The sequence below is a fragment of the Vulpes lagopus genome, chromosome 3 (genome assembly GCF_018345385.1).
Source record: "Vulpes lagopus strain Blue_001 chromosome 3, ASM1834538v1, whole genome shotgun sequence".
In the NCBI taxonomy this organism is placed as follows: domain Eukaryota; kingdom Metazoa; phylum Chordata; class Mammalia; order Carnivora; family Canidae; genus Vulpes; species Vulpes lagopus.
In genome coordinates, this window is record NC_054826.1 from 20,744,983 (window position 1) to 20,988,775 (window position 243,793).

At 36.1% G+C, this 243,793-nt stretch overlaps 3 long non-coding RNA genes and 1 pseudogene across 7 annotated transcripts; 1 reads left to right on the top strand and 3 right to left on the bottom strand.

The window, feature by feature from the left end:
* Positions 1 to 4,346: 4,346 nt before the first annotated feature.
* LOC121488268 lies at positions 4,347 to 4,481 on the bottom strand (annotated as a pseudogene).
* A 94,556-nt stretch (positions 4,482 to 99,037) lies between these two features.
* LOC121486743 lies at positions 99,038 to 129,197 on the bottom strand. Its single transcript, XR_005986730.1, has 3 exons — positions 127,368 to 129,197; positions 118,476 to 118,548; positions 99,038 to 99,609 (listed from the first exon to the last, which is right to left on the bottom strand). It is a non-coding gene; the product is annotated as an uncharacterized LOC121486743 (long non-coding RNA).
* On the top strand, positions 126,040 to 237,507 carry LOC121486744. The gene is made up of 3 exons (XR_005986731.1): positions 126,040 to 126,246; positions 232,336 to 232,532; positions 232,625 to 237,507. It is a non-coding gene; the product is annotated as an uncharacterized LOC121486744 (long non-coding RNA).
* LOC121486741 lies at positions 131,321 to 179,380 on the bottom strand. 5 transcript variants are annotated; one of them, XR_005986726.1, is made up of 5 exons: positions 179,266 to 179,380; positions 158,739 to 158,820; positions 148,832 to 148,980; positions 135,233 to 135,917; positions 131,321 to 133,419 (listed from the first exon to the last, which is right to left on the bottom strand). It is a non-coding gene; the product is annotated as an uncharacterized LOC121486741 (long non-coding RNA). The 5 variants fall into 5 exon arrangements; XR_005986728.1 differs by lacking the exon at positions 131,321 to 133,419 and having other exon boundaries at positions 134,632 to 135,373; positions 135,741 to 135,917; positions 179,266 to 179,378; XR_005986725.1 differs by lacking the exon at positions 131,321 to 133,419 and having other exon boundaries at positions 134,632 to 135,917; positions 179,266 to 179,375.
* Positions 237,508 to 243,793: the final 6,286 nt, after the last annotated feature.

The window sequence follows — 243,793 nt, forward strand, 5'->3', positions numbered from 1 at the left end:
GCTCTCCAGCCCCGGCGTCAGCTCCCGCAGTAACTACCGCAGCTCCCAGTCTGCACTGCCTGGATGCTCTGGGGGTGGAAAGCGCTGATCTGCACAGCTCGGGGGCACCCGGTGGCAGGACCGTCCTCGCTGTCCTGGGCCCTCCCCGTCTCCGCCTGTCCGGGGGGAGCACAGGATCCTGGGCTGTGTCCCCCGGCACCCTAGTCTCCGGGACCTGCGCTGCTGGAATCGGGCTCCCGGGGCGCGCAGGCCGCCTGAGCTGCTCCGGAGGCCCCGCCAGGCACTGTGCCCCTGGGGTGTGTGGCGCTCTCCCCGGGGTGCACTTCCTTTGTTAGGATCCCGGGAACCTGGGGGCCCCACTGCCTCTCCTGGGATCCTGCCCGAGTTCCCTGCGAGTGCCTTTCTGTCCGGAAAGAATCCATTGCGGATTTTTTAAATTTCCTGCTTCCAGGACAGGGTCCTGGAAGCTCTCGCAACCCCCCTTAGCCTGGCTCCTCGTGGGGGTCTCTCCCCTACTTGATTCTTATTTATTTATTTATTTATTTATTTATTTATTTATTTATTTATTTATGTATTTAGTTAGTTAGTTAGTTAGTTATTTTCCGCTTTCCCACCTCGTGAGAAGCACAAACTCTTCTCTCTGCAGCATTCCAGGTGTTCTCTCTTTAAATCTCAGGTTGAATTTGTAGGTTTTCAGGATGATTTGAAAGTTACCTAGGTAAGTTGGTGGGGACAGGTGACCTGGGAAACCCACTCCTCTGCCAGCTCCCCCCTCCCCCCCCATCAGGTTTTACTTTTTTTTTTTTTTAAAGATTTTATTTATTTATTTATTCTTGAGAGATAGAAGGAGAGACAGAGCCAAAGACACAGGCAGAGACAGAGCCAGAGACACAGGCAGAGGGAGAAGCAGGCTCCATGCACCGGGAGCCCGACGTGGGATTCGATCCCGGGTCTCCAGGATTGTGCCCTGGGCCAAAGGCAGGCGCCAAACCCCTGCGCCACCCAGGGATCCCCCGTCAGGTTTTAATTGACTCTTGCCTCTTTTGAGAACAAGTCACTTTTTTTTTTCTGTGATCGATGGTTTGATATTGATAATAGTGCAATAGAAGCCGAGGCAAATAATATTTACACCCAGAAAAGGGCACATTCCTTTGATCAGGCCCCTAAAAAGAGATAAAATGTAAGAAGATGAGTCAATCTTATCTATATTTGAGTTGGATTTAGGCTTGGCTGTTTCTTTAGTTGTGTTTATTTTGCCATAGGCTTCAAATAATTCGTGCAAGGGGTCAGAATTTTCTTTTAACCAGACTTGAGTCCTGAGTACCTGGAGGATTTGTTTCCATTTTTCTGCTCTGCCTTCAGCCTTCCATAGATCCTGGTTATCTGCATCTCAGAGGGATGTCTCTCAGCATTCTTGCCTCTACCATAGCCCAAATCAGTCATTGCTTAGTACTCACTGAAGACCTCAAGTCCCTAAGGAGGTCACTTCGTTTCTCTTCTGCTGCCTCCACATTGCAGTAAACCCCCTATGCTTATACCTCAGAGGAGAGTCTCTTTCAGCTTTCCTGCCCTTCTCCCACTTGGAGATTATCACTGCCTCTTACTCAGTATTGGGCCCCAAGATCTTATAGAACTTGCCTCAGTTCTCCTTTCCTGCCCTCAGAGTTCACGAGGTCTTGTACACCTACCTTGGAGGAGCAGATGTCTCTCAGCATTCCCGTTCCTCTTCCACTGAAGTTAGGTGCCTGCTGCATCATTGTAAAACCCTAGTGTGTGAAAGTTTCTCTTAGCATTCTTACCCTAGTCCCAGTATTTCTCATAACCCCCTATGAAGGCCCATGAGAAAATGTTGGTAGGTGGGCATACTCTATGTCCTAAGGATTCTCAACCTTCATGACAGCCTACACTTGGTCTACAAATTTTTTTAAAGAAGTTCAGCTGTTTTCTTCTTACCTATTTCTCTTGACAGCTTTCTCTTCCACTGCTTCACCAAGGATGAAAGAAACTGTTGGATCTCTTCACTCTAGAGAGAGGTTTATAACTTTCTGGATTTTAATTCATTAGATATTTTCCTCTATTTTTGACTCTCTGATGAATTTTTAATAAACTGTGATTTTATTGGTTATCTGGCTTGTTATTGTTAGGTAGGAATGGCATTGTCTTGTAACTTTCTACATTCTAAGCAGAAGCTGACACCTGGCATTTATATATACATGATTATTTTCTTTAGTTCTAAAAATCATATCTGCTCTAAAATGAAAATGGCATTCATAATTAAGTTTGCAAATAATGCTAACAATGAAATTTAGTAATGTTTTTAGTAAAAACATTGTAATTATAAAATAATTAGACTGATTTTCTTATGTCTTTTAAACAACTTTGAAGGCAATGTTATGCAAGCAGTTCAAAACTGGTTTGGAGTGATAACATTAAGAAGACTGTTTCTAGTGATGGCCGCTTAATTATAGAATAGTAATTTAAACTAAGTACTGAGGAACATGTAATTTTAAAATTAATTTTTATTTCTCATGTATCTAGCCCTGAACTTGTTTTTAAAATTACTTTAAAATAATTCAAACTTTAGTACCTGTACTTTGAATAATGCAATCCAATTGATAATATATAGCTTACCATTTTATGGTTTCTTTCTAAATACGAAAGTTGGTTAATGTATTTTTAGTTTACTTGAAAACACATCATAACACATCTTTAGTTTGTTTACAATTAATTTTAAATGAAGTGTTTTAACGAGAAGATAGATGCATTTCATTCTGAAGACAAAAGTGGAAATTTTTGCAAAAATGTAAGTACCATCGGGAAGAACTCATTTATGGGATCAGATGTGGCTACAGCTTCCTGCAGAGGGCAGCACTCTATGGGAAATCAGAAATCGCTAGGGAAATGCTTCTGAACTTTTGCCTCAAGTGCCAGAGCTTGGTCAAAGTGTTGAAAAATATTTATTGAATTTTATTTATTGAAATTTAAAGTTATGGAATTATGGAACAGTTTTTTTTTTGAGGCTGAATATTCTGACTCAGTGTTTATTTATTTGGAATTTTTTCCCCTGTCACATACCAAAATTTAAGGACATGTAATAACAGTGACTTACTGCAAATTTACTGCTGTCTGTGTAAGATACAAGTTCTCCTAACTGCTGAAAATGACTTCTTTTGAAGTTCATTGGCATCCTCATGTTGTGAAAATTGCAGGATTTATTGCATAAAACCATGTTCACAGCATTTTTACATTTTAAAATTTTATGAATGCTTATTATTAAATATTATATATTATAATTATATACATTAAGGCATTCAGTTTTTATCTTCTTCTAAATTGTTTTTTTAAGCTTTTAATTCATATGGAAGATTTTTCATCTATGAATTTCTAGTCCAGCAAATGTATTATTTTTGAGCATTTTGTAAGTATAAGCTCCTTTGCAAATGCTTTTTCTCCTGACTTATTTTAGTTGTCCTTCTTTTTCTTTCCTGTAATTCAATTATATATGTGTTTACAGATGCTCGGATACAGCAAGAAGAGGTTGGTACCCTTCACCAACATCCTGTAATCATATCTTCTACATTAATGCCTAATCTAACTTTTCCACTTATTTCTTTTCCTTTTTTATTATAGAAGAGTTTATAAGAATATATTTTTTCTGTTTAATTTACAGTAACAAAATGAAACAAACACTAGTGTAACCCAAGTCAAAAAATAGAACTTTGGCAGCTTCTAAACATACTCAGCTTTTGGTCTCCTCCCTAATTATAATCTTAGCCTTTCACCCTGAAGATATTCACTATTCTGGCTTTGTGATAATCATACCTTTCTCTTTATGCTTTTACAACCTATATATATACATCCTTAAACAATGGTCTGGTTTCACCTTTTTTGAACTTAATATGAATGGAATGATACTGTTGGATTTTTTTTTCATATTTTAAACTTTTAGTTTGCTTATTAAAAATTATGCATTCCCATAATTAAAATCATTTGAACAAAAAAAATGGCACTCTGATTAAACTGCATTTTATAGTCTGCAGGATACCTTGGACCAACTTGGTTTTTATTCTAGATTTCTCACTGTCCTCCACTCCCCCATCCCCTGGCTTTATTCACCAACATGCAAGTTCTTTTCCTTCCCTGCCAGCCGGACAAGCAATTGGGGGAGGCAGGCTCAGCATTCATTGTCAGTAGTTCTGATTCTTTGATGAGGAAAAAGGGCGGCAGTCATTTAAACTTGATCCAATTTGTTTGCATCTTACAAAGTTAAACAGCTAATAGAAGTAAAATAAATAAGAAGGCAGTGCTTGTAGAATGTATAGTACATATTGGTGGCCCACACTTTGTTACGATTTGCCTGCTTGCTTCTCCTGTTCAGTCGTTTCTTTTAAAGACAGTGGATTTTTCTCTTACTTTTCTGCCTTCTTTAATTTAAACTTATCAAATTTCTCAATCTCAGTCATATGGGGTTTGTCAGACATGGTTGCAGAGGAAGCAGAATGAGGCACTCCAGAAAGCAGAGTCTGATCTACACCATGGCCACTTCCAAGTGTCCTGTTGGAATGGTTTTTATCCTTCTTTCTTTTGTTCAATATTGTATTTGTGATGTCACCCATACTACAGCATTTGGCTATATCATTTTCTTAGTTGTGTGAATACTTCACAACTCATTTATGCAACCGTAAGTGGACATTCAGGTTGTTTGTAGTTTTTGGTTACTGTAAAGCTGCTGCAAATATTCTTACACACCTATCTGGTGCGTATGTTTACATATTTTTAGAGTAGCTACTGGTATACTTTAATATTTCCCTGGTGAAACACATCTTGGATTTTGATATTTAAACTTTAGAATATAGGTATCTTTGTAATACACTTGTCAGCTAATGTTTTATATGAAAAATTTGTATTAATATCCAAATGCAGTACTATATGTTCAAAAAAACTCTGTGTGTATTGAGGATGAGTGTTGTAGAGGAAGTCTTGAATCGTATTCTAAGTAGAATTGTTAAGTGTTAAAGTTTTGAAGGATGCAGTCAGAATCCACAAAGGGCATGTATGATGGTTAATTTTATGTGTCAACTTGACTAGAGGTAAGTACCCAGGTTTTGGTGAAATATTACTCTCTATGTATCTGTGATGAGATTAACATTTGATCATGGTGAATTAAACAGATTGCCCTCTACAATATGGGTCAGCCTCATCTGATTAACTGCTGGTCTCAATAGGGCAAAGGCCAAGTAAAGGAGCATTTGCTTTCTCTGCCTGTCTTCTAGCTGGAACATTGGTATTTGCCTGCCTGCAGACTTGGACTTGGACTAGAACTATACCATTGGCTTTCCTGGGTCTTCAGCAGATTCCTGGTTCTTGGTGGCAGATTTAGTCTCCATAACCATGTGAGCCAATTCCTAATTAAGGTAATTAGTAGTGGTGGTCTCTGGTGGTGAAAGATTGATTTAATTATGTTTTTCTATTTTCTACAATGTACATATGCTGCTTTTATAATAATAATTTTTAAAAGATACAAAGTAGATAATAAAAAGTTATTCAATCTAATGATTAGTTTTTTAACTGATGGATTTTTTTTATTTTATTTTATTTTTTATTTATTTATGATATCACAGAGAGAGAGAGAGAGAGAGAGAGAGAGAGAGAGGCAGAGACACAGGCAGAGGGAGAAGCAGGCTCCATGCACCGGGAGCCCAATGTGGGATTCGATCCCGGGTCTCCAGGATCGCGCCCTGGGCCAAAGGCAGGCGCCAAACCGCTGCGCCACCCAGGGATCCCTAACTGATGGATTTTAAATGAAATGTATTTCCTGGTAAAAATTAAGATATAAAAGACAAATTTCTGCCTAATAATAATTATATACATGACTAGCATCTTATATGCTAGATAATCTTCTTGAAAGTAGTGATTGCCTTGATTATTATTAAAAAGACCACTCCATAAGGACATAAATCTAGTGTCCTCTTCTTCCTCCTTGATTATGTGCATTTTAATATGGAACTTAAAATAGGTAAAACATGTCTTACTCTGTTCTTCGAACATTTATAGTTTTGGTTCCATCATTTCATTCCTGTTTATTTATTTATTTATTTAGTTTATTAAAGCAGAAATAAATTGATTAAAATAAATTATGAAGAGTTTATGCAGATGATTATCTATAATAATCAGTAGTCTTTTATGGTCCCATTTACTTCATTATATATATATTATAATCATTATATATATATATGTATATATTTTTAAACATGAATCCCTTCTACTATCTCTTGAAAGTCTGAGTTATAATCTGTCAGTTCTTTACATATTTATTTACATGAGAAATTCTTTTGTTGAATGATTTAATAATAAATACAAGAATCAAAAAATAAATAAATAAATAAATAAATAAATAAATAAATAAATAAATACAAGGATCAGACTATTTTGATGCATGAATCAGGGAATATAAAAGTGACTGAATAAGGCTCTTTGTCCTCAAGGATGTTCTAATCCCAGAAGGAAAAGGAAGAAGAAAGGTGGTAAAGATCAAACCAATATAATTTCATTCATTTTCTTCAGCAAATATTTATAAGCATTTACTTAGTCTCTGTGTTAGCTACTGGGCTTCGGAAAGAAAACACACTTTTTTCTGTGAGTTATCAATGGTCCAAAATAGGTTAATAAACAGAAAAACACACTGTTTCGACTGAGGTGTGTGTGCCACTAGTATTTACCAGATAGAGGTCAAGGATATTGCTAAACATCCTACAATGCACAGGACAGCCCTTCACAATAAAGAGGTATTAGGTCAGAAATTTCAATAGTTCTACTATTGAGAAACCTTACACTAATCATTGTGTTGGGGCTAATATAAGAGGGGTGTCCAAATCAGTAAAGGTAAGTAGGGGAGATGAGTCATGGAATACCAGCATTGAACCTGGACAGAAGTGTGAAGGACAACTGAAGTTAATCAGACAGAGAACACCACATGTGTTACAAGAGGTATGTGCAGAGTGCTATGGGAACATGAAAGAAGGAAAGTCTAATTTCTGGGGATGAGGAGGAGTGGGCATGACAATTATCAAGGAAGGCTTCTCAGGGATGTTTGAATTTGTCCAAAAGGATTACTAGGAGGTCGTCATATGAACATAGGTATGTGGAGATGGTGTTAGACTAGTTCTTGAATGTCAGTTTCAAATTGAAGTCACTCTGCCAGGCATCATTTTGAGAAGTGATGTATTTAGTCCTATAAGACACAAGACTGCATATACCAACAGTAATTCATTGTTCTATGGGGGGGGTCATCATATTTTTAAATCACATACTTAAAAAACTAATCAAACTCAGTTGAAATGATGATATGTGATATATTCACTGCTGCTTTAATGTCCAAATATCAGAGATTTTCAGATATACCTCTTATTTCTACTTTAATTCTGTTATGGTCAAAAAACATATTTTGTATGATTTCTATTCTTTTAAATTTGGTAAAATTTGTTTTAAGGCCCCCAGTGTGGTCTATCTTGTTGAATATTCCACATGCACTTGAAAGAAATGCTTACTCAGCTGTTGGATGGAGTGTCCTATAAATGCCAATAATATGACATTATATTGACAAATTGGTTGATAGCGTTGCTCATGTCTCCTATATCTTAACTGATTTCCTGTCTGTTTTAGCAATTCCTGCAGAGAGAAGTATTGAAGTGTAGAACTATAGTTGTGGATTTATCTATTTTTCCTTTCAGCACTATCAGTTTTTGATTTATGTATTTTGAGGTGTGTTGGTAGGAGTGTATACATTTAGAACTGTTAGATCTTCTTGGAGAATTGACCCATTTATCTAATTATCTAATTTATCTAATTTAAACATTGGTAATATTCCTTGTTCTGAAGTAACTTTGTATGACCGAAAAGCCACTCTAGCTTTCTTTTGTTGGTTTTAGCATGGTATAACTTTTGTCATCATTTTACTTTTATTTTTTTTAATTTTTTTTTATTTATTATAGTCACAGAGAGAGAGAGAGAGAGAGATGCAGAGACATAGGCAGAGGGAGAAGCGGGCTCCGTGGGATTCGATCCTGGGTCTCCAGGGTCGCGCCCTGGGCCAAAGGCAGGCGCCAAACCGCTGCGCCACCCAGGGATCCCATCATTTTACTTTTAATCTATCTATGCTTTTATATTAACAGGGCTTCTTATAAATAGTGTATACTTTTAAAAATCCAGTTTGACAATCTCTGTTTTTAATTAGTATGGTTAGGTCATTCACAAGTTGTTATTTTTAATCTGGTTAGATTAAAATCTACAATCTTACTATTTGTTTTATCTGTTCTTTATTTCTTTTATCTTCTTTCTCTTCTGTATCTTTGGTTAATTGAGCATTTTTCTTATTATTTCATTTATCTTCACTATTGCCTTATTATTTATATCAAAAGAATTTATTTAGTAGTTGCCCTAGAGTTTACAATGTATATCTTCAATTAATCAGAGACTGACTTCAAATAATACCCTGCTTCATGTGTAGAGTTTGTTTTTCATCATATGGCACTGAATTTTTTTTAAAAAGACTTTATTTATTTATTCATGAGAGACAGAGAGAGAGGCAGAGACACAGTCAGAGGGAGAAGAAGGCTCCCTGCAGGAACCCAATGTGGACTCGATCCCCAGATCCAGGATCACGCTCTGAGCCAAAGGCAGAGGCTCAACCGCGGAGCCACCTAGGTGTCCTGCACCGACTTTGAAGGAATATACAATCACACCTACCACTAGCTACATTATTAAAAATTCTGAAAACTATATACCTTAGTCTATGTCTAGCAAATGCTTAACAGCTTGCCTGAAGGACAAAAGAGAAAGAGAGAGAGTTCTGATTTGTAGTGTTTGATGATTTCTGTGGTTAGCCACTCCACCCATCGCCAATTTCAAGCTAAAACTGTGACATCACTAGAATGTGGAGATAAAAAAAAAAAAAAGAGAACAATCATTGCGTTGATCCAGTACAAGCCTCCTCCAGTATATACTACTTATCCAGTTAGTTCCTCTGCTGTTGTTAAGACACATCCTTGGTTCTTGGTGGCTATTTCTTTTTCTAGGACCTGCAACTTTAATTCTCAAGCTTTCTAATATCCAAGGAGTCTGGAACTACAATGTTTCACTCTTTTGCAAATTTATATTCGCTTATTGCTAAAAACTTCAGTTCATTAAAAATTATGTATTATAAAAGTATACACTATTTATAAGAGGCCCTGTTAATATAAAAGCATAGATAGATTAAAAGTAAAATGATGGGATCCCTGGGTGGCGCAGCGGTTTAGCGCCTGCCTTTGGCCCAGGGCGTGATCCTGGAGACCCGGGATCGAGTCCCACGTCGGGCTCCCGGTGCATGAAGCCTGCTTCTCCCTCTGCCTGTGTCTCTGCCTCTCTCTCTCTGTGTGACTATCATAAATAAATAAAAAAATTTTAAAAAAATTATCATATCCCCTTCATAGGATTTCTTTTTACTTTCAAAAATACAACTAGAGGCCCTGTGTACCAATTTGTATTAACTATATACCAGAATCAACCTAAATACAAAACAAAACAAGGAGATGCATCAAGCCATTATGCAACTAAAAGTTGTTTGTGACAACTAGCCAGGAGTCAGCTGCCCTAACTCTGGGGGTTAGAACAGACTTAATAGGAGTGAAAGGTACTGGGAGGGTTAAAGACAAGCTTTTGCATCTTTTCTTACCAAAAGAATATGATTCATTCATTAGATTGATATAGGTTAGCCAGAAGGTCTGTGTTTTAAAGATCTAAAAATAGATGCCTTGATGCTCACTCATAATCAGCTACTAACTCCCTGTGTGAGTCAAGTGATGACTATGACCTAACGAGATGAGATCCTAAGTTGTTATTTACAACAGGATTGGGGAAATGGAACAAATACTGAACATTTGGAACCTTCTGGGAGAGTCTGTTGTGAAACAGTCTTAAGAGTTTTTCAATTCTGGGGCGCATGCCTGGCTCAGTCCCAGGGGCATGTGATTGTTGATTTTGGGGTCATGAGTTTGAGCTGTATGTTGGGTATAGAGATTAGTTAAAATAAACTTTAAAAAAGTATTTCAATTCCAATGTCTCTTTATAGAACAGAGAGCCTGAGCCACTCAAGGAAATGTAAGTTAAAGATTTGGGTGGTATATGGGGTATGTGTTGACTAGAAAAATTATGTTTGACTGAGAACTCAAATGCTAAGAGACCAGGAAGCTCTAAAGAGACTATGGTATATATTCAAGATAATATTTTGGTAAGTGTGAACTTTACTGAGCAAACACATAGGTTAATACTTTCTTACATTATCATTTCTGCATATTCCAGGATGAAAGCAGTAAAAAGGGTATTGAACAAATCTTGAAGCTAATTTATTTTTCTTTACTCCCTTTCTTTTAATTTCTCCGTGGCAAACAACTGTTTTATCAACATTCTACAGGAAAAATTGGGGGGTGCCTGGCTAGTTCAGTAAGAAGAGCATGTGACTCTTGATCTTTTGGTTGTGAGTTTGAGTCCCACACTGGGTGTAGAGATTACTAAAAATAAATAGCTTTTTTTTTTTAAATGAGAAATTGGAACATAAAACACATCTTTAGAATAAAAAGAATATAGGCAGGAGTTGTAAATCATTTAGATTTCCTTAGGGATAGTGTTTCCAAAGCCTTAGTGAACTACTATTGCTGTTAATCACCTTTAGAGTCAAGAATTTCAGATTTTGTTACTAAATATATGCTTTTATCTTTCTGTGAGTTAAAGAATACTTGCTTAGATTTATCCTAATAATAACACCGTAAACCCTCAAAACCCTGTATTTTTTTCTGCGATAAAAGGAATACATACTCATTATTTTAAAAGTTGGAAAATATAGATAAGACTTATAAATAAAGCAAAAAAATCAGCCATTACCCCAACACTGAGAAAGAACTACTATTAACATTCATAATATTTTGTCTACATTCTATGCACATATTTTTAAACTTGGAAATATATGTATATATATATAATTTCAAATACTAATATTTCCACCAGGTATTATAAAAAAGACTTTCCTTGTACTGTAGACTATACCATTTTGACTCTAATTTTATTTGCTAAGTCATATTTTATCATATGGATGCTTCATAATTTAATAGTGCTTCAAATATTCCATCAGTATTGTCCCCTTTTCTATAATTTCAAAATTTTGTATCTTTATTTCTAATTTCAAAATCCAAACAGCTGTGAAAAGAAGAGTTTTTGTAACTCATCTGAGGACACCTGGGCTGGCCTGAGCCAATTTAGTGACAAGACTTACCTAAACTGATGTGAGGCTATTGACTATATCTATGTTCATCCCATTTAAAGGTATTACCCAGCAGAATTATTAATAGATTATGAGCTGTTGCCCTAAATATGCAAGGGCTTAGTCTATGCATTGTGGAGACCAAAAAAATGATGAATTGCAAAAAAAAAATTCCTAATGCTTTCAATTAAGGGATTATGGATTTATTTTAGATATTGTTTGTTTTCATATATAATATTGCAAAGAGGATTTCTGTACTTACATTTTTTTTGTGCTTACATTTTTTTGTGTGTACTTCGTATAATTTCCACAAGGGTACCCTTTACTGAATAAAAAAGATATGTTGAACATTATTAAGTCTCAAGTTTTTCACTTATTTCCCAGAAAGCTTTATCATTAGCAATATATGAGACTGCTCAGCCTATGACATTCTCACTTGGCTTAGTAATTAAAAATTGGATTTATTCAGTAAGCATCCTCCAGTTTCACTGCTGATTTAATTTATATGTTTTTGATAAATAACAAACTTAAAATTTCTTTATATTTAATAAAATTATACTACTTATGTGAGTAATCAGTGTTTTACTCATTTATCTGTTAGATTGCTAGTGTTTTTTCATAATAATTTATATTTTTGACAAAAATTAATCCTTTTCCATATTATTCATGCTAAACATTCTAATTTTCCTATTAACTTTGTTTTTCATGTAGTCAGATTTATTGATTTTACAATTATGCATTTTATTTAAAAAGCATAATCCTTACAATATAAAACATACTCTTGTGTTGTCTATATAACATGAAATAACTTAACATATGATTAATATTCTCAGTAGCTTGATTTTTGCCTACTAAATTTGCTGAAATTCAAAGGGGTACATAGAGACTTCTAATACTACCACCTGTGTCAATTTTTAAAATCTATTCTAGTTTACATATTTGTTATTACAAGAAAACATTACCCATTACAGAGACATTCTTAATTATACACATCATTTTATTATGAATTGAAATATTTATCAATATAAAATGATCCTTATATAATTTTTACCTGATTTTTCCTTTATCTAATTTTATTGTTACCACCTTTCTTTCTCTGTATTGCCTTTTTCTATATATCTTCACCCATCATTTTTCTTTTTAGCTTACTTGTGTCATTTTGTCTAATTTTCTTTAGCTAAACTAATTTTATGGTGCTGAATTTAAGCTATTTAGATATACTGTTGCAATAGATATGTCTGTCTATTGTATTTTCTGATTCTTTTTTTAATTCTTTGACATTTCTCTTTTTTATGCCTTTTTAAGTATGCCATATGTTTTTCCAGTATTTGTGATGGCATCAGGTCCCCCCATCACGCTCCCTGTTGAGAGCCTGCTTCCCTCTCTGCCTATGCCTTTGCCTCTTTCTCTATGTCTCTCATGAATAAATAAATAAAATCTTAAAAAAATAGTTTGTCTAAATCAATAATTAAATATCATTATTTGAGTCCCCATGACTTAAATCCCAATGTAACTGTCTTTCCCTTCTCTCTATCATTGTTAATATAATTTAATATATTATTTTCATAATATAGCCTGCCAGGGAAGACAATAAACAACAAACAATTAGAAAATATGGAGATTGCCATCCGTTGTGATTCTCAGTTTTGTCTATGGGGTTTGTAATAGATTCTAACAATGAGTTGTCCCATCAATTTTATCTTCAGTGTCGTCATGATATTATATCTTTGTGTTTTTATAAGTATTTTACTTGGTAAATGGAAGGAACAATTTGAAAATATAAAATCTGATAATGTTATCCAGACACAAAGAAGAACCTTTTGAATTAACTTTTTGCAGGCTAAATAAATCATCTTCACTTTAAATTATCTTTCTATAGGTCAAAGAGGAATATTAAATGTGGCAAGACTTTGGGGAGTAGCTCTCAGGTAAGGTTGTGGTCATTTGTGGTGGCTGGACAGGTGTTTGATCTTGCATTACAAGGACATTAGTACTCACTCTCCTAAGGCTCACTTACTCTTGGCCTTTGGATCATATTTTCTAAGAGAGATTTCATGGAAGCTCCCTTCATGGGAGAAAAAAAATAGCCCCATGTTTTCTTCCTCTGTTTTTGCTCTGCTATAAGAGCAGAGGTTTCCACCTCTTTTGACCAGAGGAGTATGAAGATAAGTGAAAAACCCATATTGCTCTACTGACGTGCAGGTAGGAGGATGACAAGTGGCACTTACTCATTTTTATCTTCTGATCTGTTAAATCTTTATTCATGGTAGGTAAAATTAGCTCTAGGTGATTACACTCATTTTCTTTTTATTATCCAGCTTTCTTCCCAGGCATGAAAACCCTGAGTGGTGATGTGTTCCTGCCTGTGTTGTGATACTGGATTGTATAGAAGGACTTCTGTTCCTTAGATGTACTTTGCGTCTTTCCTCTTTACTATTAGAATGTGGCTTCAGTCTGATTATCTCTTTAAAAGATTTTCTATCTACCCTAACTTTCAATTCCTGTTAACATAATTTTTTGCCTAAATTAAATGGCAAAATCTCCTTAACTGATTTCCCTGCATCTAATTTCACTCTTTTTCAAACTTCCACCCTTGTGATTTTTTTAATCAGCAAATCACCGAATATGACACTACTGTACTGCATAATCTAAATGTCTCCCATTGCCTTCAAGGAGACAATTTAGCAAGATATGTAATTCCCTTCAAAATCTAGTACTAATCTATCTATCTATCTATCTATCTATCTATCTATCTATCTATTTAATAACTTATTCAGTAGGGCCTAAGATATTATATTTGCTAAATGTTTTCAGACAGTATAAGTAAATCTTTATGGATGTTGCTAATGACGATGATTAGTGTAACATTGAAAGAAATAGTATACGGAGGGAAATGTAAGCAAAACTAGTAATAGAAAAGCAACAACATCAGAAACCATTCTTAAATTTATTTACCAGAATTTTTACAATTACTAAGGGATGAAACATATTTAAAATAAAATTTAGGGTCACCTGGGTGGCTCACTTGGTTGGGTTTTTGCCTTCGGCTTGATTCATGATCTTCTGATCCTGAGATTAAGCCCCATATTGGGGTCCCTTCTTGGAGGGGAGTCTGCTTCTCCCTCTCTCTCTGCCCCTTCCCTAATGGTGCCCTTTCTATCATTCTCTCTCTCTCAAATAAATGGGTAAAACCTTTTTAAAAAATAAAATAAAATTTAAAGAGTCACAAGAGAAAAATTCCAGGTTTGATGAGTAGTGCAAAGGAAAAACATAGACTTAATGTTATGGGCTATGCAAGTGAGAGGTTAAGAGTGTTCATGAGGAAGTCAGCCTGGATTATAATTCTTTTCTGCTTACTAATTTACTCCTTTGAGACTTGGCTTTTTTTGGTTAAATGGATAATACTAGTGTATTCTTCATAAGCTCACTGAGGGAACTTAATTGATTCAAGTAAGAGTTCAAATAGTAAGCTTTTAATAAAACTTAGTTATTATTGTTTTTTTAAAAACTATTATTAACCTTATCTGTCTGAAAGAGAAAGCAGAGCCTTTTGCTAACATGGTGTAAAAGAGTTAGATGACATAACCCATCAGCTGCTCCCTAGTTTATAGGAAAAATCCAACTGTTAAACTATAAATAAGAAAAGTAGGGCGCCTGGGTGGCTCAGTTGGTTAAGCGTCTGATTCTTGATTTTAGCTCAGGTCATGATCTCGCTCTGTGAAATTGAGCCCCACATCAGCTCCAAGCTCAGCGGAGAGTCTGCTTGAGATTCTCTCCCTCTCCTTCGGCCACTCCTCTCTCCCCTCTCTCTCTAAAAATCAATAAATGAGTGGGAAGAATTAGAGAGGGAGACAAACCATGAGAGACTCCCAACTCTGGAAAATGAACAAAAGGTTTCAGAAGGGGAGGTGGGCAGGGGGATGGGGTAACTGGGTGATGGGCACTGAGGAGGGCACTTGGATGGGATGAGCACTTGTACTATATGTTGGCAAATCGAACTTCAATAAAAACAAAAACAAAACAAAACAAACAAAAAATATTTTTAAAAGATTTTATTTATTTATTCATGATAGACATAGAGAGAGAGAGGTAGAGACACAGGCAGAGGGAGAAGCTGGCTCCATGCTGGGAGCCAGACAAGGGACTTGATCCCAGGACTCCAGGATCATGCCCTGGGCCAAAGGCAGGCGCTAAACCACAGAGCCATCCAGGGATCCCCACAAAAAATATTTTTAAAAGAAAAATAAATATATTTCTACCTGATTCTTAGTTCAAAAAGTGGAACTGTTTTGTGCCCTATATCTCACACTTATTATTTCAAACATTCTATTTAAAATTTCTGACTCTGTGTTTTTTTCTTTAACAGTAAATGCTGCACATTTGATTCACAACATACACTTCCAACTCAGCAATCAGTTATGGTAGTTATAATTTTTGAAACTGAACTGAACTCTTTTTTTGTAAATTCAGAAAATATTGTATAAGGTGGGATGAGAGCAGTCCCTAATCCTTAATACAGTTTTGAGGATTTTAGAGCTTATTAAGGTTTTTGAAAAGCCCTCATTTAATTTGAGATTATTTTCTTGTCCTATGTCTTGTCCTATGTTTATTTCTCTTACCTCTTGGCTCCACTGTTTGGCATAACCACCCAAAGCAAAATTTACTACACTTTTGACTCAGAGGAAAAAAAAAGTTATCGACTATAAGATTGCTTTCATTTGGGGGGATGTGTGTGGGATGGGAGAGGGAGAAGGAAGATACAAAAACAAGAAAAGACTGAATCATTTTCAGAGAATTTACTTGAGTTATTTAAAGACAGATGTAGCCTCCTATTAACTTTCTTCCCTGCTGAAACAAAATTGAACTTTGATGAGCTTAGGTCCAGGGAACAAAATGTGATATTACTATTTGTATTCATGTATTAAATTCATGAGATGCTGCAATGGAATGATCCCTTTTTCAGAATTGTGTTTGCGATATTTCTATGAATCTTTTGAACTTTAGTCATTTACTCAAGTGTTAACTCTAGGCAAGATAGTCCACAGACCCGAAATTATGTTATTATTAGCTCTCAGAAGGCATAACACTACAAAAATGCAAACATGTTCTAAGTACAAAGTGAAGGTTTGTGAGTTCTTAAATACTTCTGTTGTTGATTTTCTCATACAAGAAAATAATATAGCTTTGAGTAGAAAAAATAATAAAATTCTAATATTTATGTAAATTTTGATTTATTTCCTATTTTCATTGCTTTTTGACTTAGTATGAATGCTACTATCTTCCTGCTTTTCGTGGAGAACATAATGTTCTCCAGTTTAAATCCATTTTGGTTTAATCCCTGAGTTCAATTTCATGCAACTAAATGCTACATTCTCTCTACCTCAAAAAAAAAAAAAAAAAAAACAACACATAGGGGTTTGTTTATGAATACACTGTAATCTAAGAATGAGCAGTGTTTTTATAAAAAAAAAAACAAAACTAGACCTTTATGATTGCAGTCTAAATGGTGGGGCAATTAGGCTGTTTTTATTAGAGATTAGAACATCATGTTAGTTCAGAAAGCCTTTAAAAAAATAAAATGGAAATCATAAATATCAGCTCCATCACTGCTTAAACAAAGCAGCCATCACTGCTTTCAACCTTATTTCTCTCTTCATAACACATCACAAATTCCTTGAATTACCAATTTGTCCTGACCTGGCCTGATCTGGAGAGTTGAATAATTATTCCAAAGGATTTTATCAAATACCTGTCTATGCATGCTCACATATATTGTTTTTGTTGAAGGGTCCTCAAATTTCTGAGTTCAGTTAGGCATTGAAATCCTATAGAAATAAAAAACTATACAGGGATAAGAATGAGCTTGTGAGGGATGATACTGTAGAAAAATGACCTTAAACCTTTCTGACCTCTGGATAAGCTTGAGTATCATTTCATTATGTTTTTGCAGCATCTATAGATTCAAAGCTATGGTATATGGTAAGGATATGCAACGTTCTAATAAATTAATGAAATATTTGCTTATGTGCAATTTTACCGTCTCCATATAATAAAATGAATCACATTCCTCTCAGAGGGTTTTTCATGAAACCCTGTGTAGCTCCCTTTCACTTCTCTTGGGCCTAATAGAAGACCAGCTTCTTTCATAGGCCATGTCATGAGAAAATACTGTGAGAAGGGGAGAAGGGAAATTAGAGAACTTCTTTTGTGTTAGCTAACCCTGTAGTAGAGCTCTAGAGTACTATCTCTGCATGTTCATTTGCATCAAGTCTTTCAGGGCATAGGGAGCGGGTGGGGGAGGTTGGAGGAAGAGACAAGACAGCAGATGTGTAGGAGGATGTAGGTCATGTGAAGTAACACTTTCTCCTTTCTTCTCCATCTCATGTAATTACCACTAATCTTTCTCATTGCTCAGATCAAAAATCTTGGAGAAAACCTTGAATACTCTCTTTATCTCACCCCTACTACTGATTTCTTAGAAATCACTTGGCTCTGGTTTTAAAATTTATTTATCCAACAAACGAAAAACAAAACAGAAAACCTGAACAACAAAATTAATGACTTAACTGAGCATGTAGGACACTGAACCAACAATGACAGACTATAACTTCCTTTTAATGCACACAGATGTTTAGCAAACTTGACCATATGATGAATCATAAAGCAAACTGAACAAATTTCAAAGGATTAAAATCTTTTCAGTGTGTTCTCTATTAACTAACCATGGAATTAAGTTAAATGATTTAAGAAAAAAATTGAAGCTATCATGATGCTAACATTAAGCATCATGCCAGTGAACATAACGAACCTCTTTCATGCTAAAGAATTTTCAGTTTGCATTATAAGGGCTCCTTCTAACTTAATTAGTTATTATCATTGGCTATCATTAATAAGAAATGCTGATGAAAAAGTAGATTCAGATGTCAGCAGTCAAGAAATAGCTCAAGAGGCTGATTGATTTATGTATAAATAAACACACTAGATATGATTAATGTAATTAAATTTGGAGTGGTATTTTAAAGTCAAAATACCTATTAATTCAGAACTTAGTCATCTAAATTCCCTCAAGACCTTAGCAAGTTGCTGTAGACACAAATGGAAAGATATTGGGTTGCTAAGTGATCACTGTAATTTTGATAATCTTCTTTAAAGCTCTCTTTGCATGTATTAAAATATATTTACCTTGGGGTCTTATTGCTACCTGATCCAATTAAACCATTTAAAGATCAGAGTGCACGCCCAATTAAAACAACAGCAGAGGTCACATACTCTATGTGCATTGTGTTATTTCTTTATTGTATTTGTCAAATTGCTCTAGTTAGAGATGCCAGCATCTCTCCAAAATATCTCCCCACTGCTTCCTGTGTCAGCACTTGCTTTTCATTCATTTTAGGTTAAACATTCCACCTTTGATTCAGACCAAAGAGTACTATTAAAATGTTCATACCCAGGAACTATGTGTATTAGCTATGTGACTCCTTCCTTGGTCTTACCAATCTAGGCTTTAGCATCAATTTCTCCAAAAGGAAAAAGGGAACATGGCAGATACAAAATGTGTCTGCCTGCCATGTGCATACTGGCTCCAGAAGGACCTAGTAGGTTATAGTAGTTTTGTCTAAAGTGGGAAATATCAGTGAGGGTGACAGAACATGAGAGACACCTAACTCTGGAAAACGAACAAGGGGTAGTGGAAGGGGAGGTGGATGGGAGGATGGGGTGACTGGGTGATGGGCACTGAGGGGGGCACTTGACGGGATTTGCGCTGGATGTTATGCTATATGTTGGCAAATCAAACTCCAATAAAAAATATACAAAAAAAAAAAGAAATACAAGGAGCTAAACAAATACAGAATAACATGTCAAACTTTACTAGTAATCAAGGAAGTGCAAATAAAAAGTGGTTAATGTTTATTAAAAAAATAAAGTGGGATTTAAATGTGAGTCAGCATCTTGATTCTTTACTTAGTGCAAAAATACTATTATCATAAAATGCACTGATAATTTTAAGATATTACTAAGTAGTTTTAAATATTACACAGTTAAGTGGCTGATTTCAATGAACCTCCCTTGATCTTACCACTTTTTCTATAATTGCATTTTTTTAGATTCTGTATGTCCTATATACCAAATCTGATTGCTTAAACCTTGGAATAAAACCTAAACTGCCTAAACCTAAACCTAAACTGCCTAGTTTAAGGTTGTAAGGGAATTTAGACAGATATCACTCATTAAATCACTCAAAAAATATTTCAGTGTGGTGGGCAATCGGACAGATGGTGGGTATATATAGAATAAAGAATTTAAAATTACTCATTGCTTTATGAAACTTACAATGTAGTTCAGGGGATGGTATTTATCAAAGTCAGACAAATGTGAAAGAGTAACAATGATGACTACAATGAAGAAGTATTGGTGGTGGAGTTTCTCTGAGAAAATAATGTTTGAGCTGAGAGCTGAAAAGTAGGAGCTAATCAGGGAACCTCTCCAATATCTGACTAATTCTCCAGTAATAGTACCAGTTTCTTAAAACTATTATGATTACAGTTTTAGTTATCATTATTTTGAAAAGGTACTGTAGATAGTTTTTTTAATGATTATTCTGAGTTGAGAGGTAACATCATTTTAATAGTATTTTCGTTGGACCATGGAAAGAGCCGCACAGGGAAAAATAAAGAAAATGAGTAAATGGTTATTCTTCATTTTCTTGGCTTTTGGACTTATTGATTTTAATATTACACCAGGCAACTTCTTTAACCTTTTATGAAAGTAGTAGGGATCAGCATGTCTCTGCTCCTCACTACTAAGGAACATATTTTCTATCCCCAATGAATATCCTTCCTTTTTGAAGTCTACATTCGTATTGCCTTTTCTCATCTTCTTCAGCATGAACTCTATCCCACTACATCTCCAGCACAAAATCTAAATTCTAGATTAAACAGTTTGCTTAGAATGTAGCTCTCTGTTTCATCACCATCCTGGTTGAGTCAATATTCATGTTATTGTCCCTTCTGATATCTGACCCTTACAGTTCTTCGGCCTCTACTAAACCACTGACTCTTAGTTCTACATAAGCCTCTCTTAGCCTTATTATAACTCTTCTCCAGTATTGTCAACTATAGACTTAGTAACTCTGACCACAATCTACTTTACTGTCCACCAACTCCCTTACTTCTACAGAAGTGGCTAAGTTTGGTTACTATCCCTTTATGTTTTCCTAATGACCTGATTATCTTCTGTTAAAGCTTGAGTCTACTGTTAGCCTAGGATTAAGTTGATGATATCCCTGCAGACTTTCAGTCTTTTCCCTACTTGACAGTCTTCCGGGCTCTCCTTGCAAAAGTTTAGGTCTGATTAACTTACTCCAAATACATTTTTACTTGCCCTTCTGGGCTCCTCAACACTGGTTGAGAAATCATTAAACCATGCTGACTGGTCTTCTCCTGATTTCTGCTTTTCAAACTCAAATGGATTTTCCTTGCTACTTGACAATTCCTGTATTCATCCCCTTTCATTCTGGTATATTTATAGCTATTTTAAATCTTTTTGCTCGTTCCTGAATTCCTTAATTTCAACACTACCTTCACATTCTTAGCAGGTGACTGTATCTCCTAGTTTATAGTTTGAAAGAATATGCATTGTTTGATCTTCCTCAATTAAAAAAAAGTGTACTACCTTTATTTTCCATTTTCTCATAGGAAGAAATATCCCTCCTCTCACATAATAAATAAAAACAGTTTTATTTAGATTTTTCTCTAGTTCTTTATGTACTGTTGCAACATAGTACACAGTTTATTTAAACTAATACTAGGTTTAGCAATCAATCCTATCCTTGTCTGTGAAACGAAAGTATAAATAGTCTTTGTTTATGTGGGGTTCATGAGAAATGATGGTTTATAAACTCTTAGTGGATCTGAGAACTTAGGGGCTGAAGTCAAGGTTCTGCTTTCTCTATTAGGACTTTTGTTGAACCCAGTCTTTTGCTTTTCATTGTTAAAAGGAAACTTGAAGAGAATGTAAGAGGCAGAGGAATGTCTCCTATTCAATCCTGTGATCCTGAAGCAAACATTTCTCAATCCTATTACTATGAAAGGGAAGCATTATTAGGTCTATTTGGAGCCAGGCTTGGTCTCTGGAAAAACTCTTTTATGGGTAAGATAGCCAATCAAAAAGCTTACATGAAGAAATTCATTACAGTGCCAGGTTGATTTATTGGAGATATATTTTCAGATTTGAACTGAAAATGTTTTGGGATTGTTTTTACTTTATTTTTAATTGACTGGGACTCTTGAAGAGGCTTTATCAAATAAGTGGTTTCTAGAATGAAAAATTGCTTAAGGTGAGATCTTTTCAGCAAGTAGGGTTTCCTATTCTTTCTACTGCCAGATTTGAAGACTTCCAGGTATATCATTCTACCAGCTACTAAATTTTTAGTATGTTGATTTTCAAAAAGCAAATGCAGTCTTCAACTCTGAATTATATCTTAAGAAAACACAATAAAATTGAGAGAAGAAAATCATAATCACACTATAAATACTATTTTATAATCTGTTTTTAATGTAAAAACACATTATGAAAAATTTTAATGGATTTAAGTATTATTTTATTTTATTTATTGATTTTAGAGAGGAGAAAATTAGGAAGAGAGAGAGCACAAGCAGGGGGAGGGGCAGAGGGAGAGAGAATCTCAAGCAAACTCCCTCCTGAGCACAGAGCCCAACTCAGGGCTCTATCCTGGGACTCTGGGATCATGACCTGAGCCAAAAGCAGATGATTAACTGACTGAGCCACCCAGATCCCCCTTTTAAGTATTTTTAATAGCATTATTTTTTTTTAAGTTTTTATTTATTCACGAGAGACACACAGAGAGAGATTGGCAGAGATGCAGGCAGAAGGAGAAGCAGACTCTGCCAGGGAGCCCGTCATGGGACTCACAGTCCAGGGTCTCTAGGATCATGCCCTGGGCTGAAGGTGGTTCTAAACCACTGAGCCACCCAGGCTGCCCTAATAGCATTATTTTTAAGGATGAATGGTTGTATCCTATATTTTTAGTTTATTAGCTTACACATCAAAACAAAATAGTGGCAAACCCAACCATAGCCTTAGTTGAAAGAGCAAACTGCAGAAAAAGTGATCTGTGCCAATGGCTCTAAACTGATGTAATTTCTTTCTTTATTGCCAAAAACTGGTACAAAACCTGGTTTATAGTGGTCATGCAGTAAATGTTGAATTTAATTTTTGTACACATTTTTATTATCATTAAATGTGGGTTCTGTTTTAAGTAAATGAAACTCTCAGTGTTTATCTGGTCTAATTTTTTTGTTTGCTTTACTTATATAGGATGATTTATGAATAGAGTTTGATGTTGCTGTTCATTACTATGATAACAAACATAATCTCACAAACTCCAGACTTTTTAAATGACAATAAGTGGCAAAAGGGATGAATAACTTCCTCATTTGCAGAGTGACATTTTGATGGCTAGCACTGATAGAAAAAGAAATACTGTAATGATAGAAAAAGAAATAACATATGTATTCAGATAAAAAAACTGTAATTTTGAATACTTTTTGATCCATGGGAGAGTTTTCGAAGTTACTGGATTTCAGAGATGGATATGTTTAGCTTATCTACAATTCATAAAACATTGTACAATAAAAAAGGAACAGGATTTATATAATTTAGAATCAAGACACTTGTATTTAGGTTTCCCTCTGCAAGGAGCTAATGACAGCACATAATATTTCTGAGTTTTAGTTTTCTCATTGATAAAGAATTGACAGTATTCCACTGATGACAACATAGGGTTACATCAGGAGTACCAAATGAAGTTATACATATAGACACATATTTTAAGGTATGATGAAAATTATGGGTATAAGATGTTACTGTTCTTCATATGGAGGCTGATTTACTGTGACTTTCTATGACCTATGCATGATGGAGAGGGGATTCTTGGTTTGTAGTGTATGTCACTCCATCTCAGAATGAAGTTTCTTTTTAGGGTATGAAAATGTTCCAAAATTGATTGTGGTGATCGTTATGCAGCCTTGTGAATGTAAGAAAAACCACTAAATCTTACACTTTATTTTGTTTTTTAAATTTGAGTATATGGCAGCCCTGGTGGCTCAGCAGTTTAGCAACCCCCTTAGCCCAGGGCGTGATCCTGGGGACCCAGGATTGAGTCCCGCGTCGGGCTCCCTGCATGGAGCCTGCTTCTCCCTCTGCCTGTGCATATCTCTCTCTCTCTCTCTCTCTCTCTCTCCCTCTGTCTCTCGTGGTTAAATAAATAAAATCTTTAAAAATAATAATAAATTTGAGTATTGTTGACACACAATGTTATACTAGTTTTAGGAGTACAGCATAGTGATTTGACAAGTTCATACATTATGCCATGTTCACAAGCATAGCTACCATCTGTCACCATACATCACTATTATAGTATCATTGACCATATCATTTATGCTGCGCCTTTTATTCCCATGACTTACTCATTTCATGACTGGAAGCTTATATTTCCCACTACCCTTTACGCATTTTGCCCATTCTCCACCCTCCCTCCCATCTAGCAACCATCAGTTTGTTCTCTATATTTAGAGGTCTGATTCTGCTTTTTATTTTTTTATTCATTTGGGGATTTTTCTTTTTCTTTTTTTTTTTTAGATTTCACATATGATTGGAATCACATAGCATTTGCCATTCTCAGTCTTTTATTTCATTTAGCATAATATCCTCTAGATCCATCCATGTTGTCTCAAATGACATGATCTCATCCTTTTTTATGTCTGCATATATTCCATTGTATGTATGTGTGTGTGTGTGTGTGTGTGTGTGTGTGTGTACATGCACACATATCACATCTTCCTTATCCATTCATCTATTAATGGACACTTAGGTTGCTTCTATATCTTGGCTATTGTGAATAATACTGCAATAAATATAGAGGTGCATATATCTTTTCAAATTAGTGTTTTTGTTTTCCTTGCTTAAGTACCCAATAGAATTATTGGATTATATGGTATTTCTATTTTTAAATTTTTGAGGACCCTCCATACTTTCAGTGGCTGTTATCAGTTTACATATCCAATGCCAGGGTTCCTTTTTCTTTATATCCTTGCCAATACTTGTTATTTCTTGTCTTTTTGTAAATAGCACACTTTAAATGGATGAACTGACTGGTAGATTCATTAAATTTCAATAAAAGTCTTTTATAAAGCTCATCAGTCATATCTGCTGCTAAAGAATTTTAGCTGGATATCTTTTCACATGGATCTCAATAGTCTGGCCATATTAGTGGGTTTCTATTTTTATACTTTCTCTCTAATGTCTCTCATAATATTACCCTCTGACTTGATAAAGCACCTAAGGAGGCAATCCCATGTACTATTTAAGGGCAAAGGTTTGAGAGCTCAGGTTCAAATCCCAGCTTTGTCACTTTCAAGCTGTATAATGATGATATTATGGTTACTCTGGTTACTCTCTAGTGAGGATGATAGGAGTAACTCTTCCATTGTGCTGCGATGTACATTCACTGAGTTATTGTAGTACATGACTTGGGCATTGTCTGCCACATATAAGTGTGGCTTTTACTATAATGATCCAAATCTAAACTGTGGCCCTACTTGTCATATCTCCAAACTCATTAAAGTTTCTGATAAGCAAAGGGCTCTCCCTTGAGAACTCTATCATTTAACAGTAGAAAACATATGGAAACTTCAAATGAAGACATTTTCCTTAATGATTGCCAAACTCAGATATTTATTCAAGGACTCCCCCCCCCCCCCATATGGTTAATTCCTTTAGAAGGCAAAGACACAGGGATCCCTGGGTGGGTCAGCAGTTTAGTGCCTTCCTTCCGCCCAGGGCATGATCCTGGAGTCCTGGGATCGAGTCCCACGTCAGGCTCCCTACATGGAGCCTGCTTCTCCCTCTGCCTGTGTCTCTGCCTCTCTCTCTCTCTCTCTCTCATGAATAAATAAATAAATAAAATATTTGAAAAAAAGTAGAAGGCAGAAACAGCTATAGTTCTTTATATATTACTTACTTTTGTGTATGTGTCATGGGAGAATGTATGTTAAATAACATTTTTTCTTGATACATATGTGTGTATATATGTGTAATATATATGTATATATACATATATATGTTAAATGAACATTTTCTTGATACATATGTGTATATATGTATAATACAATATGCATATCCAGTATAGCCTTTGTGTGACCCCAGTGAATGTACCTGGCACATAGTGTGTTTAATAAATCCTTGAAAAATAAATGAATTAATGGGCTCAGATAATATGAATTTATCCCCAATTTCAGTAAACCCATGCCCTGGTTCTTAATAGCAAACCTGCTATGATGCTATTATAGCATCATATCAACCATGACCTTGTGTTTATATTTTGCATTTTGCTTTTTAAAGCACACTTACATATTATTTTTAATATAATAGCGTTATATATGTAAGGTATGTATTTTTTATTTCAACTATGCCATGTCATAATTTCTTTTTTTTTTTAATTTTTTTAATTTATTTATTATAGTCACAGAGAGAGAGAGAGAGAGGCAGAGACACAGGCAGAGGGAGAAGCAGGCTCCATGCACCGGGAGCCTGACGTGGGATTCGATCCCGGGTCTCCAGGATCGCGCCCTGGGCCAAAGGCAGGCGCCAAACCGCTGCGCCACCCAGGGATCCCGCCATGTCATAATTTCATATGCTTTTATTATACATCGTGCTTAGAAACACTTTCATAAGTTGTATATTAACTCATTTCCTCCTTAGAAGAATTTTATGAGATAAGTTGATAGGTAATATAGTTGTTCTTTCAAAGAAGAAAAAAAATAACCACAACTTCAAGGAACTTAAATAACAGTAGAGTTAGACAAATTTTGGACTTGAGACAAGAACACAGATTAACATTTCATTTTGTCTTGGGTTACTTGCCCATCCTGGTACCAACCTCTGTGGCCTGAAGGAGGCGGTGCTGTAATTGTCCAGATTTGGTACACAGGCTCTCCCTAGAGCCCTTGAACTACATAGGCTGAGAGTGAAGGAGGGAGGATTCTTCAAGTGAAAACGTGGTAGTTTTCAAAAGAGGAATTAGATGCTGAGTTGGCAAAAACAATAGATGAGCATTTTGCCATCTATGTAGCCTTTACTACAATTGCTTATGATTTGACTTTTTATATTTCTATATTTCCATAAATACCTGCTTATGAAATGGTCAGTTCCAGGTTGTCTTATCACCTATTCCTTTCCTTTAATGCCCCTATGAGACTATAACCAGACCATACAAAACATTCTTAAAGATTTGGAGCAGTCACGCTTGCTGAAGCCCCCTTTTTTAAATTAAAGGGTTTTAGTATTAAATTTGGCAAATTTAAATTTCACAATCAGTAAACTTACTGCTTTTATGTAAGAGACAAAAGAAAACAAAAATGTCTGAGAACAAATGGATAATACTTTTAGAAGTGAATAGAGTAGAAATACAAAGACAGGGATCTTTGAGAAATAAAGAGAATTCCAAATCTTTTTAAGAGAGATAAAAATTTTTTTAAAGCTGAAAATTTGAAAATAATATGTGTAATATTGAATCAAATAGCAACAATTCTTGAATATATAGGGCCATAAAAGTCACACATTCATGTTTAAATATTATTAGGACCAAAAAAAAATTACTTTATTTTGTAAAATTGTCACTTGTGTAAATTTAAAGCTCCAGGGCAGCCCCGGTGGCTCAGTGGTTTGGTGCCACTCTCGGCCCTGGGGCGTGATCCTGGAGACCCCGGATCAAGTCCCACATCGGGCTCCCTGCATGGAGCCTGCTTCTCCCTCTGCCTGTGTCTTTGCCTCTCTCTCTCTGTCTCTCTGTTTCTCATGAATAAATAATAATAATAAAAATATTTTTAAAAATTTAAAGCTCCATGTATCTCTGAAATGTAGCCTGGTTTTTTTTCAGACTTCAAATAAGGAGAAATTAAAATGGAAGAGAAATAATTATAAGCCGTCAAAAGTCGATTCCAGTTCAATTTTTTTCTCTTGAAGAAAAACAGAATATTTTTAGGAGTTGGCTCTTCTTGAGTTCTACAATTCTAAGTAGTGTTTTTTTTTTAAAAAGATTTTATTTATTTATTCATGAGAGACACACACACCAGAGGCAGAGACATAAGCAGAGAGAGAAGCAGGCTCCCTGCGGGGAGCTCGATGCTGAACTTGATCCCAGGATCACAACTGGAGTCAAAGGCAGATGTTCAACCACTGAGCCACCCAGATACCCCTAAGTAGTACTTTTGAATTTACAGTTGGAAAGGATGTTAAAGACCATATTCCATCCTCTTCATTTTATACATAAGGAAAGTAAGGCACAGAGGCATTAATTTATCTAAGTGAGCATACAGCTGGTTATTTTCAAAACTGGCTACCAAAATGCCAAAAGTAATTGATGAGAACTTGGTGCAATGGGGAGAAGGAAATACTTTCTCACTTCTTCTGCCCCAAATATTGAACCATTTATGTCCCTTATCACTTCTAGAGGAAAGGGATCAAACATAAAGGAAGAGGAAGGAATTGTAAGGAGAAAAGACACAGCAGGAGAACATGAAGCGTGCTATAGAGGGCTCATTTTCTGATGTGGTATAATAATAATGCTCTTGGGATCCCTGGGTGGCGCAGTGGTTTGGCGCCTGCCTTTGGCCCAGGGCGCGATCCTGGAGACCCGGGATCGAATCCCACATCAGGCTCCCGGCGCATGGAGCCTGCTTCTCCCTCTGCCTGTGTCTCTGCCTCTCTCTCTTTCTCTCTGTATGACTATCATAAATAAATTAAATTAAAAAAAATAAAAATAAAAATAAAATAAAATAAAATAAAATAAAATAAAATAAAAAAAATAAAAAAAAAATAATAATGCTCTTTTCCAAAGAATGAGAACAGAGTCTTGCCTTGTTTCCCCTGTTTAAGATTTAAATTATATGCTTTATTTGCCTCATAAGTATACTTTATGATGGTACTAGACAGCACCTAGGAGATATTTTGAGCTGCAGTCATATGAGACTGGAATGCTTCCAACTTGGCTTTCTTAAAAGTTATAAATACTTTTCCAAACTATTTTCAGATTTTTAAAGGTGTTTAAAATAAAGATTTATACTTTTACTTTCTCCACAAGTCTCTGAATCACTGAACTGATGTTCTCTAACAATTAGAGAAGAAATCTCTCCTCTTGGTCTCAGCCCTCCATCTGAACTTTTATTGAATATCGGCTGTTTTTCAGAGAATAATGTTCTCAGGTATTGGAGAACTTTGAGGATTTTTTTTATTATTTCATTCTGAGGAAAATTATTTCATCCATGGTTATTCCAGCTCTAGATGAATTGATCATATAGTTCCTCTGTGCTGTCATCTTTTCCTCATCAGTAGGGGGCACCTGTGGGTTTAAACCAAGACTAAACCATTTTGTTCCAAAAAAGCTCTATTGACTAGATTGTTTCTAGTGTTAACCCTCCTCTTCTCTCACCCAAGGTAATTTTTGGATTCCTCATAAAAATAATCAATATATAAACAATATACAAATGAGACTCTCTGTTACCTATTATATTCTCAACACCTTAACCTGGAATCCAAAACACTTTGTGATCTAAAATTTCCTGATGAAGCCCTGCTTCTCTACTTCTCTATGCATATCAAGTCCTATCATATAACTATGTTCCAGATGTTTTGCACTTTTGTATTTATTCACTTCAATGTCTTTTACTTTAGCCTGAAGCACTACTATGAGTTTTCATGAAATCAAGTTTATGAGATTACAGTTCAATCACTACTTTTCTGTCATTTTTCCATTGAGAAATACTGGCATCTGTACTTAATGTCTGGAAAAAATCTCTAAAACTCAGAAGCTCCAAATGAAAATGCTAATCAGAAAATATATTTCCCATTATATTAAAGAAGAACAATTGTTATGTGTTTTATATCATGCCAAAACCCCCAAGCAATTTTCTAAAATGTCGCTATCATATAAATGCCTATATATAAGGAAGAAACTATATTAGAGTGTAAACACTTAAACCAAATAGCGGTTACTTTATATGAAATAACATATGTAACATACTACAACCTAAACAACTTTTGCATGTTTGCTCTTTATTATATTTCATATTAAAATGTACATTACATATTTAAAATACTATGTTATACTGGGTAAATATTGTACCTTATGGATAATTTAAGAGATTTTCAAGGTATATTTTGGCTACATTTTTTTGCTACCTAGAAATTGACTTTAGATTCTAACATCTTGTGACCTATAAACAGCTGCAACTGATTTGTATTAAAATTACTTAAAAGTATTATCTACCCTCTAAGATTATAAATTTGCAAACTCCCTAGGGTAAAAACCTGTATTATTTTTTCTATTCCTTAGATGTAGTATTCAATCACTATTTACTAACTGAATATAATTCATGGATAAGTGTTACACCCAAGATACAATTTTTGTATTGCAAACACTCATAGATTAAGTATGTCCCTAGTCACTTGTTTTATCTATCAAGGTTTCATAGGTGGGCAGTGCAAATAGTTTTAATGCAACATTCACCTGAGGCTAATGAACATGATTCTTAGGTGATCTAACTCATTAAACATTAATACTTAAACTTTATTTCAAATAAATAAAATACTATAAACTATATAGTATTTTATAAATAAAATACTATAAACTAAATAGTATTTTATCTTTTTACACTTAAATAGCAAGTCCACTGGTTCAATGGAATCAACACACAATATACTAATTCAAATGTTTCTAAAATTGGGCTGCTAAAGGAGTCTACTCTCTGGTGAGTATTTACACAGGAAACAAGATCCACACAAGACAGTTTCCCATTTCTAGCCATTTGCTTGTATTTGGTACCATGAGAAACTTAATAATTTGGAGTTGCCATGGGGAAGAGAAAGAACAGCCAGAAGGAAAGGAAAAGAATGAATAATGGACTTGTGAAGAATCACATGGAGATGATTCTCACTAGAGAACAATGAGACATTGTGGTATTACTGTTAAATTATTGCTAAGAGATTTAGAATTCCAGGAAGCTGGAGTCTACTGAGTACTGTGTGAATAATAAGAAAGAAATTGGTCACATTTGGCTTAGGGATAATTTCAGTTAATGGTGAAACAAAGTCAATAGGTCATGGGAGTTCCATTATCTTGCATTCAGCTGACCTCTTTTAATGAAGAGCAAAGTATTGATATAGGCCTATCAAAGATGCACGACTGACCCTTGTTCGGAGATTTTAGGGACTAGACATACCAGCTTGATTTCTTTCTGTTTTCCCCCTTGGTCTCAGAGGAGTCAAGTCTGTAACTAGAGCTGCAAGAGTAAATTTGGGCAGATGGTTTGAAAGTCTTTTCAGGGGATTTGTTTTGATAATGCAGTGTGGTCAGTGCTGGATCCCTTTCCAAACCTCTGGACCCCAATAATTTGTCCTGATTTCTTCCAACCCCCTTAATGCTCCTGACTGTGACTCCCTACAATGTTATGCCCCGTGACTTTGTAATTTGTATCTATAAATGTATCTTAACCAACTAAGAGTTTTCTAGGAATCAAGAGCATGGTTCTGGTGACATTGCTTTGTTGTAGAGGGGTCTCTTTTAGTTCTCCCATCCAAAAGAGCCCTAGCATGGATTTCATTATTTAAACATTAGTATTGTTATATTTTTTCTAAAGAGTTCTCCACAGAATATCTCCTTAAATTTCTAATATGTGGTACTCAGACTTTTTGCTTTTAGCACTTTAAGCTTTCTAATTATGTTATAACCATTACAGAACTAAGCTGATCTCTGTTCCAACACTGATACAGATGAATAGGAGATCTTGAGCTTATTCCACCCATCATGTCCTAGGTCGAATTTTCTTTCTTTCCCCTTCCCTTATCACTGTCAGTTACTCAGAGCTCTACCCTTTCTTTCAGGGAGATACAAGAGTCCTAAGCTGTTGAAAGGGAGATTAATCTAAATAGGGTAGATAAGATGGGGATTGAGCAAGTTTTGAATGCACATAGGCATCATTCCTGCTGGACTACCCTGCTGTCTATCATCAGTGAGAAGGGCAACTAAGGTAGCTCTTCAGAGCAGGTGTTGTGCATTTAATTCTCAGTAGATGTAGACTAAAATGTGTCTGAGCACTGAAAACATGAGACAGCCACTGGCTCTCCTCCCAGATGCTGTTTCTCACTAGTCCCTGTGATACTCTATGCCACAAACAATTGTCCAGGCAAATTGTTCAGTATCTAAACTCCAATTCCCTGTATTCTGATCATTTCTCTCCCCTCTATCCTCCACCCTGTGGAATATTTACCTAGTTTGGGAATCTGTGTGTGGTGTGTGTGTGTGTGTGTGTGTGTGTGTGTGTGTGTGTGTGTTGAGGAGGGGACTTGAATCTTCTAAATATTTTCTGCCCCTCTTTTGGCTTTGGAACTTGAGAGCCAAGAATTTGTTACCTTTGTTATCTGATTTTGAACTGCCAGGTCTAGGAGTCCTGAATCATAGTGGACTGAATGGAGCTCAATAGTTAACACTTCAAAATGGTAACACCTTGGTCCTTACTTTTGACTTTAAATAAAAGGGCTACTTGTGGAAAGTGTTTAGCATGCAGACTCTGAATTTAGGATGCAGCATGGATGCCGCATATCACTGCCTTACTAATCACTGACTACTATGCAATTGCTTATTTGTCAATCTTTCTCCCACACCAGACTAAATGTGGTGTTTTTATTAAATTTTGAAACTTAAAAATTGTGGTAGAATATACATAATATTCACATTATAGTACAACCACCCTCCACAGAACTCTTCATCTTCCCAAAATGAAGCCCCAGATCCATTAAACAATAACCCCCCACTCTCGACTCCTCCTCTTCCCATCCCCTGGCAACCACCAATCTTTCTATGTCTATGAATTTGACTACTCTTAGGTACTTTATGTAAGTGGGGTCATGCAATAGTTGTCCTTTTGTGTGTGGTTTGTTTCATTTAGCATAGTCTTTTAAGATTCATCCATTTTGTTGTATGTCAACTTTTCTTCCTTTTTAAGACTGATTATTATTCCATTGTATGTGTATACCACATTTTGTTTATCCTTTCATCTGTTGATGGACATCTGGGTTGCTTCTACCTTTGGCTATTGTGAATAATACTGATATGAACATAAGTGTGTAAATATCTGTTCAAGTCCCTGTTTCAATTCACTTGGGTATATATCCAGAAGTGGAGTGGCTGCACTATATGGTAAGTCATTTTTCAAAATTTGAGGAACTGGCCACTATTTTCCACAGTGGTTGTACCATTATATATCTCTTCAGCAATACAGAAGGGTTCCAGTTTGTTTTTTAGGTTTTTTTTTTTTTTGTATATATATGTTTTTGGAGTTCAATTTGCCAACATATAGTGCTTGTCCCGTCAGGTGCCCCCCTCAGTGCCCGTCACCCAGTCACCCCATCCTCCTTCCCACTTCCCCTTCCACTACCCCTTGCTCGTTTCCCAGAGATAGTTGTCTCTCATGGTCTGTCACCCTCACTGATATTTCCCACTCATTTTCTCTCCTTTCCCCTTTATTCCCTTTCACGATTTTTTTAAATAATAAATTTATTTTTTTATTGGTGTTCAATTTGCCAACATACAGAATAACACCCAGTGCTCATCCCGTCAAGTGCCCCCCTCAGTGCCCGTCACCCACTCACCCCCACCTCCCGCCCTCCTCCCCTTCTACCACCCCTAGTTCGTTTCCCAGAGTTAGGAATTTTTATGTTCTGTCTCCCTCTCTGATATTTACCACCCATTTCTTCTCCCTTCCCTTCTATTCCCTTTCACTATTATTTATATTCCCCAAATGAATGAGAACATATAATGTTTGTCCTTCTCCGATTGACTTACTTCACTCAGCATAATACCCTCCAGTTCCATCCACGTTGAAGCAAATGGTGGGTATTTGTCATTTCTAATGGCTGAGTAATATTCCATTGTATACATAAACCACATCTTCTTTATCCATTCATCTTTCGATGGACACCGAGGCTCCTTCCACAGTTTGGCTATTGTGGACATTGTTGCTATAAACATTGGGGTGCAGGTGTCCTGCCGTTTCACTGCATCTGTATCTTTGGGGTAAATCCCCAGCACTGCAAATGCTGGGTCATAGGGTAGTTCTATTTTTAACTCTTTGAGGAACCTCCACACAGTTTTCCAGAGTGGCTGCACCAGTTCACATTCCCACCAACAGTGCAAGAGGGTTCCCCTTTCTCCACATCCTCTCCAACATTTGTTGTTTCCTGTCTTGTTAATTTTCCCTATTCTCACTGGTGTGAGGTGGTATCTCATTGTGGTTTTGATTTGTATTTCCCTGATGGCCAGTGATGTGGAGCATTTTCTCATGTGCTTGTTGGCCATGTCTATGTCTTCCTCTGTGATATTTATGTTCATGCTTTTGCCCATTTCATGGTTGGATTGTTTGTTTCTTTGCTGTTGAGTTTAATAAGTTCTTTATACATCTTGGATACTAGCCCTTTATCTGATATGTCATTTGCAAATATCTTCTCCCATTCTGTAGGTTGTCTTTTAGTTTTGTTGACTGTTTCTTTTACTGTGCAGAAGCTTTTTATCTTGATGAAGTCCCAATAGTTCATTTTTGCTTTTGTTTCCCTTGCCTTCATGGATGTATCTTGCAAGAAGTTGCTGTGGCCAAGTTCAAAAGGGTGTTGCCTGTGGAAAAATCCTCTAGGATTTTGATGAATTCCTGTCTCACGTTTAGATCTTTCATCCATTTTGAGTTTATCTTTGTGTATGGTGTAAGAGAATGGTCTAATTTGATTCTTCTGCATGTGGCTGTCCAATTTTCCCAGCACCATTTATTGAAGAGACTGTCCTTTTTCCAGTGGATAGTCTTCCCTGCTTTGTCGAATATTAGTTGACCATAGAGTTGAGGGCCCATTTCTGGTCCTCTGTTCTGTTCCATTGATCTATGTGTCTGTTTTTGTGCCAGTACCACACTGTCTTGATGATCACAGCGTTGTAGTACAACCTGAAATCTGGCATTGTGATGCCCCTGGCTCTGGTTTTCTTTGTCAATATTCTCCTGGCTAGTCGGGGTCTTTTCTGATTCCACACAAATCTTAAAATGATTTGTTCCAAGTCTCTGAAGAAAGTCCATGGTATTTCGATAGGGATTGCATTGAATGTGTAAATTGCCCTGGGTAGCATTGCCATTTTCACAATATTCATTCTTCTAGTCCATGAGCATGGAATATTTTTCCATCTTCCTCCATTTCTTTCAGAAGTGTTCTGTAGTTTTCAGGGTATAGGTCCTTTACCTCTTCAGTTAGGTTTATTCCTAGGTATCTTATGCTTTTGGAGCAATTATAAATGGGATTGACTCCTTAATTTCTCTTTCTTCAGTTTCATTGTTAGTGTATAGAAATGCCACTGATTTTGGGCATTGATTTTGTATCCTGCCACACTGCCGAGTTGCTGTATGAGTTCTAGCAATCTTGGGGTGGAGTCTTTTGGATTTCTATGTATAGTATCATGTCATCTGCAAAGAGGGAGAGTTTGACTTCTTTGCCAATTTGAATGCCTTTTATTTCTTTTTGTTGCCTGATTGCTGAGGCTGGGACTTCTAGTACTACGTTGAATAGCGGTGGTGAGAGTGGACATCCCTGTCGTGTTCCTGATCTTAGGGGAAAGGCTGCCTGTGTTTACCCATTGAGAATGATATTTGTTGTGGGCTTTTTGTAGATGGCTTTTAAGATGCTGAGGAATGTTCCCTCTATCCCTACATTCTGAAGAGTTTTGTTCAGGAATGGATGCTGTATTTTGTCAAAAGCTTTCTCTGCATCTATTGAGAGGATCATATAGTTCTTTTTTTTTTGTCTTTTGTTGGTATGACCTATCACGTTGTTTGCTTTATGAGTTTTGAACCAACCTTGCATACCAGGGATAAATCCCACTTGGTCATGTTGAATAATCTTTTTAATGTACTGTTGGATCCTATTGGCTAGCATCTTGTTGAGAATTTTTGTGTCTGTGTTCATCAGGGATATTGGTCTATAATTCTCCTTTTTGGTGGGGTCTTTGTCTGGTTTTGGAATTAAGGTGATGCTGGCTTCATAAAATGAGTTTGGAAATATTCTATCTCTTTCTATCTTTTGGAACAGCTTTAGTAGAATAGGTATGTTTCCTCTTTAAACGTTTGATAGAATTCCCCTGGGAAGCCATCTGGCCCTGGACTTTTGTGTCTTGGGAGGTTTTTGATGACTGCTTCAATTTCCTCCCAGGTTATTGGCCTGTTCAGGTTTTCTATTTCTTCCTATTGCAGTTTTGGTAGTTTGAGGTTTTCCAGAAATGTGTCCATTTCTTCTAGATTGCCTAATTTATTGGCATATAGCTGCTCATAATATGTTTTTAAAATCATTTGAATTTCCTTGGTATTGGTTGTGATCTCTCCTTTTTAATTCATGATCTTATTTTTTTAAATTTTATTTTATTTTTTCAAAGATTTTATTTATTTATTCATGAGACACACACATACACACACACACACACACACACACAGAGAGAGAGAGAGAGAGAGAGAGAGAGAGAGAGGCAGAGACACAGGCAGAGGGAGAAGCAGGCTCCAAGCAGGGGGCCCGACATGGGACTTGATCCCGGGTCTCCAGGATCAGGCCCTGGGCTGAAGGTGGCAGTAAACCGCTGAGCCACCGGGCTGTCCTCATTCGTGATTTTATTAATTTGAGTCTTTTCTCTTTTGTTTTTAAGAAGGCTGGCTAATGGCTTCTCTATGTTACTAATTCTTTATCAGAACCAACTCCTGGTTTTGTTGATCTGTTCTACAGTTCTTCTGGTCTCTATTTCATTGAGTTCTGCTTGAATCTTTATTAACTTTCTTCTTCTGCTTGGTATAGGTTTTATTTGCTGTTCTTTCTCTAATTCCTTCAGGTGCAAGGTTAGCTTGTGTATTTGAGGTTTTTTTTCCAATTTTTTGAAGGATGCTTGTATTGTGATATATTTCCCTCTTAGGGCTGCTCTTGCTGTATCCCAAAGATTTTGAACAGATGTATCTTCATTCTCATTAGTTTCCATGAATATTTTAATTCTTCTCTAATTTCCTGGTTGACTCTTTCATCTTTTAGCAGGATGCTCTTTAACCTTCACGTGTTTGAGTTTCTTCCAAATTTCTTCTTGTGATTGAGTTCAAGTTTCAAAGCATTATGGTCTGAAGTTATGTAGAGGACAGTCCCAATCTTTTGGTATCAGTTGAGACCTGATTTGTGACCCAGTATGTGGTGTATTCCAGAGAAAGTTCCATGTGCACTTGAGAAGAATGTGTATTCAGTTGTGTTTGGATATAAAGTTCTGTAAATATCTATGAAATCCATTTGGTCCAGTGTATCATTTAAAGCTCTTGTTTCTTTGGAGGTGTTGTGCTTAGAAGATCTGTCATTTACAGAAAGCGCTGTGTTGAAGTCTCCTAGTATTAGTATATTAGATAGACATATCTAAGTATGTCTTTATTTTGGTTATTGATTGATATACTTAGCAGCTCCCACATTAGGGGCATAAATATTCATGATTTTTAGGTACTCTTGTTGGATAGATCCTTTAAGTATAATATAGTGTCCCTCTTCATCTCCTACTACAGTCTTTGGGATAACTTTAATTTATCTGTTTTGAGGATTGCTACCCCTGCTTTCTTTTGAGGACCATTTGAATGGTAAATGGTTCTCCAACCTTTCATTTTTGGGCTGTAAGTGTCCTTAGGTCCTAAATGAGTCTCTTGTAGACAGCAAGTAGATGGGTATTGCTTTTTTATCCAGTCTGAAACCCTGTGTCTTTTGATGGGATCATTAAGGCCATTCACATTCAGAGTTACTATTGAAAGATATGAATTTACAGTCATCATAATACCTATTCAGTACCTGTTTTTGTGGATTATTTATTTGGGCATCCTCTTTCTTTTACAGAGTCCCCCTTAATATTTCTTGTAGAGCTTTTTTGGGTGGTCACATATTCTTTCAGTTTCTGTCTATCTTGGAAGATCTTTATCTCTCCTTGTATTCTGAATGAGAGCCTTGCTGGATAAAGTATTCTTGGCTGCATGTTCTTCTCATTCAGAACCCTGAATATATCCTGCCAGCCCTTTCTGGCCTGCCAGGTCTCTGTAGAGAGGTCTGCTGTTAATCTAATATTTCTCTCCATATAAGTTAGGGATCTCTTGTCTCTTGCTGCTTTAAGGATTATCTCTTTATCTTTGGAATTAGAAGTTTCACTATAAAATGTCAAGGTGTTGAACAGTTTTTACTGATTTTGGAGGGGGGGACCTCTTTATCTCCTGGATCTGAATGCCTGTTTCCCTCCTCAAATTAGGGAAGTTCTCAGCTATGATTTGTTCAAATATGCTCTCTGGCCCTCTGGCCATCTCGGTGCCCTCTGGAACCCCAATTAAACGTAGATTTTTCCTTCTGAGGCTGTCATTTATTTCCCTTAACCTTTCCTCATGGTCTTTTAATTGTTTTTCTCTTTTTTCCTCGGCTTTCTTCCTTGCCATCAACTTGTCTTCTATGTCATTCACTCTTTGTTCTACCTCATTAACCCTCATCATTAGGACCTCCAGTTTGGATTGCATCTCATTTAATTGATTTTTAATTTCAGCCTGATTAGACCAAAATTCTGCAGTCATGAAGTCTCTTAATTCCTTTATGCTTTTTTCCAGAGCCACCAGTTGCTTTATAATTGTGCTTCTATATTGGCTTTCTGACATAGACTTGTAATCCAAATTCTGTAACTCTGTAAGAGAGAATACTGTTTCTGATGCTTTCTTCTGTGGTGAGTTCTTCTTTCTAGTCATTTTGTTCAGTGCAGAGTGGCTGTATGAGTGCACTGTGTCAAGAATATCAACCACAACCTAAGTAAATCTCACCCTAGATAATTCTTGTTGGAAGTGAAAACCCTTCTCTCTTTAGTGTTCCAGGTGTCTCTTTTAAATCTCAGGTCGAACTCATAGATTTTCAGGATGACTTGAAAGTTATCTAAGTTGTAACTTAGATAAGTTGGTGGGGCCAGGTAAATTGAAGACCCTACTCTTCCACCATCTTGCCCCGTCCCCTCCAGAAGTGTTCCAGTTTTATCATATCCTTGCCAGCACCTATTGCTTTCTTCTAAGTTTTTGTATTAATAGCCATTCTAATGGCTGTGACAAAATGATTCTTAATGACTGGAATGATATCTGCATCTTCATACTACCATCATCTGGCACATGTGCTTGATTTGTAGATATCTAACCAATATTTATTGAACTATTCTAGATGATTCTAGTTATATTCATTTTAATAAACTATATTATTTGTGGATTTCAGTTAATTCTGAGAAAGAATTTCCTGATAAGATGTGCTGGCACACTCTCACCTCTTAATTAAGTTCCATTCCTAAGTAGGATGTATATGCAACAAGGGAAGGTTTTAAGAATTATTTGTTAATTGAAGAAATGATCATATCAAACATGCCAATGGTTTCTTTTACTTGTGGGTGGACCTTTGTTTTGGAATGATAACTTGATTGTTTTATATATGTGAATGTGAAACAATTAGCTACTTTTTTGTTCTTGGAACAAATATCATCCTTTCTGAAATTACTTAATATGCTTAAAATAAGATGAAAGAAATCAGGAAGGTGAATAAATTTACATAGGAGTAAAGAGGACCCTGGGAGCAAAGATATGGAGATATTAGATTGCTTTTTCCTTGAAGTTCAACCTTATTAGAACCCATGGTTTTAAGGACCATAAATAAGAGCAAATGCCAAGAATTAGACACCAAGTTTCCCCAGATGTCTGGGACACAACTCCAGGGCCTCCGTTTTCCTGGGAGACGGCTGGAAACCCTGGATCTATTCTATATATACTTCTTGAGAGTAGGCGTGTGTGTGTGTGTGTGTGTGTGTGTGTGTGCACATACCAAAAATAATCTGTTTCTGAAAAACTGTTACATTGGATACCCAGCTGGATGCAGGACATATTCTGAGAAATGTGTTTTTCCAGTAAGAGCAGAGAAGAGAATCTTTTATCTTCATTGCATTGGGACTCACATAGACTCTGGGATCTTAGATTTTGGTAGTAATAAATGCCCTAGTCATTACAAATTTGGGCAGCAAACCAGGACTGTATTGGGTTTCTACTATGCTGTACTAGGGATAAGGCAGGCCTTAGATCACCAGTGAACTCTCAGCAGGGAAAAAGCATTGTGACAAGTTGTTCTACTGCTTGTTCCCAGCAGCATCACCAGGTGCCAGAGCTGTCCATGAGGATAGAGGCAGCAGAGTACAAGAGATAAGGAAAGACAGATCTCTAAATCTAAATATGTTGCGCATAACTCCCGGTTTTGCATTTCAGTGTCTTTGTAAGCAATATGGGTGTGATGATAGCTCCTTCTTATTGGTTTGTTGTGAAAACTAAAGAAACAAATACATGTGAAAGACTCATAATGGTGCCTTTATATAACAGTTCTCAGTAATGTTAGAAAGGAGATACAAAAAACAGAAACCCTATAAGGAGTTGACTAAATTTTCTACTTTTTCTCTATTAGAATCTAGAATCACATATGAGACTGAGTGCTTTATTATGGGATTCAAGATTGTGTGGGAGAGAGGACTATGTATACTTTTATTCAAATATTACAAGGAGCATGAATGTCATTTTTTACCCTAATTTGGTGATATTGAACATGTTTCTTTCCATGTTTCCTTGTAGGTGTCCTTATCAGTTTATCTAAAGCATGTCCCAGATTGTCTTGTTAGCTGATATTTCTATCAGATGATAACTATTCTCAAACCACCCAGGCTAAAAGTGGATCATCTTGTGTCAAATCTTTTCTTTTTCCCTTGGTGTCCACATCCAGTCATTTACCAAACACTCTCAATTTTTTCTTCATAATGATCCTTGAATCTATCCTTTGCTCTCTGTTCTCACCTTTATTTGTCCAACTAGTCCAGACAAATTCCCAATGAGCTGCATATGCTCAAGTGCCACAGGACAGGAATAGATTTTATGAGCTTGTGTTGAGCTGGGAGCAAACAGGGCTGTTCCCTGGCAAAACTTGAAGTAGGTAAAGTTTAGCTTTGGCACCTTGCATTTGCCAGCCTATGCCCAGAGATGAAAAAAGCTGACTTGGCTTCTGGCCAGGACTGCACATCAGTAAGGAAATTCTCTATTAATTCAGTACTTGCTAATGACATCCCATTCAGCTATAGAAAGAAGGTAAGAATCTAAGTTTAGTCTATAACCTTCTCTACATGTAAGATCATTTGCTCCATGAAGATAGAATATGTAACTATCTTTTTACTGCTGTAGTCTAACCATATTATAGGATAACAAGATGGAAGTACAAGCAAGACAGAAATATCAAGACTGTCAATGTCTTTGGAAGGATAAAAATTTGACTTGGCTCACACAAGTGTGGTTTCAGTCCTTCAACATGTTATTTAACCTCTCTGCATTTCAATTTCTTCCCCTACTTGACTAATTTTTTTAGCTTTTGTTTTTAAATAAATAACATATGTAACATGCTTACCTCCATGACTGACCCACAGGGAGCACCCAAAAAAGAACGTTCAATTTTTTTTAGCTAAAAGAGATCATAGGAATCAGTTCACCCATGCCTGCTCTTTTTCAGATCAGGAATAGGAGGCTTTGTATGAGACTCCAAGTCCCATGACTCCTTTTAAGCTAGTTGGTATTCATCAGGGAGCATGGGCTTTGGAACCTGATGGATCTGTCTTATTCTGGATTTTTCCAATTATTTCACAAACTTTATTTAACTTTACTTGGTTTTAGTTTTTTTTTCATCCGTAATCAGAATATCTACCTCTGATATATTTTATGTAAAACACTGAGACAATTCTTGGCACAATGTGAACATACAAAATGTCTTCATTTCCCCTAGTAGCATACCAAGGATGGGGTAGAAGTCATGATCAGCTCCAAGTACAGACAATGGAAGGGAGAATTATCTGTAGAGAATTTAGAAATAGAAATGACTAACTAAAAGTTGCTTATTTTTATTGTCACCATGCTCAGCAACACTAAACAACGTCATAAAGTCAGTAAGAAATATTCCTTTCTGAAAAACTATTTAAAAAATTTTTTTAAAGATGTTATTTATTCATTCAAAAGATACACAGAGAAAGGCAGAGACACAGGCAGAGGGAGAAGCAGGCTCCCTGCGGGGAGCCTGATGCAGAGCTCCATCCCAGGACCCTGGGATCATGACCTGAGCCAAAGGCAGACTCCCAACCACTGAGCCACCCAGGTGTCCCTCTGAAAAAGTCTTTTGTTGGCCTAAATTCTAAGTAATTGTTGAAAATACCTTTTGAGATTAATGGGCGGGGGCGGGGGGGGGGAGTTCAAATTGGCATATTTTTTTTTTTTATCACTTTTCCTTTAAAAAATTGTATTCTACACAGAAGTTAATCCTGAGAACAGTTGGCTCTTGACACATACAGGTGATGTTACAGTTGTTCATTCTGAGTGATTTTATAATGGAGTAGCCTTTGCCTTTTTCTCTGTACTTTCTCTGTACCCATGCTTTGAGAGTGGTGATACAATTTAAAGATACACCCATATTTATCTATATCCAAACTTAGGTTCCATATGAATCTCTCTCATCTAAGCATGAATTGTGCTAAAATGGTAGTCTCCTAATGTCAATTCTACTACAGTCAGAGGCTGAAAAGAATATTCAGACCTGGAACCTTTCTACTCTGGCAGGGTAATGGTTAGAGGGAATTTGATTAATCTGATATTGCCAGGGGAAGTAGTATGCCATGGAAACATGAGTAATAAAGTGTGTCTTTGGAAATAACAGGGGGAATGGAGAGTCTGATCTCATGAGATTGTGTTTTGAAGCAAGTGACTGAAAACATCTCAAGTGTGATAAACTATTTGGAATGTGGTGACCACCTGGTGTTTATATTAGAAATAGAGGCTAATAAATAAAGATTAAAAAAGAAAGAAAGAAAGAAAGAAAGAAAGAAAGAAAGAAAGAAAGAAAGGCTGAGACTTGCCCTCAAAGTGATGGCACAAAAGAAAGCCAAGCAAGTTAAAAGGGACCGGCAGGGATACACTCAGTAAATCAGGAAAAACATTAAAAGTGTGTTTGGATGGATATACTAAGTCCTGTGAATGAGAATTGATATAAAATTGGATAAGCACAAAGGAAAAACAGAAAAAAAAACCCATAAGCATATTAATTAATTAAAAGAAAAATGGAGCATTGAGCAAGGCATAGTGTTTATTAGCCATTCCCAATTGATTTCTTGCCCCTACACCCCTTTTTTATGCCAACTTCCAGTTAGAGCCTGAAAAAGAGGTAATCATTTTCTTAAAGTCTCTTGCCACCAGAGGTAGCATATAATGCCATTCTGAGCAATGAAATACAAAGAGAAATCTATTGGGAATTTTGCAGAACATAATCCCTTCTGATAAAAGAGAGAGAGAGATCTAGGAAGAAAGCTTTATCTCCTTTCATCTTTATCTTTTCTTCCAAGGATGCTGTTACAAAATGGCATGATGCTTGGAACTTTAACAGCCATGCTGAACAGTGAGAAGAACCAGAGCTGCAGCACAAGGGCAACAGAGTAGAACACTAAAAAAGCCTGGATCCTTTTTGGCATAATCAAACCATAAACCAGCCTTGCCATCACCTGTATAGGGACTTCTTTTTTTATAATCTTAGCTAAATAATATTTTTATTTTCTTTTATTAGTGATACAGAAACATTGTTAGGATGTTATTAGTGCATCATATTTTAAGAAATAACACTTGAACATGCAACTTCTAAAAAAGTTCTTTTTAAAACATTTTATGATACAAAATATTAATGGTATGATTGTCAAGTCAGATTATTTTAATATTTTTGTTGTAATGGCTGTTTGAAAAAAGCCATTTGAAAAAAGATAATGGGAAGAAATGTATGCTTCGCTCTGGTTACTAAATCATGACACTCATTTTTCAATTCTATCTGCCAATAGTGCAAGCTTTTTCTTTTTTTTACTTAATCCTCTTTATTGAAATAAAGTTCTTTACATTTTTTTAGTGGTAGCCTGGAAATCTGTTATTTATAGCCAAAAACATGAAGCTGTTAAAAAGAGTGATATAAAATTAAAGCAGAAAATTGATTAATCAACATTATTTAGACAGTATTTCAAATGATACTACTCATTTTCTCTACACTTTAGGCAATAGAAAGAACAAAAGAAAATGTGCCCTTTTTTTCTAGTTCACACTGGGAGAAAGGAAGAAAGTGATTTAGGATCTTCCCATTCACCAAATAAAGAACCAGTTTAGGGGCACCTGGGTGACTCAGTGGTTGAGGGTCTGCCTTTGGCTCAGGTCTTGATCTTGGGTCCTGGGATGGAGTCCCGCATCAGGCTCCCTGCAGGGAGCCTACTTGTCCCTCTGCCTGATTCTCTGCCTCTCTTTGTGTGTCTCTCATGAATGAATTAAATAATATATATATATATATATATATATATATATTTATATATATATATATATATTTTTTTTTTTTTACAAAAGAACCAGTTTATTCTGATTTATTTATGTCCACTAGAGACTAAGAATAGCTATGCCATATATGTCTGAGGGAAATCGAAACAATTGCCTGAGAAGAACACAGTTTGTCATCATATCTTCTATCTGACATGGAGCCTCCCATTATGTAATTCTTAGAACTATGCAAATGGCATCACACGGCATGCATTGGATACTAGAAATCAGGCATAGAAAAATAAAAATAAGTACAAAAGTAATGATAAAATATTAACAAGTTAAATTCAGTGTATTACGAGAATAACATGAAACCATAAAAATAAAATATTAGTAAAGCTCTAGATGCAATTACTTACTTAAACACTTTAAAAGGAGGAAAATTCTGTGATTATTTCAATGGATAGCTTCCAAATTGTCTGTTATTTCCAGTTTTTGTCCTAAACAAATTTACCAGGCAAAAGGAGTACAGAATTCTTCTATATTTGTACAGTGTTTTCCCAACATTTACAGCCATCTTTCCAATTTCTAAATCAATAGGTTTTTTTTATTAAGTGAATGTTCCTTTATTAAGTTTTTTCAAAGCAACGAATTTATTTTTCATTAATGTTTTATAATGTTGACCAAATTGCACAATTATAATAATGAAAACAAAGAAATCAACCATATTTCATAACAATGCAACTTCAGTTTTGTAAATATAAATCTTAGCTGGTAGGAAAAAATGCTGTTGTTAGTGCTATTAAAGGGTAGCTTCTTAGCTACAAGTATTCAGCTTTTTGTTAGTCATATCAAAGAGAATAGAAAACTTTGGTTAATCTGGTTAATTTCTCTCTGTGCTATCTAATACTATAGCCATTAGCTAACTTGGCTATTAAATGCTCAAAATGAGATGAGTTTAACAGAACTTAATTTCTTACTTAATTTAATATAATTTAAAGTTAAATTTAAAAACTAATAATTCAATCATTGAAAAACTTTTAAGTATATTTAGAACAATTTGGATATGTAAATCTACCTTTATAACTATATATTTGTGAAATTTAAATATAAATCGAATATTTCTAACAAAAATTTAGCATCTAACTGAGATGTACTGCAAGAGTAAAATATATATTAGATTTTGAAGACTTAGTATGGTAAAAAGAATATAAAATATCTCATTAATAATTTTTTATCTTGGTTACATGCTGAAATTATATTTTTGGCATAATGGATTAAATAAACTATATGCTGAAAATTAATTTTATCTTTCTTTTTGTGGCTACTAGAAAATTTAAAGTTCTATATTTGTATTGCATTATATTTTATTGGATAGCACTGATTCAAAAGTTTCTCTGGGAAGGTTTCTACTATATTTTTAAAAATGTATAATGCACTTATCTTTTGACTAAATAAATGTATCCTACAGAAACTTACTCATATGCCTTTACAAATATAACATAAAGGGTGTTCATTTTACTAGTATGCCAGTAAATGATAGGACACAATTTCAATAGTTTTCCAATACGGGTAAAAAACTTGTTTCAAACATACATATGGAATGCTAATCATCGATTAAAGAAAATACAACACATAGACACCCAGAGAGATGAAAAGATGGCCATAATACTGCAAAAAAAAAAAAGATAATGGAACAATATATATATAATGAAATCTCACTTCTAATAAATAATTAAAACCCTATAAAAAGAGTATGTACATTTTCACTATTTTCTACAGTCTTCTATATTCTTTGCATTTTTCAAAAAGGCATGTATTCCAATTTAAAAATAGTGACAAAGGACAGTATTTCTACATGTCGATCCATGTAATTCTGTTCTAGAATAAAATTAGCTATAAAAATAACTTTCAAAACTGCTGATTTGTAGAACCAACCCATAGGCAAAGTACAGATGACTTAATTTTAGGTATAGAAAAGATTATAATATGTTAAGTCCTGCCAATGTAAATAAAGGTCATGGAATTTGGAGATAATGGGAGAATGCAGCATTGCTGATTTCTTCATGTCAGATATTGGAAAGTCAATAGATAGTACCTAAAAAGTTGTGACTTAAAAACTGTTTAAGTCCAAAAGTTTACCTCAAGGAACTAACTGTAATAACACAATAAAATTATTTGAGGATTGGTAAGATAAATTTTCACTCTTCATAGCAAGGATATTATTATGTCAATAAAGTAACAATTACTGAGATTTATTTAACATTCACTCAGCATTTATTTTTTTGGCTGGGATAAGTACATAATAAACTAATAAAATTAGTAAACAAAGTAATTCTGATCCAGATGAGTGTTATAAAGTATAAGATAAGTGTTAGAAAGTAAATAAAGAGGGTGACATGTTAGAAATCAACCAGTGTGGCTGTTGTATCATTAAGGATTATGTTTATCTGTGATGACCAGAAAACTTAATTAACAGTGGCTTAAACAATAAAGAAGCTATTTTTCTCATGGAATATGAAGTGTGGGCTTTCAGTTCATGACTGATATGGTGCCAGGATCTGATGCCATTAAGGAAAAGTTTCTTTCTTTCTCCCTGTTCTACCATTCTTAGCAGGAATTTGCTGCACAGCTAGCTTTTTGTCTGCATTTCAGAGAAGGAGGATGAAATAGAAGAGACCACAGTCTGGTTTAAGCTTATGTCTCAGCCAAAACTGTGTGGTATGGCCTTCCCTAGCTACAAGGCAGCTGAGAAATGAAGTCTTTATCTTTCTAACACCTATAAGAGAAAGCAAGAGGAAAGGCAGTCCGATGGATTAAGCAAGGATTGCTTCTTTATTTTTTAATTTTTGGTTTTTTTTTAAGATTTTGTTTATTTATTCATGAGACACACACGCACACACAGAGACAGAGAGAGAGAGAGAGGCAGAGACTCAGGCAGAGGGAGAAGGGTGCCTGATTCAGGACTTGATCCCAGGACCGTAAGATCACTACCTGAGCCAAAGGCAGACACTCAACCACTGAGCCACCCAGGTGCCCTTAGGATTGCTAACTAAGAACTCAAGGATGAGAAGGAAGTCACACAAAAACCAGGAGGATAGCATTCCAGTAAAGTCCCTCTTGGTGCCTGAAAGACAGAACAGAGACCAGTGCAGATGAAGCATGGGATGCAAATAGGAATGGTAAGATATGAAGTTAGCAATAATCAGATCATGCAGGGACCTGTAGATCACAATTAGGCAATTTTTAAAATTCTAAGTATAGTAGAAGGGTTTTAAAAGGAAGAGTAATAGGATCTGACTTCACAATTTAATTAAAGACTTATTTTGCTGCTATACAATTTATCCTTGAATAACATGGGTTTGAACTGTGAGTCCATTTACATGTAGATTTTTTTAATAGATAAAGTATGGTAAATGAATTTTCTCTTCCTTGTGATTTTTCTTAACATTTTCTTTTCTCTAGATTACTTCATTTTAAGAATATAGTATATAAAAATATATAACATACAAAATATGTGTTATTATTATTATTTGTTATTGGTAAGGCTTCCAGTCAACAGTGGTCTATTGGTAAGTTTTGGGGGAGTCCAAAGCTATATGCAGAAAAAAAAGTTACATGTGGATTTTGGACCGGGGAGATGGGGGGTGGCACCTCTAATGCCTGCATTGTTCAAGGGTGAACTGTTTAGGAATTGGATTGAAGTGGGGCAAGTGTTGAAACAAGGAAACTAGTTAACTAGTTAACTGGTTCAGTTAGGAAGCAATGGTGGCTTGGAGTAAGAGGAGCAGAAATGTGGTATACAAGTGGAAATATTCTAGATGTATTTTAATCAGCATTTTATGACTTGCTGATTAATTAAATAGAGAGGAAGGAAGAAAAAGAAAAATCAGGGCTAACTCCTAGGTTTTTAATATGAGCACTCAAGTTGATCATGGTGCCATTTACAGAAAGGGGAAAGACTATGATGTGACTTAGTTTGGGGCAGGAAATAGAGTGGAATCTAGAATTCTGTTTTAGAAGGGTAAAGAGTTGGTAGGGCTTACTATGCATGCAAGGGGGCAGCTGGTTCTGTGAGACCAGAGCTCAGTCAAGAAGTCATGATTAGAGTTAAAAATTTTGGATTCATCCACATAAAGACAGTTTTCCAAACCATGAATTAAGCATATCATTTAGAATTGTGGTGATAGCCACCAGAAAATTAAAAGCAGAATTAGTTAAAAGTTATTTTTCTTCAGAGAGTGTGTATTTTAATATCATGTGATCATGTGATATATAACAAAAGAAACAATGTAAGTAAGTAGTAAAAGAATAAAACAGGAGACAAGAGATTAAAATGTAACTTTGGTATATCCATTTTACACTTTTAAAATATTGATCTAATTATTCATGATGATGATGAGAGTTATTTCATAAGGACAGACTAGAATATTTGATTTAACAAAAGCCAAAAAAAACACATGGGTATTTTAGCGTTTCAGTACTCTACAATTAACAATTTGGTTTCTTTTGGGGTCTGGATTAATTTTGGAAACACTTTGGCTGCATCTTTTTGAGCAAAGAATTTTGGTTTCGTTTTTAGATTATCTCAGACACAAAGTGATTAATGATTTCCTTGGGGCTCAGAGTCTACTCAGTTCTTCAGACTATCTCAACTCACTGTTCTGACATGCCCTTCCTTTACTTTCTTAAAGTGACTCCTGAACCCACTGAAACTTCTAAGTAAGTAGATGCAGGCTTTGGGTGGGGGTCAGTGGGAAAGAAAATGGAGATCTGAGAGAACATGGCAATTCATAAATATGGAATTAGCTGATTTTATTATTGAACAAAGCAAATACCCTGAATGCATGCAGGTAGCAAGCACGTGATTACAAAACTGGAGAGTATTTTCAGCTCTATTATATGGAAGTAAAGCTGTCATTGTTCTATATCATCCTACTTTCAGTAATAATAAATATTCAATTTCCATCAATAGCTATATTGAACTTACTTTAATATCCTATATTTCATAACTCTTAATCAAGTTTACTCTGACATTGTTTTTACCATAATGCTTTATCGGACTTATTCTTACATCCTGTTGTCCCTGACAGTGTGTCTTACATATGTGATTAGTCACATGCTTCAGCATTTCTCAGCTGTTTACCTACACAAGAGAAGAACATGGGGGATTTTGGGGAATAAAACCACACAGTCTTCTGACACTCTCCAGAATGTTTTGGGTCATAGATACAGGATAGCTAAAATGTGAGAGGTATGGGAATGTGTGGATGAGGGAGGCGAGAGAAGCTCAGATTAATTGGATATTCTAATTTTAGGTTTCTCCATGAGATGACCATAAGCAAGAGAGAAAGACTCATAATTTTGCAAGTAGTAATTAACAAATACTGGATTTTTAAAAAGGGAGTATAAACATTAATTTCTAGGATGATATCCAAGTAGCTGCCAGTATTAAGTACAAATACAATAAAATTCAGTCTTCTTATCTGTACATTTAATGTACTCCATTGTCTGGATTTGAATCATCTCCCCAGCTTTATCCTCCTATAATAGTGATTATGGTAAGAGGAGGGAGTGTACCTACCTTCTAGGACCATGGAGGGGGAATCACTAAAGGAATTTTTCAGACTTCATGTATCACCCTAGAAATTGTTCATAGGTACTGTTTGTAGTGTATTGCTATAGTATACCCCTCAAATGTTTTGAACTAAAAAACCGAGGAAAAGGTTGATATCAATTATTATAGGGTAATCTGTTGGGTTTTTTTTTTTGCCTGATTAGGATCTCTGTTACCTTTGGGGAATACCTTCTTTCATTTTCAGTGCACCTCTTCCCTACAATGATCAACAGGGTGATAGACACATGACGAAGGCTGAAGAAATTATAATACCTTCCTGTTTTCTCTGGTTCCTGCAGTTAGCCCATTTGATACATGATCTCTACCAAGCCAATCATTCTTCTTCCCTGAATTGACATACAGGTGCTGTGAAAAAGTTCTTTTTTCCCCAAAAAACTTTCTAAGGGAAATCTGTACGGATATGATAATATGTGGCCATTTTTCCCACCCTACACAGACAGCCAATTTACAGATTGAAATCAGACCACAAAGAGGAACAAAGAGAGAGATGGAGAACGATAGACAGCCCTAAAATAATAATGATTAAAATAAGAATAGTCCTAAACCTGTATGAAGCAAGTTCCACCACTGAGTAAGTTAAAAGAATTCCTCAGTCCCCCATTGTAGTTAGGTATGTGTCCCTTGCAATAAAAGGAATTATTTTTTAAAAATGCTGCTGTGCTACACCTAAAACTTCTGCTTTCAACTGGATTTTCTGAACATGTACATGCATTTTTTTCTCTGAGTTTTGGCTTAGGTTGTGACCTTACAGATTCCTCAAATTTATTGGAAAACTGCATAATCTATTTATCAAATTGTATTAATTGTTTGTGTCCCAGGTAAAGTCCTTTTTCCCTCAGTCTTCCCTGACAATGTAAATAGTCTTCCTCTAAACTCTGCATTTGTTTTTCGTGCCACTAAGTGGACATCTAATCCAATATTGTTTTATCATACTTTTTAAATTACAGTTTTGTATTGTAATTTAATTTATGAGTGTGTGTGTCCCAATTCATTTACTAACTGACTGAGGAAAGAAGATATATACTATACTTCTCTATCTCTTTCTCAAAGGTCACTATAATGATAGTCACATCATAAAAACTTGATAAATATTTGTTGTCTATGTGGCAGAATGAACTGGAAACAATACCACAAAACACTATAAATGGAGGCTTTGGGATGAGAGGCAGATCTCTGAAATAATCAAGTCCTTTTTGATATAATGATAGTGCTTAATTTTTTAGAGGAATTTGTAAAAATTTTCATTCCAGCAGAGTTGACAGGTATGCAATATAGTGATTCAACAATTCTATATATAGCTCAGTGCTCATCTTGATAAGTGTGCTCTTAAATCCCTTTCCTATTTCACTCATCCCCCACCACCTCCCCTCTTTACCTTTGGTAACCATCAGTTTGTTTTCTATAGTTAAGAGTCTATCTATCCTTTAATTTTCTCTTTTTCCTTTGTTCATTTGTTTTGTTTCTCAAGTTCTACGTATGAGTGAAATCATATTGTATTTGTCTTTCTCTAAATTATTTTTTCTTAGCATTTTACCCTCTAGATCCATCCATGTTGTTGCAAATGGCAAGACTTCATTCTTATGGCTGAATAATATTCCATTCTCTTACACTTCTGTCCATTCATCTTTTGGTGGACATTTGGGTTGCTTCTATAATTTAGCTATTGTAAAAATGCTGTAATAAACATAGGGGTGCATATATCTTTTTGAATTAGTGTTTTCATATTCTTTGGTTAAATATCTAGTAGTGGAATTGCTAGATAATATGGTAATTCTACTTTTAAGTTTTTGGGGAACTTTCCATACTGTTTTCCACAGTGGCTGCACCAGTTGGCAGTTCCACCAACAATGAACCAGGGTCCCTTTTTCTCCACAGCCTCACCAACACATGCTGTTCCTTGTGTTTTTGTTTTAGCCATCTGACAGCTGTGATATCTCATTGTGGTTTTGTTTTGCATTTCCCTGATTAATGATGTTGAGCATCTTTCATGTGTCTTTTGGTCCTCTGGATGTCGTCTTTGGAGAAATATCTATTCCTGTCTTCTGCCCATTTTAATTGGATTAGTGTGTGTGTGTGTGTGTGTGTGTGTGTGTGTGTGTGTGTGTTGAGTTGTATAGGTTCTTATATATTTTGGATACTAACCCTTTATCAGATAAGTCATTTGCAAATATTTTCTCCCATTCAGTAGGTTGTCTTTTAGTTTTGTTGATGGTTTCTTGTGCTGTGCAGAAACTTTTAATTTTGATTGAGGGGATCCCTGGGTGGCGCAGCGGTTTGGCGCCTGCCTTTGGCCCAGGGCGCGATCCTGGAGACCCGGGATCGAATCCCACATCGGGCTCCCGGTGCATGGAGCCTGCTTCTCCCTCTGCCTGTGTCTCTGCCTCTCTCTCTCTCTCTCTCTGTGACTATCATAAATAAATAAAAATTTTAAAAAAAGTTTATTTTTGCTTTTGTTTTCCTTGTCTTAGGAGACATATCTAGAAAAATGTTGCTAGGGCCAAACCCTCTCTTCTAGAATTTTTATGGCTATAGGTCTCATATTTAGGTCTCATATTTAGGTCTTTAATCCATTTTGAGTTTTTTGTTGTATATGGTGTAAGGAAGTGGTCTAGTTTCATTCTTTTCATGTGGCTGTCCAGTTCACAAGATGATTTGTTGAAGAGACTGTCTTTCCCCTTGCACATTATTGCCTCCTTCATCAAAGATTAATTGACCATACAATTGTGTGCTTATTTCTGGACTCTCTATTGTAGTCCATTGATCAATGTGTCTATTTTTGTGCCAGTACCATACTGTTTTGATTACTACAGCTTTGAAATCTGGAATTGTGAGGCCTCCAGCTTTGTTCTTTCTCAAGATTGCTTTAGCTATTCAGGGTATTTTGTGGTTCCTTACAAATTTTAGGATTGTTTATTCTAGGTCTATGAAAAATGCTATTGGAATTTTGATAGGGATTACAGTGAGTTTGTGGATTGATTTGGGTAGTATAGACATTTTCATGATATTTTTTTCTCCCAATCCTTGAGCATAGAATATCTTTCCATTTATTTGCATTATCTTCATTTCCTTTCATCAGTGTTTGTAGTTTTCAGAGTACAGACCTTTCACCTTTTTGGTTAAGTTTATTCCTAGATATTTTATTATTTTTGGTGTATTTGTAAATGGGACTGTTTTCTTCATTTTTCTTTCTGCTACTTCATTAGTGTATACAAATACAATAGATTTCTGTATATTGATTTTGTATCCTGCAACCTCACTGAATTAACTTAACAGTTCTAGTAGTTTTTTGGTCGAGTCTATAGGGTTTTCTATATATAATATCATGTTATCTGCAAATAGTGAGTTTTACTTCCTTTCCATTCTACTTCCTTTCCAATTTGGGTGGCTTTTATTTTTTTTCCTTTACTGACTTCCAATACTATGCTGAATAAAAGTGATGAGAGTGGACATCCTTGTCTTGTTCCTGATCTTGAGCAATAAGCTCTGTTCTTCTCCATTGAATATGATGTTAGCTATGGGTTTATTACATTATGTATTAATAAAGCATTAATAACATAATGCTTTATTTTGTTAATGTATGTTTTCTCTAAACCTAATTTGTTGATAGTTTTTATCATGAATGGATGTTATATTTTGTTAAATACATTTTCTTCATCTATTGAAATGATCATATTTTGATGTGATATATCACACTGATTGATTTGCAAATATTGAATCACTCTTACATCCAAAGAATAAATCCCACTTGATCATAGTGAATGATTTTTTAGTGTACTGTTGGATATGATTTGCTCATATTTTGTTGAGGATTTTTGCATCTGTGTTCATCAGGCATTTTGGCCTGTGGTTCTCTTTTTTTGGTGGTGTCTTTATCTGGTTTTAGTATCGGGGTAATGCTAGCCTCATAGAATGAATTTCTTTCATTTTCTTTCTTTCCCTTTCTATTTTTTTGAAATAGTTTGAGAAGAATAGGTTTTAACTCTAAATGCTTGGTAGGATTCACCTGTGAAGGCATTAGGTCCCAGACTTCTGTTTGTTGGCATTTTTTTGATCATTGATTTCATTTCATTGCAGGTAATCAGTGTGTTCACATTGTATATTTCTTCCTGCTTCAGTTTTGGGAGGTTATATGTTTCTAGGAATTTGTCTGCTTTTCCCCTTTTCCCAATTTATTGGCATATGTTTTTTCCTAATAGTCTCTTAAAATCCTTTGTATTTCTGTTGTGTTGGTTGTTATTTGTCCTCTTTCATTTGTGATTTTGTTTGACTTCCCTCTCTCTTTCGATGAGTCTGGCTACAATTTATAAATTCTGTTGAAATTTTTAAAGAACAATCTCCTGGTTTTGTTGATTTGTTCTGTAACTATTATTATTGGTATTATTATTATTATTAGTTTTTACTTCATTTATTTCTGTGCTTATCTTCATTATTTCCTTCTACTTGCATTATGTTTTGTTTGTTCTTCTTTTTCTACTCTTTTAAGTGTAGGACTAGGTTGTTTGAGATTTTCTTGCTTCTTGAGGTAGGCCTGTATTGCTATAAACTTCCCTCTTAGAACAACTTTTGCTGCATCCCAAAGATTTTGGACCATTGTGTTTTCATTTTCATTCATCTCCATATATTTTTTGATTTCCTCTTTGGTTTCTTGGCTGACTCGTTCATTATTTAGTAGCATGGTATTTATCCTCCATGTATTCGTGTTCTTTCCAGATTTTTACTTGTGGTTGATTTCTGTTTTCATAGTGTTATGGGCAAAGAATATGCAAGATATTACTTTAATCTCTTTGAATGTGTTGAGACTTGTTTTGTGGCCTAATATGGTGATCTATTCTGGAGGATGTTCCATGTGCACTTGAAAAGAATTTGTATTATGCTCTTTTGGGATGGAATGTTCTGAATATATCCAGATCCATCTGGTCCAATGTGTCATTCAAAGCCTCTGTTTCCTCATTGATTTTGTTTGGGTGACCTAATTGTATGTGGGGTGTTAAAGTCCTCTACTATTATTGTATTACTACTGATTACTTCCTTTATATTTGTTATTAGATGCTTTATGAATTTGGGTGCTCCCATGTTGGATGCATAAGTATTTACAATTGTTGTATCTTGTTGAATTGTTCCCTTTATGATTATGTTGTGTTCTTTCTTTATCTCTTATTACAGTCTTTGTATTAAAGTTTATTTTGTCTGATATCAGTATTGCTACCCCGACTTTCTTTTCACTTCTTTTGCATGAGAAATGCTTTTCCATTCTTCACTTTCAATCTACAGTGTTCTTAGGTCTGAAATGAGTCTTTTGCTGGTAGCATATCGATAGATCTTGTTTTTTTTTTTTTTTAATCTATTGCATCACACTGTGTCATTTGATTAGCATAATTAGTCCATTTAAATTCAAAGTGACTACTTTTCTAATATTCCAAGTAATTATTGATAGGTATATACTTATTACCATTTTGTTACTTGTTTTGTGGTCCTTTTCTGTTTTCTTCTCTTACTCTCTTCTCTCATGGTTTGCTGGCATTTGTTAGTAATTCCTTTCTTTTTATATTTTGCATATCTATTACTAATTTTTGATTTGTGGTTACCATTAGATTTATACATAACATCTTATGCACAGTCTATATTAAGTTGATGGCCACTTAAGTTCGAACCTATTCTAAAAAGAACTAAATTTTTGCTCCTTTTCTGCCCACATTTTAGGTGTATGGTATCATACTTGACATAATTTTATTTTGTGAATCTCTTGACTAGTTTTTATAGATTTACTTCACTTTATTGCTTTTGTGCTTCCTACCTTTTTGCACATTTTTTTTAATGGTCTTTCCTTTCAACTCAAAGAATCCTCCTTAACATTTCTTGTAAGGCTGGTTTGGCAGTGATGAAATCCTTTAACTTTTGTTTGTCTGGGGAACTCTTTAGCTCTTTTTCCATTCTGAATGATAGCCTTGCTGGAGAGAGTATTCTTGGCCACTTTAAATATATCATGCCATTCTTCTGGCCTGCAAAGTTTCTGCTGAGAAATCAGTTTTGAGCCATATGGGGTTTCCTTTGTATATAACACTTTTTTTTTCTCTTGCTGCTTTTAAAATCCTTTCTTTATCACTCTTTTTGCCATTTTAATTACTGTATCTCTTGGTGTAGACCGCTTTGGGTTGATTTTGTTGGGAGCTGTCTGTGTCTCTGGATCTGGATTTGTTTCCTTCCCCAGATTTGGAAAGTTTTCAGATACTTTTTTTCCAATAAATTTTCTGCTCCTTCTTCTCTCTCTTCTCCTTCTGGGATCTTTATAATGCAAATGTTATTATGCTTGATGGTACTATTCCTGAGTTCTCTTAATCTATTTTCATTTTTTTCTTTTTTCTTTCTCCTGTTCAGCTTTCCATTACTCTATCCTGTAGGTTGACCATTTATTCTTGTTCTTCTAGTCTACAATTTATTCCCTCTAGTGTATTTTTTATTTCATGTGTTGTTTTCTTCATTTCTAATTGGTTCTTTTTAATGTTTTTATCTCTTTGTTGAGGATCTCCTGAGGTCCTTCAATATTTTCTTAAGTTCAACAAGCATCTTTATGACCATTGCTTTAAATTCTCTATCAGACTTATTACTTACTTCCATTTCATTTAGCTTTCTTGCTGTGATTTTGCCCCATTCTTTCATTTGTGACATATTTCTCTGCCTTTTCATTTTGTCTCTCTTGGTCTATCTCTCTGTGTTAGGAGAGTCAGCTACATCTCCTGCTCTTGAAGGTAGTAGTTATGTGAAGAAGAGGTTCTGTAGTGGCCTGCAGTACACTGTCCCCTTCACCAGAACTTGGTGCTACAGGGATGTCTCCTATGTGTGTTGTGTATACTTTATTGTTGTGGCTGAGCAGCATTTGCCTTCAGTACAATATCTGCAGTATTTCTTTTTGCCTGTTGTGGGTGCAGTTTGGTCCTTGTGTTGTTACTGGGCTAGTTAGAGGATGCCTTGAGTTGAGTCAGACCAGGTGTTTGCCAGTGTTGCAGTAGCACTGAACTGCAGGGTGCTCTCCCTGTGTTGTTTACCTGAGAAGCTTTCATTGGTGTGCAATGCATATGGTCAGATCAGATGGCTGCCCACAATCTACTGCTGGGGTCAGTCAAATTGGATTGTGTGGTTTCTTCCTGTTTCCCTAAGGCAGGAGTCACTTTGAGGTGGTGCTGCCCCCCTGTTAAAGCTGTTTGCATCCTCTGATGCTACTTTTGTGATGCCCCTTTGGGTGGACTTCTGTTATAAGTGTGTTGGATGGAACAGGTCCACAAGAGAATGTGGGGGTAAGTCACACAATGCTATGGTCTGAACCAGTCTACAAGTGATAATACATCATCATACCCTCTCAAAATATAAGCAAAATTAAAGTGATGTACTATCAGCAGTAGACTCGTTCAGACCTTGTTAGCATTGTGTGCCTTACCCCCACATTCTCTTATGGACCTGTTCCATCCAACACAAAAGATAAGAGCAAAGTTATGTCTACAGGAGAGATTGCATATTAGAATATGAGATTAGTCGATGTTACTAAAAAAAGTAATGGTTTGATGAAGGGTCAGTAAACTATGCTTGCCTGTCACCTGTTCTAATAGATACAATTTTTATTAGAACACAGTACAAAGACAACATAGCCTGCAAAGACAAAATGTTTACTATGTAAACCTTTAAAGAAAAGTGATTTGCTGCCTCATGTTTTAGATAAACGTGCTTACTTCATAACTAAAATATGGAGAAAACCTGGGAATCCCTGGATGGCTTAGCGGTTTAGCACCTGCCTTCAGCCCAGGGTGTGATCCTGGAGACCCGGGATCGGGTCCCACGTCGGGGGAAGCATGGAGCCTGCTTCTCTCACTGCCTGTGTCTCTGCCTCTCTCTCTCTCTCTCTCTCTCTCTCTCATGAATAAATAAAGAATCTTTAAAAATAAATAAATAAAATAAAATATGGAGAAAACCAGCCACAACTAATTGTGGGGAAATGAATTAAAATTTAAATATTCACCAACAGCTTTTGAGGAGCCTCTGTTTGCATGTAGCCCTGACATAAGGCACTCAAGTTATCATACAGCAAAAGGAATGTGGGAGTGGGAATCAAAAGACCTTTTCTGGTAGGGAAAGTTGGAGTGTCTATAGGACACAAGTGAGATACTAGACAAGAGAACACAAAAAAGGGATTAGAAGGCTTAATGAGAGGATAGGTGTGAGCAAGAAAGCATAAGATACAGGCTGGTCAGCTACTTCTCTTCTATTGTAAGTAAAGTTGCATTTTTTCTTTCCATAATTCTTTTTGAGAACTTTTATCTCTTCAATATCTATTTTAAAGGGGAACATATCTCTCATCACAGGAGAAAAATATGGCAGCTTCACAAAGAAGAAAAAAGGTTCATAAACAAACTTGCCTCCCAAAAGACAGGGAATAAGAATGAGATTGTCATATTATTACCATCTATGGCATAGAATAATTATTATATAATAATAATTAAGAAGAAAAAGAACCAGAGTGAATAAACTCTAAAGTTTCAATTTTTATGCTTTTCCCAGAATGAACAAAACATATCTTTACTATACACTCCTACACATCCACACACAATACATACACACACAAATGATCATTGACCTAGAAATATCTAGAGTTAATAGATTGAGATATGACTTCTGAGGCCTGCAGAATGAATCTAAACCCTCTTACCTGGAGCTTTGTTTGCTCCTAATCATGAGTGAACGCTGTAGTTGCCAATCTGACTAAGGCTACTTCAGTAAAGAGAATTCTCATTTGGTTCCTCAACCTAGAACAAGGCTTGTACTGAGACACAAGGCTATGAACACAAACTGTTAGGTTGAACCACTAGATCTAACTGGACCTGCCTTTGAATTTGAGGAAGGCAAAGAAGCAAACTGGTAAGCAGTCCTCTCCTTCCCTTCTCAGAGTGGGGTCGGAGAGACTTGCTAAATCTCTGTGGTATTTTACATTTTTTGTGATCTGCAATATTGAAAAAATTGCAAACAAGTTGGAGATGTCAGGCAGTTTTTTTAGGAATCAAGTTGCCAGGAACAAGAGGATTTTGTTTCTATGTGAAAGCATAAGTTTGAAAAATAATATTGTAACATTTCATCATGCTATTTCCTTATGTTCTCAAGTCCTTCCAGTGGAGGAACCAGATGGGAGGGTTAGGGACCTGAGCATCTTGTGGGCAGTGTCTAAATTGGACAAGTTTAAGTTTTTTTAAACTAACCAGTCAAGTCCAGTGACAAAAAAAAAAATGCAGTTAGGCTAGCACTTGAATAAAATAGCATTTGAGTGAAGTATGTTTTCTCAGTTTTGAGAAAGTTCAAAATTGAAAGAAGCCATTAATGGAAGTGAACTATGACATTTATAGATAACATAAGTGTCATTACATGGTGAAGTCTACTTCTCTTTATTTCTCCTTTAGGCTACTATTGCACTTCTGATATCTGTTAGTTCACACAAAATATACCTTAGAAATGGGCTATGTGTAATTCATGATAGCTACACAAAAGCATTTCACAAATATGAAACTCCACCTCTAACTTTCCTGGAAATAAATGGATTACTTGTAAGCCTTCCATCCACCCTTTCCTTTCTTTTTATGCATTTACTGTCAACTTGCACCAAAGGTGGACCAGCTATTTATTTCTGGACATGGACTCATGGCTTGGAATTTTACATGACTAGCTTTTGACACAGTCTCTGAATATGAGCCTAACCCTTGTTCTTCCCAAATAAACAAAGACCGGCTGACTACAAGTTGGAGTGAGAATTGGCCTGACTTATCTTCAAAAGTTTACATTTCATCTTATGTCCAATGCTAAACTTAGTTTGGAAAAATGTAGTTTCTCCAATTAGTATTTATTTTTTCCTTATTCTTTTATATAAAGACAAATGACATCCTTTCAAGTCATTCCAAATATGAAAATGGTGACATACTCACTTGTGAGAAGAATAACTCCACTGTACATTGTAAATAGATAAGTTATGCTTAAGGGATTTAATTACCAAGATAATATCATTTAAAAAATTATAATTAAAAACTTTTGTGTATAGAGGGCAGTCTTAGATTTCCTAAGAAAAAATGTAAAAGAAACTAATTACTTCTTTCAAGTAACTATAAAAATACATTTGTTGATAAACACATATACCGATAAACACATTTTAAAAGGTTTACTTCCATTTTATTACTTATTACTACATAATTATTTTTATTTTAATGTGTATGGAGAGACTACTGTGTGCTTGGTTTTATCATAATCACAAATATAGTTTTCTTTTATTTTAAAGATTTTATTTATTTATTCATGAGAGACACAGAGAGAGAGAGGCAGAGACATAGGCAGAGGCAGAAGCAAGCTCCATGCACGGAGCCTGATGTGGGACTCGATCCTGGGACTCCAGGATCACACCCTGAGCCTCGGGCAGATGCTCCACGGCTGAGCCACCCAGGCGTCCCACAAATATAATTTTCATGTAACTTTTGCTACTTAAGAAAGTACTTAAAAACCTTGTCAGAGGGCAGCCCGGGTAACTCAGCGGGTTAGCGTCACCTTCAGCCCAGGGCGTGATCCTGGAGTCCCGGGATCGAGTCCTGGGATCAAGTCCCACATCGGGCTCCCTGTATAGAGTCTGTTTCTCCCTCTGCCTGCGTCTCTGCTTCTCTCTCTGTGTGTCTCTCATGATTAAATAAATAAAATCTTAAAAAAAAAAAAAAAAAACCTCGTCAGATCTATTGAAGTATTGAATTTTGTTTCTCTTGTGTAGATGCAATCTGGATGCTTTATTGTTTTTTTAAAACAGAATTATCAGGAAATTTTAAAAATTATTTTTGCATCAAATTCGATAAATGATTAGAAAGTTTTTATAAAGTAACAGAAAATTAAAAGCTAAATATTATTTACTGTTTTTTATAATATTCATAACTCAGGTATAAAATCAATTTAGTGAGTTGATAATACCTAAAAAAATACACTAGGCTAGACTAGAATAAATATTGAAGCTATTGGAGTGCCTTGCATGTAGTAAAATAGTAAGGTTGATTACTAATTTGTGAAAGCTTTGTTTTAACTGTGTGCGTGCGTGTGTGTGTGTGTGTGTGTGTGTGAAATGTATTTCTTAAATCTGTAAGTTGTTACATTATATAAGGTTAAATGTTGATAGTGGTAATATAATTGTTGCAATCAGTGGACAAGTTCTTATACAATGAGTTAAGGACATCAGAGGATGGGGTAAAGAGTACAAGTTTTTACTTAGCTTTACTTACCATGGTAAAGGTACTTTAATTTCCTAACCTGTGAAGGGGGATAACAATAGCACCTACATCACAGGATTGTTGTCAGGTTTACATGAGCAAATACACAGGGCTCAGTATATGCTTGACACAAAGCATATTGAAACCAGCTTTTATTACCATCAAACTTTTAGTTTGCAAATGCTAAATCTAATGAGAACAGGAAAGATATTCCCTTTGTTTCAGGAAACCAATGATTTGGAAAAGAAAGGCCTGTGACAGGCCTGTGTGGTATGTATTGTGTATATGTTTGTGTGTGTGTGTGTATGTGTGTGTGTGTATGTGTGTTGGTGGACCAGGAGGGTAATGATAGAAATTTTATAGTTATTTTCTGATGAATATTGAGAAATGCCATCCAATATATATTGCTTTACAAAGACTTTAAACTGTAAACAACCACTAACCTCTATGTTATCCAATGTCAGTTGAATAATTTCATGCATAAAATTAATTGCTTATGCTTGTAGAATATTTTTTAAAGATTTCATTTATTTATTTATGAGAGACACAGAGAGAGAGAGAGAGAGGCAGAGACACAGGCAGAAGGAGAAGCAGGCTCCATGCAGGGAACCTGACGTGGGACTCGATCCAGGGACTCTAGTATCACACCCTGGGCCAAAGGCAGGTGCTAAACCACTGAGCCATCCAGGATTCCACTGCTTGTAGCAATTTTAATACATGAAGAGATAAAATTTCCCCTTAGATATCCTAAGAGGCATGTCTGAAAAACAAGATGAGAATGGATTTTGTGTGTGAGGATATCAGTAACTAAACAGAGGTATTTAAGATATGTGATGTGTGGATCTAACATGGTAGGAAGTATAGGGAGATGGGGCACTGAGGGGCCACTTGATGGGATGAGCACTGGGTATTATACTATATGTTGTCAAATTGGACTCTAATAAAAAATATACAAAAAAGGAAAGCTTTGTCCACTCAGAAATAATTTTATCTAATAAACACTTAGGTCAATGTAGATCAAGAATGTTTGCACTTGTGATCTTCCTAGTCCTGGCTGAGGAGAGTTTGAGATAGCAACCCAGAAATGATCATAAACATGCTAGCAAGAAAGGGGACCCAAGCTGAAGTTTCATTTATGTTAAAAGGTGCCTTAGATCTAGCGTATTATTTGATGTTCTTATCTGACAAAATGGTCAGTTCTGCTGTGCTTTAACTCACAGGGTGTATACCTGTCAAACTCTGAATTGAAAAATCTTAGCATCCTTGATTATAAAATCTAAATGATTGAATTTTCTCTAACTCTAAGAACTTGTTAAGATACACTTTCCAGGGATGCCTGCGTGGCTCAGCGGTTGAGCATCTATCTGCCTTTGGCTCAGTGTGTGATCCTGGAGTCTCAGGATCGAGTCTCACATCGGGCTCTCTGCATGGAGCCTGCTTCTCCCTCTGCCTGTGTCTCTGCCTCTCTCCTTTTGTGTCTCTCGTGAATAAATAAAATCTTTAAAAAAAACCTCTTTCCAGCGAATAATCCACTATTCTTATATGATAATAGTATGTGTTATAATACATACACACATGTGCACACACACACACACACACTGTGACCCTCATTTTCAAGCTTTTTTATGTGTTTACTCAAAACTATAATAAAGTCTGGACAAGCTGGGGGGCATATTTTTATTGATCTTAGTTAACATCTAGATGATGTTGTCTGAGTTTCCTGCATAATAGTAATAAGAAAAAAAAACAGATATAGTAATTTGAGGAACAAAGATTCAAGTAGGGCTCCTCATCTCTTATTCTGCTTTTCATAACAGCTTTCCAGCAAGAGAGCACTGGGCACTTGACAAGGAAAGGAAAGGAAGAAGGGAAGAGAAGTAGCTGAATAAATGAATGAGGTATGCAGATAGGAAAAGATGGGCAGTGTGGAGGGGCAGTGGGACAGATTTTTAATATAAATTCAATTCGGGGAGGTGTCTGTTTATTGCCATCTATTTGTTTAATAAATAATTACTGAGCAATCTACTCTGTGCTAGGTAGTGTTCTATGTGTTTGAGATACACCATGAACTAAACAGAATAAGATAGTACCCTCAGTGGCCTTGTATCTCATCAGGAGGATACAAAATAAATAAGAAAATCAAGTAGTAGGTTAAGTGTTATGAGCAAAACAGGTTGAACAGGGTAAGGAGGATCAGGTGTCTAGGGTTAGAGAGAGGGTCAGGTTGCAGTATTAAATAAGACAGCCAGGACAGGACTCATTAAGATAGCAGTATCTGAGCAAAGATGTAGGAGGTAAGGAGATTAGGAGTTTAGCCAAGCAGCAATCTGCTTTGTATATGTGTGTATGTGTGCATGCATACGCACGTGTGTGTGTGTGTGTATGTGTGTGTGTGTGTGTGAGGAGGTGGGGAGTCTTCCCGCAAAGGGAACAGCTAGATCAAAAGTCTCTGTAGAGAAAGAATAGTTGAGTTTTGGACATGCTGACTCTGGCGTGCTATTTAATATCCAACTAGAAATGTTGAGGCAACTGTTGTATATACAAGTCTATAGTTTGGGAACAAGGTCTGGACTTGAGGTAAGAAGTTGGGAAGATTAGAATTAAGAGAAGATGGATTAAACCTCAAGCCTGAATGAAATTGCCAAATGAATGTAGCTACAGAAAGAGACCGAGAATGTCTTTAGATACTTCAAAATTAAGAGGTTGGAGAGACCTCGGAACACAAAGGAAATTGAGGAGAGCTCCACTGAAGAAGGAAGAAAGACACAATTACTTTCTTTTCCCCATAGCCAATATTGGCTAATGTTGATGTCTCAAACAATATTTGCTCTAATAAAAGCCATCTATTTCCCTATAAGAGGCAGTAGAAACTATGGGTCTTCATCCCCTCTGCCAAAAACAAAAACAAAAACAAAACCTTACTATAAAAAATATACATGTTTTAAAAGGAAGACATGTTTTAAACACACTTAGAAATTTTGAAACTTTTAAAATTATAATGCTAGGGATTTGATCATCAGAGATTTATATCTGGCAACTAATTTTTTTTAATTCCCGGATTTCTATGAAAAAAGGCATTTGTCATCCAATGAGTACATTAAATTAGCTAGAAATGGAGGCTGACCACTTCTTTGATGCTTGATAGAAATGTGCACATAAAATTAGTAGTGACTTAATTTCATCTGTTGGTAAAAAGTGGCTAATAATTTGTATTTATATACCTTTTAAGTGGAAAAAAACTGAGGTGTGTATAAATGCCAACCAGTCATTTTATTGTGCTAAATATCAAAGCTTATTAGATTAATTACAGATAGAAGCATTTGATTCACTGCTAATAAGAGCAATTTCAAATGATTAGCATGAACTAGATAATGGAAATTATTTTGATTTATCATTGTCCAAAAGAGAAAATATCTCAGTTTTTCCTGATTTATTTGCCCAAACTTTAGAGAGCCCACAGATAGCTTCCATTAAACCTTTTTTTTTAAAGGTTTTATTTATTTAATCGAGAGAGAGACAGAGACAGAGACACAGGCAGAGGGAGAAGCAGGCTCCATGCAGGGAGCCTGACGTGGGACTCGATCCCGGGTCTCCAGGATCACGCCCTGGGCTGTAGGCGGCGCTAAACCGTTGAGCCACCGGGGCTGCCTCATTAAACCTTTTTGTATAAAACAATTTCTATGCAAATTTTTAGAAATCTACAGCAAATATTTCAAGGTACTTCCAGCTGATCCTTTAATCCTAGTTAATTAGACCAAATAAACATATCTACTGTTTGCTATGAAACAATTAATGATCTAATGTGCCTAGAAGGTTGAGTATAATTTAAAGTTGGTTTGGAAGAAAGCTTAATAGATCAGAGAAGCTGACTTCCTTAGATACAGTAATCTGTTTTGAGAAATTTAACTTAGGTTTAACAGTTATTCTGTGTATAAATGTCATGGGAACTCATAAGATTGTTTGTAATAAGCAATATCTAGAGGAGAATTAAGAATGAACTATAAGAAAGATGTTCTTCATTTGATTTTCAAACTAGAAAAATATTTGACCTGGCAGTCAACATAGTTGAACAGTTGTGAATGACTGAAGAGTTGCTGAGAGATCCCTGATGATGCTGGTGAATGATAGTCTTGGTTGACTAGGATAGTTCTTCATGTTATTATTAATATTTGAGAAGTAAAATTCATAGCCGAAAGTCCTGGTAAATTTTTTCCAAGGTATTTGTTGGCTTGCACTATAGATGGCTTTACTTAGAACGCTAGTTCCCTTGATATTTGTCAAAATACAAAGACAGCTATTTCATAGATAATTGTCCTATATTTATTTATATTTCATGTTTCCGTGTTCAGCTGCTATTTATGTGTTTACTTACTTTGAGTTGATTTTTCTCTCATATTTTTAGTGCTTAATAAAATATCAAAAGCAAAATAAAATAAGTAAATTAGGGATGGATTTAATTTTGGATTCTGTCTAAACCAGCTGAAGGACAAAAAGATCTTCCTGTCTTTATCTACACATTGAAGCAGGGCCAGATCTGGAGGAGGTGACTGAGGCACTTGCTCTGGTATAAGATTTAGGTTGGTTGGGCCAGAGAATAAAGGATCTTTCTTCTATGAAGTGTGAATGCTACTCTATAGGTGAGGATTTAGCTAGGATATCTGAAGCAAAGGGGTGATGTAATCAAATCTTCCTTTCAGATCTGCTCTTTCCCCAAAACCCATTGAAATGATAAATGAATAATAATAGTAGAGAACAGCAGTAATGATATGACGTGAATGTAATGCTGTGGATTTCTAATAGATAGAACACAGATGAGACCGATTAAAAGAGCCACCAAAGATTCCTAAACTTCTTAAGAAGATAGTGAGCTGTTGCATTCTATGAGGAATGAGGAAATGCTGGCCTACTCCTTTAAGACCTCCTTATTTGCAGAGGTTAGAGTTAATGACAGTGATGAGCAAGGAGCCCCTATAAGAAGCATCACTTGGAGATGAACTCTAACAAGAGATTACATTAAATAAAAACTCGTTATCCATGTGATGATAGGAAAGGATTGATGTTGAGCACTGAAGCCATTTAAATAAACAAAGTGTAAACAACTGTTGTGTGCTTAAAAAATGAAACAAATATAATTTTTGAAATTGATGATATACTTAAAAATGATCCCAGATTATAATAAAAACATTACAGATTATAAACAAAAAGCAAAACAACACTAAAGAGAGGAGTATTTTTTTTTTTAAATTTTTTTAATTTTTTATTTATTTATGATAGTCACAGAGAGAGAGAGAGAGAGGCAGAGACACAGGCAGAGGGAGAAGCAGGCTCCATGCACCGGGAGCCTGATGTGGGATTCGATCCCGGTCTGCAGGATCGCGCCCTGGGCCAAAGGCAGGCGCCAAACCGCTGCGCCACCCAGGGATCCCTAAAGAGAGGAGTATTAAGGAGATACAGATATATAAATTATTTTGTTCTGTCATTGAAAAAGCCAATAGCGGATGTTTTATTCTTGACACTGATAATTAGAGACTAATGGATGGATTGTAAGACTTACAAGTATATGTGCTGCCGAAGCTAGCACTGTAAGACTTATAGGTAAAACAGCATGTACCTCTTCCAAGTTACTAGACCTAAAAGATATCAAAGAATAAATGAGCCATAGAACACAAGACTAAAACAAACAAATGAAAAGTGGCCAGGAGGTAAAATGAGATAGGATGTAGAAGAGTTAGTAATTAGCAAATTCCACTTCAGTCTTGCCCCAAATCTCAGAAAGTGTCAGGTGTAATGTTACAAATTCCTTTAAGTTTATCTGTGGGCTCTCACTCTTTATGAAAGTAATTTGAAGGATGTTCTGAGAAAATTTCCTTCTCATGATTAGTGAGAAAAAAATTAGTTTCTTTCATTAGTTTCCAAAACCCAAAATTCCACAAGAGCATATACTCCCTCTTTACTTAAGGTTAGACATTCTAACTAGAAAGACATTAGACATTTTTCATTTTCGTCTACAGTTAATCCTCCTCCTCCTCCTTTCTTCTTGTTGTTGTTCTTTTTCTTTTACTTTCAAACGTATTTTAGTGTTTTAATCTGGTTGTCAACTACCAATACTTTTGCTGAGGCAGATTATCAGATTGTTTCTTTAGATTAAGTGAAAATAAGATAGCATCCTGGCATGGCCCAGGTAAGTGTTGACAGCCAAAGTATTTATAGCAGTGATTTCCTTGCTGAAGTTTTCACTAGTATGAAGTAAGAAAATAAGAAAACTACAGTGAATTTCTAGAACAATTTAACATACTCATTTGTTTCTGAAGTAGTGGATTCTTACTGGGTTTTGGTGTTGGACTTCTTTTGTCGTAGGAAATGAGTCTTTATTGGATAGCAATTTTTAAAGTGTCCATACTTGGCAAAATAGACTATTATTAAACCTATGCTAGTTCAACTTTTTTTCTTTTAATATTTTACTGTTAATTGAGTTCAGAGAGACGCCCATTTATTCATCTGCTTATACACTGAAAAACTTTTGAGATATTACTATGTATCAAGCACTGGTCTAGGTGCTAGCAACATAGCAGGGAATAACAAAAATGTTTGTTCTCATGGATCTTAAATGCTGACAAGGAGTCAAGTTATAAGCCAATTAATATATAACATATTGAGTGGATGTAGTTATAGAAATAAGTGAAGCAGAGTAAGGAGACTGCCAGTGGTGGGGTACTATGTTTGATAAGGTATATTTGAGCAGGTATCTTCATGAAGTAAGGAATCAATCATTCCAAGAAGTAGGGGGCTTCCACTTGGCATATTCAAAGCATGTGAGGAGGTCTTTCAGGCTGGGGACATTAGTGAACTAGGAAGAGGTGAATGAGATGGTATCTAAGGAACAGCTTGGATCTCTTAGCAGAATGGCTTGCATCTAATTCAATAAACCTTTTTTCTCCCCATATGCTATACCTATACTTGTTCAACAAAGAGAACATATCTTGATAGAAAACCCAAATTATAAGAACTTTGAACAGTCAAGAAAAGAGGCAATAGGGTGACTGTGCTAATAATTGGGTTATATGACAGAAATTTTCCATAACTTGAAAGGGTTAAATCTATAGTGCCAAAGTTTTAACAAAAATATATGTAAAACACATGATAAAATAAAAACAAATAACTAAAAAAATTATTTGTGGTAAGGTTTTGAAGTTAGCAATATTTTGAATTTTTTCCAATTCTTTTTTAGTGTATCAGTTTGAATAAATTACTTAGAGGTAGAAATAAAAGATATAATGAATAGTCATTTTATAGTCTTGATAAGTCCATTTGGGTATACTTTGTAGAATTTGAAGAAGTACATTGCTCTTATGACTATAAAAAATTCCTTTGCAAAAAAAAAAAAAAAAAATTCCTTTGCAGTTCAGGCTAGTTCTCCTCTTATAAAAATACTGAAGCAGTACATATTGAGTGTCAGATGATAGATCACTGAAAATAATTTTTCATAATGGATCAGTGTGACAGTTTACTAATACAATTAGCATGTTATTTTTACCATATAACTTGGAAGGAGTTCAAACAATTGAGTGACATTGGTATACAAAATTTCTTCCATTTTCATCTACATAATTTCTCAGCAATTGTGTCTATAAAAATGAATAGTGGTAATGAAATGTTTATTAAACCTGTCTCATCCCAGAAATATGTAATATTTAGCCATAGTGAACCAATTGCAAAAAAACAATACCCACTGAGTTATATTTCTAATAAAATTTTACTTTTCTATGTCAGGTAATTATCAATATTTATACTATTTATATCATACTGATTGTTTGCTAATAATTAAAATGATTAAGTCTAAAAGAAATATTTTAGTACAGTTTTATGGTCTCATAAATCTTTTTTTTTTTTTTTTTTTTTTTTAAATTTATTTATTTTTTTTAAATTTTTTTTTTTTTATTATTTATGGTAGTCACAGAGAGAGAGAGAGAGAGGCAGAGACACAGGCAGAGGGAGAAGCAGGCTCCATGCACCGGGAGCCCGATGTGGGATTTCGATCCCGGGTCTCCAGGATCGCGCCCTCGGCCAAAGGCAGGCGCTAAACCGCTGCACCACCCAGGGATCCCTGGTCTCATAAATCTTAAAAACATTTTCATTTATATATATATATATATTTTGTGCCAGAAAAGTTAAGATAGGCTGATTTAAAAAATAGTTGTATCAAAGTAAAATTCTGTACAGGAAGTACAGTTTTTGAGCAGAAAAGGAAGCAATATGAAATTTCCGATTTGTAAAGAAGAGCTAATTCAATATTTAATTAAAATGGACAGTAGTTTTTGTTCCTTTTGGATTAAGATATAACAGTTTTATTTACACACCATTGTTTAAGTAGACCAGAAGTTATATTGTTTGCAATATACCTTATGATTTAACATACTCATTTGTTTCTGAAGTAGTGGATTCTTACTGGGTTTTGGTGTTGGACTTCTTTTGTCGTAGGAAATGAGTCTTTATTGGATAGCAATTTTTAAAGTGTCCATACTTGGCAAAATAGACTATTATTAAACCTATGCTAGTTCAACTTTTTTTCTTTTAATATTTTACTGTTAATTGAGTTCAGAGAGACGCCCATTTATTCATCTGCTTATACACTGAAAAACTTTTGAGATATTACTATGTATCAAGCACTGGTCTAGGTGCTAGCAACATAGCAGGGAATAACAAAAATGTTTGTTCTCATGGATCTTAAATGCTGACAAGGAGTCAAGTTATAAGCCAATTAATATATAACATATTGAGTGGATGTAGTTATAGAAATAAGTGAAGCAGAGTAAGGAGACTGCCAGTGGTGGGGTACTATGTTTGATAAGGTATATTTGAGCAGGTATCTTCATGAAGTAAGGAATCAATCATTCCAAGAAGTAGGGGGCTTCCACTTGGCATATTCAAAGCATGTGAGGAGGTCTTTCAGGCTGGGGACATTAGTGAACTAGGAAGAGGTGAATGAGATGGTATCTAAGGAACAGCTTGGATCTCTTAGCAGAATGGCTTGCATCTAATTCAATAAACCTTTTTTCTCCCCATATGCTATACCTATACTTGTTCAACAAAGAGAACATATCTTGATAGAAAACCCAAATTATAAGAACTTTGAACAGTCAAGAAAAGAGGCAATAGGGTGACTGTGCTAATAATTGGGTTATATGACAGAAATTTTCCATAACTTGAAAGGGTTAAATCTATAGTGCCAAAGTTTTAACAAAAATATATGTAAAACACATGATAAAATAAAAACAAATAACTAAAAAAATTATTTGTGGTAAGGTTTTGAAGTTAGCAATATTTTGAATTTTTTCCAATTCTTTTTTAGTGTATCAGTTTGAATAAATTACTTAGAGGTAGAAATAAAAGATATAATGAATAGTCATTTTATAGTCTTGATAAGTCCATTTGGGTATACTTTGTAGAATTTGAAGAAGTACATTGCTCTTATGACTATAAAAAATTCCTTTGCAAAAAAAAAAAAAAAAAATTCCTTTGCAGTTCAGGCTAGTTCTCCTCTTATAAAAATACTGAAGCAGTACATATTGAGTGTCAGATGATAGATCACTGAAAATAATTTTTCATAATGGATCAGTGTGACAGTTTACTAATACAATTAGCATGTTATTTTTACCATATAACTTGGAAGGAGTTCAAACAATTGAGTGACATTGGTATACAAAATTTCTTCCATTTTCATCTACATAATTTCTCAGCAATTGTGTCTATAAAAATGAATAGTGGTAATGAAATGTTTATTAAACCTGTCTCATCCCAGAAATATGTAATATTTAGCCATAGTGAACCAATTGCAAAAAAACAATACCCACTGAGTTATATTTCTAATAAAATTTTACTTTTCTATGTCAGGTAATTATCAATATTTATACTATTTATATCATACTGATTGTTTGCTAATAATTAAAATGATTAAGTCTAAAAGAAATATTTTAGTACAGTTTTATGGTCTCATAAATCTTTTTTTTTTTTTTTTTTTTTTTTTAAATTTATTTATTTTTTTTAAATTTTTTTTTTTTTTATTATTTATGGTAGTCACAGAGAGAGAGAGAGAGAGGCAGAGACACAGGCAGAGGGAGAAGCAGGCTCCATGCACCGGGAGCCCGATGTGGGATTCGATCCCGGGTCTCCAGGATCGCGCCCTCGGCCAAAGGCAGGCGCTAAACCGCTGCACCACCCAGGGATCCCTGGTCTCATAAATCTTAAAAACATTTTCATTTATATATATATATATATTTTGTGCCAGAAAAGTTAAGATAGGCTGATTTAAAAAATAGGTTGTATCAAAGTAAAATTCTGTACAGGAAGTACAGTTTTGAGCAGAAAAGGAAGCAATATGAAATTTCCGATTTGTAAAGAAGAGCTAATTCAATATTTAATTAAAATGGACAGTAGTTTTTGTTCCTTTTGGATTTAAGATATAACAGTTTTATTTACACACCATTGTTTAAGTAGACCAGAAGTTATATTGTTTGCAATATACCTTATGATAAAAAAATTATAGTTAAGTTAAAAATGTGCGAATAGGCACACAGTTTGCCAAAATTCTTTCTAGTAGTATAGGAGTAAAAAAAAATTGAAGGTCATTGTCCTAAGATATTTATTGGTACAGCCCTTATCTGTAGACACATTCCAATTCTCCCCTGCTTACACTGCAGTAAAGGAAGTGAAATAAAATCAGATCCCAAGGAAGCTCTAGCAGTAATAATAAAACCAGAAAGGATTTCCATTTCTTATTTGACAACGAAGTCAAATAAGCTATATGCTCTTGAAATTCCGGCATTCTTTGAGTTGAAACAAAATGTTCTGAGGCTAATATTGACTAATATTTATTTTCCTGTTTTTTTTTGAAAATAGACTTTTTCTATTTTTAATTTTTTCCTTCTTAAAATTTTACTAAAGGCTTTGATGACAGCTGTCTATTAGTGATCTTTAGCTATTGTGTTATTGAACTCAGTATTATTTATTATAGTATATGATGATATATAAATACTTTTTATTATGTATTATAGCACATACTAATTATATTATTACTTATATATTATTTATTATTGAATTAAAAGTAGCAAATGAATATAGAAAAACTTGAAAACAGTTTATTGTACTTGATTTAATCATTTATCTTTTTATATTTTTTTAATTGAAGTTTGATTTGCCAACATATGGTATGACACCCGGTGCTCATCCTGTCAAGTGCCCCCTCAGTGCCCATGATCAAGTCACCCCTCCCCCCGCCTGCCTCCCCTTCCACTACCCCTTGTTTGTTTCCCAGAGTTAGGAGTCTCTCATGCTTTGTTAGAGAGGGTGACAAAAAATAATTTATTTTCTTTTCAAAAGTTGTGTGCTAATGATTGTGACTTTTATGTATGTACGTGTATATGGAGGTTTTGTTTTTTTTTGCCTTGTTTTGGGCTAAGAAAGTAATTTCTTGTTTGTATAAAGGAATTAAGTATCAAATTTCAAAGTGTAGTATAAAGATTATGGTATTCTGAAAAGGTCTCCATGATGTCTCTAGCCATCTGAAAAAATTTGAGAACCATTAAGAAGGATCATTGTTTGTAAATTATTAAACAATGTGAAGAAATCAGCTCAGGATATCACAATGATTAGAGTTTTGTCTATATGCATAATACATTTAGTATAAAACGATACACATTTCCTTATAAAATTACTTAATCTCCAAATGTAACCCTTACTTTCTTAAATAATTACAAAGGCCACTCAAGATGAAATTCTGGATTTTCAAAGACCTCATTAAGTAGTATGTAGAATAAACTCCTATAATACTGGAGAATTATTAAACATTATTTTCACTCACTAGTAAAAACCAGAACCATACTTTATGTCCCCCTGGGCATGTGGGGTTTTTTGTTTTGTTTTGTTTTGTTTTGTTTTGTTTTGTTTGTTTGTTTTTTTAGTTCTGCCTATGGATCAATAATTTTGTTTAAAACTTCATGTCTGGGATCCCTGGGTGGCGCAGCGGTTTGGCGCCTGCCTTTGGCCCAGGGCGCGATCCTGGAGACCCGGGATCGAATCCCACATCAGGCTCCCGGTGCATGGAGCCTGCTTCTCCCTCCGCCTGTGTCTCTGCCTCTCTCTCTCTCTCTGTGACTATCATAAATAAATAAAAATTTAAAAAAAATAAAAATAAAAAAAAAAAAAAATAAAAAAAAATAAAACTTCATGTCTATTGACAGGGGTTCCTGACAAGCTGGCTTTTTGCATTAGCCTGTTCCAGGAAGCATCTCCTTTTCTACTACATTAGAGTATCTTTAGAGTTGACTAAATGTATCATCTGCATATACCTATTATTGAAGCTGAGGATGATTTGAAATCACTTAAGAAAAGGCTAGCTTATGGAATTTATGGAAACGTCCCAAGTGTTTCAGTTTTTACTTTCTCATAAATTCTCGATTTTCTTATTTGGATTACAGATACAGTTAAAAAAATGTGCTAGATAAGAGATGGACTTACACAAATCTTTCATTTCTCCCCAGCTTCCATTAATGCCTATATTCTACATATGAGTTTTTTGTTTTGTTTTGTTTTTTTAGGTATAACACACATTTAACAACCCAATCTTAAGGGTACAGTTCAAACAAGTTTTATGTATGTGCAGAGAAAGAACCTTTCTAGTCCCTTGAAGGTACTCTTCCCAGGCGGTATAATACCTGGAGGTAATCACCTTTCTGTGTTCTATCACCATCAATTAGACATACTTGTTACTGAATTTTTTTTAAGATTTCATTTATTTATTCATGAGAGACACAGAGAAAGAGGCAGAGACATAGGCAGAGGATGTGGGACTCGATCCCAGGACCCCAGGATCACAACCTGAGCCAAAGGCAGATGCTCAATCACTGAGCTACCCATGTGCCCCATTCCTGAACTTTATGTTATCATGTAGTATGTCATCTTTGTGTCTTTTTTTTTTTTTTTGTCCCACATAATGGCTGTACTCAGAGCATAGTTCATCTCTTTAAAGGCAGACTTGAGGCTCATAAATTAACACCAGAGATTTTTTTTTTTTTGGCTTAGCTTGGTTTGGTTTTTGTTTTTTCCTCACTGAAAAGAAGATAATCCCCTTGACAAGATCCTGGTGATCTGTCAAGGCATACATTCCAAAGGAGCTAGTCTTGGGGGTGGTAGTTTGTGTTGGCTCCTCAGCTTCTAATCACAAAGTAGAATGGCTTGCCACCTTGTGGTTGGGTGGGGCCACTGACTATTTTTGGAAAATATGTATCATGTGCAGAAATGACACATGTTGCTTTTGAGCTGGAACATTTAGTTGCTGCTGCCTGACCCTCAAGAGCTCCTCATTGTCTGCAAAGGTGATCAGGATGTTCCAGACAGGCGATGCTTCATTAGCCTAGGTCTTCAGCAAGGATGGTGCAAAGCAAAACCACTATCTGGTGTATGTTCATGTGAGAAAGAAAGAAACGTTTGTTGTTCTCGGCTCCTGGGACTTTGTTGGTTCTTTGGTACCAAAGCATAACCATATCTGCTGAGTAATGCGAAGAGTGAGAAGGAAAATTAGGTAGGAACTTGGCTTATATTTCCAGCTGATAAAAGTTTCAAACATGGTTAACTTACAGACAACTCATGAAAGAATCCATGTTTCTTTTGTTACTTTTCTTCTGATTCCTAAACAGATGTGTCACCAGCAACCAACTTTATACAAAGCTCAATGACTTTCTTGAACTGGTTCTTTCTTCAGCCAGCTCTCTGATATCCTCCTCTTACTTGCCGTAAGAAATCTTCCCCCATGATGAGAGACTGAGATGACAGTTTGGGAAACACCTGCTGGTAGACTGATTCACATTCTCTAAATTCCCTTAATGAGTGTCCTTACTTTTCTCCAGTTTGACATAGCCAGGCTGGTTTACAAACATTATTCTCTAGCTGTATCATTGATGTGTTTCAAAGGATCACACGCTGCAAATTTTTTAGTCTTGTTACTGATGGGAGTAATTGCTTCTGGCTTTCTACCAATTAATTAAATAATTATTTTGTTTATTTGTTCACTAGACATTTATTGAATGTTTTCCATATGCCAGGGGCTAAACCAGGAACTGTGATATCACTGATGAATAAATTACAGACTGTGTGCTAAAAGACCTCACTTTCTGGAAGGAAAATCAGAATATGATAAAAGGACAGCAAATGTGATAAGACTCTAAAGGCTACTTGCAAAGGAAGTGATTAACTCTATTGGTAACTGTAGTGGTGTGAAGTTAAACAAAAACTTCACAGAATTGGTGATTTTTTTTTAACTAAATCTTGAAGTTGTAAGCAGTCTTAAGAAAACAAGCATAAACGAGGATTAAGTTTGATACATGCATCAACAGTGACAATACAACACAATTCATCTCAAAATTCTCAAATTCTCAAAATTGAGTAAGATATACAGACTATTTCTCAAGAAAAATATTAAGAACCTCTAGTAATATCTAGAACCTCTTGCATTACTTTTATTGTAATGCTAAAATATATATTAACAATTTAGAATAAGCTACTTATGTTATAGGCTTTTACTGCTTTAAAATAAAAATAAATTTATAGTATATCATGCTTTTTAAAAGTTTTAAAAAAATCTAGACAAATTCAGGGGGTTGTATGTGAGTTCATTAAGATTTAGGAAATAGGGATCCCTGGGTGGCGCAGCGGTTTGGCGCCTGCCTTTGGCCCAGGGCGCGATCCTGGAGACCCGGGATCGAGTCCCACATCGGGCTCCCGGTGCATGGAGCCTGCTTCTCCCTCTGCCTGTGTCTCTGCCTCTCTCTCTTTCTCTCTCTGTGACAATCATAAATAAATTTAAAAAAATTAAAAAAAAAGATTTAGGAAATAATTATGTTTCATGTTCTGGTTAAGTTTAAAATTATTTTTACCAAAAGTGTTTACCAAAATACACAAATTTTCAAAAACTCTAAAACCAATAACATTCAAATTAATTAGATATGACAACGACTGTTTTAATTAATTGCTAATGTTGAGCTTAATGGTATGAAAATGTTCTTGGATAGTCTCTATTTATATTTACGGTTAACTTGATTCCTTAAATTTTGCTTATGATGGACCATCTTCTAAGTCATTGTCATTAATGCTATTGATATTTTTTTCTTTTAAACAGTAAGCTGTTTTTTTCAAATGAAATCAATCATTTCAGTGGTTGTGCTCAAAATTATAATATTGAAAAAGATTTAACAATCTGTTAACAAAATATTCTTCATATTCTTACAGTATACTATACTTATTGCTGATGATGGTTCACAAGTTGGGAGACAGAATGAGTGAAGTATATCTAAACACTCTCTCTATATAAGTATGAATTGATTATCAAAATGTCAGTTCTTCTGAGTAGAGCTTTCTTATGCTACCATGTGTCTTCTCATCACTCAATTCTCCTTCACTGAAGTCTACTTATCTCTATATGAAATAGTCTGAAAACATCATTTTCACATTTGTCATTTCATTTGTTAAATATCATTAACACATGAAGGTTGCCTCTGTTTTTTACCCCCACTAACCCAAGATATTTAAGATAACACATTCTGTTGCATTTGTTGATTCATCATGGTAAATCAGAGTCTATATTTATTAAATAGTAAGCAAAAACTCTTACTCAATGAAAAATGTCCCCAGTTGTAAATTATCATTGCAAAGGAGAAGGATAGCTTTTATATCTGGTAACATATTTCAGTATGAGTACAAGGTCAGCTATGGAGTGTTTATTGTCATTTTCACATTAAAACAATGTCTGCTATTGAGAGACTTCTTGGGGCTAAAATTCCAATCATGTAAATTCGGTATTTGGTCACACTGGTAGCTTTGTCCTTTTGTCCTTCATTGCTAAGCAACCAAAGAGAGTGGTTAGGTAACCTTAAGAGTGTGGTGTAAATCTGCTTGACTTTGTTTTATTTTAATTATGGCTTGAAAATTACATATGTGAACAAAACAATTATGACTAGAACTTAATTAGCACATCACCTATGCCAGAAACTTTCCATGCACTGTTTTATTTAACCCTTACTTCACTTATGGGGGTCAAGTCTCAGGTTAACATTTTACTTGATATTTTATGTTCAAAAGTATTTGATGAGGGAATCCTGCTTGACCAATGTAGAGGATACTATCATTCCACCAGGTCACCTTTCAGGACTGAGGCAGTCATTTCCGCAGCTGCTGGGGCCAGGGGCTGCAGACTTAGCACTTGCTGAGTCCCTCTCAGGCTTGATAAAGTGAGCTGTCTTGCCCAATTTACAGGCCTTTCCTGGGAACAGCATGAATCCAGTATCCATTGAAGCAGATCTGGGGCAATTCTGAAAAGCCATCCCAGCTTCACAGCTTTCCACACAATCCAATGAGACCTTTATTCTCTCTGCATCACAGTTCCACTTCTTTCTTAAACCAGTGCTTCTCAGCTGACAGTGATTTTGCACATACACACACACACACCACCACCACCATCACCACCACCCCACTGCCCCCAGTGGACATTTGACAAAGTCTAGAGATATTTTTGAATGTTTACAGAAGTGGGAAGGTTTGCTACTAGCATCTTGTAGGTAAAGGCCAGGCATATGGTTAAACTCTTTCAATCCACAGGACATTCCCCACATCAAATAATTTTGTCCAAATATCAATAGTGGTGAAGTTGAGAAAACCCTGCTAAAGTCCACAGGTCTGGTTCCTATTAGCCTTCTCTGATAAACCTCTTGCTGTCAATTCTCGGTCTCGGAATCTTAGCATCAGGTGTAAGGTATCTGGGAACCGTGAAGCAATTGCAGTGCCCTAGGTGGTATTTGTGGTTATGATATCACTGGCATCCTGGGCTCTGAACAGATCTGGCTGGTAAGGAAGAGGTTTACTATTGAAGTACAAACTGGGACTTTCTAGAAGCTAATCAAAATAAACCAGGAAAAGACTCAGTCAAAAAGTAATGATACACATCGAGGCCCTGAGTATGTTATTTATGTGACTCTTTTCCCTAGAAGAAAAAAAGTCTGCTAAAGATTATGGAGAAGGAAAGTGTTGTAAACACCTCTATCTCCCTTAAATGCAGTAAAATAGAGGACAAATGAGGAGGAAAAATTCTTCATTGTCAATTAAACCAGTAACTAAAATAACTGCTTGGTTTAAATGGTTGAAGAAAGTGTGCCAAAACCCAGGAGAGAGGACAGTGATTGCAGATAATTTCTTTTTCAGATTTTTCAGCACATACAAGGGGAAATGGGTTATTTGGCTCTGAAGAGCCTGATCATGAATTCCCTACTTGGAATGGCAGAGTCTGAGGCTGTGCATAGGCTGCATGAGAAACCTTGGGCCAATTTCCATATTGTAGAGGAACACAAATGACAGAACGAGAGAAACTCATCAAACAACTCAACTTTAAAAGAAGCAGGATGCCAATGGGTTAACAAAAAGGAAAGATAGTGGTAGCAATCAAACTGACCACAGATAGTTGAAATAAATAACTTAAATCCCATCAACTACCCTCCTTCAAAGAAGTAAAAACAAAATTCTGTGACATATAGTTCTCCACAGTAAAACACTCTGCTCACCCTGAAGTAGAAAGTGTGCATACGTTTATACCACATTGGTTGCTGAGGACACATCTGATGTCCTCATTGGTGTGGTCAGGGAGTGGTGACATGTTCCAGGGCAAAGCATCCAACAGAGCTGAGGAGAGTGTCCTGAGGCAATATACCCGAATTTAAGCTGCTTGTACCCTATCTCATGCTTCCTTTCTTCCTAACACTATTTTTCACGTATTGACTAACCAAGAAAGAATAACTCCCATTAAAAAATAAATAATAAATATCCCAAAACTAGGATGTGAAAGCAACAATGTAAATAAGGCAGATGGCCAAATATTTTCCTTTATGAAGCTTTCATTTTTATTGGGGAAGGGAAATCTTTCCCAAGAACTCATGTCTTCTCTTACTGGCCAGAGAAGGGTCACATGTCCACCTCTACATGTAAGGGAAACTAAGAAGTCAAATATTTTACCTCAAAACTGCATACTAATAGAAGATAAGGGAGAAGAGAGTTAGAACAGGGATATGTTTGCCATACAAATCCAAACAAGACGTGGCTAGGATCAAATTCCAGCTTGGCTGTTTCCTAGCTTTGTGACATTGGATAAGTTACTTAACTTCTCTGTGTTTCAGTTTTTCCTTCTTTAAAATAAAGATGATAATATTAATAACACCTGTTTCAGAGAATTATTGTCAAGATTAAATAAATTATTGCATAGAAAGCACTTAATACCTGGCATATTCTGTTAGGTGTTAGTTATTGTTATCTGCACTCTAAGGAACTCTAGCACTAAAATATTGTAATTCCAAAAATAATTGTTTGATGATAAAAGGATTTATGAGAATTACAAATAATTTAGCTTTGCAGTTAGATCATCTGTTTAAAAAATATTAAAATATTCACTTCTCATAGTGGTGAACCAATGCCAGTAAATACTTTCATTGGCTTAAAAGTGTTTTTATTAGAGAAGAAATATGACTTGTATAGTTGGATGAACTCTTGAGCAAGGAGACTAGTGAACATTGAATGATTATAAAGATTTAGCTTTACTCAAAAAACATCTGGAAAGAATCTCTTGAGGGAGTTGTTCTACCTTATTTTCCTTCAAGTTTATAAACTATATTTAAGTTTTCCTAAGCAAGCAGCAATGTGTCCTGAGGGGAATTGTCACAGCTCCCTTCCCATAAGCCAAAGTTAACTCACCATGAAGTGCAAATTTATGAAGACTCCCTTTGTCCCATGACCTAAAACTGAGGTTTATCCTAAAGAAAGAAGTCAAGGAAAGTAATATGATCTGATTTGCACTGGTTAATAGTAAAAAATCACGTTGCCTTTCTGTAGCACAGATAGCATGGGGGTAAGAATGATAGCAGGGAGGCCACTGCGAGAGAGAGGGCTGCAGTGTCTAGGGCAGATATAGGTTCCACAGTCTTAGATACTGATCAGACACAAGGATATGAATGTGGTGGGATTCCTGCTGTGTCAGATGTTAACGCTTTAGTTTCTGTATCAAGGGCAGTCATAGAGTATCTCAGGGGAAAGCTCAGAGTGGCTGACGGGGCACCTGGCAGGCTCAGTGCAATGGCTAAGAGGATGTACACCAGCTGGCTAGAATTGCTTCAATCATTTTAATGACTAGTACAATTGTAGATGTGCATCCGACCTGTCTCAGCCCTGGTTTGTGTGGAGGTTATGGAGGTGGTAAGAAGTGGTCACACTCAGGATTTATTTTGAGAATAGAAACTATAAATAGACTTGCTGATGAATGTTGTAAGTAGGACCTATGCCTTAAAAAAAGTAAATGTGATAAGACTTCGTGCTTAACATTTGTTACAAGTTCTTCCAAAATATATTGCTTCACTTTATAGTCTCAGTAAAGAAAATAATTTTTAAAAGTAGTTTTCCTGGGGCACCTGGGTGGCTCAGTGGTTGAGCATCTGCCTTTGGCTCAGGTCATGATCTGGGGATCCTAGGATTGAGTCCCACATCAGGCTCCCCACAGGGAGTCTGCTTCTTCCTCTGCCTCTGTCTCTGTGTCTCTCATGAATATATAAACACAATTTTAAAAAATAATAAAAATAGTTTTTTCTTTTGCTGACCTGAAGGTTTATGGCTTCAGGATTATTTTAATTGGATAATCATGTAGGGGCAGAGATATGAGATACTAGATATATAGCAACTAAACTAAACATTATTTTTACTTAAACAGTACAAAACTAAACATTTAAACAGTATAAAAACTAAAACATTATTTTTAACAAAGCAAGGGTTATTGATTTATCAGTTTCTTCTGGTAAATCTTTTTTCTTTAAGTCAAATGTAGGAAAAAACTTTGTTTAATGAAGTTACTAAAGCTAATTATTTTCTGATTAAAACAGAATATGAACTCCTACATCTAAAGAAAATGGTAGTAGTAGTATTCCTATATTTCATAACTTTAAATGAAACAACATTTCTTTAGGATTCCATTTCTCGTCTTTAATTTAATGTGCATTTTCACATTGAAAACCACACAGAACTGGGTGTATACCAGACCCTGGCAAAGAAATAAGGATATAAATCAATCTGTAAGTAAAACTGAAAAGCTTCAGAGTTTCATAAAGAAGCTATTTTCCAAGCTCAGCTAAGAACTTGAATGGCACTTTTAAACAAACTTTCCTCATTCAAACTTTTCCCCCCATTTTAATTTTAACACTTATTCATTGATTTCCTTGGCAATATTAGGTCATGAGAGCAGGATACCAAGCCATGATAAGTCATTCCATCTTAAATTAGTAACAAAGTTCCCCTTGCTTCAGAGGTTGACAGAACTCTAACCAGTAGAATCAGATTCTGTTCACCAAATGGTATTTTAAGAGAATCATATTGCCAGCCTTACTGCATTCAGTAACTTAGAGGTCAGTGTCCATATAAATTTGAAAATGTAAAACTTGGTAGACAGTTACCAAGAAAAATTTCAATAATTGTGTCTTGTTTGGGGACACCTGGTGGTATAATTGGTTAAGTGTCAGACTCTTGGTTTGGGCTCAGGTTGTGATCTCAGTCAGGGTCATGAGATCAAACCCTGTATTGGGCTCCACACTCAATGCAGAATCTGCTTCAGGTTCCCTCTCCTTCTGCGCCTTCTGCTCATACTCTCTCTCCTCTCTCAAATCAGCCAATCAATCAATCAATCAACCAATCAATCTTTTAAAAAAAATATTTGTGTCTTGTTTTGCATAATGGATATATACCAGAAATGTTTCATATGAATCAAAGTTAAGTAACATTCAGAATAAGAAAGGGAGAATACTGTTCAAATACAAATGCTAATCAATCCTTCTAAAGCAAATAAAGAATCTCTAGTTATTCTGACTTCATGTAAATTGAGGTTTAGCTTAAAGTGGAGTATATCTCTTATAAATGGTAAAATTCCCAAGGGATAGTTCATGAAAGACTATGACGTTGTGGTATTTGTATAGTCAGTTAAAAGTGGAAAGCAACTAAATAAATCATTTAACATTATAAAGGCAAAAATAACAGGTTTGTGACTTAATTCAAATTTTTAAAAATTGATTTCAGGGCAGATGGAGACCAGGAGTCTATTGTTTTGTTTTATTTTATCATGTATTGCTAAAAAGTAAATTCGTTACCAGTGCCATGGGATGACAACAAAAGTCACTGTGTTAATATCCTGGTTTCAGAAAAGAACATCATTGATGATTCCATTATAAGTTTCAGTTTCCTTATCTCAACAGTGGAAAGAAGATAGAGGACATACACTGTTGGTTTTTATTAAATTCTTTATTCTAAATCTTACATATTCATTGATGGTTAAGTAATACATCCAAAAATGTACACACAGATTATACTTTATTTAAAGTGTAATAACTATTTATTTAGTATTACTATATATTAAGATGGTAGAGTCATTCATTCATTCTCAAATATGAATTAAGAAAAAACTTTGTATAAGTCATTGTTCTATAAGGCAATACTGTATGTGAACAGGTCACATTCTCTAAAAAAACATGAATTAATGAAGAAGGTATGAAGTCTTGCTGTTTGCAATGATATGGATGGAACTAGTTTATTATGCTAAGCAAAATAAGTCAGAGAAAGACAAATACCATATGATTTCACTCATATGTGAAATTTAAGCAACAAAACAGATGAACATATGGGAGGGGGAAAAGAGAGAGAGGGAGAAACAAATCATAAGAGACTCTTAATGATAGAGAACAAACTGAGGGTTGATGAAGGGAGGTGGGTTGGAATGGGCTAGATGGGTGATGGGAATTAAGGAGGGCACTTGCTATGATGAGCACTGGGTATTGTATGTAACTGATGAACACTGAATTCTATTCTTGAAACCAATATTGCACTGTATGTTAAGTAACTAAAATTTAAATAAAAATTTGAAAAAAAAAGAGAAAGGAGGACAAGTAAACTGGTAAAAACAGCATTACAAAACAGCATTAGAAATTTGATAGAGAAAATACAAGGCAATGAGGATATCTAAGCTAGTTATACATAGGGCATATGTCACAGTAAGCTTCCTAAAGAGAGTAACAATTAAATTATAACCTAAAATATAAGTAAGAAGTAGCCCATTGATGAAAATTTGGGGAGCCAAAAGCCATATGATTTTGATGATTCAAAATTATCTAGGTAAAAATAAGTATTTCACATTCAGAAAATTGTAATTTTATTGTAAGTGGAACACGATGGGAAGAGAAGAGAGATGGATATTGGAGATTATATAACAGGCAATGATTCCGTATTGCTAATGCTTTGTGTGGATTTTATTCTGAGAGCATTGGGGAACCATGTAAGTTTTTAAGAGGAGCATAGTATAATTAAGTTTGCACCTTAGAAATATTTCTCTAACTGTAGTAGAGAAAATAAGTTTGGAATGGAAAACTGTTAGACCAGAGGCCACAAAAACAGCTACTCAGAGATGATAGCAGACATTCCTGTTAGAAATGTGGGTGACCTGAACTAAGATAGTAAGTAGATAAAAATAGAAGTGGATGGGATGGAGAGTTGGTAAAGAGATTGGATTGATCAGTTTGGATGAAGCATGAGAAGAGAAGGTTAAGAAAAACACAGGAGGAGAACTAGACATGAGGGCAGGCTATTAGACCAGTTGTGAACATGTTGAGCTTGAATTAGCTGCAGACATCCATATGGTGATGCTGGGTTAAAGTTATGTGTATGCATCTGGAATTTAGAAAAGGAGTCTGAGTTGGAGGTATAAATTGTGAGTCATCAACATTTAGTTGGCAAATGAAGTTTGGGTATGGGTGAACTTCCCCAGGGAGAAGTATAGACCAAGAGAAAAGAACCTAGCAAAAAACTGAGACACAGGAAGAGTTAATCCTGGACAAGGAACATGAATTTTTGAACAATATTGAGGATAGCTACAAATAGGAAGAAAACTAGAAGACTGTAGTTTCAGGGAATACAAGGAAAGAGGAGAGGAAAGGTTAACAGAATCAAATGCTGCACACTGGTCGATGAGATAAATATGGGAAATTAAACCAAGAAAGTAATCGGTGAGTTTAGAGCCAGTATTTTTAGAGAAACAAGTGTGAGCATGTTAGCGGGTAGAATCAAAATCCTAGGGGAATGAAAAAAGAAGATACTAGTGAAAAGTAAGTAAGAGGAGGATTGGGGTGCCTGAGTGACTCAGTCGGTTAAGCACCTAACTCTTGATTTCAGTTCAGGTCATGATCTCAGGGTCATGGAATCAAGTCCTGTATCCAGTTCCATGCTCAGAGTGGAGTCTGTCTCTTTCCCTCTGCTCCTTCCCCTCCTCTCTCTCTCTCTCTCTCTCTCAAATAAATAAGTAAAATCTTAAAACAGAAAGAGGAGGATGATAGTTCCAAGATATGAGCAAAGTGGCACAACAATTTAATAGAATCAGAGAAAGAGCCTCCTGGGATCACTGCTGTATTAGTTTGCTAGGGCTACAAAAGACTACAAATTGTTTGGCTTAAATAACAGAAATTTATTTTCTCACAGTTCTGGAGGCTAGAAGTCCAAGATCAAGGTGTTGGTAGGTTTGGTTTCTTCTAAGGTTTTTTTTTCTTAGCTTACAGAGGGCCACTTTCTCACTGGATTCTCACATGGTCATCCCAATGTCTGTGTATAAATTTCTTTTCTAATAAGGACATCAGTCATAGTGGATTAGGGCCCACCCTGACACCCTCATTTAATCGTAGCTCTTTAAAGGTTCTGTCTCTAAATATAGTCACATTCTAAGGTACTTGGGGAAGCCTTCAACATATGAATTGGATGGGGCGAGCATAGTCTCCCAAACATTCAGTCCATGACAACTGCCAACCTTAAGGTTTAGAAAGATAATGTGCATGCCCCGGCTTCATCAGCTTAGGAGCAAGCAGAGCTTGCTTATGAAACAATAAGTTCTGATGCAAAGACAACTCCTAAGAAGCCAAGCTTAAAATTAAAATCACACTTATCTCTGGCAGTCTGGAAAACTGTGTGCAGTTCTTTCTCAGGAAATAACAGAGAGGAATCATCAGAGATCTTGGTCCCTGATGAAAACTGGCAAACCGGGTAAACTCCCTGAACTATGACGACTGCCTCCAAGCAGCAACACATTCAGTGGCCTAGAGTAAAAATCTAACTAGCTAAAGGAGCTTGAACACAATCCACAACCTAAGGAAGATTTCTGGGTACCCAAGATAAGAGATAAAACAAAGGGAAAGTATATGAATAGGGACAACAGAGGCTGGGCACAGTGGAGAAAATAGACTTCACAGAATGATTTAAGCCAAGTCATGAAATGAATTTTCAGCTGCAAGATGAACGAATTCTGGAGATTGATGAATAGTGTGGTGAGTTTAGTTAATAATACTGTCTTGTGTACTTGGGATTTACTAAGAGAGTAGATCTTTAAGTGTTCTCACCCTATTTGTACACACAATGGTAACTATGAGAGGTGATGGAGGCATCAATTAGCTTGATTGTGGCAATTATTTCACAATATATTTATATAGAAAATCACAGTGTATATCTTAAATATATATGATTTTTATTTATCAATTATACCTGATAAAGCTGGAAAACAAAACAAAACAAAAAACCTGTACACACAGTTTTTCATAGCTATTCATAACAGTTTTACCTGTACTGGCCCAAAAGTGATAATAACCCAAATTCTTACCAACTAATGAAGAGATGAACAGAATATGTTAGATCTTTACAGTGGAATATTATTTGGCAATAAAAAGTAATGAAGTATTGATTCATGCTACAATGTGAATTGATTTTGAAAACACCATGCTAAATGAAAAAAGCCAGTCATAAAAGACCACATATTATGTAATATAATTTATATGAATTATCCAGAATAGTCAAATCTATAGCGGCAGAAAGATTACTGATTACTGGAGGCTGAGAGGAGGAGGGAATGTGGTTACTGCTAATGAGCATAGAGTTTGTTTTAGGAGGAACAAAATGTGCTAAATTTGCATTATGTTGATATTTGTACAATGCTGTGTATATACTAAAATACATTGAATCATACATTTAAATGAATTATATCTCAATGCTATTGTTAAAAACATGAATTATCAAATAGCACAATGTTTCTATATTAGAGTGCATCTCAAGACTTTGACTCCCTTTAAAACTTCCTTATACAAACAAACAAACAAGCAAACAAACAAAGAAAAAACTTCCTTATACATTTGGCCTTCCTTTTAAAGATAAGAATACCTTAGCTTTATTTCAAACATTATACTAAAATGTTCCGTCTAGCACAATAAATGTGTTTCTTATGTTTGAATGCTGCCATTTTCACTCTCTCAATGAGTAAAAAGAATTCTGAAAGAGTCAAGTGTTTTTTTAACACCATAACCAGAATGCTGATTATTATTGAATTGATTGTTAAACAAGCTAGTAATAAGATTATTGGAACCTATTTATATTGCAATCTATTGCTAATGTATGTTTGGTCTAATAGTGCCCAAAAAATCTCCATACTTGTTGTCCAGTAAGTCACATAATCTTCAGACTGGCTTTAGTATTATGATTCCTTTATGTATTTAGACAAATGGGCACCTTATTTTTCACCATGTTCATATTAGAACCTACCATTCTGTGAGCATTTACTTCCTGTATTTCCATGGCTGAAGGCTTAAAAATGAATTTAACCTTGAAAACAGCCATTAGAGTTAAGTGAACCAGTTCAGTTCAACAAACAAGATGTACAAACCATTAAGTGTCCAAAATCAGGGTGATGTTGACCAGATATTTGTCCTGTTTACTACTAAGTTAACCAGCAATGTTCCCTGTTTAAAACCCAGAACAAATAATGTTTTCAACCATAAGATCTACCCTGTCCCTGAGATCTTTTTGCACATATAAAATTTAGCTTTGTTAACTATTAGCAAGAAGCCTTCCCTACCACGGCTCAATTCATCTTAATTAATAAAGTCAGAATCTAAACAACCCAGAAAAATTACATATCAAGAAAAGATTTAGTTTGCTACCAAAACTAATGAATGATTTAAATGTTATAGTCTTTCTGTGTGATATGGATAAAATACAAAAAACAAACAAAAATGACCAGGAACTAGTAATGAGCTTGCTAGTATGTAAAGTCATGCTGCTATTATCTAAATGGATATATACAAGCATAGAAAAGGAATAAAAATTATTCAGAAAATAAAGTGCTGATATTGAGAGAAGAGATGCGAGTAGATGATAAATTAAAAGGGATCTATGTTCCTATCTTTCTCAAATATAATTTGTGAATCTCAGAAAAAGGACAGTGTACTTATTTGATGTTCTTGTCTCACAGATCTTAAAATATCTCTGACAGAAACAGAGTGATTTTTCTGTAAGGGTTTGGACAAATTAATTCAATACATAGACATGGCCATTCCTTGATTAAACTATGAAGGACTTGTAATTTTTGTTTGCTTTCCTCCTTCCTTCTCATTTTTGCCTCTTTTGCAACCCTCCCCTTATTTCAAGAGGAGGCCTGTCCTGAAGACCCCCTGATATGCTCTTACCACAACAGCAGTATAGCTTCACCTTCATCAAGATGTATATTTATTCCTTTAGAACCTGATAATATCTCGAAGTTGGAAGTGATTTTTAGGTCCAAGGTGCAAGAATAAACCTAAAAGATCCTACATTTGAAAAGAGTAAATTTGTGCATGGGAAATAGTGAATATCTAATGATTTACACATCAATAATTGAAATGAGTGAGGGCTAAAAATTATCTTGGAGGAAAAAGGTCTGCTTTTACCCCAAGACAGCACTCTAGAAGAGATGTGGACTCCTTGAAGTAGGCTTTGAGCTTCTCTTTCTGTTTAGCCCCTTTATGTCAAAATAAGGACTATGTTTTAGAAATAGTCCTTTGGGTTTTCATACTTTTTTCCATGGACAGACCTAGAATTTGAGTTTGTTACTTCGCGATCATTTTGGATGCTGAGAAATAGAGAGACCAAAAAGGTGGAGCTCCAAGAAGTCAACTTTGTGTTCAGGAACTTGGATCCATCTTAAGAATGTATTTAATATATCCACAACCCTAATAGGATTTAATGTGAACAAAAAGTTGATAGATGTTCCTGCCATAAAACTTGAATCTAAATTTAATCAAGATTCTAAATCAGGGACGCCTGGGTGGCTCAGTGGTTGAGCATCTGCCTTTGGCTCAGAGCATGATCCCGGAGTCCGGGGATCGAGTTCCACATCAGGCTTCCTGCCTGGAGCCTGCTTCTCCCTCTGCCTATGTCTCTGCCTCTCTCTCTGTCTCTGTGTCTCTCATGAATAAATAAGTAAAATCTTAAAAAAAGATTCTAAATCATATTAAAAGAAACTTTAACGATACTATTAGTCAAATTTAGAATGTAGAAATTCTGTGACAAAAGAAGACTCCAATTATTAAACAAATATATGGCATAAAAAAGGGAAAGGTGAGATATTAGAGATTTAAAAAGACTTAAAGACATATTTTATCCAAATGCAACATAGACTCCTCATTTGGATCCTAATTTGAGTAAACCAATAAACCTCTGAGACAATAGAGGAAAATTGCAGAGACTGAACACTATAAAATATTAAGGACTTATTGTTGATCTTTTCAAGGTTCTGATAATTATATTTTCACTTTGTTTAAAAAGATTTCCAGTTAAATATTCTTATTAAAGTATTTTTGTTTAAATAATATGATGTTTAGTTTTTTATTTAAAATTCTTGAGTAAAAACCTCCAAGGGAATAAAGAAATAAGAAAAGTAGAATAGTGACAATCTCTGAAGTCAGGTTATGGTACATGGGTGCTCATTATGCTATCGTGTTGACTTGGTGTATGGCTGAAAGCTGCCAAAATAAATAATAATCAAAGTACCTCTGTGCAAGAAAGGGATGCAAAGATTATATAGTCTTCATTCACAGAAAAAAATATATATATTAGTTTTGTTTCTCCATTTCTTTGGTTTTAGAGATCTGCAAAACACAACCACTGTAGAATTCAAATATTTTTTTTAAACTTTGCTTCTTTTTCTTGTTATTTGAGTTATTTTAAACTATAAATTTGAAAGCATTTCTGTCACAGTTGTTTCTAAATTTATTATTTGTACTACTTGTAGTAATATTTACTATTTCAATTTAGTTTGTGAATAAGAATAATGTGGTATTATGTAAAAAATAGTAGCTCTTTTATTTAAACTAACAATTGAATTTAAAATTCAATTCTAAATTTCTAAAAATAGAAAGGGGTGACAACATTGCATTTTATCTAAGCTCTGTGCTCCTACCTTTTTGTGTTCTAAGATGTGCCTACCTTCAAAGACCACTCTGCTCTCACGTAAGACTTATTTCCACCATTTCTCGGTGACTCAGGTAGGACCCATTTCCATCCTCCTTTATACCTACCTCTGTAAAACTACAGGCCCTCCCTCTACCTTTCCTTAGATGTTTCCTACTAACGACCATTATTCCTATTGCAGTAATCTGAATAAACTCATTTCCGTAATTGTCCTTCTTTCACAGGGTCTCCACTTGTTTGATCTCTGCTATCCTGGACTCTAGATATTTGCACATCAGTTCTGGTTATTATCAGACATAAGAAAGGATGGAAAGCAAACCCTCTTTGTGACTCCATCAACAGTAATAACATAAAAAGTGTCCAGGTCCTTCCCCTTTTCCCCCAGATCCTCACAACTGCTGGTACTTTGTAATAGATTATATTTGTTTAAGCAAACTGAGTCAACAGTGTGAAACATTTTTACTCAGAGATTAAGGGTTGTTTTCTCTGATATAAAGCAAATTTATTGGAATATGGTGCAAATTTCGAAGACCTTTTCTTTTCTGGTATCTGAGCTTTCGTGTCAAAGTCGTTCTTGTTTTGTTGGGCAAAAGTTGACCCACAAGCAGGGTTCTAAAACTGTGCTAAACCCTTTCAGCTGACTAATGGAATTTTTACAAACTTCCTAAAGAAGCAAGATTTAGAAATACCTCATGCTGTCCATATTTACCTGACCGAAAAACTTTTCCTATGTCAGTTAATTCTGTTTTTCCTCTCTTCAAGAGCCTCTCAAAGCCCAAAATTTCATTTGTTGAGTGCTTTGAGAGGTTTCTTTTGATATGGTAGGATTAACTTTACTGGGATTATTTCCAATTCTAATTGCTTTCCTATGTTATTGGAATGATATGAACTCATATGAATATGTTTCATTTTAAAGTAATAATCAGCTATATACATAAGATTTTGCTTGTATGTACCATGCACATATTTAAATCTTTCATTTCCATGAGATGAAATGCTATGCATTTGTCCTGGATATTTATTACTAAATTTTGTTCCTTTGCATTGCTACACAGATTAACTTCAGACATCAAAAGGCAACTTTTTTTGGACAAATCTTTTAGATTTGTAACAATGTATAATATATAAGGGCAAGGGCAGCCCAGGTGGCTCAGTGGTTTAGTGCAGCCTTCAGTCTAGGGCGTGATTCTGGAGACCCAGGATCGAGTCTCATGTCAGGCTCCCTGCATGGAGCCTGCTTCTCCCTCTGTGTCTCTCATGAATAAATAAATATATAAGGGCAAGGCATTTTGATTTCAGAGTTGTTATGACGGATGAAATCTACTACTATCCCCTATTATCAACTTTTCAAACTCCAAGAAAATGTATAGAGCATAGTTAGGGATTACTTTCTAAATTATGAGATTTTAAAAAAGTTATGAGATTTTAATTAAGTATGACTAAAACACTTTTTTCTCATCAACCTAAATATAGAACTGATTAGCATCCTCTCACCTTAAGCCCTCACTGTTTTAGCTGAGGCTAAACTGATCTAATTCCTACCTTGCTTCCTTCCTTCCTTCCTTCCTTCCTCCCTTCCTTCCTTCCTTCCTTCTTTTTTTTAAATATCAGTGACTTCTAGATTCTGCTCAGGGAATTTCTTAAACAGTACTGTTTTGAACTTGACATTCTCCTTTGTGGGGAGATCCTACTTGAAGACTTAGACCTTAAGAAAGAACCTATGTATTTGACAACCACAGCCAATTTACCTCAGTCTGACCAGAACTGTGGCCAATTTTGTTCCAGTTTGGACTTTATTCATATGTTTTTTTTCTGCCCCTGGAATTGTCAGTCCTTGCTGTTGAGCCACCCACTCTATCTGATAATTCATGAAAACTACCAGTTTTGCTCACCAGTCAATATCACACTTTGTATGTCTAGCCCAGATTTGCCACCACCGTCATTTCTTTCTTGGTCTTACTTGAGCCCCAGTGGTGCCCTCACTGGCAGCCTTGTCCCTCACTCCAGGACTCTTGTCATGTGACAGAGTTTACCGGATGTATCTTCCATCTGGACTTTTCTCTGCTTCTTTCTGGTTCCCTACTGTGGCTCTATACCCTGTAGTTCCACACTTCTGGGTCTTGTGCCTTATTTCTGGATCTTTAAAAGGCATTCACCATGTGAACAATTCTATCCTTCACATATTTATGTTTCATTAGTTTTTACATTTATCATCTTTAACTAAGATGCCAGCTTCACCAGTTAGGAACTCTGACAGGTTCCTGAGTCATATTCATAATTCACTAATGCCCCTATGGTAGTATTTCTTAGAAAAGTGACAGAAGAAAGTCTCATTTGCCATCATGTATAAATTAATGTCCAGCAAGTCTCATACGTGAGTTTCATACTAGAGTTCTCAACAACTGTGTGTTCTTGTTTACAACATGTTAAAGGATAATAGCAGCTAACACTTGAGAATTTGCTAAGTATTAGGGCGCTCCCTGCTTTGCTGTATTTGACCTTTAACAGCCCTGTGATCTGGACATTATTATCTTTATTTGACACATGAGGAAACTAGGAATCAGTTAAGCAACCTCCCCATGGTAACTCAGAAGGGATGAAACTCAAATTTGGAATCTGGCTAATCTTAAGTCCACATACCTTACTGCCATACTGCTTTAAAAGAAGATAACAAGGATGAAAATATCATCTTGTTCATGTATGAATCTGCAGTCAGTATCTAGCATGACGACCAGCTTAGGAAGTTACCAAATGGCTAAAAATTAATTGTGGTGCAATTAGACGAGCTTATAAAGCCTTCTAATTACTGTGGGTGGCTCATCCTTGCAATAATCATTGAAACTACAGTCTCTCATTCTAATCACTACCTTAAAATATGCTCTGGTCTTTAGATTGTAAGTATGTGACCTACTGTACCTATGGTAGAATTGATGCAATGCATCTCTGTTACCTGGATTAGATACTAGGGCATGCAGTACCCATATTCCACTACATACCACGTACCTAACAAATTCTATCTCTTCAAAATGTGTTGGTTGTTTCCTACAGCATCAGTGTATCGGAGGATTACTTTAGGCTTGTTCAGTGTGAGTTTTATTTCTCTACATCAGACAGGTCTACTGTCCAGTTGGATCCTTGCAAATTTACAATCCTCTCTCTATATCTTAGGCTCTGCCTATGTGATGTCAACAACTCTGTGACTTCCCACTGTCACCCACAGCTTCAGACAAAATGCTACTCCTATAGACTCTCTCACACCACTTGATTAGCCTTTAACATCTAGCTCTGACTGAGACTGCCATCTCTTTTGGATCATCTGAGATTTGTACTGCCATTCCTACACCACTGACCTGGTGCCCCAATAATCTAACAACTCTCTCCCTGGGTTTTTATGCCCTGTGCCTTCTGTTTATTCTATACTCTTCGGGCTTATATCCATTCTGAGAGCATTTAGTTCTTTCATTGATGAGATAAGGCAAAAATATCCAAGTAAATGAAATGTGTCAATTCTATGGATAGATTGTGTATGGAACAAATACCAGTTCAGTTATAGCCTAAGTGACTAGCACAGAGCTTGACTCATACTAATTTCAAAATTTTTGAAGAGTAAATGAATGAATGCAGAATTACTATCTAATAATAAGCCTATTTATTCATCTTATATGGAGAGCAATGGATCACAGTCCCATGCAATCAGAAGTGGCCCACTTTGGTGTTATTTCTATGTGTTATGCAGGCAAAATTTTTCTGAGTATTTTAAATATGTTCCCTCTCTTATACCTGTTGATATCTGAAAAGTTCTTAACCTTAAAATCAGAGCTGCCTGTAAATCCATGATATCACATTATTTCCTGGGAGCAGATATTTCTCTGCTGTGGAAGACAAAACATAAGAGGCCGAGGTGCCTGTGGAGAAAGGGTAAGGTAACTAATGCATAGATGAATAGATAGGAGAAATCAAAATAGATTTTGCTTATTTCTCAATTCTGCCATTGATTGGGATAGACAAAATTTTCCCTTCTGTCCTTGCAACATTTTGGAGAATCTTTGACAGAATGACAAATGCCAAGAACTTTTAATGTACGGCTAGGAGATGGGGATATAAGGCATGGGCTGACAGAGGAATGAAACCATAGGGTCCAGTAAACTTCTCTCATTTAAGTCATTTGGTTCTTAATGAAGGTCAGTTTCCAAAGCAGCGTATATCTAATTTAGTTATGCACAAACACTCTTTCTGAAGAATATTATCATGTTAATCAGTTTTCCTTTTCATCTGTATTATACTAGGCCTTTCTTTTTATCATTTATTTTCCTTTTAAAACAATTATTTATGATTCAAAAGTTTTATTATGGCTCATGATAGCCTTTGCATGGAATTTAGTATATTTATTATTTATTACCATTGCTATGCAGGTCAAATTATTAATTTTAGAATCATGTAGCTTTAGAATATTTTGTAACTTGTTTATACTAAGGAAATTTTATTTGATGTGTTCTTTATGAAATCAGTAGATAATAAGGCCTGATCCATTTTGAATTTTTATATCTGTTAGCATTTCTACAGAGTCTATTCATTGTTTTACATAAAATGAATGGAGGAATATTTAAAGTGTAACATATTCTTGATTAATTTTGAATTTATTATGAATATCTGAAGTTCTGGGCAAGAGAAAAAAATATCTTTGATATATAGACTTTATTTGGCAGATCAGTGAAGCTCCCACAATCCCAAATAAGATCAAGAAAAAGGACATACACCTAGACATATATCTAGCAAATTATTATATTTCTCAATTTAAAAAGAAAATATCACAAGCTTTTATTTAAAAATATTATAAACATGAAAAGTCAAAATAGCTGAAAGCTAGTTTAAATAGTGAAATAGGGGATCCCTGGGTGGCTCAGCGGTTTAGTGCCTGCCTTTGGCCCAGGGCACGATCCTGGAGTCCCAGGATTGAGTCCATGTCAGGCTCCCAGCATGGAGCCTGCTTCTCCCTCCTCTTGTGTCTCTGCCTCTCTCTCTCTTTCTCTCTCTATGTCTATCATAAATAAATAAATAAATAAATAAATAAATAAATAAATAAATAAATCATAAAAAAAATAAATAGTGAAATAACATATGTATAACAAAGAGGAAGTGATTGGGATGTGCAATCCTGAAGTCACCCAAAATTTCAGTTCCCTGTCATGATAAAAGAAAGATATTGTTGGATGAGCAAAGAATTAGGGGGAGCATTAGCCCCTGACCCTTTCATACGAAATAATCACAGCAGGTTTCTGAATGAACAACTGATGAAGCACAACCAAGGTCTCTAGCAAGAGCAAAGCATATATGTAGTTAACCCTAAAAAGACAATGTTAAGACGATGGAGTTTGCAGGATAAATGCTTAATAAGTATTCCTGAAGTAAGAGTGAAACTGAGATGGTGCATTTGGGGAAATGTAATGACTATCCCTTGGGTTAGGATGAATGACAGGGTGACAGTGAGTGGTAGCCAATCTACCTTCTTAAGAAGAATTTTACTTATGTGAAGAAAGAGTTAAAGCACTCTCCAAATTTCACACATTAATAGGACTTGTAACTCTGAAATATAAAAAAGAAATTTATACGTCTAAGGATTGAATACATTAGCTTGAAATTCATTTTCTCCTGCTGTTTACTTGGAACCATTTCTAAGAGAAATAGATGTCAGAAGCTTATGAAGTGTGAATAGGACAGTCATTTAAAAACTAATCACTTTCCTTTCAGGTTCTGAAGCTGATAATAGATTTTAGAATTGGGGGGCTTGGTGTGGTGGAGAGAATGCCATGCTCTTCAAGTAGATGTGGCTCAAAAATGTGGCCCTTGGGACACAGTCCTTGCAAAAAAAGACACCTATTTCACAATCTGGAAAAGATGTTCTAAATAGGGAGGCCAAAGGTATGAAAAAGAGCCTCTGAGAACAGAAAAAATAAATGATCTGTTCCACTGCTATATCTAATGTTCTCGGGAACTTGAAACTTGAATTTTGTCTAAATATAAAACACATGACAGAGCAGGCCTTCTTAGTTTTCTTTCTCTGGCATTTTGTCAGGTTTTGCTGGAAAAGAGCATCTCCCATTACATAATAGAATTTCCCCTAATGGAGCCTGGTGCAAAGATGAAACCATGCTTTAAGTATACTGCAGAAGAATAGGAACCGTTTTTTTTAAACTCAGAAAAACTAATACATTGTTCCAATTAAGTTTATTGAATAACAAATAGAGTATCAAGGCTTGAAGGAAATTTTAGTATTTTTTTATTCAACTTCGTCATTTCACAAATGAGGAAGCATATTAAGGATAGTGAAGTAACTGGATCAAAATCTGAAAAACTGGTATTCTGTGGTAATCAAGGGCATCAGATATGTAAAAAAATAATATAAAACATAATAAGATACATTATACAATTGAAAATAAATCAATGTTAGTTATTAGCCCTATACTTTTCTTTTGTAGGGGAAATATCTCCTTACCTATGGTGGCAATCATCAAAATGTCCTTACTTACCAATTAAAATATTTTGGCACATGCATACATGGAAATTGCATGTTCAATGTGTGTTCAATCTCTTGAAAAGTAGATAAAGATAGTGAGCTGAAAAATGGGAAAAATACCCAGATCACCAGTTTGTAAGTTCCAAGGATCACTAAGTCATCATTTAACCCCTACCTTTCGGATGAGTGATACTGAAAACACTATTAGAGAATGACACTCTTGTTATATTTCCACAACTGAAGCAAATATCATAACCCCTCTCAATCAGGAAATCCTCCATATACTTACCATGTATCTAAAGCCATTTCTTCTCTAAAGATAATCGTATAATTTCTACACAAAAGCAAAATAATATAATGAATAATGGTTTATGGAATGTTCTTTCATGTAATTGTTCTTTTTGATCCCCATAAAAGGCCAGAACATTATTCCTTCATTTTACATGTGGAATTGTAAGGCTGATAGATTAAATGACTTGCTTTACAGTTGATGAGGGCTGATGTCATTAGCCACGGAGACAAGGAGAGGTGGCTTAACTAATGCTTCCCCATGGGAAAGAACAGGGAGCCTTCAATTCCAGTTAAGGACTGATATTTGGCAACATTGGCTACTAAGTCTTCTACGAATGATTTTTTTAAAGGGGGCATGAGGGATCCCTGGGTGGTGCAGCGGTTTGGCGCCTGCCTTTGGCCCAGGGTGCGATCCTGGAGACCGGTGATCGAATCCCACATCAGGCTCCCGGTGCATGGAGCCTGCTTCTCCCTCTGCCTGTGTCTCTGCCTCTCTCTCTCTCTGTGACTATCATAAGTAAATAAAAATTAAAAAGAAAAAAGAAAAAAAAGATTCTCTTAAAAAAAAATAAAGGGGGCATGAATTTTTGTATTTAAATAGGGAGCCCATTCTATAACTGATATTCTCCTAGGCATTTTGCATGTTATTGCATTCATTTCCACAATGAACCTTCCCTGTGATTAAAGCAAACTGATATAATTTCAACGATAGTTCTTGGCTTAAAGAGCCATGAACTGAACAACTTGTTTTTATAGAGGTTTGAATTAAGTAGAAAATTACTTGCTTTTACACACACATACACACACTCATATATATAAAGGGGTGTGTGTGTATATACATATATATATGTATGTACATATATATAAAGGTACATAATGACATGGTTGTTAACACAGGTTCTGAGTCAGATAGATGAGATTCATATCCCCCAGCTCAGCTATTTACTAGTTTTTGGGTCTACCCAGCTGTATGACCTTGGAAAATCTCTTGAGTCTCTGTTTCTTAATCTACAAAATAGGAGTAAATAGAATACTTGAAAGACTGTAGTAAGAATTAAATGAGATGTTTATAAAGTGCTTAGCATATTTTTTAGCACATAGTAGTTTCAATAAATATTAGCAATGACAGCACATATGTGCTATATGGTTCCAAAAATAGATTTGAGGCAACTATAAATATTCATTAAATAGTAGTTACTCACACAGACTAATAAGTATGTGAAGAAATTGAGGGGACAGGGAATTAGAGGATAAAGAATAAGATGATGTTGATAATAAGATTAGTGCATAATATTTGCGACAAAATGTCCTGTGCATTTCTTTGTGGAAGCCAAAAATACTGCTTCAAGCTTCCTAGCAATTAATACACAGAGGAAAACAAAGTTAAATTAAATTTTGTCATGCCCTTAAATAAAAATAAAACAATGCTTCAGGGCAAGACTATGTTTCTTTTGACCAATTCAGTAGCTTTCTTCATTTTGTGGGCATTGTGACATTGTAAACAATGTCTTCAACATCTTCCCAATAAATACAAAAGTAAACTTTAAATTTCTTATATGTTGATGTAGGCAAAGCCCTAAAACCAAAGTATAATTCAGTGAAGCAATTTCATGAGTAAGAGGGAAAATATGATAGCTTGATGTAACTCCAGTCTCAGCCCCAAATTTAGGGTACCAAGAGATATAAATGAACTCAACTCAGCAAATCTTTTACAGATAATATTTATTAAAACGAACTTTTTGAGAGTATATTGCCCAGAACAAAATTAAAGTTACACTTTCTGAGAACTATCTGGGAATTTGATTTTTTGGGGCCCAATTATGAAAGATTCATAAACTTCAATTATTATTTTTTTCAAGAGAATATTAAATCGTTTATTGATTACACATGATAATGGACGATACACAAGGTTTAATCACATCTATAATTTTATCTGATACAATAATTCAATTTAGATATATTGCACAGGATGTGCCAACAATCATAATAACCAAATAAACTCCAGGACTTTGCTCAGGTGACCCTTTTAACGGCGAACTCCTGGTCACAACACATTAACTGTCAGTTCAACCACACCAAGGTTTGTGGAGACAACGGCTTCTATGTCCAAGCAGGTTGCAAATAAATTTCGAATGGAACCTGGCATCACCCTGAAGGAATTTTAACTTCACACTGTTGGGGTAGCTTACCAAGATGGCTTCAGAGTAGACTAACTTTACACAGCACATTTAAAAAAATACACATTTATTCAGCGTCATGATCAGACTATTACATTTAGCAATCAACAGCATGGGTGCAAAAAAAAAAAAATCTACATTAAAACCCTTTGTTGGAATGCTTTACACTTTCCACAGAACAGAAACTAAAGTAACCTGTTGTACAATTAGTGACAAATACAGTCCTCAAGTGTTTGGCCCATACATATGAGTATTGTGTAAAATATGTCTTCTTTGCAGCAAGTAGGCCCTGCCACCACTGTGCTTGGCTGAGTTCACAAATCTCTTGTAACCTGTAGCTTCCCTGTCATTTCTCTGGTTCTCTCCTGCTAAGCTTTGTTTCCTGGCAGTAACTAAAACCTTCTAAAAAACAAAACAAAACAAAACAAAACCTTCTGCCACTGCCATAGCTGCTGCTGCTGGAACCGCCACAGCCACCTTGGTTTTGTCATTTGCAAAGTATTGGCCTCCACCACCATAGGGGCCAGAGCTTCTGCCTCCAAAATTTCCTCCTTTCATGGGTCCAAAATTTGAGGATTGATTGTTGTAATTGCCAAAATCATTATAGCTTCCACCACCTCCAAAGTTGCTTCCATCATTACCAAATCCGTTATAGCCATCCCCACTGCCACCACCTCTCTACTGCCACCAAAGCCACCTCGACCACTGAAGTTCCCTCCACACCCAAAGTTGTCATTCCCACCAACACCACCTCCACGACCACCACCAAAGTTTCCAGAACCACTTCGGCCTCTTTGGCTGGACGAAGCACTAGCCATCTCTTGCTCCGATAGGGTTTTCCTTACCACACGGTTGTGGCCATTCACAGTGTGGTATTTTTGAATGACAATCTTGTCTACAGAGTCATGGTCACCAAATGTCACAAAAGCAAAACCTCTCTTTTTGCCACTGCCTGGGTCAGTCATGATCTCAATCACTTCAATTTTCCCATACTGTTCAAAATAATCTCTTAGATGATGTTCTTCAGTGTCTTCTTTAATGCCACCAACAAAGATCTTTTTCACTGTTAAATGGGCACCAGGTCTTTGAGAATCTTCTCACGAGACAGCCGTCTTTGGTTCCACAACTCTTCATCCGCCTTGTGTGTCCTTGCATTCATGGCTGCATCCACCTCCTCCACGGTGGCATACTGGCCAACCCAAAGCCTCTGGAGCACTTGGTGTTTGGATCTCTCATTACCACACAAGTCCGTAAGCGTCCCCCATTGCTCAAAATGGCTCCTCAGACTCTCATCAGTTGTTCCAAAGCTCAAACCTTTGATGAAGAGCTTCTGCAGCTGCTCAGGCTCTTTGGGAGACTCTGACTTAAACCTGATGGCTGTGGGAGGGGAGACTTTACCGATGCTTACCCAGCGGCATCCAGGGGCAGAAAGGAGTAATCTAACAAACGTATCTTAAAGTTCAGTTATTAAATGAACTGGAAGTTGCATTGATATTTCCTTATTAGATGTCTCATCACATGACAGGCCACCATAAATTAAACCACCTAATTAGAGAGATAACATTTTTTTTCACTTAGACTTTCCAAAATCATAGAAGTCTTTATTTAAACAACAACTATGATAAAAGAGTAAGCTTCATGATGGAAAGAACTCTATCTTCTTTAGGGCTTGATCCCCAAAACTATAACACTCCCTGACACGTTATAAAAAATAATTTTATTTTTAAATAACAAGGAAATCAATAGGTGATCTGAAGTGTACTCCAAAGAGGAGGCAAATATGTAAGTATCAGGAAGGACCTGAGAAGAATTTACAAATAGATGCAAAACTGAAGACACTAGCTAATATCCACAGGAAGATAATGGATTACATTTCATGAGGCACAATCTGCATTCCTATGAACCAGAATCCTTTGCATTACTCTCAGATTTTTACAACTTAGTTGTAAAATAGCTCAAAGACTGAGCATTAGGTTGAGATCACAATGAAGTAAATGCTAGACAGGAAAGTCAATAATCCTCTTGGTCTTTTTCACAATTTTCCCTGTAGTAGTCACTCCGAAGTATTTTTTATGAGCTAATCATGCATACTGATTAACCAATACATTTAAATTGGATATATCATATAGAGAAATATTTAAATAAATACAAATGTATAATTTTTACCTTTCCTCACTACTCTTATCACTGTGAATACAAATTTTCTTCTCAATTTGCCTTCAATTAGATAAGCTCAAGTCCTTTTGCTTACCTGTGTCAAAATCTTCTGTGCCTGTATTGCTCTGTGTTTGGACCTTTAGGGTCATTTCTTTTTTTCTGCTACAGGTGCTCTCCTCAGAGGAGTATATTATGTCTTCTTTGCTTTAACTGCTGGCAGTTTTTAGCTCTTTGGTTATCTATTCAATTTCTGATTACCTTTTTTTTCAAGGGAAAAAATAAGTCAGAAGTACAGGTTGCCCAGGGACTTACAATTGGGCAGCTATATGTATATGTTTTGATTTGATTTGATTGATTTTTGGTCCGACTGAGCCCTCAAACCTGTGGAGTCTGATGTTTCCTCAGGCAGTAAATGTCAGAATTTATTCTCCATTGGTATTTGGAGAATTGGAGAATCGGTTGTTGGTGCTGGCAACACTCTAGTTAAGTGATGAGCAGAGAGGGCTGTGGAGAAGCCTTAAGAGTTAGAAGAAATCCAAGAGATCATTATGTGGTGGAAACCAAGACAGAATTTTCTAAGGAAATAAATGGTTACTAGCATCAGTGCTGCAAAAAAGTCAAGTAAGGAAAGGCCTGAAAAGAATGAATTGTCTTTAGTACTAACTTTTGAAAATAATTCCAGGGAGGAGTCAGGATAAGAATGGGGTAGGGGTGGAGAAGTACATAAAAAGGGGTTTGAGGAAAACCAGATGCAGTGAATTTAAAAATTACCTTGAAATGAGGAAGTGAAAAGTGCATAGTGGATATAAATTTTTTGACTCTTTGTGTGCCAAGCAGCAATTCCAAGCTGTTTATACTGTGTCATCCTAGGAAAGCTCAGTATCTTACTCTTGCTTTGTACGTAATGGTAACAAAATTACACGGATATCCCAAGGCAAAGAAGATGATATACAAACTTAGATCTGCAGTGCTGCACATTTTCTTTGTTTTTATCCACAACAGATAAGTTGAGTTTCTCTGTCTTAAAAAATTCTCTAATTCAGAACCTCTATTTTTCTAAGATACCAGATAACTGAAATAATTTTGTAAGGATCTCTTGGGTCACATCACAATAATCCAATTTAGCCAGACCTAAAAGGTGGCACCTAATATACTAGTGACTGATCTTTTTCTTTTCTTTAAATCACTTCTTGTAATGCTAATTTTAAATAAGCTCTGAGAAGAAAATTGACTTTAAATGCCTAATGTAATTTCAAAATGTCACAAACTTTTAATAGACAGCTAAAAAACAGTTTTGCTTTTTTTTTTTTAAAAATGTTCTGTCTCTGAGATGAAAAATGAGAAGTTAGATATAGTTAATGCAGTTATATCTGAGTCAACCATTCCCAGAGCCACTTGAGATGGAGAGGATATTTTTATTCATTTATTTTCTTGCTAATTAATATGAATTAGTGCCACTGAAATTTAATTAGCTCAGAGTTGGAATTTTCCCCTTAAACAAAGAAATGTTGTTTTACCATTTTATTTATTTGTTTAAAAGATTTATTTACTTATTTGTTAGAGAAAGAGAATGTGCACGTGCATGAGTGGAGCAGGGACAGATGGAGAGGGAGAGAGAATCCCAAGCAGACTCTTCGCTGAGCCATCCCAGGACCCTGAGATCATGACCTGAGCCTAAACTAAGTCTTTCACTTAATCAGTGGGAATGCAAAGGCAGCATATTCTCATGGCTACCATTTTTTGTTTTGTTTTGTTTTTGTTTTTATTTTGAGATGAACCATTACAGGTATGGCAGCCTTTGTGATTGTCAATTATGTATAATTTTAGTATAGAAAGGATTTCACAGTTCTTTGAGAGCATTGCTTCCCAAAATAAAGCATACAAGCAGAGGGAGTGGTGTGTGTAGTGTATCAGCAGGGGGATATGAATTCTTTAAAAGAAATTTTCAACTCTTTATTTTCAATTTGTTGATGATCTCTAATGTAACATATGCACATTAGGAATTAAGAGGGGGCCTTCCATATAGCTTCCTAAATTCAGTGATCATTTTTGCCTTTATTTTCTGGTGTTACTCCCATCAAAGAAATCTCAATCAGTGTTAGGGAACACCCCATGAATGAATGTAGCATAGTAGATCAAACTGATAAAAGTAGTAGATGCATTGAATCTTCATGAGGCACAAAGAAAAGAGCCTGAACCATTTTATTATAAACTATTACCTAGAGGAAGAATGAACACTTTAACAAGTTATTAAGTGAGAATTCATTACAATTGCCGCTAAAGGATTGTTGCTGGCTGGCATTTAGTTTAGAATGAAAGCTGATCTGAATTAGCAAAGAACCCTGGAAGTTATTAATGATATTTTGCAGAACATACACAATAACAACAATGCCATGCTCTGAATTTGTATTGTTGAAGTTAAAATACAGGAACAGACTAAATGTAGAACCAAGTCTGGGGTTACATCTTTCTGCTTTTAAAAACGTTGACAATTTAGCCTCAGAAAAAACATTGCCACATTACATTAATGTTGTAAATTTAGATTTTATTTTTGCCTTGGTTATCTAATTGGCAAGTTTACTCTGCTTTTATAGTTTTGTTAGAGCTAACCATAGTACCTTTACCTCTGATCATATTAATATTAAAACAAAAGTGATTTTGGTCAACAATAAGAATCTGGAAGAATATTTTCCTTTTAAAGGCATCTGTGGCTGAGAAATGACTGTCTGCCAAATGATCCATTTGTTCCCTGTTTTAGATGGGGTTTCCTAGAAGCAGAGCCAGGGACTGGGATTCTTCTATAATGATTTATTGAGGAAGTGATTTCAGAAGAGGATGGGGGCTAGGGGGATAGTGAAAGCAAGATAGAATTGAGGAAGGAGCTAAGCAAGGATGTGGTCTCAGCTGGAGACCAGCTGGAACCAGGTTGGTTCCACTAGAAGCTATGGAGCATAAATTTCACCAGCTTATCCAGTGTCACCATGGGTTGCTGCCCCCTGCAGTTATTATAATGGCTTCCATTAGGAGGAGGGAAATAGCTGTGAGCCACTAAAGATTGCTAAGGCATGAGAACTGGGGGATGGGCATTCCAGCCCAGTAAAGTAGATCTGGACAAAGCAACCATGAAGCCTGCTATAGTGCCTGCCTAGCAGTGCTCAGATACACTTAATACACTTCTCGAATTAAGTTGACTCCATCTAGTCACAGCTCTTCCAGGGTCCTGAATGGTCAGTGTTCTGGGAAGACTGACAAGAAGTTTGTTTAGATAAACTATAGCTCTTATGGTGCAATTGATCGGGAGATACTTTTTATCTTTTCTCCACTACCAGCTATTCAGTAATGCCTCTTCCTTGGCTAATAACTCTGCTGAACTAGTTGGCTTGCCTTATGGCATCTGATGCAGTTACCATGCTTTTATCAGCCTGTGGTTATTAGAATTGTTTGTTATAGTAAAAATGATCATGGAAATACAAAGAGATAACCCAACAAATCACCCCGCTTGCATTGGCTAGCAGTATATTCATCCTCATGATGAATAGGATCAGTTACCCCTGCTGATATGGTAACTGTTTTGTTTTTGTTTTTGTTTTTGTTTTTGTTTTTGTTTTTTTGTCTGATGGTGTACTGGCTTGAGGAGCTGAAAGTAGCCAGGAATTAGTTATAGCTTTAAGTTTATTGGGACTCTCCCTGTGTCTGTTGGTGGAAGCATCCCCCCTCCAGGAACCAGGACCACAGAGCCTAAAATAACAGAAGTGGGGAAACACAAATTCCCTGAGTGGGTGACTGGGAGTGGTGACCGGGAGTGATGATGAATGGGCCCATTCTTGCTTTTATTCCTTCATTCCCAGACTTTGCTTTTTTTTTTTTTTGTTTTAAAGATTTTTATGTATTTATTAATGAGAGACATACACAGAGAGAGAGAGAGAGAGAGGCAGAGAAACAGGCAGAGGAAGAAGCAGGCCCCATGCAGGAACCCCAATGAGGGACTCAATCCCGGATCTCCAGGCTCACGCCCTGGGCCAAAGATGGCACTAAACCGCTGAGCCACCCAGGCTGCCCCCAGACCTTGCATTCTAATTACTGGTGACACAGAACTATTAATGTCCATTGTTTTAAGGTATATACTGCATCCTGAAGAACTCTCCATCCTTATAAAATGTCTTCGACAAGATGGAACTTCAACAGCCCTTAGGAGGACTTTCTACCACTATTAAGTCAGCAGCTTCTGAATGATCCAGAATATGGTGGGATCAATAAATAGATACCATGGCTATGTTCCACCACTGCACATCTTTTGCCATAAAGCTTGTCTCTTGGTCCCTAGAAATGCTAAGTGGGATTTGGAGGATTAGATCAGACACTTTGGAGTGCTGCCAGCTGAGTGCGATGGGCAGAGACTGAAAGTTGTTTGACTATCCAGATGAAATATTACCTCTGTAATACACAAGAGGTTTGATATAATCAACTTGCCGCCAAATTGCTGATTTGTCTCTTTAAAGGATGATACTGTATTGTCAGTGTTTTGTGTTGCTGGCGTATTGTACACTCATTCATGGTAGCAACTGATCATCCTTTGTGAGAGGGAACTCATGCTGTTCGGGCCCTCACATGGCTTCATCTCTGTCACCATTTCTTCTCTGTTCTAGAGCTCATTGCATGAGCACTGAGTCAGCCAACAACAGATGCTAGTTGCCATCTATTGGCGAAGTCACCCTGTCAACTTTGTTATCTAGTTCTCCTTCCATGATGGACGCTGTCTTGTGAGCCTTGATTTATGATGCAAATATTGTTATATGTTGTACTCATTCCCCACCTCCATCCAATTGCTTCTTCCATGCCTCTAATCTAATCTTACTTCCAGGCTTCTAATTCACCAGATAAGCCATTTATCATGCAGTCAGTTTTTGTCCTTATCATAGACCGCTTCTTTGTGATTCTCAAAGTGGATGAACAGATGCACTGCTTGAAGTTCCTCCCAGTGGAGGATTTCCTCTCTGTGGAGGACACTCATCATTGTCTTTCAGGGCCATCCTTGAGTGGAGTATGGTTCAGTAGAAGCACATTTTCAGCTTGAATCTATATACCAAGCCAATCCACCTGCGAACCAAGCTCAGGTTTTTCTCCCCACCATTAGCTATAAATAGAATCTGCTTTGGATCCCCCATTCTGGTGGATATGGAAAATAATGCTTTTGCAAGTAAATAGGCCTGCCAGGGCAGAGAATTCTTTTTTTTTTTTTTTAATTTTTTTATGTTCTGCCTCTCTTACAACAAGTATTGTGTTTTACTATTTAGCTCTGTCTACTCTCAGTCAAAAAAGATGAAAGTACCTTTAAATACTGCCAAAGAGGCCTCTAATTCTCACATTTTGCTTTATATTGATAACTAATAGATCTGAGCCTTCCATTTTCTCTCTTCAATGCATTAGTGGCACTTAGCATCATTCAAGCAATTCCGAAGTCCTTATAGCTACTATTTCCTTTGTACCTCTCAAAACCAAAGGCACACATCTGTCCCACTCCACCCCTGTTCTACTCTAGATCACTACGGGTGAAACTCTTAGTGATTGGACAGCTACAACATGCCAGGATAGTAATGCCTAGTAATACTCCACTTGCCACTGTCTGTTAATTGGTATACAGCTTTGAATGGTCTTACCTCAGAATCCTATCGTTCAAGCAAGCTTCCTAGTATCTATCAGTACAAAGTCTGCAAGGTTGCATTCTTTAGAAGCAGTCTGAGGTGAAGAGTTGTCTGCAAGTGAATTACTGGGGTAGTACTCTGAGAAGTTGGAATGAGGGAAATTAGAGTTAGGGGAAAAAAGGCTAATCAAGGTATAGGTCTCAATAGGAATCTGTCTTCAGCCTGATCTGAGGAAGCTCTGGAGTCTGATTTTCCTCTATCATAGAGGTGGTCACTTTGAGGCACAGGGCCTGACTTTGTATATCAATGTACCAGTCTTTGTGTGCTATCCCTTGGGAAATGGGAAAACTTCCCAGGCAAGATGGCTCCCGCTTAGCTGGAGATAATTCTAAGGAGAAAGGGTGCAACTCTAAGGTCTTAGCAACAAACACAGTAGCTGGGAGATGAGTTCACCAACCCAGTAATGGGCCTGAGACACCAATCACAGCTTTCACATTTTTTTCTCCTTTCAGTTATGCTGGGCTATATGACTATTTCTAGCCAAATGAGAAGCACAATTTCTAATTCGTCTTTTCCTGCTACAGTAATTTAGAACACTACATGTTCCAGTTGGTGAGTCTATGAGATGATGGAACCTTTATCATCCTAAGTCTTTAAGTGACTAAGTGAGCAGAGACCCCTGGAGTATGTTGGTGCACATGTGCATTGGGAAGAGAGGGGCATGTGTAAGACTATGTCATGCTCAGACTTTAAAAAAAATATTTTAATTAATTAATTAATTAATTTAAATTTAGAGAGCATGTAAGCAGCAGAGCGGGTTGGAGGGTAAGGGAGACAGAATCTCAAGAAGACTCCCTTCTGAGCACAGAGCACAGCATGGGGCTTGATGCCCCAGATCATGACTGGAGCCTAAATCAAGAGTTAAATGCTCAACTGAGCCACCCGGGTGCTTCATACCCAGATTTTTTTTTTAAAGATTTTATTTATTTGTTTATGAGAGACACAGACAGAGAGAGAGGCAGAGACACAGACAGAAGGTGAAGCGGGTTCCATGCAGGGAGCCTGACGTGGGACTCGATCCTGGGTCTCCAGAATCACACCCTGGGCTGAAGGTAGGCGCTAAACCGCTGAGCCACCCAGGCTGCTTTTGGAATATAGTAGATCCTCAATAAAATTTTATTTAATGTATGACTGATAAGGAAGTCTGGGATTTCCTAAAACCCAGGTTTATCCTTTAGTGTTCACCCATCTAGATAGAATGTCTGGTAATGGTAACAAGCACAGCTAAGTTTTAGGGGCAGAAAAATCCTAAAGGATTTCATTGTCTTACTTTCACTCAAAGTTTTACTGTAGAACTTCATCATACTTTTTTGTTGTTGTTGTTCCTATTTTTTTTCTCCTTAGGGGATTCACACTATGAAAAAGCTTACTAGCTCAATCTAGCTACTGATAAGATACTTCTGGCATGTCAACAAATAAACTCTCTTGAATCTAAGCCAAACTGGAATCTTCTGTTGTCCACAACATTAGAACATTGTTTGAGAATATGTTCCTTTATTCCTGTTATGTGAATGTAGTGGCTGTCTGAATACACGATTTCTGGTTACTAAGGAGTTGTCTTACCCACCAATATTTGTTTAAAGAATTGCCTGTTTAAAGGATTCAAATAACCAGTTGATTCTAGGGTGTCTTCTACTCTGTCACAGTTTAAGAAGTTTGACATCTTTGTTAGCTTTTGAGACAGAATTCTCCTCATGAAATGACTTCTTTGAGATCAAAACCAAACCAAACAAGCAGGTATCAAAGGGAAGAGGGAATATTTGGCATACCAGAATTCTACTGCTGCGAGAAACAAACATTTTTATTCTGAGTCAGCAGTGCTACCTCAGGCGTCTGAAAATGGTTCCTGAACCAGCGTCACATACTCTCCAATACAAATAAACGAACAGAAATATATTGCAAACATTTCAAGCCCAAGTTCTCAGTCCAATCTGCCATTTCTTTAAGGCAAAGAGGAAGATTTCAATAAGAACATTATAAGACTCAATTGTTTTTGAGCTTTTATGAATTAGAAAACCATCTGTAGGGGATCCCTGGGTGGCGCAGCGGTTTGGCGCCTGCTTTTGGCCCAGGGCGCGATCCTGGAGCCCCGGGATTGAATCCCACATCGGGCTCCCGGTGCATGGAGCCTGCTTCTCCCTCTGCCTGTGTCTCTGCCTCTCTCTCTCTCTCTCTTTGACTATCATAAATAAATAAAAAATTAAAAAAAAAAAAAAAAAGAAAACCATCTGTAGAGAAGCCCTGGGGAATATAGGAATAAACATCATCTCGAGATTTATGATCTGGCCCTGAAATTCTACCTCTTACCACCTCTGTGACCTTGAACAGGTTACTTCACCCCTCTGGGTCTGTTTCCTTACCTCTACTTAGACCCCATTGAGGATTATGAAACTATTGAAGGTTAGAGTAGATCTCTAAGATTATTTTTAGTTCAAATATCCTTTGGTTTTATAAAAAGGATGATGGTTGAAATTTTAAAAATTATTTGAAAGATTTGGGGAAATGATAAACTGTTGATGAAACCAATAGTTGTAACAGTAGGAAGGAAAACCAGATTTATTGAGTGCCAGCTATGTGCTAAACATTGTGCTAAATGCATATATCGTGTTTAAGATTCACAACAGCACAGCCAGGCAGTATTATTATCCTTATTTGACAGATGAAAATAAGTCAACATTAAGCAATTTAAATAGCTAGTAAATAGTGAAACCAGAATTTGAACCCAAGAAAACTTCACCAAAGCCCTTGTTCTTTTTAGGAAGCAAAAAAGGAAGTTAAGAATACTTATCTGTTAGAGAATAACTGCTATTTTGAAGGAAGGTTTTCTGAATGAAGTTATAATATAAGAACTTTAGTGTTGTCCTGCTGACTTTTGAGACTTTTTGCAATATCCACATTTGGGGCAATAGAACCTATGTGATATTTATGATGTTTATTTCAACTTGGTAACCTTCACAAAGCAAACATATACTCCCTGTTTTATTCATTTCACTCATGGAGCTCTCTTTCTTGTTATTTTTATACCTTAGGGAGAAGGGAAATTATTCTTAATGAGAAAAAGGAGCAAGCAAGACTAAAGCATCAGCTCTGAGCCCATTATATTACAATATTATCACTTTCCAAAACCCATTAAGGGCCCAGAAAGCCTGCATTCCTCTTTGGCTTCTCTGTGTATTACAGGGTCTACCAATACTAAGTGTTCAATAAATGCAATCTCTTATAAACTAGACTCATATTTTAAACAAAAAATGAAAATAAAAAATGGAGAATGATAAATTGCCCATATACCTCTCAAGACAAAATAATTCAGTAGTTGTGCAAGGGTCTTAAAATGTAAAATTATGAATTTTAAAGATGAACATAAAAACAAATCATAATGTTTGTATTTTATGTAGAGCGTACTTCTGGTATGAAAACATGTTTGCAAATTTTACCATCTGGAATTTTCAGGCAGGCTCTAGCCTATTTGAAATTCCCCAGCAGTATTAGCACTGAGCATCCTCATAATTTGCCAGGGTTGTATTCCCTCATTTAAAGTCAAGAATAGCTCCCTGAGTTATTTTGGCTCACGTTTTGAAAAGAGACCAGAGCAGCTGCACAGGAGTGTTGGGTGTCCTCATAGTTCATCCCTTGAGAGATGTTTCTTCCACTTATTGCTGTTTGTTCCTATTTTTAAATCATTGTCAGTACTTTTTCCTTGGCTCTTCTCACTGTCTACACTTGTTTTTTGGCTCTTCTACACAAATGATTTTATGTCCTCTTTCTCTTGGATTTAGCATTAGTTGAACTCATTCGCACATTTTTGGTCAAAGGTGAACAAAGAGTTCTTTAAAGCATTCAGCAGATGTAGATCCTAATTTTACTTTTTGGTTTCAAACAATGTATCATATGAAGCTCTTGGATATTATACTCTGAGTATTCTTTTTAATTTGTCTTCTTCTTAGCAACAACACAGTACTCTTGAAGGGATTTGTTTTAATTTTTTCCCTCCAACTTTTTTCATTAGATAATACATGTCTGCAGGGAATACTTCCTTTGCTTTGGTTTCAGTATGGTCTTGCATTTTGTGAATTATCAATGCATTGAATATATAGAGACCTTTTTTATTTTTAGCTATTTAAATTGTAGATTAAAAGATAGTCCTCTCAGCTGGTGTTAATTGGAGAAAAGCCATCATTAAGTTTGCAAGAGTTTAGAAGGTAATCAAGTGAGGCATACACTTACTGACCTTGTTAATCCCATCACATTCATGATTTCTTCCTTCTTTCTTCAGAACCTAAGACTCTTTCTATACCCAGGGAAGTTACAACTTTCCCCAAACTCTTCTACCAAACCCCAAATCCATTTGACTTAGGAGCCATGGCCCTTCAATAACCAACCACCAACCTCAGAAAAACCCTGAGACTTCATACTTAGCCATGTAAATAGATATGTGAATAGAGAACTAGTTTCTGTTTTTGAAAGATTCATTTTGAAGGTTTATTTTTTAAAACAAGAGGAGACTACAAACCATGTTAGGTATGTTTGATTAAACTTCTCAGTTGAAAATAAAATGGATTATGTTTGATGATTAAGATCCACATGTTTAATGTATTGAAGACACAGAAAGTGACCTTCCTTGGCATCATACTAGAAGGTAATCTTTTCTATAGGGCTATAAATTCTTTTGGGAAAGGGACTGCCTCTCACGTATTTGTGTTCTCTCATCATTTAGTAAATTTCTTGATGTAAAATAAATATTCAGGAAATGTTTGATGAATGAATGAAGCAAAAGAGAATCAATATATGACCTGATATATTTCCTTTTTTCTCTTTTCACAAGAAAAGGGAGCCAAACACTTATTAGATGGCCCTGTAAGGTCAGAGAAATTGTTCACATAGCAGCTGATGTAGTAGGGGTGTACTAAAATCAGCAGGCCCACATGAAGAACCTTGATTACCATGTGTTTTAAAGCCAAAATTACACCTTATCCTTTTAAATGGTGAAAGGCCACTGTAAATATAATTTATCAATTTGGCTATTTATCCAAACTAGCAAAACTAATCTGAACTTCATTTTAGTTTATGGAGAATCTAATATGGACCAGACTGACAAAGTTTACATTTTATGCTTAAATTGCATCAAAGCACAAAGCTATGATCACATTAGCAATTCGACTTGGTATGCAATTTTGAAGATATTATGAAATTGGCCCAGGAATCCCAGAAATTGCTGAATTATGCTTTCAACCTTATGTCAAGGTCATCACCCAGAAAACAAAGCAAGAAAAATGTTACACTTTGTTGCTAGCAGAGACCTTGGTTCCAAATGCCAACAGAGAGCTCTGGAGAACTCTACTATTTTTTGTGGAGAAATGTTTTATCTAATGTTGGCTGGCCTCAATTTATTTAAATGAAGTGACAAAGAATCCTGCTTAACCTATTTAACCTCTAAACAAAGTCACTGATGTCACCACTCTTGGGAGGTCTTAAAGAACTACAATGAGTCCAAAAGATTAAGAGAATTTATCCTAATGTATGGGTGGTATGGAGATATGCATCCAAAATGAGAATGACCTTGACTGTCTCAGAGGAGTGTGAGATAAGAAAGTATCTCATGATTACTGGAAAAGGGAGTTCAAATGAGACCTCACACTTTTTAATTCTCTTTTTATTTTATTTTATTTTTTTATTTTTAAAGATTTTATTTATTTATTCATGAGACACAGAGGGTGGGGGAGAGGGAGAGGCAGAGACACAGGCAGAGGGAGAAGCAGGCTCCATGCAGGGATCCTGATGTGGGACTCGATCCAGGGTCTCCAACATCACGCCCTGGGTCAAAGGCAGGCGCTAAACCGTTGAGCCACCCAGGGATCCCCTAATTCTCTATTTTTAACTTCATCTGTAACTCTCTTAATCTGTGACTACTTGTCTTTAATCCAAACTAATTGCTGTGGATTTCATCTGGATATAGAAGGAAAAAGATGGAAGAAATACCCAGAAGTCCTACTAGGGACCAACACTAAGCAGAACCAGTTGCCTTCTGCCATACTTCGAATGTCATAGGGGAAGAATAATAAATTTGCAAAGAAATAAAATATCAGCTACAAAGGACAATATAATGGCATTCTTTCATATTATTCTAAGATTCTAGTTAAGGCAATGTATTATTGCTGAAAGAATAGAAAAATAGATTAAAGGAGTTGAATAGAGAACCCAGAAGTAAACCCACACAAATATAGTTAACTGTTCTTTGACTAAGGAGCAAAGGCAATACAATGTAACAGAGATAGTCTTTTCAACAAATGGTCACCCATGTATGAAAAATGAATCTAAACATAGGCTTTACACCTCTCACAAAGTTAACTCAGAATGTATCATAGTCCTAAATTTAAAATACAAAACAATAAAAGTCTTAGAAGAAAAATAGGGGGAAAATCTAGGTGATCTTGGTTTTGGTAATGGCTTTTTAGATATAACACTAAGAGCTTGACCCATGAGAAAAAAGACTGACAAGTTGGACTTCATTAAAATAAAAACTTGTGCTCTGTGAAAGACACTGTCAAGAGAAGGTAAAGACAAGCCACAGACTGGGAGATAATATTTGCAAACTATGTATTTGTTAAAGGACTGGCAACCAGAATATACAAAGAACTCTTAACTCAACAATAAGAAAACAATCCAATTATAAAATAGGGAAAAAATCTGAACAGATCCCTAATCAAAGAAGATATACAGATGGCAAACAGGAATTTGAAAGTGCTCAAAATCATATGTCAGTAGGGAATTGCAAATGAAAACAACAATGAGATACAACTACACACCTATTAGAATGGCTGGGACGCCTGGGTGGCTCAGTGGTTTGGTGCCTGCCTTCAGCCCAGAGCATGATCCTGGAGACCCAGAATCGAGTCCCACATTGGGCTCCCTGCATGGAGCCTGCTTCTCCCTCTGCCTGTGTCTCTGCCTCTCTCTCTCTCTCTCATGAATAAATAAATAAAATCTTAAAAAAAAAAAAAAAGAATGGCAAAAAACTCAACCACTGACAACACCAAATGCTGGTAAGGATGTGGAGCAACAGTAACATTCATTTTTGGTGGGAATGCACAAATGGTACAGTTACTTTGTCGGGCAGCCCTGGTGGCTCAGCAGTTTAGCGCCACCTTCAGCCCAGGGCCTGATCCTGGAGACCTGGGATCAAGTCCCATGTCCGGCTCCCTGCTTGGAGCCTGTTTCTCCCTTTGCCTGTGTCTCTGACTCTCTCTGTGTGTCTCTCATGAATAAATAAATAAAATAAAATTTTAAAAAATAGTGTGTCAGTTTCTTCCAAAGCCGAACATAAGCTTATCACATGATCCATCAGTCATGATCCTTGGCATTTACCCAAATGAATTAAAAATCCATACTGACACAAAAACCTGCACATGAATGTTTATAGCAGCGTCATTTATAATTGCCAATAATTGGAAGCAACCAAGAAATTCTTCAATAAATGAATGAATAAACAAACTAGGATACCCAAACAATGGAGAATTATTAAGTGATAAAAAGAAACGAGCTCTTAAGCTATGAAAAGGCGTGCAGGAACCTTAGGTGCATATTGCTAAGTGAAAGAAGTCAGTCTGAAAAATATACAAACTGTACGTTTCCAACTATAGGACATGATGCAACAGGCAAAACAATAGAAAAAGAGAGAAGATCAGCGGTTGCCGGAGGTTCAGGGGGAGGGAGAGAGGGATGAATAGGTGGCATTTTTAGGGCAGTGAAACTATTCTGTATGATACTGTAATATAGATAGTGGGTACATGACATGTTTTGCATTTGTCAAAACCCACTTTGTTCTGAAAGGGAAAAGTTAAAAGACATAAATATTTAGATGAACTATTAGTTTTATTGATGCTGCTGTAACACATTCCCACAATCTTGGTGGCTTACCACAACACAAATTTCCTGTCTCATAGTTATAAGGGTCAGAAGTCTGAAGTGGGTCTCACTAACTAAAGTCAAGGTGCAGGGAGGGCTGTGTGACATTGTGGAATCTCTAGGAAAGAATTAGTTTCCTTATTTTTTCTATCTTCTAGGGACTGCCCACATCCTTTGGCTTATAGCCCCTCTCCATCTCCAAAGCCAGCAATGAATAGCGTGCAAGTCCTCACACTGAGTGTTCTCACACTCTTCTACCTCCCTCTTCCACTTTTAGGGACCCTTCTGATTCCATTGGGCTCATCTGAACAATCTAGGATTATCTCCCTTTTTTTTTTTTTTTAAATTTTTTAATTTTTTATTTATTTATGATAGTCACAGAGAGAGAGAGAGAGGCAGAGACACAGGCGGAGGGAGAAGCAGGCTCCATGCACCGGGAGCCCGACGTGGGATTCGATCCCGGGTCTCCAGGATCGCGCCCTGGGCCAAAGGCAGGCGCCAAACCACTGCGCCACCCAGGGATCCCTATCTCCCTTTTTAACATCAGCTGATTAGCAACCTTAATTCTGCCTGCAACATTAATTTCCCTGCTATATAAAGTAACATAGTCATAGACTCTGTGGATTAGGATGCGGGCATCTGGGGGGATGGGCACTATTCTGTCCACAATAAATAACAAGCCAGGAGTTGCTGCCCATATCAGCTCTAATAGCTCAGAATTTCATGGGAGCTGTTTAAATGACCTCACTAACTTAGTTGGAAAGACTAGTGAAAAGGTCTTTCAGCAAACCCTACTGTGAAATTCTTTCCACAGAAGTTTATGGGAGCAAGCAGGGGTAGACATAGCTCTCTAAGATCACTTTGTATCTACTGATCCCCTTATTCCTCCTAGTAAATTTAGGGCCTCGCTTTAGCTTTGTCTTTCTTTTTTAAAAAAGAAGGAAATATTAAAATACAACTAACTTTATTTCCAGGAGGCAGAGAGCGAAAATAGACAAGAAAACCTAGCAAACATTGTTACTAATTATCTGATGACAAATGAGTTGTTATTTATGTCTATAGAACTATTCCCAGCTTCCTTAGAAATGCTATGGTGTAGAAACAACGAACATCGAAGAATCATGTCAGCCTGAGCTCTAAAGCAGTGACAATTTCAGAGACTAATAAAAGGAAAAGAATAAACAAAAATGTTTGTTTCTCTTGGGACTGACAAAATTGGGAATGGATTCCCTGGTCTTACAGACACACCTTTCTGAAAATAGTAAACCACAATATGTGAAGTCCTCATCCTTCCCCAAGCCTGACTAAACCATAGGATGAACAGGCTCAGTTCTGAACATCCTTTAGCAGTCAGAGAGTTTTAGAGATGGGATATGAATTGTCCCATAATTTTGAAATTTATCATTTCATACATAGAGTGAGCACTTTTGGTTGAGTGGAGGAGATACTCATTGGGATTTTTCAAAAGTACAATAATAAAGTTTTAAGATATCCACTAAACACAATGGTGTAATAAGCTTCTTAATTGTGTTCAGGGCAGAACTTTTATGATTATGCAATCATTTTCCAATTTTCAACTTTCCAAAATAAACATCTGGAAAGGATTATAATTCCCTGTGGGGAGTGACTGGGTGCCATTTTGTTATTTATTGATGATGTGCTTCAGGTTCTGGGCTCAACAGCACTGGCTTCTCTGTTCCATAACTTTTATCCTTATATAAAGATGACTCAGGAGAGATGTTACCCAGCAAACTCTCAAATTTTTGAGTATTTCATAGTTACCAACCTCCTCAATACTTATTCTAACTGACAATTTTCTGGACCCATCACAAATGATTCTGATTCTTAAGGTCTAGATGGGTACAGGAGATTGACATCTTTAACAAGCTTCCCAAGATAACTGTGGTCATGCAATTTTCTAAACACACTTTGAGAAACGTGGCCTTAGTTCTCTGAACCATTCTGGATGAGCGCTGTGTGCATCCACTTTGCACAGCCATTGTCATTAAAGAACACACTCTCACATTACACTCTGGTCCAATTAATCTGATTTCTCTAATCATGAGTGTTCTAATAGTTCACTCTTCAAAGTGGTGAGGGATTTCTCAGAAACCACTTTGGTTTTTGGAGAAGTGGAGTGACTGCATCAACACTGATTTTGTTTTTGTAATGCGGGCAGAGGACAAAGTTAACCTTTTGTTTTCTGGTTTGAGGCTATCATTTAATCCAAAAATGAAATCCATTAAAATATTCACTGTATCATTTTCTTTGCTTACCAACCAAATAGACTTGGTAATTGAGATTTTGATGACTCTGGACAATTTCAATATCCAAGCTGGAGCCAAGTGTTGCAGGGAAGGAAAGGGAAGGAGTGAGAGTGGATGAGGAGATTATTCAGATATTTTATTTTGGAAATACTTGCCGCTATTCCTAACATCAACTCAAACATTACACAAACAAGTGGCCCTTAACATTTTGGGGAGAGTCATGGACTCCTTAGGGGATCTGATTAAGGATCTAAAGCCTTTCACCTGAAAGGTGTTTGTAGGCATGCCTACACACAAAAATCCTCAAACAACTTTAGGTATGTTATGGACCCTCCCATCCCAAAACTCATCGATATTTAGACTTCTTTTGAGGAGATTTCCCTGTGCTCCCTCCCTTTAGGGGAGTCTTTACCACTGTCACAGACTTCCCTTTGCATTAGTCTTTATGTATTATATAAATAAGAATCACTGGGGATAATTGTTAAGCATACTGATGTCTGGCTTCCATCCTCAGATATAGATTTAGCAGGTCTGGGGTCCAGCCTAGGACACTGCAATTATTTTATGAGCTTCTGGTGATGCTGATGCAGGTACTAAATGATCACAATTTGAGAGACAGTCACAATTGAGAAGCTGGGCAGTGACTCAGAAAAAGGTTGCTAAACTGGTACAAAAATATAGTAAAATAAGCAGATCACTTCTCTCTACCACATAGAAACCTAGGTAAAAAGAGAGGGGCTGGCTCTTCCCATTCTAGACCCTACTCTGTCTCTTCTTCTGTTCAGCTTGGCCATCCTAAGGCATTGTTTTCATTTTCCCCTAAGGAAAATTTCCCATGGTGCCCATTTTAACTTCATATTTTCTGTGTAAAAGATTGATAATGGGGATAGATAGGCAGAGCAATTTTTCTCTCACCTCAAATTCTCACAAGGGACTGTGGGACCATTCTTTCTCTTCAAAGGGACTCCTTTCTCTGGTGTTCATGGAGCTTTATTGCTTATAACACAAAAGGAGTAAGGGCAGTGTGTATTGAGTAGAAAGGCTGCAGAGACACTTCCTCACGAGCCTCTAGATTTTTCTAGACAGTAACTTGACTCAATATTTTAAAACAGTGCAAAAGAACTTCTATAGGTTGACAGCAGCCATTGATGTGAAATTTTCTACATCTGTTGAGAGTTATATTTGTGCCAGTGGACAAGAGTACTATATAGAAGCAAACAAAGGAAGTTTAGATCCTACCCTGCCTTAAAGGGTAGGCTCATCATTTGCCTTACTGATGTTTCAAAACACTGGTCAGAATAAAATATAAACTTATCCACCCCACTTCAATCAAATAGGACATAGAGCTGAAAATTCTGTCCAAATATATAAATGTAAAATGTAAAATTTTCCTTTCAGAGAACAAAGGCATATTGTTTCCATGGCATTGACCCCAGCTAACTTTCACAACATTAGCTTGTCAAACTTCCCTCTTTCATACCTTACTTGTAGTAATAAAGATTGCTTTCAGATCATATGAGAAGAAATGGAAGAAAAGATTGGCACATGTGGTCTGATGCGAGAGGCATTTCAGTGGCTCTCATCAAGGCAAAAGAAAAAAGCATCCAAATTTGATGAGTCTTTTATTGTTGACTCAGTGAGATGGTTCCCTTGGCAACTAACATGGGAGGTGATAGAGCTGGAAGAGCCGAGAGCTCCTCTCCAGCTTTACCCACAGCTGATTAAATGGTGTTCAGACAAATAATGTTGATAGCACAGGAATAGTGTCAAATGTGATGGTGGGGAGAAAAGGAGTGGCAGGTTGGGGAAAGCAAGACAACTGCTTAAGTGTCATCAAAATTTAAGTGAAATAAAACATATTGGAAGCACTGTTTCTTTAACATTCAAATCAATTATATTCAATCAATCTAATTATTGTATGTTGTTGTCTCTTAAGTGATTCTTTGATGTGAAAAGAATAGGACCTTCTTGATTAAAAAACAAATATTTTATTAAAAACGTAATGAGACGTGCACTATGATAAAGCATGGATTTTCAAAGAATAAAAAAGATAGTTTAGGGTTTTGAAAAACTTGGATTGTTATGAATTTCCAGGGGAAGTGGTATGTGAGAAGGTGTGGTGCTCTCAACTTGGCATTGAAATACTTGAACTCACTGCTGGCCTCTCATTAAGATGTTTCAGAGAACAAAAAAAACAACAGTAAAGTGTAGGTGTTCTGAGCTGTGCTGATGGAGATGGAAAATACAATGCTCAATGCCTCCATTCCCCCAATAGACATGGGAATTTGAATAGAAATGTTTTTCTTGCTTTTCCAGAATTCTTTCCACAAACTTAGCACCTAAATCTTGGTAAAGCTGTCAGTTCTACAAATTCACATCCCACCTTGTTTCTTGACTGAAAGCTTTGGCTGCACTCAGACAACTTCATCCTTGGAAATCTGCACCAACAATTCCATCTGTTGGGTTTCAGTTGTAGAAATACAAAATGAAAAAAAAAAAAAAAGAGCAATGAGTGACTTAAGATATGTTTCCAATATATAAGAACAAAATGTAGATAGTTTTCGGTAGAATCTAACATCATATTTGTGAAATCATAACAATGTAGAAAAAAAATTAAACTCAAATATGGCCAAAGACTTTTGTACAGCAATGTATGTCACAATAGTGTAAATTGTGTAATAATACTGTAATATTGAACATGATATACATGTCCAGCTATACGAAATTGGATGAATAAATTATAACCTCTCAATTGTAGTTGTTGAAAATCATGTTTGCAGATATTAGAGGATACAGAAACATGCTCAATATTATATATATAATGTAGAGTTTAAAAAAAGCAGATCATAAAATAGTATAAAAGTAGAATATACATGACATATTTATTCAAAAAGCTTGGAAGGGCATGCCATTTTAAGATATGTAGCAGTAATTATCTCTAAGTCATAGGATTATAGGTAAATTCTGCTTTTTACTTCATGTATCTGTGATATCCAGGTATTTGACAATGAGTATGTGCTATATTTGGCCCATTTAAAAAATGGAGTTTTTTTTATTATTCAGTTCTTTTTTTATATGAGTATAGTTGATGCACAATGTTACATTAGTTTCAGGTGTACAACTTAGTGATTTGACAGATTTATACATTGTGCTATGTTCACAACTGTAGTTCCCATCTGTCCTGATACATTGCTATTATCATTGACTATATTCCTTATGTGGTACCTTTTCTTCCCATGACTTATTCATTCCATAACTAGAAATTTATATCTCCCACTCCCCTTTACTTGTTTTGCTCAACCCCTGCACGCACCTCCCCTCTAGCAACCATCAGTTTGTTCCCTGCCTTTATAGGTTTGATTATGCTTTTTGGTTTTTCTTCTTTTTTCTTTTTTTTTAGATTCCACTTATGAGTGGAATTATATGGTATTTGTCTTCCTCAGTCTGACTTACTGACTTAGCGTAGTATCCTCCAGGTCTCAAAAGGCACAATAGCATCCATTTATGTCTGAATAATATTCCATTGTGTTTAGATGAGTGTCTGAATAATATTCCATTGTGTTTAGATGAGTGGTGAAACACACACCACATCTTCTTTATCTATTCATCTATTGATGGACATTTAGGTTGCCTCCATATGTTGACTATTGTAAATAATGTAATAAATATAGGAGTGCATGTATCTTTTTGAATTACTGTTTTGTTTCTCTTGGTAAGTGCTCAATAGGGGAATTATTGTATCATATGGTATTTCAATTTTTAATTTTTGAGGAACCTCCATCCTGTTTTCCTAGTGGCTGTACCAATCTACAACCCCCCCCCCCCATCAACAGTGTATGAAGATTCCTTTTGCTCCACATCCACACCAATGTTTGTTATTTCTTGTCTTTTTGATTTTAGCTATTCTAACAGGTTTAAGGTTATATCTCATCATGGTTCAGATTTGCATTTCCCTAATAATTAGTGATGTTGAGCATCTTTTCATACATCTATTGGCCATGTGTATATATTTGGAAAAATGTAAATTTAGGTCCTCTGTCCATTTTTAATTTTTTTGTTGTTGAGTTATAGGAGTTTTCTTTTTTAAGATTTTGGATACTAACCCCTTATCAAATATATTATTTGCAAATATCTTTGCCCAATAAGTAGATTATCTTTTTGTTCTCTTGATGTTTCCTTTGCTGTGCAAAAGCTTTTTATTTTGGTGTAGTCCCAATATTTTGCTTTTGGTTCCCCTGCCTTAGAAGACATATCTAAAAAAATGTTGCTATAGCTAGTGTCAGAGACATTACTACCTGTGTTCTCTTCTAGGATTTTTATGGTTTCAAGTTTCACATTTAGGTCTTTAATCCATTCTGAGTTTATTTTTCTGTATGGTATTTAAAAAATGGCACAGTTTTAGTCTTTTCCATGTAGCTGTCCAGTTTTCCCGGCACCATTTATTGAAAAGCCTTTTCTCTACTGTATATTCTAGCCTCCTTCATCATAGATTTATTGACCACATAAGCATTAGTTTATTTCTAGGCTGTCTATTCTGTTCTATTGATCTATAGAGCCAAAGTTATTAGTTTCAGTGAAGTACACTTCTTGACTATTTTTTTGTGTGTGCTTGAATGTTATATCTAAAAATCAAACATACAGTAGAAGGGTATTCCATTGTGCTGGTTTTAGGGAAAAACCTCTGAAATCAACAATTTATTCTTAAATTTTGTTAAATAGCCTTATTTCAAGATAAAGTTCTATCAATTTTTTTCCATAATTTAACAACCCTGGCCCCCCTTTTGAAAGTGAATTCACTTATTTATTTGATTATTATTTATTTTTACATTGTTATATTAGTTTTGGGTATACAATATAGTCATTCAACAATTCCAAACATCACCTGGTGCTCATCACAAATGCAGTCCTTAATCCCTATTACCTATTTAATCCATCCCACCACCCATCTCCCCTCCAATGACCATCCGTTTATTCTCTGTAATTAAGAGTCTGAAAAAAAAGGGAAGGTGCCTGGATAGCTCAGTCAGTTGAGTGTCTGACTCTTGGTTTTGACTCAGGTCATGACCTCAGGGTTGTGGGATCAAGACCTGCTCAGTGGGGAGTCTGCTTGAGATTCTCTCCCTCTCCTTCTGCCACTCCCCCCTCTAAAAAATAAGAAATAAAATAAGAGTGTTTCTTGGTTTGTCTCTCTCCCTTGTTCTCTTTTTTTCCCTTTGCTCATTTGTTTTATTTCTTAAATTACACATACAAGGGAAATCATACGGTATTTGTCTTTCTCTGATTACTTATTTCCCTTAGCATAATGCTCTCTAGCTCCATTCACATTATTGGACATGGCAAGATTTCATTATTTTTTTATGGTTGAAAAATATTCTATTATGTCTCTCTCTCTCTCTCTCCTCTCTCTGTCTTTCTCTCACACACTCTCTCTCTCTCTCACACACACACACCTTCTTTACTGATTCATTTGTTTTTTTGTTTCAAGCTTTTACTTAAATTCTAGTTAGTTAACATACACTGTAATATTGGTTTCAGGAGTAGAATTTAGTGATTCATCACTTATATATAACACCCAGTGCTCATCACAAATACCCTCCTTAATTCCCAACACCCATTTAGCCCAACCTGCATCCACCTCTCTCAAAATGAATTCACTTTACGTGGCCTTTTCAAGAACCAATTCTTGGATAATAAGGACTCTGTACACAGAAAGAACCTAGTGAGGGGTCTTTATGAGAACAAATATACATCACCAACAAAAGGAAGACTTTCTCTGCCTTCTTGGCATCAATTCTAGGCCCTTCTGTCTCACAACATTAATCTTAGCCTCACCATTTAGAAATACCTGTCATTATTAGGGAACTCACAAACTCTCCCCAGCACACATGCAAAATGCAAACCTACAATTTTTATTTAGTCCATTTTTTGAGATGAAAGGGAAACATTTAATAGCCTATTAAAGCACTAAGAAAGAGTATGGTTTTGAATCTACTAATATTCAAAAACAGTTCTGGAAAATCATGGGTTGGATTGTCCCTCCTGTATTAGGGCCATTTCCCTAAAATGCCTCAAAACATTCTCAACACCCTAAGGCATTTGGCTCTGGAATTCTGGTGTTGGCAGGAAACTCTTCATTGCATCTGCTCTTCCTACCACCTTCATATGTTGAATAATTGATAGTCTTCTTGATTTTTTTTTTTGGAGCAAAAGCCAAAATCAGCACTAGAAAAGAACAGATTGCTGAGACAGAGGCATCCATATATTCCACAAAGACATGACAGCATGGGTATAGGAATGCTATACACAGCCCAAACTGGCCCCCAAATGTGAGTTGGTTGTTTCTGAGGGCAGTGCATGTCAGTAAATCAGCAAGGATGCTATAGATATCCCAAATAATGCATAAAACAAAGTTAAATTTATAACTATGAGCACTTTTGGTTTTCATTATTCCACAGACAACAGCAATTTAATCAAACAATAAGGGCTACAGTTTCAAGACAAGTTGCTTACTTTACTTTTCTCCAACTTTTTATTTGGAAAATGCTCAAGCTTACAAAAATGTTGGAGGACTAGTACAATGAACATTCAAATACACTCTGCCTCCATTCACCAATTTGCTACATTTGCACTGTCTCTTTCAAACACCTTTCCTCTCTCTTTCTCTTTTCCTTTCATTCTCTCCCAAAGTACTGAATAGTAAATTGCACACAGAATAAATTTTCATCCCTAAAATATTAACATGGTCTCATTAAGGTTAAGAGCATTTTAAAAAAGAACCATAATTCCATTATCACATCTAATTTTTTTCTAAAAAATTCAACCCAGGTGCAAAGATTACAGATTAGCTGTTTTTACCTTTTTAACTTTAATTTAGAATAATCCTGCTCCTTTTAGGGTTTGTTTTTTATGATATTGACTTAAAACAAAAGTGCAGGTCAGCTGTAGAATGTTAAGTATTTTGGAATTGCCTACTTGCTTTCTCATAGTTAGATTCAGATTGAACATTTTGACAAGATTAATTTATAGGAGATATTGTGTACTTAATACATAACATCAGAGGACATATAATGCCAGATTGAATTTACTACTATTAATACTGAATTAATTACTTGGCTAAGGTGATAAGCATTAGCTCTTTTTATTTAAAATCATATCTAATAAGCACTGAGTAATGTATAGAATTGTTGAATTGTTCTATTGTACACCTGAAACTAACATAATACTATGTGTTAAATATACTTGAATTTAAAAATTATATCTAGTAAGTGATCTCTGAGTGATACTTTGCAACTGTGTGAGTATCCTATTCTCACAATCCCACATCCCAATTTTAGCATTCTTTGATGATAAGTATCTAGATAAGCAATTATACTGGAGATGGCAAAAAATGGCTAATCTTATCTATTAACTGGAATATTTCTCAAAAGACTAACCACTCCTCCCCCATTCCTATCTCTCTGCAATATCACAGTGGACTCTTGAATTATTCCTGCACAGGTCCACTTATATATCACTTATATATGCATTTTTTTTCAATAAATACACTATAGTAGTATAACTGTATTCTCTTTTCTTACGATTTTCTTAACATTCTTAACATTTCCTAGCCTATTTCATTGTAATAACATGGCATATATATATAGATATCATGCAAAATATGTGTTAATCGACTATTTTGTGTCATTGGTAAGGCTTCTGGTTAACTGCAGGTTGTTAATAATTAAGTTTTGGGAAGCGAAAAGTTATACTTGGATTTTTGGATGTGCATGGGTTAGCATCCCTAACCCCCATGTTGTTCACAAGTCAACTATACACATACGACAATTTTTCACTTAAAAATACATCCTGGAAATCATTCCGTGTTAGTTTGTGGACAGATTCCTCATTCTTATTTATGGCTCCATAGAAATCCATTGTATAGATATATCACAGCTTTTTCTATTCTTTTCCACAAATGGGCATTTTGATTATTTTTCATTTTGCTATCGCTAACAATTTAATATTGAATAACATCCGCTTTCCTCTTATATGTAGAAACGTATCCTCAGGAAAAATTCCTAGAAGTGAAATTGCTCAAAACTATGAGCTTCACAAATTGTTCCTGTTTTTTTTCTCCCCACCCCCTTAGATGGGGTGGCTAAAATGGGCTGGAGTTGGGTCATTTCCCGTCCTCTAGGTCACTTAGGCTCCGATTAACTAGTTTTCTCCTGAGGGCAGATCTTGTTAGGAACAGAGTGCTCTGGCATATTTCCAAATGGTTCTTATTCTCTTTCCTCTGCTGGAAGCTTGAGCGGATTTTTCTTTAATATTTACTAGGAGAACCTGATCAAACTCCTGGAGGTAAATCTCACAAAATTGCGGCTGCCTACTTACGACTGAGTCTTCCTGGATTTTTTAACTCTCAGAGTTGTCCATACTGAGACTTCACAATTCAACAATTACAATTCAGACTGGAATTTCTGTCCTGTTCCTTTGATCTTATCTTCAATACTGAGCTACTTGGTTTTATAGCTTTATGTTAAGTGTTAAAATCAAGTTGTATAAACCTTTCAACTTATTTTTCTTTTTTTTTTCAAAATTGTTTTAGCATCTCAAGGCCCTTTGCATTTTCATATACATTTTGGGATCAGCATGTCAATTTCTATTTTAAAAGTCTCTGAAATTTTTATTTGAATTGTTTTGAATCTATAAATCAGTTTGGGGAAAATGTATATATCCTAATGATATTAAGTGTTCCAATCCATGAACCAGGTATATCTATTTAGATCTTTATTAATTCTCTCAGTAATACTTTATAGATTTTAAAATAAAATATAGTTGACAGTAATATTTTATAATTTTAATGTAGAAGTTTTACACATCTTTTATAAAATTTATTTCTAAATACTTTGTTTTGTGTGTAAGTAGCATTTTATTGCATTTTGCAACTGCTTGCTACTAATAGCAGAAATGGAATCATTTTGTATAATGATCTCATACCCTACAAACTTGCTAAATTTATATTGTTGATTTCTACTTCTACATCTGCCAAGTTTTGCTTCATGAAATTTAAAGCTCTGTTGTTTGAAGCATACATATTTAATATTGTTGATTTTTCCTAATGATTCCATTTTATTATTATTAAATAGCCCTCTGTCCTTCTTAAGACTTTTTGTTTTGATGTCTAGTTTGGTATTAATAAAACAATCCAGCTTCCTTCTTCTTTCTATGTATTTGTGTCTTTAAATGAATGTATGTATTTTAAAGAGAATAAAAAAGATAAATTATTTTTGAAAAATCAGTCACATTGATGTCTTTAAATTTAAGACATATCTCTTTTAGACAGAAATCGAGTTTGATTTTGCCGTTTTTGTCCAGTCTGACAATTGCTGCCTTTTATTTGGAGTGTTTAGACCATTAATATGTGATGTAATTATTGATAAGATTTGGTTTATATCTATCATCTTGATATTCATTTTCCATGTGTCTCTTTTGTTTCTCTCATTTCTTTTCTATGTTGTTTGTATTTAGGAAATTTTTTTATTTCAGATTTTATTTCCTTTGTTGAATTATTATTTATATTTTTTATTTTGTAGTGGGTTTTATTTTTTTCTATTATTTATTTTTCTACTTTTATGATTATTTTTACTATTTTGTAGTGGTTGCTTTAGGATTAAAAATACATGTCTGAACTTATCCAAGTCTATTTATAGCCAATACTGAACCATTTCATATTTCACAACTCCCAGTTCAGAAGTGCAATAACATTACAACGATATAATTTCATTTACAGAACCCATCATAGCCTTTCTGGTACCTCAGCTACGCGGCTGTGATGTGAACAAGGTGTTGTAGCTGTCTTTCCACTCCTGCTGGGACAGGACTCCAGGGTTCATCCCTAAAACAGCTGGGCCATTGGTATCTATTTTATTCTCTACCCTTTGGTAAGCCTCACACAGTTTATCAAGCACAGCCCTTGGTCAAGGACTTTTGCAGAAACCCCCCTCCACTCCAGCCTCCAAGCAAACTTTTGGGGTACTGCTCTGTGCAGTCCCTTCTTCTCTGGTGCCTGCCCTGCAGATTCCAGCTGCCTCAGCTTCCTCAAGTCAGCAGGACCATCTTGCTCTGCTGATTCCATTTCACTGGCTTCAGTACAGAAATTCCCAAGCATGGAGGTAGGTTTAATATGAGGCTTCCCTTGTCCATTTCTCATCTTTCAGAGATTGCAGTCTTTCACAGACCGCTGTCCAGCTCCATGTTTGTACACTAGGGGAGGGTTAGTTCAGTGCCTGTTAGATTTATTCAAAACCAAGAAGCTTTAGGTACTTTTTATAATGAATAGAATATGTTTCAGAGTACAGGCTCATGACATCTACAACTTGTAGAATTTACTTTCACTTTGCTTTTACAGAATCTGTTTGAGAGTCTCTGATAGGATAACTTGAGTTTAAAAAGATATATAGGTTCTTGAGGCATTCTGGAAGAATTTAGTTCATTTTATGTATTCTGATTATTTCAGAATTCTCTCCATAGTTTTCATAGTTTTCTCCTCTTCTGTCTTCTTCATTCTCTTTTTTCTTTCCTGTGCTTCTTCAATCTTTCTCTCTTTTTAAAAATATTTAACATATACTTGTATAGGTGACCATATGGTCCAAATACTTTGGGGGGCTTGGTGGATATGAAGTCATTTAATTGTTCAGTGTAGTGGGTGAAGCAAAAAGGAGAGTAGTGGGTGCAAGGCAAGTGAGTGTGCCTTACCACTTGTTTTCCTTCTGGAAAATAAAGTGAATTGTTTGTCTTACTCTCTGTACCTTTCTTAAGCTATTAGAAAAAACTTATGTTTGTTTTGAGAAATATAGAACAATTATGAGCAACTTTTTGGGTGAATTAGGCAATTAGCTCCCCTTTTTGCTTTCTTTCACAGTGTAGAGACTTGGAAGAAGTTTTAGCCCTTCCTCATATTATGTGATTAATTTTAATACAGGAAGAAACTCTGCCAAATATTTTGTTTCAGAAAATTTTCACATGAGGCAGATCTGGTAAGCTATGTTTCGACTCAAGTAATAGTTACTTAGAAAAGAAAAAAAATTTTAAATATAGGACTAATTTAACTGCTTCTAAGAGCCTGTCTGGATTTATTTATACTTTAGTTTTTCTGGCTCTGGAATAGTTTTTCTGGCTCTTTTGTGGTAGTCAAAATGCCACAAAAGAAGTACAAAAACATAACTTTCAGTGTCCAAACTATCTGGTCTAAAAAGTAAAGCAAATTGAGAGAAAAAACAAAACACAACATTACCTCCGTTCTCTCTTATGTTCCACAGTTAAAATATCCAGTGCCTTCATGATTTTCCTTTATTGGGACAATGCTCTCTTCAGAGAATCTGGCACCTTAGTTCCCAAAGGCTAGAGTGATGGAAAATCATTTGACCTACAGCAGCAAGGATACCAAACTGTAAGAGGACATGAGGGAGCCAACATTCCAGTCTTGACTTTGGCCTTTACACTGCATATCTTCCCAAATGGCAGTCCCAAATGTTTAAATTTTTACCATGAATATAAAGCCTCATTCCTGGCCCTTATATATTGCTATGAGACCTCCATAAATCAATTAATAGGCATATCTCACCCCAGGTGAAATGAAAAATCTTTCTTATATGAGACCCTGCTCAGAAGGTGGCCTCCTTCTTTTCTGGACTGGAATTTGTATTTGTCTGCCAAAGCTACTGTGGCTATTTGAGAGCCAGATTAGGCCCTTACAGGGGACCTGGGGTCATTGTTCACATCAAATGTCACCTCAGGGACTACACTCACACTTCTCCCTCTGTCTGGAACACTTTTTCTCACTCCTCATGACTAACTGCTTATCCTCAGGTTTCCATTTCAAGGTTACTTCTTCATTGGTGTCTTCTTCCATCACTCAGTATAAATGGATTCTCTAGACACACGTTTATAATTCTTATATTCTTGTCCTTCGAAGTGTTTGTCTCACTATGGTAGTATGTAATATATCTCTGTTTATTGCTTGTTTCTTCCACTGAATCCTGTGTTCCATGAAGCTAGGAATCATTTCTATTTGACCAACCACAACAAACATGGTCTCTAGTATAAAGCCTATCTTATAGCGGGCATTCAGTAGACATTTGTTTATTAAATAAATGAACCACCATTCCTCTACTTACAGTCGTACAGGATCCTATGGCAGCCACACAGAGAGAGCTTCAACAACCAAATATGGAGGGGGGGTGCAAATTCATCTTACCCAAAATTATGTGGAGGATTCACAAAAGCACCCTGTGGCAGGAGTCATAAATATGCAGGTTGAATCATGAAAAACAAGGTCTCTGCCCTCTATAACCAAATAAGGAAACCAAAACTCGTACAGGCCATATTTAACTAGGCACCTTGTAGAAACCCAGGGGAAAGGGCATGGATTTTATTACTTATTTTACAAATTGAAGTTTTTAAAAATTTATATACCACTGTTAATAATCTGCCTCCCTGTGGGTAGGATGATAAAAGTAATTAGCACAGGGAAAAATAACACCAAAGAAAGTCAGCTTATTGGAATAAGAGCTTTCAGAGCTAGGATACCAAATAAAGCATTTGACACCATCTCTCAGCCAACTGCAGAAATAAATACTTGTCTAGGTAGGCTTAAGTGAAAATTGAGTATTCAACTAAAAGGAATGTATTAAACAAGAATATCACACCAGCTTTCCAGTGTAACAGAACTTTTGGAACCAATATACATACCTTTAATTCCAATCTGGGGATGGCAAAGAAATTGTATCTGATGGGCTAAGTCTAGTCCATTGGCACTGGCTGCTCAGAGTACTAGACTGTGACAAATTCTAAGGCTGAGTCTGGGCTTAGTAAGGAAATGAGCCATGCCTAGGTAGTAATTTCTGATGGGCAGAGAATAGGGATTAAAACTAATCATGCCATGTTGCTATCATTACCAGTTAAACTTTTTTTTAAAAGTTTAAATAATAGGGATTTTGAGTCCTACCGTAGGTAGGAGTGACATGATAACTAACTTGAGTAACACCTAGCAGGCAGAGTCTAGAGGTGACATTAACATCACACCTGAAAAGTTGTCCTTTTTCCCCATCCCATAAGGAACCATCTTCATTCAAGGTCTATGGCCTTCAGAATGCCCCCTTTTTCTTTTTCTTTTTTTTAAACCCTGTTACAGGATTAGTGGTTTTTTTTTTCTAAGATTTTATTTATTTATTCATGAGAGACACACACACAGAGAGGCAGAGACACAGGCAGAGGGAAAAGCAGGCTCAATGCAGGGAGCCCGATGGGGGACTCGATGGGGGACTCGATCCCGGTTCTCCAGGATCACACCCTAGGCTGAAGGCAGTGCTAAACCACTGAGCCATCCTGGCTGCCAGAATGCTTCCTTTTCTAACACTTTCTTGGAGCTGCCTTTTACCTGTGTGATCCTTGCTTCCCACCTACACCAACTACCCCAATCTAGGTCTTCTGCAAACTCAGTATAACTATTCATAGAGCATTGGTGAGCTGGACCTTAGATAAATGATCAAGAGGGAATATTGACTTAGATAATGTGTGAAGTCCCATCCTTAAATTCTATTCTTTGATTCCAGGGCTTTCATACCTCTAATATAGATGGCATTTAAGAAGTGTGGAAATTTCTCCATCTTTTCATCAAGAAACCCAGACAATTCCAGATCTAATTCTAACAGGACCTGAGTCACAGAAAAGCTTCTTATAATACTACACAGAAAATCAGCTATAGGAACAGGACTCAGTTTGTAATTCCTAGTCCCAAGACCAGGCAACTGGACTAGTCATAGTTTTTAGGAAAATACATTTCTTGATTTGTAAGTAAAAATTTTAAAAGCTAAGAATGAAGCAAAATATGCAAAGTTTTTTTTAAGATTTTATTTATTAATTCATGAGAGAGATATAGAGAGAGAAGCAGAGACACAGACAGAGGGAGAAGCAGGCTCCATGCAGGGAGCCCAACATGGGACTTGATCCCGGTTCTCCAGGATCACGCCCTGGGCCGAAGACAGGTGCTAAACCACTGAGCCACCCAGGGATCCCCAAAGATTTTTTTCATATGTGTTTTTTATTTGATTTTTTTGTTAAATATAAAGAAATGTTCACATAATTTGAAAAAAAATTTGGCCCTTTTTAAATTATATCCCCAAAGAGTATCTTCATCCTATAGGGACATATTCACCCTTCCTTTTCTAGATAAGCAGTTGAACAATATCCCATAGACCTTTACAGTTGCTTTCTGGGTTATAGTCCTCCTATGACATAAACAAGTCAAACCCAAATATTGGTATAATGTAAACAGAAATAATCTGTCATATTGAGGACATTAAATCATGCTTTCCTAAATTTCTCCTCAATTTCCCATTAATGAGGCAAAAGTTAAGGCATTGACACAGAAATTTGCATAAAGTTGATAATGTTCATATTGTTTTTTAAAAATATCTTCCAAAAAATCTGACAAAATGTTTTGTGTACTTAACAACTTATAGTGGAGTGCTGTATAATATAGCTGTTACTCATTACACTACCTATGCCTGTGATTTATTTATTTATTTTTTTTAAATTAATTTTTATTGGTGTTCAATTTACCAACATACAGAAAAACACCCAGTGCTCATCCTGTCAAGTGTCCACCTCAGTGCCCGTCACCCATTCCCCTCCAACACCCACCCTCCTCCCCTTCCACCACCCCTAGTTCGTTTCCCCGAGTTAGGAGTCTTTATGTTCTGTCTCCCTTCCTGATATTTCCCACACATTTCTTTTCCCTTCCTTTATATTCCCTTTCACTATTATTCATATTCCCCAAATGAATGAGAACATACACTGTTTGTCCTTCTCCGATTGACTTACTTCACTCAGCATAATACCCCCCAGTTCCATCCACGTTGAAGCAAATGGTGGGTATTTGTCGTTTCTAATTGCTGAGTAATATTCCCTTGTATACATAGACCACATCTTCTTTATCCATTCATCTTTCGATGGACACCGAGGCTCCTTCCACAGTTTGGCTATTGTGGCCATTGCTGATAGAAACATCGGGGTGCAGGTGTCCCGACGTTTCATTGCATCTGAATCTTTGGGGTAAATCCCCAACAGTGCAATTGCTGGGTCGTAGGGCAGGTCTATTTTTAACTCTTTGAGGAACCTCCACACAGTTTTCCAGAGTGGCTGCACCAGTTCACATTCCCACCAACAGTGTAAGAGGGTTCCCTTTTCTCCGCATCCTCCAACATTTGTTGTTTCCTGCCTTGTTAATTTTCCCCATTCTCACTGGTGTGAGGTGGTATCTCATTGTGGTTTTGATTTATATTTCCCTGATTATGCCTGTGATTTAAACTCTTGTGTCCCTCCATTGTCTGTACAGATTAAAGTTCAAGTTTTTGAAAACAGCTTATAAAACCCAACTTAATCTGTTATTTCTTATCTCCCTAACTTCATGTCCCTTTTGCTTTTTACCTATGATATATAAAATTGCTAGCAATTACCAGCACACTGGCCTTTCTTTGCACCCTTAACTTTGGCCATGTAGCCCCCTCTGCCTGAAGTGGACTGTCTTCTCTTCCTTGCTTGGTAATTTCATTTTATCCTTAACTAGCGCCTTTTTATTTATTTATTTTTATTTTTAAAAATATTTTGTTTATTCATGAGAGGGGCAGAGAGATACATAGGCAGAGGGAAAAGTAGGTTCCCTGTGGTGAGCCTGATGCGGAACTCGATCCTAGGACCCCAGGATCACGACCTGAGCCAAAGGCAGATGCTCAACCACTGAGCCACCCAGGTGCCCCAACTAGCTCCTTTTTATACCATATCCCCATTTATGCAGAGATAGGTGCTTCTCTTTTACTTCATAAATTGCTGAGTTTTCATCTCCATCATTATGGAAAAAATTGTTAGCATTTTATATGTAGTCTCTCCTCTTCAAAGTAGGCACTTACAGGGCCGTGAACAGTGTCTTGGTAGGCTTTGTGTGCTCAGGGCCATGCCAGTGCCAGTGTTGGGCTCATCAGAGGCCCACACATATGTGGCAGATTGAGTAAATTACTCCATGGAGGAAACTCATCATCGTAGATAATGAAGGAGAAAGATGTACAATAACTGTAATTTGTTGTGATAAGCCTCTCCCACCCCCGACACACACACACAGAAAACCCAAAACAAAAAGCTACAAATTTCACACGTTTACATACTTCTCACTGGAGAGTTTATATTACAATAGGATGAGTGAATCTTCACACAGATTGAAGAGAGAATTGAAGCTGGTTTGGTGTCATTCAGGCTTTTTGATTCACTGTCTCCCACTGCAGCCACAGCACCATCCTCCCTCCCCCAATTCCTTCCCTGAAACCCAGATCATCCTACAATCGCCTCTGCTCACAGCTAATCTTCTTTCCTCTCAACTTTTATAGCATTTCAGTCTGTACTACTGACTTGGCATTCTAAATGTGACCTGTACCCTTAGACAGTTTTTCTGTGTCCTGTTTTTTTCTATTAGGTCCTAAGTTCATGGAGACTAGAAATCATGCTTCTTTTTTCCCCCACTTTTAATTCCAGCAGTGTGTCTTGCACATGGATACAGTCTTACACAACATGTAGTACATTATGTAACAATGTATATTATGTAATCAATGCAGGAAGAAAAAGAATTGAAAATAGGGAAACCTGATTTGAGAACCCAAGCTTTCGCTGTGGGAAACTTACTTAACTTCTCCTTTTTTCATGCTTATATTTTTTTTTAATTTTTTTTTAAATTTTTTATGATAAGCACACAGTGAGAGAGAGAGAAGCAGAGACATAGGCAGAGGGAGAAGCAGGCTCCATGCACCGGGAGCCCGACGTGGGATTCGATCCCGGGTCTCCAGGATCGCGCCCCGGGCCAAAGGCAGGCGCCAAACCGCTGCGCCACCCAGGGATCCCTCATGCTTATATATTTTAACATAGATCTAATAATTAATCATGAAGTAATTATTATCCATAACAATTGAGATGTTTGATAAACCAATATTTTAATGGTTATAAAATTTAAATGTGGGAGTTTTTCTTAACCTTTTCCTGATTCTTGGACATTAAGTTTATTTTAAGTTTTCACTATTATAAATACTGCTGTGATTTTTTTTTTACAAAATTGTGACCATTTTTTTTTTATCTTTTTTCAGAGATTTTATTTATTTATTCATGAGAGATACAGATAGAGAGGCAGAGACAGGCAGAGGGAGAGGCAGGCCCCATGCAGGGAGCCCGATGTGGGACTCCATCCTGGGACTCCAGGTAAATGTCTGTCTTCCTTCCTGAGAAACTGGAGGACAGACAAGAACCTAGAAATTATTTATAGCTATTAGGAATAGATGAAGGAGTTAATAGAGAAAAGAGATCCTGAAAAATGAAATCATTTTCAGCATCACACCCTGGGCCAAAGGCAGGTGCCAAACTGCTGAGCCACCCAGGGACCCCCTACTGCTGTGATTAATATCTTTCTATATATTGGTTTTTTATTTCTTTCTTTCTACACATAAGATGACTTATTCAGGAAAAATCAACAGAAGTGTCATTTCTGTGTCAAAAGACCCGAATACTTCTTTTTTTAAAAAATTTTTATTTATCTGAGAGAGAAAGAGCACAGGCAGGTGCAGGGACAGAGGGACAAGCAGACTCCCTGCTGAGTGGGGAACTCAAGTAGAATAGGGGCTCAATGCGGGGTGAGGTAGGGCTCCATCCTAGGACCCTGAGATCATGATGCTTAATGGACTCATCACCAACATGCCTATCAAAGAGCCTACTATTTCTAAGCCTCTGATGGAGTGTTCTAACATTTCTAAGCCACTGATGGAGTCGGAGAGAATCTTACTCTACACTGTGGGGTGGCCTGAATAGAGGACACATAATGGTTTAGGCAATTCACTGTAATGATAGTTAATGTCAATCATGAAAAGAGACAAGTGGGCAGATCTCAGGCCATATTATTTAGAAACAGAAATGGCTATAGTTCCACTTTCCTGTATAAGATAATATGCAAAGAATGTTACAGGGTATTTGAAGCATTTTTTCCTTACATAAAAACTATTTGTTGAACTGAATAATATTTCACTTTGCTTCCCTAACACAGAACTCCGACTTAAAGGCACTTTTCCAAATCCTTCCACAAACTTTAGGAATTGCTTTATGAAAGCAGGCACAAAATCCAACCAGACTTGAATCTCAGAGCAGAGGAATATAAGGGAGGGTGAAATTTTCAGAGAAAGGCAGAATTGAATCTTAAGGAGATAGGGCCAGTAGCCAAGCTGCATCACTGAAACGACTTCATTTGGAACTTTCTCCCTAATCTAAAAATAATAAGGCCTTGGCATAACTAGGTCAGAACATTAGTTATAGTTATTTCTTTGATTAAAAATGAAGGAGAAGCAATCCTACCATTACATGCAATATTTTGGTAGAGGTTTTCTGCTAAAAAGCAAACAACATGCATTTTATTTGGACTCACTCTTAAGATGTTTGGAAAGGAACTTTCCAAGAAGGAACATAGTGTTTTCTTCTTTTAGTCCTCTAAAATGGTGGAGTTCTAAGCTATCCTCTCTTTTCTTCCATGATAAGATTGTTGACAGATACATACAGGTCATGGGAAGTTTTGGGGGTTTGTTGTAGTTGTTTGTTTGCATGTTTGTTTCTTTTTCTTTTTTTTTCTTTTTCTTTTTCTTTTTCTTTTTCTTTTCTCTTTCTTTCTTTCTTTCTTTCTTTCTTTCTTTCTTTTTTTTTTTTTTTTTGCATGTTTGGTTCTTAAAATTAGACAAATAGAGGGACAAGAAGAGAAATTGTTTCCTCATCAGTAATTTGGAATTGTGCCTTCTACTTATCTTTTGGTTTGTCATTCTGGAAGTTTAAAAGCAACTAACCAGGAACATGTATACCCTAGCTTATGCCCAGGAGCATTGTCTACAGTCCCCAAGTGAAGAGATATTTTCATTTCTACCCTGGATCTTGATTCAAGGAAAAGCTAGACCATCATGCAGTAATGGACAACATTGAGAACTCCTGGTTGGGTTAAAATGCCTCTTTAGTTATATTCTTTAATTATATTCTATGAAATACACAGATTGTTTAATTCACTATGAATGAAAACTGTTTTATTTTTACCTTAGCCAATAATTTGTTAGGACTGAAACCAGGAACTGATAAAACATCCTCTTCTGTAATATCTTCTCCCATGTTTTTCCAGACTTAGTGGGCCATCAAAAGACTTCCATGTGGTCAGCTGCTAGAAGTCAGCTTGACTATCTGAGGGTTCAGGTGAGAGGCTGAATAGAAAGCTCACTGTATATTACATAAATCTTCTACCTCTGTATTTTTAAATTATCATTTTCTCTTCAAATTCTGCTGATGTGATTTTTCTTTTGATTTTTAGTTATTTATTTTCTCTTTTATAATACGTTTGGCAACATTTGACAAAGTAAACAGTAAATGAGAAATCACATTAGAATAGAATAAGGTTTTCTGCCAGTGGATTCTTAAAATTAATATGTTTTTTTTTTGTCATCACATCAGTTTTGATTTTTAACTTATCTATTTACTTGAAAACTAAAAATAAGTATAGCATTTGGGGGAAATCAATTAATAGAGCAGATTATAAAATGAAAAATCTTACTGGTGTATTCCCCAAACCCCATGCCTTTCTTCAGAGATGAATTTCTTCCTGGCAGTTGTTTTCCTACAGGACAAACTTATTGAAGATATTATTCTAAGTGACTTGAGGACAATTAAAAGAGAGAGGGACACCTTTGAAAGCAACCAATGAGGTCAGCATAGAAGATCATGAATTTTCCTAGAAACAAACAGAAACAAAAAGGAACAGATGAATTATAAAATGGATAAAATATCTGAAGAGACACCTCATCAAAGAAGATGTACATGGCAAATAACAATATAAAAGATATTCAGTAGTTGTATGTTATTAGGAAATGCAGATTAAAACAACAAGATAGTACTACACACCTATTAGAATGGCTAAAATTCAAAACACTGACAACACCAAATGATGACAAGGGGTGAGCAACAGGAACTCTCATTCATTGTTGGTGAGGACACAAAATGGTACAGCTGCTTTGGAACACAATTTGGAAGTTTCTTACAAAACATACTATTACTATATGGCCCAGAAATTGTACTATTCAAATTTACCCAAATAAGTTGGAGAATTATGTCCACATAAAAACGAGTACAAGAATATTTATAGCAGCTTTATTCATAATTGCCAAAACTTGAAAACAACCAGATGTTCTTCAATATGTAAATGAATAAGTAAACTGAATAAATACCCAGACAACAGAATATTAGTCAGTGCTAAACAGACATGAGATATCAACCCTCGGAGGAAACTTAAATGCATATTACTAAGTGACAGAAGCCAATATGAAAAGGCTACATACTGTAAAATTTCAACTATATGACATTTTGGAAAAGGCAAAACTATAGAGACAGTAAGAAAGGCAGTGGCTGCCAGGGGCTGAGGGGTATTTGGGAAAGAAGAAAAGGTGGAACATAGAGCACTTTTAGAATAGTGAAACTATTCTATACGACACTATAATGGTAGATACATGACATTCTACATTTGTCAAAACCCACAGAACTGTACAACACGAAGAGTGAACCCTGGTGTAAATGATAGACTTTAGTAATAATGTATCAATATTGACTCATCAGTTCTAACAAATGTACAACAATAATGTAAGATTTTAATAATAAGGAAATATGTAGTCTCCTTTTTTAAAAAATAACTCATTCTGTATTTTGTCACTCATTTTTGATGTGTACTTTATTAAGCTTACATTTTCTTTCAGATCTTCTAAAGAGAAAGGACCATAGGGATATTTTCCTTTCTTTGGGGATAAATTCTGTTTTGTTTTGTTTTACTTTGTTTTTGCAGGATGGAAAATGTCCTTGGAATTTTTTGGTATCTATGATATTCTCTACTTTTGATGCATTATAATCAGAAAAAGTATTCCATATTTATTTGTGGGGAAAGGGAGCTGTAAAATGTATATTCTCTGTTATCAGAATATAGATTCCTATATTCTGATATTATTATATCAGTCATGAGTTTTATTCCCTGGCAGTTATATTATGAATTTTATAGAGAGTATATAAAGTTCTGTTTCTTGATATATCAACTTTAGATAGTATTTATTAATTTCCAGTAAGATGAGACTTAAACCTTTTAATGTGTATTTATCACTACATTATTTTTGCATTCTCTGGGCTTATCGAATTTATAATCTGTGTACATTTTCCTACCACTGTTTAGATCAGCTCCATATTTCATTGGAATCAGTATTCACCACTGGTTCTTTTATTTTGATGTCTACTGGTGACAGGGAGCTCATCAGCTGATTTTTTTAAACAATTTTTGTCTACTATATTCTCAGAGTTCTTTGTAATGTCTGTCTGCTTCTTTATATATGAACAACGGTGTGGCTATATGAAAAAAAAGGTCTTTGAATTGTATTAATGGATTTCTTTTTTTAAGATTTTCTTATCTATTTGTGAGAGAAAGAAAGCATGAGTAAGCAAGAGAGGGAGAGAGAGCACAAGCAGGAGGAGGCAGAGGGGCAAAGGGAGAAGCAGACTCCCCACAGAGCAGGGAGCCTGATATGGAGCCAGATCCCAGGACACCAGGAGCATGACCTGAGCTGAAGGCAGACGCTTAACCAACTGAACCACCCAGGCACCCCTATATTAATGACTTCTTTCTGTATTTTCCATTCTTTCTTTTTTTGGCTATTTATTTTACCGTAGTTTTGCATAGGATCATGCTGTTTCTTTTAAATTTATTCACGTTTATATTAAGTATCAGGACCTTGGTTTGCTCTGTTATGGGTGAATTCTCCAAGCCAATTTTAGTTTTAGAAAGATACATCAATGATTTGGGTCAGAAGACCATAGCCCTCAGGAACTCAAAGGACCATACAACTAATGTTTTCAAAAACTTAAGCCCAGAGAAGCAAATTTCACAAAACTCCTAACTTTAATACAATTTTCTTTTCATTACAACAGTGTTTCTCAACATGCTGAAAGATAGGTGGCTCAAATTTTGAATGTACAAAAGTTATTAAGGAGACATTGATTTCAGGTGATGCACTGACCAATATAACCCTTGAGCTTTGGTTTGTCCTATTTCTAAAATCACCTATTTAAATCTGAATTTATTACCCACCCAATGTCACTTATTTCAAGGAAAACTTCCTCAGCTCCCGACTACTCATTTCAAGGAAAATTGGGCTCAACACCAAGCACCCTCTACTCAGATTTGGCTTTTGGATACCCTTGTTATTTGTCATATTTAAAATTTGCTCAAGCAGTGATGATATTTTACTAGTAATAATAACAATAGCTATTATTGTTGTTATTGATAGATTTTATTGGGCACATATCAAGTACTAGCTGTATACTTTATGGTATTATTTTATTTAAATCTCATGGCAATACTAAAAGGGATGTACTATTATCCTCACTTTACAGAAAAGGATACTGTTATTAAGAGAGTTTAGATATATTTTATAGACATCTTCTATAGGGTGTGAAAGGTTATCTAGCCATGAAATTATGTATTCCTATCCACAGTGTTACTGGCCTCCAGGCATGATTACACATGGGAATAAACTCTGTGGATAGCTCCAGTAGATACGTAGAATGGTTATTTCATCTATCTGAATATTTTCTCCTTCAAAATCTCCTCCCTCCCTTTTGCTTGCCTTCCTTCCTTTCTTTCTTTCTTCCTTCCTTCCTTCCTTCCTTCCTTCCTTCCTTCCTTCCTTTCCTGCCTTCCTAGTATTCAAAAAGTTAAATGATTAACTAAACAGTTCCCCAAACACTTCAGATTGGTCAATTCTTCAACAGTCTTTATTCCTTTGCATGAAACCCAGATAGTGCAACTGTTAGTCATCAGCTCACAAATTTCTAGTAACTTCCTATTGTCCACAGGTCAGTCTCCAGTCTAGAGGCAACATCCTGTAGCCTATGTTCTTTCTTCATACTAGAATCTCTACTTTCTCCTTTCATCTCCTCTCCTCTCCTCTCAATATGTTCACAGTTCAGTTCTCTTTCAAGTCATGTATATATTCATATTCATTGCCTATAAAATTTCTCTGACTACTTGGCTTCTTGAAATTAATTCTAGAAAGACTAATTTTATCGTAAGCAGATAATGAATGAAGCATAAGATTTTATAGCTGAAAAGACTTTAGAAGTTTTGTATTTCAACATCTCACTTTACAGATGAGGAAATGGGGGCTTAGACAAGTTAATTGATTGACTCAAGTTTGGATACTAATTTTTATCATGGTAACTGACTTTCAGTACAGCCCCTTAATTCCTTTTAATTTTAAGTAAAAGAAACATTTTAAGGTCTATCTTAAAATCCACAAACCATATTTTTTAAAAATTTCATATTATTTATTATTTTTATTGCTACTATATTAATGAAATGTCTAATAATATTTGGAAAGAATGACTGGATGAATATTTAAGTACAGTCTCCATGTATCTCACAGAGGTATTTTATCACCTTGATACTTTTAATAATGGCCTTTGCTCAATTTAATGTCCTTTTAAACATAATCTCTACATAAAAGTTTTACTTTAAATTGATATTATGCATTCACTTAAAACTTGATAGTCTATAAATTATGCCTTACTAAATTGTCTTTCTCAGAAAATAGAACAACTTTTAGATGATAGCTTAAAACTTATGACTTCACTAACAACTTCAAGTTCTTCTGAGCTAATGTAGCAGTTCTACTTGTAAATAAACATCCACCTATCCTGTCTTCTATATTCTCCTCTGTCCTACTTTCACTTCTGAATTGACAGTGGTGACCTTCAAATGAAACAATAGCTAGCAATAATGTTATTAGGCCGGCTGGCTTCCTGGCGGGCTAGAGGGCCCAGATATATTCCATGCTGAGGTCTTAACTTTATTCAAGACAAGACATTTGTTAGACTGATGGGATTAATGCAAGCACACTCATCTGCACTGTTAAACACTGTTCAAAGGTTCAAATATCACAAGTGGAAGGGAGAATAGCCATTGGATATGGAAGGCTTTATTGTTTATAATTGAGAACTGTGGAAGCACCTGTCTCTACACTGTACTCTGAAGGCTCCACTTTATAGGTGCCAAGAGTGGTGAAACTCTTCAGTGGTGCTCTTTGAATGAACCAGAGGCAGGACAACATGGCAGTTAAGGACGTGTATGAGACTCACACTTTGATAGAGCTAGAATTGAGTCCTGACTTTACCGCTTCCTATGAACCACTCCACAGGGAAACTTTATTTTTTTTTTTTTTAAAACATTTTTATTTATTTATGATAGTCACACAGAGAGAGAGAGAGAGGCAGAGACACAGGCAGAGGGAGAAGCAGGCTCCATGCACCGGGAGCCCGACGTGGGATTCGATTCCGGGTCTCCAGGATCGCGCCCTGGGCCAAAGGCAGGCGCCAAACCACTGCGCCACCCAGGGATCCCCACAGGGAAACTTTAAATCTCAGTTTCTCCTTTGTAAAATACAGATAATTATGAATACTTAGCTCATTGGGAAGCTGTGAAGATTAAAAGAGATGATGCATACAAAGTGTTTAGTGCATTGACCCACTCCTGATAAGCCCTGGTTAATAATAAATCATTGAGGCAAAAAAAAAATCCCTAATTGGTAATCCTGCATTAATTCTTGTCCCAAATTTTATATATTTTTTAAAGACTTTATTTATTCATGAGACACACAGAGAGAGGCAGAGAAATAGGCAGAGGGAGGAGAAGCAGGCTCCATGAAGGAGCCCGATATGGGACTCAATCCCTGAACCCCGGGATTACGTCCTGGCCGAAGGCAGATGCTCAACCGTTGAGCCACCCTCTTGTCCCAAATTGTAAAGGCATGGCTTCTGAGGAAATGCTAAACTCCTGCCATTGATCAACAAAGTATGAGTTGCCTACATCAGATATGCTTAGGCAAGGTACATAAATGCAAGCAAGCATTTCTCAGACTCTAAGTCATATCATACACGTCTCTAGCTCTCAGATGAGCTGGCAGGTTTTTCAGAACAATTATTTAAATGAATGAGTTAACATTCAGAATGTCCTGCAACAAAGTCCAGGAACTGCATTAACATATATTGCTTGGCTTCTAAGGAGTTTGATTGTATCAAGTTGTGACCAATTCAGAGGCATCATGGCAAGATGATTTCCTCTGACAATGCTGTGCTTTTGAGCCCTAACAGATGGTCTGTGTTGTAGTTATTACATGCTTGTGCCCCTCTACCATGAGCAGGAGCTGTATTTCACTTATCATTTTATCAGTGATACATAAGAGTGTGCCTAGGACCTAGAAACTGCTTCATAAAGACTGGGTGACTAAGTGAGTAAAATATGAATTCCAGCTATGTTATTTCATTACTCCCTAAATAATTTTCACACTATCTTGTCAATATGCTAGTGACTGCCAACTAGTCTTCAACTGCCAACTAGATCAACAGAACACACTGCTCGTTCATATTCTATAGAGTGTGATTTCAAATATGCAGAGACCCCACCCCCATCCCTCAACACGGCAATGTAGAACAGGAGTGAGAGCATGACTTCCAGAACCAGCCTACATGGCTTCAAATCCTGACTTTGCCACTTCTCAGCTCGTGACTTCAGACAAGTCACTTAGTACATCAGTGCCTAGTTTTCTCATCTCTAAAATAGAGATAATTATTGTATTTACATTAATAAAATTATTGAACAGATTAAATGAGCTAATATTTGTAAAATGCATAATTATTGACTAGCATGTGGTTAAGTACTATATATAGTATTAATTATTAATATTTTTACAGAATAGCAATAAGCTCATAATGCAAACTATAACCAACCAGCTCTCCAAATAATTGTTTTTTTTCAACTTTGTATTTCAATTTCAGTTAGTTAACATAAAGTATAATATTAGTCTCAGGTATAGAATTTAGTGATTCATTACTTACATACAATACCTAGTGCTCATCACAAGTGTCCTCATCAATCCCCATCACCAGCTTAACCTACCCCCCACTGACCTCCCCTCCAATAATCCTCGATTTGTTCTCTATAGTTAAGAGACTGTTTCTGGTTTGCCTCCCTTTCTTTTTTCCCTATGTTGATATGTTTTGTTTCTTAAATTTCACATATGAATGAAACCATATGGTATTTGTCTTTCTCTGACTGACTTACTTCACTTAGCATAATACTCTCTAGCTCCATCCACATCATTGCAAATGGCAAGATTTCATTCTTTGTTATGGCTAATATTCCATTGTATATATACCCTACTTCTTCTTTACCCATTCATCAGTCAATGGACATTTTGGGTTCTTTCCATAATTTCGCTATTGTTGATAAAGTTGCTATAAATATAGGGGTGCATTGTATCCCTTTATATTAGTATTTTTGTATCCTTTGGGCAAATACCTAGTAGTGAAATTGCTGGATCAGAGTAGTTCTATTTTTAACTTTTTAAGGAAGCTCCATACTGTTTTCCAAAGGGGCTATACCAGTTTGCATTCCCTCCAACAGTGTAAGAAGGTTCCCCTTTGCCTGCATCCTCAATCTCTGAATGATATACAGGAGCATTAAGTGATGGTTACACTTATAGCTGGAAGAAGCTCTTCCCCCACATTTGGGCTGTATTGTGCTCTGTATCTCATTGTATTGTATTTCCTTGCAAATCAAACATTGTGTGGCATTTATATTAATTAAATTTGGTTAAGCCAAATACTCCCTCATTCAGCTATCAGGATAACTCTGTTTCATACACCTAGTTTTCTTGGGTAGTTTATGACAGATGTTAATTTGACACTAAATGGTAAATTTAGGTACATCTTAGGTACTGAATAATAGAGTCATAAGATGCAAATAAAAATATAGATTAAACAAATTATGTGCTTAATCAGGATAATTCCATGGGTTTGCTGTGGAAATAAAAATGTAATATTATCATTCTAGCTTCTATATCTGTGCTAGATCTACTCTGCCCATTGTATCTGATTCAAAGATAAAATTAAATTCCATTTATATGCTTAATATATCTAATATAAGTATTCATTCTTAAAGTAATGTATTCTATAAAAGTCTATACTTCATATAACAAAATTAATAATTTTAATATCCATACTTTGCTTAATAGTTTTCCTAGTTTTAATTCTTAAAAAAGGGTATTTCAAAGGTTAGAAATAAAAAGAAAAAAACACTCAACACTCAAATGGAAGATTACATGGCACAACATTAAACACAACAGAAAGAAGGCAGTAGGAATTGGTATCTTTTAGATTCTGTGTGCCAAGCAGATAATCTTTATTCAAATGTCAGTTACAAAATCAGTGAGCCTCATAAACTGTGACTAGATAAGACTAGACAGACACCAAACTTGCCCTAGCAAGGTGAAGGGCATCTAATTTATAATAACACTTGACTTTTCTGAAGTTTAATCTTCTTTCAACCTCAATGGAGCTTCCATGCAGAAGTAAAAGAAAATAGCCTTCTTGATGTGGAAAGGATTGTCTCTAGACATTATCAAGCAGATAGCATTTTATTCCTATTTAACAAACAGCATTTCTATACTGGATTAAATAATGTCTTCGCAAAATTCATGTCCACCCAAAAATCTATGAATATGGCCTTATTTGGAAATAGGATCTTTGCAGATGTAATCAAGTTAAGATGAGATCATATAGGATTAAGGTGGGCCCTACTCCATATGATTGGTGTCTTTATAAGAAGAGAGAAGTTTAGACCCAGGGATACAGACAAAGAAAAAAACCATCACCTGATGGAGGCAGATATTTGAGTGCTAAGAATCTAGCAATCACCAGCAGCTACAAGAGAAGCATGAGATTCTCCTCTAAACTCCCAAGAAGAAACCAACATTGCTGACACTTTGATTCGAACTTCTGGCCTCCTGACCTGAGAGAAAATAAATTTCTATTGTCTTCAGTCCCCTAGTTTGTGTTAATGTTACATCAGCCCCAGGAAACCAATTGCTTGGTTGCTTAGTTACCTGCCTTCCCATCCCAAGATTAATTAAAGCAGTTAATGAAAAGTGATATGAATGTATATTTTGAAATAGCCCTCTCAAAATGGTTTAACAGTTGTACTAGTTCCAACACAAATGGGAGTTCTCTTTTTGGCTGGTGGGACCCCATCAATATCTATGCACAAGTTGATTGACAGAAAAATCAGAACAATCAGAATGAATGTATGTGGGGATAAAAGAGAGGTGGACAATGCAAGAGAATGACATGGCAACTCTCCCCAAACTCCTGGCCTGCTAGCTTGTTCATCAGCACTTGTGGAGGGACGGGTTTAAAAGCAGAACCCAAATCCCCTGTTCTCATGAGCAATTGCCTGAGACATTGGTGTTTCTAGGATCAATGAACCAAGTAGAAATCAAGATGAAGGAAAGTTTTTTCTTCCACGTTTTATTGTGTAGCTCTTGTACTTGGCCTCTTGTCATGAGGACAACAACATAGGTGAATTAACATATATTAGAACAGTGCTTAGAACTGGTCTGACATCAGTAACAATTAGAAAAGAGAACATAAGCAGACCTATTTCCAAGTACATGGAAGACTCCCCTAGGGATACTCCAAAATAACAGAAGGATTGCTGGGAAGTAGCAATATGGATATTCTTCTTATGTCTCTAAGAAGAGACAATAACCCAGAGGAATTTGTGTTATTAATTAATATTCACTAATTTAATACATATGTGTTGAATGCCTTCTAAATATATAAACTCACTGAAGGGAGAGATCATGTTTAGCCATGCTACCCCAGTGCAAAGCAGGCACTGAGCTGTGACTGAGTAGCTGGATGTACCATGTATCACAACTGAGTGCCAGGAATACAGGGAAGAAGACAAGACATCACTGCCCTGTATGACAGCAGAGCCAATAGGTGTCAGGTTAAAATGATAAACTTGATCCACATTAACAATTTTTAAATAAAGTTTAAAATTTTTCCCAGTGTGACTAAAATAAATCGTTCTGTGGGGTACTGGAGTGGCTCAGTTTAACATCTGACCTTGGCTCAGGTCATGATCTCAGGGTCCTGGGATCGAGCCCTCACACCATTCTCTCCACTAAACGGGGAGTCCGCTTGTCCCTCTCCCTCTAAACCCCCTCCCCCTTGCTTGTGCTCTCTCTTTCTGTCTCTCAAATAAATAAATGAAATCTTTAAAGTAAAATAAAGAGTTCTGCTATAATTATCTGGAAAATTAATTGACTTGGAATAGTTCATTTCTCCTGAACTCTCAGATAAATCAAATGAGAATGAAATTAGGAAAAGCAACAGAAAATTAGTCATTTCAAGCAACTGCTCTAAAATGAATGCATTTCCTTTGAAAACTCTCAGAACATAAATCCCTAACCATTGAAGTAGGTTTTACTAAATTCAGGCAAAGCATTTTTTACTCTTACAGCTCTCTTTGAAGATAGAAATACATTGTAGCATACCCAGTCACAACTTCTTGTTGGAATCAACTGGAATTTATTTCTTCCTGTAACTTACAGCAGAAGTAGGCTGCTTTTTCAAGCAGCATTATTAAAAATGTTACTTTGAAAAAAATCAAATAGTCTCTTCTGATCTTCTGCAGACAGAAAGAGTTAGGAAAACATCACCTATTGTACTATCCCTTGGGCTTTTGACTGAACTCCGAATATTTTGGCAACCTTTCTCTGGTCTCCTTACCCTGTAAGTACTTAATGTTGCCAGTTTCCTGTAATGTAAATGCATTGCTAGAACAACATGACAGCTCTGTGTACAAAACATTTTGCCAGGGCGTGCAAGATCGGAGTAAAACCCTTGGAACAAGAGAGGTGAAGCCCCTAATAGAGTTTTAATGATAAATAGAAAGGGACTGAATCTCTCAACTCCCATGTCAATTAATAAATTTCTTTCCAGACTTACTGAAAAAGAGAGTTGGGTTCTAAGGTTCAGGAAGGGCATGCCCAGTCCCAATCCTTATCTTAAAGAAGGGAAGTCCATTGCCCTTGTGGAGGAAATGGTTCCATTGTCCACTTTAAAATGGCAATGTAATCTTAGTAAAAATATATGTTGTTATACTGTAGCGTGTGGCATGTAATAGCTCACCATGACAGTGCTCAGAATTCAGAGGGATCATCTAATAGTTTTAGAGTGAAAAATCATAATTGTAAACAAACAATAGAAAGGAAATTTAACAAACATCTAGCATAGTTGCCTAATTAAAATACTTAATACCTATTAGTTCCTTTCTCTGCTTCTTACTTCTCCTTACTGTTTGTCAAACTTACAAAGTGAGTATTTACTTCTAAGATTTTTAAGATTTTATTCTCTTTTATACCTGAGTTGGTGAAAGGAGCACACTTATAATTAATACCTGATAATTATTCTGGATGAACTTGCTTAGTAGTGGGACACTTAGATAATGTCATAAGTAATAGAGCCGAGACTATAGTTCAGTGGGAACACAAAGGAGGACACAGCTATGAACCTTTAAGATTAGATTGCTATCTTTTGTAGGAATGAATCTTTTAACATATATTATCTCTCACAGATATTCAATTAGTTAAAAAATAAAAACCAAAACACCCCAACTGATCTCTTCTTCTTGTTCTTTCCCCAAATAAGTACATTATCTTTTGCTGGTTTCCATTAATTTTTCTGACTTCTATGTAAATAGAGCTTTTAAATAAATTATCCTCAATTACCATCCTATCAGGACTTTGATACATCTGTCATTTTTTTCCCTCCTTTTGTTCAAATATATTTCAGGAAGTAGGAGAGAGATGACCATATATCAATCTAGATAGTGTATATTAAGATAGTGTATATTATATGTATTACAGTAATAGGGGCTGACAGTGGTCAACATTCACCATTGATAAGATACAAAGAGTGAAGTGGGGAACAGAAAAATATGATTTTTAATTCAAGTTTAACTTAAATTCCAATACTTAAATGGAGAAGTACAATATGACCACACTTTATTTCCATATTTTCCCACAAAAATGGGAGGGATGACAGGTTGAACTTGCTTTCCTCTTCACTTCCCATTAGTGAATCACTTTTATTTCTATCATCTCTTTGGCCATGCTTCGTGGTTTAGATGAAAGGGTAATGCTGGCTATGACTAAACATAGCATGTTATGGAAGAAAAAAAAAAGAAAAGCACAGGTTAAGTCAAGGATGCCTTTGGCCCTTGGAAGAAGAAAAACATGGGAAATAGAAAAGAGAAGATAGTGCCATGTAAATCTCACATCTGTTCCTGAGGCATGCTGTCTTTCTAGAATGAACATTCAGAATGCTCCAAAAAGCCTGCTATGATTTATCTATCTGATGATTGCTATCCACTTCCACTGCTTCACATGGGGATCAACAATATAAGAAGAGAAGAAAAGAAGGAGGCCTCCTTTGTCATTGTGAAATTTGGGGCAGGAAAGTGAGTGACCCTTAGGCAATTAAGTGCTGTATTTCACTCCTTATTTCAATTGAAGAATGAATCTACTTCAATAATCATTATAATGTTCAGCAATGATTGAGGAATTATACTATGTGCCAGGAGCTAGACCAACTACTTAAAATAAATATATCACCTCATTAATCACAACAGCTCCATTTATGTAATAATAACCCTTTCTACATGAGGTTCTTGAAGCAGTATTTAATCATATTATATGAAGTTAAAATGGGAATGCAGAGAACTCAGGATATAAATTCCAGCCACCTTAATCCCTGGGCTAACCTGGGCTCCATATGGAGTATTACTCCCAAGAGGTAAGGGGACTTGCAAGAATAGTTGACCAGTTGGAGGATAAAGTCCGTTAGAATTTATGGAAATTACCATGGTCTTTTTTTTTAAGATTTTATTTATTTATTCATGAAAGACACAGAGAGAAGGCAGAGACATGGGCAGAGGGAGAAGCAGACTCCTTGCAGGGAGCCCAATATGGGATTCTATGTGGAATTCTATGTGGGATCGATCCAGGAACTCTGGAATCATGGCCTGAAATGAAGGCAGACCTCAACCTCTGAGCCACCCAGGCGTCCCTCCATGGTCTATTTTAGTGAAAGGACTGGAATTTGTTTATATTTGAGTGATGATGCATATATGACTTAGAGTCTAGTTATTAGAAAAAGTATTGGCTAAAATATTATCGTTAAATGTATTGCTCCACATTCTCAGATTATTCACACAACCCATACAAAACTAACTGGGTAGCCACAAAATTAATCTAACAGTAATTTTTTTTTATTTTAAGATTTTAACTGCTAGAAGATTAATCTTTTCCTAACTACATGAACAATACCTCCATCCTCTCACTCAGAAGAATAATGGATCATCACATTGACTTTTTTTCCCATTCAGAAACTAGAGAAATTTACCCTGCCTAAGAATCTGACCTGACCCAAAATATAAAGTGAGTTTAATTTGAAAGTTTCTTATCTATCTGAAGAAAGAAAGATGACCACTGTTTTAGCTTGCAATCCCCAGAAGCAGATCCCAAGACAATGATTCAAGAATAAGATATCATTTGGTTGTGGATCCCAGTAAGCACTATTAAGGAAGGAGGACATAAGATGGTAGGAAAGTGAGATCCCCCACTGAGGCCTCCCTCCAGAAGTTAAATTCACTAAGGAATTCGGAAAGAACACTTCTCAAAGTAATCCATCTAAGGTCAGGTATTTCTTTACCAAATCATTGTCAGTCAGGATAAAAAATCTTCCTGCAGAAAATCATTCGAGTTTACAGAATGCAGCTTTTGGTCTCGGCTACAGTCATCAAAGTTAGAAGTCATTGGAATTGTCTGTTGCTTACATAGTGATAGGCTCATGAGCAGAATCTGAAAAAAGGAGAATAAACAAAGGAAAACTTTTACTCCAGCACATTGTATAATCAAGTCCAGGAGCAAATGTACTAATTATGTTGTAGTTAGTAAAATATTTCTCTACTTCAGTAAGAATTTATACTATAGTCTTTCTAAGAATTAATGTTTAGCCTAGGAAGATGTTTGTAGAGGTGTATTTTTGATCCATTTAGATTATCAGGAAAAATAAGGAGACATGCTTGCCACAGATTTTGCTGTGCTATATATCTCTCATTCTGTAATTCATCCATCCTCATCCCCCAACTCCTCAGTCTTTCTGAGATGAATAACTCAGTATTTGGGCTCTTATACTAATGGATTATAAGATCCACAGGTTTCCTGAGGGTAGGAAGGGAATGGTTTCAGACTTACACCAACCTGTGTAAATAGGGAATGGGACTGTCATCAAGGAAAATTTAAAGAGGGATCCTTAGAGAAGAGGGGAGGATCTAAATATAGTGGCACAACCAAGAATTGGGTTATAAGTATCAGATAACTCCCCATGAAGTGCTTAATATTTTTGTGTTTTTCCTTGGATCATGAAAGAGCCCTGTTTGACATTAAGTCTTAAATGCCTCTGATCTTCACTGTAATTTTTTTTATTGACCTGCAATCTTTCAGTAAAGGTTGATAAATACCAGATAGACTTCTGTGGCAATGATGGGAAGTATATCCTCTCCTGTATTTATTCATCACTGAATAATGGCAAAAAGATAGCCATATCTACTTATGTATGGATGGGAGATTTTAGTCCAAGAATTTCAGGGTAGGACTATCAGCAAAAGAAAGGATAGGCAGTTCATTGGAGACCTGGGACCAAGGGAAGGAATATGTAATAGGATAAGTGACTCATTGTAGATATGAAACAGTTTCCTAAATATTCCAGAGAAGGGAATGTGAGTGATACTTGCCTTATAATTAGCAACTAAGAACAGCTGTAAATAACAGTCATGACCAACTCTAGATTCAGTAATGATGCTGCCCTGATAGCTACACTTATTGTCTTCATTGCTAAGCTTCATGGGAGCTCAATTAGAGCTCAGGAAACTCTAGTAATGAGTTAAATTTAGCATACAAATGTAAACTTTAAGAATCTTTACTCCCTTAGTACTTACCTTAGTAAATATCCCTTACGTATGCATAAAAATTAAAACCTGTGGAACTGTGTGCCATTTTCCTGTATAATCTCGAGAAAACATTAGCTTTATATATGATCACTTCTCAAATAGGCAGTAACCCAGGAGGCATGACCAGATTTTGACAAAAACTGTTGTAACTTAGGAATCAGTTATTATGACCAATATCTTCTAAAACATGAAAAAGAACCATAACATGGGAAGTAGTGTAAGAAGATAAATGCATTAAAGAATTAACATATTTGGAAACCATGGATACTGAGAAATACATATGTAATAATATAAGATAGGAGAAATAAATATAATCAATGGGAGTATGAATTGTAACTGAATAGTGCATAGAATCTCACAGTGGAATCCTTTGGGCAAAATAAAAATAGGAATATACCAAGGAAGGGTTAAACTTGTTCCAAAAAATCATATCTTTTAGAAATAAAGATGGAATAGCATTATATGTCAAGAAGATACAATTTAAAATAGCTTTGTTACTTTTTCTGTTTATTAAGTAATATGCAGTTGTTAAAAAACCCAAACATTCAAGAATTAGGAAGAATAAAAGTACCACTAATGTCACCATCACATATTTATATATTCTAGAAGATATATTTACATGTACATTCACATAAACCTCCATATTGAAGAAAAAAATGACAGAAAGTGTTTGCCTAAAGACAAATACAGGACAACATGGGGATCTTGTTAGAGGTGACTAACTGGCTGATTAGATGGAGAAACTGGACATTAGGGCTGACAGTTCACAAGCTAGAAGAGGTAGGGTAGACTAGTAATGGAAATAGTCACAAGAGTTAATTATAGAAATTTTAAGAATGACGATGAGAGCTACTATTTATTATGGGCTAACGTTATGCCAGGTACTCTACATGAATTATCTAATACCACAGAACAGTGAACTGAATACTATTTCCCTCAGTTTACAGATGATACTAGATAATTTGCCTCTTTATGCATAGCATGCAAATTACATTAGTGGTCAAGGACTTAAACTCCCAGACATGTGCTAGAAGTTTCCTTCAGGATAGCACATGAAATGCTCAGGAGACTACTGACGGTGTCATGACCCTTATAGCTGGGGAAATCATCCAGGACCCCCTTTGGCCATCAAGATAGAATTTGTTATTGAAGTGATGGAAGAAATATTGAACCTGGGGGAAGAGGACATTTCTACACCGCTCTTGTCTCCACTATAGCAGCTTCTCCACCACACCTACTCCTCTGGGTTATGATCATCTTACATCTTATTCTGAGATGGAGAAATTATATCAGGTTGCTCCCATGGACTGCACTGTAGCCCTGGGAAGCTTGGGAAGCAATCATCTGACCTGTCTGGCTATTAGGGTAGAGGCCGTCTATGCTGCTCACCACGGCACAGAGTAGAGGACTCCACAAACACCAGAAGGAGGTCAGGTCCTGGGATGCCACGACACAACAAATATCCAGCAAACAGAGGGAGGGAGAAAACTATCTCATTAGAGGAATTTGCCATAGTGGAAGGAAATACAAAGAGGAGAAATATTTAAAAGAGAAAAGAAAGAAAAGTCTGCTATGTGTTAACTTTTCCTCTTGTACTTCCTTTTGTTTTCACTACCTTTATATTTTTTTCAAGAATTGATAATATAGTCATTTATTTTTCACACATTTTTTCTCTAGTCAACACATTTTAAATTTGTAAGTCAGAAACTACCTGCACCTCTTAAAAATATTCTTTTTTCCTATCCCTTTATAAGCAGTGTTTTTTGAAATGTCCTTTAGGTGTCCTGAGGAGATAACTTCAAGAGATGAGAGAGCTCTAGGCCATTTTATTTGTTTCATTTAATTATTTAAATTTTTTTAAGCTATACTGAGGTATAATTGACAAATACAATTGTAAGATACTTTAAGTTGCATCATGGTGGTTTGATACACATCTATTCCCTCACATATTATCTTGTTCTGTTTTGTGGGAGGAGAGTGGCAAGAACATTTAGGTTCTACCTCTTAGAAAATGTTATTTATGTTATATATGATAGTTCCATTATTAAGTTTATATATATATTAAGTTTATTCACATTACTCAATTAGGTGGCAACTCTTTAGAAGCAATAAAAGGCTATTTGCTTGATAGTAAACTATTCTGTTGCTCTAAGGGTGCATATAGGAAATAAGTAGTTAGTTAAAAGGATTTAAATTCTATTGGGTCTTTGCAAACAAGAGACAATACCAGAGTGCACCTTTGAACTTCAAAGCTTTCAAAATGGGGCAGAGTCAGAAGAGTTTAAATGGGAAAAGAGGGAGGAAGATGGAGACTGAGTGTATTTGTTTTTGGAGGGTGAGGATACAGATGAAACTCTGCAAGGAAGCTAATTTTTTTCTAACAGCAAACCAGAGAAATAGGCCATTCGTCCTCCCATCAGGTCAATCATATCAGACATATGATTTCCTGATGGTTTTGTAGGGAGTGAGTTACAAATTTGGTATTAAAACATATCTTCAACTTGTTCGAGTGTCAAGAGCTCTTCCTAGATCTTGTATTTTCAGCTCTTATTATAGCTATTAATGCATCTAAAAGTCACAAACATTTTAATTAAACAGCTAATATTTTACTTAATATATTTAATTGTTTTGAGGTAAAGTAAAAAAAAAACAAAAACACATATCTCATGGAAGATTTAACACATTCCTGAAAGCTGAAACTCAAACCACTATTTGTTCCTTCTCTAGTCATAGCAATATAGTTTTTCTCTTCATTTGCCATAAACATCTACCATGCAGTCAAACAATTTTATACAGAGGTGCCAGTTGAAAGAATAGGCATATAATGAAATGCCTTTGCACTAGAAAATAGCCTTTTCAATAGAATTGGTTCTGTTCAGGTCTTTTTTATATTGCTGAATTATCTAGTGGTTTTTGGTGGTGGTGGTGGTGGTGGTTTTCTCTTTCAGATAACAGAGCACTAATGCAGCTGTGGACCATTCTACTCTACAAACTCTTGATTTGGGTTCCCCACTGGGCAGAAATCACCTTCTATAAAACTATCATACACTTACAGTTTGCCTAATTGGTGTCATACGCTTTATGTATATCACTTAATCTCTATGGAAAATACCCTTACTGACAGCAGAACTGAATGTCCTGCTTCTTGCTACACCTTTTCTTCCTGGTTGTTCTAGCACAAGACTTATTTTATCAACATTATCAAGAATTTTTAGGATTTCAGCACTAGATATTTATTGAAAGAATATAAAATTATGCATTGGATTGTATGTTTCTTTTATCATATTCACAAATAACATATCCCCTTGAAATGTGACCATTTACATTGAATCAAAAATTACATTCTCATTTTCCTCTGTTCTTGCTCTATGAGGCTGAACTTGACTTGTGGGATAATAGACTACCATCATTTGTTGGTGAAGTTCAAGCTCATTGGTAAGATATTTTTTGCTACTTATTTCAATATTAGTTGCAGTTTTTCGTGGCACCAGTAGGTCAGGGACAACTGAAAGCACTATGCATATTTCAGTCATCTAAGGTAAATTCCAAATCATTGCTAAAACAGGCATGTTAATGCAGGAGGTCAAATCGTAGAACATAAATGAGTGCCCAATAAATACTAGCCATATAGTTTGGTAATGATGATGATACAGATGTTGGTTAACTATAAAAAGTTAAAAATTTTGCATTGCAACTAAATACAAGTTTCAAAAAAAGGTAAAACTCTAGTCTTCCCTTTATCTCAGGCTATTTTAGGAAATAAAACAGAGGGGAATATTTTTATTTGGAAAGTCTAACTTCGAGGTAAGAATCAAAAGGAAATGTAATTTTATTTAGAAACAAGCCAAAGCAAAACCAAATGAAGAAAAAAACATATATATAATAGAATACAAAAATGTCAACACTGCCTAGAGACACACAGTGAAAACATTTTTGAGGACAAAAATCCACTGGCTAAGCTTCTTTTATCAATGGCTTTTGCCAGCAACTTGCTCATTGGCATCTCTAAATATCTATAGGTGTATTTATTTTACTCTTTATCTCTCCCTTAGCTGCTCATTTACATGCACATCATCTTTCTATCTGTGTCATACTAAAAAGGACAAGATAGATGTCATGGTCAATATTGAGTATCAAGTTATCTAATCTAGTGCAGGGAGTGCAGAAATAGCCTATTGGATGTCTTATTTATCTCAAGTCATAACATTTACATTAATATAATCTACTTTCTTGTTTCAGAACTTTAGTGTAAGTGGAAGAACATTTTAAAATTCTCTTTCTAAAAATATTGAAATTTCAAACTGTCAAGAAGGAAGTTATTTGTTTTTAATTGCACAGAACTTTATAGAGAGTCTTCTCCAATATGCCACCCGGAATGTTTCTTCTGGAATGACTTTTCTTCCTTCGCATTTCCTTTCTTTGAAAAAAATGAAACAAAACAAAAAACAGCTTGATTTTGCTTCCCAATTTATGACAAATTTTTTATATGATATTGAGCAAGCCATTTTGGTTTTATTTTATTCCTTAAATAGCAAATGACTTGTAAAGATAAAATGAAAAATTAAAAACAAAAACAAAACAAAAAAACTTTTAAAAGCAAAATAACATTATTCTATAATTTTATAATAAATATTATACATCTAAAATCCAAAAGAATTTCCTCAAGTATTTTTAGTGTCCCATCTCTCATGGTAAATTAATGCTCAAAACATAATTATATATATTATATATATAATTATATATATATATATATATATATATATATATATATATGGCACCAATGTTTTTTAGCTACTTTTGGCTATGGACTGATCCATTTGGGTAGACTATCAGGAAGTTTCCAGATGGTCTTTATCACTTTACTACTGGTAGAAACTGGTGCTGGTGGAGAAATTTGACAACATGAAAAGTTAAGAGAATTCTGTATCACTGAAGTTGGAGGGCTGGCTTTCATTCTTGACTCTTGTCTGCAATTATGTCATTGTGACCAAGTTAAATCTTCTCTGGATCTCTGTTTCCTCATCTATTAAGTAAAGGATTTGACTTCATGATTTCTAGGATCCATCCAAGTTTTTCTCTCTTCCATCCCTTCACTGACAATTTAGATATATTCTCAGTCAAGATTCGCTAACAAATATATGAAGAAACAAGAATAAAATATTGTTTCACATTTTTGGTTTTAGTTTTAGTTCTTATATATTTGAATTCTTGCCACATTTTTTCAAATGTTCATAATGTGGGCAGCCCGGGTGGCTCAGCGGTTTGGCGCCTGCTTTCAGCCCAGAGCATGATTCTGGAGACCTGGGATCGAGTCCCATATCAGGCTCCCTGCTTGGAGCCTATGTCTCCCTCTGCCTGTGTCTCTGCCTCTCTCTCGCTCTCCCTTTCTGTGTCTCTCATGAATAAATAAATAAAATCTTTTTTTAAAAAAATGTTCATAATGCTTTAAACAAGCTGGAAAACAATGTCTATCATTAGCAGGATGAATAAAATTATGACATAGTCATATCACATGTATGACTACATACAACATAGGTGAATCTTAGAATACTCAATGAATAGAATAGAACATAAAAGAATACTTATGGCTTTATTCCTTTTGTAGAGATTTTAAAACCAGGAAAAACTAAACTCTATTGTTTAGAGTGCTTATGTAGATTACAAAACTATCTTTTTTAAAGGAAAGGAAGCTATTATTCCAAACATCATGTAAGTGTAGAAAATTGTTTTCCACTAAAACTTTTGATTTAGTTTGCATGGTATCTGTGGATTATGTTCACACCTTAGACAATGTTGTTTATTTTATTGAGGACACTGTGCTGCCTCACCTAAGGATATACCAAATTGATTTGGTACCTAAGTAAATGAAACAGAAAGGAATAATATAATAATCAATATTAGCATAGCTACGTCTACTAGTAGGGACTACTACTAGTAGCTGTGTCCTTTCTTATAGGGAACAGACACTGCCTTAGAAGTCTGTATTTTCCTAATTTTAATCTGATGATTTCATTTAGATGATATTAAAGTGTAAGCTATGTTTGATTAGATAAGGACAACTCAAAATAAATTTATGTTATCAAGATTTTAAGCATTGACTGATAAAACACATTGCAGTGAATTTGCCCACAAGATGTCGTATTACATATCAACCTCAATGTCATATTACATAATGTGAAAAGGGACTTTATAATTTAACCCCTCCCTTCCCCCTCCCTTTTCTCTACAATATAAAGATAGGTATTAGAAAGTGCTGAGGAAAAAAGAAAGGCAGGTAAGAAATTACCCATGAGACACTTATAAATGGAGTCTAATTTGTAATTTTACAAAGTGATGACAAAATGTTCACCTTTCTCATGTTTTCATGACTTTCATAAAGCCATTAAATGATGGCCCAGAATTTACACTCTGATATCTTACCTGTCCAGGTAGATCGATATTCTTGCTCCCACTTCCTTAAAAATGAATGTTCTACACATCCCTTTCCATCAGGAACCTATTGTCGTCTAAGACTATATGGTTTGTTAATTTGTACCAACGTGTTAACAGATAAATGATTGTATGTCATTCCATTTTCCCAGGTGTATTTCTATTTAATTAATACTCAGACCAAAGTACACACCAATTTTGAGAATTCTAACCTCTGAGCTGGTTGCAAAGAGATATATTTTTACCAGAATGGGAGAAGATATTTTTTTGCTCTAATATCCAAAATTCTCAGTGGATTTTTTACATAATTTCAATGTACATATTTTCATATATCCAAAGCATTACACTACCCAAAACTTTCTTCAGTGTTAACACCACCTGAGCTTTCATTTATTCAATAAAATTTTGTTTAGTTCATTTTTTTGCTGCAGTCCCCATGTTGGACACTAGAGACAAAGATTAATGGTCTTTATGATGAAGTATTTCACTGTGGAATTCACAAACTGCAGTGGATACAAAGTTGTACCAGTAGAGCAAAGTACTATAAGAGCATTGAAGGGGAGCACTAACAAATTGAAAGAGCTGGGAAATGAAGTAATCTGTAAAGGGCTTTCACTATGCCTACCTAGCTCCTAATATATGCCCCAGGCTGCAGTTCATACCATTTTCTCCTTGTCATTAATTTACTGAGTGGGTAAGGGCAAGGAACTTTTCACATTAGGCTTTAAGGGAAACACATATAAAATAAAGGAAATGGAAAAACCATCTATGATATTTCTATCACTTCTAATTTACAGCATAATAAGGTTTAAAGAGGAAGGATTACATGAAAAGTAATAACCTTTATTTTACTGAATATTAACCTGTGTATTATTTAAATATTTCTAAAGTCTCTAAACAGTATTCTAGGTATTTCTACAAATGTCTGATGAACACATTTAGCTGCCTATTGTGTGGCATCTAACATTTCCTTCCCATTGGTATAATTTCCTATAGTCAGTCAGTTATGCTTCAGTAACAAACAAACCCTGAAATCTCAGTGTCTGTGCACTTAAAAGTTTTCTTAGTTTTCTTTATGTTTATTTGTTTCAGGTTTTTATTTAAATTCTAGTTACTTAACGTATAGTGTAGTATTGGTTTCAGGAATAGAAATTAGTGATTCATCACTTGCGTATAACACCCAGTGCTCATCACAAAAGTGCCCTCCTTAATGCCTATCTTCCACTTAGCCCATCCCCCACCCAATTCCCTTCCAACAAACCATAAAAGTTCGTTCTTACTCAGATTATGCCAAATTCTCTGAGGATCAGAAAACCATTCTGAGACAGCATGGAATTCTCCTCCAAGATGTAACTTGGAGTTCCAATATAATAAAGGTTCCACCATCTTATCATATTTCCAACTCAGTAAGTGACCTGAAGAATCATTAAGGCAAAGAAAGAAATTCTGGAAGGACTTGCATTGGTTCTTGAATGCCTTGGCCCAAAAGTAAACAGGTCATTTCTGCTCACAGAGCATTGACCAGAAGTAGTCAAATAGTCATATAGGTTCACTTAATTGTAATGAGACTAATAATGTGAGGAACACATGGATATTTGGCAAGAAATTAACATCTCTGCCTCATTTTCCATGATCATTTCCATAGCCATTGCTTCCGTGGATTCTTTGTGGCCAACAAATGCCAGAGTGGTGCTTTATTTTCTGGACACTCAATGCATTAGAACCAGACAGTACTCTATCCTGCAGTGTGGAGCACCTTCCTGCCAGCTTTGTGCTACACACATCCTTTTTTTTTTTTTAAAGGTTTTTTCTTTTTTTAATTAATTTATTTATTTATGATAGGCACACAGTGAGAGAGAGAGGCAGAGACACAGGCAGAGGGAGAAGCAGGCTCCATGCACCGGGAGCCCGACGTGGGATTCGATCCCGGGTCTCCAGGATCGCGCCCTGGGCCAAAGGCAGGCGCCAAACCGCTGCGCCACCCAGGGATCCCTACACACATCCTTTTTGGCCACTTAAATAATGCTACTGGTGAACCAAACTCACAAAGCTTTTAATGGAAATGTTTTTACTTCCCGTTCATAAACTCACATATTATAATAAATTTATATGTAATTACCTAATGGTTATCCAAAAAAATAGAAATCACTTTCTCCTTTCTAGGTTATATACTCCTACCTTTAACTTTTCTTTAGTCATTCTCTTCATAGAGCACCACGTTCAGGCCTTATGACATGAGGCTTGTGCTTTCCTTAGGGTTCTGTCAATAAAAACAGATTAAGGTTTTATTAAAGGCATGAGCTGGAAAATATATACCAGTCCTTAGTCTAGTTAGAGGTTTAATTCAAGCCAATTCAAAGAGACATGGGCATGGAACACAGTGTTTGCACCATTTCTAGGCATGTTATATTTAAGGAGATCAATATAAATAATTTCATGATCAATTTATGCTGTGGGGAGATCCCTATCACATCTCAGAACTTTTTTCCTCTTACCAAAACTTCTTACAAGGCATTGGAAGGCAATCCCTTTTCTGTGCATAGGGAAAAAATAGTGAGGGCTATATGTCACACCATTATACCTAGGTAGTTTTCTCCCCATTGTTTCTCTTCCACCATAGCTAACTTCACCTTTTGTATCTTTTGTGCATTTCATCAACATTTTAACTCTAACTTTTAAAGGTTTGTTAGCAAGAATGTCTAGAAATCACGCTATATGATGGGTTGAACAAGTTTGAATTTTTTTCTCTCTCTCTACTATGAAGCCTGAAAGCCACTGGACTTCAGCAAATCCATGTCTGTTTGAATCAACTAATATTCCAGCTATTGGAGAAGGGTTTATCTCAGAGCTGCCTCTGGAAAATTCCTGTGCTACATGTCATAAGCCAGGCTCTGGCCTCCTGTCTGAGACACTTTCCTGATGGGAAAGGCCACCCAAGATGGGACTATTCCTCAGGCTGAAAGAGATGGAGTCAGGTCAAGCCAATTTCCTAAACTGCCAATTTAAACAATGACATCATTTCACATGCCAAAAATCTATTTGTACATAATCAGGGAGAGATCAAAAAAAGAAACCATAATAAGGATAGTTTCTAGTGAGTTTAAATCCATGCCTGACCATGTTTGTTTACATTATTTCTCTCTCTGTTAACTTTTAGAATGTTAGCTCTTTGAGGACAGAACAGAGCTTTTTAATATTAGGTACACATTCTGTCTTTATGTGACAGCTTAATAAATGTTTAACATATAATTAGGCCAAAATTATAAAAATTTTGTTTTTATAATTTTAATTTTAAAATTTTATAATTTTAATTTTTTAAACTCCTTATACTTTAAAAAAAAGTAGTCCCTCTGTGGGTAAAATGGTCCCATTTAAAGAAGAAAAAAAACTTTAATATTTTTTTGAAATAATTATTGGTTTTAACTACAGTATGTGTGTGTATGTGTGTGAAAACTAAATTTGTTAGTACAGATCAATTGAGTTCTCTTAAGTACTGATGTCATTATTTATACATAAATTGTTAATAAAATTATACAGAATATAATTATTAAAATTTGATATTTACAATAGTATTAGAAACAGTCTCAATCTGGGGAAAATATTTAGACATTTAACAATATACAGAAATATGTGAAAATAGGAAATTAGGCCCTTGTGAAGCAGAAGGTTTTGAAAAGAGCGGGAAGATCTAAAGAAGAGAAAGGTATCATAAAATTTTGGTAGTTACCAGGATAATTATATGAGTTTAAGAATTAGTTAATTATACTAACCTAGCAATAAATTCAGAGAAATTGTCAATCAGTGAAAATTCAATTACTTTCACCACTTTGTATAAAATTTTCTTGATTTTTATCCTTTTTTTCCCCACTCTGAGTTTTTACTTTGAGTTTAATTCTGAAAGAAATTATTTCCCAATCTATCTCAAATTAGAAGCTCTGATCAGAGACTAATGCCTAAGGACATAACGCTGAAGAGCATAGTCAATATTAAGAGATAATAGTGCCCGTAAACCCTGGGCCTTGAAACTTAGAAGACATTGCTGCAGTCGTCTTCTAGCTATTGCCCTTTCCAGCAGGTGAAAGTCTTCAAGGTCAAGAGGATCTTTAATCTAGACCATTCTCTTAGTACCCCTGAACCTGGAGTTCCCTACCCTAAGGCACCATGCCCACCAGGGTCAGTGCACATCTCTTTAATAAGTCTCTCAAGGGCAAACTATTATCTATGATATTTATGTGCTTCTGTCTAAAAAGCATATTTTTGCAAGTGTACCACATACAGTGGTATAATATTATTTGAAAATAGACTCTACTAAGGTACAGAAGCTTAATATAAACCCAAGACTATTCAACAAAATATAAAATAAATCAATGGTGAATATAAAATGGAATCTTAAAATGTACACAAATAATTATAAAGAACCAAGAAAAGAGGAACATTGGACAAACTGCAGATGAGCAATTAGCACATGAGTTGCAAATGGTAGATTTAAAAGCAACAATCATACTGATAACTATTTTAACTATAAATTGTATAAACATACTATTTTTAAAGGCAGAGATTATTATGCACAAAAATAGACCTATATGACATGTACAAGAAAATCAGATAAAGTAAAAAGAATGAAAAAAGATACACTATTTACTCAGAATATGTGTAAACATAAGAAAGCTGGAATGGCTTTATTAATATCAGACTAAGTAGATTTTGAAATAGGGAAAATTACCTCAGATTGATATAGCAAAAACTGACGGAATTTAAAGAACCTACCATCTCAGTCAGAAAACAGAGATGACCTGAACAGTACTGTCAACCAACTTGATTTCTAAAGGAACACAAAAAGGAATAATGCATGCTCTTTCAAGTTCATATGAAACTTTCACCCAGATATATGCTGAACCATTAAAGGTTAAGTAAACAAAAAGGACTGAATTTTTAATAATTTATAATTAATGTAGTCAGTAATTTTGTGTATTTATTTTCTTCCAAGTTTTTACTCAAATTCCAGTTAGTTAACATATAGTGTTATATTAGTTTCAGGTATGGAATTCACTGATTCAGCACTTACATGTAATACCCAGTGCTCATCACAAGTACCCTCCTTAATCCCCATCACCTATTTCACCTATCCCCCTGCCCAGCTCCCTTCTAGTAACCATCAGTTTGTTCTCTAGATTTAAGAGTCTGTTTCTTGCTTTTCCTGTTTTCCCCTCTATGTTCATCTGTTTTGTTTCTTAAATTCCACATATGAGTGAAACCATATGGTATTTGTCTTTCTTTGACTTCTTTTACTTAGCTTAATACACTTCAGCTCCATCTACGTTGTTGCAAATGACAAGAGTAATTTGATGGCTGAGTAATTTTCCATTGTATATATACATCACATTTTCTTTATCCATTCATCAATTGATGAACATTTGGGCTCTTTCCATAATTTGGCTGTTGTTGATAATGCTGCTATAAACATAGAAGTGCATGTATTCCCTTTATATTAATATTTTTATATCCTTTGGATAAATACCTAAGTAGCACAATTGCTGGATCATAGAGTAATTCTATTTTTAACTTTTTGAGGAACTGCCATACTCTTTTCCAAAGTGGCTGCACCAATTTGCACTCCCACCAACAGGGTGAGAAAATTCCCCTTCCCTTGAATCCTCAGGGACATCCGTTGGCCCCTGTGTCATTAATTTTAGCTCTTCTGATTGGTGTGAGATGATATCTCATTGTAGTTTTGATTTGTATTTCCCTGATGGTCAGTGATGTTGGGCACTTTTTCATGTGTCTATTGGCCATTTGTACATCTTTGAAGAAAAGTCTAGTCATATCTTCTGCCCATTTTTTAACTGGATTGTTTGTTTTTTGGGTGTTGAGTTTTATAAGTTCTTTTTGTATTTTGGATATTAACCCTTTATCAGGTATGTCATTTGCAAATATCTTCTCCCAATCTGTAGTCTGCCTTTTAGGTTTGTTGATTGTTTCCTCTGCTGTGCAGAAGCTTTTTATTTTGATGATGTCTCAATGGTTTTTGTTTTTGTTTCCCTTGCCTCAGGAGACTCATCTAGAAAGAAGTTGCTATGGCCAAGGTCAAAGAAGTTACTGTCTACATTCTCCTCTAGGATTTTAATGGTTTCCCACCTCATATTTATATCTTTAATCCATTTTGAATTTATTTTTGTGTATGGTGTAAGAAAGTGGCCCAGTTTCATTCTTCTGCATGTGGCTGTCTAGTTTTCCCAACACTATTTGTTGAAGAGATTGTCATTTTTCCATTAGATACTCTTTCCTACTTTATCAAAGATTAATTGACCATATAGTTGTGGGTCCATTTCTGGGATTTCTTTTTTGTTCAGTTGTGCCTGGTTTTGTACCAGTACTATACTGTCTTGATCACTACAGCTTTATAATATAATTTGAAGTCCAGAATTGTGATGCCTTCAGCTTTACTTTGCTTTGCTTTCTTTTAAGATTGCTTTGGTTAGGGATCCCTGGGTGGCGCAGCGGTTTGGCACCTGCCTTTGGCCCAGGGCGCGATCCTGGAGACCCGGGATCGAATCCCACATCAGGCTCCCGGTGCATGGAGCCTGCTTCTCCCTCTGCCTGTGTCTCTGCCTCTCTCTTTCTCTCTGTATGACTACCATAAAAAAATAAAATAAAAATAAAAATAAAAAAGATTGCTTTGGTTATCTGAGTCTTTTATGGTTCCACACAAATTTAGGATTGTTTGTTCTAGCTCTGTGAAAAATGCTATTGGTATGAATATAGGGATTGCATTAAATGTGTAGATTGCTTTGGATAGCATAGATATTTTAACATATTTGTTCTTTCAATCCATGAGTATGGAATTTTTTTCCCATTTCTTTGTGTCCTCTTCAATTTCTTTCATCAGTGTTTTATAATTTTCAGAGTACAGGTCTTTTACAAACTCTTTAGTTCAGTGTATTCCTAAGTGTATTGTTTTTGGTGCAAGTGTAAATGGGATAGATTCCTTGATTTCTCTTTCTGCTGCTTCATTATTGGTGCATGGAAATACAACAGACTTCTATGCATCAGTTTTATATCCTGTCAGTTTGCTGAATTTAGGTATTATTTCTAACAGTTTTTTTGGTGGAATATTTCAGGTTTTCTACGGAGTATTATGTCATCAGCAAATAGTGAAAGTTTGATTTCTTCCTTGCTGATTTGTGTGCCTTTTATTTCTTTTTGTTATCTAACTGCTGCAGCTAAGACTTCTAGTACTATGTTACACACTCACTATGAGAGTGGACATCCCTGTCTTGTCCTGACTATAGAGGAAAAGCTCTCAGTTTTTCCTTTTTGAGGATAATATTAGCTGTGGCTTTTTCGTATATGGCCTTTATTATCTTGGGGCATGCTCCTTCTAACTCTACTTTGTTGAGGGTTTTTGTCACGAATAGATGTTATACTTGGTCAAATGCTTTTTCTGAATCTATTGAAAGGATTGTATGGTTCTAATCCTTCATTAATGTGGTATATCACATTGATTAATTTGCAAATATTGACCCACCCTTGCATCCAAAGTATAAATCCTACTTGATTGTGGTGAATGAGTCTTATAATGTACTGTTGAAGTTGATTTGATAGCATTTTATTTTAGATAGAATTTTTGTGTTTATGTTCATCAGGGATATTGACTTGTGGTTTTCTTTTTTCGTGCAGTCTTTGTCTCATTTTGGTATCAGGATAATGTTGACCTCATAGAATGAATTTGGAAGCCTTCCTTCCATTTCTATTTCTTGGAATAGTTTGAGAGGAATAGATATAAGCTGTTCTTTAATTGTTTGGTAGAATTTACTCATGAAGCCATCTGACTCTGGACTTTTGTTGATTGGGAGATTTTTGGTTCAAATTTTCTATTTCTTTCTGTTTTGGTGTTTATATATTTCTAATAATTTATTCATTTCTGCAATATTGTCCAATCTGTTGGCATGTAGTTTATTATAATATTCTCTTGTATTTCTGTGGTGTTGGTTTTGATTTCTCCTCTTTCATTTGTGACATTTTTATTTGGGTCATTTGTCTTTTCTTTTTGAGAAGTTTGGCTGAAGGTTTGTCAATGTTATTTTCAAAGAACCAGCTCCTGGTTTCGTTGATCTGTTCCATTATTTTTTAGTTTCTATATCATTTATTTCAGCTTTAACTTTTATTATTTCCCTTCCTCTGCTGGCTTTAGGCTTTTTTTTTTTCTAGCTTCTTTAGGTGCAAGATTACGTTGTTTATTTGAGATTTTTCTTGCTTCTTGAAGTAGGCCTGTATTGCTATATTCTTTCCTCTTATGGCTTTTGCTGCATCTCAAAGATTTTGAACTGCTGTGTTTTCATTTTCACTTGTTTTCATGTATTTTTAAATTTCTTCTTTGATTTCCTGGTTGAACCATTCATTGTTCAGTAGTGTATTTATGGTCTTTCCAAAGTTTTTCTTGTTGTTGACTTCAAGTTTTATAGTGTTGTGATTGGAAAATATGCATAGTATGATATTAATCTTTTTGTACCTGATGAGGTCTGATTTGTGACTTAGTATGTTACCTAGTATGTTCCATATGTATTTGAAGAGAATGTGTATTCTGCTTCTTTAGGATGGAATGTTCTGAATATATATGTTGAGTCCATGTGGTCCAGTGTGTCATTCAAAGCCATTGTTTCCTTGTTGACTTTCTGCTTAGATGATCTATTAATATAAGTGGGGTGTCCCCACTATTACTGTATTATTATCAGTTAGTTTCTTTATGTTTATTCTTAATTGTTTTATATATTTGAGTGCTCCCATGTTGGGGGCATAAATATTTATAATTATTAGATCTTCTTGTTGGATCATCCCTTTTATTATGATATAGTGCCCTTCTTCATTTCTTGTTATAGTCTTCGGTTTAAGATCTAGTTTGTCTAATATAGGTATTGTTACTCTGGCATTAATATAGTTAGTAATTTTAATTTTATGACCAAAAGTAAATTAAACTAGATATCAATAACTGAAAGTTATTCTATATGTTGGCAAATTGAACACCAATAGAAAACAAAATTTATTAAAAAAATAATTGAAAGTGTTTTTTAATTCCCAAATATTTATAAATAATACAATACATTTAGAATAAAAAAATTACAAAATACTTTGAACTGAATGATAACAAAAAAAGCATCAAAACTCATGTTATGAAGTTAAAGTGGTGTTTTGAAGAAAGTTAAATGCTTATACTAAAAAGGAAGAAATGTGACAAATAGTTAACCTCAGTTTCTACTTTAAAACCTAGAAAAAGTGATGCCTGGGTGGCTCAGTGGTTGAGTGTCTGCCTTCGGCCCAAGGTGTGGTCCCAGAGTCCCAGGATCAAGTCCAACATTGGGCTTCCTGCAAGGAGCCTGCTTCCCCCTCTGCCTATGTCTCTGCCTTCTTTCTGTGTCTCTCAGGAATAAATAAAATCTTTTTAAAAATAAAGTAAAATAAAATAAAATAAAAAGCTAGAAAAAGAAGAGCAAATAAAACCCAAAGTAAAGAGAAGAATGGAAGTGATAAAGCTAATATTGGAAATCAATAAAATAGAAAATGTACACATACTAGAGAAAAATAATTGTAACCAAAAATAGCGTCTGTGAAAAGCTTAATGAAATTGGTAAAACTCTGGAAATGTTGATCAAGAAGAATAAGACACAAATTATGAATGTTAGGAATAAGTACTCCTACGGACATTAAGAGGATAGTAAGGAGGAGCACCTGAGTAGCTCAGTCAGTTTAGCATCTAACTCTTAGTTTTGGCTCAGATAATGATCTCAGGGTCAAAGAATTGAGCTCTACATTCAGGCTCTGTGCTCAGTGGATAGTCTGCTTGAGATTCTCTCCCTCTCCCTCTCTCTCCTCCATCCAGCTTTTTTTTTTTCTGAAATAAATAAATGAATCTTTAAAAATAAAATGGAGGATAGTAAGGGAATATCATGAAAAATATTATACAAATAAATTAAACATAGGTGAAATGCACAAATTACTTGCAAAACACAAATTAACAAAACATACATAAGAAGAAATAACAAATCTGAATAACTCTATTTAAGTTAAAGAAGTTGAATTTGTAATCTGAAATATCTGAACAATGCATCCAGTGCTGGATGACTTTACATAATTCTGCTAGACATTTAAGGAAGAAATAATACCAATCTATCACAAACTCTTTTAGAAAATAAGGAAATAAATGAATATTTTCTGCTTCATTTAATGAGACCAGCATCACCTGATAAAAAGTAACCAGAAAAAAAAAGAAAGGAAATAAAACTATAAACCAATACCGCTCATGAACATCAATGCAACAATCCTCAAAAATGTTTTATGTCAAGTTAAAGGCAGGCATGGGATTAATTCAGAAACTAAAATTTGGTTTAGCTTTTCATTAACATAAGTGTAATTAACTATTCTATCAGAATAAAGATAAAAATATGATTATCCAAATAGATATAGAAAAAGCATTCAATATAATTCAATACCCAATGATGATTAGGTAGAAATAGAAGGGTATTTTCTCAATTTATAGTGTCTGCAACAAAATTACACACCTAACATTAGGCTTACTAGTGAAAAATTAAATGATCTTCCATCTCCTCCTAAAATCAGAAACATGGCAAATATAATTATGTTCATCATATCTATTAAACATTGTACTAAATGCAGCCTATGTAATAAGATAAGAATAAGGAAAAAATATATAATTTGAAACAAAAAAGGTAAAACTGTCTTTGTTTTCAGATAATAGGATCATGTATACAGAAAATTTTAATGAATCTACAAAACAAAGCTTTTATAACTAATGAATGCATTTAGAAAGATTGAAGTTTATAGCACTGACACAAAAAATGTACTATGTACTAGCAAAAAAGACTATGTACTAGCAATAAACACTTAAAAATTAAAAGCAATATGACTCACAATATCATCAAAAAACCCCAAAATCTTTAGAGAAAAACATTCAAAAATATGTGCATGTTATGTATACTGAAAGCTATGAAATATTGCTGAGAGAAATTACACATAAAGAAATGTAGAGATATGCCATGTTTCTGTATTGGATGATCCCATATTGTTAAACTGTCTTTTCTTCACAAATTGGTCTCTGGTTTCAATGGTAAGCTAATTAACATTCCAGAAGGCTTTTTTTGTAGAAATTGACAAGTCGACTCTAAAACCTATATGGTCATGCAAAAGATCTAAAATAGCCAAAATTATTCTGAATAAAGGAAAAAAGAGAATTTACTATAAAGCTATAGCAATTAAGACTGTGATATTGGCATAAGGACTATACACACACACACACACACACGGAATAATAGTAATAATAATAATAATAATAATAATAATAATGTGTGTGTGTGTGTGTGTGTGTGTACCCAGAAATAGACCCACCTATACTTGAGCCAATACCAAATTGATTTGGGGGTTTTCTGAGTTAGGCTGTATATTATAACCAACCCATCTTTAATGTGTTCCCCAGACATTACCAATTTTCTTGAGTTTAGTCCATAGTAGAGCCTTTAAAAAATATAATAAGAAAAATAAACACTTGCTCCATATTTTTTACCAACAACATTCTCTAACAATATACTCATTAACATTTCTCCCTAGAAACACAAATATAACAGGGGAAAAAATGCAGAGTTTGGAGAACATTCCATTTTTGTGGAAGCAAAGTGTTGGAGGTCCAAGTCATGTGTTTTGTACTGACACTTTGCTCTGAATTGCACCTAAAATGCCAATGAGAAAGTGGTGAACTTTATACATTCTGTGGGTCACTCTGTCAGTCTGTCAGCCTCATGAGCTTTGATATGATTTCCTTCAGTGTTTGCAATCCATTCAGTTAGGTCTGTTTTCACTTTCCCATTGGCAGTTTTCTATCCTGAGTCACACTGACCTCTGTCTGCCCTGAAATAAGGAGGGGGCCAGCTTGGCTGTTTGGGCGCCTGCTGTGAACATGTGGAGAGGAAGTAGTGACATACTTCAGAAGGCCCAGTTTGCAATGTTCCTAAAGCATTTCCTATATGCAAGAGGTCACCCACCAATATCTTTGCATTCTGTCTTCCTTAGGCCATCATTTTATCTTACTATTAGAAAGAGTTCAAAGAAATGTTCCTGCATAGAGCCTGAATCATCAGCAGGTTTTGTGACACTTTCTTAGACTTTTAGAGTATAGGTTCAGGAAAAGAGTTCATAGCATGGCATTTGACCAAATTCTTTATGCTATAGATCTAATGACCAGTTCCACTATGTTCTATAAAATATCAATATCTCATTATCTTATATATTTGTCCACAAATATATAAGATGGCCACACCCTCTGAATAATTTAGCTAGGTCACCAGCTGTTCTAACTATGCTGTCAAACCTCCATGGCTTAAATAAACAAAGGCCTTTTTTTCCCCTTTAAAAAATGAGTTTTGGGTGGGGGATAACAGAGTGTTAAAGTTAGTTAAATCATTAAACTTATTTGTCTCTTTATTCGTACCGTTTGAAGAAAGAAAAGGAAGTTGGTTCATCTTAGCATTTGAATTCACAAAATCACAACTATTCTCATCTTTAACAAATGATTCCCAAGCAAAATTCTGCCTTCTTTTGAAGGCTCATACTTTTGCACAGAGGCCAGCCAACAAGCAGCTGACTAGGAGGGAGATTTCCAAAAGAGCAATCTCTGCCCAGCTCACAGGAAACAGCCTGTGAAGTGTTTCCAGACCAAGACTTCCAAAGAAGATCTTTGCCAGCTAGTTGTGGTCCTCTGGTGTCCAGGATTCTCAAGGTCTCTCCCTCACAGCTGCCTAAATGCACAATGGAACTTCTGAATATTCCAGGGGCAGGTTTAAGCATACACAAGATGGGGTATGGAAGAGAAAAAAGGAGAAAAGGGGAAAACATAAAACAATGTAAAAGCAGAGAAAATTCCAGATTAACTGGAAAGTGTTGCATAGTTGTGAACAGTTTACATTGGGAACTGTAAATAAAGCATATTAGCTTTATATAAATGCATAAAACAACATTAGCTGTATTTGAGACACATTTAGGTGACAAATGGAGCATAAGTCAGGGAGCCTGAAGGTTAATCTTGCAGTGCAATGTAGGCTGGAGTCTTTAGATGGAGGTTGTATTTTTATGGGTCTGAGGTAAACATCAAAGGGAAATAATACGGATAAAAGAAGCATTATAGAAAAAAGAATTCAAAGTGCTTAGGAGTTCATTTAGATATGGAGTTGGAAAGGAATGATTCAAAACAGATTTAAGTACTGGACAAACCCAACAGACAATGCTGGTTTAACTGGACTCTCTTCTTTAGGTTTTGAAATATATAAATGAAAGTTTGTAAATATTTGCTGAGAAACCATATAAGTTTAATTGAGTTTCTACCAAATTAGTATCATCTAATGTAGACTATTATGCAATAATATTATATGATAGTTAACATTTTCTAAGAATTTTTTGTTGTAAAAATATTAGTACCATTGCAGAAAGGGGGATAAGGACTATAGAGTTTTCCATTCTTGAATCAGCTGATATTTCTAATTCATTTACTATTGCTTTTCCCATTAATCTGCATATGTACTTATTCCTCCCATTATTCAGTTTAGATCCTGTAACCATTACTATAAACATTACTCTTTATACACTCTTAATGTATACTCTCTTAATTCTGCTGTTGTTCTCTCCCATCGTCGTACTCACAAACCCCAATCTTAGTTAAATCCAACTGTCTACAGTCTCTGTGCCTGTGGATGAACAGTTAGTTTGGGATGACTGGAGGAAAACACAGAACCATGCTACAGTTCCCAAGTACTTGATGGCAATACTACAGATTCCCCTACTCAGTTCATTTCGTACTCTCCAAGATCACTTTTTATATCTTCTCTTCTCCAACCTCCAAATTCCTTCTCCTCCAAATCACTCTGATGCCTGTTCTCTGTTTTCACTAATAAAATAGAGGTAAGCAGAATAGGCCTTGCTCATGTTTTTACTACCAATTATAAAACTCTCTGCCTCTATTCTGGCGCATTCACCATCCCTCCTACTACAGTGGATGAATTGTCCATGCTCGAATCTATGGCTCATATATTACTTGTACACTTGATGTTATTCTTCTATCAAAGACTTTGCTCCTGGAGTTATTCCTTCTTGCCTCCATACTATTGCTTTTTTCTCTATATTATACTACTCTCAACAGCATAGACATGCTGTACTGTATCTCATATTTAACAAAGCAAACAAAAGTCAGTGTAGACAAATAAAACAAAAAACTCAGAAAGCTTGACCCCATCTGTCCTTTCAGCTACTGTCCTACTTTTCTGTTTCGCTGTCTGAGCTACAAGAACTGGTTGTTTATTCTTTGTTTTTTTAATTTTTTAATTTTTGAAAAATTTTTTTTAAATTTATGATAGTAGCACAAAGAGAGAGAGAGAGGCAGAGACACAGGCAGAGGGAGAAGCAGGCTCCATGCACCGGGAGCCCGACGTGGGACTCGAATCCCAGGTCTCCAGGATCGCACCCTGGGCCAAAGGCAGGCGCTAAACCGCTGCGCCACCCAGGGATCCCCTATTCTTTGTTTTTAATTTCTCACTTCAAATCTCAACTCATTTTAATTAGAACTTTATTTTCAATAGAAATCTCATTTTTCAGGATCAATAAAAAAAATGAACACTGTGTTGCAGAACCCAATGGTTTAGTCCCAGTCGTCTTAATTGAATTCTTAGTAGCATTTAATAAAATTGATCATTACTTTGGGAACATGTCTTAAAATAGTTTCCTCCCTTGATTTCTGGAATACTATACTGCATCCCTACCTTCCTAACTGCACTATCTTTTCTGTGGGATCCTATTGGCTTAGTGCTTCTAACAGTCATCAGAAATCTTGATCTGAACTCTCTACCTGGTAATCTCATCTAGCTCCCTGCTACCCAGATTACTCCCGCATTTCTATCCCTAGCTGATCACTCCTGTGAGTCTTGGTAAGATATGTAACTGACTATGTGACATCTCCATCTGAATGGATATTGAACACCTTCACCTTAACATTTTCAAAAACAAATTCTCTTTATTTCATCTCCCCAAGCATGTTTTTCCCATTTTCCTCATCCCCGGAAATAATTCTGCATTTACCTGCTGCTCAGACCCAAAATTTGGGATTCAGCCTTTCTCTCACACCTAACTTGTCAGCAAATCCTGCCAATATATCCTAATCCATGTTCTCTTACCATCTCTATAATTACCTCTAGAAGTCAGTTTTTCATTGAGCTGTAAGCAAAATATTCTAAGGAATTCTGGCTGATTGTAAGATGTTATATTTTTCTAATTTTCTTTGGAAGACTGTATATATCTATTTATTTTAGTCTCATTTCTGTTTTGGAGTTAAATGATATCTCCAAAGGGTATCACAAGTGAAAATTTAAATTTTAAAACAATTAAGAGCACATTTTAGCTAATCAGGGCTTTTAGTTGTCAGGAGGAGGTTAAAAAAGCTTCCCCACCGCATGTTAAGGACCCAAATCAATCCATGGAATGATCAATGCTCATGAGTATTTTAGTGCTTAGTAACTAATAATGTTTGGTAGCAAAATGGTCATAAGCCACATGGTGAGAGATTCATATGCCAAGTGCCAGAGGTTCTAGTTCTGTTTTTGCCAAGAAGGCAAGTCACTTAACCTCTGTATGTTTTTTCTTCTATGCACTGGGTACAGCAACTGCCCTTTATTACACAGAGCTGTTGTGCAGATAGAAGATGAACATGTGTAGAAATAGGAATGAAAGAAAGGAGGACATTTTAGAAAAGGAAAGAAGACATTTTAAAACCTCAATTTCCTGAAGCACAGCTAGCAGTTGCCAGCTATTTATTTATTTACATTATTTTTTACTTCTTTCTTTTTAAAAAATTTATAATAAATATGAAAAACTATATTAGAATGAAATAAACTTAAATTGAAAAAGAAATCTTCAATCATTTAGTAGTCTTTCTGCATTCTACTTCATGATATCAATACTAATACTAATTTTACATTCACAGAGCATTTCTGCTTTCGGCCAGGTACTGTGCTGAGTGTTCTTACAAAACTTCTTGTGGCAAGTGAGAAATATATTTCTTTGAAAGCACCTTTAGTTATAACATTTATGTTGTCAAGGAGACTCCCCTAACAACAATGAAAATTGATGCCCAGCATGATATTTATAGATATTTTTAGCAGCAAAGGGTTGAAGCAAAATGGACTAATTGGTGAACTCTTGGTTAAAAGAAAAAACTTAAAAAAAAAAATATATATATATATATATAATTATGCCCTAAGAATTCTGGTTAGTTGAGATTCAGGAGATTTTAGTTTTACATCTGCATTAGTCTGTATAGATAATCTGGAAATTTCCAGACCATGAAGTACTCTTAGCTGAGGGTGTGTTATTATTGGTGTTTCACAGGCTTTTTTGTCACATTTAAACATTGTGATTTAATTAATTGGCCAGCATTCAGATTACAGCATCATTGAATAGATGTCTCATCCAATGCCTCTAATAGCCTGCTGGACTTCCTTCTAGCCTGGAGAGAGAGATGCCTTTGAATCCAGTGTTAACTCTCAATGCAGTCAGTTGTAACCCAGGTTGTAGACTAACACAAGGTAAAGAGAATGTGTATTTTTCTTTCTCTACTGGGTAAGAAAAATCTAGAACTTTAGAACGTTACTAAGTTCAAATCCCAGTCTGCCATTAACTGTGTAACTTTATATTCTCTGTGCCTCAGTTTCTTTATCTGTAAAAATAGGTGTTATAATAGTTTCTCCATCATGGGTTGTTATAAGAATTAAATTAGTTAATATTTGCAAACCCTTTCTGGGAGATGAATGCCACATAGTACACACCACATTATAATTATAATCATCATCACTATTACAGCATTCAAACCATGATAGACTGCACAGTATGCTTGTCCTAGAACCGAATTCTAGGAGAAACTTTACCCATGGAACTTACATATGGATGTGGTAGAGGCTGTTGTAGCCCTGATTACATCTCAGGAATTGTTTTTACTGCTTTGATGTTCCCCACTTGTCACTGTTTTGGTGTTGCTGCTACTGATCTTTTCTGGAGGGCTATTCATGGGCAACAGAACCCATCACTCCTAGGTGACCTGAGAGTTACATGCCTCTCTCTTGGAATGGCCTATATCCAGTGACTGACAGATACAAGGCTATAAAAGTCTAACCCCCTTGTTTCTAGGCAGAACAAACTGATATAATTTATGTTTCAGATCTCCACGTAGAATCAGGCTGAGACTAGATTATATCTGCATCCAAATCCTTGCTAATTTGCTTGCTTTACTTGGCTAGCCTGCCTCACTCCCATGTAGGATTTTCCTGAGCATATTCTCTCAGTAAATCACTTGAACACAATCCTCATCTCACATTCTTCTTCTAAGGAACCCAACCTACAAGAATAGATAACTTGATAGACACTATTTTTATTTGTGATTTTGTGTAAGATCTTTTATTGAAATGTAAAATCTAGTATTAATTCTTAATAAAATGTGTAGTTTGTGATACTAGCTTCTTTTTTTTTTTTTTAAGATTTTATTTATTTATTCATGAGAGACACAAAGAGGCAGAGGGAGGAGCAGGCTCCATGCAGGGAGCCCAACGTGGGACTCCATCCCAAATCTCCAAGATCACACCCCAGGCTGTGGGCAGCACTAAACCGCTAAGCCACCAGGGCTGCCCACTAGCTTCTTTTTAATTCTCATAGTTATCTCAAACATGGTTATATTTATTTCCCCCCTTATTGTTGAATTTAAAACTTTTTTCAAATATGTAAAACAGTAACATGTCTCAAAATCCCAAACCAGATAAAAATGAATATTTGAAGAAGTTACATTTACTTCTTTATCTTTCCATTTCATTTCCATATAGTTCATGTGTATACCCAATTTCACTGATGTCTTGTTTAACCTTTTTTTTAGAACCAGTTTCCTATTTTTTTATTTGGTTTTGGCCTTGCATCTATTTGTTGAGTTCTTAATTTTAGTTATCATATTTTAAATTTTCAGTGTTTCAATGGATATTTTTTAAGATTTTAGATAGAAGATTCTACGTCTTGGCTGAAATTTTTCATCTTCACCTTTATTTTCTTGAATATATTAATCATAAAGTCCCTACATAATAACTTAAAATCTGGATACTGTAGATCTTTTCCCTAGTTTTCATTCATTTAGTCTTGTCATTTGGTATGCCCAAAGTGATGAAAGACATCAAATCAGAGATTCAAGAAACACTAATAAACTCTGAGTAGTATAAATAAATAGAAAATCACAGTTAAGCACATCAGAGTGTCAAGCTGCTGAAAAACAAAGAAGTTTTGATTGAATGCAGGACCTTGCTTATTTTTAAAAAATCATTTAACAATCAGATTCTTTTTCTAAAGAGAATTTACTAAAGAGAATTTTTCTTAGGAGATTTTGTTTCTGGCATGTAGTTTACCTAGAGGCAAGTTAGCATGATCCAATCAGGGACTAAGGGGCTCCAAGGCCGTATGTCAGGTTTTTTTTTTTTTTTTTCTTTTTTTTTTTTAGGGCTGATCTCTTTCTGGTTGGCTCGTTCTTAGAACCTAGTCTTCTGGGGTTTCAAATGAAATCCTTGAATGTTTACCAAAGTTCCATCGTGGCAAGATTTGAACTCTAACACTGCATCACTAAAACTAAGACTGCCAAAGACTCTACTCAGTTTTTCAATCTCTCATCCTTGGGAGAAAAAAGGGGTCAAATACTTTGGTTAACCTCTTGGTGCTTCCTTCTATGTAATATTTTGACTCCTTAAGTCTTTTTTTTTTGACTCCTTAAGTCTTGATAGTAGTAGTAGTTCTCTAATGCCTTCACACATTAAAAAAAAAAAAAAAAAGAAAAAAAGACTGTGCCCACTTTTTCTAGCTATTCTCCCCAGGAAGGTTAGTCTTTCATAAGATAGTCCACCAAGACCATAATGAGAACCCTTTAGATACAATATTTTAATGATATGAATTATTTCTAGATTTAATATTATACTCAATATTATTCCAATTAATATTGCACTAAGAATTTTATTTTCTTTATTTTTTATTTTATTGTGGGAGAATCAAAGGAAGTGTTACAACATGATACTGGGAATCATCTAGACTAAACATCTGAGAATTGATATGAAAAAATTTTTAAAGGGGACAGTAACAAATTTGGGGTGGGGTATATCTAATCCTGCCATAGCTTAAAAATTAAAAAATAATTAGATGAAGTTAGGAAAGTTGAAGCAGTTTGATACTAGAGATTGAATAGGTGGATTAATGGACAGAAGAGAATCCAGAAATAAATCTAAAATAAACATAGAAATTCTAATCATATGTATTTCTCTGTATATTTTCTGTTGGTTCTGTTTCTCTGGAGAACCCTAACTAATATGGATTTTGTTATCAGGAAGTGGCATGCTTCATGTAAAAATGTGGAAGTGGCTTTGGAACTGGGTAACCTCAAAGAGTTTGAGCTATACATTAGGGAAAAAAACCCTTCATTGTCTTGAAGAGACTGTTGGGAGAAATATGAATGATAAGGGTGCTTTTGGTGAAGTCTCTGATGGAAATGAGGAATATGTTAGGGGAGTAAAGGGAGTCTTTGTTGTAGGGTGGCAAAAAACTTGCTGAATTCTGTTCTAATGTTTTCTGGTAGGTCGAACTTGTAAGTGATTAAAACGGATATTTAACGGGCAAGATTTGTAAGCCAATCTTGAAGATGCTGCCTACTTTCTCCTTGCTGTTTATATTAAAATTGAGAGAAGAGAAGTAATTTGAGAAAGGAATTGTTATGCAAAATGTAACCAAAACTTCCCCCTACATTCTTAAGGATCTCAGTGTATTTCCCTTGAACGTCCAGAGGTTGGACAAATCATGGGAAGGGAACAGGCCAGCTCCACAATTTGAGAAGCGGCAGGACAGGGGCTATGATGCATTCAGGAGATGGGTATATCCTCCACTTTGTCGTCACTGCTGGTCCATACCCTGTGCTCCTTGAATTCCTTCAATTGTAGGTGCTTTAGGCAACACTGTCTTTTTCCATTTGAAACTTCTGTCTTGTCCCATCTGGAATTGCCGGAACTCTCTGCTCCTTGTCTTTGTCATGGAACAGGCAGTTCAGAGTGCTAAGAGTAGGGCTGTGGACTGCAAACTAGGTTGGTAAGCAGGAGTGTATCATGAAGTCTCCAGGAATGATAAAGGGATTAGGGGCTCAACAGAGGGTTAGGGCAGGGAGCGGGGTAAGGGCCCCTGTGGAAAGGTAGGCTCACCCCTGCAATTACCAGCACACCGGAAGGCCTGACCCCAGCCACAGAAGACAGGGGCTGTCTTGGGTCAGGTGAACTCATCTAGAGCAGAGGTGTGCACCTGTCCAGATCCCCCCAAATTCTTCCTGACCTAGGTTTCCTCAAGAGATGTTTCCTTTTCACTGACCAGGAGAATTTGAGTACCCAATACAAATAGGTGTGCATGAAAGGATGCAAACCTATTTTCTTTCCAGGTAAACTTTTCCTCTAACCCAACCGGCAGGAAATGGGATCTTGAGTTATGATGCCAGGACCCATCACCCTGAGCCTGGGCCCTGGGAAGCTGCTGTGCTGACAGGAGCATGGGGTGGAGAGGGGAGAGAAAGAGTCTGCTCTGTATCCTACTGGCAATAACTCAGAAGAGCCCTGCTGTGTGAGTCAGTACTGGTGGGTAGTGTGGCCCACCCATTTACCACTGGACACTAAATAGCAAAGGTTTTGAGTTTAGTGGTTTTGTGCTTAATTTTTCTTGACAATTTCTCTTGACAAACCCTTAGCATGATAGCATAGTGACTCCACAGGTTGTTCTTGTGGTAAACAGAAAATAAATAGAAATTTCTATCCCCCCCCACCATTCCCCTAATATAGAACTGGAACCTGAAGAATCGAATTACCACTACTACTTTAGGTTCTTCTACCTTGATGCATACTGAGGCACCAGCAGTTTCATTGACCACTATTTTTGTACCTCAGTGCAAGTGTCAACACAGTCAAGAAGGTAAATGACCTTTTAGTATTATCATGAAAATAGTTTTGACCTAAATGAGTCCTGGAGAGCCCCTGAAGTGTGTGGGACCACATTCTGTGAACTGCGACACTAGAATGCCAATTAAAACTAGGTAGTAGACACAACTATACCACATTGTCTAAAAAGAAGTATTCAGAAGTAAATAGCAGACCATGTATTTGATTAAATAAGTAGAAAATTATACCATATTCAAAGCTTAACTTTCATGAACACCTGAAAATGCACACAGTTGCAAAATTTGTATATAGACTCCTTGAAATGATCTGCAGATCCCAGGTTAAAAGCCTGTCAGTGGGTACTGTGCATTATTCTTTAAAATTTTTGTTGTCTCTTCAATGCCATTTCAACTTATCCCACTCTGCCTCTGTCTAGAATTTCAAATCCCAGTGTTTCGTAAAGGCTGCTAAAAACACTTGCAACTCTTTTTGTTGAATCAGCTTTACCCAAGGAGGTTCAGATTTCTTTTGTGTTCTCCCACTTTTCTCCTTCCCTTTTACTTAGCCATGATGCTATCTTTCTTTACTGTCATAAATTATTGAAAAGAGTAATTCCCCACTGCCACAAGTCATTACAATGCCTCTTGCCAACATTTAACACTAATCCTTAATTTCATTTCTTTCAGTTACTTACCATTTCATCTCAATACCTAAATCTACTCCATCAGGGTTAAAACTAGCAAACAACAAGTCTACATTTAGCCTCAGGCATAACTGTAAGTCAAGAAAATGCATTTTTCTAAAAAAAGTCAGTAATAGCATAAGGCATAAGCATGTGCATAAGAAAGGATTAGAGAAAGTATATGCATGAAAGTTCATGGCCATGCATCATGCCAATAAGTAACATATTTCTTCTTTAAAATAAAGTTAATCTTTATAAATATTGGGCAGCTATTTGGGTTCTGTTTACAATGCTACATTATTTATTCTCTACTGTTTTCTTAAAACAGAAAACATCTTAAAAAGAAAGAAAACAAAGCAAACATACTTGCCTTTTTATTTTCTAGAAGTCTGGTGTTATAATCCAATTTAATAAGAACTTATTAGATACCTACTAGACCCAAGATCTATGCTAGGCTTTATATGAAATGAATAAAAGATGATTCCTGCTATCTCGGTGCATACAATTTGGAAAAGAATATATGTAAAAAAAAAAAAGTAAGTAACCTGAAATATGATAAATTCTAATAAAAGTGTAAAGTTCTTAGAAACATAAAGAGTATGATTAATTCTGTTTGGGGCATCACTAAAAAATTCATGGAGAAAATGGAATTTGAGCAAGACCTTGAAAATTGTATAAAATCACAGGTGATAGTGATAGGGAGGAAATTCTAGGTGAAAGTAATAGATATAGGGAAAGTGTTGGAGTGTTTCAGGAATGAAGAGTCTTTCACTTAAGAGCATTAGGTAAGGAAAAAATCAGAGAGTGAAAGGGGTGTTCTTGAGGGGAAGCCCTCCTCATCTGGCCTTGTCTTACCTTCTCAGCCTTATCTCCTATTGTGCTTCTCCTTTGCTCTCTCACGTCAGCTACTTGGGTCCTCTCTCAGGTCCTTGAAATCAAAATGCACCTCTCGCCTTTGCCCACACTCTTTGCTATGTATCTTTGCCAAGATAAATCTTACCTGTTTTGCTGAACTTAGATCACTTCCATTCTATTTTTTTTCTTACTTCTTATCCTTAAGGAAGTCTTTCCTGATTCATCTGACTAGGTTAAATCCCTATTTTATACTCACTCATGGCATGCTGTCATTCTCCTTTATAATACTTAACTTTTAAAATGCAATTTTATAAGTATGTATGGTATTTTTATTACTGTCTGTCTTTTGCCAGACTAAGAGTTCCAAGAAGAAGGAATGGTGACCGCTTGTGTTTCCCCTTTTATGTTGAGGTCGTAGCACAGTACCTGGCAGATTGCAAACAAAATGAATATTTGCTGAATGAGTGATGAATGAAGGTGGAAACAAATTAATAATACACAAAAAGGGAAGATAGCTACAGCAACACAGTTTGCCTGCTCCAACCAAAAAGATATGAATAGAAAAAACAATTCTAAAAAGTTGCTTTTGAGTTGTGAATTCAACTAAGTGTTTTTCAAGTGTTTACAACTGGTTTCCAGTGTTCCCTTGAAAAATTCGTATTTTGCAATTTTGAAACCTTGCTATGATGCAAGGAATTTGGATCAAAAAAATAATTGGTACCCTTGGGGAATAAAACTCTGTGGCATAATTTTAAGGTTTCACTTATTTTGAAGCAAGTTTAGAATCTCCTGATTTACAGGAAAACACAGGTCAAGCCTTTCACACCTACTGCAAAAGAGCACAGGGCAGGCACACCCTGGATGCTGAATATTTGTCAGCTGGAAACAAATGTAGCCAAAAAACTAGGTCCTTTGTCCACAAAATCACTTCTTGTTCTGCACTGTAAATGAGTCATTTAAGTGATGACAGGGTGAATAATCACAAAGCTTAGTTCATTTCTTATCAGAGAAAAAAATGACAAATTTGAAAAATGAACAGAATAATATTTGGTGTTTCAATAATAAGAGTTTCATTTGACCAAATTTCCCATAGATTCTGGAACATTCAGTGATAGGGGAATTATTTCTAAGTAGAGCAGAAATTGTAGCCTTGTTTTATTAATATTAATGGTACCAGAATAATCCATTACATCTCCCCAGACAAGCCAGTTCCTCTTTTTCTATTCATCCTTCCTGTGTCTCTAGACTTTTAACCCAGCACACCCATACCACAAGCCTCAGGCTTATATAACAACCTACAGTAAACATGTGCTCCCCAGCTCAGAGATCTCCTAGTTTGCAAACTCATTATAATGTGTGCCAAGCATGGCCACTAGGGTCTCACAAACACTCCCTCCCTTTCCTTTTGTCTTCCTAATTGAGCCCCTGGACGACTCTTAATTCGTGACCTGCTTGAATTTTTACCCAACCATTTTGTCACCATCAGATTGGGTAACATTGCCTCTCAGCTATGTACTCCCTGTCCCCCATCATGAAGTGCAGAACTGCATGCAGCCCAAGCCTGAAGACCAGGCTTGTGCAACCAGAAAGATATTGCTCCTACACAATATTCCAATTTGCCTTGGTGTAATCCAAGACCTAGAAAAATATGATTAAGAGTGTCCTGGTTGGTCTATGCCATGGCCATGCCACCTAAGAAGAAAGAAGGAACAGAAAGGCACTCCAGCTCGTAAGAATCACTTGATTATGGAAGCCAAGAATGCAAAAGAAACAGCAGGGAACATCCAAGGGCTGCTCTTCCACAATTTTAGGAGAGAAATGTTTTGAAAATGTGTATCAAGGCAAGCATAATTACCCATTTAGTGCACCTAGGTCCCACCCATTCATTTAGAGACTTATCAGTGGCACTGAACTGTGGTTATAAATGTGAATAGCCTGGATCTTTTTGAATAATACATGACTGGGCCCACCCAGAGAAATGAACCTAATTCTCTGAGGGTGGGGGTAAGTATACATATTTTGAAAAAAGTTCCCAGGCGATCTGGATGCCATCCCTGCTTAAATACTAGACTTGAATAAATCAGAGATATTGAATATTAATGTAATGCTTAGCTGGTCTCATTCATCTGCCTGGGGAAAATAGTCTGGAATTTGTTTCCCAGTGGGAGAAAATGAAGATCTGTATCATTTGGATTGCTCTGTAAGGAACTAGGAAAAAAGGAGGAAAACTAGGCTTACCACTGGGATCCCCGGGACAGGGCCAGGCATTGGAAGGATAAGGTTCTAGGTCCATATATTTCTCTTGTGTGAGGGGATGGAATTGAAGAGGTGATGGGAGGCAAGGGAATGGCTAATAGTGTAATCCCAGTTTATAATACCTTCTAGATAGCAACAGTAAAGGTCATTTCAACAGTTGGGGTAGGACAGGGACTTACTTTATGATTTTGACAGTGGGGATTCTATAGCCATCGCTGGCAACAGCAACATTATAGTAACAGATATTTGGTTTCTCCATGGCTATTCCTGTCCACAAATCTTAGGGAAGCTAAAGTGGTAGTCACAGCTTCTCTACCAGGGGAGGTGTTATTGAGAAACAAGATTCTATGCTGGGGACTGAGGAACTGATGGACTGGAGTTGTGGAGTTGTTGCAAGCTTTCCCAAGCAATTTAGTTTTCTTATTTTCTTCTTGGTAGACAAGAGTATATGCCAATAAAATTTGAGATGGTAGGGGTTACTCCCCCAATACTTTGTAATGAAAGTGTCAAATAATATTTTCCATACATATAGTATTTATTGGGCAAAATTCATTAACAAAGCTAAAACAAATCTATTCTGTAAGTTTGATGAAGTTCCTTTTTTCTGTCCTTTAAGATGCTCAAGCATACCTGGTACCAGAGGTTTCCTGAGACAAACTCCCCAGTCTGTGCCCTCTAGTGGGCATGAGGCAAATAGATATCTCAATGCTATCTCCATATACTCCCTTTTTCCCTTCCTTCCACTCACTGTTACATCCCAGGAGCTGTTCTCATCCCCAGTAACTTTGCCTTGTTCCTGCTCTCTTCCTGGAAACTAGTAAAACAAGTTTAGAAGATGAACTTTTTCTTGTTTTCAAGAACATGTGCAAATGCTTTTGATATAATATTAAAGAATAAGAAAAATTTTATCAACAGTATGATGTCAACTACATGAAAGAAAGATTACATGGCAAAAAGACTAGAAGGAATAAAGACCTGAGGTTAACCGTGCAAACTGTATTTTTGGGGTGCTAGAATGACATATGATTTTCTCCTGCTTTTTCGTATTTTTTTTCCTGAAATTTGGAATTCCTCTATTTTAAAGTACCTTTAGTAGTCTAATAATCAGGAGAGAAAAACAATTTATCCAAAAGACTAAGATTGATGCACGAACACAGGTTGAAATACCATAATTTGCAATGCAGAGTTTCATTTAATGATATTCATGCTACAGAATAGTAAAAATTATAGCAAAATAAATTAACATTAATAATCCTTTCTGCTAAAAAAAAATAATCCTTTCTGCTAAGTGCATTTATGTAGATTTCTAAAGATTTTTTTCATTTGGTGTTCTTACCAAATAAATAAAAAGAGGAATTTGCAATCCTGATTTTTACAAGTATTAAAGGATTTCAAGAGACTTCATTGGTTTTGGTTATGATTTCATACCATCATTGGTCCTCCTCATAGGTGTCTAAACCCTTCTTACTGGGGATAATCCATTCTGGAAAATAAACATATTAGCTCACCAGCTTACCACGGCCTTTCACAAGTTCCCCATAGTTGACACTCTACCACTTATTTAGCTTCATTACCATATATTTGGCCAGTGGAAACACTCCTTTCCATACCATCCCCACTTCTCTGGAAGTCCAGGTTCCTTAGGACCTTGCATGATCTTGGGCTCTTAAAAATGGAGTTGTTTTCAAGTGGTGAGCTGTTCAAAGTACAGTCTTAGGGCAGAAGAAGGCCTTCATCCTGTTGAACAATCAATAGGCGATAGGATATTGTTAATTAACAGATCTCATGAGATGGAATCAAGAGATTCAAAGATCATCTCATAAAGATAGAGTAGTCTCTAGGTTTTGTTTTGCATCTCTTCAGCTTCCTATCTCTGGAGGCTTCTCATAGCTCCTTAGAGTTTGAATATTTCTTCTCTCCTTTCTCTTCTCCCAGGAAACCATTTTTATCTAGCAAGGAACAAGAATGTTCTGTCTGTACATATGGAATAGAATATTCCTGGTTTATACCTACACCAGTGGTTTTTTAAACTTAAGAGGTAGAATTGGTTATCCTTGTTTTCTTAGTTATTTGGAGATCTCTTTTCCCCAACATCAGCAAATGAAGGCTAGATAGAAAGAATATATACTGATGAATTCCTCATTGTTTTGACCTGTGAGAAATTGCATAATGCACTGGTTTGGTTCCTACTTGCCTTGTAGGCTTATCTACTTCTATTATAATGACACTGGGCCAGTTCCAGAAGTGTGCTGACTATGCAGTGTCCTTTATTATATTCATACTTACTTGCTCTTCTCTTTACCAGAATGATCTTCCTCTTCCTCATCTTGCAAACCTCTTCAAAATTCAGTTCTATTATCCTTCTCTGAGTCCCCATGCCATCCTCTAGGCTTCCAGAGTAAGAAGAAGAAGAAAATTCAGTTGGTCCTTGAGGTTAATATCCCAAGTTGCTGACTCAGCAAGTCTGAGTAACTCACTTGAAGAACAGGCTGATCCAGGGACCAGTCTCTATAGGCTCCTCCTTGATAACAAGGTGATTTTCTTATAGAATTTTCTGTTGTTAGGAAGTCATCTAAAGGACCTTGACCTTTATGTATGAATATGAAGAGTATTTCAGGGGCATAGTCTTACTGTGGCTGTTTAAGCATACCACTCCATGACAAATGAGAACCCAGAGGATTATGTGCTTCTACTATCTCTTTGCTAGCAAGTTTGTCACCAATTCACTCTATTTTATATTTTGACCATGTGGTGACTATAGCATATGTGTCTAAGTACACATTGTGCCTGGTTCTGTTTTGTAAGAACCTTGCACATTGTCGTAATCAACTTTTTTGTTTGTATCCCCAACTAAACTATAAATTTATTGGGGGAATTTAATGCCTTATTTGATTTGGTATCCCTAGAATCTGGCACAATTCTTGTACATAATAGGTGCTCAAGAAGAGATTAGTGACTATTTCCCTTTATTCATTAAGCCCAACATAAATGCCTGTCATTTATTAAGCCAATGATTACCTAGTGTGTTTGTTGAATATCATACTTGAATGAAGAATGGTAATCCTTAATGCAGGGGATTACAGCCCTTATGCAGATAATAAGGGATGACACTAAATCAAACTGGAAAATTTAGGGATGTCTCTAATTACATAGTTAATGGTTAGTCTTCATATTTTTATGTCCAAGAACCACTTAACTTTAAAATTAATTACATGGTCCTTCTCCAAGCAAAATGATCTCTGCAATGACTCATGAACTGCTCATCACTTTTGTTTATGAGCTGTGAGAAGAATTTTAGGGTTTTATTTGAACCTATAATTGCATGCGTATGTACTTGTTTTCCATTATTTCAGACCAAGACTTCTAAAATAGTTATTATCTAAAATAAACATTAAGGTAATTTTTGTCTACATAACTTGGCATAACTGGACAGTTGGGTCAAAGAGTATACAATACCACCCAGGAAAATGTTTGAATGGCCTTTATTTAATTGGTTGCAGGAATTCTGATTTTGATAAGTTTCATTCTAATGCTATATCAGATGTAGTTTCCTATGTAATAACATTGTTAGTGCTGAAAATAATTGTTCTGTGGTATCTACATATATTTTTGAATATTGGAAGAAATAAATTTGCAGACCTTCTAAAAATCAGAGCTCTCTAAATCACTATTACATGCTTTGGAGAAGGACATGGGAAGTAAATAAGTTCTATGAAGGGATGTGAAGGACATTTGGTTGAATCTTGTGAGTGTAAAATTAACATATGTGCTAGGAGACAGTGGGAGAAGAATAATGTTAAGAAGAGAGAACAGCTAACATTTATAAAAAGCTTACATTGTGGCAAGACGTTATGTCATTATTTAAATTGTTAGAACCACCTTAAGTATGATATGCATATCATTGTCTTCAATCCACAGGTGTGGAAATTGATGCTAAATATGACCCAGCTAACATGTGGTGGCACAGGGATGTAAATCCAAGCTGGTGATTGTTCTTCCACGTTGTAAAAATTTTCACTTATGCCAGTAAGTAATCTGTAACATGGCTTTTGAAGTTAGGCTATCTGGATTCACATCTCTTCTCCATGACTTACTAGCGGCAAAATTGGTTAAATTGCTTAGCCTCAGCTTTCTTGTCTATAAAGAAAGCATAATAATCATCTCGCAGCATTGTTGTAAGGCTTATAGGGGATAATATGATTCAAATCTACACTCTATCACTTGTTAATTTTCATCATCTGTTTCTCCATCGGAAGAGGAGACAATAATAACCCTGTCTCTCAAGATTATTGTGAAGGTTAAATGAGATAATCTATGTGAAGTACTAAGCACATAGTAAGTGTTTGATAATTATTAGCTAACATCCTCATTATTGTGCTTAATACATTGTAGTTATTGAATCTAGCCATTCTTACAGTAGAATGAAAAATAAATGGTTGAGTAAATAAATTAAGTTTGGTAGCAGAGCACTGCTGGGGGACCTAACTGGTACTAAGAAGTTTGTGTTTATTTCTTCTGTTATATGTGTGCAATTATAAAAGGCAGGATTATATTTTGAATGAAATACACTACTTGGAATGCTCTTTTCTGTATATGAATTTCTCACCATTATTTGTATATGCAGAATTTCTGAGTTGTTGAGATGAAATGATAGAGTCTAGCTCACAGAGGATCACAGAGCCAACTTATGGAAGTATGGAGAGCTCAGTAGTCATTTACGAGCAGGCAATATCAGGACCTGTGTTTTTGCTTCACAAATCTTGCTCTGGTTTCCTCCACTTCTCCTTCCTCTTTGCCCTCTTCTCTCATATCAAGTATAGATATTTATCTTTCTTCAGAGAAGATTTCTCCATTCTCTCTCCTGGCACTTTCCATATAGTTCACCTTATGAGTAGTAGTCTCCTTTGAAGCATGATTTCTGGGATGGCAGAAATGCTCCCCTGTTCCCCCCTACTTCCTTGATCTGTGGATGTTAAATAAATTCTTTATGCAGAAGTGAATTTTCCTCACCAACTGCTGCCGCTTACTTCTTTCTTCTGGCAGAAAATACACCTGGCATAAATTCAGATAAGTTTCACCTGCTTGTCTATATCCAAGCATTTATGTTCACTCTAGTCTAGACTTTGTGGAGCATATTGGATTCCAATTATATGTCAGAAATGTCATCTTTTGTTCTGACATAATACCATTGATAATGGGACTTCCAAATTTTCAGTTGAATGGAATGAGTTATCATAAATTGGATTAGTGAGCATAATAATTGTGATTTTCAAAAAAGTTCACCTTCATCTTGTATTCTGAGCTAATTAATGTTCTGCAATCAATTTCTTATTGCTTAAACCTAAGCAGTCAGACAGAATGGGTCTTAGTGTTGGCAAATAAGAACCTGGACCTATGAAGGGATCCTCTCTTCTATATAATATTCTCATACAAAACAGAACAAAAATGCAGGAATTTCTTTAAATAATATGTTCCCTTGAACAAAGGAAGATAAATGGTTTTTGCAAAGCAGTCAATATTCAAGAAAGAGGCTAGACAGACACATCACTCCAGTACATAGATACAAAAACAGGAGAATGCCAAAGATTGTTTGCAACAGGTGTGCACTGAAAAAGGCTTTTGCGCAAAGCATTGCATCTTATCAAGAAGCTAATATGAAGAGAGAATAAAGACAGAAATTTCAGTACCTGATGTAAAGTAAAGAACTCTGGGCTGAGAGTCAGGGATACTGAGGTATAGAATCACCTGCTTTAGGAACTATGTCACTTTGAGCAAATTGCTTAACCTTTCTGAGCTTCAGTTTCCTCATTGGTTCAATGTAGTGGTTGAATTAAGTGGTTTCTAAGACACTTTTGAGCTATAAATCTCCACAATCTAGAAAGAAAGAGGTGTAGTGTGTGGAAAAAAGAGATAGAGAAGCAGATATTTCTATGTTATTTCCACAAACATTGCCTTTTAATCATATATTTGCATATGTTATGTGCACACAAATTTTAAATTTCTCCTTAACTTGAATTTTGAGAATCAGGCTAGGAAAAATTAGGAGCAAGGAAATGTTTTTGCATCAACCATAAAAACTCAGTCCTCAAAAATTTACATCTTAATTAGCACATATTTTTCCCCATTCTTCTACCACTGCCCCTTGAGAAGAAAAACCTTTGCCAACATTTAGAGTGATGAAAGCTAACAACTGCTTATTGAAGCATTGGTGGTTCACACTTGGTGATGATAATCCAATGTAGCATCAGTATGGCTTTCCATGGATTTATTTGATTGTGAAAACATTGTACTTGCCACATCATCTCTGCTTGTTTCCAGACTTGAGTGTTAAAACTGGTAACATTTTAGAGACTTTCACTTTTTTACCTGCCTGAGGTTTGAATTTGTATCACAGCATCTCTACCAAAAGGTTGACTAACTTATGCTCAGGCATCTGTGGTGGAGAGTCCTTTCAGGAGGATTTTGCATCACTGAATCAAATTATTTCTTTCTATAGTTTCTACCTGTTAATACATATTGAATTCTTCAAAATCACAAAGCATAAGAATACTAATACTTTCACAAGCTAGTGAATTAGTTTTGAATCTTTCAAAATCCTAGTCACTTTTTTTCTGAAAGCATTTGAATTTGCATCCAGAGCTGAATTCAAAATTCTCATTTGACATTATTAATAAGCCTAATATTGGGATGCCTGGGTGGCTCAGTGGTTAAGCGTGTTGGCCTTTAGCTCAGGGCATGATCCTGGAGTCCAGGGATTGAGTCCCACATTGGGCTCTCTGCATGGAGCTTGCTTCTCCCTCTTCCTGTGTCTCTGCCTCTCCCTTTCTGTGTAAATAAATAAAAAATATGTTTTTAAAAAGTCTAATATTTTGTTAAGCTTTTCAAGCTTACTCATTAAGCTCACTTTCATCTATAATAAAAGTATTTTAAAACTTTTTAGCCTGCACTTATTTGTAGTTATGAGATACATTTTTTGACCCAAATGGAAATTTTACATAATCTCATTACATTTATTTTAATATATTTGATTTGCTTTTTTAAAGATTTATTTATTTATTTGAGAGAGAGAATGAGAACAGAGACAGAGGGGCAGAGGAAGAAGGAGAGAGAATCTTAAGCAGATTCTCCACTGAGCGTGGATCCTGACATGGGGCTGGATCTCACAACCCTGAGATCATAACCTGAGCTGAACAGTAGGATACTTAACTGACTGAACCACCCAGGTGCCCTTTGATTTGCTTTTTAAAAAAATAATTCATGGGGTGCCTGGATGGCTCAGTTAGCTAAGCATCTGACTCTTGATTTTGGCTTAGGTCATGACCTTAGAGATGTGAAATCAAGCCCTGCATTGGGCTCTGTGCTGAGTGTGGGGTCTGCTTAAGATTCTCTCTTTCCCTTCCTTCTGCCCCTCCCCGCCTTGCATGTTCTCTCTCTCTCTCTCTCTCTCTCTCACACACAAAAAAAAATTCATATTAAAAATACATGCACAAGAAAGGAGTCCAAGATGGTGGATGAGTAGTAGGAAAGCTTAGTTTTATCTGGTCCCAGGAATTCAGCTAGATAGCTATTAAATCATTCTGAACACCTGTGAACTCAACCGGAGATCTAAGAAAAGAATAGCTGCAACTTTACAAATAGAAAAGTGACTACTTTCTGCAAGGTAGGAGGTGTGGAGAAGTGAATCTCAGGTGATATATGGAAATATAAACTGTGGGGGGAGGGAGCCTCCCTAAGCCAGCTACCCAAAAGTGATATAGCCAGGGAGCACAAAATTAGAATTTTTAGAAGTCTGCCCCAGTGAAGGACGTCCCCACCTAAAAAGTGCTCAGATGGTGTAATGGTATAGTGGGTGGTGATGTAAATAGGGTGAAATCCTAGGTGGGACAGTGTGGTCTCAGGATCCCCAGGGTCACAGGAAGACCAGGGGTGCCTGAGTGCAGCAGAATTCGCAGCAATCTGAGGAGGGAAGCCTGCTGCAATCAGTGAGTCCAGTTGTGGGCTCTCAGGGTTGCCATAAATTGGGAACACAGGCACAGTTGGCCTCACTGCTCTCTGGGCAGGGGTCCAGCAAGCAACAGAAATGACAAGATGCCCCCTTTCCTCCCATGGGAGTAGCAGAGCTCACATGCAGTGTTTAATGACTCAAAACGGGGTAGAGTATCTGAGATAGAAATGCTCAATCACAGGATGGGTGAGCACAGAGTGTGGATGGGGACCAGGGAACCAGGAGCTATTGACTGCTTTTCCCTGACTGTGCACTGAGGAGTGGGGCCCTGAGCTTTTGGCTCCAGGGTTGGAGATTGGGAGGCCACCATTTTCACTCTCATCCTCTACAGTGGTGCAGAAAGCCTTCAGGGAACAAGAGCCACCTAGAGCAATCAGGAGCAGATTAGTTAGCCTGGCAAGGGCAGTGCAATCCCATGAGGGCAAAGACACTTAAGAACAACAGGTGCCTCCCCTAGAAGATCAGTAAGAACATCCAGCCAAGACCAAATCCACCAAACACTGAGAACTACAAAACTTCAGCACTAGAAGAATATAGGATATAGAATTCACGGTTTGTTTGTTGGTTGGTTGGTTTATTTCCACAATTCTTTAGTCTTTCGATTTTATTATTTTTCTCTTTCCTTATTCAACTAATTTCTTATTTTATCAACTCTTCTTTAAATATGTTTAAAATTTCACCTTCACAGTTACATTCTACATTGTATTTAATTTTTTTGTATATAAGTTTTTCTTTTGCTACAGCTTTGGGATCTAGTTTTCTGATAAATGGACCAAAATACACACATGATCCAGTGTATTGCTCTAGTCTGTCCTCCTGTTTGATTATATTCTCTCTCTCTCTCTCTTTTCGGTTTTGGATCCTTTCTCATTCATTCAGTGTATATTTCTCTGGGGTCGTTGTTGCTATTTTAGCATTTTGTTCCTCTGTCTATCTATTCTTCTCTGGGTAGAATTACAAGATGGAAAAACTCACCTCAAAAAAGAACAGGAGGCAGTACTGACTACCAGGGACCTAATCAGTGTGGACATAAGTAAGATGTTGGAACTAGAGTTCAGAATTATGATTATAAAAATAATAATAGGGCTTGAAAAAAGCATAGAAGACACTAGAGAATCCATTTCTGGAGAAATAAAAATACTAAAATTTAATCAAGTCAAAATTAAAAAGGCTATTAATGAGATTCAATTAAAAAAAAAATGGAGGCTCTACCTGCTAGGATAAACGGGGCAGAAGAGAGAATTAGTGACCTAGAAGACAAAATGATGGAGAATAAAGAAGCTGAGAAAAAGTGAGAGAAACAATTATTGGATCACCAGGGGAGAATTCGAGAGATAAGTGATACCATAAAGTGAAATAATATTAGAATAATTGGGATTCCAGGAAAAAGGAGAAAGAGAGGGGCATAAGGTATTTTGAGGCAATTAAAACAGAGAACTTTCCTTATATGGGGGAGGAAATAGGCCTCCAAGTCCAGGAGGTATAGAGAAACCCCCTCAAAATCAATAAAAATAGGCCAATACCCCAACATATAATAGAGAAACTTAGAAATGTAAGAGACAAAAAGAAAATCCTGAAAGTAGCTCAGGACAAGAGGTCTGTTAACCTACAAGGGTAGAAACATTAGACTGGCAGCTAGACCTATCCATAGAAACCTGGCAGACCAGAAAGGACAGGCATGATATATCCAAGGTGCTAAATGAGAAAAATATGCAGCCAAGAATACTTTATCCAGCTAGGATCTCATTCAAGATAGAAGGAGAAATAAGAAGCTTCCAGGACAAACAGAAAATAAGAGCATTTGTGGTCACCAAACCAGTGCTACACGAAATATTAAAAGGAATCCTTTAAGTCAAAAGAGAGAGCCCAAAAGTAACATAGACCAGAAAGGAATAGAGACAATATACAGGAATAGTGACTTTACAGGTAAAACAAAGGCACTAAATTCATATCTTTCAATAGTTACTCTGAATGTAAATGAGCTAAATACCCCAGTCAAAAGATGCAGGGGAAAAAAAAAGATGTAGAATATCAGCTTGGATAAAAAAGCAAGACCCATCAATATGCTGTCTTCAAGAGACTCATTTTAGACCCAAAGACATCTCCAGAGTTAAATGGAGGGGTGAAAAACCATTTATCATGCTAATAGACATAAAAAGAAAGCTGGGGTGGTGATCCTTATTTCAGATAAATTAGATTTTTAAACCAAAGACTATATTAAGAGATGAGGAAAGACATTATATAATAATTAAAGGGTCTATCCAACAAGAAGATCTAACAATTGTATATATTTATGCCCTGAATATGGGAGCAGCTAGTTATGTAAACAAATTAATAACAAAATTTTAAAAACACATTAATAATACAGTAATAGTAGAGGACTTCAATACCCCACTCACTGCAATGGACAGATAATCTAAGCAGAAGATCAACAAGGAGATAAGGGCTTAGAATGACACACTAGACCAGATGAACTTCACAGATATATTCAAAACATTCCATCCTAAAGCAACAGCATCTACATTCTTCTCAAGTGCACATGGAACATTCTCCAGAATAGAGCACATACTGGATCATAAATCAGGTCTCAATGGGTACCTAAAGATTGGTATCATTCCCTGAATATTTTTGGACCACAATGCTTTGAAATGGGAACTCAATCACAAGAGGAAATTCGGAAGGAACTCAAATACATGGAGGCTAAAGAGCATCCTACTAAAAAAGTGAATGGGTCAACCAGGAAATTAAAGACAAATTCTAAAAATTCATGGAAACAAATGAAAAAGCACAACTGTCCAAAACCTTTGGGATACAGCAAAGGCAGTCCTAAGAGGGAAGTATATAGCAACACGAGCCTTTCTCAAAAAACAATAAAGTTTTCAAATACACAACCTAACCTTGCAACTAAAGGAGCTGGAGAAAGAGCAGCATATAAAGCCTAAATCCAGCAGGAAAAGAGAAATGATAAAGATTAGAGCAGAAATCAATGAAATAGAAACCAAAAGAACAGTAGAACAGATCAACAAAACTAATAGCTGTTTCTTTGAAAGAATTAACAAGATTGATAAACCTCTAGCCAGTTATCAAAAATAAAAGAGAAAGGACTCAAATAAATAAAATCATGAATTAAAGAGAACAATAACAACAAACAAACACATTATGAGCAACTAAATGCCATCAAATTAGGCCATATGGAAGAAATAGATGCATTCCTAGAGACATATAAACTACCAAAATTGAAACAGGAAGAAATAGAAAATCTGAACAGACCCATAACCAGTAAGGAAATTGAAACAGTAATCAAAAACTTCCCGAAAAACAAGAGTCCAAGGCCAAATGGCTTCCCAGGACCAAATGGCTTCCCTGCACACTTAAAAAAGAATTAATACCTATTCTTCTGAAGCTGTTTCAAAAAATACAAATGGAAGGGAAACTTTCAAACTATTTCTGAGGTCACCATTACCTTGATCTCAAGACCATACAAAGACTCCACCAAAAAGGAGAATTATGTACCAATATCCCTGATGAACATGGATGCCAAAATACTCACCAAGATACTAGCCAATAGGATCCAACAATACATTAAAAGGATTATTCACCACAAGCAAGTGGTGTTTATTCCTGAGCTTCAAAGGTGGTTCAACATCCGCAAATCAATCAATGTGGTACACTATGAAAGGACAAGAACCATATGATCCTCTCAATAAATGCAGAAAAGGCATTTGACAAAGTAGAGCATTCTTTTTTTGATTAAAACTTGTCACAGAGTAGGGATAGAGGGAACATACCACAAAAGCCATATATGAAAATCCTACAGTCAATATCATTCTCAATGGGAAAAAAATGAGAGCTTTTCCCCTGAGGTTAGTAACTTGGCAGGGATGTCCACTATCACTGCCGTTCAGCATAGTACTAGAAGCCTTAGTCTCAGCAATCAGACAACAAAAAGAAAAAGGCATCCGAATTGGCAAAGAAGAAGCCAAACTCTCAGTCTTTGCAGATGTTCTGATGCTCTATATGAAAAACCCAAAAGACTTGACTCCAAAATTGCTAGATCTCATACAGGAATTCAGCAAAGTGTCAGGATATAAACTCAATGCACAGAAATAAGTTGCATTTCTACACACTAACAATGAGACAAAAGAAAGGGAAATTAAAGAGTCAATCTCATTTCCAACTGCACCCAAAACCATAAGATACCTAGGAATAAGCCTAACCAAAGAGGCAAAAGATCTGTACTCAGAAAACTATAGAACACTCATGAAAGAAATTGAGGAAGACACAAATAAATGGAAAAACATTCCATGCTCATAGATTGGGAGAACAAATATTGTTAAAATGTCCGTGCTACCTAGAACAATCTATACATTCAATGCAATCCCTAGCAAAATATCATCATTTTATTTCACAGAGTTGGAACAAATAATCCTAAATCTGTATAGAATCAGAAAAGACCCTGAATAGCCAAAGGATTGTTGAAAAAGAAAACCAAACCTGGTGGCATTGCAATTCCAGACTTCAAGCTCTATTACGAAGCTGTAATCTTCAAGATAGTATGACCCAGCAATTGCACTACTGGGTATTTACCCCAAAGATACAAATATAGTGATCCAAAAGGGCACCTGAACCACAAGGTTTATAGCAGCAATGTCCACAATAGCCAAACTATGGAGAGAGCCCAGTTGTCCATCAACAGATAAATGGATAAATTTAAACAGATTTTATCAACAGATAAATGGATAACTAAGATGTGTGTGTGTGTATATATATATATATATATATATATATATATATATATATATATAGACAAGGAGTAGCTGAGTGCAGCCTTGCTTGATTATTGGCTCCTCTCCTCTCCGAGGCATTGGATGTGGCAGAGGAAGGTAATTTCCCTCAGGATTTCTTTCAAGTTGCCTCCAACCAGCCCTTTGGGAATTCCACCCCAAACTGAAACCCAGCTTCTTCCCTTAGGAGCTTGGGGCTCTTGACAAGGAGTTTTTAGTCTCTTTGGTTTCAGACAGAGAAACTGGTTTGGTCCTCAGTGATTTTTTTTTTATCATATTGGAATTTATATCCTATTGTTTCTTTCATCCTATTTTTTGTTCTGTAAAACAGGAAAGAAGATAAAATATAATAATGATAACCTTGGAGATAGCCCAAGCCCCAGATGCTCATCTTCCAAGGCCTGAGTCAGAAGCCTTAGCATTCAAACAATTTCTTCCTCTCTTTGTAGATAGTTATAGTTCCTGGGACTTTGGAGAATGCAAACAATGCCATACATCAATTTTAAATGCAATAGTAAAATCAGATGGGGAAAATTCAGGAAAAAAGTTCACCTCCCAAGTATATGCACCCAGGTCCACAGGTGGCTTGACTCAGAAAAAATACTACTTTCTTAAAACTTATACATTTATTATCTGAAAAAGACCCATAAATTAGACTATGACCTTGACTCTTTGTAACTTTGTCAGGTGCTTATAACTTGTGTTGAAAATAAAATCACTGATGAAGGATGAGATACTAGTAATTCATTATGCCTTTGGCAAACATTTCTTGAGTGCCTACTTGAGGGAGCCACTGTGCTACTGCAAAGGAGAGGGAGAGGTAATCTCAAGCCTTGAAACTGCCAAATGAATAAGAATTCCCAAACAATAAGAATGACTAGCTAATAGAAGCCTATTTATTGGGAAGCCAGAGAAGTTGGGGAGCTGTCCAGCTGGCACCAAGTTGCCAAGGGAGTCCCAAGAGGGCATGCCTACATATTAACTGGGATGGAGGAGAAAGATCTGGGTCACTTTGTCGTATGTTCAGACAAAGGAGTCAGCCATTAAGGACCACTATATACAAGCCAGAATCTAACCATGACTGAGGGTTTCAGTAAATAGGATGTGCCAGGTCACAAAAATAAAAATCAATGGGAGTAGACCCACATGAGTGAATGAATCAAAATATATGCATGTTAGGTATTTAGTGCAAAAATCAAAGGAGAAGTTGGTATAGCCTTTGTCTGTGCCTCTGTCTTTGCAGATAGGTATACCCGACCTCTTTCACAGTCTCTCTGAGAGTAGCTCCTTTAAAGACAACGACTCTTGGTGTTTTATCTCTTTCTAGGTTTGGTCTACAAACACATCAGTGGCTTCAAGCAATCTCAAAGACTTTGAGAGCACTAGTGGAGGAACTATGGTTTGCAAATTTCCAGGAGAAGGAAGGAGCTTACCAACTTTTCCATCTGGTCCTGTGACCTGGGTTAATAAGAGTGTACTCTATTGGAAATTATGTGCAGGGAAGTGCCTACCAAAATAAATGGAAGAATGACAAGTTCCTCTGTACTTGCTCATTTCTAGCACACATTGCTCTTGGCTGACTTTTTAACAGTAAGAGAAGGCAGTCATTGATGCCATGTGTATACCCTCATGTTCAAGGAATACCAGGGGTAGCAGGTAATCCACTAAATGTGACATTAGACTGAAGAAGACACAGTGGTTTTTAGGGGCAAAAGATCATTGTTCAATGCTTATTGTCCATGCCTTCCATTCGGAGGATAGAGATGCTTTTTATAAAACAACATGCAAGGAAAGGATGATAATACCTTTTTCCATGAGTTGAAGTGGTTGGAGTCCCATGAAGTGCAGTGGTGGTAGACTGGGCTTTGATGGGGATCATGGATTTAGAAATATATCTCTACTCTTATTTTCCTCCTGAAGAATGTGGGGTTTAAGGATTTACTCACACACAGCAAAAGCTTCACTTCCTTTTCCCTTTTTTCTTAACTCTTTTTCCTTTTGCTGTATAATCTTATTTAATTGTTACTCTTACAAAATCTCATTTTTGATTGGACTCTGAGGTAAAACCTCTCAGAGAGGACAGTTTCCACCTCTTGGTAATCTGTTCTTGGAACTTTTCTTTGGCCTCCTACATTCTCTTGGCCAAAAGTTTAATATATTCTGCAGCCTCTTCCTTATTTTTCTTAGTACCCTGTTTTTTCAGAGCAGTACACCAGTGTTTGTGCTGGAGGGCACATGGAGTGACAAGACGCTGATTTTTGGGTGCTTTGGTTCTAGATTTCTTCTTTGTTGAGGGGCTTTCTCACAACATTCTGGTGAACATCATCTTCTTTAGAGAGATTGAAATATTTATGAATTCTGTTAGCTCTTTTGGGCCTCAGGTGATAAAGCACAGTAGTATTGGTGGATCTAGGAATATCCTTTTGGCCCCCTCCTTTTTTTTTTTTCCAATGATCAAGTTGAGAACATTGAGATTAGCATCCACAATTCAACACTAAACAAATTTGTGCTTTCTTTCTCCAGTCATCCTTGGTCTGTAGCAGGAATGCCCCTCACTCAGCAGCAGGCAGACACAACCCTGCTTCATGGGGAAGCCTTGCTTGTTGTTGTCATCACTGATTCAGACCACATAACCCTTCCGTTCTTTACCCAGAGCATCAGCAGCAACTTCCATGGCGATATACTTCTCATAAAAGGTACAAAGTTTGTGTTCATCATCCACTTCAAAGAGTTTCCGGCAGTCAGGACCTGGGAAAGAGATGTTCAGCTTCATCCTAAAGCAGTCTCTAGCCTCCAGGGTGCCATGAAAAAGAGCTCTTTTGTTAATTCTTGAAGCTAGTTTTGCAAAAATCAGATTGAAATCCGTCATACAGTTAATGCAGTTAAGCTACAGAAATTAAATTATTCAAACATTTTTTAAAAGTAGAATAAAAGTGCTTAATGATGAATGTATTTCACTTTCCACATTAATTATCTTTAAAAATTTTATATGCTCTTTACCTTACTTCTAAGTATCCCCTGGTTTTGGACAATCATTTAGTTAATTTTAGGAATGTATATTGTCCCTATCAGAAGTGAGGTGTGATGGAGTCTAGAGCTTATTTGAACAGATATTTATAAATGTCTGTGGTCTTTTTGACTTGCAAGCAAAAAGTTTGCTATCCAAAAAATTTATAATGTGATGTTAGCTTATAAGAAGTGATGAGGTTGAAGATGATTTTTTTTTCTTCTCCCTGACTATAGAGTGTGTAGTCAAACTTTGGAGATTTCTTTTGGAAAGAGACACAAAAGTTTGAGACTTCATAAAAGCACAAATTTTGCTCCCAGGATCTAGGATAAGTGGCAAGAAGAGAAGTCAAGTTAGCTAGTATAATTTTACCTCATTTTATTTCTTCCTTGATGTATAATCAGTTGTAGTGGTTTGGATTCATTTAAAGTTCTCATCTTTCTATATGTAACACATTTCTGCTGACATTTTAAAGGAACAAAATGAACACTGTTATTGCACTATCTCACTTTTAAACTTGGTTATTTATAAACATTTAGAATGAATTGCTTCTCAGAAAGCTGATTGTTTTGCCCCATTTTGAATTAAGTAGGACCATCTATTTTACAGAAAAAATAAAGAGAGCTCCATCTTCTATCTGAAAGAAACTCAACTCTTAAAATCCAGGTATTTTAGTGTTCAAACTTTAGTGTTCAAAGTTAAATTCTGTTCAGAACCCTCACTTGATAGACCCTTCAGTGTGTATTTTGATTAACTGGCTGATTGATTGAAGGCCCTTTCCTCATTGGCCTGAATTGATTGTGAAGGTGTCTGCAATGAAAGGACCATGCTGTATGTTTTGTGAATGAATTCAGTTGTTTGTCTTTCTTTCATAGTTTATATGAGACTATGGATCAGTAAGCACTGGGACTTCAAAGCTGTACTTGAGCTTCTTTTTGACACATTTCATATAGGTAATAAGTTGTACGATATATCAATTACAATATAAGGTTTGTGTTTCTGGAAAAACACATTAATATTTTAAAAGACATGACACTAACTGTAGCATCAATATTTTATTAATGAAGGCTTAACTATTTCTATAACTGTATAATAACACTAATACTACAGTTCTGGTTTGTTCAAAAACTCTCCTGGAGAAATGGAGAGAGATACTCTCTATTTGTGATCCCTACATGTTTGGCTATCATAAAAGACTGACGAATCACTGACCTATACCTCTGAAACCAGTAATACATTATATGTTAATTGGATTTAGTTTTTTTAAAAAAAGAGAAAAAGAAAAATACATGGACATTACATACATAAAGAAAAATATATATAAATCACCTAAAAAAAACAGCTACAAATTACCTAAAATTTAAAAACCCCAGAACAGTGATGATAGTTGTTGAACATGATTCCAAATATCTCTCTGTGTATATGTGCAGTTAGGTAAATGGACTGCATCAGCCTCTTCCTCTGTGCTCTCTCTCTCAAATAAATAGATAAAATCTTTTAAAAATACTAAAAAGGAAACGATTTAAAATTAAAATTACTTGTAAACTTCAAATAAGTATTTCTTTATATAAGGTAATTTTTCTAAAGTTAAAAAGAAATGAAAACTTAGGGATGGAAGCAGTATGAATTTCTTAGTACATTATATGGATATGTCAGAAAAAACTAATTGAAATACAATCCTACTATGCATATTATTTTATTATTATTTTTATTATTTCTATTTGAATATAGTTGACACACAATTTTACATTAGTTTCAGGTGTACAATATAGTGATTCAACTTCTCTATACATTGTGCTATTCTTATTACAAGTGTAGCTATCATCTGTCACCATAGCACTATTATAATATCATTGACTGTATTCCCTAAGCCTTGATTTTATTCCTATAGCTATGTTCTTATAGCTAGAAGCCTGTATCTCTCACTCTTCTTCACCCATTTTGCCCATTCCCCCATTCCCTTCCCTCTGATAACTATCAGATTGTTCTCTGTATTAGTCGGTCTTATTCTGCTTTTTGTTTATCTGTTTATTTATTTGTTTTGTTTTTTAGATTGCACATATAAATGAAATAATATGATATTTATCTTTCTCAGCCTGACTTATTGCATTTAGTGTAATATCCTCTAGGCCCATCCATGTTATTGCAAATGGCAAGATCTTACCCTTTTATGACTGTGTAATTTTCCACTGTATATATCTATGTGTATTCTTTTAAAATTAACAATATAAAAGTATTTTTATTGAACTTTATTTTTAAAATATTTTATTTAAATTCAATTTGCCAACATATAGTATAACACCCTGTGCTCATGTCATCATGTGCCCTCCTTAGTACCCATCACCCAGTTAACCCATCCACCCATCATCCTCCCCTTTTACAACCCTTTGTTTCCTAGAGTTAGGACTCTCATGGTTTGTATTCCTCTCTAATTTTTTCCTGCCTTTCCTTTATAGTCCCTTTTACTATTTCATTGAATTTTAAAAAGGAAAATAATTGGGGCAGCTGGGTGGCTCAGTTGGTTAAGCATCTGCCTTTAGCTCAGGTCGTGATCTCAGAGTCTTGGGATCCAGCCCCACCTTAGGCTCTCTGCTTGGTGAGGAGTCTGCATCAGCCTTTTTCTCTGTGCTCTCTCTCTCAAATAAATAGATAAAATCTTTAAAAAATACTAAAAAGGAAACAATTTAAAATTAAAGTTACTAATAAACTTCAAATAAGTATTTCTTTATATAAGATAATTTTCTAAAGTTAAAAAGAAATGAAAACTTAGGGATGGAAGCAGTATGAATTTTTTAGTACATGTTTCAATTTTAAATAGGTTCAAATTAATAATTTAAATTTTATGTGAAAAGGCGAAATTATGGATTAGTAAGAAGGACAGTGTTTGTCAGGGGATTCAGATTGTAAAAAAAGGAAAGAAGTGTGTATAGACAGGTAGAGGACAGAGAATTTTTAGAGCAATGAAATATTATATATGATATTATAATGGTGGATGCATGTCATTATACATTTGTTCAAACCCATAGAATGTTCACCCAAGAGTGAACCTTCATGTAAATTATGGGCTTTAGTTAATAATTATCAGTATTGGCTCATAAATTGTAACAAATGGACCACAGTAATCCAAGATGCTAAAAATATGGGAAATTGTGTGTTAGGGGGAGGGGTATATCCAAATACTATGTACTTTCTGCTCCACTACAAAAGAGTAAACCTAAAATTACTCTTTTTAAAAAGGTCAGGCTGACTGGATGATGGGCACTGGGGTGACTGGGTGACGGGCATGGGGGGGCACTTGATGGGATGAGCACTGGGTGATATGCTATACGTTGGCAAATGGAACTCCAATAAAAAAATAATTAAAATAAACAAAATAAATAAATAATCCTTTTGTAACTTAAAAAAGGTCATTAATTAAAAACAAAAACTAACAAAGTGAAATAAATCCAAAAAAAAAAACAATTACCATATGATTTCACTCACATGTGGAATTTAAGAAACAAATGAACAAAGGAAAAAAAGAGACAAACAAAATAACTTAAATACAGAGAACAAACTGGTGGTTACCAGAGGAGAGGTAGATGAGTGGAGGATGGGTGAAATAGATAAAGGTGATTAAGAAAGAGTACACTTAAAAAAAAAGAAAAAAGAAAGAAAGAAAGAGTACACTTATCTTGATGAAAAATGAGCAATATATAGAATTGTCAAATCATTATATTGTATAGATGAAACTAACATAACATTGTATGTTAATCATACTTCCACAAAAAATAAAATAAAAATGTAAGGTCCAACAGAGATAAAATACAAAATAAGATAGATCTAAAACATTTTTTTTTTAAACATTTTTAAAATAAAAAAAAGATTATGTATCCTCCAACTTACTATTAGGTATCTTCTTCCTACTTCCAAATTTTGATAGCGTATTTTTTTAAGTTTAAAGAATTTATAATATCTACATTCTATTCTTCAACCACAAATATATTATGCAAGTTTTTATGTTTAAATGAATTCAGCACTCACTCTCAGTCCTTTCTCTAAATATTCTTAAGTTTTTTTAACTTTAAATTAGTTAGTTGGTGAGATTTTCTTTTCTTTTCTTTTCTTTTCTTTTCTTTTCTTTTTTTTTTTGAGATTTTATTTTCAAGAAGAACTTACAAGTGTGAGTTTTCTTGATATCTTTTATACTAGAAAATAGAGATTCTCTGCTCAACAACTGTGACTGGAAACAAAATTCTGGGGTCACTCTCTTTTCCACAAATTTGGGAGACAACTCTCCTTTGTCTTTGAGAATTGACTGTCACCAGACAGAGAAATGAGCCAGGCTGATTCTTCCCACATGAAGATGACTTACTTTTTTTGAAATTTAATAACTGAAATATGTCTTGATGTCAAACTTTCTATTGAAATTAACCATGACATTCAGTAATTAGGATGTGTTTTAGTGCCCAACTTTCTGTTTCAGTTTTTCTTGGCATGTAATGTAAAGAAAAACTTAGCTTCTCAAAGAAAAATCGAAATGAATTATATACTTTAGGTCTGCATATATTTCCTTGTACATTTATTGAAGCTTCTACTTTGAGGATAATATTATTTTTATGTTAGGTAATTTTAATCTGTCATCTTCTTTCTAATAGCTTTATCTATTTCCTTATAGCCTGTGAAAATTGTTGGAAATCCTGCGTCTGTTATTAAACACTCTCTATCCCTCAAGATTTGATTTTCTTTATCCTCAAATTGGATGATCACACCTTCTGTATCTTCTCCAAGTCCTCATAAATATTGGCTAGGACAAAACAATTGCAATTGGCCCAGTTGCAAGCTTAGATACTTTGATTTTTTTCTAAATGATTCAACTGGATGAATTGTATTTTAAGAGAACCATATTACTCCAATTTTGCCTATGCACAGTGCTATAATGATAGATTTTGTCAAGTGTCTTGGTAAAATTTAGATTTCCATCCAGTGCATTTCTCTGCTCTGTTAAACAAATAATCTTCTTAAAACAGGATTTCATTGTGCTTTGAAACTCTAGTAATCTCTGATTTCACTTCTAGGTGCTTACAAACTATTCATTAATGTTTCCTAAAAACTTACTTAAGATTGACATCACGTCTAGTCAATATTTTATGGAAATTGCATCTTACTCTTTTTGATAACCTAAAGGTATTTATTTTCCTGTCTTGAGCTTCTAGTAATTTTTGCATTCTCCATGATTCTCAAAAGTCACCAGCAGAGGATAACAGTCTCACAAGTGTGTTCTCCATTTTCTCTAAAAAACAGTGAACTTGGGCCAGGAAATGAACACTCACTTTTATTAACCATGTCATAAAAGTAAGAAAAGAATACCCAGCTTTTGAATCTGCCTCTGAAACATAATTTATCTTATTATCCCTCAATTGTCTGACACTTATTGTCTCCCCAGTAAACTGTAAGCCCTTTAAAGACAGAGGACGTTTTTCATTCATTGTAGTATTCTCAGTGCTCAGGACAGTGCCTGACCCATCATAAATACTCAGTAAACAGTTATTGATGGAATGAACTACTAAAGTAGTTTGGAAATATAAAAGGTAGGTTCATGTGGATTGGGCTAGCTACTGACCAACCAGCCATCACTGTGTTATTTCTTAAATGAATTATTTTCTCGGTTCTAACCAATCAATTTTCAAAATATAACTTATTTATCTTCTGAATATTTTCTTAAATTTATTTGGGGGATTTTTACAGGAGAAATTCTGTTATTTCCTAATCTTCACTAGCACCCAGGGACCAGCAATATAAAAACAAAACATGAACAACTAACAGAAGAAGAAATAATAGGAATCAAGAAAATGACTGGGCATTATCTGGTGAAAAATCACTCTACTTGCCTGGAGCTCTATGCTGCTGTTAAGACAAACCAAAATATATGTAAAACTGATAATCGACCCACTAGGCCATCACATTTCTTCTGATCAGAAATCTTAGATTGTGTGTGGCTTTTCAACATTCAGTGTTACATGTTTATAACCTTTAATCTTGGCATTATTAATCTTGGCACTGTTAAAAACAGTCCCCTGTATATTGCTCAGGTGTGCCTTTGGTGAATACAAACTGCAAAATGATTCTAAAGGGACAAAGCTGTAGGAACTGCAGGCATATCTTCTTGCACTGATGATTTCAGTAATTTGGAATGAGATTTCAGTCGAACCTCATTTTGTCTGGAAACGGAGATTGGCTTGTTGCAGATTGCCCTTCTCTGTGGTTTCTAAGAAGATGGATTATACCGGAATCTTCATTATCTATATCTTCTCTAATGGTATTTACATAATTCACAGGTTCCAAAGTTCTATCTTGACAGTCATGAGAGGAGAAAATAAACCACAGAAAATGAAGAACAACTTCCCAAGTATAATAGCGTTAGCTGGAAGAAGTTGCTGACAGGTGACTCAATAAAAAAGCAGCAGGACTCAACTCCTTATCCCTATTCAGATACTCACTCCTCTCCCAGTAGCAATTAGAAAATAAACTCAAAAAAAAAAAAAAAAAAAGGAAAATAAACTTCATGCCCAATCTAAGGCTGTAGCTCCTTCTTGCACTGAATAACCCATTTTGCTGATTATAAAGCCAAATATCTTCTCTAGACCATTTGCTGTGTCAAATGATAAATATTTTTGAGCCTCTAGAGCCCAATGTTAAAAGGAAATCTTGCAGCCAGTCACGGGAGTCTTCCATTATCCCTTAGGGGCCTATTTCTAGCCCTGAGAAATCAGAAGCCACCTATGGAACACAGTGAATGGGATGGAATTATTTGAAAATACAGTAACAAGGAAAAGAAATCAGCCTGATGACACAAAGTTTCTGTGTGGAGTGTTATATTACTTGGAAGTGTTGAGAGCTCTAGACAAGTTGTTGAAAGAGAATGTCCACAGATTATGCCAAAACAGTACGGAAAAAAAAAAAAAGGACAGTTAAGAAAAGAATACCTTTTATTATCGTTGTTATTGCTCTTTTTGTGTTCTGGGGAGGAAAAAAAAAAAGCAAAACTCACTGTCAAAGTTGGTGAATTGTAGATTAAAGAAATGACGATTCGTTTTTTTCAGAGCACTTAATTTCATAGCTGCCAGGCCTGCTGGAGCAAGCAGATTAAGGCCATTTATTGGTCCCATGTGAAGGCACCATGAGTTTCTTTAAGTATGTGCATTGTTCCTCTTCATTGACTCCACAAGCCATTTTTTTCCATCAGTGGGAATTTTTTGCTGTCTGAATGATCACAATATAGCCTAAGCATAAGGCCTAAAAAAAGAAAGAAAGCCTAAAGCATGAGATGGGACTGTAGCTATATAGGGTATCATCACTGCTGATCCTTACATATTTTAAAGGATATTTAATGCTTGATTACGTGAAAGATAACATGACCTCCCACGAATTTGGCTTGAATTACTAAATCATGATCTTAAATTTGGGATATGACTTAGCTCACTCTTAATTCAGTCTTAATTCAAACTGGTACATGATGCAAGACTGCATATACTTAATCCTGAAAAGCAAGTCTCATTTCTTTTCAAATTTCTATCTGTGCCAAGAAATGTACTCTTCTCTTTTGATTGTTAACATTTGATTCTTCACATTGAGCCAAAGGAGCAAAGAATTGTTCTAGATATTTTAGAGATAGCCCTTTTGATCCTCTCAATACCATGAGATAGATAATAAAAGCTCCATCTTTTGAGGCACAGTGTGATTAAGTAATTCATAAGAAGCAGATTCAAACAGGGTGGTTTGGGGAAGTCTGGGTGGCTCAGTGGTTGAGCATCTGCCTTGGGTTCAAAGCATGATCCCTGAATCTGAGGATCAAGTCCCTCATAGGGCTCCCTCCAGGGAGCCTGCTTCTCCCTCTATCTATGTCCCTGCCTCTCTGTGTCTGTGTCTCTCGTGAATAAATAAATAACATTTTTAAAAACCCACTATATAATATTTAGGCAATAATAATAAAATAGAGTGGCAGTGCTTGGTCATTAAACTTCCATGGCCACGTCACCATAACTGGTTACTGGTTGCAATAAAAATGACCTAAAAGCTAACTGCCTTTGCAAAGACAACCACAGTAGCCTGGTTTACATTTCTCTCCAGTTGTCTTATGGCAGCTTGTCCTAACATATGCTCCTTTCTTTGCCAGCTTGTCTCTGAAGTCTGAGCATCCCTTGGGCTGAGGTTGCATGTGTTCCCACAATGACAAAGTCAACTATAAATATTGCTCTCTCATTTACTATTAAACCTAAGGAAAGTTTGACTAGCCACAGGAATGAGGAATTTGGATAGAATTATTTTTATTTCTAAATTGCCTTTACAAAATTGATATTTCAACTGGATTAGTTTTCATCCATGTCATCACTACAACATTTTCATTATTCTTAAAAGAGAAGAGATTTAGATTTGAAGTGAGGGAGGTGGAAGGCTTGGGAGAGCTAGTGGTAATGCCACTCTGATGCATCATCTGGATGTAGAACTCTTAACCTCTTTTGACCATGCATACAACATTTTGACCTCTTTTGACCATGCATACAGCATTCCAAAATGTTTTCTCAATTACTCCCTATCTTTATTTTCCTCTCCTTTCTCCTCTCTCCATTGTCCTCCACTGCACAAACATACTAAGTATGAACAAATGAGAAATGAGACATATTCCATTTTTCAAATCCCTGGTTTTATTTTTCATAGTAACCTTAGACAAGAGTTATTCAAAGGGCATATATCATAGAGAAATTTCTAGCATTGTGGCTCTGAAGTACATTCACACATGTGTTTGTATATTCATGCTTTAAACTACTTACTGAGTACCCCATTAATTCTTGGGGATAGATAAGTATACATGCTACTTCCTTTAAGAGACACATTGCCTCAATTCCTTCCATAAAATGAAAACTGGACTTAAAATAAGGAAGAAACAAACAAACAAAAGCAAAACAGAATTGGAGTTATTTATTTCCTCTTCCTTCAGATATCAAACCTTACCATGTCACTATCTAGCACCTTAGATTTTGGTGAACACTAAATGGATGGATGGGTGGTTGGAGTAATGAACACTGTTGACTGAAATACAGAGTCCTTAGCGCATGGTTCTGGGTCTTCCAAAAAGGGAGCTTGAACTTACAAAGAAATTATATAAAAAGTTTGAGTTTTCTGTGTATATATACACAATGTGTTACACATATAATTATATATACTCTATATTAAATATAACATATTACATATTTAATATGTTGTATATACATTTTATATATGTAATATATTATCTTTTATATATGTAATATATTTTATCATCTATTTCTAAAATATACCCCTACACATGTATACATATATTCTTTATATATACACATAAATACATACATTATATGTATATATAGTTTACAGAACCAATGTAAATGCTTAAATTTTCAGGAGTTTTAGGTGACTTTGTCCAAGAAGACGGGGTTAATGTCACAGTTGGGACTAGACTCTGGTCTCTGAACATATGATTCAATGTTTTTACTTCTAGATGTTTCACCTTTGCCCTTTTAGATATATTTTCTCCTTTCTTCATTATTGAACATATGTGAGATCATTTAATAATTCTTCTTCTTTTTTAAAAATATTTTTTTTTATTTATTCATGACAGAGAGAGAGAGACAGGCAGAGGGAGAAGCAGGCTCTGTGCAGGGAGCCCAACGTAGCACTCGATCCTGGGTCTCCAGGATCACACCCTGGATGGAAGGTGGTGCTAAACCGCTGGGCCATGGGGGCTGCCCCATATTCTTCTTATTTGGTTTCATAAAGCCAGCACTGATTTTTCTCAAAGGCATACAAATAATGTAGGATTAGGATTTCTCATGATGGAAGAAGTGGAAAATTGTCGTAAGAGAAGACTAGAGGGTGGAATATCTTCACATTTTCACAAGTCTAAATAAAATTGGTCTTTGCTAAATCTCAGAAGAATTCACTGTAGAATATGAGCAGAAAAAAAATCTTCATACTGAGATATAAGAATTGCTGATATGACATAGACTTTTTCCAACCAGCTACCAAAGCTAAGAGAAAGTTATATAGATCTACTGAAATATATCCATAAAAAAGTCATTGTAATTTTAGCAAGATTTGAAATCTCAAGGCCAGTTGGCAGAAGGGTACTGAAGCATAGTCTGAAATCTCACACACTTATCTGAATTCAGAGAAGAATAACATAAAAAGTAAGGAAGGTAAAAATCTATTGTATTGTAGGGCATCTGAGTGGTTCAGTCCATTAAGTGTCCAACTCTGGATTTCAGTTCAGGTCATAATGTCAGTGCTGTGAGATTGAACCCCATGTCGGGGTCCACGGTGGGGCATGGAGGCTGCTTCAGAGTCTCTCTCCCTCTCCCTCTGCCCCTCCCCCACTAATTAGCACTCTCTCATTCTCAAATAAATAAATAAATAAATAAATAAATAATAACAACAATAATTTTTAAAAACTCTATCAAATTATTTGTGCAGACCTAATCCTAAGGTACACAAGTTTATTGACATACGGGCCAAAACAGTGGGTTGGCTCTGTCTTTCTGAATCTCGATCATCAGTGTCTTATCCAGATATCAGGGTTCCAGTTTTTTCCCTGAGTTCTTAGCCAGCTTGTCTGTCTGTTTTTCTCAATGCCCTAACATGAAAGTCAAGCAAAATTATCAGGTTCCCAAGTGAAAACTATTGCTGACATTAAGTGATTCAAGTAAAAAGAGGAAGTCCAAAACATGTTTACTCTGCCCGTCTGCAGAGCCCACCTTTTTTTTTTTTTTAAGATTATTTATTTATTCATGACACACACACAGAGAGGCAGAAACATAGGCAGAGGGAGAGGCTCCCCTCCAGGAGCCCAGTGTGGGACTCGATCCTAGGACCTCGGAATCATGCCTGAGCCAAAAGCAGACACTCAAGCACTGAGCCACCCAGCCATGCCTACCTTCTGTGTTTTAAAGGAATCTGTCTCTCCCAGCACCCCTTGCTTCCAAAGTAGCCATTTTCGTGTGTAGGCCTGATCTCCAACTCCATCCCCATCTTCTGCCACCACAATGATTAGACCAGTTTTGATATTCTAATCCACAATTGGCCAACTTGGAGAAAAACACACCAACAATTGGCTTAGCCAGTTAGAGCCCAGTTTGGAAAAACTGAATGGAAATCAAGGAAAAAATATTAATTTTAAAGCAGAAAACCTAGAATATTTCATACAGGTGGAGAGCAGCTGAGTGTTGCTAATGGCAGGGCACCAGAATGACAGTCTTTAAGTTTCTGTTCGTAGGTATCTAGGCCTCCTTCAATCCAGAAATGCCTCCATCTCTAACATTGAGCACTTGCATTTTTGTAGATTTCATCTGGTTTTCACTTTATGAACATTCTTATAGTAAACTTCCTTTGTTTAGACTAGTCTGAATGTCTCTACTTTCCAAACCAAAGAGCCCTGATTAAGACAATCGATGAAGATGTCTCAAAACATTCATTTTATTATCCTATAACTAAACTCTTGACTCTGAGGGTGAGCTCTGCAGCTTTTGAATTCATCCTTCTGTTAAGACTGCAGCCATTGGAACTCCCTAGAGAGACTTCTGTGTTCTCTTGTGAATGCTTCTTGCTGATTCTTACCATTTTCCCCTTGTTTCTTTTATTACAAACTACTTTTTGGAGGGGGGAGGGGCAGAGGGAGGAGAGATAATCTTAAGCAGACTCCACACCCAGCATGGAGCCAATGTGGGGCTTGATCTCGTGACCCTGAGATTGTGACCTGAGCCAAAATCAACAGTTGGACACTTAATTGATTGGGCCACCCAGGCGCCCCTATTACAAACTATTGACTAAGCCCATCTCTCATACCCACCTAATATGAACTTGGCATCCTGCTGGTTTTCATGCTCTGCCTGATATGAGTCTTTGACATGCTTTATAGGACAACCAGTCCTATAACTGATTATACCTTAGCTTTGATTTTTCATTGCTTTACCAGGAACAAACAGTTTTCCAGGGTATTCTCAAACATCAGGGACAAAGCTAGTTAAAAAATGTCTTTTTATAGGCTTCATCTCAAAGTACATGAACTTAAAATGGAACCCAAAAATCTACATTTTATCTAGTTCACAGGTGGTGCTGATACAAATCATTCTTGAGCCAAGCTTGACAAACAATGCTCTGGGGCACTGGATCCCAAATTCATTAGGAAACTAATGGATTATTTTAATGCCTCAGGGAGCATTTTTAAATGATCTCTTTTGGGGGTCACACCCATGAATGTTCTGAATCAGTAGCTCTGAAGAAGAGGATGGAATCATGTTAATTGACCTAAAAAATTGAATGGAGAATCAAAGTACATACTCTTTGGATTACACCAGGTAGAGCTTCTCTTCTGCAAGAGAACCATCTGCTATGTATATTGCATGTAGACATGCACATCTCTAGACATAGTGGTCACAATTTCTGGCAGAAGATGGGGAAATTACTCATTTGAAAAGCTCCTCAGGTGAGACTTATGTGTTCCTGCCTTCCCTTCTAATTATTGATCATCATCCAAGTACGAGCATTATAATATTTTACAGAGTGTTGCCAAATTTAAAAATGCTTCACTTGGCCATATGAAAACCATTAGAACTGAATTAATCTTTCTTATTTCATGAGATATAATTCATGAGGTATTCCTCTGGATCCTCAAAAAAGATTCAAAAATTAAATCCTCTTATTGACATGAATAATGTGTAAGTAGCCCTTTCTGGTTTGGAAGGATACTTTAGTATTTCACAAGAGTCTCTTGGAAGTGTATTAATTTATTGTGTCATTGTGGCTCCCTCTTCATCTGCCTAAACATTCACAGAGCCAGAAACTGTCACTGGGTAAGAGTGGGATTGGAGTACTTCCTCAGAAAAGATTATAGTTGGTTAAATACTGCCAGTTTTTCTTTTTAAAACTATTTTAGGGAACTGACAGCACAAATTGCCTGTTGGATTTTCACAAATTACAAAATGGCCTCACCCTCCAAAGAACATACAATTCATATGCCACTAATTTCCCATTTTATAAATCACCTTCAAATAAATTTTTTCTGGGTGTCCCTCCCTTCCAAAGTTAACAGAAGGAAGGAAATGGTGAAGATTAGAACAGGAATAAATGAAGTAGAGAACAACAACTACAAAATCAATGAAGCTAAAAGTTGGTTTTTAAAGAAGATAAGCAATACCAACAAGCTTTAAGCTAGACTGATCAAGAAAAGAACAGAGAAGACTTAAATAAAGAAAATCATAAATGAAAGAGGAAACATAGCTGATGACACAAATAAAAACGATCATAAAATACTATTATGAATAATGACACACAAATCAATTGGACACCTTAGAATAAATGGATGAATTCCTAGAAGCATAGATCTACCTAGACTGACAAAAGAAGACATAGAAAGGCTGAAAAGGGCAATATAAATGGGGTGCCTGAGTGGCTCAGTGGCTGAGTGTCTGCCTTTGGCTCAGGTTGTGATCGCAGGGTCCTGGGATCGAGCCCTGCATCAGGCTTCCACAGTGAGCCTGCTTCTCCCTCTGCCTCTGTCGTGAATAAATAAATACTTTTAAAAAGACCAATAATAAACAAGGATATTGAAGCAGTAATCAAAACCTCCCAAAAAGAAAAACTCAAAACCAAAGGGCTTCATATGTGAATTAAAACAAATATTTAGAAAAGAATTAATATCAATCATTTAAAAACTTTCCTAAAAAATTGGAAGAGAGAATACTTCTAAAGTCATTTTGTCAGGTCAGCATCACCAAATACTGAAACCAGACAGAGACACAAGAAAAGAAAACTACAGGCCAATATCTCTAATGTAAAAATCCTCAACAAAATAATAGCAAACTGAATTCAATAGCACATTAAAAAGAATTACACACATGATCAAGTGGGATTTATCCTTGAGAAGCAAGAATGGTTCAACATAGGCAAACCAATAGATGTGATGTACCACATTAACAGAATAAAGAATTAAAATCATATGATCATTTTAATAGATGCAGGAAAAAAACATTTGAAAAATGTTTTCCCGCATCCTGCATCCATTCATCTATTTTATTCATGATAAAATCTCTCAACAAAATGGTTATCTTGCCCTTTGCAGCAACATGGATGAATTTGGAGGACATTACGCCACGTGAAATAACCCAGAACACAAAGACAAAGAGTACATGATACCACTTATGTGAGGAATCTAAAATAGTCAAACTGATAGTAACACTGATAGTAGCATAGTATAATGGCAGCTGCCAGGGCTGGGTTGGGGGGAGAGAGGAGGGGAGCTATTCATCAAAGGGTACTAAAGTTTAGTTATACAAGATAAATAAATCCTGGAGATCTACTGTATAGCATAGTGCCAATAGTTAACAATACTGCATTTTAGTTTTAAAAATTTGCTAAGAGGGTAGATTTTATGTTAAGTGTTCTAATAACATACAGCATAATAATATAAAAAGAATACAGGAAGAAACTTTTGGAGATGATACGTAAGTCGATGGCATAGATTGTGGTGATATACTTACTTGGGTATATACTTACCTCCAAACTCATCACATTGTATACATTAAATATGTGCAGCTTTTTGTATGTCATTCATAACTCAATAAAGTGGTTTAACAAATGAAGTAAATAAAATAAAATAGGAGTGGGAGAAAAAATAAACCAGAATCTTCAACTCTGAAAACCTTTACTAATTGGCTATTATGAGTTTATTATTAATACACATCTGTATGATTTGAAAAACATGATTTTGTTATGCTATAATGTGAAAATAAAATTTCTCATAAATTTTTTTTGATCACAGCAGTTTTTTCATCTATGATTAGGAGAAATGTAATAGAGAGGTGAAGGATATGGAAGGAGTGAAGAGATGTTTAAAGAAGCAGACCAAGTCAAAGAACTGTGGTACTATCCTATTTTTATTTAGGGTAAATATAAATAAAATAGTAAGTATGTATTTTGTAGTCTTTTTTTTTTTTCTCAGTTTTTACCACAGTTCCCATCTTGGAGAAAACTGTCTATATTTACAAAACTAACTTGAAATTATAGATATGTGGATATAGTATGAAAGGAGATGGGATAAGTAGTGAGAGAAAAGAGTGGTGGAAATAAGCATGGATTATAGAAGGTGGGAACAGAGTGACATGACAGGTGACTAGAGCCCAAGGAGAAATGTTATTCAGTGAGAAATTCCCATTGTTAGGAATGCAGATGGACATTTAAGGATGGGAACTCGTTGATATTAAATTCAAAGTGTTTGTAAGAAGTATAATCCTTCCCATAGCCTAAATCTTTATAAAAAATCTGTTACCACTCACATAGGTTCCCACAGAAGCAGCCACGATATGGAAAAGATAGTATTTGAGGAACAAGGCAAGATAATTTTCAAACTCAATTGATTTAGCAGAAACAGGAACTCAGGATCAAGCAACTCCAAGAAACTCCCTCCTCTCTTTCAAGGAATCCCTGGAGAGAATTGAAAGGAAGTTGAGTCTCTTGATGCACATGTGATTGAGCTAATTTCATTTGAGTCTTAAATTATATGGTGGTTTCAAGGACTTAGTTTTCTGAGCATTATAAATTTACTTCTTTCATTTCCCTATACTCCATGTTTTCCAAATCTCATTCCTCTATTCCCAAACCTTTAGTCTAAGAATTTCTGTACAAAAATCTGCCAATTCAACATATTTGTTACATATGCCAATACTTGGCACCATATTCACTAAAACCTCATTTAATCAGGTCCCAGGTAACCAGCAATATCAATTCATTTTTATTTTCTACATTTAATAATAAGAAAAAGGAGATATTAAAAATTAAAGCCATAAAGTCAGGATTTGGTTAGAAGAGTAATTATTCTTACTACATGCCATGCACTGTACAAAACTCCAGGGAATCAGTTGTGAATGGGATAGATTTGGCTTCTAGACACATAAAGTCCACTAGCCATTCCAGAAAAACTTGTCCTGTTTTATATATCTTTAAACCTAGGATTTTAACCCATACACCCAAGGTCCTCCAACAATAAAATGATTCACTTTTATACCTACAAAGATAGAAAAGTAGTTGAATGATTTAACTCAGAAAAAAGGTGGGGTTTTTTGAGTTTTAGAGACAATTCTTAACCTTTCTATAATTGAAGGTTTACAAAAGAAATATTTCTAATATTTATTAGAATTGTGAAGGAAATATAAGAATTTGGTAGTGTTTCAAATTACTTCTAAGATTGGCTACTTAATTTGTGGGGACTAGCACAAAATGAAAATGCAGGGCCCTTCTTAGAGGATTCTTAAGAATTTTTAAGCATTAAAACCAGCATATAGGGCAGTCCGGGGAGCTCAGCGGTTTAGCACCGCCTTCGGCCCAGGGTGTGATCCTGGAGACCGGGAATCGAGTCCCATGTCGGGCTCCCTGCATGGAGCCTGTTTCTCCCTCTGCCTGTGTCCCGGCCTCTCTCTCTCTGTCTGTCTCTCATGAATAAATAAATAAAATCTTAAAAAAAAAAAAAAAACAGCACATAGCCCTTCTAAGTTGGGGGCTCTATACAACTGTGGAGGTCTCATGCCCATGAAGCCAGCCCTGGTTCTAAGCTTATGATTCATTAATTTGTTCTAGAATTTTATTTGATACCTAACAAGGCAAACACCTAGTGGAGGGTGAAATATAACTGTATCCAGGAAAGCAGGTAACTAAATTTTATCACAATATATCACCTAAGCAATTGCTATGAAGACTGATATTATAATATTTTTTAAAATGGTTCACCTAATATTTATAACTGCTAACTAACAAAAAAAACCTCAGAAATAAGATTAGCAACATATTTTATGAATATGTAGGATTTTGAGGTTTAGAAGGTAATTTGGTCTGCAGATACTTTGAAGAAGTAAGAAATTATCAAATTTTCCCTTTTTGTAGATGAGCCTATGATATTGTACCTTCTACTAAAAAAAAAGAAAAAATATTTAGGAAATGGAAGTTTATCAGTCAAAATTTTTTTAAAAGACTTTATTTATTTATTCATAGAAACACAGAGAGAGAGAGGCGCAGAGGCACAGGCAAAGGGAGAAGCAGGCGCCATGCAGGGAGCCCGACGTGGGACTGGATCCAGGGTCCCCAGGATCAAACCCCAGGCTGCAGGCAGCACTAAACCGCTGCACCACCGGGGCTGCCCTAGCAGTCAAAATTTATAATCTTAAGAAGCCATCCTGTGAGATAAGGTGTTTTTAACAGGTAGGGTTACTTAATTAATTATGGGCAATTTACTTCCTAATCAGGTGGAAGTAATTGCATAAAAACAGGGAATAAAGTACATTTGAGTCCTTACATTTTCTCATTTTACTTAGTACATATTATATGGTTTGCCTCAGTTAGCTCTTCCACAAAAAAAAAAAAAAAAAAAAAAAAAAATTTCCTACTGCTCAAAGATTCGTTTTCTTCATCTTAAAAATGAGAAGTTTCACCTACTTGAATTCTGAATGCTCTCCCAGCCCTAAGTAAATCCAGATCACCTATTGCTAACACGCTGCCTGCAAATCCCTGTGCACAAGATATATATAAAAAAAGAATGAACCACCATTCCTGACCACAGATGGTTTACAATCCAGAAGGCAAGGCAAGCAATTCAGCCAATAATTATAATGTAAGACAGCTCCAAAGTTCTAAATTCTACACTAACAGAAAATCTTACCAAAGAAATACAGAACCTTACAAGGTTTGGATATAATGTAAAATTAATGGACTGAGCATGTAACTCAAATCAGTCTCCTAAACACTAGATGTAGGTGCTAGAGGCCTAAGTGAGTTTTTGTACTATCTTACAGCCAGTATTTTGGATGTTAAACTGCTCTGCCACCTGTACAAATGCCAAGGGCCATATTGACCTTGTGAGTACATTTCCTCCACTTTAGGATGTGTTGACTGAATACATAACATGGACACAATTTCAGACTCCATTTATCTTCATCACTGACTATCGCAGTCAAGTGACCATGAGGCAGAACACTGACTTCCTTAATCTACTTGTTTTGTATCCTGGAAAATTTTATTTGGTCGGCAGCCTTTTCAACATTACATAGCTCTCATATCACATATTTGGTCCAGTTGATTCAATTGGGTTATAGTACATCATTCATCTTTTAATAAACAATGAAAATCAGGAAGATTAAAAAGTGACAGTTTGAAATATATCATAAAATATAGCCAAAGTAACAGAAATTGAATTAATATGACTTTAACATTATTTTCAAAGGTCTTCAGTCTAGAATTTGGGCTCAATTTCCTGGCTGGTTGTAAAATGAGACCACAGTACTTAAATGATGTGCCCAAAGAGAAGCCATGATCAGTGGCTGAACTGGCCAGCCTGTGAGCAGCAGGGCTGCAGTAGATATTAAGCTTTTATATCCTGAGCTTCAAAAGAATCAAGAGCACAATTTTCGTTAATAAAAAGTGTGCTTACTCGAGTCCAAGACTTGAAATGATACCTCCCTGGTTATCCACTTGGAAAATGTGATAATGTTGATATCATACGTTGGGATCCCAGGGGAACAGACACTGAGATGGAGATTTGCAGGTGGGTGGCTTATTGCGAAGTGTCTGCAGTGACAGTACTTACAAAGGGAGTGAGGGAGGCAGGACTGGGCAGGAGGAGAAGTTGAACTGTGATGCATTTGCAGCAAAGTGATTGGCCACTCCCACATGTAGCTCTGGGACTGGTTTAGTTCTTTAGCTATGTCCCAAATTAAAGCAGAGGCTAGGCCTTTATATGGTATAACCTGAGGAGGGCCTCAGCCTGGAGCAGTCAGCAGGCAACAATGCTGACAGGCAGGAGCATAGGTGCCTTGGCCCTGAAGAGGGCACCAAGGCTGTGCACCTCAGCATCCACTGGAGTTTACTCCTTGCGTCACTCAGATCTGCTTGCTTCGTCCCATCTGAGAAGAACTCTTCCAGGATTCTGGTTGGTCTTTTTACCAGGGAAGACTTCCATATGGAAAGTTAACAGAATGAACTGAAGCCTCCATGATTCCAGCTAAGTCTCAGGACTGCAACTAATGCTTAGCATCTTTTTGCTTGACTACACATTCTACTTACCTGTTACCTCTGATAGTCTAAGGGGCTTATCTGAGGGAGGGACTCTGACAAGTTTTAGAACCCCATACTTTCTAAAAAATAGGGCTTCTGTACATGTCCATTTACTTTCATAGTTGGACAGTAGAGAACCTGGTTTCTGCACTTGTCTGTTTACTATAAAAATTAGGAGAGAATCAAGCAACACCATAGTAAATCATCTGGGTACCAAATATATCCCCCTGCTACCATGTGTATGTACAACAGCCCTACTGTCTCCTGATCATTAGGGTCAATTACTTCTGTTAGGATGGTGCTTTTTCCTTGCCTAACTGGTGGTCTTGGTACAAGGAAACAAAAGTGACCAGGAGGTACCTGTGTTCCCTAATAAAAGACTTTTTCCTTTGGAACCAGATTCTTTGTACCAGTCATGTCCTGTAGAGAAGGGAAGCCCAAATTCTCCAAATGCATCTCTGAAATCAATGATAAACACAGCACACAGAATGCAAGAGAGAGGGTTAGTATCAGGATTATTATAATATATAATATTATATTAGTAGTAGTATAGAGTAAGGTCAAGGATTGGAAGAAAAGTTAAAATGAATATTGTAGTGATTGAGTCAAAAACTGATGACGGGGGCACCTGGGTGGCTCAGCAGTTGAGCATCTGCCTTTGGCTCAAGGCGTGATCCCAGGGCCAGGGGTCAAGTCCCACATCAGGCTCCTTACAGGGAGCCTGCCTCTCTCTCTGTGTCTCTGATGAATTAATAAATAAAATCTTTAAAAAAAAAGATGAGGGCCTCAAAGCAAGACAGCAGCAATACATAAGAAAGATCAGCATCTGAAACACTAAAAACATGGAATAATCCAGATGAATAGAAGGGGAGGGTCCTAAGGGAGAATGAGAAAGCTCAGATAATCCCTATGACTCTAGCTTAGGGTACTGCCAGCAAAGATAGAGGATATAGGGGAAAGAGCATGTTTGGTTCTTTATTTGGTTTGTTTTCAAGTTGCCACAGGAGACTTAATATTTTAGGGTCCTACACTGACCAATCAATGACATTGAGGGAGCCCCCTAATTCTTTATGTACTCGTTTCAAACTGCAGGCCTTCTTTAAATGAAAGTTAGCTGTGCTCCTTGAATTTTGGAAACTGGAACAAGCATAACTTCATATCTTTTAAATGTTTTATGCAGATTATACTCCTATAGAAATTAATTCAAAGCGAAACTCATATGTTAGCCTGTGCCCATCTTGATTTTTCCAACAACTATCTGTTCCAAACTGCCTACTGGACCCCTTCACATGGAGAGCATGCCAGCATCTCAGACTCAGCACATCCAAGTTTAATTAAGTCCCACCCCTGCCAGTTTTCCCTCATCCGCAGACCTCAGCTCTTAGAGCCTCAATTTATGACGAAGGAGCCACCATCCTCTCAGGCAGGTTTGCAAACAACAGCCCACAGCACAAATTCAGCCCATCACCTGTTTCTGTTAATAGAGATTTATTACACTTCATCTATATCTTGTCTGTGGTTGCTTTTGTGCCACTGTGGCAGAGTTGAGTAGTTGTGACAGAAACTCTATGGCCCACAAAGTCTAAAATATTTAGAACAAATTTGCTGACAACTGCCCTAAATCAGCCAGGATCAAAATCTCAGAGTCATGTTAGACTCACTTCTTTTCTCTCACCTCATCCACTCCCTGTCCTCAATCTTTTTTTAAGATTTTATTTATTTATTCATCACACACACACACACACACACACACACACACACACACAGGCAGAGGGAGAAACAGGCTCCATGCAGGGAGTCCCACGCGGGACTCAATCCGGGGTCTCCAAGATCACACCCTGGGCTGAAGGTGGCGCTAAACCGCTGAGCCACCCAGGCTGCCCCACTAAATGCCACTACCACCAGATGTCTCCTCCTACTTTCCCCTCCCTATTTTCACTCAGCTTAACATACCTCAGCACTCTGCAAATTCCTAACATGGTCTTCGCAGATCTGCCTGGCTTCTATCTCTTTCCTTGTTGGTATGTGAAGCTAGAAAGAGGCCCATAGTCTTCCTTCTTGGGGCAAGGGAATGGTGGGGGAAGTGAAGGGGAAGCTTCACAGAAGAAATTATTCTACTGATAAAAGATAAATAGGCATTTATGACTGTGAAGAAGGCATTGAGAAAACAAGGTGTGTTTAGGGAATGGCCAGTAGTTGGTATTGTAGGAAAAATAAGTATTTGGTATTATGAGAATATAGTACATGCAGAGAGGAAAAAAGAAAAGTGTATCCATAAGAAGATAATGAGCCTAGAGATGGAGAAGCACATTCTAGAATCCTTATTTATTCTCTCCACCTGGGTCAGCCCCAGCTCCCACTCATCATTCATCATTCTAGACCCATTCTATGACATCTTCTCTGGTTGCTCCCAATCAAGTCCTCCCTCCTTCCTGTGGGCTCCTATAATAATGCATCCTATCTTCTTCCATCTATCACTTTCTTTTTTAAAAATATTTTATTTATTTATTCATGAGAGACACAGACTGAGAGAGAGAGAGAGGCAGAGACACAGGCAAAGGAAGAAGCAGGCTCCATGCAGGGAGCCTGATGTGGGACTCGATCCGGGGACTCCAGGATCACGCCCTGTGTCAAAGGCAGGCGCTAAACCGCTGAGCCACCCAGAGATCCCCGATGAGCCATCTATCACTTTCTAACTTGGGGGACAGGACAGCAGAATAGAAGCTCAAGCTTGCTATAAGTAGTTTGAAAAGCTATTAATAGGTAGGTAATAATCTTCCTCCACTTATTGCCCAAGTAATGATCAGCAGTCCCCTCCTCTTCCCAGGTCATGGCTTCCTTATTTATAGTGTGGTAGCACCTTGGAAGCACATGAGGTTTCTGTAGACTGGAAAGTGCTAAAGAAATAAACACTAACAAATACTTGGTAAAGATTTGCAATTTGAGGAAACACCTGCAAGTTTTGAGAGTGGGAAACCATTTGTTTAGTTATATCTCTCACTGGACTCTAAGAGAACTGAAGTTCAGATAGCGACTCTGTCATATGCATTTGTATCATATCAGCACATAAAGAACATTGCACATATTTATAAAATTAAACTGTCCCACTGAAGCGGACAAGAGATCTGATCACAATGCACTGATTTTTAATAACCCCCACACTAACAATTATGGCCCAGCTCATGTTTTCCTCTCTAAATAGTCATCTTGGAATATTTAAGTTTTTTGATATACAAAGTATCAAAAGGAAATTCAGAGAATTTTACTTGATATCAGTATTTTAATCAGGGAAGAAAACTGTGAATAGAGATACTTCAAACTGAAACTAGTTATGGAGCTCAGAGGCATGCTGCAACAGGATGGCTAATAGAGTGAAAATGAAGTTTAACCTTTACAGTGATAGGATATAACGGTGGGGTTGTCCTGACAGCAGGAGAGTGATTAACAGTGATTATCCTGTACCATTTTAGGAACATGATTTAATTTTTATTTTTGATGTTGGAGGCATTTTCTTTTTTTTTTTCTGAGTTTTTTTTTTTTGCATCTTTTTTTATTGGAGTTTGATTTGCCAACATATAGTATAATACCCAACGCTCATCCAGTCAAGTGCCTCCCTCAGTGCCCGTCACACAATCACCCCAACCCGCCGCCCACCTCCCTTTCCACTACCCCTTGTTCGTTTCCCAGAGGTAGGATTCTCTCATGTTCTATCACCCTCACTGATATTTCCCACTCATTTTCTCTCCTTTCCCCTTTATTCCCTTTCACTACTTTTTATATTCCCCGAATGAATGAGACCATATAATGTTTGTCCTTCTCCAATGGACTTACTTCACTCAGCATAATACCCCCCAGTTCCATCCACGTTGAAGCAAATGGTGGGTATTTGTCATTTCTAATGGCTGAGTAATATTCCATTATATACATAGACCACAGCTTCTTTATCCATTCCTCTTTCGATGGACACTGAAGCTCCTTCCACAGTTTAGCTATTGTGGACATTGTTTCTATAAACATTGGGGTGCAGGTGTCCTGCCATTTCACTACATCTGTAACTTTGGGGTAAATTCTGAGCAGTGCAATCGCTGGGTCATAGGGTAAGTTATATTTTTAACTCTTTGAGGAGCCTCCACACAGTTTTCCAGAGTGGCTGTACCAGTTCACATTCCCACCAACAGTGCAAGAGGGTTCCCCTTTCTCCACATCCTCTCCAACATTTGTTGTTTCCTGTCTTGTTAATTTTCACCATTCTCATTGGTGTGAGGTGGTATCTCATTGTGGTGTATTTCTTTTGTTTGTTTTTTTTTAAGATTTTATTTATTTATTCATGAAAGACACAGAGAGAGAAAGGCAGAGACGTAGACAGAGGGAGAAGCAGGCTCCAGGCAGGGAGCCTGATGTGGGACTCGATCCTGAGACCACAGATCACAACCTGAGCCAGGGGCAGGTGCTCAACTGCTGAGCCATCCAAGCATCCCTCATTGTGGTTTTGATTTGTATTTCCCTGATGGCAAGGGATGTGGAGCATTTTCTCATGTGCTTGTTGGCCATGTGTATGTCTTCTTTGGTGGAATTTCTGTTTATGTCTTCTGCCCATTTCATGATTGGATTGTTTGTTTCTTGGGTGTTGAGTTTAATAAGTTCTTTATAGACTTTGGATACTAGCCCTTTATCTGATATGTCATTTGCAAATATCTTCTCCCTTTCTGTAGGTTGTCTTTTAGTTTTGTTGATGGTTTCTTTTGCTGTGCAGAAGCTTTTTATCTTGATGAAGTCCCAATAATTCATTTTTGCTTTTGTTTCCCTTGCCTTCATAGATTTTAAGAACTTGTAAGAAGTTGCTGTGGCCAAGTTCAAAAGGGTGTTGCCTCTAGCATTTTGATGGATTCTTGTCTCACATTTAGTTCTTTCATCCATTTTGAGTTTATCTTTGTCAATGGTGTAAGAGTCTAGTTTCATTCTTCTGCATGTGGATGTCCAATTTTCCCAGCACCATTTACTGAAGAGACTGTCTTTCTTCCAATGGATAGTCTTTCCTCCTTTATCGAATATTAGTTGACCATAAAGTTCAGGGTCCACTTCTGGGTTCTCTATTCTGTTCCATTGATCTATGTGTCTGTTTTTGTGCCAGTACCACACTGTCTTGACCACAGCTTTGTAGTACAACCTGAAATCTGGCATTGTGATGCCCCCAGCTATGGTTTTCTTTTTCAATATTCCCCTGGCTATTCGGGGTCTTTTCTGATTCCACACAAATCTTAAGATGATTTGTTCCAACTCTCTGAAGAAAGTCCGTAGTATTTTGATAGGGATTGCATTGAATGTGTAAATTGCCCTGGGTAGCATTGCCATTTTCACAATATTCATTCTTCCAATCCATGAGCATGGAGTACTTTTCCATCTCTTTGTGTCTTCCTCCACTTCTTTCAGAAGTGTTCTGTAGTTTTCAGGGTATAGATCCTTTACCTGTTTAATTAGGTCTATTCCTAGGTATCTTATGCTTTTGGGTGCAATTATAAATGAGATTGACTCCTTAATTTCTCTTTCCTCAGTTTCATTGTTAGTGTATAGAAATGCTACTGATTTCTGGGCATTAATTTTATATCCTGCCACACTGCCGAATTGCTGTATGAGTTCTAGCAATCTTGGGGTGGAGTCTTTTGGGTTTTCTATGTACATTATCATGTCATCAGCAAAGAGGGAGAGTTTGACTTCTTCTTTGCCAATTTGAATGCCTTTTATTTCTTTTTGTTGTCTGATTGCTGAGGCTAGGACTTCTAGTACTTTGTTGAATAGCAGTGGTGAGAGTGGACATCCCTGTCGTGTTTCCTGATCTTAGGGGAAAGGCTCCCAGTGTTTCCCCATTGAAAATGATATTTGCTGTGGGCTCTTCGTAGATGGCTTTTAAGATGCTGAGGAATGTTCCCTCTATCCCTACACTCTGAAGAGTTTTGATCAGGAATGGATGCTGTATTTTGTCAAATGCTTTCTCTGCATCTATTGAGAGGATCATATGGTTCTTGTTTTTTTTCTTGTTGATATGACCTATCACGTTGATTGCTTTACGGGTGTTGAACCAGCCTTGCATCCTGGGGATAAATCCCACTTGGTCATAGTGAATAAACTTCTTAATGTACTGTTGGATCCTATTGGCTAGCATCTTGTTGACAATTTTTGCATCCATGTTCATCAGGGATATTGGTCTATAATTTTCCTTTTTGGTGGGGTCTTTGTCTGGTTTTGGAATTAAGGTGATGCTGGCCTCATAAAATGAGTTTGGAAGTATTCCATCCCTTTCTATATTTCAGAACAGCTTTAATAGAATAGGCATTGTTTCTTCTTTAAATGTTTGATAGAATTCCCCTGGGAAGCCATCTGGCCCTGGACTTTTGTGTCTTGGGAGGTTTTTGATGACTGCTTCAATTTCCTCCTTGGTTATTGGCCTGTTCATGTTTTATATTTCTTCCTGTTCCAGTTTTGGTAACTTGTAGTTTTCCAGAAATGCGTCCATTTCTTCTAGATTGCCTGATTTATCGGCATATAGCTGCTCATAATATGTTTTTTAAATTGTTTGTATTTCCTTGGTATTGGTTATGATGTTTCCTTTTTCATTCATGATTTTATTAATTTGAGTCTTTTTGTTTTTAATAGGGCTGGCTAATGGTTTATCTATCTTTTTATTTCTTCCTATTGGAGGCATTTTCAAGAAATAACCTAAGTTTCCTTTGTGTTCCTGAAATAAGCTACACTAAGTTTTGCTTATGGGGCTTATCTGGTTTTGTCTGTGAGGGAACTCTTCAAGCCTAGTCTCCATTTTATTTTATTTTAATAAAGAATATTAAAAGTATTCTGAGTGGCTTAATAAGTTATGTTCTCATTGGTCAAAATGATTGTGAAGCTTGGTTCTGTAATCACTTTAAGAATGTGAAATCTTTTTAAAACTTATGCTGAGTGTTATAAAATAGTCATGGGGGGGACAAACTTATTTTTTAGGAAAACAATCAAAACTATAAGCCAAGTATGATACTAATTCAGTTAGAAATTATACTTTAGAATTAAATTATGCTATTTCTTGCACAGTTACTCAAAAACAAGTCCAAAAGAGGAAATACAGAAACATTTGGAGCAACAGAAACAACATTCATTGGAATAAGGACCTATTTTTCAGAGTTCAGGACTTCCTTGGAAGCTTGAGTATCATCTTTATAAAAACCCAACCCATTCCTTTATAGTCACTCATCTTTCTGCTAACAAATAATCCCTCTTGGCCTGCTTTCACTGACACAATTGACCGAGTTAGGAAGCATCAAACAGAAGTTTTGGTAAAGAATCTATCTGACCATTATATAACACTCAGATTAGCTGATATTAGGCAAATATTATTGGCCCTTATTTCTAATAGTTGTTACAATAGAGTTTACTGAGGTAAATTAATGCATCTCCATGTTTGTTTCTCAAACTGAATATCCCTTATTCTCCATCAGGATTCCCAAGGGATCTAATAACCACTTGACAGTGTTTATACCCTGATTTCTATCTCTGTAACTAGGAATCTCTGACATTTCACTCTATACCTTCAATTCTTCCAGATTTTTCCCTACTTGCCCAGTCTTGACTTCTGTCTAGAACCATACCTTTCAATATAGTAGTATATACCCATCCACCTTGGCAAAGAGCATCCACTTCCTAGTCCCCAGAAAACCTGTGACTACATTACCTTAGATGGCAAAAGGGAAATTGTAGTTATGATTAAGGACCCTGAGATGGTAGATTATCCTGAGATATTAAAGGGGCCCATTGTAATCATATAGGTCCTTATAAGGGGCACTTGGGTCACATAATCGGTTAAGCATCCAACTCCTTTAAAAAATATTTATTTATTTAGAGAGAGAGAAAGAGAGTGCATGTACAAGGAGGGGGGTGGGGCAGAGGGAGAAGCAGACTCCCCACTGAGTGGGATTCCCAACACAGGGCTGGATCCCAGGACCTGGAGCTCATGACCTGAGCCAAAGACATATACTTAACTGACTGAGCCACTCAGATGCTCCAGCATCTGACTTTTGGTTTCAGCTCACGTCATGACCTCAGGGCTCTGGGATAGAGCCCTACACCATGCTCCATGCTCAGTAGGGAGTCTGCTTGAGATTCTCTGTCCCTCTCCCTCTGCCCCTCCTGCTCATGCTCTCTCTCTCTCTCTCAAATAAATACATAAATAAATCTTGTTGGTTTTTTTTTAAACCTTATAAGAGAAAGAGGAAAGCAGGAGAGTTAGAATCAGAAAAGGAAATGTGATAATTGATGCCAGAGGAGGACACAGGGATGCAGCTGGGAGCAAAAGAAGGTGGGCATCCTCCAGAAGCTGGGAAAGGAAAGAAATGGATTATCCCCTAGAGTCTATCCCCTGACACAACTCTGTCAACACCTTGACTTTAGCCCCATAGGACCCATTTTGACTTCTGACTTCCATAACTGTAAAATAATAAATTTGTTTTGTTTTAAACTACCAAGGGTGTAGTAATTTGTTGCAGTAACAGTAGGAAATTAATTCAGCTAGACACTAGTCTCATGTGGTTATTTAAATTGAACTGAATTAAGTTTTTAACATTTGAAAAAAAATTTCTCATTCTAGCTATATTTCAACCTCAATAGCAACCTGTGACTGGTGGATACCGTATTGGACAACACAGGTTATAGAATGTTTTCATCATTACGGAAAGTTCCATCCAACAGAATTGTGCTGCTATAGAGGTCTTTTTGACTTACCCCAGATATCCTACCAGCATAGTATATTTAACAAAGCTAAACTGAACACTTTCTCTTTAATCCCAAACCTCCTTGTCAATAGCATTGACCAGAAGACTATACAAAGCAGTAGTTTGATTTTGGCTCAAAAAATAATTTGATACAATTGTTTCAGGAATCATTTGGCAGCCCACAGATAAGAAAATGGAGAAACAGTCCATTACAGGTCCTGCTCTTTATTGATGTCCCCTGCTAGATGCCTAGCAGCTTACCTCACAAAATGTAAAAACAAAATTCCCTGTTCCTTTCAGGGTTGGCAATGATTCTGTTTGCCCTGAATTGCAGTTAGACTTTCCCCCTCTATCCTATCCTGCTTTATTCTCCTTCCCTTCACAGGCATTGATCCTTCACAAGCATCTTGTGCCCTAAACTCCATCTCAGTGTTTATACCTAGAGAATTACCCTTCAACATCAACTTACCTCTCCAGCCAAAAAGTATATTAAAAACAAAACTTACTATTCTCAGACTGTCCATAGATTTCTCTTCTCTCTTCTTATAAGTCCAGTTTTTGTCTTTGTTAACAACAGTCTGATAGCTTTCACTTGTATATGTGAATAAAATATTTCTATTAATGCTAACTGAAAATCTAGGAATGTTCTTTGACACTATAAATTTAAAGAAAATAAAACAAAAACACATACATAAAGAACACTAACAAATCTGTAGAAGAAACATTTAATGCAAAAGAAAATAGGCAAAATATTCATATGATAGTATATCAAAAGGTAAGTAAAATGCAAATGTGCTCAGAATCCTTAGTCATTAATGTAAATCAAAATTGCAATGTAGTACCACTAAACTTTTAACAAAGTGACTAGATTTAAAAGGACAACAATTGATATGAAGCAACTACCATTGTCATACACTGCTGAAGTAAATTGGTTCAAATATTTTAGGAAATTCTTGGCAATATCTGCTAAGACTGAAGATACACACACACCCTATGACCCAACTACTCCACTATTGGGGGAAATGGCAAATAGAAATCTGTGCAAATATTTACTAAAAACCATGCACAAAAATGTTCATAGTAACCTCATGTATAATAATTTAAAACTGGAATCAGCTAAAATGTTCATCAATAATAGATTGGCTAATATATTTTACCCATACAATAGAATACTACAGCATTAAAATGAAAGGAATGAGTGTTGCAAAAAAATGAATGAATCTCTTAAATATGATGTTGAGCAAGAATTTAGACATAAAAGTGTATGTTATGGAATAAACTATATACCCCTCCCCCTTCCAAATTCATGTGTTGAAGCCCTAACTCCAAATGTGACTGTATTTGGAGATAGGGCCTTTAGAGAGAAAACTAAGATTAAATGAGATCAGAAGGATGGAACCTATCCAAGAGAACTGGTGTCCTTATTAGAGGAGGAGGAAATGCCAGGAGTGTGTGTGCACAGTGAGAAGACGGCCATTTACAAGCCAGAAAAGGATCCCTTCCCAGAAACTGGCCCTGACAATACCTTGATCTTGAACTTTCAGCCTCCGAACTGTGAGAAGATAAATTTCTGCTAGTTAAGCCACCTAGTCCATGATACTTTGTTATGGCAGCTCGAGCAGGCTAACACAATTTAATATAAATTATTAGAAAACAAAAACCTAATCTATGAAATCAGAGGTAAAGTGAGGTCCTTTCATGAAAGACATTGGTTATGACTAGGAGAAGGCAGGAAGGGGACATCTGGGGTCCTGCTAGTGGTCTGTTCCTTGATCTTAGTGGTGAACACATCAGTGTTATTGTAAAATGCTATGGGACTTCTGGTATGTGTTGCTGGTATGTGTTGATCATTAGAAAGAAATAGGAAAGGGACACCAGGGTGGCTCAGTCAGTTGAGTATCCAACTCTTGGTTTTGGCTCCGGTCATGATCTCACAGTCATGAGATTGAACTCCACATCAGGCCCTACACTCAGAGAGAAATCTGCTTCAGATTCTCTTCCTCTCCCTCCCCTTCTGCCCTCTCCCTGCTGGTATGCATGTGTGCGCTCTCTCTCAAATAAATAAAATCTTTTAAAATAAGTGAATAAAATAAATAAACAGGACAAATCAGATTCATCAGGGGAGGATAAATGGTGGATGCCAGAGGAGTTCAGGGGACCTGGATAAAATAGAGCCCTCCAACCCCTACTTCCTCATGGGAACTGATACAAAACAGGTTTTCTGCCTTCCTTTTCTCATCCCTATATTTTTATTTCTCAGAGAATACATTCACTTAGGAGAACTTCAGAAAGCCCCTCTCAGTAGGGCTGACTGTAAAAGAATGGGAAAGGAAAAGGTAGCCCCCTGGCCAAAGGTGGTAACACAAATAGATGTTTGTTTCCAAAACCAGATTTGTAAGACTGCAAGACCAAGCTCGTATGGGTACTGCCCAGCCTGGTTTCATGAACGGTGGTCTCTAAATAGTTCCTAATAAAAATTATCTTAAGAAAGTACAAACTAAGAATTTATCACCACGTTGGATTTTATATGCCTTGTATATTTGTTTCTTTAGATAAAACTCCAGGAAAATACTTCATCTTTTTTTCCTCCAGAATAAACTTCAGAAAGTTTTGGTAAGAATTTGCCCAAATCAGGCAAAATATGGAATTTGATTTTGGATCCATGTTACTATATGTGCTGGCTTCAGGAGCACCTGGTTTTATCTGCACTTACCCTTAAAGCTGGATTCAGCACTTCTCCACATTTTTTCTTTCTTTTTTTAAAAAAGATTTTATTTATTTACTCATGAGAGACAGAAAGAGAGAGAGAGAGAGAGAGAAAAGCAGAGGGAGAAGCAGGCTCCATGCAGGGAGCCTGACTGGGACTCTATCCCAGAACTCCAGGATCACGCCCTGGGCTGAAGGCGGCACTAAACTGCTGAGCCACCCAGGCTGCCCTCCACATTTATTCTTAAGAATTGACTACCTTCAAAGGCAATATTAAGCAATATATATTTTCCAGAAGATTTAGGAAAATATTTGGGGAAAGTAGTTTTAATGACAAATACTGTAGAGCAGCTATTCAATAAACCACCCATTCAGTAATCTTTTTTTTTTTTTTTTGCACTTAGGCTCTTGGCTTCATACCAATCTGAGGTCTTCTCACTGATACTTTCCCTCACTTTCCTAGCTAAATCCTTTCTGCTCTACAGTCTTCCAAAGTCCAACTCTAGTGAGCCAGCCCTCCTGATGCATATACAGCCCAATGGGAAAGGTAGTCCAGCCTTTGACCCAATTTCTTTCTCAGTTAACTGTCCTGTGGGCTTGACCAGCCTTTCATAATCCACCAGAACTTTAGATGATAAATTTTCATCTAAAGCATTGCATATATAAGCAGAAAGGTGAGCAATATTTTTTGCATGCTTGCTCCGATTAACAAAAATTTAGTTTAGAATCGGGACTTCTCTGAGCACATAACTTCTCAGTGCTACACATTCGCCATGAATTTGAACATTTGTGGAAAATTTGGGGACACTTAAAAATTGTGGTGCTGTGGGGCCACCTGAGTGGCTCAGCCAGTTGAGTGGCTCAGCCAGTTAAGTGGCTGGCTCTTGATTTTGGCTCAGGTCATGGTCTCCAGGCCCTGGGATCAAGCCCCATGTTGCTCCATGCTCAGCAAGGAGTCTGTTTGAGATTTTCCCTCTCTCCCTCTGCCCTTCCCTCTGCTTGTGTGCTCTCTGTCTCTCAAATAAATGCATCTTTTTTTTTTTAAATTATGGTGCTGTGAAAACACAATGTATTTCTATACTTTCATCTTGCTTCCATGATTCTGGCCTAAATGCAGAAAAGCAGTAAACACACTAGCCAATAATAGCTGACCATGGTTGACAGCAAAACATGTACATACTGTACAGATAAAAAAAAATATCCTTTTCATATGACATACTGACCTCTCAATTTGTGTCATTTCCTTGTGATGACTCAAACAAAACAGTGACTAAGATGGTAAATGCTTTTACTTTGAATAGATCAAAATGCCTGTGACAAAACTGTTCTGATCTAATGCAGTGTCGAGTGATCCACATACCATGTGAACACTGCCATCAGAAAAGTGTCAATACCCGAATTTCTGTCACTCACCCTATTTTGAAGATCTGGGCTGCTTGTATTGCTTTTTCTTTCTCAGGTTCAATATCCTAATTCATTATAGCATCAACCTTTATGTGCACTTATTAAGCCAAATTCACATTTAGCCTACCCTGTCATTTCAATCATTTTTCCATCTAGTCATCCGTTTAAAAAAAATACTTGTTGACTAGCTCATATTTGAAAGGTATCTTATAATATAAGAGTTATAAAGATGAATAAGGTAATTCCCCATATTCATTAACTTCACATTTAATCAAGGAAATTATACATTGAAAACAGAACAAATAACTATAAACAATAAAGACAAAGTAGAAGAAGAAGAGGTTGTTTATTGCCTGAAGGAAGTGGGGGAGCCAGAATGATCTTTTCAAAGCTAATCAGATCATCTCCTCTACTTAAATCCCTCTAATGGCTTCCCCATCACATTCAAAATAAAAAATAAAATGTGAGCATTTCAAACCAATCTCCAGCTTTTTAGCCAGCATTAAATCCTCCTATTGTATCTCTTATTCATTGTGTGTCTGACACGCTGGTCTTCAATTCAAACAGGAGGTAGAATATATTTTTTTAATTAAATTGCTTACTGTTGCATGTCTTGTGTTTATATGTCAGAGGAGCCCTTCCTGTAACATGTCAAAACAGTGAAGCCACCATTAAATACTTCTGGTAGTGTCAAAATTTCCCAGCTACAGACCACAGGGGAAAGAAAGGATTTATGCTATGACCTGTCATCATATCCATAGCATGGTGCTTTGGTTTTAAAGTGGTGTCTTTCTGCAGTAGCCCCAAAACTCAACGTTAGGAAAGAACTCTGGAAAAGTATCCTCTGATTATATCTTTTAGAAGTTTTGTAATAAGTGAAAGGATGGTTTTCATAGCAATAATAACAAGAGTAGCTAACATTTATTAAGCACATTGCTATGTATATTTTTAAGATTTTATTTATTTATTCATGAGAGACACAGAGAGAGAGAGAGAGAGACAGAGACAGAGAGGCAGAGACACAGGCAGAGGGAGAAGCAGGCTCCATGCAGGGAGCCCAATGTGGGACTCGATCCAGGGTCTCCAGGATCACACCCTGGGCCGAAGGCAGACGCTTAATGGCTGAGCCACCCAGGCATCCCAAATTGCTATGTATTTATGTCAAGAAGTAATGCTAATTTCTTTACACATTTAAGTTAATTCCCCTCAAGCCCATGATGTAATACTGTTACTATTATAATTTTCTTGGTAAAAAGCAAAGTTAGAGAAGTCAGTACTTTGCACAAGAATATAATTTGCTATCTAGAATGAGCTTTTATTTTTTAATTTTTAATTTTTTAGAATGCCCTTTCAAAATTATGTCATGTATCATTCGATGTCAATATAACAAATTTTTATTACACCATAGCAAATCTTTCTGGATTCCTTATTATTCCAAGCAGAGTTAACACCTGTGTTATGTTTTGAACCCCTAGAAGTACAAAACTATTGCAAATGATAGTTTGTCCCTAGGCATGGGCCTGTAGATGGGCACAACAATGAGCATACAAGCAAATTATTTTTCTAGATAAAAACTATGTCTTTGGAAAAAAAAAAAAAAAAACCATACCTTTGGTTTTTTTTTTTTTTTTTTACAAATGTAATTAAATATGAGCATTTTGACAATTTCTCAAAAGGCATTCAAAGTTAAGTACTGTTATTTTAAATAGTAACATGATAAAAAAAAATCAATAGTATCTCAGTGCTATCAAATCTCATTTCCTCAGTGGCTTCTCTGAGATTGCCATGGCTCAAAGTAATACATTTTGCAGTGAGAAAAGACACATTAGGCTTTAACCAAGGGATGTATTTCTTTTTATAGTTACAGAGCATAAGACTCTCTTGGGGTGCTTGAGAATCTGATTAGCAAGGCTGACTTAAGTGGGACTCATGAATTGGCATTTTAACCAGTATCCAAGTGATTTAATTTAGTATCAGGGAAGTCATTTTGAAAAACATTGTTCTTGGACATACTAAAAGTATTTTCCTACTTAGGAAAGAAAAAAGGAGCCAAGTAACATCTTCTTACTTGCTTAAAAGAATAGAAAGCAGGGAAAGAAGACCCCATCTCTTGCTAGATTTAGCAAATAAAACATAGGACATATAGTTAAATTTGAATTTCAGATAAATAATGGACAATTTTTTTCGGAGAAACAATATGTAAATATATCTCATACAATATTTGGGAGACATTTGTAGTAAAAAAATTAGTCATTGTTTAAAATTCAAATTTACTTAGGTATTTTATCTGGCAACATTATAGAGAGGACAATCGTTTCAATTCAATGGATTTTAAGATTGCACTCAGGTTTGTCTAGGCCCAACTGGATATTATAAAGGTCCTTTTTCACTTTCATTTCACAAGAATGATAGCACATTTTATTACAAAAAAATTTAAATCTAAAACTAAAGAAAAAACACAGAAAACAAGAATAAAGAATAATTCTGCACTATTCATAGCAGATATGTTGCTAGGTACTCCCTTCCAGTTGAGTGTAGTTCAGTCTGGCAAAGGGTATTGAGATAGAATCCACCATGCTCCGTATTACCTAGGACATAATCTGTTTCCTGAGCCAAGCTGAGCTGCCATTCTCATCATGAAGATATAATCATTAGCTCCCATAATTAGCAGGGAGAAGACCTGCGTGCTTTTCATATGGTAAATCTGAAAGGAATTATCTTCTGATTAAAATAAAATCCCACTTATCTTATGTCAGACTTCCAGCCAATTCCAGTCATAAATTCAGTGTTAAAGGGGAAAAGCCTCAAAAGTAGAAAATAAGATGGTGCCAGCATATGTTCTATACCTATATGCATAGGATCATGAGTAAGCTTACCCTTCTTGCCCTTAAAAGTATGATTTTGATTTGTTCTGGCCTGTGGATTAAAAGCAGCATATAGGGTGTTGGTTGTCTATGAGAGTCCAGTGCACTAAGAAATTGTGTTAGATGGAAAACTCTACAAACTAAAGTCCATCCCAGGCTGGTTGGGCTGGGATCATAAAACCTTCTCCCTTTAATCTCCCTGTAGAATTTCACTCCCTTCTAGTAAGATGGACCTTCAGCAATGGGGATATAGGTACCTACACTTTCAGGCTTCTCAGAGGCTAACTCAGGCCTCCATTTCCAATCTAATCTCCTATTCCTTTCCTCACCAGACATGAGCAGAATGGGAAGCAGAGATGCTGCCTGAGGATCCAACCTGATCCCATGACTTCCACCTGGCACCAACTCATTGCTCCCACCTTGCCTGGTCCTCAGCTACCAGAGCCCTCAGCTGCTACTGGAAGTGACTTCTGCAGAACCTAGCCAGCTTTAGAGCCATCACCTGCTCTATCTGGCTCATGGTATCTTTGTAGGTATATTAATTTGCTAGTTGCCGTAATAAACTACCACAAAGTAAGGGGCTTAAAACAATAGGAATTTACCATCTCATGGTTCTTTCAGACTAGAAATATGATGTCAAGGTGTCAACAAGGCCATGCTTCTGCTGAGGTGCAAAAAAGAATCTGTTGCACGTCTCCTAGCATCTGGTAGTTTCCTGGCCATCTTTGGTGTTCCTGATTTCTGCTACATCACCCAAGTTTTCATGTTCACATGATGTTCTCCCAGTATGTGCATCTGTATCCAGATTTTCCCTTCTCATAAGGACATTGGTCATCTTGGATTAGAGACCTACTGTACTCCAGAATAACCTTGTCATAACTAACTATATATGCAATGACTCTATTTCCAAATAACATCACATTCTGAGGTGCTGGGGTTTAGGACTTAAGCATAAGAATTTGGGGCTAGGACACAATTTGATCTGTAACAGTAGGGTTCAAGAGAAATGACAGATGTGAAGGCACCCTAGAAACTTAAGCATGATTTATAGATTCTACTGGGGGAACAAGGGGAAAGACTTCTCTGTTTTCCTGACACATAGACACAAAAGAATGAATTTTCACCACTATCCCTACAATGTAAATGTGGAAAGAAATACTTGCTTTTCTCTTTCTACAGGGTTCTTTCTCATCTAGAGTGGAGAATGAATCACTCATTAAAAACAATAAAGATTACATATGAAAAAGTAAAATAAAATTTTAAATACAAGATTATAGGGGTGTCTGGATGGCTCAGTCAGTTAAGCCTCCAACTTTTTATTTCAGGTCAGGTCATGATCTCAGGGTCATCAGATCTAGCCCTGCATTGGGCTCTGCACTGGGCGTGGAGCCTGCTTAAGATTCTTTCTCTCCCTCTCCCTTTGCCTCTCCTCCCAGCAAAAAATACAAGATTATATATGAAAGTGAATATTTGTATGTAAGGGGAATGAAAATCGAAGTTACACATTAAGTCCTCCTCACTGTCTTTGGGGGCATTACTGTGTGTCACTGTCAGTATTGTGTGTGATGCTATGCTATGCATTTTGAGTATACCATTTTATCTGCATATCAACCCTGTGGGCAATATTGTTATGCCTACAAAGGCATTTTATTTTAGAACTAAAATGATGACTTGGAGGTTCAGACACTTCATGACTGAAAGTCACCCAGATAGGAGGCATAAGAACTGGCAGCAGAACTGGCAGCAGAGTCTAGGTGTCTAAACCTGAAGCCCCTGCTCTTAAACACTATCCCCTGAGGAGGGCTCAGAATGGGTGGGATGGAGTGGAAGGGAGGAAGAGAAAGAGGCCACAGGTGTGAAAGATGTTATAAAGGGGGAATTAAGAGGATTGGGAGCAAGCTAGATTTGAGAAGAAAGGAGGAGTTAGCAGGGGTCACTGAGGGTTTGAGCTTGTGTGCTGGGAGAATGATGATAACTTGGACAGAAGTAAGGAAATGCAGAGAGGGAGCAACTAGGGGAAAGAGAGGGCCAGGGTAGGGATGAGCTCAGTTTCAGACATGCCCTCATAATCTCAAGAGAAATAGCCAGGGAACCCATCGTGCCAGCAATCAGTAATCCACGGGCACAGATGCAGAGGAAAAGTCAAGTGTTGCAACAGACACAGGAGAAATTGGAAGGAAGTAAGAAACATCAGGTTTAAATTTTCCCAGTTCTAAATTTTTAGAGCTTTTTCTTACAAGAAGCCACTTCACCCATGTTTATTGGTGATTGGTGAGAGGGTGGGGTATGAATTATATTTCTTCATCACCACTGCCCAGTTCAGATTTAATCTTTTGAGATTAAATATCTCCCCCATTTTTTTTCTCAAGAAAAGGCCAAACAGCTTAAATTATAAAGCATCCAAGAAAAATAAACCTCTATTCTTATTCATTTCCATTAATGTCTGCCTTTTTCGCCAAGAATCAAGTGAATTTAGCATTTTCCTTTGTCTTTACTGGTTTGTTGCATGATGTTAGGCAATGTAATTTTTTTTTTTAAGTTGTAAAAGAAATCTTTGACCATAAGGAGACGTTGTGACTTTATGAGCATAGGTCATTTTCTTGAACATAACATTTTTATGGAATAAATATTTGTGTAAATCTACATACATATTCATATTTGCATGTTGGAGGAAATATAGTACTAGGTGATTTCTCACAACGCAAATTCTGATTCACTACCTAATAAATCATATACTTAAAAACGCTGAGAACATATTGACATCCTGACACCTTGTAATGTCTCATCTCTTCTACCTCACAAACACTCCTTCCTTCTACTGTCAATTGCTGTGCCCCACAGGTTGAAAAGTTACTACATCATCTTTCCTTTATCTCTGTCCCTGTCTCCTCTAGTAGCTTGCTAACTAAACTAACTTGGTTAGTCTCATTTGCTCTTGTTCTTTCTTTTTTGGTTTAATTGATATAGTACAATAGTATGTAGCTAGCTCTTTATTGATTACCATCCTCTAATAAACCAGGAGCAGGTTATCATTGATTCAACTTTAGAGCTAAGTCCCTACACATGAGAGAGACTGAAATTAATCCTTCCCTGCAGATTGTAAATGTGGTCTCAAGACCAGCAGCATCAGTGTCACCTGGAAAACTTAGAAATGCAAATTCTTGAGACCCACTGCATTACCAATTTAGAAATGCAAATTCTTGAGACCCACTGCATTACCAATTTGCAGAAAGGAGGCATTTAGCCTAGCAAACCTCATTTTAGCCAACTCTATGGGTAATTCTGATGTATACTGAAATTTGAGAACTGCTATACTAGAATAACTGAATTTACTTAGCATAGAATGAGGGTTGATCCTGACAAAACAAAATTAATATTCCCCGCTTTTCATCAGGAGGGACTAGGCTTCATTAGGGCTTTTGCTGTGTGTTTGTTTGTTTGTTTGTTTGTTTGTTTTAGGAGAAATGGTGACCTGCCTCTGACATTAGCTGAGTAACCTTGGGCAAACCTCTTGATCTCAGGGTTTCATTTTACACATCAATAAAAATTAGAAACTCAAACTATATGATCTCTAAGATGTGCTCCCAATTCTAATAATTTACATTCTAATTTTTGGTACAATTTCTCTATGGCATTTATTTTTTAAGAGGCAGACGAGAATTTGCATCATAAGGTGATATTAACCTGTGTATATGGCAGTGAAACCCCATCTTTGGACTCTCTAGGTAGCAGTCTAACAAGCATATTTTGTACCACAGAAATTGAGGTCATGTCTCTACGGAAGTAAGTAAGCTTTTCCTGTAAAAGGCCAAATAGTTTAAAAAAAAAAAAAAAAGGCCAAATAGTAAATATTTTGTCTATTGGTCTTTGTCACAACTACTTAACTCTGTTGCCATAATATAAAAATAGCCCTAAGCAGTATGTCACGGAGCATGGCTGAAGTTTCAATAAGACTTTACTAACAAAAACAATAGTGGGCTGGATTTGGCCCACAGGCCATAGTTCGCTTTATAATGCCTCCATTTTAAAGGGCGCCTGGGTGGTGCAGTGGTGGAGCGTCTGCCTTCAGCTCCCAGGGGGCGGTCCAAGATCTAGTCCAGCTTCAGGGTCCCTGTGAGGAGCCTGCTTATCCCTCCGCCTGTGTCTCTGCCTCTCTCTCTCTGTGTTTCTCATGAATAAATAAATAAATCTTAAAAAAAAAAAGATTTAACCATTTCATAGTTGATAGCTTAGTCGTTGGTCAGCTTTTTAATTGCCAGTCCACTAACAGTCCATTACCGGACTGCAGTGCTCAAAAGCAACCAAAACATATCTAACGTCCCTATTCTGCTTTGATAGTGGTTGATCTGTAAATAATCAAGTAAAGCATTGTGTGGAACAGACCCAGTTTAAGACTAATTCCCTACCTTAACATCCAATGGAAATGAATGTTCTGCTCTCATGGATGCACTTTTAAATAGTTTGGGTTTACCATTCCTCCCATGTCACAGGGCATACCAAAAGAGAAATGAATTTACTTCTATAGCTGTGGATATTACAGTGATCATTTAGCTGATGCTCTAATCTACAATTCTTATCCATAGGTTGCCTCTACAGAATAGGTTATTAATACTCTGTTTATCAAAAGTTATTGATAAGACATCGCTAACAGGGCTCCTTTGTTTAATACCTTGACTGAAAAAGGTAAAGATACCATTACATTGTTACAGCAAGTCATGACGTGCAAATAAATTCAATACATGCTGTTAATGTCTTTTCCTAATTAGTAGGTTAGTGATTTGGAATAGAGGAGAAGAAAGATAATGCTTTGATTCTTAGTGTGTGAATGCATCACAGAAACACAAGTAACTGGGCTTATTTCATAAATGGAAAAAGAAAAAAAAAACACTAGACATCTTTCCAAGTATAACAAGAAAACATGTTGGGTAATTTTGAAATTTCCCACCCTTCACTCTGGTCCCAAGTGAAAGCATATGCCAGAGCAACAGCTTGAACTTATTCTGAACTCTGAGTTAGATTCATGCTAACCTTCCTTATTTTGCTATTCTTTCATTATTATCTATATTACCCTTCTCTGCACACTTCTAATTACTCCTCAACTGAATTTTTGTAGGATATGATGCATAATGGAGGGTCAAGTCTTGGACTGTTGATGCTCCCACCAACCTGATAGACAGATCATTGTGTGCTGAGTGGAAAATGGACACCACAGAGATAACAACCTATTGTGTTTCAGAGTGATTTCTAATAGGCTGTATTTCCAAAAAGCGTTAATGAAATGAGAAGTGGAGATGGAATAGAAATATGTGAGTTTAGATATATGCATCTGAATGTGCAAAAGGGCCTCTGTCATCCACCTTCCCCTATTTTTTCTAAAAAGGATATAATATGGTTTATGATTCCATTTCTTTAATGACATTTCATTAGATAAGCATATCATATTCTAATGCTAGATACTTTCCAGTGGTTATTTTTTTAAAAGATTTTATTTATTTATTCATGAAAGACACACATGCACGCGCACACACACACACACACACACACACACACACACACACACACATAGAGAAAAAGAAAGAGAGAGGCAGGCTCCATGCAGGGAGCCCGATGTGGGGCTTGACCTCTGGTCTCCAGGGTCATGCCCTGAGCTGAAGGCGGCGCTAAACCGCTGAGCCACCTGGGCTGCCCGGTTATTGTTTTATTATAAAATATGCTAAAGTGGACATCACGCACATTCCCTGCATACTCACTGATCAAGTTTATGCTGGCAGCATAGTCTTACATGCGTAGTCTTACAATACCCTACCACATGGCTATTCTTAGCCCAGTTATGAGACAAGCCAGAAATGTAGGGGAATTAAATCTCCCAGGAGCATCTCACACTCAGGTGTGGCTGATGTTGAAGGATAACTATCCTAACTTCCCCAACCTGTCAGGTTTGATAAAACCAGGTGTGTTCTCTATGTAGTTCCCCAAGGAGACTGAGCCCCAATTGCTCCTAGCAATAATCTGCTTGATAATGCACCTTCTTTCCTTCTCTTTCTTGTTTTCTGCTCTCCTACTGATTCCCTCTGAGATCACTTCCTAAATAAACCGCTTTCACTCAAATCTTTGTTTTAGCATCTGCTTCTCAGGGGACCCAAAGCACATACTTGGGAAATCTTTAACATATTGGTACAAGCCTCTACTAAATTCAAGTTTGACTTTCTTCTTTTCTTGATATTTTATTAGTGAGGTAAACTGAAAAGAATATGGTGATTAGAGCTCGAAAATGGGTTCACCAAAGGTCTCGCAAATCTGTAATCCCTGGAGATGTCCCAAGTTGTGGTAGATGCTATACTGCCTGAAATGATTGTGGTGATTCTTATCTGAATCTCCGGGAAAGAACTCAGATTTCCATTTTATACAGACTGACTGGATTTGACAAATCAAAACATTAGTATCAGTCTTTTAAGTCAAAATTTATTTGGATAAAAAAAATTGATTTGGATCTTTCTACTCTCTACTCATTGAATTATGTTGTCTGAAGATAAAGAGATAAAGCTCTCAATGTTAAAATCACTGAACTGTACTAATGGTCATCAAAACCAGAGTTAGGATTCTTATTCTGAAATATATTAAGTTCATTACATGTGTCAGGGCCTCATGTGATCCTTAAAATGACCTGTAAACTTAGTGATATTATAAACTCCATTTTACAGATGAGGAAATTGAGGCCAGAAAGGTTAAGTAATTTACCTGAAATCACATCCAGTAGAGCCAAGTTTCTAAACCTGAATCTTCTCAGTTGGTGGTCCAAAGCTTGACCTGAAGAAGCTCCTTCCTGAGCTATCAGCTATCAGAAATATGATAAGAGAAGTCTTATATATGATACAACCATGACATAGGGAGACCCACTTCGGGCCCAGAATAAAGAAACAGATTTTTAGGGTCAGTTGGTTGTGGTTGGTTGTGAGACAGACAAATTTTTCAATTCCTTGAAGTCTTATTTCTCCTAAATAAAGGGAAGATGTTGGGTTAAATACTTCTAGTGTTCTTTGCAGTTATAAAATTATTCTGCTTTTTCTTGGAAAAAGTTGGAAAGAAAGTTTCCTTTTCAAACTGCTATAGTTTTATTAGTGTACCATAATTGTCAGTAGCTACAGATTTCAGAAACCCAACCTATGATATAACAGTGAGTTAAAGAGTATGTTTGTTGGATTGAACATGCAATGTCTATTGGATTAAATATGTTGGATGACCATAGATTAATAAGTAAATTTTAGATATAAGAAACACTTAAATAGGCATTCAGATGGAAAGGAAATTATCTCAAGTGTCCTTAATGAAAGATAATGCTACACCTTAATTATCTCTATTAAACTACTCTATATTCATCACATAATACCGCCTACTTCAATTTTAATCTTATTGAAGAGAAAATGGTTGCAGATCTAGCCAAGGACTGAAATGTTCATACAGAATTCAAAAGGTTAATCACCAGCCTTTCAATATGGTAGTTTCCATCCTTTTAAATATGTATCAAAGGTGAAAAACAGCAACAACAGAAGAACTACCAAGTACTAGCCCCCTCTCATCCTTAAGGCTTCAGACCAAAGGAACATGCTGTCCCTAGTAAAATAGTAAATCTATTTAAATCACATAACCCTAATAAGTACACTTCTGTTCTATCATAGCTCAAATGTTTGAGGTTGGAATCTGAATATTTGAAAGACTCATTAATATTATAAACACACAGATGAAGCAGTAGACACATTATGAATAATCATGTGGATAAACTTTCACTAAGAAGGGTCAGAACTCACATTCTCATCTTCACATAATTATATGGACTTGCACTTCATTTTATAATCACAATACTGGGGCCATCTCTGAAAATGGAAGAATCATAAGGCAATAGAATATCCACCTTTCCTGGGCTTCTGGCACATTATACCCCTAAGAACATGTCATCAGAATGAAACAGCTTGGTGGACCAAACATGGTAACCTTCTGGGAGCAGGTTGAAGTAAGACCAGTAAGGTCAACAGTTCCGTTGTGAAACAAAGCTCTAGAAAGACCAACATCAGCAAATTAACTGATGATGAAACAATATTGCTATTCTGCTGAAGAAACTTCTCTTTAGAACTTTCTACCAGCCAAATTCTGGGGTGATTTTTGACTCGCCTAACAATTCTCTGAATCACCTTCTCTGTGATCTCATCAGAAATATCCTTGATATCTAAAGCATGCCAGCCTATCTTTGAGTGCTGAACAACCCCAGGCAGCCATGCCTAGCAGGAGAGGCAGTCCAACTTCGCCTCACTGGCTGGCACATCCCTCCATTCCTTCTCATTTCAATATGTTCTGTCCCCAGTTAAATAATTTATAAAACACTATGGGGATTAAGCAAAATACCCATTAGTAATTATTTTCAGGCCCAATTAGCAGAAGTTACAATAAACAAAGGACCCCAGATTCTTTTAATAAAGAACCAAGGATATTTTACCATTAGTTTTTTAACTAGATATTTAATCATATAGTTACCATTAAATAGTTGTTAGTTATTTGTAAAATAGGGTACAGCAGAGAATCTGGGGAAATCAGACCAGTGCAAGAGGATTAGAAGGGAAAATTAGAGGGAAAAAGTGTTGGGGGAAGAATCAGAACCTGAAGAGATTAGCTCGAGGAGGGTCTTCTTGGACTCCTCTTTTCCCATCCAGTTGAGAAGGGAGCCATTACAGGAACCTACACAGAATGGCATGTATCAAGTCAAATCAAAGTATTAAAGTGGGATGTCTTTTTAAGTTCTTTTTTTTTTCTTTTCAAATTTTTACTTAAAATCTAGTTAGTTAAAATATAGAGTAATATTGTTTTCAGTAGTAGAATTTAGCGACCCAATGCAAAAGGACAAGTGTCCTCCTTAATCCTCATTACTCATCTAGCCCATCTCCCCGCCCCCCCCCCCACTCCCACCATCAATCTTCTGTTTTCTATCATCAAAAGTCTCTTGTGGCCCATTTCTCTCTCTCTCTCCCTCTTTTACCCCACATTTATCTGTTTTGTTTCTTAAATTCTACATATGAGTGAAACCATATGGTATTTGTCTTTCTCTGACTGACTTCTTTTGTTTAGTGTGATACATTCTAGCTCTATCCACATCATTGCAAATCACAAGAGTTCATTCCTTTTGATGGTGGAGTAATATTCCATTGTGTATATATGGATATATGGACATATATACCATGTCTTCTTTATCCATTTTTCAGTTGCTGGACATTTGGGCTCTTTCCATAATTTGTCTATTGTAGATAATGCTGCTATAAACATCGGGGTTCACATACCCCTTCAAATCTGTATTTTTGTATCCTTTGGGTAAATACCTAGTAGTGCAATTGCTGAGTTGTAGAGTAGTTTTATTTTTAATTTTTTAATTTTAATTAAACTAGTGCAGCTATTTTTCAGGGTAGCTGCACTAGTTTGCATTCCCACGAACAGTGCCAGAGGGTTCCCCTTTCTCTGCATCCTTGCCAACACCTGTTCCTTGTGTTAATTTTAGCCCTTTTGTCAGGTGTGAGGTGGTATCTCATCATGGTTTTGATTTGTATTTCCCCAATAATGAGTGATGTTGGGCATCTTTACGTGTCTCTTAGTCATCTACATCTCTTCTTTCAGAAAATATCTATTCATGTCTTCTGCTCATTTTTAACTGGATTATTTGTGGGTTTTTTGGGTGTTGAGTTTGATAAATCCTTTATAGATTTTGCATATTAACCCTTTATCAGATATGTCATTTGCAATTATTTTCTCCCATCCCACAGGCTGCCTTGTAGATTTATTATTTCTTTGCTGTGCAGAAGCTTTTTATGTTGATGAAGTCCCAGTAGTTCATTTTTGCTTTTGTTTCCCTTGCTTCCAGTGGTGTCTCTAGTAAGAAGTTGCTACAGCCAAAGTCAGAGAGGTTATTGCCTGTGTTCTCCCCTCGGATTTTGATGGTTTCCTTCTCACATTTAGGACTTTCATCCATTTTGAATTTATTTTTGTGTATGGTGTAAGGACGTGGTCTATTTTCATTCTTCATGTGGCTGTCCTGTTTTCTTAACACTGTTTGTGGAAGAGACTATCTTTCTTCTATTGGATATTCTTTCCTACTCTAAGATTCATTCCCCATATAGTTGTAGATCCATTTCTGAGTTTTCTACTCTGTTCCATTGATCTGTGTCTGCATTTGTGCCAGTACCATATTGTCTTGACAACTACAGTTTTGTAATATAAACTGAAGTCCAGAATCTTAACACCTCCAACTCTGCTTTTCTTATTCAGAATTGCTTTGACTGTTCAGGGTCTTTTATATGGTTCCATACAAATTTTAGGGTTGTTTATTCTAGGTCTGTGAAAAATGCTGGTGGTAATTTTGATAGGGATTACATTAAATGTGTAAATTTCTTTGGGTACTCTAGACATTTTAACAATGTTTGTTCTCCTAATCCATGAGCAAGGAATGTTTTTCCATTTCTTTGTGTCCTCTTCAATTTCTTTCATCAGTGTCCTATAGTTTTCAGAGTACAGGTATTATACCTCTTTTGTTAGGTGTATTCCTAGGTGTATTGTCTTTGGTGCAATTGTAAATGGAATTGATTCCTTGATTTCTCTTTCTGCTGCTTCATTACTGGTGTATGGAAACGCATCGGACTTCTGTGGATTGATTTTATATTCTACGACTTTGCTGAATTCATGTATTAGTTCTAGCAATTTTTTTGGTAAAATCTTTTGGGTTTTCTACAGAGTATCATGTTGTCTGCAAATAGTGAAAGTTTGACTTCTTCCTTGGTGATTTGTATGCCTTTTATTTCTTTTTGTTGTCTGATTACTGAGGCTAAGACTTCTAGTACTATGTTAAACAGTCATGATGAAAGTGGACAGTCCTGTCTTGCTCCTGATTATAGAGGAAAAGCTATCAGTTTTTCACCATTGAGGATGATATTAATTGTGGGTGTTTTATATATGGTCTTTATGATGTTGAGGTATGTTCCACTTATCCCTACTTTGTTGAGGGTTTTTATCAAGAATGGATGCTGTATTTTGCCAAATGCTTTTTCTTTATCTATTGAGAGGATCCTATGGTTCTTAACCTTTCTTTTACTAATGTGATATATTACTTTGATTGATTTGCAAATATTGAACCATCCCTTCGGCCAGGAATAAATCCCACTTGATTGTGGTGATAATTTTTTTAAGGTACTGTTGTATTTAGAGACGCCTGGGTGGCTCAGTGGTTGAGCTTTGCTCAGGGTGTGATCCCAGGTCCGGGATCAGTCCCACATCACACTCCCTGGGAAGAGCCTGCTTCTCCCTCTGCCTATGTCTCTGCCTCTCTCTCTGTCTCTCATGAACAAATAAATAAAAATATTTTTTTTAAAAAAAGATAATGTATTTGATTTACTAGTATTTTATTGAGAAGTTTTGCATCCATGTTCATCAGAGATATTGGCCTGTAATTCTCCTTTTTAACGAAGTCTTTGGTTTTGGAATCGAGGTAATGCTGGCCTAGTAGAATGAGTTTGGAAGTTCCCCTTCCTTCCTTTTTTTTGAACTGTTTGAGAAGAATAATTATTATGTCTCCCTTAAATGTCTGGTAGAATTCTGCTAGGAAGCCATCTGGCCTTGGATTTTTGTTTTGGGGGAGATTTTTTTTGGGGGGGGGGATTTTGATTACTGATTCAATTTCTTTGCTGGTTATGGGTCTTAAAATTTTCTATTTCTTCCTATTTCAGTTTTGGTAATTTGTATGTTTCTAGGAATTTGTCCATT